This window comes from Orbicella faveolata, unplaced genomic scaffold (genome assembly GCF_042242905.1).
Source record: "Orbicella faveolata isolate gen_17 unplaced genomic scaffold, um_ofav_v1 contig_47, whole genome shotgun sequence".
Classification (NCBI taxonomy): Eukaryota; Metazoa; Cnidaria; class Anthozoa; order Scleractinia; family Merulinidae; genus Orbicella; species Orbicella faveolata.
Genome location: NW_028301577.1, coordinates 1,618,947 through 1,895,680, shown reverse-complemented (window position 1 = coordinate 1,895,680; position 276,734 = coordinate 1,618,947). Strand labels below are relative to the sequence as shown.

Genomic DNA, 276,734 nt, shown 5'->3' with positions numbered 1-276,734 from the left:
CCGTTGTGCTTCCCACTTGTACTTTTACACTTTTTGTAGTATGGAATTGTCAGGCATCCTGGACACTGATAATTCAGTGCATCTTTCCACCTTACACTTAGTTTTTCAACCAAGGATAAACCTTGCTTTTTGCCATCTCACTGAAACTTTTAACCACCAAAATGTAAGAACAGAAAAAAAACTGGTTGCCATACCAAATGTGGCTTAATCATATGATGCAGCCTGAAAACCCCCTTTCAAATGGAAAGTCATATGATTTTGAATACTATGGTGATGATCCTGATGGTCCAACTCCATTGGACAGTGATAACAATGTTCTAGTTGAAGAAATTGACCTGGGACAACATGATTCAGTGCAGTCATTTGTATTGGAAAGGCTAGATCCCTTAAGATAATCAAGTCAAATGGGAGTAGACATCTTCCAAGAGGCTCTAGAACTAGTGACAGTTAAACTTGGGCAACTGACAATTGCATAATACTACATGTGTGTGGGCTGGGTAAAGGAGATTATGGCCCTTAAAGTATTTTTGCAACTCAATTTACAACAGAAAATCTCACCCTGTATCAAGTAAATTATTTTCTCATCTTCCTTTTCATTGATATACAAAACTCAGAAACTGCTTGAATTACAGAATGCCTAACCGTTCTAGCAACACAACTAAACTGAAGAGAAATCAGGGCATTTGATAACTGCCATGTGCACTACTCTGCCTTGTAGATTTTTCAGGTGCTTATCAAAACAAATGTTAAAATGATAAGTTAATAATGATGGTGAATTTTAAGCTCGGTAATGAAATGTGAAGGTGAATTAATCAACATGACACGAGCGTGGGACAAAGAAAAATTCTGAGTCCCCGACAGGAATCGAACCCATGACCTCCCAAACACCGGGCGGGCGCTCTATCCACTGAGCTACGAGAACTCATGGAGAGCAAGGTCATTTAACTGAGTTAAAATGTTGCAAGGTTAATTTGTTATCTTATTTTCAAAAGTACCCAGGACACAAGACTAACCTCTTGGTGCACTGGTGTAATGGCTACTAACAGGACTCATGTCACTAGCCAAAACTAACTTTGCACCAGCCAGCCTTTTTCATACACAGCTTCACTGACTTTTTTATAAGAGTGGTCAATCTTGGACATTTCTTGTTGCATCTAAAATGTTAATAATAATCACTAAGAAAATTTCACTCCCACAAACACGAATCCTGCTTTTCTTGAATATGCTTATGTTCAATCTCTGATGTACTTTTATCAGTGTTACCACTTTCTTTTATCTCCCTTTAATAGTTAAATATTTATCATATGCTTATTAAGGCAATTATTTCCATGAAATCCACTCATAGTTTCCCTGTTTTCATTAGTTTCTATTCTCTTCAGTTTTACTTTGTCAGGATAATTCTCAATTTTGTTTTCATCCAGTAGACCAATACTCCATTCCATCACGATTGTCACAATGGCTAGTGAAAGTGCAAAATCTACTATTCAAAACTGAAATGTTTGGCTAGTTGGCAGTAGTGTTAGCCTTGAGCCCTGGGTACCCGATAATATTCACAACAAATTGGTGCCATGTTTGTCATAGAATATCAAGAAAAACATCGTTTTTAGGAAAGAAGTACCACATGTGGGTTAAATAATGCAAAACATGAGACAACAACATTGAAAAACTTAAAACACATTCCAATGTTCAATGATTGCTGTCTTGTGAAATGTAAAGGTTCTTATTTCAAAAATAACTTAAAGCCAGGTTTACACAAGCAGTTTTTGTGAGAAACATGTTTGACTGTGCACACGGCACAGCAAAAATTTTGTTTACATTTCAAAGTTTGGTGTGCCAGTAATGATTGGACAGCAGAAATATGCACAATACCAAAGACCAATGTGGTAGCAAAATTTGCCACAGTTTATGTTATTTGCCACAAAAAGCTAGTACACACAGTTTTTAATAAACAAATATGTTTGTCACATAAAAAAGTGGTTAACTTACATCTACAAAAGCGGCAGTAATGGAATCTCAATTTTCCGTGTCCCTTGTGTCTCGGTTGTAGCAATGTCTCATTTACCTAAGCAGACTAATGGTTTGATCAAGAACTTCGGCGTGCACTTCTGCAACTTCTGAGTCAAAATTCTCAAAAATTATTTCCATTTTATCCAAGATATCTGCAAGAAACTTAGGAAACTCAACTTCTAAATCTAGTTCTCCTTCGCCCGCCATGTTTTCAGTGCTCTCTAGTGCTCAGTTACTCTCGTTCCTTTTAGCCGCGCTCGGCCCAGGAAGATTGCATCAATATTTGAGGCATTGGATTGAATCAATATTTCAGGTATTGGATTGCATCAATATTCGAGGTATTGGATTGAATCAATATTCCAGGTATTGGATTGAATCAATATTTTAGGTATTGGATTGAATCAATATTTTAGGTATTGGATTGAATCAATATTTTAGGTATTGGATTGAATCAATATTTTAGGTATTGGATTGAATCAATATTTTAGGTATTGGATTGAATCAATATTTTAGGTATTGGATTGAATCAATATTTTAGGTATTGGATTGAATCAATATTTTAGGTATTGGATTGAATCAATATTCTAGGTATTGGATTGAATCGTGAAAATTAAAAGATTGAATTGAACCAAAATTTTTATTTACCATTGGATTGAATGCCTTTTTCTATCTTTAAATAAAACCGTTATTTAAAGGATTAAACATATGTTGCAAGGATTAAATTTTGCTACAAACGGCTTGCCATATAAAGCCCTGCCCACCGCAAAGGTCATGCGCATGTTTTATTGCTGTTACACTGCGGGACGAGGGAAACTGGGCTGGAGCACATGTCGATATCGATACATGAAGTACATAATCGTCTTTCGGTGGTCGCTCTTTCGAAGTTTTCATACACGTTACTAGTAACGTCTTTAATGATGACGAACATTTCTTCTGCGGAATGCCCGATGACAGAAGTTGAAACTGGGATTACACATAGTTCCTATTCTTCAAGTGTAAGTTCTTTCTTAAGCTCTATTCTTAGATACCGATACGTCTACAGAGGTCACATATTATCTTCTCTTCAATTGTTGGAAGAATTGTTCAATACTTTAAGTCTGGGTCAGCTTGGATGGAAGTACGTCGCTACAGGAAGTATGTGGGAAGGTCACTTTGAAAAAGTTGGTGACATGGATAATATGTGGGTTGATCCAAGTCTTCAAGTGGTGTTTGAAAATCAGACTGTTGCGGAAAGGAAAGGGCGTGATGTGCACCTCCTTACTGCCAAGTCATTCGACCATCCTGGATTTTACCGCCTCTTCAGTGAGTCTGGTGAGTTACACGAAGTCTATGAGCATTGTAAAGTTCAAATTTCTGAGGGGCCTGCCTACATTTCCAGCGAAATGTTCATGGGAAGAATGTTTGATCAGTTGACGGCAGCACTCGATGCCGAAAGTCACAAAGGCCCAGCAATTCAACGGCCTGCCTTGTCACAAATTCACATGAAAACAGACGATGTGTTTGCTCTTTACTCTCAAGAATGGCCAGATTTTGTCAGACAGGTGCGCTTTAAAAATTCCAAATGGCCACGTGGAAAGGCCCTACAACAGTTAGCCAGAGGTGGTTGCCATGTTGTCCCCATTGGTAAACATAACAGTTTAACCAAATCTCTGGAATGGAGGCTTTCATTTTCCTCAGCAGAAAAAATGATCATGCATTCGCTAATCAACTCCACTCAGTTGTATACTTACAACATGTTGAAGCTCCTCCTGTCCCATCTCATGAAAGAATCCAAGGTTGTTGATGAGGTACTGTGTACATACTATATCAAAACTGTTTTTTTCTTTGCCATTGAAGAAGAGCCAGAGTACCTTTGGCAGGAAAGTACTTTGCTGGATTGTATTCATTTGGTGATATCTCGGTTATGTAATTGTTTGAGAAACCATTTGCTGCCAAACTTTTTTGTTCTGGAGAATAACATGATTCAGCATCTTCCATTTCAGTCATGCAGCAAAGTGGCAGAACTCATTCATACCAGAATCCTGTCAAAACTGGATATAGTGCTCATCCATCTGGTGGAGCTTGGTAAGGTGGCTTTAGAAGAACATAATTGTCTGGCTAAATTGTCGTCACTACCAGAAATGACAGATTACAGTGATGCTGGAAGATCAGAATCAATCTCTCACACAATGATTGAAGCATTAAGAAATCTGTCTCCTGCTAAAGAAGAACATTTTTTAACAACAGTTGAATCTACATTTTGTGAAGGAAGCATGTTGTCACGAGACTGGCACCGGATGCAAATTAGGAATGACTTACAAAACTTCCTCGACCCTGTTTTTTATGCAAGTTTACCAGCACAATTTTCCTTGGGGAAACTGGAACAGGGATTATTGCTCTGTATTGACCATGCACCTACAATGTTTCCAGCTCCAACTGCAAACTGTTTTGTGCAGATTTTGTATAGAGCATGTGGAAATGTTTGCCACCAAGCATCACAGGTGGTACAACTTGACAAAGAAAAACAAATGTGCAGGACAAGGCTGAATGTTACTACCAGAGAGGGAGATATGTTGTGTACGATGATGGATTTGATGATAGGGGCTTCTCTGGCACAGTTCACTTGATGCAGTTTTATTACCTGAATGGAAACTTTGATGCTTGTTTTCGACAAATAAATTCCATTCAAGAAGTTTTAAACTTTGTCTCCTTTGAGGAAGTCAAGGATATCTGTAGATATGCTGTTTTGACTGAAATATGCAATCCTGTCCATTTGCCTCTATTGATGAGCACAGACCCTAGTCTGCACAAATATTTCAGTTCCTTGAAGTCTGGAGATTCAAGATTCATTAATTCAATGGCTTTTGCTCACTACATGAGTATCAAAGTAACACAGAAAAGGGAACAAGGAAAATGGCAGGAATCACTCATGAGAAGGTTTGAAAATTTCTGCCAACACTTTTTGCATCTTCAAGCTCCAGTAAAAATTGACAAAGTAGCAAGAGAATCATGTGAATTACTTAGAGACATATTAAAGCAGGAAACCTAAAAAGAAATAGTAAACCTCACCGAATTAGAGCAGGGTGTTTGAAAATATGAAATAATCAAATGTAAATTGTGACACATTTAACTCTTTCCCAGGTCACCCTGTATCATACCAGCTGTTGCTACTGCTGCTACAACTCATACAATGCTCAGGTTTCAGAGTTTGTCGTCTTTCTTGTGTTGTTTCTTATGTCAGTAATACTTATACAACGTCCTTCAACAAACACTCCCTTTAGTGTTAATACCAAGTTTGCAATGTCCCAAGAAGTTACTGTAGTCAAAATGGCATGTAAAATTGACATAAAACATGCCACCTTTGAGTTACAGTGAATAAGACTTCCGTTTTAGCAAAGGAACACCTGAATCTTGTTAGTGAAATTAGATTGCACCATGGAAGAGTATAATTTAGAACTTACACTGTAACAATACTGCTAGTAGAATGTTCTTGTATCCCTCTGCAGATGTCACATGGTGTTCATTATTTAACTTAATTGATCTGTTCGAGTTCACATTCCTTTTTAAGTTCATGTCAACATCAATCCCATCCCAGGGAGTACTGCAAATTAAAAGTGATGAGCAGTGAATGAAGCCATAGTTTATGACCTCAAAAATACTCGTAGGCCAAAATGGTTTGTTGCTATCTCCACCTGGCCCATAAAATATAATGTTTTATGTTCTTAACAATAAAATGAGATTCCCTGCCCATTTGGCCACCTTTAAGCTGATTGGCCACAAAAGGGCACTGATTTTTGATAGACTACCCTGGGAGCTTGTGCTGGTGAACAATTGACAAAGTGTTCTTTTGATGAAGAAAAATAGATTTTTTTTTGGCTCATGTCTGTTTATTTTTTGTTTATTTTGCTGTAATTCATTTTGGTTGTTTATTTTAAAAATTCCATCCATCTGGTTATTTTTTTCTAAGGGCCTGGCTGAACTAGGAAATATCGTTGCAGAGGCCAATGATCCAGTTTAGCCACATGGGAAACATGTTGTGGAGACAAGTTTTGCTACTCAGAAACAAGAAAATGTTTTTGCTTCAGGTCAAAAACATTTGTACTTCTCCAACACAAATTTGGCTTCAACAGGTTTTCCAGTTTAGCCACCATGAAAGCAATGCATGTTGCAATGGTATGCATGAGTGAATGTTGATCATAAAAATAAATTTGTGGACTAATTGAAGATCAAGTGGAATCGGAAGGGTATCTGTAATAGTTAACAAACAAGTGACTGTCGTCGTTGTAAAGCTTATCAACTGCCTTAAATGGCCGCGTGCAATTTCCCGTCATAACTTATGGTAATTCCATCAAAATAGAACGGCCAATAGATTTTCTTTCAAACTTTACCTGTTGGCTGCTTATTTCAAGAGAACTTAAATTTTGAAATAAAAAAGGGGGGCTCCGGTATTCGTTTAGGAGTGGGAGGACCTTCAGTAAACCCCATGATTCCTTAAATTATCTGCTTTCAGAGACGTTTATATTCGAACCATTCACTTTACACTTTGTGAGAGCAGAAAAAAGAGGAGTAAATTAAGGGAGAAAAAAAAAATGGATGTACTGCATCAATGTTTAGGAGCAATTTGATGTGCGTTTCATGATAAAAGGTTAAGTCTGCATGTGAGCCAAGTGGCCCATCAGGCCGGAGCTTATCCTGGTTTCTGTAGCATGAAGCGACTAGGAGTATTTCTACTCCCCCCTGGATGGGATGCTAGTACATCGCAGGGTTACCCCCAGCATTAAGTTCGCCGGTACCCATTTATACACCTGAGTGGAGAGAGGCACTGAGAGAGTAAAGTGTCTTGCCCAAGAACACAACACAATGTCCCCAGCCAGGGCTTGAACCCGGACCGTTCGATCCGGAGAAGAGCGCACTAACCATGAGGCCACCGCACCTCCCACGTTTCATGATAAAGGCACCCATATTTAGCCAACAGGGATTCAATATGCTCCAGGTATGCAGTGTTCTTGAGAGCATATTATCTTTTCTGCACACTAGCTATGCTCTCATTTTCAGTGATAATTTGTAACTGTGCAATAGAAATTGGTCTATAGTCACTGTATAGAAAGAAGGTGATCGCTGCATTCGAACTAAAAAAAAAATTGTTTTGTCCCGGTACTCGTTTCCAAGGAAAAATGATGATTTGTCAGTCACAAGGCAAGCCGTTTAGCAAAAGCCACCATTTTGTATGTTGTGTATATGCACGCGCTCATGTGTGCGCGCTCATGACGCAAAAATTGTGCACAGTAGGGATGCGCAATGCAATTCTGAGCAATCACCTCAAGGTGGCTCCCTATAGTTTTACGATTGTACACGCACGCAAGTCGAAAGCTCAGGCAGGGCAGAAAACGCCCTGGCTCAAGTGATCTGCGCGCATTCAAAAGAAAACACCAGTGTTTTTCGATTTTTATGACATCAACATGAGCACAAAAAGCAAAACTGACTTTAAATTTCCTCGCCTTTGGTGATTTTTTTTTTACATTTGACTCAGTTTGAACCACATACAATTCCTATAAAATACCCTATTTTTGTTAAAATCTGTCAGAGCTAATCTTATATATTTAGAAGAATAACAAATTACAGAATATTGGAAAAACCTTCTGAACAACCTTGACTTTTTACCAATTCAAATTGTCAGGCAATATCATTTCCATGATGTGGCAAAGTATGAGAAAATTCCATCGAAGGAAAGTATAAATATTAAGGAGTTTAGGCCGAAATGAGGAATATATCTACCTGTCATTAGATGAGATGTTGCGATGGTACTGGCCTTAATCCAAAAATTGACAACCAAAAAATAAGCCTTATTTTAACAGTACCCATACTGGTAAATCTCTACAGGGAAAACTCTAAGAGAAATTAATTAAGTTTCCTTTTCTAACTTGCACTTTATAGGGAGGGTGTTCATAAATACCCTAGGGAGCCACCTTGAGGTGGCCGAACACAGTTTTCACGCATGCTCTTCCTGACGCAATTCACCACACGCACAAGGTTTGCAAAACAGAAACATGGCGTCATAACAGGGATCATTTTCATTGCTTAATGCCCCCGCTATCTGAACTATTTTTCTTCATAATAATACACATGAAAAAATTACTCGATTCTGATTGGCTAAGAGCAGTGCAGTTCAAGTGTAACACCAGTGCAAAAAGTGTAACATCAGTGCAAAAAGTGTAACACCAGTGCAAATTACACATCGAAATTCTGGATTATGATTGGCTGAAAGACAATAGGAACTTTTCTAAGAAAATGACATCACATAAAATGATGACGAAAATTTTGTGCTGAAACTTTGAAAAAAGTTTTCTCAAATGAGAAAAATGGCTTCAAGAAAGATCTTCCGGCAGTTCCTCTGCACGAATTTTTTCATGTTTATATTATTAATAAGTAATCATACGGTTTTTCTCGTTCAATTTGGAGTTAATTTGCACTTGTGAGTTTTTCAAAAAGCTGAAATTATACTCGCCGAAGCGGCTCGTGCAATTTCAGCTTTTTGAAAAACTCACTCGTGTAAATTAATCCCAAATTGAACTCGAAACCGTATGATTACCTTTACTAATTGAACACAGTGTATTGATGGTTTTAGTCTTTCATTACAAAGGTATGTTAGAAAAGGTAACAATGCAAAGAACCCAGCAATTCTCAGCTTTTTCTTTGTTGCCAAAAGAACCCAGTTAAATGCAGTGCATGCGTAGCAAGTCAAAAAAGTGCGATTGAATGTGGAAATATTCTAAATAATTTATATGACTTCCACTGCAAATTGAAGTACCATATACAAGTATAGCGTCTGTTGTTTAAGCAATGAGTGGATCAAAAGGTTGAAACCAGTCATGCAATAGCATGTTTTCTTTGGATAGATCCTGGAGGTAAAACATGGTGGGGGAACCCTGGAAAGAGAGATGGTCTGAAGGGGTAAATACCCTTCTCCCCTCCCCAAAGACCTCATTCAAATCCAAAACATAAAAATCTCAAGACATGATTTTATACTATAAAGTACCACCTAAAAAACAACACCATTAAGTAACTGCAGCCTACCCAACAGTTTCTCATCAAAAACCTATCACATCTAAGCTTGATATACATCCTTGTGACTTTTGTTTGTAGCACTGAGAGAATACTACTGCATGTAGTTCTGTCATGCTCGGTGTAAAGGTTTTAGAGGTTGTTTTAACTTTGACAAACAGGAGAGAAAGTTGTCACGTTTAACCGGCGCGGGGGGTGCATCCATAGGGACAGACGCCGCGGTGTGCAAAATGCAGTCTGCAAGTATAACCTTGCCTGAAAAACAACACAGGAACAGTTCAATGTTTACAGACTGTACGACAATGTTTGGAGACTCAATTGGCGAAGCCGTAGTACCTCTAATGGATTTCATTTCTCATTCTTTTTATTTGCGTGCCCATAAGGCTAACTTCTTCACTCAGTAACAGTCGTGTGGGACCAATGACCAGTTTGTTTTGCAGCCAAGCAATGCAGTAACGGGGAGTACTGCGGTCTCCAACCCGGGCCAAAACGCTGTTGATATATTTGTGAAGGAACTCATCCAAAGCATTCCTTTCGCATGCCTCCAGAATCATCTTCTTTGATGTTCCAATTGAATTCAACACTGGGTAGTTGGCGCCACCATCGTATTCATCATTTTCAATGTCCTTCTAGATGACTTGATAAAGGCCCATCAATATGGTTTCTGCCAATAAACCTTCAGGGGTCATCACATCTCCATGGAATAACTGCATATTGTCAAACCCATAGTCGCATCTTGTGGAAGGAACTGGAAACACGCCCATACGGCAGGCATCAAACAAAGCATTCAGTGAGAATTGTGTGGAAATACAGTTGGGCCTGTGTTTGCTCCAGTGCTGAGTCTGGCATTCTCTAGAACAATAGGTTACGTGCAAACATCCTTTGCATCGTCTTGCTCCATTCTGATGACAATTGTAGCAACTCATCTTTACAAACGCCAGTAACACCACCGTATCGTGCAAACGTGTGGAATAGTTTGGCTTGGCCTTGGTTCACGACCAGGGAGTGGTCACGGCAAATCACAACCTGTCAAACATGTGAGAAGTTAAGCTGATGACCAATAGAAATGCAGCGGCCTTTTCTGATTCGCATGTCGGAAGCGTTGAAAGAATTCTCCTCAGTTGTAGTCTTGGGTTCTGTTTGAGCCGCCTTCCCCGCGAGACAGAGATTCTGAGCAAAACTCTGTCTTGACCATGCAATGTTTCTCAAGTTGTAAGGTCTTTTATAAAGACGCCACCCTCTGAAGAACTCGTTTTGCGTTTCATATCGCTATCTTTTTCAGTATTCTGTTATACATCTAGAACATTTTGGAAACGCAAAAATTCCTTCGGATTATTAATTAGTACTAACTACCCCGCTAATAAACCCCTTGTAGAAATGAAAAAAAAGTCCTCTGAAAAAAACATGAAGAACGCCAAAATGGGCCGGAGATCGGACAGTTAGAAGTAAAACTAATAAGCATGGCTGCTAACTTAAAGGCTCACAAATTATTTTTAGATTGACATCGCAAAGAAAGATTTCCCTTCTCCTGTTGTAAGCCTCCTATTCATGAGTTTGCCATTCAAGCACAATGACAGACTTGTAATATTCATCCTCTCCCTCAATAAATCAAGCAAACAAGCATTTTGAACAAGTGCAAGGTTAGCTGGGGGGATCTAGCGGAGGTTTGCGAAGTTTGGTTGAACCCCCTAAATTAAAACTAGTAAAACTATTAATAAACTAAAATGAAACTAAAATGTTTTCTGACATGCTGACTTGGCTTCTGAATGGTGGGAATCCCATTTCTGAGGACCTCAATTTTTTGCCTTTGGACAACCCCCCCCCCCCCCCCCCCCACACACACACACACACACACCCCCTCTGGAGGGCCATATCTCAAGCCCCCATCTCTAAAATCCTGTATCCGCCTCAGGTTAGGGATTTATTATGCCTTCTCCCTCTACTGAGTAGACACTGGAAAGAAACCTTTTATAATAAAACAACACAACATTCAAGATTTCCAAATTTGTGAAGACTTTAATATCCCAGTTACAATGCACTTGATCTAACTTCCATGACAGAACTCATCCTCATAAAGTAGCAAGAGGGTTTCTCAACAGGAGTGAAATGTAAAATTTATCCACAGCTGCATCATTGTCTCTTGAACATCTCTAAGATCAGGGTTCATTTGAAAGCTCAATACAAATGCGTGCGACAGCTATTTAAAAAGTGTTGTTACTGTGACCGTCTGTAAAGTTAAAGCTATCTACCACCTACCAATAATATATATTAATTCATAAACAAAAGAGCGGTTTTCAATGGAGTGTTGAAAATGATTCACGTTGGTTTGGGTTTTGTATTGTAAGCAATTGACAATGTGTCATCCAATCAAAAGTAAAATCAAAACCAATCATGACTCATTTGCACACATTTTGCAGCACTTCCCATCAGCTAAGTAAATTTGCTTGGTGTTTTGATTGGTTCATTGGATTGTCTGACTGTCTCTTGTCTAGAATGATGGCTTTGATGTTGGCTTAACAACACTCATTTGAAAACTGCTCTAAATATAACTACTGTAGAATTGTGTTGTTCCAGAAAATAACCATCCCTTTCCCAAGGAAGGTTTTTTAGTTTGAATCCCCGCCACTGGAAAATTTCAGTTTAGCTTCATAGTTTCCTTTAAAAAGTTTGGCTTTTGAATCCCCCTTCCCCATGTAATTTCTGTTAACCTTCCTTGGGGTGGATATGGATATTCTCTGGAACTGCACATTACAATAAGATATTAATCCCCTTTGATGCTAATCTTTTATAAATTCGTTTTGATATTCTAAAGTTCTGTATGCTCAGTAGCATCATCGTCATCTTCTTCCTCTGTTTCTGGCCCTTCAGGCCCATCTTCAAACCCATCTTCCTCCCTGCCATCCTCCTCGTCCCATGGTTCATCAGGCTCCTCTGGTTCTTCCTCAAATGGATCCTCTGGAACTTCACTCCTGGCTTCTGCTGATTTCAACAAGCCATGTGTTTCCAGAAGCTGGGATATTTCCTCTCTTTTCTTCTCTGCAACATCCTCTTCCTGTGTGAGGAGAAAAACAAGACAAAAGATGAAGATCATTGAACCAAGAACAGGTTACAAAGACTTCTGAGGAAATGCATAATATGAGTCACGAAACATTCCTCCTGTTTGGAGCCCATTAAAAGTTGCAGGTACAGAATGAAACTTTTCCAATATTGTACAGTGGAAGTCTGCTCTGCAGATACCCAATTAACACAGAAACCTTCTCATTATGGTCAGTTTTGTTTGTCCTGACAAAAAAGCTTGTAATAGGTTAATGCGGACAACAGACACTTTTCTGTAACCCAAGTGACATACTACTCACACACAAAGTATATGTGTCTGTAAAGCTTGCTTTAAAGACACTGGCTTTATATGCACTGTAGACGTGATTTTACCTGACTTATTAAAAAGCATAATATATGCTTTATTTACCTTGACTTCATTACTATTGTAACATCTAGATACAATCTTGGCAGCTTGCCCTCCCCCCTAGAAATATATTTCTCACCAACTGCTGTAGAAAACTGACCTGGTCCTGTACCCGAGTTTAACAATGTTGATGACAGAATCGGAGTACAAAATGAGATGAAGATGAGGCACAACGTAAAGTCATGATAAATACTTTTGTGATTACTCACCAGCACCACTTTGTTGTCAGCATTTAAGAACACCATGGTTGGGTCTTTTCCTGGAATGTACCTGATTTTTACATCATGGCTAGTAAGAATGGTTAAGAATCATATTGAATTGATGTTCTGGACTAAGATAACAATATTACATCTTTAAACAGTCAAAAGTAAATCTAGTAAAATTGACCAGTAATAATGTGTTATATGGAAACATGGAAAATTATCAGACTGAAAAAAGGTAACTACAGTCGAACCTCCCATGAGCAACCACCCAAAATGTCAAGCCTAGGTGGTCACCTACGGGAGGTGGTCACCTACCAGAGGTGGTGGCTTACGAGAGCTTAGACCATATTGGTTCAAAATTTTGCCTCATTAGCATATGGTAACAGTAGAGACTTACCCCATGTTTTAATGTTTTATTCACATGAAAAGTCAATTTTGAGAGAAAATCCAGTACTTCCCATTGAGAAATTTCCATCTGTTGTACTACCCAGGAGTGCGATAATACAAGGTCAACACTTAATATCCAATTTACTCTCTATTATCTGTCGAGTCAAAAATATAGTGATTTGACTTGGAAACTTTTGGTTTTTTGGAAAACTGGTTGCTGAGGAAAGGTGGTTGCTTACGAGAGGTGGTCGCCACTGGAGGATCGCTGTATTACATAGTGTTGCCAAAAAACAATAACGCTTGTAAAACATAGTTTAAGGTTACACTAGGAAAGTAAACCTCCATGTATTGATAATTGATAATAATAATAATTGGACATGAATGCAAGGATACTAGTGAGGCAATAGCTCTCTAATGAAAGCCTTCACCTGTTGAAATAATGTATAATTCATATAATTAGAAGGTAACTTTAACTTTAACTTGGTCTGTTTCAAGAATGAACTCTTCATTTGAATCATGCAAGTTAGAAGTGACACAAGAAAAAAGATCTCTTGATGAATCCATTGCATCATGATTGCAAAGAAACAATATTTTATATAATGCTTCATTGCAATATACAAAATTAAGATAAACCACAACATGGTACAACATTTACCTCTGGTAGAGAATTTAAACGTCATCCACCACAAGTCTAAAGAAAAACAATCAAAAATCAATTAACTAGCATGGATCTTAGGTGCTAAACACTTTATTGAACTTAGTTTTGGACATACACCTCTGTCTTGGGAATGCAATAACAGACGTCTGTCATATGCAGGCTACATGTCAGGACGGTATGCAGCAGCAGCTCAAAGCCTGCCCAGGGTTTTTGGTCCTGGAACTAAGTAACTGCATTTAGTATTGCTACTTTCTACCAGAATTGTACCAGGTTTCCTAAGGAAGTTGCTAAGAGGCATTTGATTTATACTGTGGGTAGAGAAGAGGGCCTGTGTCAGAACAGAACACAGCAGCCCAGAGTACTCTAACCATATGCATTAGGCTAACTACTGGATGATTACATAGTAGTAGTCAGGGATTCAAAATGTTTTGAACTAGGTGTCTGCAGCTGGAAGAGTAGATGGCTGCTCACCTTAAGGGGTCTGGGGTAGTACCCCTCTCCCCCAGAAAATTTTGAAATCTACAATGTACATGTAGAAGCTAAGAAATGCCATGAGAAATTACCAGCTTAGGATTTTCACCTTAAAGGGGTGAGAATCAAGCGATAAAATCATCACTGACATTGGTTAAAGGTTTCAAATTTCACATTGCATTTTGTTTTGCCAGTATGCAAATTTTCTATCTTGTTAAAATTTTTTTTGCAAATGAAAGGTCACTCTTGCCATTTTCTTTATTTATTATTTATATTAATCAGAGAAGTTGATATCTTGACTTCATTTTACCTATATTTTCAATATTTTTTAACTGCAATGACGATTCATTTTAATCACCCCCAAGACAGCCAAGTCAAATCATTACGGCCAAAGCGGCCAGTTTACAACAGACTGTGAATTACTCACATCAATCAATGTCTAGAAGACTCTTAGGGATTTTTAAGCCAGTATTGAGCAGCTTGGAGACCTTCTCTAGGTGGGTCAACAATAAAATTATTTTAAAAATAATTTGCAAAAAATGGATGATGAAATTGAAATCTTCTGGCACCATAGAAAGTCTCAACTTTCTCAAGTGTTTGTACCATGCTATACAAGGTGGCCATTTCTTACCTGTATTTCTTTTATTAAACAGGGCCTTCAAAATGCTAATAATATGTCATCACCCAGTTAAAATGACCTTGTTAAAAAAAACAACTTCACAACCAATCAGAGTGTGCTTAGTGTGACATGTTTAAAATGATCAAAACTTTCTAATTAATTATTCAGAAACACAGAAACTGAACAGAGTCACAAAAATGTTTGCTGCTGAGGGCAAGCATGTGCTTTCTATTCATTTCTTTGTTGTCTTAGGATGACAAAAGAGGCGATAATTCTACCAAAAAATAACACTACATTTTCACTGGTATTATGTTCGTGGTTGCAAAAATGGTGTAAAACGGTCCAAAGAGGAATAAGTCATGTTGCTACAAATCATGTTCATGATTACCTAGTTCTGAAGACAGATTTGAACAAAGTGAAAATAATGCCAAATATCGTTTATCGTTTGAGTGTCCTCATTCCAAAAACGGTTTAAAATAAGAGAAAAAAAATCATAAGCAGAAGAATGGAACTACACTTGAGGCACAAAATTTCCTCATTTCAATCGCTCTGATCATGTGTTGTTAAATACAGATTCAAGCTGTTTCCTGCCTACCAGGCATCCAACGATAGAGACTTGCAAGTGATGTTCAATAGATGTTACCCATTCTACAGGTTAGAACTAGAAGAATCTCGTCCTAATACCAATTTGATCAGTGTAACATTTACAGGAACACAATAAGCTTTCATACGATCGAGAATGGTGTCGCTAAAAGTTAAGAAGATAGGCTTACAAATGCGGGCCTAAACAAACCTCTAAGCGAGCTCTCACGATAGCTCCTTTTCCCACGTCCTGTTTCTCTTCAGAGTTTACAGCCGTGAAAATAGTAAAGAGAAGTAATGTGGTTAGCGGCAGAAGCCCCCACATATTTCTCCCTTTCCTCGAGCAATGCGAAACAACGTGTCCCAAATTGTCCCAAATGGTCCCAAATGTAAGCCCTCCAAGCCTTAGGTAGTTCAACACCTCCTTGACCAGCGGTGTGAAAACAATTCCGAGCTTTCCCGACTCATACCGACTGTTTCACGAGTTCTCGCGAGTAGAAAGGTTCCACCAGTTCGATCGATCCTCCCAATCTTATTAACTGCGCTGCCTAACTAGGGCAAGCACGGGGTTTTTTTATCGTCTATATCCAGCCGAACTGGAAAGAAAACTTATGGCTTTCTTGAGTCGAACTGGTCGTAAGGAGGCGGTAAAATATATAGTAGCATAACAAAATTAGCCGTTATGGAAAGTTAGGTTTGAGATTTATTTTTCTGTGTGGTTTTTAAGTGTTTTATTTGAGCCAGACTGAAAGTTTTAGCTCGGAGTACAGCGATGTTCCCTGCGACGTCAAGAGCTCTGTAACGATTACCGTGGTTTGCGAAAACAAGGACAACAAGAGAATAATAAATGCCATTGTTTTTCAATCAACGCTCTCTTCACTTCTATGTGAGATTACGTACCGATTTGTTCGATTTTGTAGAAGCATTTTGAAATAGCTTGGGATATATTTGGGAATTTCCGAATTTCAGTTGTTTAGAAATTTTACTATATGATATAATTTTTTGGTTATTGATCGAGGTAGCCAAAGAAAAAGGAAATATATCCCAAAAAGCAATCGAATGCAGAAAGGAAAGGAGCGGTTGAACTTAAAAATTATAACGAGACACAAGAAGAAATGGGTATCTGCAGGCAAAATTAATTATGATTGTAAGGTAGATGTGTCGGCTATTCTCATCACTGCACTCATTTGTTAGGAAACTAATTATTTCTCAGCTGTGGGACCAGAAATTAATAATTCCTTCAGTTATTTACGAACTAGTCAATTAAGGACTGGCGTAGGCTGACACTTGAATTCAACCAAACCTGAATTAGAATCAGCTTCAAGAACCTCATTACTTACAATCTTTCCTCTCTGCGAGGCTAGTCCTAAATCCTTCAAAAATTTCTAATTTGTATCCATTCTTTCTAATCAGAATTCTCTCATTTGTTCAATTCAATCTAAACGAGAGCTTTTTGACAGACACCTGAGTTTTGTCAAACTGAGCTTTAATCTACCTTATTGTATTCTTGTATCAGAAAACAACACTTGACTGACTTCCAAATTTGCAAAGTTTTGCGCGAACAAAGAAACATACTCCGTTTAATCTTATATTGTTTAGTTTTCCAACCTGTGTGCAGCTGGAAACACATAGTTTTGCATGAGAATAGAATTTATCCTTTGAGAAAAGCAATACTTCAGAACATGCGTCACAACAGGTCCTCATGCCTGCAAGTGCTTGTAAACACGCGAAGCCTTGTCCGACAGAAGGTGTTCGCGGGTACGTTTACAAATGTAGCGAGTGGTCTCACCAATGTAGCAGGCATTACAGCCAGCACATGTGAATTTATAAACGACACGCGAACTGAGACTGCGGCACGGAATTTTTCACGCTGAACATGTTTCTAACCTTAAATGTAGAAAAAAACTAAATCAATATCTAGATCAGTTTTGCAATAACATTTGAGCAGCTGTCTTAATTTAATCTGCGCGACTTTAGAAAAACGGCCGCTTTTGCCGTTTTCGGCCGTTTTTGCGGTTAGAAATAAATGGCACCGACTTTCTAATCGTAAACCTGGCCATGTCTGACATGTTGTTTCCAATGTTCGGCTTTCCATGGATTCTAACAGGATTGTTCGTGGACTCCTGGCTGATCAGTGGCTCACTTGGCCAAGCCACATGCAAACTGCTTTCATTCCTACAAGGTATCTCGCCTACTGTTTCTATACAGAGCCTAGTTCCGATAGCAGTGAACCGATTCGTAGCAGTGGTATTTCCCCTTAGTTATCGAGTAAACAGTTCAAAGGTGTGCCTCTCCCTAATCATCGCCTCTTGGATCGTTGTTATAGCTATCCAGTTGCTCTACACCCTGGCCTTCAAGCTGGTTAAATACCCAGACAGGATAGTGAACAGACCACTGTGGAGTGAAGTCTTTGGAGCGTCTTTCAAAAACCAGTACTTTGTGGCATTTTCGCTTGTATTCGTTTTTATCCCATTGGTGTTGATAACCATTCTCTACATTATCATCTATCTTAAGCTCAAGTCCCAGAAGATTCCAGGTGAAAAGTCACAGGTTAAAGTTGGACAACAACGCGAGCGAAGAGAAAGAAATGTGTTAAGGATGGCCATTGCTATAGTAATCGGATTTGCAATATGCTGGTTATCGATCACTATCAGTGGGACTCTGTTCGTCTTTGCATCGCATATCACCACATCGTCTTGTGGATTCACTGCCTTCAGATTTAGTGCTTCACTAATGGCTTTCGCAAATTCTGCCATAAATCCTTGCATCTGCTTTATTTTCAGTGCAAATTATCGTCAAGGACTTCAGCACTTGTACAGCCGTATGCGTGCCGGTACTAAAATAAGGCAGTCGTAATATAAGCAAGTCATATCGTTGTATAAAATTTGAGGAATGAGCCGTGAAAACGACTCAGTCAACCATGATCTTAGTCGGTGAACAGCACATATTTTTGCTTGACGAATTCCCTAAGTCAAAAGAGCGTTGACACATAAGTCAATATTAGCTAAAAAAGGATAATGTTTAGTGGGTAGTAGCAGTTAAAAACTGCTTTGCATTCAGTTGACTCATTGTACACTAAAAGGAACTTTGTAAAACGCTTATTAACGTTCTTTGGACAATCATTTTGTAGCTACTTTGTAAACTCTATAATTGGTACGCATGAGTTCTTGAAAATAACAGGGAATTTTAGTCGAGCTGAAACTGGTACGAAATAATACTTTATTTCAAAGCTAATTTGGATTTACTGACTCCACACATGAACATGCTCCCCAGTAAAGAACGGTTGCTGACTATTTTTTTGGACACTGGATCGATTTACAATAACTTTGTTGTTATTCTGTGAACTTATGTGTTATTTTATTAAAATTGTACAGTAACAACATGAGCTAAAAAGCAGTATAGTAAATTCACTTACTTTCCATAGCCAGCTTCTTTATTTCAAACTTCCCAAATGAAATATTTATCTTTAGAAATATCAGTCTCAAAACAAGCCAACCCCCTCACCCTTTCCCTCCTCTACTACACAAACCGCCACGCTTATCGGCTCTTATCAACCCTCGTCTGCAAGTTTTTCGCAAGACGGGTTGCCTGAGAATTCACGGATTGTTCACGGATTTGGTTTATCAGGATGCAAGGAGTCTTTTTCTAGGAACACTGACTTGAAAACTGCACGTCTTTGATTCTGACAGGGAACTCATTAACATTTGGTTACTAAGTATTTATGAGCTGGTCACTGTTTCCGAGGATAAAACAATTTACCAGTCATTTTCCTTTTTTTGTCCAGAATCACTCTATGTCTAGTTTTGTGGGTTGCAAATATGTGGGTTTGGTTGGTTGTTGTTGTTTTTTTTCTGAGCAGTTCATTGTCACACTTAATATTATATAACACCAGGAACCCCGTCTGAATTACTGAAGCTGAAGAGAGGTTGTGGGAACATTGATGTCAGTGGGTCTGTTTTGTTTGTTGACTGAGGGGGAAAGTCTCAGCCTGAAATGTCAGTCAGCTTGGGGTGGGAGATGACTGACATTTCAGGCTAGGGAGGCGCCTTTCAATCATTTGAAGGTGGTAATCATCCCATACAGTGCCCAGTGCCCAGTGCCCGATGTACTTCATGAGGAGAACACGGGGAACCACAGACACAACAAATAAAAAACTTCAAAACCAATTATTTGACAATCCTAGATCATGCAGGGTCCAAGACCCCGTTGATTGTCAAACACGAGAAAAAAAGGATTAGCTTAAAACCGTGTTTCCGTTCGTTGCTTCTGTAAATCAATATAGATTAGTGCCGCGCAAAGGAGATCGGGAAGGCGAAAATGTTCCCTTGTACTTCGCACGACCCTCGTTACCAGTCGCTCTTGCTTCGCGCTTCTTCAAAGCGCCCGGAATGCGCCGCTGTCGTGCTCTAAATATTTTTCCTCTCTTGAATGAACCTTACACCTCGCCCAGCACTAATGAGGCTTCGTTGTTGTTCCGGTCACAGAGGATCCTTCCAATAAAGGACGAGTGCAAATTCTTCCTGCGTTTTTAAAAACAAAAAGGTCATGCGCAGCTAATGTATGATAATAGGAACGAGGAAGGGTTGAAAGGAATGGTGACTGTAGGGTGAGTTTGTTCTTCTCCTTTTAATCTCGTATCACGAAACACAAGTCTGTATATATTAAGTACAACTGGTGTAAACGGATTGTATATAAGTCTTCATTACCCGCCCGTTAGCAACGTTTGACTGTTTTTATTGATATTTAATTTACATCATTCTCGTTTGTCCGTTCAGCTCTACTCAGGACTACAGTTTAACTCAACCATGAACAGAACGCAGTCATGTGACCAATAACTGACCAATACCTAAATGACACGCGTGTAAATCGCTCCCTACTTGGTTTTTAAAAGAAAAACAAACAGATTTAACTCAGAGATAAGAAAAACTAAACATGAAGAACGTGCTATAAAAGTGTACATGAATTTAAGAAAAAAAACTTGGACTGTCAGCGTGGAGGTCATAACTGCGTTGCTGTACAGAAAAAAGCCAGACTGCCAACAGTTTTGGTTTGTCGGTTTTGGAAATACAGGACGTTTACCATTACAAAAACAATCTGAACAGTTCAGTAGTATCTAAGTATCTATAAGTATCTCTTAATAAATAATGAAATCTATTGATTTGGTAGTAAGCACATATCGTCGCTCACCGTCGTAAAAATTAACTAGTCTAGCTAGTTTTAGCTCGTTAAACAGAGGTCCATTCAGCTCCATTCAGCTACGAAAGTTTTAATCATATAAACGCAATCAGATCGAGTCATATAAGAAATTTCTAATCATAAACAAAATCAAAGGGTTATAATTGATAATTGTTAATAATTGTTCAAATTAGTGGCACCTAATTTTTCAGCTCAGTCACACGTTCGCATCCGCGCAAAACCTAAGTCATTAAGTTTCATTAATATAATTCAGTTTAACAAGTACTGTTCTCTCTTCTCTCGTCTCTCTTCTCTCCAATCTGACTAGAGTTCCTCATTCACGAGTACCAGCTCGTCCCCATCTAGCAAGGAACAAGCATTGAAGGATTAATTTATCAAGTGTGATTTAGTTCACAACAAATAATCTGTTTGCATTTAAAGTGTTGTGGCTTCCGGTACCAGTATTTTAGCTACTTCACGCGCAAACGCGGAGACGTTCGTCACCTTTCCGCGCAAAATAATTGGCGCGCAGGCTATATTGTCGTGAGGTAGGTTCAAACCAGTTAGAAAATGCTATTTTAGCCAAGTTATTGACCTGGTTCTCCAGGAGTGAATGACAAATGTGAAAGGAATCAAGTAAAAAGCCTCAGCTTAAATAAGAGTCAGATACTTGGGCTTTCGATGCATGAAGCCTATTAGTGCTAAGTAAAGTATACTACAAATTTCTTTTAGAGCTGGTCACCGAAAGCCACACCCACAAAAAAATATAAGAAATATTTACCCTTTTGTGGCTTAAATATTAAACTTGACACGGGTTTCTCCATGGTGCTATAGGATAAAACTTTAGAGCAGTTTAAAGAATTGTTTTCCTCGTTACACTGACATGATAACAGCAGCTCCCACTTCACACTTAAACGTTTCAAATACTTCAACCAATACAGTATAAAGCGAGCTATCCACTGGCGAGCCCTTAACTCACAAATAATATATTCACATAACTCAATACTTTATGCTTTTTTCTTTTTTTGTTTGTTTGTTTATTTGTTTCTATGTACAGGGATGAATAGTTATCTTGTATATTTTCTGCCATAGTTTTGTCCTAGTTAGAAGTCGTTCTTCCTCTAGGGAAATTCTCAATAACTTAGAGCTCTAAGCTTGTTAAATAATTACTTGGAGTAATCAAGGCGACATATTATAGCTGAGGCCCTGATAATTAATTTACTGGCGGTTAATTTATGCAGTATTTTACTGATTCTTGATAAGTTCTTGGACTTTCGCCACCAGGCCTCGCGCCACCTTTAGCGCCGCCTTCGCATCATGACGCTCCGCCATTTCTGAAATTCAAAACAAAGTTATAAAGTATAATCAAGGTAAGAAGTCTCCCTATTGAGCTCTATACATTTCTTATAGTGCTAGTCTAGAGAATCTGATCATGTATGAACCCACCATGAAAATTCTTCTCATTCTGTCCAGTCAATTTGATATTTCAAAACAATTTCCTTAAATCTCTCTGATCAGCGTCTTTCTTCTCATAACATTCATTATCATCTTTACACTTCTCCATCAAGGAGACATTAGATTCCAATCAGCCTGATCAGTGTTATGGTAAAAGAAGTAACACAGATGTTTATATCTCTGATCTTACCATTGAAAAACTTGATGATGTCGGTGAAATCCATCTTGTTATCCAAAATGATATCTCTGAAAGACAAGAGGAATATGCTATCAAAGTATATAGATAAAGAGGCAAAGGGAAAACCATCACGTGGAGTTCGCGGAGACTACAGGCACCAGAAAAACACTTTCTTCCTAATTCAATCAATAGATGAATTGCAACCAATCCCGAGAGATTCAAATGACAAAGTCCAGGTGGCCACGTTGGATGGCACAAACACTGGAAGCCAGGTAGAGATTTTATTGGATGTCATCCAATACTGATGGCGGTAATAGCGTCACCTGAAAACCAAGAATTAATGGACGTCAAAACAACATATGTTTTACCTGTAAAACTGAAGCAGTGCGAGAGCGATAAACAGTACGAAGTGTTCCGAAGTACAGTGCCTCGCTGCCCAGATAGACTCCCATACCACAAACACGTCGTCATAGAGAAGCTCTGCAAAGACAAGCATTCAACAGAAACAACGTATGAACAATTACGATATCGGTAACAAACGCTAACAAAGCTGCTCTTGTCATGACATTTGTGAGTGAACATTTGTTTGTGAGTTTGCTTGCCTGTTTGTTTTGTTAGTTTCTTTGCTTGTTTGCTCACAGTGTCCTCAAATAATGCTCGTTAAACTGGTTTACCTTTTTTTCATTTATCAAGAAAATACCTATGGGCACGTCACCTTCTAAATGCTCAAAAACGCAGGCGATATGGCAAAATTAACATGACGTGTCCACTAGTTCGATTCATCTATTAATCCTGAGAAATAAACCGAATTACTGCATGTTGCCAATCATGAAATCATACAAAATGAATGGCAACTCCAGTCATTCTGACCCAGTAAGCTTTCAGTATTTCTTTTTTTACACAATACAGTCGGCTTTAGAGTTAGGTGCGGTGAATCAATCAACACGTACCTCTCTTGAAGTCAAGCAGAAACCATCTGTAGCAGAAGTAAAAATGCGTCAGGTCACCATTCTGCTGAAGATGCTCAAACATTTCTGGGTCAAGAATCTGTGAGGGATCAAACAGAACAATGTTTAAATACACGTAGACCAAACTTTGACTAACCGATGTCACCCCCGCCAGGTACTTCAAAGCATAAACCCTAAACTGTACTCCATTCTGCCTCATTGAACAGAAGTCAAGAGTTGAAATATAGTGGAACTGGAGATAACGAAATCCTTTATATCGTTGTCCACGGCATACCCCCGGCGGGGTAAGAGGGGACTCCCATATGAAAAGGTCGGGGATACTCGTCGGAAAATTTCAATTAAACTCCTTAAGGAACCTAATCTGGGAGTGGAAGTCCCCCGGGGGGTATACCGAACGATATTCTTCATCCCCGCTAAAGTAATTAACTGTAACACGTAACGAACCCCCGTTATCACCGGTGAACACATTCTGCCGGTCTTTTAGCCCTTCGTTATACTGTAACCACAATTAAACGTACTTGAATTAATGATCGCATGTTTGCAAAGTGCGTGTCCATTGCTCCGCCATGCGGGAAGTTGTTGTTCATTCTTTGCATGAGATCCACGAAACAGCTGTAGGTTACCGCCTCTGCAAAGAAAATGGAAAAACGCTCATAAACTCGAACAGGCGTCTTTGTGGGTGGAACCTTGTCTGCGAGAATTAGCTACAAATTTCCACATGTTAACACATCTTGAAATTTCAACATGTTTTCACGAAGGTTTGCGGAAATAAAAGGGGAACTTGTTTACCTCAATTACACGTCACACTTAAGTTATACATATCCGCATTATTTGTCGTTACTTCATCTCAGCATATTCCACTGTTAAATAACTTACCACTATCAAAGATAACAAGCAGAGGAGCCACAAGGTCACACATGCCCTGAACATAACCCACATCCAGCGTCTTCCACACGTAACTGTCAGAACAAAAACAGCATAATCAAACTATATTTAATCAACGATCAGACGTTCTTTTTTTCGCGAAAGAACGCCTAACTGCGAGATAAAGCACGAAGCAACACGATAATATGAGAGCACTTTCATTGTGAAGCTGACCTCCTCATTACCTACTAATGACGTTTCGTAGTTTATTGAGGTTCTCGTGTGTGAAGTATGGATAGTTACGATCACATCTTAGCACGTCTTTCTCGATTCGATGAAGATTTAAATCGAAGTCGTCAAGGAGTTCAGTCTACAAAAAAAAACATATACACTTATTCAACGATTAATTGGACGAGCATAAATTGATAATCATTTTTTTTTTATGACACAAGCGATTGTATGTTTAAAAGAAATACATGTTGTTCAATTTGGAAATAATCAGATGAAAAAAAAATCCAAGGACTATACTCATAGTTATAGTTTTAGACCTGTAAATTCCTAAAATAAAATGAATAGTAAAGTTAATCATTAGACCTTCCACCATGCACTGAAGGCTGTAGAGCTGAAAGCCCTTGAACAGTTAAGTCAGTGACCCCCGCCATGATTACTTTGATCAACTTAATGCTATATTTTACTTGATAAACCAAGCCAGAAATTTTACGTTGCTCATTCAAATTCGGCTAAGGCGATGGAAATGTTTCTGGAAAATATGAAGTAGTAACCGAGCCTACTTCATTGACATAACACTCAGACTCTACCGTGGAACTCACCGAGTACTGGCACGAGGCTCTAGACCCAGTGCTTCCCTGGCTGCACTGTTTACAAAGGACTGGTACCTCAGTGTCGTCTCTCTCGTGACCTGTCCGTTGTGATTCCTGTTCACTACTCTCCTCGGTGTGTGTGGAATCGTGCCCGTTTGGCAAGTCACCTGTCCCATTTCCATTCAGTTCCACAGAAGAATTAAATCTCTTACTACACCGCTGGCACGTTCTTGCCATTGTAATCCACTTGCCGTTTTCCTCCCCGCAATCACTACAACACCCACTCTCGGCCTCGTCGCCATTTTTGTTGGGAATAATAAGCTGTCCATTCATGAGTCTAGCCTTTCCATCGTCATCGAGTCCTTCAATCTCAGGTTCCTCAATACTGACTCTCTGATGGTGTAAATTTTCGGATTTTTCCAGCCCGTTACTGATCATTTCTAACTGTTCATAAACCTCATCCCTACTTCCAGTGCTGTCCATTGAAATACCGTCCATTTCACGGTCCTTCTCCTGTTGTCGGATGACGCTCTCCACGTCTTTCCACTCTTCCATGATAGAGCGAAACTCCTCATTGGCAGCTTTGTCGGTAGCTTGTCGATCTCCCGGCGTACTTCCAAACTTGTAGTGTCCAAGTAAATATGGCCACACCTAAACACAAGGTAGAAATTCAATCAACATTTCTTACGCACATTATTAACCAATGAACAATAATCCGTTACAGGCAGAAGTCTGGTAGATCGTACCTCACTTCTTATGGAGTGTTCTATTCCTCCAAAGTAAACATACTTCTTCACAGTATCTTCATCTTTAATCTGGAAACCAATCAGTTAGTTAAGAGTTGAATTATGGTACGAGATAATTACAGATACATTTATACATTGTATAGAGCTAAAAAAACAGCAACAACTTCCCAAGTAGTCACGAGGGTTAGCTAACAAAAAGCTTGATTGCTGTTTTCTAACCTACCTGTCCTTTGTTGTACATGTTTCTCCACACTTCCTCTGTGAGGCCCTGTGTATAATCGAGTCCGTTCTCTTCTGAACTGATTTTGCTGTGATGAACTAGCCATAACAAGTGTGTTCTCACTGTCTTAAGGTGACGCACGTATGACAGCCCTAGTAACAAAGTGTACTCTCTGTAAACACACAAATACTTCAAATCCTGATCATGGATTCATCATTTTAGATCAAATTGTCGCAATCTGCTTGGAGTAGGGTAAACGAGGGGCAAAAGACCCTCCGTAGATTTATTCTTCCCCCGCCCAATGCAAAAAGCCTACAAGAAGGGTGACTGCCACGTAGCTCTAACTGAGTGAAGAAAGAGGGTACTTACTGGAAGGAGGGTACTACTTCGAATCATTAACAGCAAATAAATTAGCTGCCCGATAAACAAATGAACTCATTAATCCTAACAAAGGGTTTAATCATTGTGTGACCAAAAAAGGTAGCTCAGCAATTAACGATTCTCGTAAAGAATAAATCTCATTGTTTACATACATCCATTAAAGGCTCGTAGAGTAATTTGTCTTCTCATGGTTTCACATGCACTACTCAGGCACTCCCTGAAAAATCCAACAACAACAGTAACTTAGAGAACGATATTAAATGAATTATGTCAATGTGCAGACTTCATTCTAGTATTTCACTCCCGTGGAAACAAACACTTCTCGTGAACAACTTCATTACCGTACATGTACATTACAGGGTAACAAAGGATATGGTGTGACAAACAGAAGAACGGTGAAGAAAACGTGACAACCTATGATGATGGATAAAAAGAGGTTGCCGGATCAACTTGAAGAGGATTCATCTGTCAACAGAACTGTTACAGAACTCACATTGTGTGAGGTGAAGATTGTTTCTGGTTTCGTTTGAAGCTGGATTGTAGACGTGAACTTAAGTCCTGTCGTCTCCATGGCAACCCACCCTGCCTCTTGAAAGACTTTTGAGAAGACCACCGATCCATTTCCTTGGATACTTGGAATACAAAACAAAAGAACAATGTTACATCAATAGAACAAAACAGATAAAAAAACATAACCATGTCAGGGACTGGTCAGAAGATCAGCAAAAGTGTGGGACACAGCAAGTAATTCCCAGCAGGCAAGATAGCGCCCTCTTGCCTGCTCAGGTAGCCTATCACAGCGCAGGAGCTAGCCATATACATGTAATAAATTCTAATCACAGTACCCTCATGGCCTGTTGTAGCAAATGGTTACTGCAAATTTATTCCAAGAAATGTACCTGTACTAGACACTTAAAACAGATTTACTATACAAGCAGCGTACAATATCTTTTGTTAATGACAGTCAGAGCTATTGAAACAAAACAATTTTACTAAATGTCCAAACGCACATACCCACATCCTCTGGCTTTGTTCCAGAAACCAATCTAAACACATAGTCTTGATTTGCATTATCCCCTTTTGAAAATGGCATCAGGGGTAAGTTATCACCCGAAGCTGGTCTCTTGAGGCGTGGCAGGGTAAGCCCTTTAGAACGTGGGTTAAACAAAGGAGGGTCCAATTCACCATGGGGGTGGAGACCATTCTCAAGGCAGTTTAAGAATGACAATAAAGACCCTGTTGTTGGGAAGCGGATTGGTGGACGCTGAACTCCATCTTGTCCAATCAGAATAACCACTCCATATAAACCTGAAATTCACAACAAAATTTAGTGAACAAATAACACACCAAAGCCACTCAAACTTGTGAACAGTAACATGTACCACTACTCCCACTCTTGTCCTGCTTCCCTTCCTACAACCTTTCACCATCCCCCCTTAAATTATACACTATACATGGATATCATGCTTGTTATACTGCCAACAGTCAAGCACAAAATTTCTTTAAATACAGTGTTCATTCTATGCATATTTAGCAATACTAGTCAACCATTTTCTGATTACCTGAGGTTATAATTATACTACGATTATCAGTTGAGAAAGGCATGACGGAAGTTTGGCCACAAAGTTTTAGCCTTAAAATTACCGTGTTATCACGCACAACTTACCTCATTTCCATTGGTAACAATATCAACAGCTGTGCCTCGCCTATCACGTCACCTACATTTTTGCACACTTTGCTGCCAATGACGTCAAAGGCTGACAAGTTGCCACTGGTAATGAAGCCAGTTGCTTGTGATGCCAACATGATTTTCATGTTAAAACCCGGTGACCAAACCTTCGTCGCAACTTACTCAACCGATAATCATAGTAATATTGCATCATCAGTTGAAATTTGAACAGACATGCAATTCAAGCACTAGCAGTAGCTTGTGTCTGATAAAATTATAAATATAATGTTATCAATTTTAAGAGCTTACCATGCTGATGACAGTGAATATAGACAACGTCATGTAAGTTGACTGTGAGAGCATAATCCCAAAATTGGCTTTTTTCTCGTTCACATGAGCCACTCATCAACTTGTTGGGTGTCCACTTGAGGAGCATACTTTCATTGCTCTTATGCAGTGATAGGTATCCTGCAATAGGGTCCTCATCATGCTGTGGAAAGGAATTTCAATGTACACTTAAAAAACTTCCCATGGATACAAAAAATTGACCACTATCAAGTAATAGAAACACGAGTGGAAGTTTGGGAGAATGAGAAATGCTGTGGGAACACAAGCCACAGGCGAGTGTTTCCACAGCTTTTTCAAGTTCTCCAAAACTTTCACTGTTTACTTTGATCATCAAAATGTATATTGCCTTTGCACGTGCCATCATTACGTCAACAACTTGTGCTTGTTCTGTGTTTCTATCAAGTTGTAGTATAAATCTATGCATTCTATCACGAATGCCATTCTCTGATTGGCTATGCTACTCACTATCCTATCTATTCTGTGATAGATAGTGAACTCTAGTGAAGCAGCGTGTGCTAGGGACCGCTTCTTTGTGTTTTCAGAGTGTCAACAAGTAGAATTATACTAAAACAATTAGATTATTTGCTCTTGATTTTTACATGTATGAGTGGTAGATGACTTCGGCTGTGCCCTCACATAACTGTCACGCAATAGAAATCTTGAGCTCATAATCTAATTGTTTAATAGAAACATAATTCTTAACCAATCAACGCGTGTATTTTCTCTGGGCTGTTTTCTAAATAAATTTTAAACGCCATCAGAGTCCGATGATTCTATCAGGCTGGTCATGGATACTCAAATGACTGGCAGAACTTTGTTCCAGCCACAAGAAAGAGGCCAGTTTATAGTAACAAGGCAGTTTATTCCTCCTTTCTTCAGCACTGTTTCTTAATTTTAAACACCAAACACCAACATACACAAGTACACAGCAAGCTTTTCAGTGAAATTATTCACACATTATATAACCCTACATTTTCAGACAAAGGCTACCATTTCCACCATGGAGTGGACACAAAAGAGAAGGCTTCTTTAGCAATAGTAAACAACTTTACTATCATCTCAATTCTTTTTTTCCATTTGGTTTGTTTTAATTTTTGGTTATGGATTAAGCAAAGGATGGAATTTAGTCTTATTTTTAAATAAAAGCCATTTTACAATAAGTTGATTTTCCTCACTGTGACACAGTCAGATTAGCTATATTGCAGCTCAGTAAACTATGTTGACCCGTTGTTACACATTGACTGTCAAAAGCAGACAAAAATATTACATATAAAGTGCATATAAATTTACTTACTGGTTCAAGATACACATTGTTCTTTCCATACAGAAGAGCTGCATGTGAGTTCTGATGCAGTGACTCTATGTGTTCTCTGGCCAACAATGGTGCCACAGCTAAGTTTTCATCATGAGAAGATTTTGTGGCTCCAAGCTGTGGCCGTTGAGATGTTGTTGTCGCAGGGGTCTGCTGAAACAATCCACTGTGTATTCTATGTCTTTGAACAAGTTCATCTGCCGTTGGATCAGACCAGTAACTATCAGGAGTTTTCATCTTTGAGAAATCCAATGCACATGGACCATCTAGATAAAACAGAAATGTAAAAATTATTTGAAAAATATAAATAAGACAGATGCTATTTGGTTAACCAAACAATAAGCAGAGCAAGCCATTGAACTTGGCCTACATACTCATCGATACTCAGAGACTAAAATTAAATTAATGTACACAAAGCACAACTTACTTTTATTAGCATAATACACCATGCATAAAAGGCATGCAAAACTCCTTGAAAATTAACATTTCAAAAAATACAAGTAGTACTCGAGCAAAATTAAAAACAATATATTATACACAGTTTCTAGTAAAATTACCTGAGATAAATCACCAAGCATTTTTTAATATATGTACATATAGGCAAGTGAATTAATCTGTCAGAGAGCAGCTTATCAGGTTACCACTTTTGTTTAGTCTACATTTATCAAAAACATTGTTTGAAATTCACAGTTTAAATAAATTATGCACAACTCAAAAGAAGCACTTAAGGTTACCGTATACCTTCAGGGGTGTCTCGTGTCCAAGCGATGTAGCGCGTCCGGTTTAAGCTGTAGATACCTTAGCCCCTATATCAAATTAAAGCTTATAGAGCTGGCTATCAAACCATACCAAAAATTTTGAAATAAAATGAATTGCCAATTTTTTCACGGTCACCAAATGCAAGCGTCCTAATCACCTTTTGGAAGCTACAAGTCAAAGCGAATTTTGTTTTTCGCCAATTTATTTTTTCCCTCGGTTTCAGGACAAAAAGCACTAAAAAAGCGTGTCTGCGTTTTTCCATATTCAATTGTAGTAAAAAGTTACAGAACATTTTCGAAATAGGATTAAAAAAATGTGAAGTGATCGTACAAAAATCGCTCTTGGAGAAAAAATATTTCGAAATAAACAATTCGCAGACACGTTTTTCTTTTTTATATGTTAATCTAGCTACTGTCCAAATTTGAGGGCAAACAAACAAATTCCGTTTGAGTTGTAACTCTTTAAAGTGTCTGCTTCAAGTGAAAAAATTTATCCGAGAAAACAGCGCTAAGAAAAATATCTTACTTTGCAAACAAACTCCACCCACAAATGCCTTCAACTGGGTTCTCAGATCACTGAGCCAATCAGCGCTTGGAAAATTTACTACCATTAACTCGCGGTGAAATTTACGCGTGAATCTGCAAAAAAAACCTTGTGTTTCGCAATGCGCTCAAGGCGGAGAGATAATTTTTCTGCAGCTGGGTTTTTCTTGAAGCTGGTTTGGCAAAATGGGGAAGACGAAAAAGGATACAAACGTTAGAGTAGCTGGGCGACGAGAACAAACAAGAGAAAGCGCGGCAGAGCAAATGTGCATGGATAATATTACAATGGATCTCAATGAGTTGGATGATTCATCGGTATCGAACTCAACAAAAGAGTCACTGTAAACATCGCTGTTATCGCTGTCGAGTTCCCAAATTTTACACAACCTTTCTCTTCTCTTGACTCGATCTTTTTGCCCGCTTGATACGTCCGTAGCTTCATCCGCTAGGCCAACTTTCGCTTCTTCACTCATTGATGTATTTTTATTCATTCTTCGCTCTTTCGAACTGGTAAACAGACTTTCCCGTGGTCCATGTTTACTTATAACTTAATAGAATTACATCTAACACGAAAAATGCTTGGATTAACAATGCTGATTAACTGAGTAGCCAGCCAATTCGTGGTATCAATATCGGTAATATTCCCGCGAAAGTAGTCTCGGTTGATTGCAGACACGTTATAGGGCTGTCAATCAAGAGGGAACTTTTACTTCCGGCCATAACGTAAAACATCCATTTCTCCGCCAATATTAGGTTTTTTTCAATTTTGTTTTCAGAAATTAGAGATTACTCTTCGACCATTAGTTTGAACCAAAAATCCAAATTTGAAGGAAATTGCCGATCTGAAGGTATACTGTAACCTTAAAAAGAATTTTAAATTGATCAATATGTTAATTGTAGTACAGGTGGAGTTACTAAATAACATACTGTGCATAATTTATACATAACGGCATAAACCATGTATTTCGTAAAGTAAAAATCACTTGTTCCACCTTTAACAAGACTTTTCTTTAATACTATACAAATATTACAACTTACAATATAAGATAAAACTACTGCAGAATCTTCATTCCAATTTATAAAATTGATCTCCAAATTAAAAGTTCTATTTATCACAATTCATTTTAAAGGCTTCAATCCCCAAATGCTTTTATCGCACAAAACAATGCATGAATAGTTTCAAAGGACTGGTACAAAAACATGTTTTATACATGTTGTTATCTGTCTCTGCAATAATTGAATTTGTTACTAACTCATTCCAAATATCAATTCCTTTATTTCATATGCCTTTCAGACGGTCACAACAAAACATTATACCATATTTTGGTTCATCCATCCTAATAAAAAAATGAAAAATGTTTTAAATAATACAATTTATTACTGATGTTCTAGACCTCAATAATACATTTCTAGCTTAAATTCTGATTGGTTCACTGAATCTCAGTTACCAGCCAATTTATACCTGTGTCTGACCACACATGGAAAACTCCAATTTTTTTGCCAGTTTAGGAAGGTTCTGTTGGATAAAAAATTACTGAAAGTAGCACATTTGGTAATCTTTCTATCAGCAAAATATCAGAAATAATAGGCCTTATGCAACTCAAAAGCAATTATCTCAACTACCTAGAGTTTGATTAAAAACATTTAATTGAAAGGACTTGTACAACAAAAGCAAAGGAATGAAGAAGAAAAATAGCAAAAAATTCACTCAAAGTTCAAAAACTAACACATCATCACTCCAGTTCAGTTACTGAAAACAGATTTTCAGCATAAAAATAAGCAGTTAATAGCACCCCAGTGAAGTTTGAATGTTACCTTTCAATGGACCGGTATCACACAACATTTGTGACAATTTTTTTGTATCTTTCATATAAACAACACAACAACTCCACAAATCACTTCATCATGCCAAATGTAGTAAATAATGCAAAGTTTTGTAAAAATCTATTGCAAACTCGTGAAAATATGGAACCCCAATTACTTGCCAATGTTTACAAAGAATCATATGTAAGGTGGCAAGCATATAGTGATAATTTTGGTACAGCTAATGTTCTGTATTTTCCCAATGAATCTGTTATTAAAGTTAATAGCCTACGTTTCGGCGTCATCGTGACACCATTCTCAAGGCAAAGTGAATAAATTAATGCAAAGATTAGATTTCTATATACTTTACAGTCTCTACAAATTAGCATAATAACAAAGGATCACAAGTTCTTCAAGTGAATACTTTTGAGCGAATCAAGCCCGTTTGCACGTTTAGAGCATCTCCTTAATTATCAGGCAATCATATGTTCGAGCATTTATTAAGCATGTGAAATTGTTCTGAAAGACAAGTAGGTACTAACGGTACTTTCGAATTATGTTCACTCATGTGTAAAATGTACAAAATGCTCAAACAAATTTGATTGCCTAATTAAGGAGATGCTTTTTAAAAGAAAACTTAAACCATCTCTCGATGTGCAAACGGACTCGATTCACTCAAAAGTATTCACTTGAAGAACTTGTGACCCTTTGTTATTATGCTAATTTGTAGAGACTGTAAAGTATAGAAATGAAATCTTTGCATTAATTTATTCACTTTTCCTTGAGAATGGTGTCACAATGACGCCGAAACGTTGGCTATTAACTTCAATATTCGCTTACTTATGTTTTAAGAAATCATTATTGATCACTAATGTGTTATTTCTACTCTTTTTCATAAAAATGCCAAGCTGTATTTGGGGCCACTATTCTTGGAGAGCACAAGTTGGGATTATCAACAATATAAAGCACGCACGCAGGAATTAACATGGGCAAAGTGTGTTGAGATTCTACTTGTAAATTCGTCAAAAGATAGCATTAACTAACACCTTCAGTTTTCATCACCAGTGCATTTATTTTACAACAGGCTGTTTAGTATTTGCCTTACATTGTTCTGGTTTGACAGACCATGGCAAATTGCAAATTATGCAGTTTTGCATATTTCTTAGGCTAATAATAAATGTGAAGATTTTCTTTGTTTCAAATGGTTTTAGCCGAGGTACTTGTATCTGTACTCACATGTACCTAATATTGTCAGTGTATCAAAACAACCACACAACTACAGGTGTATACAGCACTGTCATAAAATGTTATTTATCTGCAGGTTTACAACACATGAGCCAAGCCTAAAGGATGTAGATCTACTTACCTAAAAGTTCAATAAATATTCGGCCATCTGCTGGATCACTTAAGAGTGCTTCAGGTTCATAAAATTGGCTGTGACAAAATTAAATAATCACGTAGTAAAGTTTCTTTTATAATATTGTGTTCCAAAAACTGTTGTGCAACATTATAAATTGGCCCAGTATACCTTAATTACATTTGCTGATATGATGTGTTATAGTTCCATACTGTGGTTGTGCAGGAGTGCAATGAGGTAGCAAAGTATGTGTGCTACAGGTATACACGTATCCTGTCAGTGGTTTTGTGTTTTTTAAAACTACACATGTCCGATGAAACAAACACTGTGATAAGTGTTTCTAGTTCCTGGTGGTACATTTCATGTTTTTTTCCCACCTTAGTAATCCTACCACTTTGTCATTGCCATGGTTTTCATCTTTGTATCTGTCATTGCACAGATGATGGAAACAATAACAGGGAATGACATTTTGGCTACTTGTCAGTCATTCTCTGATCAACATGTAGATCATGTTCAAGATATGAATTACCATAAATCAACAAACATATTTCTAATGTGAAAGAACACGTATGCTAAAACAGTGGCTGAATTTATATCAGGGACAAATTATCCAACTGAGACACTTTTTTAGCCTGCTGCTCAGATCGATAACATGTCTGCAGCCTGACACAGATAATTCACCTTAACGTATAACTTTGATGCCACAATGAGTTATGGCCTACATTACTATCCTTTTCATATGAATAATGGATCATCTCAGATGGATAAATTCAGCTTCAGATATTTGTCTCCATAGTATTTATTAGGCCTGTAACTCAAGAGACTCTAAAGATAGGACAGAATGTTATGCTGGCAATCAATAGATAGTACAATGATGATTCACTTGTCTGCTGAGTTGAAATCAAAATAATTGTCAGATTGAAGTCTTCTTTTTATGTTTATTTGCTTCATTTTATATCTAGGAGGATGATGAAAAATCAAATGCAATATACTCATGTTTTTCGTCGCTTGCAACCATAACATAATCCAGCTGCTTAATATTTTTGCAAAAGCTTGAACATGTTTACCTCAGTTGTAAACATGTGGGTAACATGATAGTGACTTTTGTTTTATGTGTAAGCATGATTTAATCTTGCTGCACTCTCTTGTGATGAGATCTGGGGGGTTTTGATGGCATTTTAAAACTATTGAAAAACAAAATGATAAGCTATTAGCTTCCAAACAATGTTGTAAATATGTTCACGAACAGGACATTGTCACTGTTGAAAGCGCAAGTAAAATCTAGCCAAGTTTGCTTCCTGATATACAGTTTGTCAAGCAGAAAGTTTGACAAAAAGCTAAATATTATGTATGGTCCCTGGAATTTAAGAGAAATACCATTACTTAAACTGTTGAACTCTACTAACCTTGCATTAGTTTGAAGATCCTCGACAATCTTTCTAAGCAGCTTTTCTAACAGAGCTATTCTGATCCATAGAAACTTGCCACAGTGTCCAGTAATGTTATAACCATTAAGCTTTTTATTACTGCTGTTCAAAGCTGAGAAGTTAAATTTCATCTTCAGTATTGGGCTTTCAACAGGTCCTGAAAAAATAAAAATAATAAAAATAGTTAATACCTTAAAAACTGTTCTCCCAAAGGATGTTTCCTTTTGGGGGATGGCTAGCCACCTAATCCCCACCCCACCCCCCCCCCCCCCACCCCAAATCCATCCCAGATATAATTACCTGGTGACAAGTTTCTGCTTCTATCTTTGCTTCTTTCATCTTCTCCTGAGAGTTTCTTAACCAGTTCAGCAGCAGGCTCTGATAGTCGTGCGAGTTTCAGCAGAAGAGACTGTGTGTCCTGAGGAGGAAGAAGACCAGCAGCTCTTTTCTTCAAGCCATGTGCAATTCCAGCCTCTACCGCCCCTGAAAAAAGGCAAAGCATGATAAATACTAGCACGCAAAATAATATAGCTGGTCCGTTTGACAGAATGGGAAGAGAAGGATGGCAGGCTTAGTACATGTGCACATTCTGGACATTACAGCATTGCCTGTAGACTAGTTTTTTTAGGACTTTGTGCTACACGGGTTTACTCAAAATTTTACAAAGAATAAATCCCATGCCTTGGGCTCACATTTAACCCTTTTCAATTTTTGAGAGCCTATATACATATACACCTAAAGAGCTAAATATTCCACCAATTACTAAGTTTCAAAAGTTTGTAACATTTTTGAAGACAATTTGTATTCAACAATGATGACATCTCTGCACAAAGTTGTATGTTTACGGAAATACTGTAAAACAATGATGACAACAAGGATGATTAAAAAATCTTGATTATGCTTACTTGTTGGGTGTGTTTTTTTACTTGGATTTGTCGAAAAATTATTTTCAGGTTGCTTTAAGCCTTTTTTGTCAAAAAATAACAATTAAGCTTCAAGATCAAGATTAAGATATTTTACGTGGATTTATTTAGGAAAGAAAGTAATTGTTATTTTGGTTGTTAGCAGTGTTCCCATTCTGTGTTTTTGTAGATGGCAGTTGCTTAAATTTTTTTGGAGCTACTGCTTCGTCCATCTCAGCCACAATAATGATTTCAAAATCACAGCCAAAGAGAGTGTATTAGTTTCCTCTTTTCCGGGAAACAATGTACTATAATATTATTGCAGAACTCAAAATTAAATTGGATAAAACTAATTTTAAAATTATTATACTATGTCTGACATGCAAAAGACTTGTACAAATACTGTTTATTGGGACACAATAAAAAACAAACAACTGAGAAACAAAAGCAAAACGTTAAGGGGAAAGGCAGTTACGTGATCATAGCAAAAGTAGAAGTAATATAATTTGTCAGCTATCAAATAGCTGGCTTGTTATATTACTTCTACTTTTTCAGAATCATTATAAACATAATATATGATGGTTGCAATAAAATTAATATTTGTGTGCATGCCAAAAAGGGCAACAAAAGATGGCAAAATATCTAACTATAAGTTTCTTAAATTACAAAGTTATAATAATTTAAAATACTGTAGTCTAAAAATACAAATTATTAGACATTTATATTTCCTACTCAAATCTTGCATTGATTCTTTCCAAGTCATTAATCTCAGCTGCCTCAATAAACTGTTCGAAAAAAAATGCATTCAGTATTCGCGAAGAATTTTTCCAAATTGAGAAACGACAAGATTGTGCATAATTATCGACCCTGCATGATTAATCGCACGATACTAATAATTTTATTAGGAAATTGTATTTTTATCTGGAAACAAAGAATTCCTTTTCCATTTCAAACTGAAGACATAAAGTAAAATTAACTTGAAAAAGTTGAATCGATGCGTGAATCTCCTCACGATCGATACAGGTTGACAAAATATTGAATCTCCAGTCAGCTTATAGTTCAGGTGAAAATCTGGGATTTTGGCTTAAAAAGGGATTAGTCATAGGAATGCAACTTCAACACTGTTTTTCCACTAAAGTATGTATTTTACTATTAATCCGCAAGGAAGCCCTTTAAAAACACCAGGCTTGTTTATTTGTTTTGATCTTTTTGTGTACAAAATAAACTGCACAGGGTTTAGGCAGCGCTTTAAATGTACTATTCCCACCTCCGTGGAAATTCTTCAGACACCAAGCTTGAATTCTGAATATGAACGAGCAAGATTCCAACACAGCAAATACGAGTCGTTACAACAGCCTCCGATTGAAGAACGATTCGTTTTCTTGGAGGGAAAATTTGCTTCCGCTATCAAAGCCCGTTTTTTCACGAACATTCGCAGCTAGACCGCGAGCGATGGAAATGTTTGACAATATATACCCAATCAAAATAACATTCAGAAAAGGACTTCCAAAGCAACCTAACTTATCATCGGAAAATTATAATCTAAGCGCAAAATAGTATCAGAAACAAGGGAAATAATTCTTACCGCAAAGGGAGGTTATACTTGAGCTGTCTGCATGGATAAACTTGCGAGTGACAGCTTCTTCCATTAGCTGTTTGACCTGGGAAACGACATGAACATTTTATAGCATTGCACTACTTTCAACTCAGCCTACTATCGTCTAGGAAACATAAAAACACAGTTTCTCGATGAAATAAACTCCTGAAAGACTAAAGCAACCCTACAAATCAAAATGTACATGGGCAAAAAATCAAGGGGATTAAAAAAAATCAACTCATGATCGTTCGACATTTTAATCTTTCGAGCGAAGAGAAATATTCACTTTACCTCTTTCTTGAGGTTTTCCAGCAATTCTTTTCGCACCTCGGCATCTGAAAAGCAAGAAACCAATGCAAATGTTAGTCTGCCTATTCTTCCACAGAAAAATCCTCGACCCTGCCAAAATACAGCAGTTCTTTACGGATTTTTACCTTTCGAGGGAGCCATGTTGGCCTTCCGGACGAAACTCAGTTGAACATGAATATTCAATAACGGTCGACCAATCACAGAGCGAGGCTTAGCAGAATACATTGTCTCGTGCAGCAGGTCCGTAAATTTTTTGATTTTTGTGAAATTCCTATTGGTCAGAACGTGAGCAATTTTTCCCGTGTTCTCATTACATTTATTTGGTTTTTGTGTTTGTTTTTCTTCTGCCTACAGTTTTCTCCGTGAACATCTGTCGGAGGCCGACAACCTCTTCGTCGCCGATAACAAGATTCCCTTCATTCAACAACTTTCACGGACATAAAAAGTAGAATCCTCGAAATCATTATAAAGAAGAGACTGGCAATTACTGTAATACGGAGACTCAGTAACTGGCAAATTACCGTTGTTTTGAATAAATCAGCGCCTTTGGATCAAATAATGACATTGCGAACTCTGGCGAAATCCTCCAAATCCGTAAATTGGTCTGCGGCTCAGCGACAAAAATGAAATAATTTTTTTCTCCGCGTATATACGGATACAATGGACAAAGCCGAGAAATTTCTCCGCTCAGAGCTGATCACGGATCGAACTATTTTCAAGAGAAAATTTAAATGAATAAGAATGATATACTCCAAGGATATAATAAACATGTATAATGTGGTCGGCAAAGATCAAACTGTTTTCCTTTGTACTCAAATGTAATTTCAATGCGACTTTAAAAACTTCCCGCTTCGCTGGTTATTCACACGAAACTCAGACACGCTTGGTGTTAGTGACTGAAACAACATTTTGCTGCGAACACCGGCTCAGCATTCTGTTGACATGACACGGTGCTGTTTCAAAACTTTGGGTCATTTTCAGTGTTATCTTGCGAAAAACAAAATTATAATTTTAACTGACTGTTAATGAAGCGTTTAACTTTTGTTTATGCATCTGACAACCTCGATTGACGAGGAAGGACCGACTGAAGATCATATCATGTTGACCTGATTCTAGACTGCATTTCTGATTGCTTATTTATTTGTAAAAAGATGACGTCCAGTTTTGTAACTAGATATCAGTATACGCGGGCGTCAACACTCCTTGAGGGGCCGGTAGGTTCGATTTAAGTAACACTAAAGCCTATCATTGCTAGTAAATATTAGTACTTTGTTTAAATAAAAACAACAAATGTCATGACGGATTATGTGACTGGATAAATCCTTCAACTGACCATACTTAGTTGAGGGGACTAACTATGAACTGACTGATGCGGTATCATACACGCAAGCTTGAATACAACTGAGAACAAGGCAGAATATTGAATGGCATCAAGTTTGCAGGAAATTCTGTTATTGTATGTCGCCTTGTCCTTTGACTCATTCTCTTTCAGTCCGCACAGTTCTTAATCGGTCCTATGGTGGCGCCACTCTATGCTTATCGTGCCTTATCGACCACAGGCAGCCCAAACGTGTGGCAGACACTTTAAGTTAATGATTATGTTAAATGTTAAGGTGTCTTACGAAGGAAACAGTAAATTGATCTACTCAACTGTAGACTGGACTGTGGCAATATTAATATTTTGTTTAGCTTACGTTAGAATTCTCCAACAAACCCTTATAACCACTAGGTCAACCAAAGTCCTTCTATAAATCCTATAATTATTATTATTTATCCTCATGGCGTACCTTTGGGCTGCCTGTGAATCACCATACAAGACGTTGAAAACAGCTATCATCAACATTGAACAATTATGCCCTGCAGCCTTTTATCAGTAACAATTAATTAAGCGGTTTTTCTTCCTTGGCAACAAAGAAGGATGATCGGACCACCCGCAGGTTTTTAAAAGGCTTCTGATTGGCTGCTCCAAACGTTTCTTATCTTAGAGAACAATCGTTTCTCACAGAAATCATCTGGTTGCAATGAGATCGAGTTGAGTTTGTTTCATTTCTCGCGTTTCTCGACTGACCTGCGCGCGCAGAATAACATGAGACACTCATTTGTATGCGATACCACCCCATATATAGGTAAAGGAACATACTCGTGGCTTTTTTGTAAGCAATCAGCGCTGCGAGTGAACAAAATTTCCACACTCTGCCGTTTATTACTGCGGAAACCAGTAATGGTCAACCCCAAATAAGCCGGATTTTTGCAACTTAGAAAGAGAACTAATTACGGGCGAGTAGAAACTGCGATTAACTCAGTGAAACGCGTGCTTTAAATCTAAAAGGCTAATTTGTTATTCTCAAAGAAAATGGTAATGGAACAGAGAGTCATAATGTTGTTTAGTTATGATGACCTAAGATGGTCACTCGACCATTCCTCTCCACCCCTGACGGGTTCCGGTTAAGGTAGTCCACTCGGGGGAGAAGAGAGTATGGGGTTCAGGCAATTGTTTGCCAATAATCAGTTTTCTAAGGGGTAGTATACCTGGATCTTCCTCTGTCATCTTTTCCAGTTGTGTGTTTTCTTTTTTCCCGACATTCCTCGCTAAATTCTTTGACTCTATAAACTGGAATAGCATAGAGTTCATTGTGTTCCGCGGCGTCCGGAGTCTGCTCAATTCTTGCGCACTTCTCAGTAATAGCGATTTTACACCTCCTACGATGATCACCGAGCAAACAATTATTTGCCAGTGCTTTTTGAAAACACCGCAAAGTCCAATACAACGGGATCTCTAAGTTGTTTGCTTGAAATGACTGAATTCGTTCTTGTACGGCCATTGCTATATACTCGCTAATGCCATGTATTTGACGCGACATGTAAAAAATTCGAGCTTCTCAAGACCGCTTGTGACAGAACGATAGCTTTCAGTTTCCATATTTATCCTATTTCCACTTGTTCATCCTTCAAGTTTTTTTCTGGAAGGCTTTGTACGCAAGTATACTCGCTGAAAAAGGTCGGTTAAAGCGTCCGGTGGAGTTTTTTTGTTTACCCGTTCCGACCTTGAATAATTTATTCAGTTTACGGTGAACAACAATCCAAGAAATCAGCAAGGCTTCTGGTACCAGCAAGTTATTGTTTTTTTCAATTTGAATGAGGTTATTAAGGGTAATGAAACCTTTTAAGGGATTTAAACAACATTTTGTACTTTTATGTTCCCTTGAGAAGCTTTCACTTTCAACAAGGGTGCATAATATGTTTTGCTCAGAATTAACAAGCATGTACATTTAGGCTGGTTTATGGGGATATTCTGCTTTTTGTTCAGTGTGCATAAATACTGTTCACAATGACTTGCGCATGAAAAACGTTTATTTTTTTTTTGAGAGAAACCGCATGTTGCAAAAAAACCCGCAAAAAGGAGCATGCAGTAAAGAAATCGAGTAATTGGATGAGTTTGTCCGTCAGTAAATACAAACTGCACCGCCGTCAGCCGCTGCCGGGCTCGCTTATGGAAAGCCACACAGTGCCCTCCTCCCAGTAATCCCCCCCCCCCCCTCCTACAACCCCTTGAACGTGATGATATTAATAAGCGCCCCTATTCCAACTACGGCTGGTCCTGTGTATCAGTGACACGATTACAGTAAGGTAGTTTATATGTGGCCTGTAGTTTTCGCTGCCTGTAAGTAACGACCAAGTCTCCGTCTCCGTCACAACTCCACCCAAAAACAGTGCTTCTCGCTCCGAATGAAGCGGTTTTAAAGTAACGAGGGTTTTTAATTTTGGAACTTAATGGTGGAGAACGAAAACAGTGGCTGTATGATGCTGTCGAAACAGCCAAGACGCAAAAAGATCTCATTAACTATCTGTGTGATAGTGCTAAATTAACAAGGGACGGACCATTAGAAAAGTGAATGGGGAGTGGGGAAAAACAAAAAAATGCATGCAAGGTAGGATGATCATGACTGAAAAAAAAAAATCGTGCAAAGAAGAAGTGAAGAAAAAAATTCTTGCAGAGTGAATTGCACTGTCGGGCTTCAACTGTATTCGCCTGAAGGGCAACTTGGCAGCCACTTTATACTGCAGTTTTAATTTCTTTGCCCCTGATGGAATCCCCATTCACGTGGTTTTCTCTACAATTAGGAAAACGGTCATTTTTCCCTTTCAAGGCTGATACATTTTATGCGCAGCAACCTCATCGTGGACACTGGTAACCAAACACCCTGACAGAAAAACCCTTATAGATAACCATGACTCGAAAGTGATAAAAAAAAAACCATGTGCTATAAACAGCCATCCTGCTTGATTCGTTTGCAATTAAGTAAGCACATGCGTGTTTTGAAAGCCACGACATATAGGAGTGACTTCACAACTGATATGTATAAATGACGATTGTGGACACAGATGTGCACACCCATGGCAAACCGTAATACTTTCCCTAAGATGGCCCCTAAGATCAACGTTGGACAAACGTCGCAATCAAAGACAATCATAGAGTTGTCGAATAACACAACTGACACGTTTAGTATGGCAGTTTCAATCTAGTTTTCAAGTCCAATCGATACATTAAATTTATCGGCTGCAAATCGTGGAAAACGCACCAAAAACGCTTCAACTGTGCAAAATGTTCTGGGGGGGGGGGGTCATACTCCCTGGAGGAATAGGCCCTTTTGTCCCATATTTGTTACTGGATGGCCACTCACAGAATCCTAGCTAACACCTTGATTCACTGAATGCCAGGAATGAATTTTATTACGAGGGGAATGAATAAGTAAAATTGATATTTCCCTAAACATCGAACAAAAAATGCAACGCAACCCCATCAGTTAGGCAAGTGCATCTGATACTTGGTTACGTTTCCTCCGCAGTATAATTTTGACAATAATTCAAACGACTCTGTGAAAGGTGAAAAAATATTTGTTTGAAGCCTGTTATCAGATTGTGGCGAGTGTCAAGATTAAGATTGGGACAATAGAATATCCCCTACCCCCCCCCCCAAAAAAAATAAATAATTTGAAAAAAAAAAATTGTGCAGCGGACTTGCAAAGGCAGTGGATGTAAAAAATATTCCTGCGAGCTGAAAAAGTCCCACCCCACCCCCATCATTTTTCCAATGGTCCGTCTCTTAAGGCGATTCCCTAAAAATAACACTTGACGTTAGAGTTTTTTAAATTTTTGGGGTCGTTCCTAATAATGCAGGGATTCGAAATGTGCGATAAAAAACATTTGGTACGGTGCTCAAAAATCCGCGCAATGGTACCCATTAAGTGCGTTTTTCTTTTTCTGAATGCCGCTACGTTTCGGGGTATCAGTGGCCAAACACATGGAGTTAATATTAAAAAGTCTCAATAGATACATTGCATCGTCTTAAAGAAACAATTTGATGTGTGTTTCTTGGCAAAAATGTACATCTTGGATCAGAGTTGACAAAAAGTGTTTCTAGCGTGCGTCTTCTAAGGGGTGGTAAGGTTCAGGTCACGAGTGAAAGGGTAAGTAAACATTTTTGGCAATAATTTTTTTACCTGACGTTAACATTTTTTTTTTACTCATTCAGTGGAAAGGCAATGAATTATAGACTAATTTAATGCAGAGAAAACAAGCATTTATTTCGCTGTCGAGCTTGATGGAAATCTCTTACGTTGTGTGTGTGCACGCGCTCATGTGCGCGCGCTAATGACGCGAAAATCGTGCGCAGTAGGAATGCGCAATGCAATACTGAGGAATCAACTTAACGCGAAAACCCCGCGGCAATGGGCCATTTTGCTAATGCAAATATTTCCTTCTTCCATTCCCTTATGAGGGCAAAAAGTGATCACTCGGCCAAAAATGGCCTCATTAATTCATTAAATAGATCAAATTTTGCCCCACAAGGGACTGGAGCTAGCATTAGCAAAATGGCGTATTTCACCTAACGATTCAGGACTAGCTTGGTAGGCTAACACTTTTTACGGTTTGTTTTTTCAGTTGTGAAACATTTTCTCTGTGATCAAGAGTTCGTTCTAAAAAGGACTTTTTATAACGACCCTACAGATTTATTTATGGTATTTCTAGAACAGTGAGCACGCATCATGACACAGGATGTTTCAAATAAACCAGTACCGTCACCAAGGAAGCGAAATTTGATGCACAGTTCTGTTAAACGCTCCCACTTTCTTCTCACGCACAGAATAATTCATGTTCCAGTCGATACATCGTGTTCTAATAAGTATTTCTGTGAGCTTGCTATAAACTACGATAAAGAGAAACAACCACAAAATAGTGATAGCAAAGCAAGGGTTATGCTTTATTCAAACATATTTCTTGAGGTTTGGCAGTTGCCATGGTATGAGCAAAAATGTGCAAATGAAAGATGTGAAAGACATTGAATCCTCAGCATTCGTATTGAAAGTTCCAACTTGTGAACTGCCTACACTGACTGAAGTGGAAAAATGCCTTGTAACAAAAATGTCTGTTATCCAACTTGTACAGTATGGAACAACTCAACAGTCAAAGACTTCTCAAATTCAAAGGTAGGCTTTCAACCAAACCGTTAAGCTCGGGTCAAACGAACAAAACATCTCAAGACGCAGTATATCATAGCACTGTTGCACACATCATGTCGCACAAGTTTGGTCAGCCTGTTATAACATCCAAAATCAGAAATTACAACGCAGTATGTTACGTTGAAACATTGCGAACTTTTGACCGGGCCGGAATTGTATTAAAATGACAATCGTGAAAAAAGTTATCAGAACATAGTGCCAGGTTTACTTTTTGGGGAAGCTCGCAACACCGACAAAGATTTTTGTATCATTTTCCGCTAAATTTGGAAATACCGATTGAAACAATAGCGCTACAATCACCAAACAGTTGTTATCAAACCCGAAAGCAGCGAGCTTCAGAAATGACTACCATGCACAAGAGGAAAATAACAGCCGGTTATGTACATCAGTGACGTAATTGCAGTAACACAGATCGGTTTATATAGGGTCGTAACTTTTTGTAAGGAACCCTGTAAGTGTGAAGGTGAATTAATCAACATGACACGAGCGTGGGATTCCCCGACAGGAATCGAACCCATGACCTCCCGAACACCGGGCGGGCGCTCTATCCACTGAGCCACGAGAACTCATGGAGAGCAAGGTCATTTAACTGAGTTCCATTGCTTATTTTTCCGTTTGTATTTTGATCATCTCCTATCTCAGTACCGAATGTTGTGTGGTTAGGTTGTTCCAGTTTGTATTTTGATCTTAGCAGTATGCAGGACTCCCGTCATATATGAACTCAGTTAAATGACCTTGCTTATTGGTGTCGAAAACACTTAAGAGATAAAAAGACCTCTTTACTAACTGGAACCGCTATCTGGAACTGTTTATAGATAAAACCACACGGCAGGTGTGACTACGTTCAAACCGAGTTGAAAGAAGTCGTTGCCATCGAAAACCAGCTTTTGTCGATGAGCCAATTTTAAAACCCTTATTTTGTCAATGAAATAAATTATCATAATTATGCAGTCAGTTGCTCCTGGTTTGACAGTTAGTATGAATCAGTAGCAACGTTTGTCGTAGCAGAACAATTCATACTCCACTCTTCCGTATTTTGATCATCTCCTAACTCAGTACCAATGTTGTGTGGTTAGGTTGTTCCACTGCTTATTTTTCCGTTTGTATTTTGATCATCTCCTAACTCAGTACCAATATAAATAAATAATAACTTTATTTAAGTGTCAGGGTAAGTATTTAGCTTACAGAAGCTAATTGGGGACACTATTACGTTACAATAGATTAATATTAAAATGTACAGTTGTGTGTTTAGGTTGTTCCAGTGCTTATTTTTCCGTTTGTATTTTGATCATCTTCTTACTCAGTACCGAATGTTGTGTGGTTAGGTTGTTCCAGTTTGTATTTTGATCATCTTCTTACTCAGTACCAATGTTGTGTGGTTAGGTTGTTCCACTGCTTATTTTTCCGTTTGTATTTTGATCATCTCCTATCTCAGTACCGAATGTTGTGTGGTTAGGTTGTTCCAGTTTGTATTTTGATCATCTTCTTACTCAGTACCAATGTTGTGTGGTTAGGTTGTTCCAGTGCTTATTTTTCTGTTTGTATTTTGATCATCTCCTATCTCAGTACCGAATGTTGTGTGGTTAGGTTGTTCCAGTTTGTATTTTGATCATCTTCTTACTCAGTACCAATGTTATGTTGGTTAGGTTGTTCCAGTGCTTATTTTTCTGTTTGTATTTTGATCTTCTCCTAACTCAGTACAATGTTGTGTGGTTAGGTTGTTCCAGTTCCTGTTCTGGCAGCGTGGCGGTTGATTGTTGGAGTTTACCTCCTTGGTTGGTGGATTTATAACGTTATCTGGTACCCGGCTGCGACATTTTTTATCTTTCTCACCCACTGGGCCTTCACAGTATCCACAGTCTACTTCCTGTTTGGCGCTGTTCTTTCAATCACAGCATCCGTGCAGGTAAGGTAGTAAGATACAGTAAAAAATCCGCCTAAATTTCTCCAAATCAGTACTTATTAAATCATTTGATACCTGCTGGTTCTCATTTTCTACTCATGCAGTTCTGCAGTTCTAATTTGTGCTTATGCTTCCTTGACCGGCAGCAATACAAGAACCGAGTATCTGAAGAACGCACCGAGGCGCCGCATTCTGTTGTGTATGAGCGACCTGAAACCACAGAAACCGACGAAGAACGAGGTGAAGATACCAAAGACGTGCAGTATGGGAACAAGTTAGCTTGGTACCACAAGACATTCTGGATAATGTACAGCATCACAGCGAACGTGACACTGGCCATCGCTGTCTTCTATTACGGGTATTTCTACTTCAGGGAAAATCCAGACAAAACTGGTGCTGGCCTCGTAAACGATCTCACTAAGCACGCGTTTGCTACAATGTTCCTTCTTTTGGAGACCTTGACAAGTGGAATACCAGTGTTCTTTACCCAGGTTATCTTCTCGCTGATCTTCACAGGAAGCTACATGTTATTCACAGTTATATTCTGGCTCGCTGAAGGAGTAAATGACAAAGGAAAGAAACAAATCTACGAAGGAATAACGTATGGCATCACTCCGGCCGGTTATGTTGTTCTTGGTGTGTTTCTTTTCGCTTGCACTCAGCTAATAAGTCAACTTGCTTTGTTGGGAATTTATAAGTTGCGTCGTCGTTTTTGTGAAACGTCTAGCAGGTAAAATAACTTGACAGATGTCAAGCCATTGCTAACCTTGTCATAAATGAAGAAACCTATTGCACCGGATTAATGAATTAAGTATGTCATTATGAACACCTAGTTCATTTTTCAACCACGGATAACTTGCTGTAAATCTCTCATTCACTAGCGGGCTTCTTCATTACTTGTACCAGGGAATGTGGGTTTTTAATGGAGCGGGAGAGGAAGCTTCTTTAAGAAGAATATGGAGAATTATTTTTATCATGGTGAAGGGAGAATACCGTAAAATTCCACGTCAAAGTCCGGGGCTTATATAACTTCATAAGGGGCTTATAATAAGGGGGGGGGGGGGGGGCTTATATCCGGAGGGCTTACATCGGGGGGGGGCTTATATCCGGGGGGGCATATGAGCTGAATAAAACAATGTTTCGGAACGACGAGATAAAACGTATCCGAGAAACGAATTAAAGCTGACATACCATTATCTATAGAGCTATTACATTTATATAGAGGATATTACATGCCCGCGCGTGGATACGAATTTTATCTTCGAGTGCTCAACTCGATATCTCACGAGTGAGCGCAGCGAACAAGTCAGATATTGAGTTGAACACGAGAAGATAAAATTCGTATCCACAAGCGGGCATGTAATATTCTGTTTATTATATAAACAAACTAATGACGACGTTTTTCCAAAATTGTTCCAAAGGCCAGACGAACGCTTCCGAACGTTTTCCGAACATTTTCCGAAGATTACCGAAGACGACCGAAGAAGATCTGAAGATGTTTCGATCATACATCAACAAATTTAAGTGCAGTTAAAGGGAGAAAAGAAAAATGTTATCAAAAAGGAATGATATCTTCACAGTGTGTAAGATAAAAATAGTATCTTCACTGCGCGCTATGAAGATATGATTTTTCAGTAAAAGGGAAAATCCTGGTATTTCACCGGTGTTTATATAATAAACTACATTTATTGTGCGTCACAATAAATGGAGAATGTATTTCAAAAACATCTATAAAACACTAATGCGACTGGAACAACTGGAACGGAACGGAACAGAAGGAAAGCCACAAAAACTACAACACTTAATGATATCAGTTTGTACATTAGATGGGCTTATATTGGGGGCGGGGGCTTATATCCGGAATTATAACTTTGTTAGCAAATAGAAGGGCTTATATCCGGGGGGCTTATAACCGGGGAGGGTCTTTAAAGTGGGATTTTACGGTACAACATTTGTTGTTTTGATAACAAAAAGATAAGAGGTATGACCCTTTACACATAGTGCTTATATCAACTGCTGCATAGTTGTTTGAGGCAATAGTCAATGTGTACCGTAACGTCAAAGAATAAAATTATTGTCACGTTAATTCATTTCTAAATTATAGTATTAGAAGTGGACGTTTCTGGAGATGATAAATGCTACGTAAAATTTTATCTTTAGTATACAACATATTTCTGTTAGAAGTTTACCCACATAACGTTTTCCTTGGACGCCAGTATAGAGTTAACCAAGGCTTTTCTTCAGAAATTAATAAAGCAATAGCGGTACTCACTGTGTCGAAAAGTAATTGGTTTTGCATTACAACGCTACACGATTGGCTGAGAAAATTCGCACTACATTTTCATCCAATCAGAAGTAAAATCAAAACCAATCGCAACTATCTCGCACGTTTTCCCGCGCTTCGCGTCAGCTACATGTATTGACTACGAGTTTTGATTGGTTCAGTGGATTGTCTGTGTCCTTTGTGATTGGCCAGAGTGATTACTTGGGTTTTACGACACTCAGTTTGAAATAGGCTCCGTTTCCAGCCGTGGGCGTTTCGGTGCGCCCGTGATCCACCGAAACATCCATGGCTGGAAACTAAATAGGCCAATTCCGATATATTAAAATTCTAACTTGGCTCCGAGGCTTAGGGGAATAAAACAAAAGGAATTAATTATTCATCCCTCATCCTCGATGCGATTTCTTTTGTTTTATTCGCCTAGACCTCGGAGCCAAGTTAGAATTTTAATACATCGGAATTGGCCTGTTGAAAACCGCTCTTAAAGAATTTTTATTACAAGAATAAAAATTTTTTCTCCCACTTAGAGGAGTAAAATTTGCGTAGTCCTGACCAAACAGATTACATGTTCACGGATGCTTGAGTAAGAACGCAAAACCACGTCATCAATATCAAGCACTGAAAATAATCCAAGAGTGACTTACGAATGACTCTGGCTTTATTATGATTACTAAACAAGATAGAATCTATGTTCTGTTGATTGGTTGCAGACGACAAATTGTTGTACGATCTTCAACCAAAACGAATCACTGTTTGACTTCCAGAACCAACCGAGCACTAACGTGATTGCTCTCTCTCTGACGGAGCAGAAATTGGTGCTGTAGAATGGCTACATTTCAGATAAAACGACCCGAAAAGGAAAAAAACGATATACATGTACTCCACATTTACGTTAAATGATACTTCTTTTTTCGCTATCACTGAATTTAAACTGACTTTTATTGATGGAATTCTACTTGCACCCTAATGTAAACGTTGCAAACTGATCTGCTGAGCAATCGTAAACTATCCAGTTCACAATCTAATCGTTAAACATCAAGCATTTTTTATCCAATTAGTATAGGCAATCATACGGTTTCAAGTTCAGTTTGGAATTAATTTGCACGAGTGAGTTTTTCAAAAAGCTGAAATTGCACGAGCCGCTTCGGCGAGTGTAATTTCAGCTTTTTGAAAAACTCTCAAGTGCAAATTAACGCCAAATTGAACGAGAAAAACCGTATGATTACTTATTAATAATATAAACGTGAAAAAATTCGCACGGAGGAAGTGCCGGAAGATCTTTCTTGAAGCCATTTTTTCTCATCTGAGAAAACTTTTTTTCGAAGTTTCAGCACAAAATCTTCGTCATCATTTTACGTGATATCATTTTCTTAGAAAAGTTCCTATTGTCTTTCAGTCAATCATAATCCAGAATTTCGATGTGTAATTTGCACTGGTGTTACACTTTTTGCACTGGTGTTACACTTGAACTGCACTGCTCTTGGCCAATCAGAATCGAGTAATTTTTTCTTGTGTATTATTAATTAAAAAAATAGCGAACAATAACTGTAACCAACATGTGGGTTGACGAGCAGACATCATAAGAACTGTCAGCTCCTGTCCCGGTATTGAGCTTGGTAAGTTTCGTTAATGAGTGGAATTTCAAGATTTCGAAGCATTTCCACTGATCCTTCTGTTGCTATGTAACCCATTAATTTCATGACGTCACGACAATATCGCTCAACCACGTGAACATAACAGAAATCACCTGCGAGTCGCCACTTATTCAGAACTTCTAAAGAGTTTCTGATCACAGACACTGCTCTTCGTCCTTCCGCCTTTAAATCTTTCAAGCTAGGCTGAGTTATCTTTACCACCCAATTTGTGATGTTCTCCAGTACCTCGAGTCCAGCAAATTCGTACAAATAGTCTAAAACCTTCAGTGGTTCAACGGCTAAGTCTTCAAACCGCACCAGTGTTACACGACTACGAAGAGATGAACGAAACTCCTTCATCAGGTTAAGATTCCTCTCAGTCATTTCACAACGAGAATAAACAAACTGCCTCATCGATGACCTTATGTTGCTGTCCACTTCCTTGAAAAAGCGCACTTTCTGAGAAGACATTACAAGTGGTCTAATATCACGTACCAAATGAATAACTTTGCATTCAACTCCTGCTATCTCACACACATCAAAAAGTTTCCCAATCGATTGACCGGGAATTCTTTCCATAAGAAGCTTATAAACAGTTGTATCATGTTCTCTGCATGCACGTTCGAGGTCTTGTCGTTGAACAGTCCCACAATGTTCCTGTTTCCATCTAGGGTCTTCTTGTTTATATTTGCAAAATGGTGGCGAGCTCAACACTCGGCTTTTAAAACGATAAAAACGACCGATATCCCGCGTTGAATTTCCCACACTAAAGTCACACTGGACAACATGATACAGAAATTTCATCGCAAACTCGTCATAATCCGGTCTATCCCTATTGTGTTTTTGAAAATCGTGGAGTGGTTCAAAGACATAAAACACTCGTGGATGTTTATTGAAAATGTCTGCAAGAAATGTTGAACCGGATCTGCCATGAGCAACAATTAACAAAACATGTCGCTTTCTTGACTGAGGCGGCATCGACGTCTTCGTTGAAGCATTGTAGGAATCTCTGTCCCTCGCTACAAGAGCCTGAGTTGTTGTCAGATGGCTGAATAGGTGACGGTTTTTGACGATATCTCGGCGCGGCGATATTTCGAGAAGGGCAAATAGCAAACCAACTGAAGCAAGAGAGAAGATTAACAGCAGGTTGAAGCTACGCTTAAGATTTTCCCAACCAGCCATTCTTGCTCACTACTTATGCACCTCTCTCAAATTCATTTCCACAGCCATTCCTACAAAAAAGTATGTAAAAAAGATATAATATTCTCAAAATATGTATACGCTATTTTCGCCAGCGCACGAAATCATGAAGGCTGGTTTCTACATCATTATGATCGCTAAGATGGCTGTAAAAAAAGTTCAGTGCTCGTTACATTACGATAATATCGAAACCGCTGTCTAACGATCCTAGCCATCGCAACGACATACTCAAAAGCAGTGAGATGTCAGTAAGTAGCGCCTCTCTTACTGCCCCTGCGTATATTACTGATCGTTGCTTAAGCTTACACTGTGGCCCAGTCCACACTACGCCGGAGGAATTTGAAAACGGAGATTTCACTCGGTAAACGCATCAGATGTTATCCGTCCACACTAGTACTACACCGGAGGAATTTAAAAACGCAACATTCACCGGTCATTTTGGATTTGTGTTTGTGGAAAACTCGGTCTGGGAAGTCACATGATTATTGTGACGCCATCGTTTTCGAAAAGCTCCGTTTTCAAAATGTCTTCCGTCCACGCGAAAACGAAAAGCCGGGGTTTTCAAATTGATGAGCGCTTTCGAAAGGCCCCGTTTTGGTGGCGGATTCGTGTGGACGGTAGACCTAACGGTAGAAATAAAGCTGCGTTTTCAAATTTCTCCGGCGTAGTGAAGACGGACCTTATGCGCAAGCGAACACCAACCTTATCTCGCTAGCTATTCACGTTAAATTTGCATTGACCGGCCATGCCAGTTGTGATTACCCTTCTTTGCCAAGAAACCAGCGAGCGGAGCTAAATTTAATTTCCCTGATCTTGTGAAAATCATACAACTTGAAAAGGCAAAACATCTCGCCGTAGAAAACATCTTACTTTAGTTTATGGATAAGAAGGCTCCCACCGTAACGAATGCCGCACTATCTGCTTCTTAAATCATTTCTCAGCAAAAAGTGTGATAACACACCATCGCACGATATTCTGTACTAACTGAAGTTGACTTTCGTTAGGGTCAAAGCCGAAAAAAAACAAACAATCTCTTCTCATCGCAGCTGAAAAGAAAAAGCCATTTATAGAATCCGGTATTTTGAAATACCGCACAGCAGCTGCTTAATTTCAGCTTAGAGCCTCGTCATGAATACATTCATTACCCAACTTGTTTCAGGGACAACTGATATCTTCTAGAGAATTAAAACTCCAAATTTTTAACATCAATACCGCTGTAGAAACTTAACGGATCCACTGGGCAATGATGGAACTATATAAGATCTGTGTTAATGACAGATCCTTTGTTTTATGAAAGCAAAAACTGCGGAAAATCCAATTTTTGACGGACATTTTACGTCAAACGAGAAGCGAACGAGACAAAAAAAAATTATCATAATTTTTTTTAGTAAATCATAACCGTTTGTCAGAGTCATAACAGAATTTCAAGAATCCTTTACAGTTGTTGGCTTCTAAGAGAGTCGACTTGTGAAAATCAGGCTTTGAAACGTCCTTGAATTTTTTAAAGGCTGCTTCAGTTGAAATTCTGTCATTACACAAAATCACGCTGCTTTAATTTTACCATCCTGTGGAGCATCAATATTCCAGAAATTCCATGTCAAAGACTAATTCTTTGCCGCTTTCGACTGAAGAACATGATTCACTCAAAACTGTGCATCTACTCATGATAACGTAGGAAATTCAAATCCACCTGCTACAAAACTGAAAGTGAGAACACTGATTCTTTGTTTTTCATCGAAAACTGTATTATTTTTTCTGAGTTAAACATTAAGAACTTAAAGAAGCCTGATGGAGGACAGATTTTAATTATAAACCGTGCACGGAAATGAAAAACCCTCACATTTTTGTGTTCACGAGACATATTTTGGTCTGATTTTCCAGCAGCTCTGAAAATAGTCAACTATCAAGTCTCCAAAGCACGACTGCAAAGAATTGGTCATGAAGAAACGCGGCCGAAGAATCGCCACGTTGTTAGCCCTTTCAAATTGACGGAATACGTAGCCAAGTAGAAGTATTCTGAACTAAAAGGGCAGATGAGAATTGCGATTGATAAACATTGATATCAGGAGTCCGTGTCGACGTCTATGCTTCTCAGTTAAATGAGTGCTGTGGCCACGTGACCACACTTTCACCAGGTACCATTCGTCTTTCTCGTACCGTTCAAAAATAGATCGCGCTGACAAGTTAATCTAATGTTCAAAGCTCGATTAAGCTAACCTAGGGTTAGCGAGAATTTTAATTTCAGTTTTGTGACGTTTCGGTGAGGTTTTCTGTTTATATTGTTTGTCCTTCAGTTTTGAGCTTGAGCAATCTCTAACTACACGAAACATTAGCAGTAAGAACCATCGCTATAAAGAAAAATGAATTCTTCGGTTAACTTTAAATCCTGGGATAGCGTTAACTGGCTTTCGAACCACCCAGTCCTGAACTTTTGAGGAAGAAATGTATCCTTTATATATCACCAAGGTGATGTATAACAAAGATCGACTTTCACAAAAGCAATCAATTTCTACTCAAGCAGCGGACAGACGATTTTAATTTACATGTTGGCGTACTTAATCTTTTTTTTTTTTTTTTGGGCTCCAGCTACAACTTGCTGAAATCCTCCTATCGACATAAAGTATTAATAAATGAAGAAGCCTTCTCAAGTCGAATTACTCAGAAAATAAATTTTCTGATATCCCCAACGGGAGTCGAACCCATGACCTTCCACAATACCGGTTGGACGCTCTAACCATAAAGTGTTAAAGTAAAAAATCCCCGAACCTTCTTTAAATATAGTAAACCAAATGTTCATCGATATTTTAAAATAAAAAGTATCATTTGTCGATGATCTTCAAACTCTAAATTGATGTCATCTGCTATTTGCTTGTTTTCATGACAGTGTTTTCCTTGAAGCTTCAATAGCATGAATTTACCGATTTTAGCCATTAAAACAGTGAATCGCATCAAAATATACCATTTTTACTCCCTTGGATTGAAATGGCGTGATCAGGAATTTTAAAGCTTGCTGAAACATTGACCAATTTTCAAAAGACGTTTCAATTTTTGTTGGATAAGTTTTTTGTTCGGCTCAACTAGGACAGTGTTTGAGACAGTACAGATGGTTGAGAAGGCATGATAAATTAGCTTTGTATGCAAGGGACAAGAAAAATCAATTCTTACTCACATATTTCGTAGAAATGAATCCACGATCGCTAAGTTTGTAAATAAAAGGTTTACTACAGTAAGGCGGCGTGAAATATTTCTTGCGTCTATCGTGGCCGAAACATTGCTGGGTATCTGTTTGTTTATCCAGAAATAAAAGCCTGACAGCATCTCAGTTTGTTTTCATTGGTTGGTTCAATGTAACCGTCGTGCAGTGAATCGCTTATGCATGCATGTCATTTCACCAATCAAATCAATGCACATATCGGGCACAAAGGCTTCTTCCCGCGGCGAAAAAGATCTCTGAAAGTCGAGAATATATAGTTGAAGAAATAATTGGAGAAATGTTGGCTCCCTGGCTGAACAAAGAATTGAATCTTTAGATCATCAACATGGAATAAATTTTTAATTTTAAAAGTTTTACAGACCCTGAACGATAAATGTACGGAGCATGATTTACGCCAGTCTAACTTAAATGTGACACGTTTGACTTTCTTCAGATTTTTCTGCTTTCATTTTACCGCGCAAATATTCATGGCGAGTTTTGCCCGAGTACAGATCGGCGCACACCGAGGAATTCATTAACCCCTGACGCAAAATGCACCTGAAAGCTTGTTTTCCGAATTCGTCTTAAATATTCCAGGCTTATATAACACGTTTTGAGCGCGCCTTGAATACTCCTAGGCCAGGTTGTTCAAAGCCCGATTAAGCTAACCCAAGATTAGCAAGATAATTGATTTTAGTTTTGTAACTTTTCGGTGAGGTTTTCTGTTTATATTGTTTGACCTTCAGCTTGAAATTTGGATAATCTCAATTTACACTAAACATAAGCAGTGAAAACCATTTTATACAAAAAATAATAATACTTTGGTTAACTTTTAATCCTGAGTCAGTGTTAACCGGGTTTCGAATAACCCGGCCTAGGATTCTATGACTTCAGGTTACATATTTGAGTCTAGAATAGCACAGAATATTTTTTAAAAAACGAATAGGTTATTCGTGCTTGGCGCAGCGCACCCAGTTTATTTCTTGTTTATAATGGCGAAGAATTAATATAACGGCCAACACATCGAGAATTCCTATCAATTTTCATCTGGAGTTGACTGCGAAGCTCGTGAACGATGCCAAGCGCCTTGGTCTATCACAGAATGAACTGCCGGGTTAGTCGATATTTCATTGTTTTTTCGCAGCCGTCCGACTCTCGCCAAAGCAATATTATCGGATCCACATTCATACCGACCGAGCCTTCGGTCTTGAGAAGATGCTAGTAAAAATTGTCCGGATTTGAGGAAATCGCTTAAATATTTACGAGGACTTCACGAGGTCAACCGAAGAATCACGACACTAAACTGAGTGGTTTTTGATCAAGATTTGTAAAAATTAATGACAACATACCAGTAGCAAACAAACTCACTTGATGTACGCTTATTGGGTGGGCAAGGTTAACTTCGCTTCGCCATTCCACTGGTAATGTCATAAAATGATTGACTCGTGCTTTTAGCTGAGCATCATCGAGTTTTGATTGCGGGTAAGTTTGGAGAGAACCCAAGACAAGCGCGTCAAGCCGGCAAATCCCTTACACTTTATTTGTACTCTCCAAACTTGCCGTGTGCGTGATAGCTAGATGATGCACACTGAAGCATGAATCAGCTTTACACTAACTGCTAAGAAATGGCTAAAATTTCATCTGATAACTGAGAAATAACCCAAATTATAATACCCTCTAAACGAGAATTCGCGAAGTCGGCTTAGTTGAATTACCTGTCTTGCAAGAAATACTGTATATTTGCATTCAAGCTGTTGTTGTATCAACTGTAAAACATTTGTTATTTCCTCTGCTATTGCAATAAAGCTGGCGACCATAAACTTCTTTGCCGTCGCTTCAGACTACTGACCGACCGAACACGGTAAACTTTTAATAGCTCGCTTTAATTCCATACTGCCTTTGTAATTTCACTTGTTTGCTGTTTTGTTCGGCTTTTTCTATTATGACGAATATGATACATGTGTCTTGTTTTAAAGGAAATCCCTGTGTCACTGAGCGCAATCCATCTACTTTAACGTTTGGGCACCCGGGCTATCAACCGAAACATAGTTAAATAAGCACGGTCAGTAACAGAGGAGCAATTAGCATAAAATATCACGAAGCTAAAAGAACAGCAAAAATATTAGCAAGTCCAGTGAAACACCTGTGTCTACATGAATCGTGGTCAGTAATCAGTAAAAACGAGCAAAACATCACAGATTTTAAGTATTTATGACAAAACTATCTAATGAGAAATGTAGAAGCAACTTGCAACCCATGAAGAAAATCTATAATTGTACCTCAATCATGGCGATCAAACACGAACTTAGCGATTTGTTGATCATCGGCGACTTAATTAATTTCGCTTTTTTAAAGATAACTTTGTTCTGTGTACAAGTGTTGTTATGTTCACCTGTCTGATTCCTGGGATGATTTGAAGTCAATGTGTACACTACTTGATCTTATCCGCTGTACTTAACAGAGCGTCAGCGTGCAGTAAAATCTTACTCATGATGATTTTAATTTCAAGTGTTAATTTACCAAGCAGAGAACCCGTCAGGCGTAAAAACAATGAGTCACTTAGTGCCTAACAAAAACCAAACGTGTGGGGAAAAAATAGACAGCTAAATTTAATTTTTTCTTTTTAGTTTTTTATTGGGTTTTGAATCTTTCTCGCCATTAGCCATTTACTTCTTTTTTGTGGTAATTAATTCTATCAAACTTTTCTCGACAACTTTGTGGAGTACTGAGGAAACTACTGCGGGTGACTTTGTGTTCGTTTCTTTTTAACTAAAAGGTGATCATTTCAACTACCCTCGTTAATTTGCAAAAATCTGGGTCGTAAAATACAAAGCGGGTAACCAACCGCACGCAAGGTTTGTCTATCATTTATTTGTTCACCTACTCTGAGCTTGGTATATTTCAGTAAATAGCGGAATTTTAAGATTTCGAAGCATTTCCACTGATCCTTCTGTTGATATGTAACCCATTAATTTCATGACGTCACGGCAATATCGCTCAATCACGTGAACATAACAGGGATCCGCTACAAGACGCCACTTATTCAGAACTTCTAAAGAGTTCCTAATCACAGACACTGCTCTTCGTCCTTCCGCCTTTAAATCTTTCAAGCTAGGCTGAGTTATCTTTACCACCCAATTTGTGATGTTCTCCAGTACCTCGAGTCCAGCAAATTCGTACAAATAGTCTAAAACCCTCAGTGGTTCAACGGCTAAGTCTTCAAACCGCACCAGTGTTACACGACTACGAAGAAATGAACGAAACTCCTTCATCAGGTTAAGATTCCTCTCAGTCATTTCACAACGAGAATAAACAAACCGCTTCATCGATGGCTTCTCTCGCGAGTCAATTTCCTTGAAAAAGCGCACTTTCTGAGAAGACATTACAAGTGGTCTAATATCACGTATCAAATGAATAACTTTGCATTCAATTCCCGCTACTTCACACACTTCAAAAAGCTTTTCAATCGATTGACCGGGAATTCTTTCCAAGAGTAGCTTATAAACAGTTGTATCATGTCCTCTGCATGACTGTTCGAGGTCTTTTTGCTTCACAGGGAGGCAATAATACCAATTCCAGCTAGGGTCGTCTTGTTTGTATTTGCAAAATGGTGGCGAGCTCAACACTCGGCTTTTAAAGCGATAAAAACGACCGATATCCCTCGTTGAATTTCCCACACTAAAGTCACACTGGAAAATATGAACGAGAAAATTCCTCGCAAACTCGTCATAATCCGATCTATCCCTATTGTGTTTTTGAAAATCGTGGAGTGGTTCAAAGACGTAAAACACTCGTGGATGTTTATTGAAAATGTCTGCAAGAAATGTTGAACCAGATCTGCCATGAGCAACAATTAACAAAACATGTCGCTTTCTTGACTGAGGCGGCATCAACGTCGTTGTTGAATCATCGTAGTAAATGTTATCCCCCTGTAGATGTGGCCCAGTTGGATCTGCGACTGAAAGCAATTTCTGAGTTACGCGGTGTAAGTCGCGACTATCGGTAATGTCTAGAGACGATTTTTCGCGAAATGCAAAAAACAAACCAACAGAAACAAGAAAGAAGGATAACAGCATACCACACTTAAGATTTTGACGTCGAACCATTGTCGTTTTCACGTTTTAGTGCACCCTTGCTGGGAATATTGAGTATATTTAGCCTACAAACTGACATAAAAAAGCTAGATTAGCGTCATCAAAATGATTGTATATAACTATATGGATACATATATTTAAATTGAAAAGTCAGTCATGTTTATATGCGTGTAACGGCCTGATTAAAACTGTACTCACTAGGTAGATATGTCCACATCCAAGCACGAAACGCGCTAAATTTGCATTTATGGGTTTGAACCCATGAAATGCAAAACCCATTTAAACCCATTTAATTTATATTTTACCAAAGAAATTAACAGGTCTTAATGGGAAACTAAAATACTACCGTACCTGAAACTTAATTATCAGAGCTTTCATGGCACGCAGTGTTGTGGATTCCACTTTGTAAGTAGAATGCGGAATATTAAATGTCTCAGGAATAAAATCGCGCTCTGTTTCATTCAATTTGGAATACATGCACTTGTGGAAGATAATTGTTGCCTGACAACTGCAGATGTTAAGTGTGAGAAGAGAAAATATTGAAGTAATGAGGGTAAAATATGTAATAAATTCCGCTTTTCAATTGGCAAAACCTGTACTCATGTATATGTTATTAATTTTCATGACCGGACGCGTTTAATTCCGTTTTTAACCAGTCGACTGACGAGTTCCTTAAATATCCATTATTGTCAAACTTTCGGACACTGTTACCCACAGCGGAAGGCCGAGCGAAATTTGAAAATAAGAGAAGAATAATGGTTTAAACCAGGAAACGTTTATCCTTACTCCTACATCACGTTATTTAGTGACATCGGAGCAATGTTTGCCGTCGCTACAGCGCTACAGACATTTGCGTTCAAAGTAGAGAGACGACTCACTCGAAGTAATGGTGGTAATAACTTTTTTATTTAAATGCGCTTTGAATGTTTTGTCAAATGGATTATAGTATTTAAATTGCAAACGATGATAATTAGTACCAGGTGGTCTTAACCTATTACTCAATTCCAAACTTCGACATCCCCCAGGCAGCCCCAAGGCATTTAATACTTTAAACTGATATTCAGTTTTCCATCCCCGGGCCAAAAACGCTGTTCAGTTCCCCAGCTTGGGGTAATACTTGGCCATCAAATATCTCCTTGAAAATTAATTATCCAGTAACGTTTCTAAATCTTGCTCCGAAACACCGGAGAAACGAGAAAAGGTCGCCATTATGTAGACAACCTTCAGCAGCTCCACACTAATGGCTGATAGTGTACGATAGCTCAGCCAATTAGATTGTAGCATTTGCACTGGTGTACCACAGCCGTAGTAGAATTCTACTAAGCTAATTTAGCTATTGGCAAGGGATGCTATTTCATCTTCATTTGCATCTTCCAACTCGAATTAGCGGATTTATTTACTACTCTCAACAAAGGCATTGTTCGTTAAAATCGTATTTTTATTGCCCGGACTATGTGAAAAATCGATATATTTAGCACATGACATGGATAGAATTGTTTTTAAAGCGCAGACGGATTAACTAATTATTTTCTTGTGTGTAAACAAATGTTACCATGAAATTCAAGATAATTCATCAACTAGCAATATTTCAGCCGAAAACAATTATATAGAGCTCGCCACTTCCACGTCAAACAATAAATTTTATCAACAGCAAAAAGAAATTGGATTTCACTTACTCCACATTTTTCACGCTATTTTAGTAAAATAAAAATAACGTGAAGAATCTGATTCCCGTTGATGGTTTTGAAAAAAAAGCAAGAATTTTCGTTGTGTGAATAATCTCAAAACATCGCAATTTTTGTGCACAAAAGAAAAACTAGATTTGCATGCGTGCTATTTTCAAATTTAATTGAAGCAATATTGATGGGGGTCCGATAATAGCTAATATGTAAGTGATTTCAATATCTGCTTCTTGGGGGGGATTCTGCTCTCTTATAGTAACCATTTGGAATACTTTAAGTTGTAATTTATTATTTTCAACAAATAGTTTCTCCCTCTTAACTGATTTCGAAGGTTTTCATCGTTGTGAGCGATCAGATTGCCATGCTGAGATGAGTCATTGTTTCGCCTTGAGGCCGCGATTTACCTTACAACAGTCAACGTTTGTATGCGAACAACCTTTAAGTGTAAAATTCATTACCGAGTTTCTTACCAAGAGGTACCGCCTTTAGTGCTGATGGTCCCGACATTCGGCCTGAAGAGGGTTGTAGACAAGGGTAATTCTCATAACAGTCACCGAACACAAAATGTAGGGATAGTTTCACCATTGATTTTAATAAATCGACCGACAGAGGGGAAGAAACTCGGCAACTGATTTAAACAAAGGCTGCGCTGTGAGATATCTTGTTGTTTACCTTGTACTGATTTTGCTCCTGTGATGTAATCTCTGTCCAGTGGCCTCAGTGCTCAGTTGAAGTGAAGAGCTGACCTAGCTATGCGTTGTCGTGAATTGTCAATACTGGAAAAAGCGCATCCACCGATTACTTCTACCTCAATTTATTTTGAATGTCATCTACTTACATGAATGGGTTGAACTCTTGTGAACTCGATGGGAGAAGAGATTCAGTATCGTACGTCTGTCGATCTCAGTCAAGCTTTTTTCAGTCAATGTATGTATGTAAGGCTTCCCGCAGAACAGCACTTGGTTTACTGACTAGTCACGTGAAGTGTGATCTGGTTGTCAACATTGTAACTATCGCCTAAAACGTCACATAAACAATATCTCAAAGGGCAATTATCCGTCGCACGCCGGCCAGTATGAACTGAGATGAATAAACAATAAATAGCAATAAAACCATTTGTCGGAAGTCATGCGGGATGCAATATCGAAGTGAAGTAACTAAATAGATTACGGTATATTTATCGGCTCATAAGTATATGTGGCCCACGGCAGTAATACAAAATAAATTTCTTCGGTACATCATCTATTCGAATAGGAAAGGCAAGCTGATGTATTCGGCAAAATGACACGCGATAGAACTCCTGAGTGCTGGGTAATGAATGACTGATCATGAGAAGGAAATACAATGGGCAAAACTATCACGGCTGGCACATCTGACATTGTCACTGAAACCTTTCTGTGTCCCAGTCTATATCTGTGTTAATGGGCGAATGACGTAAGTAGCACTGCCATGACGTGACCGAATGATAAGCCACTCTCTCATTGTAATGGCAGAACTTAGCATTTTAAAATTAAAATTAAAATTGAATCAAACTGATCGCCCAAAGCAAAGAAATTGTCCTAAATAGAGAGAATATACAGAACTCAGGAATCACTTCTATCAAAACACCTACATGAAACGAATAATGTGCTGATAAATACTGGCCTAAACAACAACTACTGCAGCCCATAAAACTTCCAGTATTGTTCCTAGTGTTACTCCTCGAGTTCTCAAAGAGCCTTGGTCAGAGATCTATCGCTTTGCAACTACTGCATGTACGTCTACCGAACATAAAACTTACAACTTTTTTACCGTGACTGTTTGGGGAGACGATTAGATTTACATTAAAAATATCCAATAGTGGTCAAGATATCAGTAAAATATAACGGAATAATGGACCAATAGCATAAAAGAACCCGCTGAGCAGAGTCAACAGAGAAGATGGCACACTACCGTATGGTGGCAACTAAGCTTTTAAACGTTTATCTTAACAGACTGGAAATATAAAGACATTAATCGAGTCGGAACTTTCATCTTCGGGGTCAACCGCATTTTGAACGAGTAATTCAATAATTAGGAGTCACGAAGCACGGCTTTAGAACTTTCCCGCTTCGCATTAAACGCTTTAGACTGTTCAGGGAACCAACAAACAATTTCCTTTTAATCATGATTTGTCATGAGACACTATCTTGAATTCTTTCTCTTTGGTCCGTTAGATCGCTCCATCATTTTCTTTCGCGAGTTTGGGGGATTTTCGCTTCTCACAAAATTCTCTGAGACCAGTAATCTTTCAGCATCAACACAACTGTTACTGAACAGGGCCTGTCAACTAACCTTGTTCAAGGCCTTGCGTGAGTGCTCACTGCGGTCTATTTGTCATTGTACAAAGACCACAAAGTAATCCTCGCATCTTTTCCACCAGCAGCTAACAGCTGTCCATGGCTTGACAAGTTTTCTGAAAAATCCACCGCGTTGACAGTATCTGCATGATAACTGAGGTACACCAGGGGTGTGAGTTTTCTCCAGTTGTATATTCTCAACCTGAAAATAGCAAACATCAAAAACGCTTTATAAGTTTATAGTACGTCTTTGAAGCTCTTCTTTAATGCGACCACAAAGTTGGCTTAATTCCGAATCAAATGCTATCTACCGCTGACAAAACTGGACAGCAGGCCCCCAAAGATGGAAACCTCTTAACAACAAAGCAAAGAATTTGAATGATCGGGGCAGTAAGGCAGGAGCAGGGCATTCGAATTTTTGTCACCCTTGTAATAATTGCGACAGGGCTGGCAAATGTAACGCTACAGGTTATCCTACCTCCATCACCCCATTACTCCCATCCCCCACCCCGCCCCATATGCTTGAGGAGTCCCCTGAACTAGTTGAAAAGTCATTGAAACCTACACCTTACCTCCCATCCCATCCACCAGTAGCTAATATTCTACAATCTTTTCGAATCTTGACTGAGGCAACGCCAGGGTTCTTAAGCTCAATCTGCCTGTCCACTGACAAGGTGTACTATAATGGAGAATGAAGGCAAACAGTCCCAAGATAAGTATACAAACTTTTCTGCCTAATTATATGTTTCTTTTCGTTTTTTTTTTTTCCTTTTCATTTACATTTTCACTACATTAGGGAAAGTTGCAATTTTTAACTCAAAGCATCTATTAGCGGTAGGGAGGGACAATGTTTCCTTCGTTTTTTTGAGAGGAAAAATTGTAAGTTGATTGCATGTATTTCAGCTGACTCATCCTTGACTTCAAACTCGTTTACACATGCTTTGTAACAGTTTTTCCTGTTTTACGAAACTGGATCATTGGATATTGGAATTCAAGAGTTTTGACTGGCTTAGCTATCATGATATATCAAAAGCTTCTGCTGGTTCTATTTTTTTATCAAGTCACAGAGGCACAGGTGTTTTCTTACAGAGTGTTTTCTAAGTAATACATTGTTTTACATGACTAAGTAAGGTTCTTGGTATAAACATACTTCAGGAGTTATTGATGACACACATAATTTGTTGTCTGCCGAGCCTGAGACTATTTGTAGCTTCTCTTTGTCTACATCCATACAGAGAACTGAAATGACCAGAAGCAAAACAAAAATAAGATAAAGGTGGAACAACATTCAGTGCAGGGTTAGATTATTAGTTACGAATCAACAGGAAAAACCTGATTCAGAGTGAGCAGGACTTCTAGTCAAGACTTTTGCCGCCATAATATCCCACAACACAAGCTGGCCATTTTCATAGCCTGCGATCAACAGAGGCTTGTCTGTTGTTGGACTGGTGATCATGGATAAACACATGCACATTCCTGACAAAAGAGAAAAAAATGTTATAATAATAATGATATAGGAAACGTTGAAAAGTGTAGAAGAGGCTCTGTTTTGTGTTTTACATCAGTTCAATACCAAATCTCCAAGATTGTCTGGGAGTCTCCCTGATACAGAAAAGAATCTCCCAGTCTCCCGTATAGGTCACCAAATTTCCCAAGTATGAAAGAAAGTGCTCAAAGTACATTTTTCACACTTCTTTTGGCCTATAATTTTTGGCATTTCTTGGAAAGAAATTAGGAACATTTGATACATTTTTGTGGTTTAATGAATTAAGCTCTACTTTTAAGAACATTTTTAGGGTCTAGAAGGTAAAATTGACTTTCTCCTGAAGTTAAAATTTCTAGGTAGGTATCTCTGGTTTTGCTTCGAAATGACAAGCAGTGAATAACTACCATAAGTCACTACCATAAAATTAGTTGTAAAATAAAAATAACAAAGGGTATATCAAGAGCTATAAAGCAAAATCTATTCACGAAAAAACATTGCAGGACATGGAGCTTAGTTGTACATATTGACTGTTAGTCTGACCGATTACTTAACAGTGCAAATTTGCTACGAGTGATCATTAAATCATAAACTGTCAATTTTGTTTATGACGTAGGTATCTGTACTTACCCAGTGACTTTTCATTTTCAGGTTTCAGAGAAAACAGAATTTCTTTAGAGTCTAAATCAAGAATATTAACCTGAAAATTAAGATCCAAGGTCTTTAATGGCAGCAATTAAAAGGTATTGTAAAAATTAAGAGAGTCATAAGTCACAACATCCAGCAGAAATCTTATATCTGTTCCTCTAAATGAAACTAATGCCTTATTTTCTAGATATTCCCAAAGAGCTAGCATCACAAATGCACAACAAGAAACTCCCAGAGTTCACAGATTCCACAACCAGACAAAGCGCATTCTTCTATGAACTGTTAAACTCTGGAACTCATTAGAATCACCGCTTAAGTTGACAGTCCTTCACTAAAGGAGTTCAAACATTCTAAGAAAACATTAATCTCCAAATTTCTATCTAGAGTTTTAAACACACTGATCTATTTCATAAATGTAAATGGATGAATTAAGTATGTATCTATGTATCTATGTATCACTGACTAAGTTACCAAGTCTTTTAAAATAATTTCTTTGTTGATTATTGTTTTGGATGCATGTTATTGTATTTCCCTTATTACTTGAGTTATATTATGACTCCATTACTTTTTCATGCATGTAACCAAGTGCAGCCCAATATTTATGGGGGTAAGACTTTCTTTGTCCAGAGGCATCCATATCAACATTGAAGAAGGTAAAGGAGTCATCAGAACAACTGTTACAAGGATTACTATTGTGGCATCAGGTATTGATTCATCACCTGGGATTGATTAGAAGCAAGTAGAGCAATCCAGTGTGACTCATATCCTATTGAAAATAAAATACTTTTAATGTTGACATATCACCTGGCCTAGAAATAAATCTGGAAAACAAAACTCAGTCACTGTCAAACTTTTTTCTTCCAGATATATTATATGGTATTTAACCAATTAATATACTGTTCATATAATGTTTTTTAGGTACAATGAAATATGTAATTTATAAGGCATCATCTGTTGTTAAGTCAAGAAGAAAGTTCTAAAATTAAAGTTGAAGTCATCATTGAATTAATTTCAGATACCTCTTGGCAAAATACAAAACTGACAAAATCCAAGGAAAGGTGCCGTTATACTGTTCACCACTTCAGCTCTTCCTTCAGAACACTGCCATGTTCTTACATACCCATCACGGCCATGACTATAACAATAATATATCATGCCAATTAAGAAAGAAACAGGGCCCTCCTAAAAATCAAAATTGATGGGTGTGGATCCCTCCATAAAAATAATTATACACAGTGATTACTTTGGTTGTGTGTGCATGTGTGTGCGTCTGTTTGTTTTTGTTTTTTTTTTGTTTTTTGACACTCGGTTGAAAGCCACTCTAACTGAGGTTGTTATCATGTTATCAGACCCCCACCTAGTTGTGAGATAGGTCGAGGAGGGAATGGAATTAAACTGACTTTTACAAAACGCTTTATTATGCAGTGTACCTGATAACTCTTCCACAAGGATGAAAGTCTGCAGCAAGGATCCCTTGTCCATCATGACCATCCAAAGTCATCTCTGTTCTTTTAGTCTTAAGATTCCACAGGTTCACAGTTCCCTTTACAGACCTGGTAAATTCAAGCGTTGTTGTAAATAATGTCAATATAGATTCTCTCTTCTATTTTTCTCTTTTCACTTTTGATAGGAAGCAGGCTTTATCAAGCCAAATGAGATGTTCACGTTACATACCCAGAAAGTAAAAGCCCGTCTTCTCTTACAGACCTCGGTGCAAACTTGAGGACATTTATAGCTGCTTCTGTTCCACGTAACACATATATTGGGTCCGGGGGACTTCTGCTTGCCATGTTTTTTGCATGTTTTCCACAGCTGTTCTTATCACAGTGTGCGGTAAGGTTGTTCTCTCCCAGGCGTTACTAACTCCTGCTCAGGGAGATTGGAAATAGTTTTTAGCTAACACCGCTGGCCAAAGTGTTTTTACTGTTGGCGCAAACAAAATGGTGGGTAGGGGGTCGGGTAGTATACTGACTTTGTCCAGGTGGGATTTCTGAACTTTTCTTCACTAGAATTTTTCTTTATTTCTTATTTATTTTTTCTTTTAAGCAGTGATATTTAATTCTCGTTTTCTCTAAGCCTTGAATTCGATTTAATTTTTGGTCAAGTGTAGAAAAAACGGTCGCAGGTGTGACGCCATGTGCGTTTTACATGCAAACGAAATTGGTTTTGTTTTCTTTTGGCGTCATCGGTAACAGTTAGTTAGTCAATACCGTCAACTTTTTTCATATAAATTGTGACACATCTAGTATAATTTGAAAGCTATCGGCCGAAACAAAAGTTTTCCTAAAGCTCAAGGTACAAGCCAAAATTAAATATAAGCTTACAAAAGCTTAGTACGGCGAATATGCAAGATGATGGGGAAGAGCTATGCGCTTCTGGTTTGGGTGCTTTGCGTCCTTCGTCAGCTTCAACAACTGAAGAATCACTCGAAACAACGACGCTTCAAGATGAAAGAGCGCCTTTGAAAAGGAAGTCCGATGAAGACCTAGGGAGCGACCAAAAACGTCGGCTAGTAACAGAGGAAACTGAAAGCAGTGACAAAGCTATTTGGACGCAGAATGATGAGATGCAAAACACAGAGTCGCATGGAGAAAACGGCAGTGAAGGAAACGAACTTGGCGAGCCTTCGGAACCAGAGCGTCGAGTTATTATAAGTACGTTGTTTCTTTATTCCCTCTCATCATAATTTAAACCCGTTGATATTTATTGTTTTTAAATATAAAATTGAGAGAATCCGTGCGTGGACGCAGAACAAAGACGTACCTGTAGGAAAGGTATCCACTTGTTGGACAAGGTGTTAATAAGTGACTGGGAGGACATCTTAGAGCCATTGTAGACAACTTTATCAAATGGGACTTTGTAGCTCAGGCTAAATGTATTGTGTAAAAATTGTGTACCGCACAGCAAGAAATTATAAGATTATGTTAGGTTAAAACCCTGAAATAATCTTAGTCTTGTTATGCTATTTAAATGTGTAGCAAATACATGTAGTAGGTTTAGATGAATACAGCAAACAATTTGTTGTGGGGATCATCTGTAGATTTGCAATGACCTTTCTGCATGCAGGAGAGCTATACTGTCGAAATTGACCTGTGGTTTGTGACAGCTTAGCTAAGTCTTTCGCCTACATAGGTTTCAGCAAGCCTAGTGGTATATGGCTCCCACTTTTAAAATTACTGAGTTAAATTAGGTAGGTCAGTTACACAGATGTTCAAAAATGTATAATTTTTAAAAGAAGACCATTTAAATTTTTTAGAAACTACACTAAAATTTGCATCAAAGAGATGGCAATGATGTGACCGTGTCAGTCAAGACCACAGGTGTCAGCATAATAATGGTTTCTTGTAAGGAAAAAGGAAAAAAATTGTCTTTTTAACATGCATAACAGAAGTGAAAATTAGTCTTTTGCTAGAAAAATCTAACGATTTAGGATTATAAGATTTTTTACCCGAGTTTAAAGTTTAGCTGAGTTTGTATGGAGCAAGCTGCTGGATATTATCTACATTTTCTGAGAAGGCTAAATTGGTAATTGGCCCAAGCTTGATTTGTACAAATAAAAGGAGGATATATTAAAAACATTTTATAACCATGCAAGATATATGTCAAACTACTGTTGTTAAGTGTTTTGACTTGCAGTGGTCCATAAAATGACAAAATGAAAACAGTCATATTATTATATTATGTGTTAAGTATTATTCTGTGCAGAAAACAGCCACCAATTATCATTAACATGTCTTGTGCAAAAACATTAGCCAGCTTAATTTTAACACCCTGACTGGGTATTGTGAACTACAGTATTATCCAGCATTATTTGAATGTTATTTTTGTTCTTGGTTTTCATCCTTTTAGTGAAGGGTAATCTGCCAAAGCTGGCTTTACCAGATGGCTGGATAGCGCTAAATCACCGGAGTGGTGGAATCATCTACCTCCATAAACCAACAAGGGTCTGTACTTGGTCCCGTCCCTATCACATTGGAGGTGGAAGTGTTAGGGTAACTTTATTCTTTCTTTTAAATGGTTTAGTTTGAAGTCAAAGTTCTTACCACATGTCCCTTTTGTTTCTCCACTCTTTCAGAAGGCCTGTTTAAGCCAAAGAATTTAGCTAATTGTAAAGGGATGTAGTCAGTTTCCTTCAACATCCTTGAGGGGGGAGGAAGTGGAGTCAGTCACATATTCCACTGCATCAATCATCAGTACTTCTCAATAATTATTACTGCATAATTATTATGCAGCTTTTTTTCTCCATCCCCAACATTTGCATGAATATTAAAAACTCAAATTTATCTTTAACACATCTGTAATCCACAGATCACTGATATTCTATGTTCCTGTAATGCAACTTTGAAGTTAGTAGCTGAACTATTTAGTGGGTCCCAACAATTAACTGTATTGAGGTTCATCCCTGTTTTCAATTCAGCTTTTTCTTCAGCTGAGAATTTTTGTGCGTAATTTAATGCCAGTGAAGTTCAAAACACATGAATAAACATATAACTGGCAGGTGGCAAAAAATTGCAGTTGGGATTGACAAATGGATAAATAGTTCACTTATAAATTTGATCCTCTTGACACCCAATATGTCACACCCTATGTGGACTAAGCTATGAAAGATCATCATGATGAAAATTTGATCTGCACATGGATGTCTAGACATAGCATTCCACTAATGAAGAAATGGATTGAATATAACAAAAACTGTGGTATACTTCAGTCACTTGATCATTGCAGTGCATTTGGAACCAGGGGGGCTACTCCCAAGGTATGTGCAGCCCCAAAGGGTATGTTTTTTTGCCGTTTTAGTCAGAGATAGGGTATTGATTTTAGCCATTTTGGTCTCAAATAGGGTATGGTTTTGCACTCTAGTCTTGAATTGGATATGTTTTATAGAAGAAGTTATCCTACCTTATAAAAGCATGTAAACATTGCCTTTAAGCCTTAAATATTGGTCTGAACTAGGAAACTAATTACAAGGAAGTCTGAAACAGGGTATTGTTTTAAGGGTCAGGTTTTAAATAGGGTAGGGAAAATCACAGATTTTGGTCTTATATAGGGTTAGGGTTTTGGGAAACAGCCTGCACACCCCCACCCAATATTTCTGGGAATTCCTCTCACCCCCCCCCCCCACTGGGGGGGAGGATGCTCAGGAGACAAATACGTACTACATGTAATTTACCCTTAGCATCCCATAATAGCTATTTGAAACAATGGAATTCAAAATGGCAGCCATACTGGTAAAAAGGTCAATTCTGCTTGGCACCCCTCTTTCTTATCCTTGGCAATTACTTTGTGTTGTTCTGGACTCCACCTCATTTCAAGTCCTCAACCTTAGCTGGGACTCCCAGAAATATATACTTGTAGCTATATGAGCCACTTAAAGTATTTTCAGGAAAAATATATTAGGAATTTTCTAGGCTGGAAAAAGGGGCACTAGATCTAATGCAGACAGCATATGTACAGGAGTGGAAGAAATGTATGCTGAATGTGACAAGATTTGTCATTATTAATTAAGTTTATACCCACCTTTCACTTTTCTGCATCTTGCGCTTGCCTTAAAATTGCCACTGGTAGGCCTTTACTGCCTACGGGTAGCATTTTTGGTCACATGCAAGGAGCAAATATGGAGTGAGATGGGTATGCATAGGACTTGTAACCAGTTACAAGGCAGGTTAGAAAAGATAACTGGACCTACACAAAGAAGTCACATTTCTGGCCTCAGTTGTACAAAAAATGGCTAAAGTTATCAACTAGGTAAATCACTATTGAGTGAACAGTGTATTTGGTTCATTTGTCCTACGAATATTGATTTATCTGGTTGGTAGTTTATCAATCCATTGTACAAATATTTGGATGCACATGCAGATGAGATTAATTTGGGTTTTCAGGAGATTGTTACATTTGGTTAATGTAAGGTGCTAGGAAAAACAAAGATTAATGGCAGGAAGTTGGAAGAGTTTTTGTGTGCAGGCATTCGGTAGAAATTGCAGCCTTTAAAGGAGCTCAGTCACGGTTTGCGCATATTGAAAAGTTTAGCCTCAATTTTTTTAATTTGTCGTTTGTAATCCGTGTTAATCTTCTCCGTCCTTAGCCATACTTGTTTCTTTATGGTGTATCATTATCTCTAAAGTGTTTTTCTATCTTATTAAACTGTTATTTTCAGGTTTCCTACCATTTAGAGGTAATTTTGTACGTGGCCAAAATAACTCAAAATAGTGTGACTGAGCCCCTCTAAGCTGAATATACATGTACATATAAAACCATTGACTGAAAGTGGCAATGTGTTGCAAGGATAAATAAGCAAAGTTGAAAATCATAGCTGCTTTTTCACTTTTCCACGTAAGCAGACCTTGTTTATTCTACCTTTGTAATAGTTAGATGGTTGTTTTTGGTTCATTCAAACATACACTGAAATTTAATTCAAGTAAATGTTCACATAACTCCCACACAACACAAGTGTAGGGAATGTGGATAGATGGTAAGTTTTAATGGAGACTTTAGGAGTAAGTTTCCTCTGCATTTTATTTTTCCTCTACAATATACATTGAGGAAAAAGCTAATCAGGAGGTAGGGGAGTTTCCCTTTCTTTACTGGTGCATTACAATGTATTGTCAGTTATTAGGGACCTTGAGATAGCAGTAGATCAACTAAAAGTGGGACTAAAAGTTTAGTCCAGTTACCTTTCTACAAGCTGTACCCGTTGCTGTCACTGATCAGGTGAATTAGGAGAATATCTGCCCAAGATTGATGTAAAATGTGGTAATCAAAACCATTAATACAAGGTTTCAGTCCCATACACTAAGTCCAATCTAAGGTGGCTATTCCATGCTGTTAACTTTCAGAAACATGATGTACCACTGGCTGCCATTCCTTGTCTTCACCAGAAGAGAGCATTATCCATGGAAAAAGAGAAAACTAGCAGTACAATTTTAGAGGATACCAACTTGCGTTCCAATCTTGTAAACCAGGGAGGTTCAATTTTGAATACACTGAATACTATGAGTGAGGAAAATACTGCAAAAACAATTCCAAATGAGAGTTCCATTACAGAAAACGTCTCTGTTGGAGAGGGACATAAGAGAAGTGGACTGGATGTAATAATGAGCGTAACTGATACAGACAACGTGACAGAGAGAAATGGCGTGACAGAGAGGAATGGCGTGACAGAGAAGACTGATATGACAGCTAGGGATGAGGAAATAGTGCAAAATGGTCTGATGGATCTCGTGACAGCAAGTGGTGATATTACCGACAGATGTGATGTGACTGACCAAAGTAGCATAACACAACACCCACAAGTTGTAGAGAATTATAACTTTTCTGAAAGTAGCGAAAGTTCTGATGAAAGGGCTGCTTCAAAACAAAAGTCTGGTGTTAACGGCAGTAGCAGTACTACATTAGAGTTAGTAGATGCTGGAGATCTAGGCATGTACTTGTCAAGTATTTGGGAATTTCAATCTCTTACCTCAGACCAAGAACGATATGCTGTGATTGCCCAGCCACAAGTTGTTGATGATCTTGAGCTGCCACCATCATTAGAATGCCAGCCACACCCCGTAAAATGTTCAGAAGACAAGAGGCAGACAGGCAAAGATTGTCTGCTGAATGCTGGCGGAAAAACCCCGGTAGCAATTTTACATGAGTACTGTCAGCGTGTGTTGAAGACAAAACCAGCTTACCTGTCCAGCGAATGTGAGAATGCGGACACACCATTTATGGCAGAGGTCCAGATAGGTGAAATCAAATATGGATCAGGAATCGGCTCCAGTAAGAAACTCGCTCGACAAATTGCTGCTGAATCCGCGCTGGAAGTGTTGTTACCTGGGGTTTACACCAAAATACGGGATTATCAGATTTCAGAAGCCGAGCTAGAGGTAGAGTTTAATGAGCATGTGATTCCTCTGTTAAATTTGTTTTTGTTGTTCGCCCTTTTCACGTGTGGGCTTTACACACTTGTTGACTGGGTTGAGATACCACTGAAAACCGTTGATTTCATCGGAAATGATAGAGTAATTCCAAGCATTTTCTTGATAACATTGCAAGATCGGGAAAAATGTTTAGAGGACAGAAGTTCTTCTAAACGAAACAACTGAATAATTAATGTTCCCTGCAAATGCATCTCCACTTCTCGACCCTGTCTTAAACGTGTCTTGGTAATCCTCTGTTTTTTCACTTGTTTCCTATTGTTTATTTATTAATTTCCTTATTCGTGTTTTCAGTTTTTTGACAAAGTAGACATCTTGGACCATAGGCTTCCTGATTTTTGTTCAAAGACAACCCTGCCAAATCCCTCGCAGATCCTTGAGGAGTGTCTAAAGAGGTTAGATTTTCTTGATACATTCCAGAGTGGAGGAACTGAAATGAGTGCTGGATTTTTTATTTGTTTTTCATTCTGTTACTCCTTCCAAACAGTGACAGAATGGCATAAAAGAAAGCTGCATCGATTTTGTTTCTACTTACCTGGAAAAGCACCGGAGTGCTGTGTTTTACAAAGTATATGTGGAAAATATTGGCAGAATAAGTAAATTGTCGCGATACAAGTTGAAGCTTGGTAACCCGCCGTAGCGTATTTGTAGAGTCGACGACTCGATCTTTAGGTTACCATTTAGTTGTCTGACCGTTTTACTTACCTCCTGACGGAGCACAACCATTGCTCTTGTCTGAAGTTAATATTTTTTTAGTCCTGATTTGTGTCTTCGTTGTGCTGCAGAAATCAAGGCATCTGTTCGTCTCCGATCCAGTTCAAGACCGTATGCGGACAGGACAGAAGTCTGTCATTTCAAATCACATGCGGCAAACACTCCGCTACGGTTAGAAGAAGGTCTTGTTGGTTTGTAAAAACACAGGCAGTGAACGGTTCCTCTAGCTTTCCTTGTTTTGACTTTGTTTTATGATTTTTTTTTTTAGCTCAATTACCACTAAAGGAAAAACCTAGTTCGATCAACATGTGCAACTATAGCTCGTTTCGAAACGGTTTTTTTATTCCGGTTATAATCCTCCTGGGATTTTACGAAGTTATAAAAGCCCAGGGCTTATAAGCGGCAGTTTACGGTATATGCTATAGTTAGAATATGCGATTTGTAACCTCAGTTTTGTATTTTCATTTTACAGGGTCCTTGTAAAAACAAGCGACTTGGCAAGCAGCTGGCTTCACAACAGATCTTAAAGGTGATTCATTGTGTAAATACTTAACAAACTAAGATGTATAGTGTTGCACGAGCAGAGGGAAAATAGTTAAACTTCCAGCTTTTTTGTCTCGAAAACACCAACTTGTGGGTGAAGTCGAAGCTGAGTTAGTGTTATTAGTTTATCACTGAGAAGCTTATCATTTGCTGAGAATCAAAAATTAACCGTTAGCAAAATGTCCAAAACTTGGTTCATGCAGTGCCTCAGTAGTCAGATATGACTGAAATTTGAAAGGCGAGAAACTGCATATAACCTAAGGGACTCTGGGAATAAATTCAATGTTCCATTGCCGTCCACAAACTATTTCAAAAATAGCTTCAGCTGCAGTGGCGCCATTCTCTGGAACGGACTTCCTTGTGACTTAAGCCGGAAGCAGAGTCTCTTGGACAATAGACCATATTCATATTCTCGGTATCGGACTGGAACTAGCTTGCAAGCGAGGCTAATGCGGAGAGTCTTTTCAAATGCAAATGACTTTGATCTCTTTTTAATGATATTCCCCTGCAAGAGCCTCCATTGCACGCTAGTTCCAGTCCAATACCGGGAATACGAATATGACCTATTCAAACGCCTACTCAAAAGAGAACGGTAAGACAAGGTATTTGTGTAAAGCAGCTTTTTATTAAAATATTTTTCATTACATTAGTTATTGAGTATAAGGTAGAGTTGCCACTAGTCGACCTCATGAGTTTCAGGGTAGAATAGCTAAACTTTTCTGAATGTCTAGGTCCTAAAGCTGACGAATTTTTAACCGTGGTTAAAGATTATCTCTCCGGCTATCTATCTTTATGCTGGGGTGGTCGTGAGTCTGAGTAAGCACAAGTTCATTCGCGTTTGGATCTTTACTGTTTGTTGGGCCTCGATTTTATATCACATTGCTCAATTTGTCGTGATCATGTGAATGTCGAATTGAGAGCTTCACAACTGAAAAAATGCCCTTCCGCATGTTGTCGGCATTGCAAGTTGAAAAGCGTTATGGTGATTCTCACCACACTCGTGTTGCAAGGTGATGCATCATCATGTGCGAAGAGTTCAACTTTGGACAACTTGCAACAACACGCAGGGGCTAATACAGTACACGCATCGTCAACTTCTTTGTTGAACTTTGTACCATGAACACTCTTGCTGCCCTAGCTGTTCTTGTAATACTGTTATGTCTTTTGTAGAAACTCCATCCTCATCTTGAAAAGTGGGGAGCACTGATGCGAATCTATTGTGACAGACCTTCAGGCTCTATTAAAAAGGTAATTACTCTTGTAAGGTCACTGTATTTCGTTCACATGCAGCTCGGTTGTAGCTCAACACAGAGGGAAAGTTGGTCACGACTCAGTCCGTAATTATTTATTTATTTATTTTTTCTAATGCGCTGCCTAAATTTCTGTCAGAATTTACTTTCGTATAGACTACCATGTTCAATTTTAACACCACCGCAGGACCTCATTATACTAATCCCGTAGGAAATAATGCTGTGATCTGAAGTGTGTTGCACCAGAAAAGTTAGACTGAACCGCTCCGTAATAACACCTGCGTTTTAGTCAATGGGGGGCGAAACGAAGAGACCCTGGAAGCGAATTACCTCCCAGTCAGTAATTAACGCGCGTATTTTCAATAGGTTCACCAAAATCTTGTCACCATTCTCCTCTGTCCCTCGCGCTCATTTGATTTCTAATCTATTTTGTCTGTTTCGTTTTGTTTTGTGGTAGTACAAGCAAGTTGACAGTACATCTCACAGCGAGCGAGAAGATGGGTCTGATATGAACCAGGATATCGACTTGTTGGAGCGTCTCAAAATCGAAATGAGAAAGCTTCATTCTGAGGTTTGTATTGTAAAATGTTTGTTAACTTTAACCGCATACTCAAACACAGGTTTTCGGTTTTAGTTCTCGTTAATGTTTATTGGTTTGTTTTCATTTGCAGGTTAAGAATACCAAAACTATGAAAACCAGAAACCACTCGGCAGAGCCAGTCTTTACTGTGGACATGTAAACTTAATTGAATGTCACATAGCCCTTGTCAACGATTACTGTGATCACAAACAAAGTTTGTGACAAAGCTATGAAATAGCTGCTGTCATAAATATAAAATTAGTTTTCTCAAAAACGCAATTGTCGTACCATAACATTTATAATAGCAAAGCTACTTGTACGGAATACTATCAGTAAAATTTTTAAATATAATTTTATAATAATAAACAAATGCAAGACCAGTAAGCTCTGGGCGTTCATAGTGTTGTTTGCACCCTTTTCACCAGTTTTATGAGAGTTCAGATGTAATGTTCGTCTTGATTTATTCGGTACGTTTCCCAGTTGCCAGTAGGTTTGTGTGGTAACATAATAGCCTTACATTTCAAACAAAAAAATACTCAGAAAAATCCCAATGGAAATCTGTTCCAAGAAACAGACGAGTCGTGAGGACACGCCTATGAATGAAACAATATGATATGCATATAGTTATAACGAGAATCCGGAGTTTACATTTGCGTTGGCGTCCGAAAATAAACACTTCTTCTCGTAGGTCAAGCAGAAACCCCATCTGAGACTGGCGTCACTACTAGATTACTCTCTGTTTGTCGCTCCCCTCGTAAAAAACACAACGAGGAGAAGAAAGCACCCTGGGAAGGAGGTTTCCTTGCTCACTAGGGAGAGCTGACGTCACAATCTTCAGCCGGAGTGTTAGCGCCATTTCTGATTGGACGCTTGACCCAGGACCTTTTACCACTGCTCAGTCAAACGTCCCTTAAACCCAAGAATATGGCATCTCACGGGGCGACAATGCAGTGGCGTAGGAGGCTCGCATGCAGTTGACGTTTTTCTGGCAATAATCCACAATCACCAACTGTGTCCATAGAACTGTCGATTCAAATCAGACACCATTTTACATATATTGTACATTCAAAAGGTAGTTGCATCATTCCCCTGATCGTTGTTCGCTTCAGTTGTGCCTGAGAATCCTATTCTGTAAGGTGTCTCGTTGACTTTCTTGCCAGAGTTGTCTACAGCGCGCACCCTGTTTCTATAGCAACAGAGCATGTTCCGTATACCCCTCCTGAACCCATCCATGTACCAAGTGTACAAAAGTGGGTCAGCGGTTGCGTTAAGAAGTATTAACAAAACAGTGATGATATAAGTTGTTGAGCCGTAATGAAATCCAGGAGAGAAAAATATCAGTAAATACAGCACATAGTTAGGAGACCAACACAAAGTATGTACTAATGTTACAATAATCAGCATGACGGTAACACGTTTGCGTGATTTGAGTCGAGCAAGCTGAACTGAACTTGTTATGGCATCTTCATTGCGCCACAGTTTATAAATGATTTTTAAATACAACAGTGACATAGTGATTATAGGAACCAAGCAATTTACCGCGAAAACAAATGCAACGTGGGTTTGTTGAGGATACCATTTGGCCCAGTCTTCCACACAGAAGTCTTTTCCTGGGACGTAAACCATGGCAGACATACTTGGCCCTGACAACAGACATGCGAAACCCCAAGATAACGCCATTATACAAAGAACGCGTTTGGTATTTAACCGGAAGTTAGTTCTGAAAGGATGCACGATGGCAAAATAACGTGCAGTAGCAATGGCGATCAGTAAGATCCCGGATGAAGCCGCACTTAACCAGATGAAGACGCCACCGGTGATGAACTTGCAAAGAAAGTTCCCGGATGTACCTATGGTGACAAATAGATACCTCAATTACGCGACTGGGCTTTAGTTTTAAAAAAGAGTAAAATTTGTGTTAAAAAGTTTATGCGCCCGATATGGGACTTGAACTCATGACCCTCAGATTAAAAGTCTAAGGCTCTACCGACTGAGCTAACCGGGCTCAGATGGGGCTGCCATGGATAATTTTTTATTATGTGGTTTTGTTTTCAATCCACTGACTACCAAGTACATACGCTGTGGCCTGAGTAAAGGGACAAGGTTCTCTCTTGGCACAGTAAATTTGAGACACTGCCATGCTGCAGTTATTTCTATACGTCATCAGAATGGTATTTATCCTCGCTAATCTAACTCGTGTTGTTACGTATAACATCTTTCCCTGACAAAATTCCACGCGAATTTCTCGGATGTACAAGACGACAGAAGAAATTTATAGGCTTGTGGATATGATTTTCCTTACTTGAAATCTTTGCCGTTCAGACAATGTTGTCACTCTTAACTTATCTGCTGTACTACAAAATAGACAACTGCTTTGGCTTTTTTCTGTCCGGCGTTTGCCCAGGTCTTGACTGTGAATCAATTTCGGTGAGAATCAGCCGTGACGGAATAGAGGCCTAGGAACTAAACAAGCATCATGCACTAACCTGTCGGGTGATCAAAGGCGTGGTTAAACACGTGTCTAGGCAACATAAATAGACCAATCACAATGTCCGCTGCAGCAAGGTTCACCAGAAGATAGTTCATGGGTCTCCTCATCTGCTTACTGCGATAAACAACCAGGCAAACCAATACATTGCCAATGATGTCAATCACAATCAGGAATGAAAACAGCACGGACAGCAGGATGTCGGCGATGGAAACTGAACCCATTCTACAGACCACAAATTAAACATTTTAAACGTGGCATTATCGGGTTCTTACTTAGTGGAAGTAAAGGGTAGGGTACTTTTGCGGCAAGATCTTGTTTAGTTTACGATAACGGGCATATATTTAAAGACCTCGCCTAATCGCCTTCATTGTGATTTCAATCCCTGCAGCACACCGTGAGGAACAGACATTTGAGATGTTCTTGTTACATTGTTTTTCTTTTTCGAAACCTGGGGTTTTGAGAAGCCCTGCTCAAACTGAAACCATCGTCACGGTTTTAAAATACAAGATCAGCTGCAACATGCAGCAGAAAGTAACATTTCGAGTTAAACTACTTTTCTCAGTTCACATATGTTTATTACATTTGAACCACCACTATAACCCTCCTGACTAAGGAACTGTACTGCACATCTGAAAGCATTAATTTTATTTTTGGAATTAAGCCGACTAAGCCACAAAATAGAAAAGGTGCAATCAACTCTGATGTTTACACAGGAGCTAAGCTGAGGATACCTGCAGCACTGCAAATACCCTGAAGTAAACAAAACTTCCCGGATAAAATGTAAGAAAGCCTGTATATAATATTGTTTTTGTTTTGACTTAGAACCCCATTGAATGAAATAAAGCAAGGCCCATTTACTTGTCTTAGCGAAACCAAAAACCAAACGAAATTACCAAAAGATTGTACATGGAGTGACATCGCTAAAAACGAGGTAATTAAAACAGCCGATGACAGACAACGAAAAAAAAACCGTGTGACTTCAGTTCTAAAGAGTAAGCTGCAAAATCTTCATTAACTTCGAGACGTATTGAATAACACTAGAAATGGAAATTTTCGGTTCCTTACAGATCTACCAAATTCTTAGTTTTAAAATCCTCGAATACGCTTTTACCCAGTAAAACGTGAAAGGTCATTTAAGCTCTGTAAAGCACATTTGTGATGGTAAATTTAATTGCTCACCTTCATCAGATCGACAGTAGAAATGGATCTGGCTCAATTGCTTCCAATTTTTCGACAAGAACTTTGCTTTAGTCTTTCGTGAGTCAGTTGGCTCACAGAGGTTCCCGTCACTAATGGTAATTGCTAAGGTTTAATGCGACAAACTTTGAGCAAATACGAAATTATTTGGGAGTTAGTTGGTTCTTGAATTTCCTGCAATGTGATTGGTTAACAGGTTGTAATTGCGACACCTACGTCGATGTTTGGTCATCGGACATCGTGATACGTTTGACGTTGATTCAATTAAAATTTAGGAAATAACAATTGAAACTGAAACCAACCTATTTACAGCAATTATCTAGAAAATACAAAACTCAATTTTTTTTATCTTTTGCTGGTAATTCAATCCACTTTAGAAGAAATACGGAAAAAACCTACAAGGATAAAAGAGGTGTTTGTCCCGGTGTCAACATTTGACGGAAGTTAAAAATTTAATTACTGCTGGCTTACGATATTCATGAATTTTACATTTCCGCCGGTAAAAAGAAGCTGTTTGATCAAAGCCTTGAAACAGCCGTTAAATGTTGTTTTTACGTCTTCTACAACAAAACGTTTCCAGGCTTTTCTTTCGTTAAGTTTGTCTTATACTTTAGCTTATGACGACAATGTACTGTGGATGTAAATAAAAATAAACAAACGTTTGTTAATTGGTTATGATCTCCACACCTGAATCTGGGAGCCTCGATTTGAGGTTGTACTTGTCTTATGAAAAAACTTCTAGGATTTGATGCATGATGGGAAGGTGTCAAGGCTATTCTGCATCCTTCCCATCATCCCTCGCGTCTTAATATTTTTTAACAAGGGACTACTGGGGACAAGTCAGATTAACGCGCGCGCGGTGTGTGCGTGGAAAAGGACAACAATTAGAAAAGTGATTCAGTTGATTTGGATATATTTTATGCCGACGGCTTTGCAGTCATTTTTTATTTAAGAAATTCACCAATAAGCATTTCAGCAATTTATACCGAATGAATTGAACAAACAAAACGAAGAAATCTCTATAAACACAATTATTACCGCTGAGCGTATTTGAATATTATTTCTGACAATGGCTTTGCAGTCGTTTAATCGGCTGGAGCTGTACCAGTCATTTTAAAATTCGAATCCAACTTCGGAGCAATGCTGTACATTACCATTTTGTTTTCTTAAGTCCTAAGAGCTGCATTTATTCGGCGATCTGTATTCAAAGCACAGCTGAAAGTGCATTGATCGTCGTGTCTTTGGCGCCATCGAAGGAGAGAAAAATTCTCCAGCTATTCATGCAGAGGAGTCCTATTTGATCTTATTTCCAGTTAAATTCACCGTGCAATTGTAGCATAAATCGTTCTGTAGTTGATTCAAATCACTGAACGTGATCAAACTGTTTCAACAATTGCAAGCACGTAACACGACCGCATTTACACAGTTTGATCACGTACGGACGATTCGCGCTACAATTGCGCTGTAATTGCTTCTTGTGGTCGGTGCCGAGTGTCAAATAAGAAGTCCCCTTCGCTTTCCTTACCATTGCTCCCACCCCCGTCTCCCCAAACACTATCAAACCCTGAAATTGCGAATGATCTCTACTAACCACTATAAACTCGTATTCACGAGTTTAAAACCTGTGACCGAGGTCTTTAAAATGCTACCCTCGACCTGCGACCTCGGGTCACAGTTTTTCCCTGTATTGGCCTCCCAACCCGCAAATAACATATCTTTATTATGTCAAGCAGCACTCTGTATTGCTGCCAATCTTGCGGCTACTTTTTGTTTATATAAGCTTAAATTTTCAAGTGGTTCATTAGCGGTGAACAAAATCTGCAGTAATTCTACAAACCATAACTCCGCAGGTGAAAGTTAAGAATACTCCACAACTATTTTTTTTTTGTCCCATGCTCGCTCTCGACAACTGAACACAGACTGAAGCTTATAATTTGCCATTATATTACCAAGACGCGTGTCGTCCACTCCCTGACCCTACGAACGTCTGCACGTTTTGAACCCAAAAGAGAGCTTGAGGCCAATATCAGTTCAGCCATCTTGACCGAACAAGCTCGGGTCAATAAAGGATTTATTATATGGCTTTCGGGGAAATCTTCCTTCCGAGACACGGCGGGTAGTCCCGAGCGGGTAAGATAGCTCCATCTTGCCCGCTCGGGCAGCGCAGGATTTGGTTCATCTTGCCCGCTCACGGAGGTAGCCGTATAATAAATAGACTTATCATGGTGAGGTTACGATAAATTATCTGTAACTGCGCACGCGACGAATCGCTGACGTAAAACTCAAAGATAAGCGCTGGGAAGCACGTGTGATATTAGTTCCATGCAGCAACAAGCCTTCAATGGCCAATCTTCTTGACAGAGACGTTTTCACTTTCTTTTCAAAATTATGTTGCGAGGGTTTTAAGCCACTTCAAATTTATGAAGAAGACTTCTTGAAACCCTTTCGGTAGGCACAGGATTTTTGAAAATTTTGGATTTTTTTTGCAAAAAGCAAAAATTATCTAAAACGAAAACTTTTACCGAGTGTCCTAATAATGTTAACACAATACAACGTTTATTTGTACTGAAGAATTTACAAAATTAATATAATATCTAAATTAAAAATACATACAGAAGCTGGTCACCTAAACAGTGACTATATAGAGCTAAACTAATTGGGCATTTGACAAATGCTTTACAGCCTTTTTCATCATTAAAAGTTCTTCTCCAAAGGTTTAAAAACTATAGAGTATTGTCAACCGCCTTGAAACTTGAATGAAAAGATTTCCAGTTTGAAACGTGACTCTGCACACGGCAGAATCCACCAGCAATGCTGGGTGTCGATCGAGTGGTTGTCAGTAAATGTCATTTATCCCGAAATTATCTTGACTCACAGTACATGATCATCTTATAGACTCATCTTCAACTTGTTAGCATTGCAACAGTTTTATTGATAAAAAGACTACATTTAATAAAACACTTCGAACTACTTGCTTTTAGGCAAACGGGGTGTCCTGTTCATGTTAGATAGACCACGATAACTAGTTAGTCGTGATAAAAACTCTACCGGATTTTCTCTGTTGCTCTTTTCAACGCATGACTTCGCAAACCGTGAGTATACAATTTTAACCCTTTTCTATTTTAGAAAGATGCTTACTAATTTACGCGCGTACTATATTTAGCGAAAACTCCGGAGCTGCATTTCGCGTGAATCAATTTTTGCAATTCAGCCAAAAAAAACTGTCGGAAGTAGATTTAATTTTGCCATTGCTTTAATCCCCCAAATCAAAATCCCAGGGCCCCTGTGCTAAAGAAATTTTGGTAGATTCACAAGCTGCAGAGTAACAGTGAAATGAAGGAAGAGTGCTCAACATCATTAACTTTTTACGTGTAAATGTTCGCTGAGCTTGAGGCAAACAATCGTCAAGATCAAGGCGGACGAAAACATGGAAACACAGTCGCAATAGCTCATGCAGCCGTAGTTTTAATAATACATCGATTGTACATCAATTTACTCATCGGTTTAGGCCTGTTGACTTCAATTCAATTCAATTCAATTCAATTCAATGTTATTTTATTTTATTTTATTTCATTTTATTTTCTTACATAGTTACAAGACTTGCTTGCCACTGCAACTAGTTCCAGAACTAATCGAGGCGGAGGCAAAAGTTTATAATAAAAAAGAAAAAAAGAAAAGATAGTAATGATAATTAACTGTACAACAAAATTACCAAAGGTACAAGTAAACAATAGAAACAACTACGAATAATCGTCATCTAAAATTGAGTAGCTCCAGTCTGAAAAAAACCTAAATTTCGGTAACTTAACAAGTTTTTTGATGGTTGACGATTTACGAATCGAAATCACTGCGTTTACAATTCATACCAGCTCTTAAAATGTTTTGGTCCAAAGGAGATGGGAGTCATTGCTTTAATTCCCCATGCATCAACTTTCAACTGTCCGTCATGTTTACTTGCCTAGATAGCAAACGTGGCTTAGCTTAGTAACAATACTTCAAACGAATATTTATTTCAGGATGACTGATTCAATGTTTTAAATTTTGCAATCTGTGATGATCAACAGTTTATCAGTTCTTATGACAGGCATGCAAAAAAGACACGAAATCCATACGACTTTGAATTTGATTGGCTAAGAGACTTGATATAAAAGCATTTTATATGGTTGATCGGCCATAAAGCAATGCTTTCATCAATGGTCGAGTTTTTCCCGTCTGTTCATTAGTACGAAATACCTGTTTGATTTCCAAGATATCATCCCGGCGTTACCTTTCCATGAATAGAAGTTTTTACCTGAAATTGGACATACACTGACTTTTCCTCCTATTTCAGTTAAAATCTCACTTTATTGTTCTTTATTATTCATTGATTTTTTTATTGTCTGATAGTTCATTTACCGATAGTACTGCTATATGAAGGTACCATTAGCGAGGGCAATATATTTTTAATCAGATTTTTAACGTCTCCGTACGTTTTGTTATTTTTGCTTTAAGAGAAATCCAACATGGACGTCTCCGAGAAATCCCCTGTGGAGACACATGCCCTCCGCTTGGCGGAATCCTTGCGTTCTCGAAGTACAGTTCAAGTTGTTCTGGAATCCATGTTCTACGGTTCCATTTGCACGTCTACATTTTTCGGCAACCTCCTTATTCTCTACATTATTTACAAGCCGCCGAGACTTCGAAACGTACCAGGGTTGTTTATAGCTTCGCTCGCTTTTTCAGACACCGCAACAATCGCCCTCGCTACTCCGCCATCTTTTGCATCACTCATCGCAGGTCGCTGGACTTGTGGCTTCATTGCATGTCAGCTTCAAGGCTTTGTTGTCATAGCATCAGTAGCTGCCTCGCTGCAGATCATGGCCCTTATGTCTATCGATCGATATTTCCGCGTTGTTCAACCGATGAAGCATCGAATTTTCTTCACCATGCCACGCGCACGGTTGATGACCGCGTCGGTCTGGATCTTATCTCTAATGTACCCAGTCCCTTATCGTGCCAGTGATAGAAAACACATCTTCCACCCCGGAAAGTTTTTCTGTTTCCACGAAGCGGACTCATCCTTTACAGCCGACGTTATTTACATCTGCATTTTTATTTCCCTTGCTGTTCTGTCATTTTGTTATTTTAAAGTTTTCAGACATCTGAGGCTGGACACAAGACGCGTTAAAAACCTACGAGGAGCATCTGTCGCTACAGATGACAACACACGTCATATATCACAAGAAGAGATAAGACTTACGGGATCTTTATTTGTCACTGTGCTTGCATATCTGATTTGTTGGACTCCTGTTCTTATTGTCGACTTTGTAGAAACGGGTGTTGGTGATTGGTCCCTTTCCTATGGGGTCTATGTCATGTACACCACTATTGGAACCACAAGCTCCTCTCTGAACCCCATTATGGAGTCCTTAATCAAACATTTCGTCGAGAATACAGGAGGATTTTTTGCTTCAAGCACTGATTAACTGATATGTAATGCGAACAAAAAAAAAACAAATATCATGAAGCGGCACTTCGGAGACAGGGGGGAGGTTCAAGTGATATTATTACTGCGGACAGACGGTAATACAGTGTTCATATGCTGTGTGGACAGTGTGACCGAGTGATTAATTAGGCCAGTACTAGATTCCGTCTTTCTACTAACCTAATTAACTCTCCGTTATCTTAAGTTCAAGTTCTTAGCCGTGCTCTATAAATTTCCAACTAACCAGCCTCTCAAATTATTGCCCTTGCAAACACCCCTCTGTACCTGGTTTTTAACGGACCAGATTGATCCAATTTGTCGCCTGGGGCCTGTTTCTCGAAAGCCCCGGAAACTTTTCGGGCTCGAAAAGCCATTTTCAGTTAATCGGTATTTAAAGACAGAGAGTTATGTACGTCTGAAACTTCTGGTACGGAATGGAACCTCTGTTCATATTAAGAATATGTGAATAAAACAGCTCTGTAACCATAAGGTTTGAGATTTTGCCATGGCTTTCCGGGTGCGAAAACTTTTCGGGACCTTCGAGAAACGGGTCCCTGGGCAGTACTAGGGAAGCCAATGATTTAATATACAAATAAAACTTATACAGTTCTCGCAAAAGTAAAGTTTCTGGCCAGTATTTTACATGCTATGCTAGGTATATGAAATTTGCGAAATTTTAAGTATAAACCCTGAGGCTGAGATTTTGAACATAATAAACTTTGTGTTTAAAATTTGTAAATGCAATACAGTTATTATGTTTTTTTTTTTATCAAACCGTATGAAATTATTCCTTTCTCTAAACGGAAAAACAGGTGAAAAACAACAATAACAGCACCGTACCAGCCGTATGTTCGATGATCATAACATTTCTGCAATTAAGACGTTATGTATGTCAGATGTCAGGCCTTAACAAAATTACTTCAACGCATAAAAAATGAGTGTATACATATTTATTTATATATGAGTTGTTTATCACCAGTCTTTAACACAACTCTTTACTCTGTTTTTGGACAATTCTGAGCCAAATGATTTGTAGGTGAACCCGAATCGCCTACAAGGGATTACAAAATAAATAAATATTTCGAATTTTTTTCACACAAAATGTGTCCCCTCTGTAAAACAAATTCAGCAAATACACTAAACACGTCATATACAAAATGAATGTATAACCAGTCAATTCATTAATTTGGTGCATATTCATATATGCGGCCAAGTTTTTTTACGATAAAAAGTCGCCCTTCGCACACACATCAGTCGTTCAGGGTGTACGTGCGTAGCGCGTCTTCAATCAATTGTATGATCACGCGGAAAGTTTTCAACTCAATTAATCTGGTGATTCCCTGCCATTCTGCCAAATCTCAGCAGATATTCACACGGCTTGCTTGTTTTCATCACTGATAACTCCAAACCGTAAGTATAAAAAATTAGCTTCTTGATTTAAAGGGGGATACCAAGAATGACAGAAAAAGATGTGAAGACAACATGATTCTCCCTATTTCGTTAGACTGCCAACGATCCAATCGACTGTAGAATTACATATATTTTTTTTTTACCACAACACGTGCAGTCTGAAGAACATGAAAACGGTGTTAACCTAAAACGTAAACGGTTCTCTCTCAAATGCTTTTAAACGCTGTTTTGGGCTATCTGGAGTGCTTTAAAAGCGCTGTACGCTAAATTTAGGCTCGGCCTTTTACAAAAATCATATCTGACCTTTTTTCAGTGCCCAGAACGACTTTTTTATCAAGCCAAAAACAACAAGCATTAATTTCTCGTTTAACGGCAGTCAGGTGACCGCCAATTTTCATACGAAAATCGGAAGGGATTAAAAGCCTTCAGAACAGCTGACTCACTGAAATGATCCTTTGGGTGATTTTGTCAAATCATCTTCTGGAAATTTAAAAACTTTGTATTCCATTTTGCTTTGCCTCAACTGTTGTTTGAGCAATCGAGCACCCATTTGAGCAACAACACTGTTTTGCATGAAGGAATAATCTTGTTCACTTTTAAATTTACACAGATGACGATCAATATTGACTCACTCTAATTTTCTTTTATTACAAAAGTATTACAAAACACGAGGCCAAAAGTTTTCACCTTGCGCTAGAATTTCCGTGAGATTCGCTGATAAGCCTTTAATTTGATTACTCTCTAGAGATAGTCGAATTTTACTTTTCTCGACGTGATATAACAGGCTATTTTTTCTTCGGGCACTTCACTGAGTGTAGTATTGACATATGCACTTCTTTGCCAGTGCTGATACGTTTTGAGCCGAAATTTGACTCATACAAGTCTATTTTTTTTTTCTCTGTTTTTAATCTGATATGCTTATTTCAAGAAGGTCGTACATTATTTTAATGGAAGCACTAGAAATCCACCTGAAATGCTTTCAAAACACGAGTCCTACGATTGTATTTTTCTTGACAGTTTTCGAATCTCCAAACTTTCACGAGTGTCCCTTGGACAAAGAAAACGTTTTCTTACGTTTTTAAAATAATGAGAGAGAAACATATCTTACTTACTAATAGACAATTTAGAACAACCCTATCATGAGCCTGGGAAGTATAAGCACTTAATGACTGACCCCAAGGGAAACAGTGAGTTTTGTTTCCCCGAAACCCTCAATGTTCCGGAGGCCAAGCCGAGGAGAACATTGAGGTCGAGGGGAAACGAAACTCACTGTTTCCCACGGGACCAGTCATGTGGTTTGTTTTACCTCCCAACTCCAAAACAGAAAAAAAAACTGCAAAGTAGTCGCTTGCTTGACGCAGCCTGGCTCACAAATTTGCGGCGGTTTCAAGGAGCATGACCTGATCACGTGCGAGTCGAAAGTTGAAGTTCTTGTTTCCCAAAGGAGTTAGTGAGTTTTGACCCACGACATGTGACACGTTCCCCTCCAATCGGAAAACGTATTTGAGTTGAGAGGTATAACAAAATAATTTATTTCGTGTCAATAACACGGGGGTGCTTAGAATTGTCCAATCTCTCGAGCCAGAGGCTAAAGTTAAAAGTGCTTGACAATATAATAATATTAACAATACTAGAATGATAATAATAATAATAATAATAATAATAATAATAATAATACGCTTTTAAAATCTAAGGAGTTAAGAGTGAGCCGAATAATGAACTAATGACAAGATGGTAATAGTTCAGCTAAATAAATAAGGTTTAGGAAAAGCTTTATACTACACTTTTTATTAATAAGTTTCGTTATTCCTTATTCTTTTCATTTTCAGAGAAATCCAACATGAACGCCTCTGACAAATCCCCTGTGGAAACACATGCCCTCCGTTTGGCGGAATCCTTACGTTCTCGAAGTACGGTTCAAGTTGTTCTGGAATGCTTGATCCATGGTTCCATTTCTTCCACGGCATTACTCGGAAATATCTTTGTTCTCTATGTTGTTTACAAATCATCAAGACTTCGAAACGTAACAGGACTCTTTGTTGTTTCACTCGCATTGTCAGATATCGCCATGGCAACCCTCGTGACTCCGCAATCTTTTGCAGCACTCATTGCAGGTCGCTGGACTTCTGGCTTCATTGCATGTCAGCTTCAAGGCTTTGTTGTCATAACAACGGTAGCCGCCTCACTGCAGACCATGTCCCTCATGTCTATCGATCGATATTTTCGTGTTGTTCGTCCAATGAAGCATCGAAGTTTCTTTACTATGCCCCGCGCCCGGGTCATGGCCGCGTCGGTCTGGATCTTATCTCTGATGTATGCGGTCCCGTATGTTGCCAGTGGTAGAAAATACATCTTCCATCCGGGAAAGTTTTTCTGTTTTCACGAAGCAGAATCGACTTTTGAAGCTGATGTCATTTACATTTGCCTTTGTATTTCCCTTGCCGTTCTTTCATTTTGTTATCTTAACGTCTTCAGACATCTGAGATTGAACGCAAAACGTGTAAAAAATATGCGCGGGGCACATGCCACTACAGATAACAATGCACGTCACATATCACCAGAAGAGATAAGACTGACACGAACTTTATTTGTCACTGTGCTTGGATATCTGATTTGTTGGACGCCTGTTGTCATGATTGATTTTGTAGAAATGGGTGTTGGTGATTGGTCCCTTTCTCGTGGAGTCTATTTCTTCTACACTAACATTGGTCTAACAAGCTCGTCTCTGAACCCCATTATATATGGAGTCCTCAATAGGACATTTCGTCGAGAATACAAGAGGATATTCTGCTTCAAGACTAAGTTATCAAACCAGGATGAAAACTGATTGGGGACATAAATTAACAGAGAAGCAAAAAGAACGTACGGAAGAAGCGCACCCCCAGGGCGTCTATCATCAGCTGAGCACCCCTCTTCATTATGTTTTCGACACATTAACCTTAGTGTAACTGAATCGTAAATACTCTTTTTCTTTGGCCATCGTAGATTAACAAGAAATAACACGCAAAGTGCGGGGATAAACATGGCAATAAAACGCATTGTTGGAAAACAAAACTATATCTGAGATAATGGTTTGGCGTGACTGAATGATATTCTCACGAGGCTCTCAAAAGCCATGGTCTACTTTCATCCAGCATCTCTCTTGTTTCACTGTGAATCAACCTAGTTTTCTGTACCTCTGTCAGCACCAAAAGCCTATCTCACTCGTTTGCAACATAACCAGCTTAACCAGCTTCGAAAGGTACCACACTCTACATCTCTATCCCGGACCTCTAACCTGGCGCCATCATCACCCTTGCGTATGCTCCCACACTCCTTGTACTCCTCAACATTGGATGAGACAAGCAGATGGAGAATTGCTTGGTTACCCTAACAGTTAACAGCCAGCTTGTTGAAGCAGCTCTTGTGGGGAATTAGCTCGCTACTCCAACGATTTAATGATCTAGTGTTGGACTTACAACAATTGTCAATTACCTGCCGTGCTAACTTACACGATTCTAATGATTACGACTTACATAAGGGCTTGCGTAGTTGGCCATTAGTAGAAGTAGGAGTGCGGGTGTAAGCCGAAATCTTTTTTCATCTTAAAGTTTGAGTGCAATATAAAAATTACAAAGATCATTTTTGCAGAATTAAATTAAATGTAGGTAACAGCATTGTACAGAACATTTAAACTTAAGATTCTTATGCAGTGTCTTAAAGCAACAACTACAACAGTGACTGAATAAGGTAACATCGAAGAATAAAGGAAGACTTCCTAGTTATGCCTTTTTTCCGGCCGAAATGAATACGAAGTTATTTTACAAGTTTCAGATCAGACATTTGCTCGGAAACGTGTTCAGTTAAAAGACTGGCGTTTGAGATATGCCGCAGTAAAAGAATAATTTACACAAGTGGTAATGTGCAACACTTTCTTAAAGGTGTAAGCGATATCAGCTGGTATGGTTTCAATACCGATCGCCAAATAAAAACAACTAGAAATAATTCAAGATAGAAAAAGACAGAAAGATAAGTAACTACAGGGAAATAGCAACTTCTACTAGTTTTGATTGAAGCCATACCACGAAATATTCAAGTCTAGTTGGTAGTAAAGTGTAATTTTAAGTTTAATCCAGCCTATAAGAGCAAGTTATCTTCAGTAATCAATATTTAACCCATGATAATCATTCCTTTAGTAAGTGAAACAATTATTCAACACCCAATTGCGTTTGAAGATACCTGCAATTGCATGTAATACCTTGACAGTAAAATACACCTGCAACTGATAATTATAATTTATTACTCTAGTTTTAATTCCAAAATTTCGTATTTTTATGGTTTAGCAAGTTGGATAGCCGGCTGGTCAGCTTCCAGCAAGTTGGTTTACTTTGTCAAGCGTGTGAACTACCTCTCTAACGTAATTGCACATTTTCATTTTTAAAGTTTAGCATTTTACAATAATAATGATGTCTACAACACCACAAGAGCTTAATTTCACTTTTACTTATGTGTCATGTACGCGGCCTTAGGCCCAGTTCAGACGCCGAACTTAATACGTTGAATTAAGTACATGAGAGGTTCGCGTCTGAATATGGCTATTTATTGGGCCATTTTCGTATTCTCGGTATTGGACTGGAACTAGCTTGCAATGGAGGCTCATGCAGGGGAATCATTCGCATTTGAAAAGACTCCCCGCATTAGCCTCACTTGCAAGCTAGTGCCAGTCCAATACCGAGAATACGAATATGGTTTAATATTTGGAACTGTTCAACCATTCTTCCCGTATAGCTCACCCGGCAATTTCGGCTTTGAAACTACTTTGATTCAGACGTCGAACTTTTCATGTGCCGAACCTAATACGTTGAATTAAGCACACTTTGCCTGAAAACCGCTGACATTTCGACTTGTTTTGGTTCAAACTAAATTTAAGTTCGGCGACTTAGGAGCTGTTCATGTTATACCGGAGTGACTTTCATTCTGGAACGATTTCATTCCATCCCCATATATTTCTCTGTATCTGTTTACATGATACCGAATCGAAATTTCATTTCCTTACAAGTCATTCTGAAATGAGTTCATTCCGGTTTTCAATCTGAATGAAATTCTCGTTCTGGTATGAATTTTCATTCTGGTATCATGTAAAGTGAAAACAAACTTCGTTCTGAAATGAAAATCGCAAACCGTGTAGTCTAGAGCGGATGGCGCATGCATATCGTTTTCAAGAACTTACGCCATCTTTGTTTTCTGATCTGGCCAGAAAACCTGGGGCTCATCGATTGTGTCATGTGAATGCAATACGAAAAGAACTTCATTCTGGAACGAAACTCATTCTGGAATGGAAGTCATTCTAGAATCATGTGAATAGCCCCTTAAGCTCGACGTCTGAATCAACAGGCGTACTTTTGATAATTTCGGTCGGTCCAAATTCGAGTTAAGTTCGGCTCATGAAAAGTTCGGCGTCTGAACCGCTGGGCCTTAGATCTTCAAATCAGTTGAACCGACAATACGTGTCAGTTGCTGTTGTATGGGCAAGTAAGCTAGATGTAAAACTCGAAAACCTAGCAATGCGAGAAGTTCAATTTAGCCTGTGCAACCAAATTCGTCGGAACTTCTCTTCATGGATCAGTATTGTATACCATATGAATAAAGAGCCATTGTTGTTAATGTTGTTGTTGTTTTAGGTATAACGGAAGAAGTCAGCTTTTTCTACTGACCTGGATAACCCTAACCCTAAATAACCCTATACAGTAGCTGCTCTTTTTCTGATTTTCCTTGACTTGTGCGTGGATTGCTCCAGCTTTTTCTCACGTTGAAGTTGTAATGGAAAGCTTCCTCCCCTTTTTAAAATTTGGTTAATTATAAGCTGCATCAGTAGTAAGCAAAACTCAGTGGAGTTTTGCGTACAATTTGCTGTGTTATTCAAGATACAGATGCATTTTACCGAAGGAGCAGTGATGTGGTGCTAACTATATACGCCATTTTTGCTCTACTTCATTCATCCCCTGGATTCAAAAAATCATTCGACCCAGTTAACATGTCCATATATGATCATCCACCTGGTTTCCTCGTTTATATTTGTTGCGTAATCGCCCAACTCAGTGACCAATCAATTTGGTTGTTATATCAGACACTGGATCAGTGGGTGGGATTCTACTCATTACGCCTGTAGTGGGATTTAGAGCTATCGTTTATAACATTATTTCGTCGTCCTGAGTTATAAACCGTTTTATCCCGCAAACCTTCTGTGATTCGACTGATCTGAGTTGACATCCAAGCCATTATTTTTGACTATGTCATATTGTAAGTATAAAGCAATCAGTTTGTTTTCCAAATGGAAGGATGTGATTGTGATAAGCTACTCATGTTTAAATGAGAAAGGAGGATCCAAAGAAATTCATCAGTATAGCAGGCGCCGACTGGCCCGCACTACTGAACACAGGAGTGAATTCTGAGTATGATTATAGTTTTTGTCTCATGTATCCTCTATTTTTCGTCACGAGATGTATGCCTTTATGCAAATTGTATTTTTAAAGTTAGACTTCTTTAGTAGTTCAGTTTCGGCATGACAGTCCATCAGCAGAAAATATAACACATCCAGACCTGTTTGATTTTATCAGGTCTTTGGTCGGCTGTAAGTAGGGACAAGTTTTTTTTACAAATTTTGCTGTCGTTGCCAAGAAAGAAAGTATTACTAAATGCGGAGGGTTTTCCTGATCAAAATGATGTAAATAAATTTTATAATGCAGCGAACATGGAGAACATTAACACGATGTGTCACCGAAAGGATTTTCAGATATGCAGTGTTTTCAAGCTACATGGCAGCCTCAATAATAAAACATTGATAAATACAATTTTTCAGCTGTTCTTTGAATGATAACTTGAATCATTCGCAAGTTGAGATGCACAACTTGAACAACTACTTGCTGCAAATTCTCTCGATGTTTTTGTCAAGGAAAACGTCGTGGCGGTATCAAGCACTAATTTCAGTTGGGTTTTGGGGGGATTTGCTTGGATTAGACCATGAACGTGCATAAATAATGCCAATATCTAATGTATGACTTGCAAACAAAACAAGAAGGTGTGACAGCTGAGTCATAATGTTTCCATCTTTACTGGTTTTCATTTTTCCTGTGAGTTGCCCTCCAACGAGTCAACAATGACAAATTATCATTTACAAGACTACCATTTATTTTGCATGAACGTAATAGCTGGTGCTGAGCTGTCCTGTCATTTTCATTTACACGCGCGATAATTAATTATATTGTGCTTATACTTGTCGTGGTTGTCACGCGTGCCCAGTTTCGAATAAATGTGTCGATATTAGAAATCAACAACGACAATAAAAATCTTTATTTGCCTTCATTTTAAAATTACATGTTACTTGGCCCTCGGATGGCAAGTGCTAATCTAGGCGGGCCATTAATTGCTTATGCATATAACTAGATTAATTAAAAAACAATAATAACAAAAAAGAAAAGGCAATATCCTATAAAGAGCTTCCCTCTCCAAAGAGGTTCCCACCGCCGCCTTACAGCTTTTCACGAAAGGTAATGAAAAATATGTTGGCGTTATTGAGGTAGCCTTATTTAAAAAAGTACGACAGGAGAAGAAACGGAGAACTAAAAATGCTTTATTTTTGTTGTCATTTTTAGATCAAGTCAATATGACTACCTCGGAAAAAGACGCCCTTCTTCTGGGGGAATCGTTACATTCTCGAACAACTCTTCAAGTTGTTCTGGAATCCCTGATATACGGTTTCATCGCTGCTGCTGGATTTAAAGGAAATCTTCTCGCTCTTTACATCGTTTACAAAACTCCGAGACTACGTAATGTATCAGGGCTCTTTGTTGCTTCACTCGCCCTGTCAGATATTGCCATGTGTCCTATTGTTGTTCCGCCATCTTTGATAACCCTAATAGCAGGTCGCTGGACTTGTGGCTTCATTGCATGTCAGCTTCAAGGCTTTGTTGTCTTAGCATCAGTGGCTGCCTCGCTGCAGACCATGGCCCTTATGTCTATAGATCGATATTTCCGCGTTATTTCCGCGTCCAATGAAACATCGAAGTTTATTCACCATGCCACGCGCACGGTTAATGGCCGCAGTCCCTTATCTTGCCAGTGGTAGAAAATACATCTTCCATCCGGGAAAGTTCTTTTGCTTTCACGCGGGTTAATCATCCTTTACAACCGATGTTATTTACATCTGCATCTGTATTTCTCTTGTCATTCTCTCATTTTGTTATTTTAATGTTTTCAGACATCTGAAATTGAACGCAGGACGTGTTAAAAATATGCCGGTGGCATTTGCCACTACAGATGACAATACACGTCACATATCATCAGAGGAGATAAGACTGACACGAACTTTATTTGTCACTGTACTTGCATATCTGATTTGTTGGACGCCTGCTCTTGTTGTCGACTTTGTTGAAAAGGGTGTTGGCCATTTTTCCCTTTCGCGCGGGGTCTATGTCATGTACACATTTTTTGGGATTACAAGCTCCTCTCTGAACCCCATTATATATGGAGCACTTAATCAGACATTTCGTCGAGAATACAAGAAGGTTTTGTGCTTCAAGAAGTTGTTAGACCAAGACAACAATTCTAAATGTGAAGTGGCAAATACAAACACCTTGGATGTATGACAACTTAAGCATAAAAGTTAATGAAATAATTACTTGATGGAAGGTAAAATTTCAATTTTGAAAGAAAGATTATAATTAAATCGCTGTTGGTCTTGGGCCTATCGGGAAAGCATCATTGCTGTAATTTATTAACCAGTTTATCTGCTTCATACATACTAGTGCTAAGGTTTTGGACAATCTAAACGTTGTATACATTGTAGTATTTACGTAACAATGCTTGGCTCTCTTCGTGTGCTTTATTACAGTAAGCCTAAGTTTCAAATAAAATAATTCAAGATATTCAACTCGCAATGGTAAGAATTTATTATCTTAACTGTCCTTTGATTTTTTTTTTATAGAAAAAGCGCAATACAAGTATTAAACATTCATGTATTTTAATTTCTTTCAGCGTGGTAAATACCGGTCATACATTAAGCTGAGGAAGAAGCAACTTCTGACCATCATACTCTACGTAAACTGGGAAGGGAGGCGGTCCTGAGGTAAGTTAATGACATATATCCTTCAGTATGTATTATTTTCATCAGGAGAGACTACTAAACCTCAAAATGTTTTGGGCAACACGCTTCGAACACACCTCAAAATGAACGAAAGCTTTTGCCCTCTTTTCATCCTTCTTAAAAACTCTGTGGCACTTTCGATCGTGCCAAAACTTTTCTCGAGCTACTCTTTCGCCTTCATCGAATACATTAATTTACACGCATTTTGAAGAATACAAAACAGAGATTCTTGAAAGAATCTCTGCAAGTGCTTTCTCCACACCTCCTTCCTTATAGCACACGCGACCTTCAGGCTAAACTTATCTCATGGCCCGATCATGAAGGTTTTGCCGCACCCCTCTTCGCCCTAAAAAATCTCCCGGGAAACTAAATCTGATCTCGTCAAATCTTTTTTAAAACATTTCCTGATTTAGGTTCAGGTGGCTCTGAGCCCCGTTAATTTTTTTTCCTTTCAAATTTGCTAAATCTTGTCTTAAACATATCTGACATGCTGGAAGAAAATTTGGCCATAGATGGGGGTCAGTGAGCTCGAATATTTTGGCTTCTAGAGGTAATATTCAGGGGCAAGGTACCGTCTCGTTCGTTGCTATGGTAAACTCGCCAGCCAACCAGTAACGCATGCGCACAGGGGGTAAACTATTTGTTTTTGGAATTTCGGCTTGCATGCAAACGTTCGTGCAAATTATTTCTCTTCCTGTTCCAATGGGATTATAGGCAACTAAGACAGCTGGGCTAACATATCATAATAGACCATTTAAACACCATGCATTTGGTTCAAGCGCCTCTGTCTACGGCTACAACGCCTCGCGAAACGGTCACCAACTCTGTTCCCGTCATGGCACCAACGGCCGAGGGAAACCTCAAGATAATGAACACACTGTGAGCAATGTTCTTGATAATTTTTTGCTTGCATTTTGAAGTTGGTGATAACGATCAAAGTACGCCTATTAATTGGTATTGCCGTATTGTTTTGTATTCTAAAAACTGCAATAATTATATTTAAAACAGGGAGACAAATTCGGAAGTGATGTGTTGTCGATTCAATCCTGAGGGAGGCCTGTTAGCGGTTGGTTTGGCCAACGGCGTTACTAAGGTAAAAGAGCTTGGCCTTTTCCGCAGTTACATGGTTCAGTTTCATTCAAATACTTGTTTGTATTAGTAAACTTTTCGATAATTTTCACTTCTGTGAATATTATTTCTGCCTATTTAAGTTCAAGTGTAAGCTAAATTTTCATGACGCTAATATGACTTGCGCCTTTGGCGACGCGAAAAAACAAACCCGAAGCTTGTGATTACTCTTTTGATTTTATGAATTTAGGTCTATGCGACCGATACAGGCCATTGTGTTTACAGCCTTTCGGACCAAGACACTTTTAATAGCCATTTGCCGGTGACTTGCCTTCGGTGGAAGCCGACAAAAGAAGGAGACAGTTACGGAAATATGTTGCTAGCAACTTGTAAGTTGATTTCACACAAACTGAACAATTTAGCCAATCTTTTAGTTTCCATGAAGGTTTTTTAGTTCATTAACCCTTGGGAAATTCAGTGATTATTGTCACCTGTTTTTACCTTCGCCATACAAAATTACCGAAATTTATCAAATGTAAAAAATAATTAATTTTTAGTTCAATTAAGATAGGGATAATCATCAATATAATAGTAGGGCAACTGTTACTTCATAATATGTAATCGTAATAATGAGAGCTGATAAACCAGTGGCCCTTCTAACATTGAATACAAGTTAACAAAAAAGTATATAAAATATAAGAACATCGTCATGATATAACTTTAAGGAAAAGCTTAAAAATTACTGAACACGCATATTGTTAAGTTACAGAGTGTCAATTCGGAGTCACCCTTAACTGTGTTGTTCTTCTTCAAAAATGTTAAATTTTACAAATTGGCGTCAGTTTTTCATGCAGTCCTTTTATTGATCGTGAATTTCATCATAACATTTTCAAAGTAGCTGAGGATCTGGCAATAAACGAGTGGATCCACATGCTACTTTGACAATGTAATGGAGAAATCATTGTCAAAACAGGACAGATGCATGAAAACTGAGGTCAATATGTTCTTTCACAACAAGCTATGGCAAAAATTAAAAATTGATGTGTCTGTCTGAGTAATGTCAATGAAAATTAGCCAATGAGTGTGCAAAACTGAGAGTCATTTGAGACCCAAGAATCAAGGTTGTGGTTTAAGTTTTTAGCTTAGAGTTAGCATAAATTAAAAGGACCAATAAACACCTAAAAAGTGGGAAATCTCAATGGAAGTAAGCTTCAGCACTGCACAGTTTCTTTTAAAACTAAAGCAGTTTTCAGTCAGCTGTCACAAACTAAAGGAATCACAATATCATCAAACTTAAATAATTTAACAATGCAAAGAACCAATGGCATCATCATTTGGTGCAGGAAAGCACTTGGTGTTAGTGACTTGGACCTGACTAGCTGAGTTAGGGACATAAAATCAATCACAGGGCTAAGAAAAGCAAAACCATGATGTCTGATTTCTTAAGTAAAAGTGTCTAACTTTCAATATATTCATCTACATGTCAAGCAGACTGCAGGCAAGTCTGAAAAATATACCTTATTTTTTGTTTTTGGTGTGTGAGTGTTTCTGAATATTATGTACTCACTACAGATGCTGATGGTAAAATAAAAATATGGCACATATCAACCAGTTCATGTATAGGAACATTAACAGAAGCTTCCAAACAGATCTTAGCATGTGCGTACAATTCTTCAGGAGATAGATTTGTCACTGCTGGATCAGACACCAAGCTGAATGTGTATGATGAGAGAACCAAACAAGTTATCTGCACATTGCAACCAAGGTATGTGAATGTTTAATGTAACAGAGTGGAACGTCCAGTGACAGCCGGCTCTCTGCAGTAGCCACTTTTTTGTTGTCCCAGCAGGTGATCCATACATTCAGTCTTATTTTACCCTCTGTTATATGGCCACCTCTCCACAATGGTAATGGCCACCAAGGCTGTGGTCTAAGAAAAACTAAGAGGAGCCCAAAGGCTCGTAACCATGAAATTCTGTGTACCCAGCACTAAAGCTTATATGAAAAAAGTAAGTTTTTCCAGTCACCCAAAGGGAAAAGTTAGTTACCTATGGCACCTGGGTGGCTCTAGAGCACAGCACTTAGGAGTGCTCCGGACCAACTGCCAAAGTAACCTCTTGACAACAGCCAGTTTATCAGCGACTGATGAACAATGTATACAAAACCCCAGTGTGTTTAATGTATTATACACTCATTCTTACTGTATGTGTGCTGTCTGTTTGTCAGTATTCATTTTATTTGGCTTGTTGAATGTGTTATTGACAGTTCCTCACACCTGGTAATGGATGGTCATATGAGTCGTGTATTCAGTGTGCAGTACACTCCTGGTCAGGACGATGAATTCCTGTCTGGAGGTTGGGATGACACAGTACAGGTAATAAAAATGTTCACTGACTGACTCTACAGATCTGAGAATCTAAGGGTGTTTTCTCTGCATTTTCAGCAACTCCTGTCCCCATAATGGAAAGCTGGATCTCCCTGGTACAGTCAAAACTTCCATCATTACCACCCTTTCAATTGGCACAACCAGCATAGATTGTGAAATCCTGTTTGAAAAGCTCTTGCAAGCAGCCTCTTCCATAGTTGACTGTGACCACCATTTGGTCAAACTGGTCTTTTCCTTTACTTTTAGTTAAAAGAAATGACCATACAAAAGATTTTGATTTGTACTTGTACAAGTAATCAACACTTGAAATAAAAGTATACACTACTTGATCACATTTATGGTAATATAACTGTATACAATGACTTATAATATTCATTAGAAAATACCCCCGGTGATGATTAACACTTTTGCTACTCCTGGTTAAGCTCTGTTAAATCTGTTAACACTGTCACTTCATGAAAAAGGCTATATGCAAAATTGTAATAATTTATAATAAAAACAAAATCAGTGATAGAAATAAGTAATTATGAAGTATTTTGAATCATCTCTGACCATTTAGTCACTTGGGTTGTTGGTAATAATGTTTCCACTTCAAATGTTTTGTCTGGTGATGAATGAGGAGACCAAGCATTGTTGTCTACAGGGCTGTCATTAAGTTGTAAGTCACTTCACCTGTAGCAAAACTTGTAACTTTGTGGGTGAATTCTATCAACAAAAGGCAATTTCATCTGTAGCTTGAAGATAAAATCAAGTTTACTCAGCCTTAACATAATTGTGTTATGGGTTTCAGCCTTGAGTGTCAGCCGTGATCTACATTACTACATTGTTAGACAATCATCCGATGCACAGAGCATTAATTTCATTTGCTGAAACGACACCGTTATTGTGTATGTTTTGTTGTACAGTTTTGGGACACAAGAGTTGACACCAAACATTCAGTGAGGTAAGGTACAGTGTGATGCTCTAACATGAACTCATGAATACAACCAGTCTGTAAATCGGCTCATTTTGCTTCAACTGGCATTACTTATTTATCAGAAAAATCTTTGGACCCCATATCTGTGGGGATGCACTAGACATCCAGGCACTAAGTATGTCAGGTTCCAGTCGGCAAATCCTCACAGGATCATGGAGGAAAGACAAAACTCTTCAGATCTGGGACTATGGCTCAGGCAAGCTCTTAAAAGATGTGCCCTCTGATTATAATGGAAGTATGGTAGGTGATGTGCTTTAGCTGTTTAAAATATACCAAGCTTGTCTGGTACTTTTTGAATTGAGATAAAAAAAATAATTTTATTCAATGCATGATGCAAACGTTATAATCCCAGAACTTTTAGGGATTTTAGGAGTGCCCTTGCAGCTCTTCCGTGGAAGGCACAGTGGCCTCATGGTTAATGGGCTTGTCTCCAGATCAAACAGTCCGGGTTCGAGCCCTGACCTGGGACATTGTGTTGTGTTCTTGGGCAAAACACTCAACTCTCACAGTACCTCTCTTTACCCAGGTGTATAAATGGGTACTGGAATACTTAATACTGGGGGTAACCCTGCGATGGACTAGCATCCCATCCAGGGGGGGGGGGGGGAGTAGAAATACTCCTAGATGCTTCATGCTGGAGAAACCAGGATAAGCTCTGGCCAGATGAGCCACTCTGCTCATATGCAGACACTAACTTGTAGCTTCTAACCAGAAGGTGGGAAAGGGAGGGGGTATTGGAGGTTTTTTTCGACAAAGCAAGAGAACCAGTGAACAACTTAATAATTATCCAAAGTTCATGAATTCCAGGGAAGAATTGAACCAAGACCCAAGCTGAATGCTTACTAAACTGTCCTATTCCAGTTGTAAATTTACACCCAGCAGGCATTTTTGTAACCTTATTTATGAGTAGGTGACAAGTGTCTGTGTCTGTGCTTATTTCTAGCTGTACTGTGTTCAATGGCAAGGTCCTGATAGCATCCTAGCAGGAGGAAGTGACAACAATATGATGAGATGTGTGGATCAAGGAACTTTTCAGGTAAGACTTTTGCTCAGTGTTGACCGTGACTTGCAAGTCTTAAGTTATTCAAAAGAAACTAATTATAATTACTCAATTTGTTCTTGTGCAGACCACTGGACGGCTTGTAGATCTTCCACGTGCTGTGTATACTGTTGATTATGAGAGACATAGCCATCATCCAATCATTGCTGCAGGAACTTCTAACTTTATTTATCTTGTAAAGAGGACATGAGTTTACTAGCGGTTACACATCTATTCATTTTTGACTCTTATACATGTTATGTCATGATATTGTAGGCATTCTTATCTACAAATTGACCTTAAAATTCAATGTCAAAACCTTGAGTCTAGAATAGGTGTATTAACTTTATTTTTAAAACTGAGGGGGTATAGAAATTCTATTTAAAAGGCCACAGTAACACAATTATTAAGTCTTCACTGTGCATTTTAACATGGCAGACTCCAACGTTCGAATCCTTAGACTAGGTAAAAGCTGTCACCAATTTGATCATTGTTACTTAATAAAAGCCAATGGACTCACAGAGAAGATAAAGAAACCCTTCCCCAAAAGTATATGTAGCCATAAACTTTTCAGTTGTGAAGCGAATCCGATAAGCAGTGACCAACCTCCCAAAGTATTAACTTCAAATATTTTTGGAAGAATATAGTTTAAGGAGAATTCCAACAAGTTTAATCCACTTGCTCACAGTACCATCTAATAGTATCAGTGAATGTATACAGCTGCCTCTTCTACCTGAACAATGTTTTAAAATTTTTTTAAAAAATTTAATATGAAGGAGTTGGATTTTAATTGTCAGATAATTTCTTGTTGATCAGGGAAATTTGTGTTATTTAAGAAGTTAGTTTAGGTTACTCTCCTATGTGCCTGTCAGCACTAAGCGCAGTGACAAAGTTTCTCCACTCTTGTCTGTTGTGTGCTTGTTTCCGTCGGTGATTCCCCAAGCATCATTTAGGATGTTCAGCTCAGCTTTGACCATTCCCCTCCAAGTTGTCTTTGGCCATCAACAAATTCTCCTCTCTTCAGGAATCCACTGGACTGCTGTTATTATTTATGAGAGATTATCTTTTTAATTGACAATATCTGCATATATTGGCACACTCAGTGGTCATTGAAATATCATTTAGATGTTTATTTGATTGAAACATGGACCTGTGTATATTGTAAATTTGACATGATGCTCTTGCCATTGACGACTGAAGTCTTATTCATAGAAACTCTCTTTGTCTTACTTCAATATCTGCTCAAACTAAAAATTGATATTTTGCTCCTGTTAATCTAAGTATTGTGTGGATCACATAATCATAAAAACAATGGTTCAGCAAAAAAAAGGAGTGCTGAAAATCGAACATTGTAATCAGTTAAATAAAGTTCTGTAAATTTAGAGTTGCTTTTATTCTTCATACAATTAAATGCAAATAATATATACAGGAACTCAAGTCAAGATCTATCATGTTTTATGATATTTAAATGTTATGTACTACTAGTAAGAACATTTGAGAAAAAAAAAATAAAGTGATTAAATTATTATTAGTCTTTTGTGAGATTTAATTTTAAACATAGAAATTTCAACCAGTAGCTTTTTAAGTAAACATTAACTATCATTATCAGTATACATTTTGTGCTGCATACCTAAACGTCATGTACAGTAGGTGAAGTATTTCTTCATCCCACACTTACTTTACACAAAATGGCATTTGGCTCGGGGTTTCAGTCAGTAAGTTCCTTTGCAAGGATATTTTCAAGCTCTGACTGTGCAGCATGATGTATTAGTCAATTTAAGTTTTGGATGCAAACAACAAACTGTATAACAACAACAGAATCCATCAAGACTTTGTTTGTAGCTAAAAAAAGGACAGAAGTTTAAACTGTGGCAGGTATTAGCAGACACTCAGTGTGTTCAACTAGAGATCCTTTTAAATCACTGCAAACTTTCATAACCGTCACACTGACGATGACGTATGTACCATCGAAACATGTTTGTGAAAATTAAAAAAGTCGTATTATTTTTGAAAAGATCCTTAATAGCTGTTACTGCAGTTATCAGTGGCTTGACACAAATGAGGTGAAGGGGTCAATTGTGCATAATTTGTATTGACCCTTTTACCTCGTTTGCTTGCCTTTTACAACAAAGGAACTTTTGACCACAGACTCAACTACAATAACAGTTATTCTGGCTGGTTCTCTTGCTGATAGAACACAATCCTCTACATGCTGCTCTTGACTTTGAATTAAAATTCCATGAAGTGTACCGGTATGTTAGGACTGGAACCCTTAAAGTGTCTTCTAAAACTGTTAGACTGCTCCTCTCATAATTTTAAAGTGGTACTACAATCAACTTTTTACCCCTTGATTTTTTTAGGTGTCACATAGAATTCCATGAAAGAATAAAACTGTTGTTTACCGTCTGCAAATATCTGCATTAGTTCCGGAGATATTTAAGTTTGAAAATTGTGTTAAATATGCAAATGAGATGACATGATATCATACACTCAACCCAATATTATATCAAGTGTATAAATAGAGCTATCTTGCCTCTATCATAGTGAGCCACATGATAGAAATCAAGAGCAAATATTCTAATTGTTTTAGTATAAATCTACTAGTCGTTCGAAACTTTATCTGAATCCTCTTCACAGACACTTTGAAAATGCAAAGTGGCCATCATTTTGTTAACAAGGGCACACTGATACACTACTCACTATCTCTCACAGAATAGATAGTGAGTAGCATAGCCAATCAGGGAATGGTATTCTTGATAGAATGCTAGTAGATTTATACTAAAAACTAATATGATGGCTCAATATTTTAAAGTAGCATGGTAACCTACAAGGCTCAACAGGACATCTTATCTTCTAATCAAGAAATTCTGTAGAGCCCATCACACCTGCGACACATGTCAAAAGTGTCATGCATGTTACAGCTTCTGTAATTCAAGTATTATCTTGCAAAGTAGAGAGGCCTGGTTGGCCATGTGCCAACTTTTTAATTAAGCCTGTATACTAAAAAAAAAACGATGAGACAGTCCTGGGTGTGTTAATTGCTAGACTTGAGAGGTAAAACAAAGAGGAATAAATGCTACACCATTGAGGAATCCATCCGATTTGGTTCATCATCTGAATCATCAATGTAAACAGTCTGCACTAAATCCTGACTCCATTGTACACGTCTAGAGTCCATTGATATAGATTTTTGCATTGTTTCCGCTGCCCCTTGAGCTCTTCTATTGTATCGCTCTTGGCGTGACCTGGATGTTTCACATTTTTTCCACCTTTCCAACTGAAGAAGCCGCTTTGCCCTTCTTTCTTGCTTCTGGGCAGGGGTAGAGGGGGGAGGCATGTCATACAGAGGACTGTTGGGAGGGGAGGGTGGGCTCTGATCTTTGTTTATAGCAATATTTGTCTGTAAGTCGCTGTCACATTTTCTTTTACGAGTGTCTTCAACAATGTCTACAGTTTCTGACATGGACAAATAGCTCTTGGAAGTTTGGGAATCACCATGATTCCAATCTGAATAACATTTTTCTAGTTGATCCCTTGATTTACCTTTGTTTCTCCCTAACATGCCTGGACCGCTGTCGAATTTGGCTTTACATCTTTCAGATCGACTGCGGCTCAAACTTCCGGAATTCACCGGTGATTTTTCTCCTTTACGGTTTAGACAACTGTGCCTTTTTAACGAACCTTCTAAAGGAAATTGAAGACTATGCAACTGAACTGTTAGTTCTTTATCACCAATTCGAAAGTCCAAGTCGAAATCGTGAAACCAACTCCGCGAGTTTGGATCATCTGTAGACACCTTGTTCCTGATTGGTTTGATCTGGTTTTCCTCTATTTTCAGATTCTTTAAAGACTCTCTTATTTTCTCCACCTTTGATCTGCTTCTTGTACATATTCGGCTATGGATTCCTTTCCGTTTCATGACACCTCTAGAAATCGTTGCTTTTCGCGATGATTCACTCATTTTGCACTCGATCTCTGCCGCACTTGGAAAGATCACATACTTTCTATTATACACCCCTCGTACGTTAGGAACATAACTCAGTCATCAGATGAGTCAGTCATTATACATCACAGACAGTACATGAAGTTTGGGATAACCGCCATTTTGTTTTCCAAACAAATTGTTGTACATGCCGAGAGGGGCTGGCAAGGATACTCAAATCTCTGCCCCAGGCTCACTCCCAAAAAAGTGCTCCCCAGAAATTTTCAAAGAATTCCTAAGGGGTACCAAGATCCCCTTTTGTGGGCGTGGCTTGAATTTTTTGTACACCCAAGAGGTACCAATTCTAAAGCAACGCATTATCTCTTGCCATGTATTTTATCGTCTCTGTACGACGAACAGCACCGGCCCTGTTATATGGGAGTCCCCTTCTCCCCCGGTTGAGGGAGGGAGGGGGGGGGGGGTGGAGGGGAGGGTAAATCTAACGATTGGCTCTAACACTTCTCAGAAGCAATCTCATTCATGTCAAACGGGCCGGGCCTTTTGGATCTGATTTTACTTCTAACCTGTACTCCAAAGAAACCGTTTGAGAAGTAAATGTCAGAAAATCTTTGACCGGCATGTACAGCAGTTCTAAAGCGATTGCAGTGGTTCCCCACTTCATGTCAGGTTTCTGTTGTGTCGGGCTTCGTGTAGCGTTTGCCGTTGTACTAGAAGCACGTCGACGATCTCTTCTGTCGGTAGCGATAGTTTGAGAAAAGACTGTTAGATGGCACTCTCGGTACGCTTTGAAGCCAGTTGAAGTGGACCACTGGTGATCAGTGATTTCAAGTTTGTAGAACGCTCTTGATAGCGTCAAGACGGTCCTCAGTAGACTGTAGCTCGCGTCTTGATTTGTCAGTAAGGGGTTTTAGTATGATCGTCAAGTATTTAGATAGTTGATAGGTAAGGGACCCACAGAATGAGACCATATTGGCCGCATGGGTATACCTGGTTTGTGCAGTTTCGTTAGTCCGTAAAGTTTCCGTGGTTGTGGTACTGAGAATCTCAGTCGGTAGTAGCGCCAGTCTTCTCGAGTGCAACTAGGCGCTGGCGTTGGGTCGCGCAGTACTGTGTCAAAAAAGAAGCAAACTTAAGTCAAAATTCCACTAACTATAACGAGACTTTATTTTCATCCTTTTCAGTATTTACAGATACAATTTTACACATTTCCCTCTACATCCTGCTTAACGTTTTAAATACTTTTCTTGATCTCAAGTCCCTTCACATTCCAAACAGTTCGCCATTCATCTGGGCCCAAATGTGTGCGCGAGGTGACCCACCCAGCCTCTTCAAGGCCCTTGATGAATGCTGGGAAAGCCTGGAGGGTGAAATTATGGGCTAGTGCTACTAGATCCCACGAACAGTCACTGGGCTGGTTCCTCTCTGCAAAACAAAAATGAAGAGAATCATAAATTGGGGATGTGAGGTTCTAAAAACTATTTTAATAGGAGATCAGTGAATGCAGTTGGCATTTAACGGTCAAGAGCTTGAATTTTCTGCCCTTATAACTTCCTTTGCGGCCGTTTTTTGGGTCTTTATTCAACACTTCTTCCCGCTAACGGTTTCTTAAACCTGAACGGCAGTCTTTTCTGCGGTTTAGGCCAATCAGCTGTGAGCCAGTCGCGCAACTGAACAATATCCTTAACCAATCAGAAGTCGACTTAAGAATACGCAAACGACGGCAAGCGCGGGAAAAGTCGCGTCAGCAGCATTTCCACCTGATTGGTCAGTAAAAATAACACAAACAGTCGCAAACCAATCAGAGCTCCTCAAACGCGGAATAAAAAAAAAAATTAACTGTTTCCACTTTTTAGGTTCCCTAAAATACTGCTGACATTACTTGAAACGAAGTACTCGAGCATAATGGAACTCAACGTAACCGGACTGCAAATTTTGGTTTTTATTTTTTTTCTTGACCTACCTTGCCACCAAAAATTATGCAAAGCCTCCAGCGCTCTTTGACCGCCATCTAAGTCACTCAAACCCTTTAAAAATGGAAAGAAAAGATTAACTCGAGTCTACGTTAATTGAACATGGGCCATTCAAGAAAATAAAATAGACTGAAGTTCTTACTTGTCTTTTCAGAGAGTTGTCTGTATAATATGGATTAAACAGTTGCCGGTAATTACCTTTGTTGAATTCGGTCTGGTGCGTATCACATAATCTAAAGTACAAGCCTGGAAACAGCTCTGAAGATGATCTTCAGCACTGGAATCTTCATGTAACACTATATGAATGGAACCTGTGTTGAGGAAGAATTTCATCAAAATACTGGCGGGGCTAGAAAATGACTGACCACCCCTAGGGTGGATACAGGATTTTACAGAAGGGGGTTCAAGATACACACCACCAATTTCCTTCCCTGTCGAGGGGTCTGGGGGCATCTCCCCCGTAAAATTTTTGAAATTGAGGTCCTCAGAAAAGGGATTTCCAGCATTCTGAGGCCAAGTCAGCATGATACATTTTTTTTTTAATTTAGGGGGTTTGACCTCCCCTACTCCGAACCCCTAGATCAGCCCCAGCATCAATGAAATCAAAAGGACAAACCAGCAATAAGAAATTCGTTACTAAATAAAGTTCACCTGAACTTCTCCCTTGGAGAAAGTTTAGTTTCATAATATATCGGCTCTCCTTTGAGCTTGGTAGTGCAGCATCAAGATCACTCACACTGAAATACAGAAATATTGCACATATGAGCAGAGAAGTCAAGAACTGTACACAGTTGTCTGGTCAGCCAGTTGTTGTCCACATGTTTGATAGGTCATATTGTTTTACCTTTTTACTACGGAAGTAAACTCTGCCCCTAAATGGATTCTGAGACACTCTCCTGTATTAAAGCCTGAAAATATAAAGAAATGCAAATCACCTTAAACTACTCCAACACTATGGCTACAACTAATTATATTACTTTTTGCATCTTGGGAACAATGCACAATTTATTCTCTCTAGCTTGGTCTGCAGTCCCTCTTTTTCTGTATGTGTCACACTTAGTGTTTGCAGCCTTTTCCTCTCACCTTTTTCTGTCCTTTTGCTTAACAAACTAACCACAAAAACTGGCTGAACATAGGCCACTAGAGTGTCAACTAGTTCATCCAATTATTTTTTAGACCGGGTCTCATTTGTTTTGGTCATAACATTGGTCTTAAAATCAGCTCTCTGTCTTCTGCTGCAGTACCTTCATTTGTATCATTTTCTTATGCACTTCAAGTGATATCAACGACAAGACAATAACATTTTATTGGATGTTGAGCGAAACTTTACCAAATACAACAGGCTCTCTACTGCCCACTTCCTCTGGCGTCATGATACGACCTTCACACAGAAACTCATCGACAAGGACATGGAGGCGAGGTATGTTGACCGTTTCCATGACAACAGATGACACAGCTCGAAAATTTGCATAAAGATGAAGGAAAGTGAAGACGAAAAACAAAGTCCATGTTAGACTGGGAAGGAAAAAACATGACACAACATGAGTCATCTCAAAGACTTGGATGGAAACAAGAGTATCGTCTTACATTTTGAATTTTGATTGCCTCACTTCAGCAAAAATTCCTCTTGGTTCAAGATGTACATGATTTTGATAAGCTCTGGATTATTTAGACCATATAAAAACACAAGAATGGTGTTCCTGGAAAAGGACTTTTAACAACATGAAGAGCTGTGGAAAACTAATACTGACAAAAGCTGAAATACATACTTCAAAATGCAATAATGATGTTGGCAACCTTTTTTCATTTTTCTTTGAGGGAGAATTATATCTTCAATCATAAATTTATCTTCTAATAGTTAATAGTGTAAACAAAGTTGCGTTTTCTTTTGAGGAAAGTATGTACTGTGTAAAGTTCCAGTACAGATCACTTTGAGGATAAGAAGAGAAACAGGAAATGGCGAGAAGGCCTAACAAAAAATCATGAAGCTTATAACAATACAATACTTATTAAGACATGACAAGTTAGGCTGACACAAGTTAGGCTGTGTAAAGTTCCAGTACAGATCACTTCGTGGATAAGAAGAGAAACAGGAAATGGCAAGGAGGCCTAACAAAAAATCATGAAGCTTATAACAATACAATACTTAATAAGACACGACAAATTAGACTGACATAAGGTGGACATTGTGCTGGTGTAAAAAAATTTTAGGATAAGAAATGTAAGCTTTAATAGATTTCAAAGAGGGCAGAGGGATTGAGTTAACAATATCCTCACCTATGGTGTTGCCACAGTGACCATAAAAAAAATGTTATGATGTCTTGTACTTACAGTGCATTTCCAGAGACCAGAGGTGTAATTATCAGACCAGTTATGAGTGCCATCAAGTTTACTAGAGTTTCCTAAGTGGGTAAATTTTATTAAGTAATCATTGGTAGGTATTACAGGGATAAAAAGAGTTTGGAAATAGCTGAAAATTTCCCACAATAGAACAAAACCACAGATATTTTCACGTCAAGTAACTGTGGACTGTGGAGCTGTTTGATATCAAAGGCTGAGTTATAACAATCCAGTAGATAGCAACACCAAAGACAAGGCAAATTGCAACCTCAGTTAGGTTCATTATCATTACACTTTAACTTTACAATACAATTTACATACATACAGTAGCATTTGAGCCCAGCAACCCAATTCAGGCTCATGCTCATCTCTGATTCCATAACTTGCAGTGACTGGATGGGATGCTAATTCAATGCTGTGTATCCCTCCCCCCCCCCTCCCCCAACCAGCATTAAATTTGCCAATCAACAGTCCAATACACCAACCATTATACCACTGCGCCTCCCTATTTTTCTAATACAATAGTCAGAGTGAAAACAAAGAGTACTGACAATCAACTCTGACACAACATGGGTATGACTGCAACACTTGCAAATTGGTTGTTAATTGCCTTTGTTGTAATATAAACACCTAACAATTCTTCATCTCACCTGGCTTCCATCTTTAGCTGCTACATCAGCCATATTGTCCCTTCTGGCCTGGTGCTGTGTCATGGCAGCTCTAGTGGCACCTCCTGCCACACCCACTATGGACTACATCCAGCAAAAAATAACAATCAACAAAACAACAAGAAACCAAGAGAAGAATTTTCAACATGACTAACAAATAGTTATTGTAAGTCATTGCAAACTTTTCAAAAATCATCCATTCTCTACCTTTGTTATACTGGACACAAGCCAGAATAGTAAAGTACGTTTTGAACAATGGAGCCAACATCTCAACCAATATTGATGCATCATTCAGAATATCAGCAAACAACCTGAGAACAGGAAAAATGTATGATTAATTATGATATTGTGGTAACTGTAAATTTTAAAAATGTTCCAGAAATCATGCTTGTGATTTGTGTTGTACTTGCATCAAAATAAATCTTGCGATTGAACATCATTATCCTGAACTCTCAAGAGCAAATAATTTATTTTGATTTGGCAGCAGTTCAAGATCGCGGATAGTAAGTAATCATTATATTAATATAAATATTATATGGTCTACAGAATGGGTTGGTCTTGACCTTACTCTAACTAAAGAGAATTCACCTCCATTTCTTTGCATCACAATCCAAATTACTCCTAGAAAGACAAAAGATTGTCATGTCTTTGCAAACTTATAAATCATTTATCACAATACATTACTATACACAAAACATTCAGGTTAATGGTCAAGTGTAAGCAAAAGTTATCATACCCTTGTATCCAGGCAAAAAGAATACTTCCAACCATACCAGTGCCACCTAAATACCAAAGAAGCCAGTTGAGTAAAAGCACATAACTTGTCTGGCTCTAAAACAAAGCACAAATTATGACTCTGGCCAGCACCTAAAAACCTGGACCAATTGATCCTTGGCCCACTGCAACTCCCACGAATCGTGAATAAATATTAAACAGTTAGTAACCAAGCAATTTCTGAACTGGGTTATTTTGGGGCTCTTCAAATTTCTGTTTGTACGGTTAATTCTATAATTTCCAGCTTGTGTAATTTACTACTGCTGTATGGCTTAAGATTGGATTGTGATTATTGTAGCTTTGACATCTAACTTCAGTTGCCACTAGCCTGTGAATCCTGATGGAGACCATCCGCTCACTGACTATTTACCACAAATTATCACCATAGTACATAACTCGTGACATACTTCTGTCTGGGCTCTAGCTCAGTTGGTAGAGCAACAGCACTCTAATCCTCAGGTGACAAGAATGCCCAAATTCAAATTAAAGAGTTTCTCAATGCCTCAAGTACATGTATTCCTCTGTTTCCCTTTTTGGGCTACTGCTCAGAAGAAAATTCCTGTGTTATTTTGTGGCATAATTTCCAGCCTGTATAATAATTAAAATAATACTGATCAGCTTACTTCTTAAAATCCATGTCATAGTTGCTGCAAGAGCTGTAGCCTTTTCATCTCCAACTCCATAACCTTTTAGCATGGCTTGGGTTGCAAGAGTACCAGTAATAGAGGAACAGAATGCCTAAAAGAAAAGCCCAACAACTCAACAACAATAAATATGACATTATCGTCAATAAAACAAGTTACCGGTACATTTTATTATCATAGATTAACTAACCTGAAGAAAGAAGACTTAAATTATGAAGTCCTCTAAAGTAACCCAAGTAAGATAACAATAAATCTTCAATAACCAATCATCATTAATGCTCATCAAAGCTCAAATAACAAGAGTACCACAAAATAATAATAAGTTGTAAAAAAATGTACAATTATCAAAAGACTCCAATTGTAGTGTAATAATGTCTGAAATGACATGGGGTGGGGTGATTGTTAAACTGCGCCAGAAAAAGATCATGAGAACTTCCAAGTAGTTTTTAATGCTAAGTCCTATTTTGACATTTTACTACACCATATACCTATTGTAAATAAATGATGTTTATCAAATGACCCATGGCCATTGCATTATTAAAATAATAACATTAATAGACAGACATTTTGAGTGAGGAGCTCTAACCTACTGCTGGCAGATTCTCAAAGCCTTCTCTGTCTATCTTATAATAAATCAAACAATCAATCAATCAACTTAATTTATACACAGTAACATTTTAAGCCTAAGGCAGCTTGTGGGGTTGTGTACAACTAAAACTTTAAAAAAGACAAATACAAGGAAAGTTTAAAGAGACCATTTTTGCTTCAATAAAAGTTATAAAAAAGTCAGAAATAACAAAGGGGCTCATCCACTCTATTTTATAGAAATCCAGCTAAGAAATATCTCTGACTATTATTTTACATAGCCTTTTTTATATTGAGAACAGGTTCAAGTCAATGTCCATTTATTGTCATTTAAATATAAATCCACAGAAGAGTTGGATGGTGGGGTGAGTAAATCATTACATACCTGCATGGTATCCCATACTTGGTATTGCAAGTAGTCTTTGCTGACACTTTCTGGGTAGCCTTGTGGAAGGAAGGCAGACTGCAAAAGATACATGCTTAAGCTAAATAAAGTGAAGGTGCGGTGACCCTCGGGGTGGCCTCATGGTTACTGCTCTTCCCAACAGACCGAGCAGTCCAGGTTCGAGCCCAGGACATTGCGTTGTGTTCTTGGACAAGATACTTAACTCTAACAGTGCCTCTCTCTACCCAGGTGTATAAATGGGTACTGTGGAAGTTAATGCTGGGAGGTAACCCTAGCCTGCGATAGATTAGCATCCCATCCAGGGACAAGTAGAAATACTATACTCCTAGTCACTTTATACTTACTGAAACTAAAATAAGCACCAGTCTGATAAGCTACTTGACTCATATACAGACTTTACCTTTAGATTTATTTTTCTACCTAATTGATTTGGTTAAGAATACCCTTCTTTGATAATTAATGGACAAGATGACTGGGTATAAATAAATTATAACAGACTGACTTAACAAGCTATTTTTTCTTACAACAATTTAACCCTCTTCCACAGCAGAACAGGGACTTGGACTTAAATCAATTTATGCCCCCTACCCAGGAGGGACTCCCATATAGAAAGAACAGGGATGCACGTCGGAAATTAGGAAAAGAACCCCTTTGGAGGTGGAACAGATACCAAGATCCAGTTTTGCGAACATGAATGGAAATTGTTTTCACCCCTAAGAGGTACCAAATATTCTAAAATAACACATTATCTCCTGTCATATGTTTTTTGGGCTCAATACCCTAAAAGGTACGGTAGGTACTGCAAAAACTCCTGCTGTAGAACTTTTAAAGGTAAGAGGTACCAAAATCAGTTTTTGACCTCTAAATGGTACGACGAGCACCCCCATCCTTTTTATATGGGAACCCCTGACTCCCCCCACCCCCACCCTCCCGTCTCCCTCCCCCGGGTTAATGCCCTTTCCGGCTTTCCTCTCTAGCTTAGTAAAAAATGTCAGTAAGATCACATAGTTACCTTGAAAAACTGTTTAAAGGATGAAGTGATTTCTCTTCTCCGTCCAATTCTTTCTAAATTTCCATTTTCTGCGGAGAACCTATATTTTCTCTCTAAAGTTCCCGATCCGTATTTCTCCGAAGCAACTACAAACTCATCCACCATTTTGCCACGTTGAAAAGGTACTCCATATATGATAACTGATATGTGTTGCAATGGGTATCTGCCGCTGACAGTTTTAAAATCAGCTCTACCCAGTTCTCTTCATTATTCAATATGGCGGATTTCAGTCCAGAGAGCCGTCCACGAGAGATCGTCTATGGATGACTCTTTGTTGGAAAGATTTGTGCGATCAAACACATGTATTTTTACGTCTATAGGTCGTCCGCAACCCTAAAAAGATTGTTTAAGAATATTTACTCGTCAGCAGCTTGTTATCATAGTATGATGGATCTCAAAGAGGTTGTCACGAGGCTAAACAGGTTCGCGCCTTTACATCTGGCAGAAAACTGGGACAACGTGGGATTACTCGTGGAGCCTTCGCAGCCTCATTCTGTAACATCAATTCTTCTCACGAATGATTTAACCGAGAAAGTGGCGCAAGAAGCAGTCGACAAAGAAGTGAACATGGTTATCTCTTATCATCCACCCATCTTTGCTCCGTTAAAGCGCCTCACTTCTAGCAAGTTCAAGGAGAGAATTATTGTTAAAATGATCGAAAACAGAATTGCTGTGTACTCTCCACATACGGCTTTTGATGCCGTGAAAAACGGTGTTAACGACTGGCTTGCTTCAGGTTTGGGAAATGCGAGGGTGGAGCCACTTCAATACTCAAAAGCGTCGAGTCCTGGGGCCAGCCAATATAAACTAGTAACAAGAGTGTTGACCAATCAAGAGCCAGATGGAGCAATAAGGCTTCAAGACAGCCTCAGAGGACTTGGAGGAGTTGAGAGAATTGAGTGGGAAACTATAACAAGGTTAGAAGGAATCCCCTGCAAGAGATTGTGGTGAGAATTGGATTCAAATTTGTGAGGGCAAAATGCTTGAAATACTCAGTAAGACACTTACACTGTGCCAAAGTGAAAAATGTTGAAGATTATTATCCTTATTAAAAGTGTAGAGACCAGGGAGTTAGACACCCTCAGGCCATGAAGTCCTGATTTGTGAGGTATTTGACGATGTAAAATGCCAACAACATGGGGAATTTAACAAAAACACTCCCCACATTGATGATAGTTGTAAAAAATCAAAGTATTTTTAGCAGATGGTTTCACTCATAGTTTCATCTTGGACTTGCCATCATCGTAAATGTAATTCTCATAACACCCTGTAGGGATGTCGCATGGAGTGAATATCACTATAGTACCTTATGTTATTTTTACACTCAAGGCTTAATTGTGATTATTTTGCAGACCACCTGACTTAGCTGAAGAAAAGATATCAATTCTTTGCTCTGAGAATGGACTTGTCAACACCCTTCAGATGCTGACATCTCAGTTTCCTGAAGCTGCTAGCAACACAGAAATGTTTCCTCTTGGACAGGTAACCTATTCATCTATTACATGTTGCCTTTTTTCATTTTTCTGGGTATTATCTCATATGTCTTCTTGGGGGACTGCACTACAAATTCCTATTCTTTGGGGAGGGACTCCCCAATGTAATTGTAACTCATCATAACTTTTAGGGGGTTAGATATGGTATTTAAACATAAACTAAAAAAAATTGATTTTAACACCTGTTATACTAGAAGTATCCCAAATAGATATTACAAAATCCAATCGACTCTTGTTTACTAACTCAATTCACTCGTTGGCACTTATCGATAGGTACAACTAGTCATAACTTTTAGGGGGTTAGATTTGGTATTACTTGGGTACTAAATCTTAAATATTAAACTGCTACAACAAGATTCTGGTATCCTGTGGAGTTTCTTTTTATAGTCTCCAATGAGATGTTCTGTCATTTTTTTAGGGGGGAGTCCCCCCCCCCCCCCCCAGATCTTTGTTAGTTTGTTGCTATGAAGCAAAACCTAGCAGAATTTGTTCCATTTTACACTTGTTCCATTAAAAACTTTAACACATTTTCAGATTCCAATCTTGGGTACTGGTCAAGGACGGCTTTGTACTTTACACTCACCAGTTACTTTGTCTGAGTTGATAAACCGCATCAAAAACCATCTTAACCTCAAACATGTTCGTCTTGCTTTGGCACATACTGACATGCCTCAACAAGGAAGTCCCCTTCAAAGTCACATTCAAACTGTTGCGTTGTGTGCTGGGTCTGGAGCTAGTGTGCTACATGGGATTAAAGCAGATGTGTATCTGACAGGGGAGATGTCCCATCATGAGGTACTTGATGGAGTGTCACAGGGAGTGCATGTGATCTTATGTGAACACAGCAACACAGAACGTGGATTCCTGACAGAATTTAAAAGCAAGTTGAATGTCTTGTTAGATGAAAAGATTAATATCTTTGTTTCTTCTTTTGATATGGACCCTCTTCAAATATTGTAGTGAACTGTTTGTAACACAGATTGGAAAAAAAATGTTGAAGTAAGCTATCTCTTCATCAAACTACTGCTTCAACCTTTAATTTTCAGATGGTGGATGCACATAGGAAATAGTTTTATTGTTTATTTGTCTGACACAAAATGATCATCAACTCTTTCATTTTACTGTATTGGAATATTTAGTTGGAAAGGACAAAATAATATGGTAGGAAAAGAGACTATCTTTTCAGGGCGTGGGTCTGTGCTTGTTGGGCCATTTACTTATAATTTATTTATTGTTGGGCCATACAATAATTATTATTATCAATATAAACAAGGAAATTTGCCAAATGATTATTTGACAAGAAGATGCAATTTAACATAACTTTATTGAAGTATTAAAACGCCCCCAACAAATTTCTAAACTTTATAGAACTCCATTTGTACAGTGATTGTGTCGTGTTCAAGTTCAGTTTGTCTCAAACATTGCCACTTGAGACAAACTTGTTTAACATTGTTTGTTTTTTTTTTGGCTGTAAACTTTTCATTGGATAAACACTAATTACATACAGCTTCGAAAACTTTTTCCAGGCAAAAAAACTCTAACTGTAGATTAAACGTGTGTGGTCTGCAAACCAGGCAAACTGTTGACTGCTTAAATTTCCTAAATGTGCCTAACAAATTTTAATTTCTTTGTTTAATTGAACGAGGAAAAAAAAGGTAGAAAAATTATTTATGTAATAATGATGTAACTAATTAGCTTAAAATATATGCAGTTTGCAAACCAGGCAAACTGTAGACTGTTTCCTAGTCATAGTTCATTTGGAAATGTCATTGAAATACAACAAAACCTTTGTAAAAAGTTCTGCTTTAATATTAGCGGCAGCCACAGGCTGCTGCTGTTAAGTCTGGAATATGTTGGAGTGTAAAACTTCCATCGTCTTCCTTTCTCCAGACGTCCATTCCTTGTAATGCAGTTGGCACGCACTTTGATTTTAAGTACATTTTCTGAATTGATGGATTAGAGAGCCTGCTTCTCGCAATTTCCAATATCCAAGCATGTGTTGACACAAAACTTGGGTGCGAGTTCACGCTGCCGGTTACGTCACACTGACCATAGCATGAAAAGAAGTCAATGGTTTTTGTTGGCATCACAAATACATTGGACAGTCCTAACTCAGCAAAGGTCGCTCTGAAACTGTAAAGTTTACAAGTTGGTTTTCTACCGCCACTGCGAAGTTTGTAATGGTGCGCGTTCACAGCACTGTGAAGTGGGCTCGTTATCTTCGTGGAAACGCCCTTGAAGTACGCAAGAAGGAAAACAGGTCCGTATTGTTTCCACGCTTGACCTTTGATAGCTTTGCTCCAAGTTTTTAGAACCAATTCTCTAGGTTGTTTCCACGCAGACTGTGTGATGTTAAAGTCAACTTTCAACTTTGCATGATCTTCTGGTTCTTTCCACTGCTCCAAAATCCAAGTAATATCGTACAAGTCCGTGGTACGTGTAGTGTTTTCAGGGACGCCCCGTGTGTTCCACGCCTGGCTAAGCCCGCTTTCCTCTTCCATGTTAAGATCGTAAATGACCTTATGATTGTGAAATTTCACGAACGCCAACTGGACTTTGAAAGTGCTGGCCACGTCGATCGCAAAGGTATCAAAGACTGCTGTGAGCTTTGTCTTGTCGCTAGCGTTAGTGTTTCGACGAAAAAAATCTGAAATATAAATGACAACGAAGAAACAATTTTTTTCTTTTTACTTATGGAAGGCAGTTGAACAAAACACGAAAAACCTACAAAGCCCTATTAAAACAGGGCTGAGATCATTTTTAACAAGGTGAATTCGGACTTCTTTTATAGTTCTGAAATCAACTTTGCTATTAACATGCACCTTTTGAGCTTAATTCTTAGTTTTGAAATCCACAAGAGTAATTTCCTTCTCTGATGAGCAGTCCCTTATAAAATAATGAATGTGTGGAAATTGATCTCACCTTTGTCAAACGTAAACCGAACATTTTGGTGTGCTGGTAAAATACCTAGATCCTCTGTAAGTTCTTTGACATAGTTTAACAGGGTTGTGTCATTCCCACTATCAGCCAAATTTGCGGAACTCAAAACAGCGCATACTACAAGAAAAGTGAAGGTCAACATTGCCATTGCAGAAAAATTCATCGTTAAATGTTGTGATGGCACGAACAATCTCAAGTGAGGAAAACTGGATGTAGAGAAAGGGAGAGTTCTCCTTTTATACATTTTGGACGAAGACGTCAGAAATTCTCGTCGCGACGCTAAGACGCCTAGTATACAAACTGGCTTATAAACGCAACATTTTTCATGTAAAACTGATTTAAATGTGCGAAAGGCGTCTGAATCAAACGTCTCACGGCCGGGTTATCGACCAAATCGTCGAGACTGTCTAAATTTAGGGAGCGTAGCTAGCCATTTTTGGCTTGCAAGCCCGTTCCATACCTTGTAAGTGTGGTGCGGCCGGGGATGGTGGGGGTAGGGGAAGTCAAGTAGGCCTATGATTTGTTCAATTCATGCTTTATTACAACTCAAGGTGTCTTATATGTTTTTATCATTTTAAAGCGGCCAGTCAGAAACCAATCAGTTTTTCGCTATCGTGATTACTTTCGGGTTTTTTTCCCCTCTTTCTGCAAAGTAAAATTGATACGTCTAGCGGGCAGGCCTTGTCGAACATTGTACAAATACCTAAAAACGTTCAACCCGATACAAATACTGCGAAAGCATTGCTTCTCATGTTAGATAAAACAGTGAAAACTTTTAACAAAACCCGCAACCACTTGTGCACACATTACATTTAATCTAAACACAGAACTTGACGTGGGAAAGAAACCCGAAAAGAAGGTTGAGGACACGAGCACTTAGATGGTTTCCTTGAGTGGGTTTTTATTTTTTCGCAATTTTCTTTCCTTCTACGTTTTCTTAACAAAGTCACCCAGAAAACTAGTTCTATGAAACAAAAAAAAAAAAAAGAATATTCCAAGAAAAAATAAATATATACCGAGAAAAGTTTGTAAGCCCGAGCTTACTAGCTTAAAGGGAGCTACGCCCCTGGACGTACCAAGGAGTCACACAGTTGATGAGTCTAGCCTTTAAACGCTTCAAAAACTGTTGAAAAGCGAAAAGATGGGAGACTTCATAGACATTGAGGAAAAATGCGACTACAAGATAACTTTAACTTGTTAAGAAGGGACAGAAATAGAGCTGTGGGTGCAAACGAAGAAAGCTCAGTATTACAAAGGATTTATGGGAAAGAAAGAGAAAAACTTAAGCCTGGAAAATGCCTGGCCCGAGAAGGCGACTGGTAACTGTTCATTTCGTCTACGATGCAAAAGAGAGAGAGAAAAGAACGGCAGTTGAATTCTGATAAGCTAAATTGCAGACAAATTGTCAATTTTGGCGTGGGTCAGAAATGTCATTCTAGGGAGAAACGTCAATCAAATCGCGCCTTTGTCAGGCTTACCTTTCCCTATAGGTTTGAAATTAACGCAATATGAAATTAACTCGAATTATACAAAACTCGTGCTCTTTTCAGTCGCATTAATTTTATTGAGTGTCATTAATCTCTGTGATATCAATTTATTGCAATCTTAATTTCTGCGACCTTAACCTTTTTTTTTTTTATTTTAACCACAACACGAAATCCTTGTTTCATTCCAGCCGACATTCCTTGTATTAGAAATCCCTCTATCGCCCAAGCGAGAGAGTGTTTCTGAGGCTTTTATTTCTTGGAAGTCTATCTTGCACGTTCTCCTTATAACTTCTACAACTTCTTCTTCTACTTCTTCTTCTACTACTAACAAACGCACACGCACTTAAAAACGATATCGGTAGCCATGTGTGGGCCACTCGAGACGACAGATCTTGCAGATAAAACATCTTTACAGGACACTAACCCAAACATTTTCTCACGACTTTCAGAAGCGAACTACAAAGTTATTTAAACAACCAATAGAAACTAGACAAACTAAAATTTAGAGAACAAGAAACGTAAACAGGATCCTTGCGGAAGATTCAGACCAAGGACAGTAGACGAACCCAAACATGACCATCGATGGGGTATTATTTGGATCTTAAGTACTCTTGATAAACTAACGTAGTGGCTTCAAAATGATCAACGATTGGTGATCACGAACCAAAAATACTAAATTCCATAAAAAATTATTGAACTTCATAACACTTTCACCAGGAAAGAATAGCTTTCTTTTTTCCGCGCATTATGCTTTAATCTCTCACAAAGTTAAACATATTTCTGCTTTATGGTCGCTCTTAAAAAGAGAAGTAATCTGCTTCTTAGATTTCGGCAACGATAGATTTCGAGTCATGAAACCTGCTTCGCTCAAAAATGCAGACCCCGCCTTAAATCGCCGCACTGGACAAGCATTGATATTTCAAGGCCTCCTTGTAGCAGTGAAGATCTTTCCGGCTGCACGGAAATCAATTTAAAACATCCATTATTCACTTATTTCACTGAAGCTAAGTTGTGTACGAATGGCTCGGAGCAGGTAAAGGAAAAAGCATTATTTTGTCAGGTTGGAGATCCGCTAGTACATTCGATTTTTGTTCAAATGCATTATTTATCCCGAGCTTTATTTCCTTAAGGGAAGTATTTCCAGTACTAACTCCCGGGTAAAAAAAGCCAACCATGTGCTGCTATGTAAGCATACTAATGGTTTATTTTGAACGGAGTCAGACGGTCTCACCGTATTAATGGTTTAGTCTCACTCGCGTCGCGTCCCTGAATCTTATCTGCCGAGGGGATACTGATCACTGCAAATTTCCCCGCGCTATCATGTCGCCACCCACCATTAACATTCCTACAACATTACTGAAGAATATCGCCTCCCTGTCGCTTCTATATATGCATTATAGCGAGAGCATTTTGTGCTCTGTCAGAATAGGCGACATCAGGTCACTTATCTATTGAAGATATTCATTTTAGAAGCGCTGAAATCACTTTCCAACTGACAACCACCCACGTTTCGATTGCACACAAACTCTTTGCAGCTCTCCTAAAGTCTCTCAAAGCGTGTTTGTAATTAAAACGAGAATCTTTACCTTGTTTTTTCATTCGCAAAATAATAAAATTAATTAGGACAGTTGAGCACTCAATAAGGAAACCAACAGTCGATTGGTCTAATGGAAAAGAAAAACAATTACTGTCACATAACACTAAACAGACTGTCTGTTGCTGATGTACTGGCGATTTAAACCATCACGCTGGAAAACACGTGGCTTCTAATGGGTTAAAACAGGTTGTCTTCCAACCTGTTCTACTGTTTTGTCAACACGTGTGTATTCATGGCCAATTTCTTTGGCTTTTATGGTCAGTTATGTTATTGATTCCCTTTATATTAACATTAACCTTCTTCAATACTATGTCTTCATTACATACCTGTAGTTCTTTCCCCCAAAAGGTTTTTTCTTCAGTGTACTCATTAGCTGTGTCCTGACAGATGAAAACATGCTGTAAGAATTCCGTCGTCAAAGCTGACGTTTAGTCATGCCTTTTTGGAGCTTTATAGAGGTAGTCCCGAAGCAAACGATGAAACTTTATTTCCCAAAATTGCATCCACTTTTGGACGCAAACGGGACATTTTTTCCGCAGGCAAATTTCGTTTCTGAACAGGAAAGAAAAATGCTCCTGAATGTTTGCAGGAACATTTCACTCCCCCCCCCCCCCCCCCCCGCCCCGTCCTCTTTGTACTCACTCAAGAACATTTGGAGGCTAGCTGACAAAAATGTTTCCACGTCAATGTTCCCTCGTTTTGTGAAAACTAATAATAAGGCCCAAGAGGAGGAAAGGGAAAAGCATTTTCCTTTAGCTCCTTCAGCTATATGAGATGAGAGGATGAAAACTCAGCCCAAGTACCTGTTCAGTTTTCGCTATATTTAGTGTCAGTTTTCTTTTATGTGTACAGACAGCACACATGCGTATTATTAACTTATCATCCTTTACACGTGGCAACAGGTAAAGAACCTGTTACATGTGCAGTGTGTCACCCGTTCAGCTCATTCTTGGAGCATTTACCGTCGTGATCTGGATTTTCCAGAAGTCCTTCAAAGTGTACTTTTAGATTGGCGAAAAAATTCAGTCCTCCAAATTTAGAGATAAAAGGCTGGCGGACTGCATAAACGGATTGAAGATTTGCTGTCGAATCCTCGGGTCTTAATTTTTTTTTTTTTCCCTTTTTCGCTTTTTTTTTTTGCATGCCAGTCAAACTGATCAAGCCTCGGAAGGCAAATTACCTGTAATAATGCAAATTTCAGCAATCCATGACATTTTAGAACCCATGCCAAATCATGTGAGCTGTCCGGTTATGTTTCACGCTGTTTTACGAAGCAAACTTTTTAACGATGTAGGCAGCTAAGTACAGCCCTCAAATCAAGACAAAGACTAAAATTCTCCTGACTGAAATTAGCCTACAGAACAGGCGTAATTTTTTTGCGTATTTTAGGCGAAAAAATACGCAAAAAATTACCTGTTCTGTAGGTTAGACCGAAATAAAAGGCTAATCGATTGTGGAAAATTCTGGTGTCGTCATGATCAGTAGCTAGTTCAGTCCGGGTTACAACGTAGCTGAGTAATTACTAAAGCCAAGAGAATTTTATACAGATGCGATCTAATTTGGAACTCTTGCCTGACCAGAATATTTGTAGTCAAAACTTTCACTGTTTTTATGCTATCTTTTGTGTACCATTTTCAAAACCAAACTACTCAACAGGCACGCTCTATAATCCTAAGCAGAAGCATATCACCTACTAGGTGATATGCTTCTGTCCTAAGCCGACAAATATATATCTATCTATCTATCTATCTATCTATCTATCTATCTATCTATCTATCTATCTATCTATCTATCTATCTATCTATCTATCTATATATATATATATTTGAGTACAAATCATCTAGAAGACAATTAAACTCTGACACTTAATCATTCTGGTTGGAGAATATTCGAAAAAGAAACAGAATTAATTCAATTTTAACATACATCACGAGAGCTTCTCAAATGTGTTTGTTCAAAGTAACGGCGAATTAAACTGGTTTTCAGTAACACTGCGCTCCTTAATATTCAGAGGTACACGGAATATAAGATCACAGTTTTGCGTATTTACAGAAACGGCCAAGACGGGCTAGAAAAGAAACCGCCCCAGAGACTGAGAATTACTGAGCAGTCTTAATAACATGCTATCCACGTGGCGTAATTGGATGTTTTACCTGCGATTACAAGCTTGCAAAGGAGAGAATAAAGAGCTGTTATGGTTGCTGAGCACGTGACGAAGTTGGGCTGAAAATGGCACGCTTGAACCTGCGAGGAACACACAAAGTCTATTGTTTTTCCTTTGTTCTGTTTCCTTATTAAGTGTTTGTCGTCAGTTGATTAATTACACTGAAGGAATTTAAATCTGTGTTCCCCAACAAACACTTCATTTCACTCGGAGCTTGGCTGGCCACAGACGACCTTTTGGACGTTACATTCGGGAAATTTTATAGTTCCTAGTAAAATGGTTTTCCCTGAAGTAGAATTTCAGACAGGAGGAAGGTATTTTGCGAGGTATGTGTAATTTCTATGCGATCAGTTTGTCATGTGTAGACTTTTCCGCGAGTAAAAAGTACACCAGTTTTGTACTCGTACTACAACGAAAATCAACTTGACATGGCTGGCATTACAAGAAACAGTATCTCTTTTAATATTCGATATTCCTTTTGATTTCTTTTTGGTTCTTTAAGAAAATTATTGATCAGCAAATGGTTATGTTGGGCAGAAGGAAAGCACGCGGAAAATCGAGAGAAAATTGCAATTTTAATCTAATTAATTTGCATTAAAATTGCAAAGTCACGTGCTCAACAACAAACTGTTTGGTCTGCCATAACAACGAAATGGCGACCAGAAAAGAACGTCACTCGCGAATGTTGTGTTACTAAGAGGAAGATTAGCCTTGAGTAAACTACAAGTTAAAACCAAGCAAAGAAGAGTTTAAAATTTTCTCATAGCATCAATGTTCTAAAGATGACACTTCAGTCATAGCTGAATTTGTATGAATTTTAAATCGTATTAACAGGATTGATCGCACCGAGGAGCTCGTGATGTCAAGAAACGGGAGAGTTCATCCCGCGACGTCGGTCGGTAGTAGCGATTACGAACATCGACGTGATTTTATGGAGATGAACAGAATGAATCATGTGACGAAGTCAAGGAAGAGAGCGGAATCAGTGGAAAACTGGCAAAAGGTCTCTAAAGAAGTGGTGGTTGTTTCAAGATGGAGAGATTACATGCGTTCCATGAGGGGATCGCAGAAGGAAACCTCTTCCGGGCTGAACAGATCGGGGATGTACTCGAGAGTAATCTCGCACGTGGAAACAGAAATGACTTGTGTACTGGATAGTGATGTCGAGGACTTAGGAAATGAACGACTGGCAATGTACGATACTAATGCGTACATGAAACCAATGCCAGCCGTGAAACAAGGAGAGCAAATCCATCCTGCGATCGCAGCCAGTAGAACTTTGATTATTTACTTCGCCCAGCTGGCAAAAGCAAGTCTGGAACGCGAGCAGGAGCTTGATTTCGATTTTATAGAAGGTCTTTTTGGGGAAGGCGCTGATGTGAACTTCACTGATCGGTATGGGCAGACTGTACTGCATGAAGTCGCTCGCATATGGCATGTGGATGTCGCCAGGTTTATTTTGGAAAACGGCGGGGACGTGAATAAAAGGGATGAATACGGACGGACACCTTTACATGTTGCTGCAGCAGTTGATTATCCTGAGATGGTGGAATTTCTTGTCAGCAGTAAAGGTTAGTATAAATCTTGTGATCGTCTTGTCTGTTTATCGGCTAATCACTGGAGCACACTTATTGTCTGAATCGATAGCATTTTATCAAGGAAATTACCCCAATGATTCAGATCATGTACATTGTAGAGGTGGACCTCTACCATGGAACACCTTACGTCATGGGATACTAAGTCATTGTCCCAGCACATACAAACACAACACTTGTCAGTTTGGCTATGTCTGTTGTCTCCAATACGGCGACTGCTGTGACCTCTGTACTCAGAGGAAAGAGTCCTACAGAAACAGTGCTAGAGTTTACCCCAGTTTGAGGAAGAGAGAAATATTATAACTACCCTCCCGTCTCCCCTGATTGGATGCTATTCGTTTGTCAGATTTCCAGAACAGTTCTCATGGTAGACAGATCCAAAAAACATTTTGGCAATAGCACAATCTCACCCCTATACACACAAAACTTGAATTACCTACAACAACACTCCTAATACAGTTGGTTTCTATTTGTTAGAAATCCAGGAAAAAAATGTCTCCCCTCCCCTTTTACTAGATTCACACATGAGATATTGCTATTGGAACCCGTGAGGGTAACAAAAATAAATAGCCAGGTCAGTGCAATAATCTGGGCCATTCAATCCCGAGTCCCAGCCAGGCCGCATTTATATGGTCTCAGGTACTTGAGACAACCCTCCCCCTGAGTTACCCCGGCCAAGGTAACTTTTAGCTTATTTCTTTGCAAAATGCAACCAACAGTTTACATGAGGATCATGAACCACAAGTTGTCTCACCTCAGCAGGTAGGGTAACCCTGGGAAGCGGGACGACTTTTCTTTGTATAAATGCTGTGGCTCACCTAACCAGGACAATTCTCGACGTGGCAAGTGTCATGTAATGCCTAGATTTAGGGTTTTAAAAAGCAGAAATTCATATCAAAGAAGTGAAAATTGACTCAGCAAAACCCACTGTGGTCAAATGACCGAGGGAGAGGGATATTTGTACATTTGATTATTCAATAAGAGTTATGAATAATCATGCAGGGTCAACTTTGACTCAGCCTACAGGGACTATGTTTTCACATGTGAATGCTTGATGGTACTGGAGACCATGTAAATGGGGCCTCAGTAACCATCAGGCTACTGGAGTGAATAGGCATAGTGGCCCCTTGGTTTTTGTAACCTCCAGTAATGGCCCATCATGTGGTGGTCTCCTATGAGAATCTGGACTATAATTCAGTCGTTATAATGCTTATTGTAGTTACAATTATTACAAAAAACGGATAAAGAATTAAAGTTACTTGCATTAGTCAGTTCCCTCATGGCAAGTATTTGAGAACAGCCTCCCTGCCCACCTTAATTCCCTTGCAAGTCACTTACTAATTTATGTGTTTTATTTTTTCTTACAGCTGATCTTCATGCATGCACAACAGGCGAGAATCAGACACCCACACACTATGCAGCGAAGAATGATGCAGCTAAAGCTCTCAAGGTTCTATTGAAGCTTGGTGGCAGGATGGAGGATAGAGATTACAAAAAGCGTACTCCTCTGCAAGTTGCAGCTGAGCTAGGTATGGTCATTTCTTGGATTAAGACTGGAAAATTTCTTAACATGTCTGTGATACTTCTCAGCTGTTATTGTCATAGTACTTACAACTATATGTCAGTATTTGACTGTTTCATCAGTAGTCCTAAATTGTTACTTAAGGCAAAACCAGGGTATAAATACAATTCAAACTCAATTAACAGACATCTCCAAACACTGCATTTTTAACATGCTGAGCTACTGTAAAAGCAGACAATTATTCTAACTTGAAGTCTGCTGCTCACGAGTATGTCAGTGTTTAATTGAGGTCTTGATTGTAGCTCCATGTTTTATTTCTATCCCAGAGGAGGAGGGGACAAAAAACTTATCCACCAAATTGAGGAGCGTTGCCCGTTGTACATTGTCACTCTCTGCAAAGTTCATTTAAACCAGTTTTCATCTTCTTCGCTTTAGAACAAAGATAAATTAAAATCATAGAGTTCCTAACGTGGAATAATAAATACAGAGAAGTAAGCTTTGAAATACTTAGCTCATACAGTCCTCATGCATGTTTTATTTTACGTTCGTTTACAGATCGGTCCGAGACAGCTAAATATTTAATAGATCAAGGCGCCCCTGCAGGTGTACAGGACAATACTGGCAGCTCAGTGATGTCCTTTATGATATCCAAGATGCCTCCTGTGGCTAAAGAAGCTTTAGATCAGTTCCACAGTACAGACCGTGGAAACCGCCGACAGTATTTCTACTTGAACCATTTAGAGCCAGTCCTACCCAACGAGGAAGGCGCGTATGTGTCGTGCGCCAGATCTCCGCTGCACTGCGTGGTGCATTATAAACAAATGGAGCTTATTATGCATCCAGTGTTTAAACGACTGCTTGAAGTAAAGTGGGATCAGTTTGGCTGGCGTGGAACAGTTAAGATGATCTTCATACACGCATTGTTTGTCCTGCTGTGGACTGCACTGGGCGTGACGCTCCATCTTGGAGAAGACTCTGATTATTACAATCCACCTGATGTCTATTGGTGGCGCATTGTTTTAGAAACTCTGGCGTGTACGATGACTTTGTATTTTATTTGCCTGGAATTTCTGGAGATCGGAGCGTCGAAAAAGTTCCATCAAAAATGGAAGAAATGGAGGATCAGCCAGCTTGACAGAGATCTCCATTACTGCCACCCGCGCTGGCCAGAGGAGAGAAAATACCTCGAAATGGAACGAAACGAAATCATTGATTCCGGAATCTCTTACTTTAACGATTCATGGAATTATTTTGACTGGGTGACGTATGCCTGGATTCTGGGTATCATTGTGACCAGGATTTTTGCGGTTGTTCTCAAAAATGACTCGGCGCGTTCACTTCACCCCAAAGTGTTCGCGATCGCCTTGATCTTCATCTGGCTTCGACTGATGAAAGTTTTCCGCGGTTTTGTGACTTTAGGACCATTCATTGTCATGATCGGACATATCATAGATGATACCCTCAAGTTTGGATTCCTTTATTTTGAAATTTACGTTCCATACGTGTGTGCTTTCTGGATCATATTCGGAGGTAAAAAGAACGCCGAGATGATGGAAAAAGCAGGGCAAGACAGCAAAGGATGGGCGGACTTTAACGACCTCATGTACTCCGTGTGGCAGTTGACAGTCGTGGGGAACTACCCCTGGGATTCCCTGCTCGTAGTGGATCGACTGATGGCACAAATCCTGTGTGGAACTTATCTAGCAGTGTCTGCTATTGTGATGTTAAATCTGTTCATTGCTCTCATGTCTGACACGTTTCAGCGTGTCTATGATAACGCCAAAGCCAACGCGGCTATGCAGCGTGCAAGCACCATTCTCAACATGGAAGAAAACATGGGGGATAAGAGTCGTGAGATGCACAGAAGATTTATTCATCAAAGACTGGCCCCAGAGGTAAATTATCACAAAATCTTTGTCTCACGCAATCGTGACATCCTTCACTCATTACACTTTATTCCTTATCAGTTTAAAGTCATCCCCAGAGCCCGCGCGTTTTCGGTAACCGGTATTAGAGTCCGGAGCCAGAAATTCCTTAGGAAGTATAACAATAATCTTAGTCTTGGATTTTTAATTTAACAGGAAATGTACTACGATGATGACTCCACGCAGCCAGGCTCAGGTACTCTAGAGCGCATGACACATCAGATCAAAGACGTTGTTGATGAGGTTTATGAAATGCTGCAAGCAAAGAGTAATGGAACGAGCAAGGCGGACAGGAACCTGGGGCGAGAAATTGAAAGGTAAATTTAAAAAGCACATCAGCAAATCCAAGTTATAAATTACACTTGTTGGCAGCCTAGTTTTTCTCCTTATGGGTTAACGTATGTTATTCGAAATCAAATAGTGAAAAAGTTTGGTATAACTGAAGTAAAATATGCGATGCCAATAAGAAAATGAAATTGCTTTACTCTTTCCTCCTTCTTCACTTCCACCGCTTGAAAATCGCCTTCGAGTTAGCCCATTAGTAATGCTGTATCCAGTAGCTGGCGAAGAGCGCACTTTTGTACTGTGCCTTTGAAACCTCTAAGGATTAGCTCCTTGCAAAGTGGAGCCTGAGTAGCTAACCCTTCTGGTTACCTGTTTTTTCATCCTTTCAAGACATTTTCTAGTTAGCTCTATAGGTATAGATTTGTATAGACTATCGTCTTATTCTTCATTTGATGGACAGTTCAATCCTATTCTTGCTTTCTTCCAGATTACGTTCTGACCTCGCAGAAGTATCCAACCGACATGAGGAGACTGTTAAAGACATGAGAAATGAAGTGGCGGAAATGAAAGCTCTGTTGATTCGAGTTTTGCAGCAGAACTCCGTCCCATCGCTGCCTTCTATGCGCTCACTTCAAGATCAGCATCACTCTCCGGAACATCTGAACACGAACGAGGCGCGAATGCCTACAAAACGATCGGCAAGCAGTCGGTCACGCCGTAAAAAGCATCGGCGGCAAGTCAGCCACCCAAGCGACGACGAAGTCGATCACGGGACTTACCAGGGATTGCCGCTGGGTGATGACACTAAAGGCGAGTCAAATGAGTTGCCAAGTGTTCGAGTGCTGGTCTCGCGAGTTTCGAGTAGCAGACAACATAAAGAAGATCAGGATCGCTCTTAATAATCCTCAGTATAGAGACAAACAAATGCGCAGCTCTAACTTAAAACCAACATTCAAGTAACTTATAGCTAGTTGTCATTTCAAGTTAATACTTGTTACTAATTAATTTCCATTTTGGACGGAAAAGTAAGCAACCAAAATAGCCTACGGAGCTGGTAGAATCTCGCGTGCAAGAGCTTTGTTTCAGCGTCAGCGACGAGACCGTGAAGGAGTTACCTCTAACTACTTGACCATTCACCAGTTTCCCGCGGCTTCGCCAATTTCGTAAGAGGCTCCGCCGCTGAAACAAAGCACTCGAGCGCGAAATCCCACCAGCTACGTAGGCTACAAGCAAGACGTCAGAGATGTCGCTGTGATGACGCTAGTCATTAGAATCTACTTTAGGAATACATACTGCCCCTCTTACTCCACAAGTGAAAGGCGACGTCTTTGTTGTGCACTTTAGGTCAAGTTACGACCAGTTACCACTTGTTTCAAGAGGACAAATTTAGTAGAAAGCTCAGATAGGGGTGGAAACTCTCCTTCGGTCAGACTTTCACATATAGTGACTTGGATTTAAAGGAGCTACGTCGCGGTTAGCGGATCTCGAAAAGTTAGCCTAGATTTTTCAAGTTCGTTGATTGTAATCAGTGTTCATCTTCTCCATCCTAAACCATCCTTGTTCCTTTATGGTTTATTTTTGTCTTTTCAGTGTTTCTCTATCTTAGGGTGCGTTTCTTTAAGAGAACCGAAGATTGGATTCTTAAATCCGAAAACAGATTGTGCGTTTCATTTCTAAACAGATTAATCCAAGATCTCTTGGATCATGGTGCGTCAAAGGAACCGAAGAATCCACTCCCAGAGTGGATTCTTCAGTGATCTTGGATTGATCTGTTTAGTAAAGAAACGCAAAATTCGTTTTCGGATTTGAGAATCCAATCTTGGATTTTCGTAAAGAAACGCACCCTTAGTAAGCTACTATTTTCACGTTTCCTTCAATTTAAAGGCAATTTTGTACGTGGTCAAAATAGCTCAAAGTACCGTGACTCCTTTAAGCATACTCAGTATAACTTTTTGGACGCGAGGTTTCTTCGTTCTATTTCGGTTGCACTGTGGTGTCATTTCGATTTTGCTCACGAGGTCACTTTAGCGTTGGAAGCATAGTATATTTTTACATTCATTAACATTTTTGACGAGACTTTTATACATACGACGAAATTAGACGACTAATTTATTGATAACGGAATTTTGATAAATATTGATAATGTATTTAAATATATATATTTTTTAGAAAACTAAGGTAACTACACGGCGAAGGAAAAGCTTATATAAGGTTTTATAACCAAGAAAATCTAATGAGTTGTTTTTATTTTTGTCAAACGTGGCTCATCCCAAGTAATTTATTTTATATTTTATCCCGCAGCCTTAGTGTGTAATGTAAGAGTTAACGTGTATAGAATGTACTAATTCAATGTAGCTGTTACCTCAGTGGCAGTAAACAAATTAAAAGATTTTTCTTTAAAAAAAGAATGCTTTTAATGGATATTTTTCTCTCGTCTAAAGCATCCCACAGTTTCGGTGCCGTATTTTTCCCTTGGCGATTTTCTTTTACTCAAAATATGTGCCGGATTTGTCATATGACCCGTACGGCCCCGCGCGCCATTTCCTTGGAAAACCTAAGAATAAAGGTTCCGTATGAGGGCCGTACGCGTCGAAGTGATAGGGCTGGAAAAACTCGTACGGCCCTACGGCCCTACGCGTTCGGCAAAATCGGTAGTCAATGACGTGAATGCAAAATTTTGTTTTCCTAAGAGTGATGAAAGTGAACATTCTAACAGCGAATTTTAATATCCTGGCGAAATTGTAGTTATTTTATGTATCTTATTAGTACACGACCCCACAAGCTTGTTAGCTTTGACGTCTTTTATCGTGTATAAATAAAGGTTGTATGTATGTATGTATGTATGTATGTATGTATGTATGCAGAACTGCTTCAGTCGCCAACTTACCCCCGAAAGCACAGAAAGAATTGAATGCAGAAGTTCAGAACTTTATCAGAAGCCAACAAACACCGTCAAGAAATCAACTTATCTGGATGAACTGTCCTATAATGAACTTTTGGACTGAAGGAACAAATGGTCTTGAGGCGAAACTTCTTTCAGTGGAGAGCATCAAAGAATTCATCAAACGCAAAAAAATGGAGGATGCCAATTCGGAGCCAATCGAGTGTGAGAAAGTGACAACCACGATCGTCCATGTCATGTGCTTCTTCTGGTAAACGAAGGAGAACTTCTGCCACTGTAATTAAGACCAAATGGTTGTTTTTGTAATACGTATTGGGCACGTTTTTGATGATAGAGGTGAAGTTGCTGAAAGCTGCTACTGTAAATTTCCGCTCCGAAGTTTAGTAAAGGTTGACAAGAGGCAATCCGCTCTACATATCGATGGTACTACTACGTACTGGAGTGTTGAGCTCCTGAAATTAAATTTCAGAAATCAAAGCGAACACTTTAGTTGAGGCCACCGTAGCATTTGTCAAAAAAGTCTCTAATAAAGAAAACTGCCGTCTTGGGAGCCTCTAAAAATCTCATGATTACGCCAGATTATAAGTTTCAAACGCGGGCGTGGAATCCACCGCGAGAAAACCCTGATCTTGAGGACAAACTCTCCATGTTACGCAAATAACAGTGAAGAAACATAAGTCGCATTGGAAGACGAATCCCGCATAGCGGGAGTGAGGAGAACTAGCTAGAACTTCACGAACTGAAAATTTTGGGCTTGTCAAGCTGATGTGTTAGTTTTAAGAACATCAAATTTCCAAGGGCAACTGCTAGTATCAGACCGATAGTTCCGAGACATAAACACTCTATTGTTCATTGTTCACAACTAATTTTTATTCCGCTCGCCAGTTCAAAAATCATCAGTTGCTTATTTTCTTTAAGCCCGCTTGTTTACGGAAACATTTTCATGGACGAGTACTATCCGTCCGGGTATTTTCCTCGGACGGGCACTATGGGCTAATAGTGTCTCTCCGCGAATGAACACTATCGCGTCACGTGACCAAGTTAAACCAATAAGAATCGGAGAATATTTAGTGGTGAACTATAACGCGCGATAGTTGACGAGGGCGCACCCGAGTTAACTCAGCATCACGCATAGAAATCGAAAGCGAATTATCTAATAGACTTAGTATAAATCTACTAGTCGTTCAAAACCTTATCTAAATCCCTGCAAAATTGTAATCTTTCAGAGTGTCTACTATGCTCGCCCTCGTTGTCTATGAGCGGCCACGCCTTGTTGACTATTCGCTCACGGCAAACTCGGACTCGTAGTCAGTGTAATTGTTTAAAGTAGGTACTTCAGTGTATAGTATCACTGTATATTTTGGCGAACCTGTTGGAAGAGGCAAAATACAAATGAAGAATGAAAAATGGGCAGCGATACCACGCAACAATAGATTCTGACATCTAAATGAGTTAAGTATTGTAAACAACCCGTTAAGCAGGTTTTGTGGCGGGTCATCTGTACAAAAACACGGAGCTTACCGAATTACCACAAATGCTCACGCCATCATTTGCTGTTTTTTTTTTTTTCTCGCGTTCAGCTTTGAGACTGTTACAGAACTCGCTTCTCTTCCAAACTGGAAGAAAATTATACTCTTAACCATTTTCTCTTGGATTACACCAAAACAGCTCAGGCTACATCAATAAATGCCTCAAATGGTGTGTGTTTAATTATGTTAAAAAACCAGATGTATTAATCTTGGCATTCAGCGAATGCAGCCTGAGAGTAATACTTCTTCTTTTTGTACTGTTATAAAGCACAAAAGGAAGTGACGAGAAGTGTAGGATGTAACCCGAGCTCCGGGCGAGTCTTTCTCCCCCTACTTCTGATTCAAGAGTGTCAGGAGCGTTTTCGTCACTTTCTTGAGTGTTCTCTAACAGAACAGAGCACGGTCAAACCCTTTGTATTTGTTAATTGATATACGGGGCTTAGTCACGAAAATGCCACGCGACAATTATGAGTCACGAAATGAAACCTAACCTGGCGCGATTTCTAACTTCTGCTGATTGACAGCACTACTACACATTCTATTGAAACCCTCGAACCACTCCTCAGATCACTCCACAACGTCAAACAATGTTTTCCATTTAATGGTCAAACGTTTTACAGGGCGTTAACACCAATTACGGACTGGGTATACTTAAACAGCAATCGACGAGCGAGCTGACGAAGTGAAGCTAACTCTCACAGAATTTGCACAAATTAGCACTGTCATCCTGTTATCTTGTGACCCTGTAATTGGTAACCTCCCCGTTATCCCAGTTGTTACGTGCTGAACGTGCTCAACCGCGCCGGAGGTTGGGATTGAGAATATCCATGTATGGATTTGGTGGCACAATGGTGGACGGTGAAGATTTGATTAAGTTAGACTGTCTTGTTACCAAGATTTAGCGACGAAAATCTCCGAAATGCGACGAAATATAGCTGCAGTATGAGTTTGAATTCTAGATTTGCTTCTGCTAGTCAGCTTGGACAAAGAAATTTGCCATATACAGCTGACAGTTATCGTAACTCAAGTCGTGAAAATGCACATGAGAGGCAGGCTTCTTCATCGGCCTCGATCACTCTGGATGAGAACTTGTCTAGGTTATTCGAGTGTATGAGACTGGAATATGGCACGTAAGTTGGACCGACAATCTTCTCGCTCCTTCTGAAGTATAGCAGTATTTGTTATGGCAGAAATTGCAGATTTCAGGGCAAGCACTACTTCATAGGTCTTCTATGAAGACTTGCATGGCCGAGAAGGTTTCAAATACTAAGTGTTTTTCTATGGTGAATCAATTCATAATTTTCTATGGTGAATCAATTCAACAAAGAGATAAATGTTGTTAAATTCCTTGTTAATTAGTTTGTGTTTATCGCATTGAATACTTTCTACCACCTGATCTCTTGAACTCTTATGTAAGACTGTTAATATACAATTCATTGTTACAGGAAACATTGATTGAGGAGGCTCTGTTCTAATAAATTACGATTAGCTCGAATTTTTTGTCACTTGAACTCGTCAGCTCGTTGTGGACATTATTTAGAAATACTTTCATATTTTGAAGTGTTAAAAATGGTTTGAGGACACTTTCACCACCCAAGTGAAATAATGGTAGTAAAGTTTTTTGCTTATAAATCTTACTACTGTAGTAGGTAGACTTTGTGGAACAGCTGCCATTGGAAAGAAAAGGAAGTGTTTTGTGTCACATGGCTTGGACGTGTCAAATGAAAAGGCTAAAGCATGTTAACATTCCTTCACTGAGTTTGCTTTTTTGCTATTCTTTTTGTCCTTGCTATATTCTCAGAGAATGATAATTCAGTTGAAAGTTTTTGTTACATTTTCTATATCTTTTTAATTTTTTTATTAAAAAATTATTCTTCCCTTTTTATGTTTTTATGACAATAGACTATGAGTAGTCGCTCCTTTGCTTAGTCTGTCCTCCGTCGCCCTCGGACGAAATTCTCGCCACCAGGATTTTGCGTGCCCTTTTCTTTGTAGCAGTTTTTTGTGTGGACTAAGCGAAAGAGGGACTACTTGTAGCCTATTATGACAACTGTTTTAAAGAATAGCTTGTTCTTATTTTGTGGCTTAAACCACATAAGCTTAATTCAAAGTCACTTGCTGCTAAGAACTGTTGTTGTATATGCCTCTGTAAAAGTAGTCTACCTTTTTGGGTAGTACCAAAAGAAGTCAGTACGAAAATCATAACAAACCATACACAGAGTCATAATGGTGGAATCTACATCTAGAGCCGTGATCACGTATTTATGCTCTTTTAAATTGTGCACACTGATCCTCATATGCATATGGTTGAAATTGCTTGAAATGACCTATTAAACAAAGAGTTTATCAAGTTGTCCACATACTACCAGACATTTGGGAAATTATCCCCGATCCTTTCTAACCACCACCTAGGAAATAAGTTTTGGAAGTCAGAGCCTCAAGTGATTAAAGTGGTACAAGGCAGCAAAAACCTCTTGTCACTCCAGGAAATAAATACCTTCCAGTTCCATTTCCATTAACAGAGTCTTTTTTTTTTATTTAATGTAGTGGAGGTTTTCTGATTTCTCCAAAGTGGAAGAATTTCCGAAGTCAGAAGTTACAGTTTGCTGAAAAGACACGGTTGAACAATGCAATTTGGAGGTGCTGGCATATCCAATGTGAGTTTCTTTCAACACTGTGTTACATCACATGTTTCTTTTTGGTTGAAACAACTATACCATGTGCAGTTATTTCAGCCTTTGTTTTTTCATTGATATATATGACTGAGAAAATTTCTTCATTGTAATTGGTTGAGAGGAGGCAAACCTATTGTCAATGGGCCATAATCATATTCTTGGGATCGGACTGTAACTTGCTTACAATGGAGGCTTATGTGGGGGAATATCACTAAAAAGAGATTAACTCCATTTGCATCTGTGAAGACTCCTCGCATTAGCCTCAGTTGCAAGCTACTTCCAGTTCAATACCAAGAATACAAATATGGTCTATGAAGTTAAATTTGTATTGTAATTTTTTACAGTCAGTCACAGGCATGTTCGTAATTTCCTTAATCATATAACAATGAGTGATCATATGAAAGCTCAAGCAATATTGAGAATTTGCAATACTCATGATATTTGAAATTTTGTTTTCCAGTGGCACTTGTGTATAGGTTGGTTTAATCTGAGAGTATTTTAAAATATCCTTAAATGTGCTCACATTTGTATGATTACCTTCACTAACAGTTTTTAATGATTTTCCTACACATGTACTGTGCATACCTTATTTAAAATAAAAGATATTGATTCTAAGCAATACGTGTGAAATCAAAGACATCCTGTACATTTAATTACTGCAAATAAAGGAGGTATGTAAATGCTTCACAATTCTGACTGGACATATTTTCTTCTCATACACAGATTCCAAAGGGAAACGCCCGTTGTTTTGTCAGTTTGTACCTCCCCTTTCTGAGGAAAAGGAACCTTTTAAGAAGAAACCATTGGTAAGTTGGGTTTTTTTATAATTTGGAGGAAATTATTAGGAAAGATAGGTTTTGATTCAGTCAGGATATATCACCAAGAACTTACACGCTTCTGAACAAAATGGTGATATTCCAAATGTAACTTGCATTACTACTCCTTCTAGCTTCATGTTTCATATTGCTGCATGCCTAAAGAGGTTATGTGGAGGTTTCATGGCATGTCTGTAAAGTAGCTATTTAGCTAAGCGCATTTGACCATGTTAAATAGAGGTTATCTCTTATCTCTATCTGTGACCTCAGCTCCTGGGTTCAATGTTACTGTGACACAATATGTTTCCTAATTTAACATTTTTCTTTGTTTGTAATATGCACGTACTTGTAACACTATAAGTCATAGCCTCGCATATTTGTTTTGCCTGTTATCGTGGTAACACTTATGTGTTTTGTTTGTCACAAAGACTGTCATACTTGAAGGACGTTACTGGCGAAGAAAGTTGGAAGCTGTTGCAAGAGAGTACAAAAAGCTAAGAATTTACTACAAAAAGGTTGGTGTTGTAAATAATAATAATAATAATAATAATAATAATAGACTTGTATAGCGCTAGAACTAGACAAACATACTCAAAAGCACTTTACATTAAGTTACAATAAGTTAAAATAAGCCCTAGGATCAGTAAACAAATTTTCTGCGTTATTTGCATGAGCACTCTTGCATTTTATATTGCAAGCTGTCAGAAGTTTGTTTAAATATCAAATTCTTAATTTCACATATACAGCAGGACCCCACTAATTTCCCTTGGATTTGCCCTGTAGTCATGTACTACTGGCCATTTTGAACTCCTGCTATTTTGGACTGTTTTTTGGTTCCTCCGAGAGTTCGAAGTGGTTGGATTCAACTGTATTGTTATTTTCTCAATCTGATTAAATGCTAGGTTCAAATAAAATAATGTTGGATTCACAAAGTCTAGTTTATATAATAACAAACAAGCCAGCATTTATTAGAGGTCCAGTGAACATTTGAACCTCCATTTGTACGGCACCTAAACGAAGTACCATAATGCAAGGCTGTGGTCTAAGAAAAGTTACAAGGGGTCTAAAGGTTCCTAACCATTAAATTCTGGGTGCCCAGCACTTAAGCGAATATGAAAAAAGTAAGTTTTTCTAGTCATCCAAATGTAAAAGTTAGTCGCTTGTGGCACAGGGATACCTCTAGAGCACAGCCCTGACAATGAACCCTCCACTACATACATACATACATACATATACTTTATTTAACCTCGAATAAATTTTTGTTAGCATTGTCGGCAAAGTTGGTGCCATCATATTCTCCTTTTGTGTTGTTTTCATTAGTTAAATGTTGCTGTTAATTCACGAAATGTAAGGTTTCAACAACAAGAAAAAAGGTTTTCAAAATGGTGCAGCAATACTCTTGAAACACTGGGCCTTGAATAAATGCTGGAATCAAACAACTGCCAGGTCTAAATAAGTGATCCTTTGGGACTAGACAAAATATAGGATGACTGTGTAACCATTTTTTCCCCAACATCTGCATTTAACTTCTCATTACTGCTACCATACAATTTATAGAAATTGTCTCAGGAGAATATAATGTTGTACAAAATTTTGTGCTATCTTGCATCATTAAAATGTTATTGTCAGAGAATTTATAACTTATTTCTATCAAGAATGAGAGAAAGTCAGTTTATTTTATTGTTACTGAGTACCTGAGTTTTTTCTGGCTGTTTTGTTTATATTTGAACTTTGATCCAATTGTCACATATTATTATTAATACATACTTTTTTTTCTTTTTGCCAGTGGTCAAAAACTCCTAATGCCAGCCCACTTCAGCATTTGAGCCTCAGGGTACGCTAAACCCTTTTTTCCTTTTTGCCTGTGTTAAATTGTGTTACATTTGAGGTACAGTTGAACATCTATTAAGCGGCAAACCTTTATTTGGCGGCCAGAGGCCAAAGTCCCTGAAAAATTGTCAGCTATACACTGTAATAAAAACCTCTATCCAGTGGCCACCTCTATTAAGCAACCATGGTAAAGAAAGTTGTCTGTTCACTGCAACTACATAAATCCAGATACACACAATCAACATATTAGGACTTACTTAATAAGTCTGTGGGATAAGTTTGAAAACATTTTCAGTTGAGCTTAAATGACTAATTCTCCGTAAGGATTATATGATAAGAATTAAAGTGTAAGAGTGTTGATCAAAGTAGTATTCCTTGCTCTGTATTTGTTGCAGGCTCAGCAGATTGATCAAGAGATTGCTTTTCAGCTGGAAGAAAAAGAAAGAAGGAGAAAAAGGTCAGTGTGGCTATTGTCTGATTTCTTTTAATACCTCCATGGCAACTATTTACTTTCTCTTGTAGCATTTCTAATGTATGCCTCAATTCACCTGTTGTCTGTCTTTTATTCACCAGAACTATAAGCTCAGGGAGTGGTGAAGATGTTCTACCCATTAGCCCTCCTACTTCTTGTGGTGATCCACAAGTTGACCAGATGTTTAATGTTATGGACACAGCTTTCAATCATGGTAGTTTATGTCATTTATTGCTGTAGAGTTAAACCTCATACACAAACCACTCCTATAAGGGGAAACCACCTATAGCAATTTTTAGCCGTGGTCTCAGCTGAATACAAACGAATGCTGCTCCTAAATAGACAATTTTTCTGGTCCTAAACATGGTTATTTACAGGAAGTTTCAGTGTCTCATAGTTCAAAAGAAATCCTGAATTAGTCATACTATTTGTTACGCTACTTATTGGGTGCTCAATGTCACCGTTAAGCAGATCAGCAGAAGTAAACCACAGAATACATCATATGTTTTAAGGAAGTATTTCCTATTTTTGTTTTCTTCAGACGTGGCATTGTCTTCTTTGCCCGACACATTGTTTACCTCTCGATCAACAATGTTTGGAGGGGCTTACATCCCACGAGAAGTCCTGGAACAACAGGCTTTATCAAAACGACCTACAGGTAAGTAAAAATGGATTGTCATGGTAGATGATGTATGTCTGATGGAATTGTTTGCTATAGACATCATGAAACAGCTAATCGAGTACTTATCAAAGTTTCATATGGGGAGGGTCTGCCCTTAGGTCTAAACCTTTGCCTTTTATATGATGTGTTATTGACCTCTTAAATTCATTTTGATTACTCAGATGCACCAGATGTATTTCAAGTACCCACACTTGATAGTTTACAGCCCAATTTAGATGAATTTATGGAGCATTTTGAATCACTTACCGGTAAGGTTTGAAACGGCATTTGATATCATTTGACTGCAAGTTTCAGAGTAGGGAACTTACTCACCAGCTTGCTTTGGTTCTTTATCAACTAAGAGTCGTGCATATTGCCTTTGTTTTTTCTGTGGGTTCTTCAGTCCCATCCATGTTGAGCAATATTAAAATTTACTTAAATTTTATTATCCTCGACAATTAAGGAATTCAAGGGAAAGAAAAAGATAGTACAAATAAACCAAAATGTTTGCCTGACTAGCACTTGCATGACCTCAAGTATTTTGCAGATTGCATGGAACATTTAAGTGATGCCATTTTAATTTGTTATCCTGTTGGCTTCTAGGCATGCTTGTTGCAAAGGAAGCACAAAATGCAGAGAACCAGCAACATTTTGTCCAACAAGGTGACTACCAATGCCAAGCTGTTGGCACAGCACCAAACAATTCCACTATGTTTGTGAACCAAGGGGTCCCATATGAAACAAATGTTTCAGGACATGATGAAGTCATGGACCATTCAGGAGCCTATGACTGTGTTGCCCAGCAAATGTTTTCAGCAGGCACAAACAACAATGCTCAGATAACTCAGCAGGGTATGCAGCCTACAGGACAAGTTCTTATGGAAATCTCCAGTGCAAATCCAGCTGTTGGTTATTCCTTTGATTATGGTAACGTCTTACAGGGAGAAAGCTTCACTGCACAACTAGAACAAACTGTGCCTGCGCAGTCACCAGGTTTAAATCCAACAAACAAGCAGCACCATGCAACATCTCCAGTACAAGGCGCTGTCCTGTCATCCCCTGTTGAACAGCCTCAGTTGCCACCATATTCACCACCACCACAACAATACTTGCAGAGTCCACTTGAGGAAATTCAGGCTCAGCAACTTGCGTCATCTGGTGTTAGTAATGTTGATGTTTTAAGTCCTTCCAACCAGTTTGTGGGTAACGTTGATCCCTTTAACTCATCAAGGCAGATTGACACTTCAAATCAGCCAAGAAAAGGAAGACTCCCAAGAAATGTGTCAGACTCTATGCTGTACACAATGGACTTGTCACAACTTGGAACATCATTTCAGACAAACCTCTTTCCTTCAATGGAAAGTAATCTGCCTCCACAACTGGAAGCCCCGAATCTGGTGGCACATTTGCAGTCCATACAGCCCCGCACAAGGGTAACATCAACACCATCAGCAGCTACCCAAGCAAAACGGGCACGGCTGCCCAGAAACATGTCTGACTCTAAACTGAGCAGTTTAGCTAGCATGTCAAGAAGCCCCACATCACCCCCGTCTTTGCCAACTGTGCAGTCTGCAGATGTCAGTAACCAGCCAACATTAAGTTCAACTCAACAACCTGGAAGGCGAAAACCAGGGAGATTTCCACGGGTCATGTCTGACACATCTCTTATTAGTATGGGACAACAACGGCAACAGGTGGCCTCACCACCAGCAGTTACCAGTACACTGACCGCTCAGCGTAGACGGAAAATGTCTGATCCACAACACCTTGTTAGTGCTGCGGTGGCTGCCATGCCATCTCACACAGCAACCTTCACCAGTACCACAGAAACACAGTTGTACAACACCAATAGCAGTTTGTCATCTTTATCAAACACACAGTTCTTGGAGCAGTTGCTATCAGTGCCTGTGTCCTCTTCAGGTGGGGTATCCACTACATCTCAAGCTGCTGAATCCTTCCAGTCTGCAAACAGCTCCGTCATAGGCCAGCTTCTCACTCAGCAGTCCACACCATCTACTGCTACAGTGCAAATGCCTGCAAGAGATTCAAGCAGTTTAGGTGGTACACAAGACCCTGCTTTGCTCAATCAACTTTACCAGTTGAAACAAGTGTTACAGAAACAACCTGTTCCAACAGAGCTTGTCAATGCATTAAATTCCTTGACTAACACTGGAGCAACCCAAGCAACGCAACACAAACAAGACCAGATACAGGCCATCCAACAGAAATCTGCATCTGCTCGGCCATCACTTCAAATGAAGCCCCAAAATCAAAATGCTATCACTCAGGCTCTTCAGTCCTTGTTACGTGCACCACCTAACATTGCTATTCAGCCATCAACATCAAATAAACAGACTACCCAAGCGAGTAGTTTCTCATCGCAGTCATCACTTCAAGCACCAATTGTCACATCTCACAACATACCAGCCCCCACAGTCACCATTAAGCACCAACCCCAAAGCAAGCCTTCTGGTCCAACTGTCGGTCAAAATGTTATGCCGTCAGCACCTGTAATACTTACATCTCAGAGTGGTATCCAGAGTACTGGAATGTCTGTCCAGAACACACACACAGACCAAATGAATAATGTGCCTGAAGTGGGGAGCACTCCCATGCAGCCGGTGGTGAATATTGGACCTTCACCTGTCCAAGGTCGTATTATTTTGCCTGCAAATGTAAACCTTAGCACATTGTCACTGGCTCAACTTGGTTTTTCACCAGTGGCACTTCAGTCGGTAAGTATAAGGTATTATTAAGTAATCAGTGGGTTGAAATCAAATCAAGTGGGTTTAGTTTGTTGTGGGTGACTGTCTTTTTCCTTCATACATTCTGAACACTAAATGTAACAGTTTTGCAGCAAGGTAAGCATTTCCAAAGAAAGCACAGAAGATAATCTGAGACTGATTTTTGCCTGTAATCACATGGGTCAGGGTGATATTAAGGATTAATATCACATATGTGTTGTCAGAGATTTGCAGAAATTGTCTTGAGTCAATTACTGATAAGAACAATCTACAATTGTTGAAAACGCAAACAATTCTAATTCTCGATTTTATGAAGAAACGTGATCACTTTGTTCATAACAGAAAGGTCAAAATTAGTGCTTTTTTGTGCAAAACAATTCTATAAATTAAGCATAATCCCATAGCAAGTTAGTAAATGATGTAACAAATATATAGAGTGCTCTGTTTTGTTGTCAATTTATGTCTTCAGGTTACTGTTAGCATGCCATCAAGTGTAGCAAACAGTTCCTCATCTTTGTCAACAGTAGCCACAATGAGTGTAGGCACCAAAAGTTCAGTTGGTGAGTACAGGAAAAAAAATTAATGAAAGTGCTACTCGATAGCTTTCAGTTAAATGGTCACATACCAGGGTTTCATCCACTGATGCAAAAAGTTAGAACCACGCTGTACACCATGTGAAATGAAATTCCCAATAGCTTTCATTTGAATGGTCACACACCAGGGTTTCATTAGCCTGGAGATGTAGACGTATTTCCGGCTGTCACTTTTGCCTGCCGTTTTTTGGCGGAAATAAGCGATAGCCAGAAATGCGTCTGTGTTCGCAGGCTAGGGTTTTATCCGCAAAAGTCAAAGTTTGAACCGCCATAATTGATGTTAGATTTGACTCAGGAAGTGAGCTGGTGTTATTTTTCATTCAGCTGTAACATCAACTACTGGTTTGGTTACTGAATCGCAGGATACTGGAGGAATGCGACCAGCACAAACACTACCTGTAAGTATGAAAAATGTGCCTTCAAACACGGAATCATTGTCATCCTATTATTTAAGCTCAGAAAGCATTTGTCTCCCTTTGGGCTACTGTCTTGCTTCCTCTACTCCTGAGATATGTCTGACATTCAAACCAAAAGTTCTATTTGTTCTGTAACGAAGGAAAAGAAAAATATTTAAAACTAAATAATCCAAATGCACGAAATTTGAAAGAAGTTGAAAGTTTGTGAACCCCACCTGAATTGCAGCCTAAGGTTTACTCAAGTTTGCTTTGCTTTGTGAAATTAAGATGACGGTGAAAAAGTGTTATGCTAGATGATGTTGATGTTATAATTTTGTCAAGTGATCATGGCATACATTATATGGCTGCTACTACAGTATAAATTGTATGTTTTAGACTCCAGGCAAACAGACCAGACCAGTAACCGCAGAGCAGCGAGAACAGTACAAGGTTTGTCGTGTCATTTTACTGCTTATGCAGTTTGTAAGATAGTTCTTAGGGCTCATTGAACACATGATGGGTTTTATAAATTTACTTGAAGTTAGTATTTGTGGGTCTGTGTTAGTTTTGCGTGTACATTACTTGCAAAAAAACTCCGGACGTTTAATTTTCAGACACTTTTTATCTCATTTTGGACATCTTGCTGAAACATAGCTGAAGTAAATTTACGCCTGTAAAATGCAAATTAGACTGAAACAACATCTATGAAAACGATGGTCTTACCGCAACCTCAAGGTTTTAAGAATACACCGACGAGAAAATAACACAAATGCTATCAAGCCGTTAGGTATGTAAAGAGCTTTGGAGATACCATTAAGTTTTATGCTGTGCTGTTAATATTTCGTACGCTTAAAAGTTTCGGACGGTTTTATTGTCGGACACTTTTTTTTGTCCAAAAATAAAAGTGTCCGAATGTTTTTGCAAGTAATGTACCTTTCAAAGTCAAACGTTTTCGCTCTTGTCACTCAGTGATTTCTTTACTATATTTTTAGGAGCACAGAAGAATCTCGCACATCACAGCAGAGCAAAAGAGACGTGGGAACATCAAAGTGAGTATACCATACATGCAGTTAGGAAGCCCCTGAATAATCCATTCATTTAACCTTCATTGAGCTGTGCAGCAGTCTGTTGGCTTCAGCAGTGCCTTCACCTTCATATTGTCAAGTCTTATGTTCAAAACTAAATTGTTAGTTCACCTTACCACAAGAAAAATATTCTTCAAAGAAAGGTACTTAGCCCTTGATTGTGTTATGCAGGCAGTTTGTAATGTTGGTTACTTGTTCACTCCTCTTTAGATGGGCTTTGATCAGTTAATGTCACTTGTTCCGTCACTTGCTAATCAAAGAAACTCCAAAGTCAGCAAAGCCACAGTCCTGCAGAAAAGTAAGTTGGACATGTTGATTCCCAAGACCGATCAATTCCCATAATTTTTCTGTATAATGTAAATAATATTATCACGAAAGTTACAAACTGAACCAGACTCTTGGAACTGTTTTATATGAAAAGAATGTATGACATCACACACACTTGACGCCTTTAAGTCATAACTGACTTCAAAATTATGAAGCAGTTTAATTCCCGTTATTCCTTAATCAGCTTTCCTTTCATTCTCACAGTGCAAGCGCAAAACGATGAAGACGATATATTTTATACTTCAAGTTAGGAAAATTTTGCTCGGGCAAAATTTCACGTCTGTCAGTTGAACTTGCTTAGTTACTCTTGGACAGAGAAATATTTTGCTCAATTAGCAAACAACAAGGTGATTTGCCTCTCATTCACTAGTTACCAGCGCACACTTTCAGTTACGTAATTTATTTAATATGAGAACTTCCTAATCTTTTTCACCAACCTTATTCTTTTCTTTTACTGTTTGATAATTTCCTGTGCGACAAAAAGAATATTTTGTCGTGTTTTGTAGTAACTTGGTTCTGGGTTTTTTTTTGTTTCACTTGTCCATGTATATAGGTCCCGAGTTACTCATTATATGTTTATTTCAGCCGTTGAATATACCACTAAGCTACAGCGGGAGAGAAATACCATGCAGGAGGAAGCTGAAATGCTTAGAAAACAGATTCAAGAGCTCAATGCTTCCATCAGGTATGTCACTGTATGCTTTTGAACAAGTTCGATTTCGTTAAGTCTTTTTAGAAACAAACCTTGTGGAATTTACTTGATATTGAGTAATAAAGGCTTAACTTTTTGTGGCGTAAAATGACAAACGCACAGTTTTACATGTGAAACTACCTCTGATCATTATTTTGTGAAGTGTCAGTATCTTACTGTATCTTCTAAGAACTTATACACTAATTTCTTTGACAGTCTTTTTGGCGGGATGTGTCTGAGTTGACCAGCGTACACTCTTTGATAGTCTGCCCAGAGACGGTTTCTTTTTCTTTCTTTTTTTTTTTTTGCTTCGAGTTACTTTTTTCTTCAAGCGCGCGAGCGATGCTAGCGCGCGAGAGCGAGCGCGGAACGCGAAATCCCCTGCGGTTAGTACTTATGCTTGCGATCTCGTCAAACTCTAAACAAAATAGAGGGTCTTTTGACAGACGAATACTTGCTGATCTGCTGATTTGCATTGTTGCAGAATAACACGAAACTGTGCTTTTGTAAAAGTTTAAGTTCACCGTATGTAAAGTAAACAGGGGTCTTACGCTTAATACTAGATCATCAACAATAAGTGAGTTATGTCTGTACGTTTTCCTTTTCAGTATGTGTCAACAGCAGCTTCCAGCCACAGGTGTACCAGTTGCTAGACAGGTAATTTTACTGCTGTACAGAAAATGGCGAATCAAAGGCGCAGTAGAAATTGTATATTCATAGAAGATGGGAGGGTTTGAAAAGAGGGAAGGCGAGAGTTTGAACTTCCTTGTGTAAATTCTGTTTTGGTGATCCGTACTACCCCAACGTATCGACAAGATGTGCCAGAAAATCTGAATTATGAGTGCTGAGAGATGTTGAACTCCGCCATCTTGAAAGTACGGACATCTAAGTTGGGTAAATTGAGAACGAGAGTCAAGGTTTCTGAACCAAGAGTTTGAACGTTTTCTCTTGTGTGAACACAAACTCTGGTTTTATTCCTGTGTTGTGTCTGCCGGCTCTTGTTAAATATGAAGCTATATCTGTGTCATCTGTTGACTACTATCAACTCGTTTGACCGCGCACTCATGATCATTTGATGACTGATCCATGCTCATTTCTCGGTAATTTTGTTTGATCCTTCAAGCATAGTGTAAGTAGCATTAACATAAAGTATTAATGTTGTTGTGTGACAGCGTGTTGACCAGATGTGGACCATGTTTAATCAGTACGTCAAGACTCGGACACAAGACAACTTCAAGTTCTGGATCGTATCCTTTTGTTGTGTTCGTGCAGTGATTTTCGTCTTCGTTTCTTTTGACACAAACTTATCCTCTGGTCAACCTTCATGCTGTTAGCAATCACGTGATCGGGCCAGGACATTGATTTAGATTGGTTAAGTGTTACGCCTAAGGTATTTGAATGGTTGTCGTCTCTCAGTTCTTCTACCCTTTGCTTGAAGAGAAATGCCATGGATACAATTCAGTTTCTGTGGGCTTCCAAAGATAACAAAATTACATTTTGAAATGTTATTTGTTTTATATATAACTGATGACGCAGTATTTAGGGGAATATGCTAATTTTAGCTGATGATTTTGAATGCTGTTGTGCTTGACTTGTTGTTCAGTTCAGCGTGTTGATGCGTCAGTTGTTTGAGGAGTACAATAACATGGTATCGACAGCCAGTGTAGAGGACTTCTGTAGAACGGTACTAGCCTGGCTTGAGCAGCACTGTTCATTACCGGCACTCAGACCTGGTAAGTACCAATCCTCTTGCTTGTTGCATGAATACACAACAACGTTGTGTAACTTAAAGACTTGCTTAAGTCTATCATGAGTTATGCATGTGAACTTTCTTTCTCGAGTTTGAAAAAGTCTGGCAGACCATTTCAATCTGACTCGTCCCCAGTCGTCTTTATACATCTTCATACAGCGCGCGGCACGGCGCGAGGTGGGAGTGCACAGTGAGATGGGTAGGGAGAAGGCGAGAGAGTTTCCCATCAGCCCTTCCTCCGCAACGTCGCCCTTCTCACCCCTTGCCGTGCCTCGCGCTGTATGAAGACGACTGGGGACGAGTCATCTCACGTGCGAAATTAAAAATGACGTGTAATTTTTGTCCGGCTGAGAGCTAGTTTCACAAGTTAAATCAACTTTATCAAAATAGATATTACGTGAATTTTTCCGTTCAAAGACTTATTGAGAAATAGGCAAAAACGCCACTGAGCCGTAATGTTTTTCTCTTCAGCGGCCTTATCATCGTTACGTGACCTAAGTAAAGCCACATCAATCTTGTCCGACCCATCTAAAGTTCCTGAGCAAGCTCTTAGAGCTGCTGCCTCTAGAGACCCAACAGACCTCGCCGCCATGATGGCTCCTGCAGGTGCCAATGGTGGGCCCGGAAATACAGGGGCTCAGGGTGGTGGCTTCAGTTAAAGAGGTGTGCGCAACGAGTGCTTGGCAAGGATATTCCCTTGTAATCAGTAAATGGGAATGGAAATGTAAAGCTGAGCAGAGGAAACTGTCGCGTCCTGTTCTTCCTTTAACTTATCGAGGCGACAGTTTGGACGATCCTTCTGTTATAGCGTGGTATTCAAGAGGGAGCCTACTGATAATCTGTTCTAAGTTAGCAGCGAGTCAACGCATTGTACAGCATCACTGAGGAATGGGTCAGTTGCTATTCTTTGCGATGAGAAATTGTAAACTGTTAACTGGCTCAAATTGGCTTATCCGTAAAAAGGACCCATCTACCAGAAGTTAACGGTACCATCCTTCAGGGTTCGTACAGAGTCTGGAATTCTTGAAATAGAATAGAAAAGAGTCTATAAATTTCTACTAAGCTGCAGCAGTTACTTAACTTGGCCTTAGCCAAAATGTTCAATAACAGAATCTTCAGAATTCTCTCCATTGCAGCGCAGTTACTGTGCGGTTACAGTTTATCATGGTTACTTGTTGGGAAATGTGCTTGTTTTTGAATCTGGAAAAAAAGAAAATGTTGGTTTGGAAAAATTATAAGAATAGCTTTCAGTTGGGCATAAAAAATGTGTACGAACCCTGAATCCCTTATTTATATTCCTACCTTAGCGCATGCTCAATGTAGGACGTGATGTGACATTGAGATATGAGCTCCGTACGCAGTAAGGATGCGCAGAAACAGTTCACGGGAATGTCTTTAAAATGACGATAGTTAACATGATGCTGGAACTCAGTGTGTTATACTCGTGTGCTGAAACGAGAACTTGCATCACTTTCTTCTGAAACACAAACGAACAAACAAACAAATATAAGTTATACGAACATTGCATCAAATAAGCAAGCACCATATGTGTTAGGAATTATTGATATATACCTGGTTAAGTGTAAGCAGATTGGTGCTCGCTTTATATGTAGTGTTGCGAATTTTGTAACATTGGAGCCGACTGTAACAGGACTAGGCCCGCGTTTAACATGATTTTTAATCTAAAGGCAAAATTTAAATACAATAAAAAGATAATTTTTTTGATTAAAGAAGGGCATAATTGGCTCTCACAGTCATTAGTTACGAGGAATATCCGAGAGGAGAGAAAAAAATCATCTTTGTTGTCTTTCATAAAAGATCGGGTTCTCTTGGAGTTTAGAATTGCAGATTAGATGTCATAATTCGCATATATTATTCAAGACAAACAAGATTACACTATATCCGTATGATATTGGTATATTTTTGCTGTTGTGGTCTCAAGATGACTTATCTGTTCCTGAAAGGAAATTTGTTTTCCTTTCAAAGCTATTCTTTATGAGGATGGTTTAACCCAGTCTCAATCCCAGCCGAGTCTTCCTTGATGTGAAATTGAGGCGAAGTCCTTAGGGTCAAATTTAGATGATTTTCGTATGTACCTTTTACACTTTTCACTGCGCAATGTAGGAAGTGGGTGAAGTAGCTTAATTAGAGGGGACTAAACTTGTACATTGCTTTTTTTTCTAGTCTATTTATGCTTTGCATAGTTGTACTTTTGTTCCATCTCGTTCACCAGATCTGTCCAGTACAGCATGTCGTTCAGTCGCTATGCTCGATATAAAACGAGGGTTTTCCTTTGCGGTACGTCCTGTCAGACAGGTTTGCCAACAAGTTTACTGGGTATCGATATTAAGGCACAATGGCAGGCTTTTCCAATGCTTTTTCTGTCCAATACTCAAGTTATTTAAACTGCCTCCTCTCCAGTCTTTTTCTCGGTTGGAAGAAGCAAACTACTGACGAAACAGAGGGAATGATGGGAAGAAGCTTCTCACTTCTCACCTTCGCGTCAGGCGTTTCATGATGAGCCTGTGGAGGAGACAGTTATTTAATCCTGTTTCTTTTCTTTTCTTTTATTTTGCTGTTTTTTCGTTTGAAGGGTACGCAACTAGTTTTTGCCTAAATAGTAGTGTTATGCTTAAGTTAAGTGCAGATTTAATTTGCAGTGAACTCTAACGCGAGAAAAGGACATTTTACAAAAATAAAACCACTTTTGTACAACATCCTGCTTGTTGAATTTTTTTTGTGTGGGAGAGAGCGGAAGAGCTTTGTTTGTTGAATTCGAGCTGAGTAAGTCAAGAGCCATCATCATTATTCAATAGCTGACATGCTACCGTAAACTTCCTAAAGTAACGACCCTCGTGACTTTCTTAGCAGCCTTTGGGGCTTGTTACTTTCGGGATGCAAAAAAACGTATATAAAGTTGGTACGACTGAGCTCTTTTTACGAAATAACTCAGACGGAAATTCGTAAAAACAGTTCTTAAAACATGAGATACGATTGCTGCCACATGGTGGGCTCTTCAGATGTCTATACCGTCTTTTCAGTGGTTAGTAGGAAAGCTTATCTTACGGTAAACTGTACTTGATGGCGCACTGCTATGTTAGTCTGCTGTATCGATATCAATTGAAATTTGAAGACACGTTCCTTATAATACCCTTATGTTTTGTAAATGATATTAATTTGAATCAAAGTTACTGGATTAAAATTCTACGGGTTTCGTTGTAACACGGCGCAACATTTACTGACAAAGCACGAATTGGCATTTTACGCATAACCGATTCATTCCCTTGTTGTAGTGTGCCTTAAATCAAGTTTTACCGTACGTAACTTTCACCTGACTATAAATTGGAAAAATACAGTATTAAACCTGGGTCTTACTTTTTTCGGGAGATAGGGTGGGCTCGCTACTTTCGGGGGGTCTCTACTTTGGGGCTTTACTAGCGGCTACAATTTTTTGACGTTACTTTCGAGGGGTCGTTACTTTCGGAAGTTTACGGTATTCCACAGAGATTCCGTGTGCGACTGTGTGACTAGTCGCGCTGGAGAGGATCGCGGGCGTTTGCGAGCATACACATCTCCAGTGACAAGAGTGGTCAAGAGTTCCTTTTTATGCAAAAACTATCATTTTTTCGTAAAAAATCGTAAATTCAGTTAACTAGGGCTAACTATCAAAAGGCATTTTGGTTTCTGTGCTGTTTCATCTGGAGGTTTTAATTTTGCCTTAATGGTTTGCTTCCATGACCTGAAAACCTCGTAAATTATCCTTTGTTAAATTAACATTCGATTGACGTGAAAATAAATGAACCAAGGGGAAGCGCAACATTCAAGAGGAAAGTTCTGTTTCTGTGATGTTCACATTTTGAACTGCTCTTTGTTTTATTTTCCCATTCAATTTATAAGGAGGACCAAAGAAACGGATCAACATTAAACGATTGCATGCATGTTTATCGGCTTTGAAACAATCGTTCTTAATTTAGTGGTAATGGTTTCATCGATTTCTTTGCCACAATTAACACTGGATTGATATCATAAATTATTTTCAAAGGTACCGACCGTCTGAAAAATCGATTAAAAATTCGCTAGGAGTTGAAGTCGTCAACCACCTTCCTAATTTAGACAATTTTCAAATTGAAGCATTCGTTCATCTAACATGAAGTATTTTCAATTACTCAATCAGCCGTCCGGTATTAAGATTGGTGGCGAGTAAGACCGTTTACTTATCATAAGATGTTCCCCATTTATGTGAATGAGAAAACTAGAAGCATAGAAAGATCATTTTGTTTGAAATTCAATTTCTGCACAATATCGATTACCATCAGGTGTTGTTTCCTATTTTTTCGCAGGAGTTTTCATCGCTTTTTAGCAATGGTTTCATTTGAGATCAAGGCGGCCTTCATGCATATCGTCTGGTCAGTTGAGATTCAAACTCATGTGACACTTTTTATTTAACTCCCACAACTAAATACCTTGAATCGTTTCCATTAATCAGTCAGAATTTTAACATATCTCACGATGTTTATGTTATTCTTGTGGTGGAAACTGTAGAAGTTCATTGCCAATTAGTACTGTATACAAATAAGAGTTGGGAAAAGGATCTGCTATATTGTAATCCGCATCAACCGAACCGCTATTTGACTTTTTCAGTTTCTACTGGAAAATGAATTACTCCTGACAATAATGATGCCTTTATTGAAAATATTTTAAAAATGTAACGCCTATTTGTTAAGGAAAGAAAAAAAGATGTGAAAGGTTCTTGGAAATCGGTTCCTTCAGCGGTTTAGATAATTACCGACCATCGGCAAGTTTCGGCGGAACCGTTTGTATATTGAAGTGTTTAGCTCATTTTTACCAAATACTCCGTATAGATCGCAAATGATCCATTGCACCATGCGTACATGGAATTGTGTAGGTTTTCTAAGGCCCTAGAAAATTCAAATTAAACTGATCAATGGTACTTCTAACTGGACGAAAAGCTCTGTTTTAGCTTTTTTGAGACCAATTCAAATGCAGAAAGGGAACAACCTGCTTTATCGTTTTTTAAATGAATTTACTTTGTTTCGGTATTCTGTCACCACAGTGACAGAAAAGTAAGTCAACAAAGTGGCAGCAATAAAGCGGGCTACTCGGGTCAATTTAAAAATATCTTTTAAGATCTTGGTTTTCTTTTACAATTGTACAAAGTAACGCCGAGAAAACATTGGAGAACCACTAAACCTCGCTAGCAATGATATGAATCACAAACAAAACGTATAAAATAACGAGCGAACGTCGATGCTTTGTTTTGAATATCCACAACAAAGAAAGATTGTTTCTCCTCTGCTGTTATCACCTGCTGTGTTGTGAGGATAGGAAATATAATTGTGCCTAGTTGACCTCCATTCATTGATGAGGTAATTTCCGCACAAAATCGTCTGAAGAAAACAGCGCAGGCGTTTAATTAAGTTATATCAAGTGCCTTTTTTGTCAAAACGATCACTTTTTGGTGCCAAGTTGACGACGTTTTGGTCAAAAGAACTCTGTATATATAAATTCCGGTCTATGCCAACCACGGTAAACATATCAGCGAACAGACCGAACAAAACTTGCGTTGGACGCGATCGACAGTAGAACGCGACATTTTTCAAGATGGCTGGAGAGGTGATTCACTTGGCAAGTGCTGTATGCCTATCCATTTTATCTGTTACCACAGTTACAAGCAATTTTCTTTTCCTTATTGCTATTTGGAAAGATCCACTGAATTGTTTTAGTGCCCCTACAACAAGTTTTATTGTGGGAATAAGCCTGGCAGATTTGATAACTGCTCTAACGACGGAGCCATTTTTCGCAGCGTACTACTACGTTTGGTACTCCGAAGGAATAGACGAGGTTAATAGCGCTTTAAAAACGCTTTTTAAAGCAGGAAGCAACATCTCCACCGTGGCTATCTGCTATTCATTCCTGATTGTTTTGGCCTTATCTTGGTCTCAGTACATCGCAATCAAATGCCCGCACAGTTTCAAAAGAATAGTCACCAAGAGAAACGCGATTATTTTCAGTTTACTGAGCTTGTTTTATTTAATCTGCTTCACATCTCTGCAGTTCATGGGAATGGATCAATACACCTTTCTTAAAGTTAATCTGGCTGTAAATTCTTCGTTCCTGTCAGTGAATTTGATGGTAATCTTGCTTTTATTGAATGCAGCTTTTAGACGCCATGTTAAGCGAGGGCGCGCTTTTCAAATGCCGGCACAACAATCTTCTCCAAGACGCAATCGGAAAACTCGCCGTGAAAACCTGCAGCAACAGTTTACGGCTGTAGCAATGTACTTGGCAGCTATCCTCCTCTTGTCTGCCTTACCACATGTGATAACAGCTCAGATATTTCTTTATTCGTCCAACCAGTTATCTCCACAAGTTATTAAAAATTTTCAGATAGCTTTAGAAATCTCTGATCTGCTGTTATTTCTCAAAGTTTGTCTCGATACTTTTGTTTACGCCTGGCGCCTACCAACTTATCGCCGAACAATAAAGATGCTCTTTTTTCGTCGAGAAACGGATAGAAATAGGTTCGTAAATAATAGAAATGCTAATATCTCTATAGATATTTCACTTTCTCCACAGTCATGACTGTTTTCTTTAATTATAAAATAACTAGAACAATTAACCCAAATAAATGAACTTAGAAACAGTTTGAATTCAAAACAAGTTTCCAACCAAGAGTGGGCGAAGATATTTTCATGGCGTAGTTAGCGTTCTTTTCTACATTCTGAGTTCATGTATTCTTTTTGAAGTTCAGATTTTTTAATTTCCAAAGGCTGTTAGACCCGTGTAATCAATGCTTGTCTTTTGTTGTTTGGACAGTTTGACACGTACACTTAAAGAATGTATTAATATTACTATTTTGCAGCCGGCATAACACCTTTTCTTTGAAATCAAAATCCCAAGAAAATCGATTAAACAATCCATGCTACCAGAAAGAAAAAACAAACAAAACTCATTTTTTTTTAAAGAAATTAGAAAGTATTGTAAACAGCACACGGGATGGACCCAAGCTTCGTGGAGCACTGAAGTAATAAAGATAATTAGTTCCAGTAATTTGAAGTAATGAAAAAACTGATCGACCTGGAAAACTGGCATTGAGAAGACATGTTTGTGCAAGACACCAAGAAACACGTTTTTTCGTCTACTCCTCTTCCCAGTTCCCGCCTTACCCTTCTCTGCAAACAATTCCTGTGGAATGATCGAGCGATTTGAACAGTTTGCTCAAAAGCGAGAAAAACGCTCACAGTATTTTAAATATTGAGTCTAGTTTAATTGCTTTATTGGCACATTTAAGTCCGGACAAATATTTTATTTCCTTACTACAAGTGGTAGTTTGCTTTGAACTTCCTGGTGGTGAACGTTTTCAAAACTGAAAAATCTTTCAGTCTACATAGTTTTCCGTGGCTTTCCTTCAGATCGTTTCAGTCGTCCTTCATTCCACATTTCAATGTTGTTTGATTATCGTCAATTGTTTGCTGAGTAATATTTATCTTATTCATCCAAAAACATAATGAAGAACCTTGCATAATTTGGTTTGTATGCAAAGTAGAGTGCAGACCATAAATTGATATCAAAGTAAGTTACTAGGATCTCTTTTGATATCAAGCCGAATATTATGGACTAATAGCAGAAATCGTTAATTATTGATGCAAAAATGCGCTCTGGATTGCTGAGCAATCGGACTGAAGACTGATTGATTGATCGATTCAATGATTAATTTACGGATTAATAGATTGATTGACTGCTTTTAAATTGATTTATCATGATTGATTGATTTGTCGATTTATCCAACGATTTCGACTTCCTTCTTACTTATGACACATTGGAATGAGTCATGTTTCAGCTCTCGTAAAGTCTCACATGAATGGCTTGAAACGCTTTGTGAGGACAATAGAACAAACAACAGAAACAATGTCCCCTAGCCCCAAAACAATAACAGCTGCTGCAATGACGACAAATCGATTGACAAGCGACGCAATTTTTGTTTAATGTATCATATCATCGCTGATATCTCCTTTATTTCACCGCGAATTTGGTTGATGAGGCATTAAGTCTATTCTAAATGTATTAGTGGTTCATCGAATGTGTTCGTCCAGGTCCTGAGAAGAGAACCGTTGTTTATTACTGACCTCTGGACAACCTTTAATTTTTTCAACCACCAAGAACACGTTGATCACTCTACGAAATACAGGAACAATGTTTATGTTCTGTGCAGGGACGGATTCGGCCCGTGGTATTCTTTTCTTCGCTAGAAAGGACGGAACCCAAGTGAAAATGGGGGTGAAGAGTGGAGTGAAGGTGGCCCCCTTTACCCCAATAGGAAAAGGGAGGGGTCCAAAATTTTCGGTACCCAGCCGTGACGACCATTACCATGACGACCGAGCTCTTCCCATGTCTCCACGTCCGCGGTTTTGCGTGGGTGGGCGATGATCTTCTGGACTTCTTTGCAAGCGTCTTCATTGCAAGTATTTTCCTTGCCTCCCAGGGTTTCCTTGAAAGCAACTAGCAAAGGAAAATCTTCATCTGGAAGCTACACGTGGTTAATTAGACCCTTCAGTTGCTGTTAATGGTTCCAACGTATGCTGGGCACTGAGTAGTCGAACGGCAAGCCATGAATTCTACGAATGCGACGAACACAACTATTTATGACGGTGAGTGGGAAGTATTCAACCGAGTAGAAGCGTTTATTATTGTTGCCTTATCTGTCCTTGCTGTGGTAACAGTTGTCAGTAACGGCGTATTTCTGTGGACTTTCTACAAAGACCCTCTGAAGTGTCTGCGAACACCTTCTGCTATTGTGATCGCTGGTTTAACAAGCGCTAATTTTCTGACTGGCCTGATCGTCGAGCCTGTGTTTGTGGCGTTCTATTTGTGGCAGTACACCGCCGATGAGGAGGAATGGGGAGTCTTTTTTCGCTTCGCCCAAGCCTTTTCTTTCGTAACAATGAACACCTCATTCCTTCTGATGTTAGCTCTGGCAATAATTCAGTATTTGCTGATTAAGTACCCCAGGGTTTACCAAAAAATTGTCAGCCGCACGAGTGCAGTTTGTGGAGTGATAGCAATCTGGATTTATGCTATCTTTTTTGCTTTGTTGCCGGAGATGTTTCATGTCGACGGGTTGTCCTACTTCTTGGCCGACATGATACTTCATGTAACAATGCTGACGATTGTTCTCGTGATTCTGTACTTAGCTATATACTTTGAGTTTCGTAAGTTAGCTCAACGACATCGAAATGCAGATTTAGGACAAAACACGGAAGGGGAAGGGTCTGTCGTGGAGCCTTCAGAGTCTGAGCAGCAACGCCGTCAGGCCGAAAAGGATTTTGTCTATGGAACATTTATTTTGACACTTATTTTGATCATAACTGTGTGGCCATTCTGTATATCTCTGTACGTAACGATTTGCTGCTTCTCAATTGAAGCGTATATTGCAGTGGTGGTCACGCAGCTTTTCTTGCTGTGGAAGTTTGCAATGGATCCGTTCGTGTTTGCATGGCGTCTACGGAAGTTCAGAAAGTCACTGGTGCTTGCCATTCAGGGAAGCTGTCTCTGTCCCAAGACATCAACACTGGGAGCTATGTATGTCAGAGAAGAGGCAGCAGCCAGTCCTAGACTAGAGGTTGATGATGAGGATGTGGATGTGACTTTTGTAGATAACACAGATGCAGCAGAGCAGCAGTAAAACTGTAGGTGTAGTGGAATCCTGATTTCTTCCCAGACGGAAGGGGGGAGGGGCTCCCATATAGAAGGGAAGGGGATGTTTGTCGGAAATTTTGAAAAGAACCCCTAAGAGGCACCACAATCCTGTTTTATGGGCATGGCTTGAAATTTTTACCAGCTCTAAGAGGTACCAATTCTAAGACAGCACAGCATCTCCTGTCATATTTTTTTCAGCTCCGTACCCTAAAAGGTACCAAAACCATTTTTTTTTTTATCCCCTGAAAGGTATGATGAGCACCCCTGTCCTTTTTATAAAGGTGTCCCTCCGCCCTGGAATTGCTCAACCCTCCCGATAACTCAAATTAAGTTTTTTTCCCTCTCCTCTATCAAACACTGTAATTTTATGCCCGATTTCTTAAACTACCCAATTTTTTAAACCAATTTTCATTTCCTTTGGAGGTTTAAAAAATAGGGATTCCACTGTATCAGCGTGACAACAAGGAATTAACATCAGCCAGTGAGAGGCACGGTGGTCTCATGGTTAGTGTGCTCAAATCCGGAGTGAGCGGTCTGGGTTCAAGCCGTGGCCGGGGACATTGTGTTGTGTTCTTGGGAAAGACACTTAACTTTAATGGTGCCTCTCTCTACCCAGGTGTACAAATGGGTACCGGCCAACTTAATGCTGGGGGGTAACCCTGTGATAGACTAGCATCCCATCCGGGGAGAAGTAGAAATACTCCTAGTCGATTCATGCTACGGAAACCGGGATAAGCTCCGGCCTGATGGGCCACTTGGCTCGTATGCAAACTTTATCTACCCTACCTTGTTTAAATTACTTAATAATGTTTTGGATATAGTACCTATAGTATATTTGGGAACCCATGTGAAATGTTTTGACCCACCAATTTTTGCTTACATCTCAATAGCACTGCCACTCTTCAGCTACCTAAAATGTGTTTAATGCTGAAAGCTAGCCTTGCAGTGGACTAGCGTCCCATCCAGGCGAGAATAGAAAAACTCTTGTTCACTTAATGCTAATGAAACTAGACCACTCAGCTCAACACAGACTTTACCTAAGGTAATATATTGTTGGTTTTCAGTGTCACGCAATTCAAAATAGATCAAAATAAAAATCAAAACCGTTCAATAGATAAAGTCCAGAATCTGGGAAATGAAAGAAGGTAGATATGCAAATTCTGGTCAAGGCAATTTTTCTTTCTCAAGATATGCGGAGAAATTTTTTACCCAAATTTATAGAGATTTGTATGGAGACGCCATGCTGGTGCCCATCCATATGGGCACCAACATGGCAGCCGGAAACCAACAGAAACATCTGTCATTGAGTTTTGCTACAAAAGCGTGAATTTATCCCTCGAGGAACTCTAAAACATTAAAGTAATACTTTTTGCTAAGACATAAACTGTTCAGATAGCCAAATTCCCCAAAATAAGTCCCTTTTTTACCATCATGACAGCTCTCTAGGCCGTCATGTAAATGCTGAGTCACGCAAAAGCTTAAAAATTCAAGCGTAGTGTATCACAAAGCCAAGAACCCATTCGGAGCGAAAATTTGTATGAATATTAGTTTTCAGCTGCTCTTATACATCAGTAAAGTAAATCTCACGAAGATCAATAGTTTTGTAGTTTAAATTTTAGTGACGTCATGTGAAAACCAGCTATCAACAGGAACTAGAAATGATTTTTGCTTGGGGTGTGGCTTGCCAGTGGCACATATCACCCATTAATAAAAGAGTTTGTATTAGTACGTCCCAGGAGGAAAGATCTGCTTCAGGCATGCCCCCCCCCCCCCCCCCCCCCAAAGAGATGTCTTCTTTAATTTCTGGTAAGCATGCCCTTTGCATAAAAATACTCCATAGCCATAGTTATAGGTACCTTTACATGTGGAAAAGGTTCCGTAAATGAGGCAGGGGCAATCCAGCATCTTAATTCATCCCCACCTCCTATAGCTTTAACTTTTTAAGAAATGCTATGAATGCTTCGCTTGTGTATGGGGGAGAAAGGATGGCCTAAGGAAGAGAGCATTTGCCTCTCACCAGTGTAGCTCAGGTTCAATTCTGGCCTGGTGCCTTGTGGGGGTTGAGTTTGTCATTGGTTCTTGTCCCTTTTCACCAGGCAGTCCAGTTTTCCTTCCTGAAAACCAACATCTCCAAATTCCAAATGATCTAGATGGAGGACTAGCATGAAAATCAGCCAAGCTGATGTGGCCTCCTTAGTAAATATTGTAATTTAACTTTTTTAGAACAACGTTTCAAGGGTGTAAATTCGTTTTATATCTTTGTAGTCTTTAAGACACCAGTACTCAGGTGTGTGGATAGAAATAATACTAGTGGCATTCATTCCTGTAGACAGTAAATAATCTATAATTAACCTGACAGTGCAAACTTTCCTAGGTGGTGAGCCTGTAAATGCTCAGAGTATAATCGGATATAATCTTGTTTCTCAGCATTGTCTTGTGTGTTCTTAGGGAAAATGTGCATTTTTAAAAGCATGAGTTAGTGATAGAACTAGTTGTAATTGCAGGGTGTGATAGAATTTTTTTTCTGTCCACTATTCTGTAAATATAACACAATAGAAAAGAAGTATTATTGCAGAGTGCTGCTGTGAAAATAATCTTTACCATTAGGTTTCAAGGTTTTAAAATATTGCATACAAGGTCATTATTATATATTATTATATGGCTTGTGTTTGTAGGTGATGTAACACATGCTCTGATTGGCCAATTGTAGGGCATCATTCTTCCGTAATGCCCACGGGCTGATTACGGACCCGCAAAACTAAAGCAGAAAGCCAGATAATAAACAACTTATTAACCTTGAACATTCGGTCTTTATGGGAAAATCTTAAACCTCAGCCCTGCCAACTTGGTTTGAGATTTTCCCATAAACACCTCACTCTCAGTGAATAAGTAGGTAGTAATATGTAGTAAATGGTACAGTTTGTTGTGTAGATATAGTATATTGTTATTACCACTAGATTTTAACTTAAATATCCTTGCCTAGTTATATTAATATATAGAAACAAGGTACATCCACCTTGTGTGAGTCGTTCACCTCACAAGAAAATGTGGTTGACTGAGTTGACAAAACATAAGAAATTAGGTTAAGCCTTGTTACTTGCATTGTATCTTAAATGCTTTGTTGTCACATTCAATTTATAGATTTTTTTAGAAAAAAAAATTATTGCAAAGCAAAATGATGATCATGAAGAGTCTTCTGAAGGTTATCTTATTTTTTGCAAGGTGCGACTTGAAGGCTAAAATAGAACAAGTTTATGTTATTGCAAAACGTAACAGGAAGGCAATATCACAAAACTTGTGGATAAAAGAACTTAATGTTTAGTACCAGAAGTAGTTTTGAGAGAAAACCGAAAAAAAAAAATGAAGGTGTTTGATGGTATGTTGTAACTCTATCATTTTATTGTTTGTTTCAGTTTTTTGATAAATTTTACATTGTGTGGTGTAATAATCTAATTTTGGTTTTTGCTAATTCTAGTTCTAATAGTTGGCAATAAAGTTGACTTTAATGTTGACGTTTTTTTGTCCTTCTAACATGTTGGTTTCGTCGGGGGTATACCCGAGAGGCAGTGTGACCAAGTTAGTAACAACATGTTTGTTACATCCCAACAAAAAAAATTCCCAAAACAAATATTATTATGTAATCCTGTACAAACAGAGCCAGCATCCCTTGCTGGAATTATCAACTAGATCAACCCAATGCATCATCAAGAATTCAGCCTTTGGGCTTTTCTCTCAAGCCTGGACCAGGAAATGCATCTACGAAGATCAGAGGAGATAAAAAAAATGTGAAGCACAGTCTGGATGTGAAGTGACGCAGTATTTTACATCTGAGTGCATTGCAACTATCTGCAGCTATTGATTTTTAAATTAACAATAAGCTAACAGCATCTCATTTTTAAATTGTCAATTGTCATTTCTGATAGTTCTTTTCTTGTGCTGTAACCCTAAGGGGAATAAAATTTGTTAACACTACCCACTGTGGGCGTGTTAAAAACATGTAATGGAGAAACGGCGAAATAGCTTTTACTTTAAGGTAAGAGTCAATGTGGGACACACGTGTCTGTAAGGGTTAAGCCTTAAACGAGTCAGTGATATTTAAGCTAACCGGAGCGCTATTTAGGCTAACCGTGATGCCATTGCGCCATTTCGTGTTTTAAAAAATCCTCCATTGTGTGTCTTAATCATCGTTTTTCTAATGAAGGGGTTTACTGTTAAAACTTTTAAGAAGGGTGCGGCTGAGCTTGCCCAATTAGGGGTGCCTGTGACCTCCTTGGTTCCTTGGTTATGAAAAAAGAAACAAGAAAAACAAACCCGCTGTCACTGTAAGATCATGCTCCCTATTTCTGTAAGTTGAGAGATTGACTCAGGGGCGTAGCCAGCCTTTTTGCATAGAGGGTTCCTAATGTATATTGCTTGCCCGATTGACAATCGAACGCTGGAGGCGCTCTTTACTAGGAGCGTCCGGGGGCATGCTCCCCCGGAAAATTTTTGAATTTTGGGTCTTCAGAAATGGTGTTTCCTCGATTCTGAGCACAAATTTCAAATAATTTCAGCGCCAAACGTAGCTAGCATTTCTAAGAGGGGATTGTAAATCTCACTTCCTGAAGAGATGGACCGTAATAATATTGAAAATGGATAATATAATAGTTGTTTAACATATTACATACTTCATCAAATGCTGTAGACTTGTGATTTACCGTTCACTCAGCTAGAATATCAGAAAGAAGGAGGCGCCGTGGATGCTTCCGTGCAAAAATGTCCATTGTTGCACCAATGTCAATTTGCCATCATAATGGATGTTCATTAGCGCAAGTCCAGACTCTCGCTCACTGTTCATGGTCGCCCTCAGATAAGTTTTCAGTCGCCGCAATGTGCTGAACAATCGCTCACATTCTGCAGAGTAATTGGCAACGTACATAAGATACGCAGCAACTTATGTACGTTTGGAAAGAATTCATGGTTGCATTCTTCTGATGCCTGAGCTGCACTGCTGGGTAGGTCTTGATCCACGTTTAGCCAGTTGCCCCGCCAACGGAAAAGTTCCTCATGAAAAACCCGGGGTAATGGTAGGACATCTGCATAGTACTGCAAAGCGGCTTGTACAGGGTTTCCCAAGCGAGAAACTAGCAAGGCTGGAAGTAGGCACGGGAGGCTCGTATGATCCGTCCAATTTATGTACCCTTATAATATTATAACCTGCGATATAGCATGTGATGCCTTTTTAAATTGATTTTCTTTTGTTCTTTAAAAACGAAAATCTCGTCTCGCGGAATTTCGAAAGGGGGGTTCCGATACTTTTTTTCTCTTGAAATAAAACCCATTTTCATAACCCAAAAGGGGGGTTCCAGAACCTGGCTACGCCCCTGTGACAAAAGTTTGCTTTTCTTTTATTTTCAGACATCGACATAAACAAAGAAGGATTAACCTATGTCGTGCATTTGATATGATTGTGTGACTTACTAGAAGAGTGACAAGAGTGGCCAGGCAGCAAAGCCTACAGGTTATTGCAGGCCTTGGTTGCCTTGTTGAGGCGCGTTCTATTTTGCATTTGACAATGTCTGTTGATCTCGTCAAACACACTGGAGGATGCCATTGTGGTAAAGTTCGGTTTGAGGTGTTAGCCAAGGCTGAGCTCAAAGCCTACGATTGCAAGTAATAGCCTAATCAATTTCTGCACTAAACTTCACTAGACTTCATGGCCTACACTTTGCCCACTTAACAAGAAAATCGCGAAATCGTGAAGGCTTTAACGACTATGAGTTATTACTCCTTTATTTATTCATTGTTGCTTCTTCTTTCAGAGGAAGCCCAGGCTCTCAAGGTTTGCTGAAATCCGCGTGATTCGCGTGAGATTCGCGTGACATTCTGCTTTGCATGACAATGTAGTTCAGATTAACATTTATAGGTCTTCATTGTTGAACTTCTTTTGCTAATTTGAAAATATTATCAGCAGCTGTAGCATATGTGTAAAGAAAGGAATGTTACCTGTTCTTGTTCCAAAGGAGAATTTTAAATTATTAGAGGTAAGCAAGTACTAGCAGAAGGGCTACTTAGGAAATTTTGCGGGACGTGGTTGTAGAAATAAACAATTAACCGTAAACAGGTTTGGTCGAAATAAAGTAAGCTTTAACTAAGTTTGCAGGCCTGCTATTACACTCAACACTCAAAGGGTGAGAAAACTCTTATTAAACTACATGGCTGTACGTAACAAGGACTCGATAAGCGGTAAAAATCATTGACAGGCAGGTAATATGCACCCCTACCACCCCCCGATTAAAGATTGCACTCGTCAGCAGCAGATCCAGGACGCTGAAATACAGGGGCTGCAGCAGTTGGTATGACAACTTAGGGGGAGTGTGGACATGCCACACATAAAATAATTAAAAAAAACTAGTTTTCAGTGAGGTGCTATTTCGTGCATATTTCTGACATCTTTATGGGATTTTAAAGCCAAGGCTTTGAACGGCTGCTATTTTTGATCTGTTTATCAGGGAGAGGAGCATATCTCATGTTACACTTTCAACACTCACCAAGCTAAGCACTACTTCTGTACAACATGTGGAATCCACCCATTCTACCAACCTCGCACTAATCCTAATGGGCGTGGCATTTCACTGCATTGTTTGGATGAGGGAACAGTGAAGAAAGTCAATATTGTTCCTTGTAATGCCTTAGACTGGAAAAACTGGCAGAAATACCTTGACGAGAATCCCAAGGCAAGAAACCTTACTGAGAATGTGGAATAGTACATACATAGCACATTAGTATTCTGATGGTAGTCTTGTAAATTATGAACGGTGCTATGTGTTCATCTATTAAGATCTATACACTGTTTAGCTAGCCCTTTTCATGCTTCTTAACAGTTTCACGACAAAGGAAATTATTTGAATCTGTGGATACCAGTATACATTTTAACTGAGTTAGAGACTTTAATCAACTTTTATACTGTAAAGTTGAGTCATGTTGCTGTCATGTTTCAGGATACTTTCAATGTCCAAGTAGCTTGAAAGCTCTGGAGTTGGTCAAAATATTGACCGTTTTCATGTTACAACTTGATTGTATATGAAGCCTGAGTAACTTATTAGTGTTTTAGAAATGGTACTGATTGCAAACTAAAATTTGTAAAATAGTAAGGTGAGCTGGACTTCAAAGAAGCTTAGATTTCCCCATCCCAGATATTGCACATTTCTAGAATTTTTGATACATTTTGTCATTTTAAAACTCAAGAACAGTATAATCTAGAGTAGAAATTGACTTAACGGTTGCGTGAAAAAAATGAGTAAAACAAGACAGCAGTACTGTTTGCTTGTCTGCTCACCATTGTTATGTCGGGGAAGCAATGGAACACTCTCCCTCCAAAAAACAGTGGAACAGTAGAAATCAGCATTCTCCAGTGTGTTTTTAAAATAAATTATTGTAACTTTTATAGTGCTTATTGAAAATTTACTGCATCTGGTGAATGGTATTTTAGGTATATATTTGTTACAGTACATACTGATTTTAGGCAACGTTCCTGGTAGGTGTAAGTCCCGACTCTTCTGTTTATGATTTTATCATACATACATTTATTGTAACTCCCAATCTAAACAGCAGCTTGCCTTAGGTGACTTCTAGGCATTAACTTCAGTGGGCAAGTTACATGGTCTAGTATGTTGTTTGAAAGATGTTTCTGAGAAATAACAATAATAATAATAATAATAATAATAATAATAATAATAAAGTTTTTTGGGTGCATTTAAAAAAACTCAATGCGCTTACATTACTATAAAAAATAAATTAGTTAAATCCTGTAAAATATTTCTAATAACAGTACATAAATAAAATAAATGAAATAATTAATTAAAATACCGTTTCTCATAAAATAAAATAAATCAGAAGTAGGATTTTTTCAGTTGCTTTGAGCAACAAGGAAGTAGACCCTTTTTTCCTGCTCATTTATCCCACAAGAAATAAGATCAACCCCAGTTGCTATGGCTAATGGCAAGGGTAAAGACAGTTTTTTTTTCTGGCTAACTGGAATAGTTCACTTTCAAATGGTCAAGTAAGCTTTTGAGTGTGAAGCCCAACACAATCACATCTGGATACAGGAGATGGGGGTTCTAAAGACTTTACTTTTCTAGCGGCCAGTGTTGACAGCATTCTTGATAATTATTATTTTAAGCTTTGTTTCTTGGGCAGCAGTTCCTTTTTTTAGTGTCCCGCTTTGTTAGCTTTGTTTAGGGCTGGGCAGATGAGGTTTTTTGTTGCCTCCATTAGCATTTTATTATTCAGATAACCAGAGTGTTTAGACCAGAAGGTTGGATATGTGATTGTAGCTGAGTATTTATTTTGGTGTTAGAAATTACCAGGTATTCTTAAATCAAGAGTCATGATAAACAGTTTTATTACATTCTTTACAGTTCATGTGACATCTACTGAGACATGCCTGGTATGGTTTAAAATTTTACACCTGTGGCCTCCTGCCTGGTGAGCTAGCTACTGGTACATTCAAAAGTCAATAACTAAGAGACAGCTAATTTTTTTTCAATAAAATGCACGAAAATCATGCAAATTGATAAAAATAGGCCTTATTAACAAATTTGTGGGTTTGTTTTACATTTTACTACGAATTGAGCTCATGATTTCTGAGTAGGGCAAACAATTCCGGGAAGGTTTCAGAGCAGTTACACCGAAACAAAATTAAAAGTTCAATGTTATTAAACATTTCATGCATTAGATCCCAAGGTTCTTTTATTTCCAGCAAGAGATTACTATGGGATTTTTCTTTGATCCTATTTCTTAGATCGTTCTTTGATTTCAGGATTTCCTGCAATGAACTTTTCCCAATTTTGTCCATCACAAGCCTCTAGTTCTATGTTCTCCACTGTACCCTCATCCAAACAATGTGGCATGACTCCATAACCATCTGGATTAGAACGAGGGATGTAAAAGCTCTGTACACCACATGTCTTGCAGAAAAGGTGCTTCGCAGCATGGGTATTGAAAGTATAGCATGTTAAATTTTCTTTACCCTAAATGAAGAGAAAGTTGCATCTTAAAACATAACAAGGGGGGATCTAACAATAATGTAACACAAACTAAGATATGAGAAAATCAACCACATAAGTCAACAAAAATTATACAGACCACATAGAGGTGATGGTATTGGAGAAATAGCGAGGACAAGCCTTTGATCAATATACATAACATACACAAGTACATAAACATAAAACAAAAACATATCTTGAGTGGCCCATGATATTGTTTACTTTTGTCATTTTTCTCTCTGCCTCACACAACACATTATTTAATAAAGTACAGGAAATTATAAAATATGTGTAGACCATAATGTTGTCAGTCACTGATTTCATCAATAATTTACTATTGCAAAACATTGTAAGTCACGAACGATGGCTTGTTAGTGGGTTGGGATAATCAACAGGTTTTAAACATGGATGCTTTGACCCGAGGTCCAAACCCTTATTATCATTTTATATACCATTTTTGACATCTTCCACGAAAATTTTATGCCCTTCATATGCCTACAGTGCACTTTTATCGACCTTAAAAAGGTCACTGAGATTTTTCAGGAAATAGCTGTCAAATTCCTCCATACCTAGCTCCATAACTCCCTCACCCCACCACACCCCTTCCAGTATAACTTTGCCAGGTGCACTACCTCTAACAAGGTAAAATCATCCCGTGGAACAATAAAATGCCTGTTTTGCTTCTTTGTACAAATGCTGCAGCTGTTGGGGAGAAAAAAAAATAAAGTTTTTCTTCGAATGCTCCAGTGATGCAGGTGTGAGGTTTACAGACTTTGTAACAACGATTTCCTCATAAATTTTTCGTCCACCAGTGTATTTGTTCACAACTTACTTGCAGTCGTAAACATGAATTACTGCTGGCGCCATAACTTCAAATCGAACCCTTCCACAATGACAACCACCTTTGTGTTTCACTAGCTCTACGTCCGCCATTTTCACTAAATTAGGCAGGCGTTTCAGTGTTCGGGTTAGGGTCTGAGTTAAGACTAAACACTAGAGTCGTCACGCTCGGGGGAGTTGACGGAGGAGTGGTGTAGAAAGCGCGGTTACTAAATTCATTCACGTGGCGTTCGATGCCCCGTGGCAATTAGGTCATCACAAATGTTGTTATTGTTTTCAACAATTTGTTAATTTCAATGTTCTGCCAAACAGTTGGTAAAGAAACTGCCTTAAATTCATGAAGATCTTGCTTATTGCTTCGCTGACGTCGGAGACTGGAAATTTTTCCACAGCCGATCGAATAAAGTAGGTGACCTGATATCAATATTGACCAGTCTTCAAGCAAAATGAGATACATCTTTGAATATCGAATCATTAGCTGATGATCTGCCTTTTCTTTCCTCCAAGATGAATTGATGTAAAGATTGATTGATTGCTCCGTGAGATAGTGCGGAAATGCATATGTTATGACCACACGTCCAGGGACTCGCTCGGTTGCAAATTGAATAAGTGTTACTTGACCTGTTTTGTACAAATTGATGGTAACAGTAACCAATAGTTAATTATCGCAAACTTTCCAAGATACATCTTTATGATACATGAAAATCTAATTGATTTATGATCATGCTGTATTTCGTGTTCATGAATTTTCAGGAGATGTTTAAGTGATTGTAACGTTGATTGCTGGCTTCGCTGTGTTACCTGTTTCAAGGATAGTTTGTCAGTCAAGGAATTTGTTTACAAACATAATCTGGCATGTGTTCTTGGTATTCATGCGTGGAGAACTGGAAGACTTTTGTTAGGTATAACATAAATAATGTTCATACTTTTGTTGAAATTCATTGGGCAAACAATGAATTTTCTTTTTAATTTATAAAGTCAAGTGAGAGAACAAAATATGGGTTTGGGAAGATGGCTACCCTCATATCTCTAGCATCTTAATATGTGTTGTTATTTGGGATAGGGATAGACACACCCCAAAAAGCAAACTGGACTAGTTACTAAAAACAGTTTTCCAAATCAGCCGTTTCGTCAAGGACATGTCGCTGTAAACTTTTTTTTGATATTATTTTCTGGCAACGTCTAGGACAGAAGCAACCTTGAAATGAATTGTTTAAACTTAACAGAGACTATTCTGATACTGTGTTACCGGTATATAATTTTCTCGCATTAAAGATGATTTCCAGTCCATGCTGGGCATTCTTGAAAGTTTGTTTGCGTTTTTTGTTTTGTTTCATCTACTGTTTGCAGCTACTTACATGAAATAAACTCAAAGTTTCAAAAAACTGCCATTATGGATGCAAAGCAGTCAAAGCGTAATGCTTCATTCTTTGTCATATCACTTGATAAAAAAAGCAGCTGTAAAAATCAATGAAGCTGTTGGAAAAAAGAATTTGAAAGGCCTCAAAGATAAGGTATGTGATTTGTAACGAATAACATCAATTTGCATTTCATAGAGTGAGTTATAATGTTTATAAACATAAGGACTGGAAATCATCTTTAATATCACAAAAATAATTATATTAAAGCATGTAGATTACAAAAATTGACAAGTTTGTAGAGCAGTGGAGGTGAAATACAGTGTAGGGCAAATTATGCAGTGAAACTAGAAAATATGACGAGTGACAGCAGGGATAAGCTTGCTAGGGATATTAGTTTGATCAAATAAAAATAATTTTGACGATTGGGGGATTATACAAATTACACCATAAAAATATAAAATACATCAAGCAGAGATGAGGTGAAACTGTTAAGTAAAATGAGCCATTACAGGAACTGACATTTCATATACTTAAATGTTAATTATATCAGATTGCCCTGTACCTTTCTCCATCATATTTGGAGGAACTGATCTTAATGAGCACTACAAGAACAAGGACAAGTTGGAAACTATGAGAAAAGCAGTAGAAAAGGCAAGGTAATACATTATAACTCTACATGTCTGTATTTTTGCTCCTAGAACTTATTCCTGACCACAAAATAGATCATTTGTAGTTTTCCAGTTGATACCAGAGATGCCAATACAGTGTGTTGTGAGTGACTCTTAAGTAGGGGAAAAAAAAGTGAAGCCTTGGAGCTGATGGCTCATAGATTCCAGAGCTTATCCCGGTTGCTTTAGCGTGAAGCAGCAAGGAGTATTTCAACTCCCCCTGGACGGGATGCTAGTGCCAGGGCCAGAGTTTGAACCCGGACCACTTGCTCCAGGGACGAGCACATTAACCATGAGACCACCACGCCTCTTACAAGTAGAGGAGACTAACTAAAAAATACACCTTGAAAACATTGCGGTTAAAATGGCACAGTCAGTGGTGTTGCTCTTAAAAAGCTTGGTTGGTAATATTTAAAAGCACAACTGATGAGCAATAATTTTGTTTGTGAAAGCACGGGCCAGTTTTCTGCTCTTTAAATGATTATGTATCTCACTGTAAACCAAGAACGGATAACTGGTTCCTAAACAACGTTACTATGGATCAAGAAAATGATTTGTCAGGGCATCTAGTTAATAATTATATTTTACTTTTACAAGATCCAGGTAACATTGTTATTGATGAGATCAATTTTCTTGTAGGTATCTTGTTGCATTTAGCAATTCAATGAAAAAGCAAGCCCGGGATCTATGGGTGAGTAATATGAAGAGTGATTGTCAGGGAATATCAAGCACCATCTAACAGAAGCTGGAAATGGGATTTTGCTGCTTTGCTGCCCATAAAATAATTGAGACAGAATAGGACCTAGATTTTTAGCACATTTTAAATGTGTTTCAAATAGTTTTCCAACAGGTTGTAAGTTTTTTTTTAAACCAAACTATATCCTCAGAGCACTTTTGTAACAAGTCCCCCAATATTCATGTGGAGGGTCACATACTGAGTAATTTTCACTTTGTTCACAGCCAAAGTGTGAAGAAAAGATCATTTTACAGCCACAAGGTAATATTATTATTATGTTACAATATGTTTATCTGTCTGGCATACCCACTGCCATTGCATTGAACCATGACTGCAAAGGTAGCTCATGTTACTGTTATCAGTCACTGCTGTCAGTGGTGGCAGGGTTTGTGCTATTCCTAGAATTTCTGGAAAACTCCTGGGAATCTCAGATTTTCTTCTTCAGGGCCTTGGAGAATGCAATGACACTAGTTGTTTTTTTATCCCTAAAAAATTCAAGGATTTATCTTAATTAATATGTGGTAGCATTGGCCAGTAAACTTTTACTGTTAATTAATTTATTAATGACCCTTAAGTTTGTTTAAATAGACAAAAAAATTTTTTTTAAATTATTACAGTCTTTTCTGTAAAACCGTGAACACCAGACAAAATTTATGGAATGTTTTATTGTTTCACGACCAATCAGATGGGAGATGAAACTGCAAAAGGCAACCACCAAACCACAACATGGATTAGTCACAACTTGACACAAAACAACAAACTGGCTTCTTCCACGACATAGCTTCAGTTTTACTGTTTTCAAATACCGAAATTGTTCTTTTTCTATTTCAGCTTATTTATAAGCAAAGAATAGGTATGAGCAATATACTATGGAAAAGCGATGTTGAATCGAGTAGAAAGGATCAGACATGGCTAGACAGCACGTCTGAGAGCAAAAAAGTGAGCCAATTGGAAGCGATTCTGGATGGTGTTCGTTTCACATGCAGTTCAAAAAGTCATGCTAGGGCTGTGGTTGGTAGTTTTCAATCCATATTTTTTTGTAGCTGACAAACCTTCACTCAACAAATGAGGCAATTCGTGCCATAGTAAATTTTGACAATTTACGGTTGCTTTAGGTCTAATCCAAGCCAGCTTGTTGTTTCATGTCAAGTCATGACTAATCCACGTTGCGGTTTGGCGGTTATCTTTTGTGGTTTCATCTCATATCTGATTGGTGTTCACGGTTTACGGGAAAGACTGTAATCCAGTTTGAAATATGTTAAAGTAATTAAATTTTTTTTTTACGTCATTGCAGCAGTTTGTGTCAAGCCTTCAGGATTCCAGTTTCACAAGCACTTGAGACAAGTCACCAGTAAGCATTTATAAACTAGACATCAGTAATGTTATACTTTTTGTCTATTGCTATCATTCCAATAATCCATTAGTCCATATTTAGTTAACCCTTTGAATACCAAACTTTTGCCAAAAAATACCGTTTTTAACCATTTAGTCAGGTTTCTTAGCTGCCACAACGCTAAATAAGCCTAAGTTTTGCTAAAAAAGCTTTTTTTTACTAAAAGGAGAGATTTTTTGAGGATTAGGTGCAAAATGGAGCAAAACTTCAATTCCGGGCATGCGCATAAGCCAAAATTTGGACTTCTTTTTTTTTTTTCTTTTTTTTGCCATTAACCGGTCTCAATTTTGTTTGTTGGCCCTTTCCTTTCTGTTTTTCTCAGCCCTTTTACACTGGCTACCTTTTGCATTGTATGTTCTTTCTGGCTGCAGTGAAAAGTTGGATGTTAATTACGGGCGAAGCCTAGAAATGGACCTTGATCAATCATAGGCATAGTGGACCATTCTACCACCGTTTTTGCACCAAAACTAATAACATTGTTTTTCAATTTGCGACGTCAGAATGTTGTTGATATCTAAACCTGACCATTGCGCGGAAAGGGCTAGCCTAGCACTACTATCTGCTTATCAAGAATATCTGATGACATTTAAATTGATGACGTCACAAGTGGTACAAAGAGCATGACCATTAATTACGCATGTATGCGTAGTTGGTATTCAAAGGGTTAATTAATTTTTATATTATTTTGATTAGTTGTTTCTCTTTTTTCATAGATCCACAGAAGCGGTGTCCGATGCCAAATGGTTGCATTGAACATGAGAGCCCTGGCATGGTAGGTTGATAATTCCAAAGAATATCAGATTCAATGAGATGTTCTTTCATCACTTTTTCGAATACTGACCTCACAAAATTTTGAGATAAACCAGTAGAATGCGAGATTCCAAAAAATATCCATGATGTACCCCCACCATGGATGGTACTTTAGTTTAAACCCTCCCAACCCCTGGAATTTCCTTTCCAATAGGGCTGGTAGTGAATCTACACCCAGTTGTTTTGACTTCAATATTTTCAGTTACATTTATAAATCCTACATGGATAGGTTGCATGCATGTAACTCTGTAACAAATTCTTGCACTAATTCACCATTGGTCAAAGGCCTAAAAATTACTTATTATTACTCAAAAAGTACTAAATTCAAATCTTAAATCATGTGTACGATTTGTTAGGAGGGTCTTACCAGTTCACAATCACAGTAAGTCTTGAACTGAAACAGGCATCAAATATCTTTTACATAGGTTGTGTTTCTGTTGGTTGCTGGTTTAAGACCAGTTAAAGATCCACTTTACTTGGCAGCATCAATAGCAGGTTTGTGTAACGCCAGGAGGGGGGCAACTCCCATATAAAAAGAATGGGGGTGCTTTTTGTACCTTTTAGGGGTTAAAAACTTGGTTTTGGTACCTGTTATGTTGTTAAGGCTCAAAAGGTTCTCAGCGGGTGCTTTCTTGGTACCTTTCAGGGTATTAAGCGGAAAAAAAATATGAGGGGAGATATTTGACAATTTATGAGAGGAAATAACTTATATGTATGTATGTATTGTATGAGTAGAAGGTTCAAAACATTCATCTTTATCAGTATTTAAAATTAAGAAAGTGTCAAGTAATGTGTTAATTCAGAATGGGTACCTCTTAGGGGTGAAAAAAACCTCAAGCCATGCCCACAAAACAGGATCTTGGTCTTCTGGGTATTTTTTTAAATTTCCAATGAGCACCCCGTCCATTTTATATGGGAGTCCTTCTGTTAGGTGTGTAACATTATGAGAACAATTTAATCTTCCCTGTCTTGCAAGAGGAACACATTAAAATTTGAGTCTCAGCTTGGGTGATACTTACTTACTGAGCTTATCAGAATATGTCTAGTTAAGATTAATGGAACATTATCAGTTGATTGATTAGACATATTTGTGGACACTGTTGCAAAAGAACTGAAGCCAGAACAAGTATCCAGAGAATTGACTGAAGTTGTCCTCATTGCCAGTGGTCTGGTATTGGGCAACATGTCTATTAAGACACTGTGTTTAATTTAGTCAGCTCTTGCACTCCGACTAAAGGCTGTTCTGTCTGTTTTCTTTTAACCTTAAGACAGTAGAAGCTTTTTTAGTTTCATCATTGTTTCTTCATTACATTTTTATTACAATGGCTAATATTTGTTACTTTTACTTACTATTGTTTAGAGTGGCATAAAGAGGACCATCTTGTCCACTTGGTTGTAGTTGGACCAGAGGTTAGTCAGTACTCATTAACTCTGTGATCCATTCAAAAATGATGCACATGATTATATGTTGATATTGTAAGAAGAAAATATCGGCACAATTAAGCCAAGCTGTTCGAGAGGTGATGAGAATAATTTGAAATAAAATCATCATCTTGCCTAGAAATATTCCTTGTTGTACAGTGTACCACATGAGAGATGAGCTGGCCTAAGAGTCTCCAAATCGAGCGGACTAGGATCAAGTGACAGCCTCAGTCATTGTGTTTTGATTTTGGACAAGACACTGTTTTTCACAGAGTGCTTTTCCTCACCCAGGAGTGGTCATGGGTACCAGTGACCTGTTGAGGCAACCTGACAAAAAACTTTGAATTGTTTGACTGTTTTGATAATTTTTCAATTTTTAGCTTCACACTGAATTTGCGAGAGAGGTCAAATGCAAAGTCCAGAGGTACAATTTTTAATAGTAACTGTAATACCAGCTACATGTACATGGGTATTTTTTTTAACTTTAGTTAAAGGGTTCCTCAAGAAAATTTTTAGAATTGACACAATTTGGTGGTATGAGAAACAACTGTTAATGTATGCTGTATTATGAAAGAAATGTGAAAATGGTGAAACTAAAACCTATTTGGTGTGTTTGAATATCTTTCAGATTTCCTGGAGTCATTGTATTGCCATCATTACAAGCTTGTGACCTTCATGCAGCAATGCAAACTTGCTTTGCCATTGTCAACAGTTCAACCAGTGAAGGAATGGCATCTGCAGTTCTAGAGGTATGTAACTGATACGTTCACTTGTCACTGTTTTGTTAATATACATTATTATTTAATATTCATTAATTTCCTGGCATATACATGTAGACATACATACATACATAATAATTGATGGGTTTTGTGCAAAAAGGGGGCATATCGCTTTTTGGGCCGATTTTCATTTTTTCAGGATCAAGCTAATTGACTGACTTGTTTTAACATGAAAAGCATCGTTCTGTAATTGTTTTTGGTAATTTGGGCTTCGTTTTGGAGAAATAATGTATGCCAAAAAACTCAGCTCGATCCCAAAAGTGATATATGCCCTTGTTGCACGAAATCCTTCAATTACATTTTATTTTTGAGAGCTCTTTTAACATCTTATTGTTTTCTTAATAAACAAACATTTAATTGCCTTTCACAAAGTGGTTATGAGTCGCTACTTGTTAAAACTCAGATATATTTGGTCTTCGACTTTTACAGCAACTCAACATAGTGATGGTTTAATTTGCATCACACTAACAATTTTTAATTGCTTCAAATAACAGTCCATGGCATTGGGTGTACCTGTACTGGCACGGAATATCCCTGGTAATTCTGCTCTGATAAAACACCGAGAGACGGGACTTCTCTTCAATACACCTGAAGTATGTACTTTAGAAATGTTTGATTGTTGTTGGGGACCGTTCATTTTTTATGAAGGGGGGGGGGGCTGGTGGGATTTGGGAAGCAGCATTTAAAAATCGCATGACCCCCCCATCAGCTTACCAATTTTTTCACATGGCCCCCCTTATAGCAGTCATTTTTGGGGATGACCCCCCCCCCGCCAAAAAAAAAAAATTGGACAAAAAATATTTAGATTTCAACTTTTTAAATATTTCTCTATTATCCCCCTACTTCACGTTATTGTGCTCACTATGAAGACAATATTTACAATCTCTATACGACAGAGAGCTGTTGTTTAAAAAACAAATCAAAAGAAAGAGAAGTCAATTTCGGATCTCCTAGTTATGGCTCACCCTGAGCATGTGGCATTTGGCCTCTCATTGGCATCTTCCTCATCTGAATTGATGAATGCAAGAATGACGTCACTTGAGTCATCTTCTCCCCCAGAGTCAATGGCATCACTGTCATACTCATCATTGTCACTTTCATCCCTTTCACTGCTGTCAGCACTTGCCCTGTTGTCATTTTGTGTCAATCTCCTGGCATTTCTCAGTGTTGGTTGGCCAGCTCTGAGAGGACTCTTCTGCTACAAGCATGAATGTCTTACAATTGCCTTTACTTACTCACTCTTGCTGCTTTTCAAATGCTGCTTCAGCCCGTGGTGGTTTGAGTACTTGTTTAGTTCTGGAACACGTAGCTATTTAAGCTTGGTTAGATCTTCGCACAACTCAGTCCAAGGATAATCCTCCTCCCTACTTAACTTTGCCTTTTCTTCTGCTCTCTTTTTCCTTTTAAATTCCAGCACTTCAAGATGCTGAAAATAATCCACCACAAACTTCGATTTGACAATAAACTTATCTGCAAATAGAGCAACGCTCTCTGGGTCAGATAAAACCAGCCTGCCACTTCCATGCTCTTTCTTCTTTATATTGTTAATCCAATCGGGGAAAGAACGCATTACTACATGAGTATCATGAAAGAGGCTCATTCCAAAATGCGCAATAATGGCGAAAGCGACGAGTCATTTAAGAAAAGGTTTACAGCTGAACGATCCAGGCAGTTTGACATCTTACAAGCAAAAGAAGCAATCTTTCTAAGTGCGGATGGCTGTTCAGAAAGGGCGAGTGAGTTTTCCATGCAAGGGTACCAGTTCAAGCCCAGTGATGGAAGAAAACTGAACTTCTCCATCAAAGAGCACAGAGCAATGGTGGAAAAGTTGAATGTCATATTGAAAGATGTAAAGGAACACGATTCCACACTCTTTCAGTCCAATGGGCTTGCTTTAAAGCAGGGCGAAGAATTTGCCTACAGTTTTAATGTAAAACAGATCAAATGTACAGAAGCTAAGTTGACGAAGGTCACACAGGACATGGAAGCACTAGAAAATAAGAGGAGCAATTATAACAGCATATTCAAAGGCATACTCAAACAGCACATCAACAAAAGGAGAAGGAAAAAAGAAAACCGCAGAAAGTCAAATGAAAGAAAGAGGAAGCGGACTGAAAACAACGTCCAACAAGTTTATGGAATCTGTGTTGGAAACCCGCCAGGAAATGATCTTCCACAATGCCTTGTGTACCCTCCTAGAACGGCCGTCCCGGAAGAGTGTCTTAAAGTTGAGGATGTTGCTACGCCGATATTTAGAAGAGATGGGCCATACATTGCACAGCTCTTGGAAGGAAATTGTTTCACCAATGCTGCAAGAAGCAGAATCACCACCAACCTTAAGCGGGAAGTCAGAGATTATGTTTACAACTTCATGTACCCTGAAGAGTACACTCTGACGGAAAGCATTGCTGCTTCTTGCAGCATTGGTGAAAGAGACTCCCATAGCAGCACAGGCGGTGACGAAGAACTCGACGACAGCGGAGATGAAGATGAGTGCCAGTGAAAGTTGCATTCGAAAATAACAGTGTTAAATACTTCTTTTCAGTAGCTACAAATGCTTTTTGTCACCAAACGTTTTTTTAAAGCAGAAGGAAAGTTTGTAATAAATTTGTATCCTGCCTTCTATGTTTATTCTATAGCAATTTTTTTGATATTCAAACATCATGCCATTTTAAAGTTTTACTAAAATATTTCACGTGACCCCCCCTTTTTCCCTTATTTTTTTGGGATGGCCCCCCCTCGAAAGCCATTTTTTTTCGCATGACCCCCCCCCAAATCCCACCAGCCCCCCCTACCTTATAAAAAATGAACGGTCCCAGGTATAAAGAAGTCCTGCAATAACAAGTCAGAAGGATTTGTACTGCAGATAGGCATGGGATGGCAAGCTTTTGACAACGTGCAGTACTCATCTGATGAAATTTTACTTCTCCTCTTGAAGGAATTTGTCACCTTTGCCAAAGAGTTAAAGGAATCTCCCTCACTTTGCCATTACATAACAACAAATGCAAAAAAGTATGTTTGTGAACATCACTCTATTGAAGGCGAAAAGAAAACATACAAGGGGCTTCTGGACAAGCTTGCTCCACACTAACAGCTAGACCAATGACTCTGACAACTTCAAAGAGAACCAGAAAGAACAGGTATTGTAAATACAAAAGCAAAGCTCCTGTAATGCAAAAAACAACTAGTTTTACTGGTAGTTTTTATCTTTAATTTAACCAACATGCTCAATCTACAACACGCTCAGTAGGCTGCGAAATTGACCAATTTGCAAGATTTCAGTTTTTCACATTGATTACATAGACCTTTTGTTTCCAAAAGCTGTGATGAAAAAAAGAAACATCGTGGGGATTTTTTTTATTTTCAGACGTAATGTGTGTTTTAGAAGAGTGAATGGAGAATTCAACAACCCTTAAAGTGTAACTACATACAAAAAAGAAAACAGACAAGTACATTACTTGCAAAAGATTTCTGACAATTTTAATTTCGGACAAGAAAGTGGTTGAAATAAAACCGTCCGAAATTTTAAGTGTCCGAAATTTTAAGCATCCGAATTCTGTACAGTACAGATTAAGACTTTTAAGTAGCTCCAAAGCTCTTCATTTCCTCTATGGAGTGAACTCTTATTGAGACACTTGTTGAAATATGTAAGAATTTTTGCTTACATTTTCTTGTTGGTGTATCTGTAAAACCTCGAGTGTACAGTAAAACTATCATTTGCACAGGTGTTGTTTAAGTATAATTCGCGTTTTGAAGGCGTAAATTTACTTAATATGTTATCTTTCAGCAAAGTGTCTGAAATGCGATAAAAAGTGTCCGAGATTTTAACATCTGATTTTTTTTTGCAAGTAATGTATTAACCAAAGTTTTGACATTGATTTCCAGTTGAAGGTGTGAAAATCAACACAGTTGAAACATGGGGCTCTGATGCAACACAGCATGCTATGATCAAGGGACACAAATGAGAACCCATTCGAAAATGGACATTAACAAACTGTGATCGTGGTTTATTGGACCAGAGGTGATACATACAATCTGCTATGATAAGGATACTCTCACCAACCATTGAAAGAGACCACTTCATAAATGTAATTACAATCCGCCGCCCATAAGAGGTGGGCCAGATTCTGCACAGCCAGCCATGAGAGGAAGACATGAATGAATTAACAAACTATTTTAAAACGCTAGGAGCACATGTTCAGACTAATGTCACTAATTGCAATCCATTTTCCATCAGAAAAACTGTAGCAAGAGTTGAAGAAGTCTCAAGGTCGGAAAGTGTATATTTTATAAGATACTAAGAGATATGAAATAAAGTTGAGTTTTTGGTGCGTGGATTTTAGTTGAGAAAAAATCACTTGCCTTAATTTAGCTTAGTATAGAAGAAAGAAAATAGTCAAGTTTTTTGTAGTGGAACTCACTGTCTGGCATCTTTTGGCTAGAAAAATCTTGCTTTGATAATGTAGCATGATTTCTGGCTCGAAAAAAAAGTCTTTTGGCGGAAAATTGTCTTGCAGAATAAGTGTGCACTTTTAAAGGTAGTCTGGTATGAAGTAAAAAAAAAATATTCTAAGTCTTTTGGCAGGAAAGTGTTTGCCTTGAAAAAAAGGTCTGCACTTTTGAATGGAGTCTAATTTCAAGTCAAAAAATATTCCAAGTCTTTTGGCGGGAAAAATCTGTGCAGTTTGCATATGGATTTGTCTCATCAAAAGAAAGACTATGCATTGACTTGCTATCAGCCCTCTGTTCAAAAGCGTAGAATTTTTTTCTTCTCGGCAACCCTTCATAGTCAAAAAATAGTAAAAGAGAGAGCCTACATTTCGACTAGTTACCAGGCCTCTTTAAAAGCGCCCAACTTTTTTTATGATTGCTGGTATCATTGATGGTTAATGGCAGAGCATTAATTTGGTACACGTATACAATGTTTAAGGTGGCTGAACACAGTTTTTGGTGCCTGTGTTTCATTCACCTTTTTCTCTAAAACCCTTGATTTCTTGGTCGCCAAAAATTATGAAGGGACTTGAAAATTTACCACCTTAAGCATGATTAACCATAAGAAAAATTTTGTGATAAGTCTGTCAATTGAATTGAAGTTACTGCATGATATCTCCCATATGCAGCATGTTATTGACAGATATGTATCTTCAAATGTCTTGTTTTTTTCATCATTCTCTTGTGCTTTCAGAGAGAAGTTGTTTGTATAGACTTTTTACTTTCAAAGCAACTTTTTATTTATCAGTCCACATAAAGGCAACATGTTTACCCACAGAAAACAACAAGACCAGCAAATTGAGAAGCTGAGCAATGTTACCATTCATTGATAGTTTTTAAAGAACCTGTTCTGCAGGGTCTTCAAGGAAGTACAGTGTAAAATCTACCTAGATGTTTTAAACTATGTATGAACTGTGGTCAAAGGCTCACTTTGCTCCAACAAAGAGCTTAATGCTTGAAATGTCAGCTTTTGAAATTCCCTGACTGTGTTAAAATTAACGTTTTGACTTCTGGTTATAAATTAGCAAATGAGGGTAGTACCTTCTCGTGACATCTACATATTTTATTTATTAGGACTATTATCTACAGTTTCACTCTTTATAGGACGTACCAGGTGCACACAGTGAAAAAGCATAGACAGCTGAATGGCAAATGTTATCTTTACCTTGACTTTTTCAAATTTTCTCAGCAACTTCTCGGACTCAAATATCTCATAGGCTCTCTGAAATAAGTCCAGGGCTTGTTCGAGACATCCTCTTCTTAATTTTTTGTCTTTTTTAATTAAACAGTTGTGCTTGGCCTTTACTTCATCAAGGTTGTCAGGCTTGGCTAAAGATGTCACTGTAAAACAGACGTGACAGCATTTTGTTGTTGTTACTTTACAAGTATGTTACCCTAAAAGATACCTGGACGGCTAAAAATAGTGGTGTTTCACCCTGAGCACCCGACAGAGACCAAAACCTATGATTTGCACTCCTAACTGAGATGACAAGTATCCCCAATCTTTTCATGTGGCAGTCAGCACCCCCCTCCCAGGTATTTTTTCTTCAACCAGTAAGTAGTGAACAAAATAACCTGTGAGCAGGCACTTTTTTTACATGATCCTCTTACTGCAATCATCTTTCTTGCTTTTGAATCTCTCTCCCAACATTCAAAATGTGCGGTTCCAGAAAATATCCAAAAGGGATTTTTTAAAGGTTTATGCCTAGAGTCAATTTGCCACAAACTGAAGTCATTTTGTTGCAAAAGTAAACTTGAGGAAATATTCCAATTAAGTGTATTCACGTTCCTTAATATGTTCAGTGATTCTGATTTTCAGGCTCTCTCATCTTCAGCCCTCTCTCACTCCAGAAGGGAGGGAAAACAAGAGACCCTGGGTACGAGGTTGCCATTATATATGGAACCACTAATTGGAACAACTAGTTTATTGTGTAGCGAAACTGCTTACCTCAGTTCAAACGAGGTAAAAGGCGGTTGTGTTGATTCAACTTCAGTTTGTATGGAATCGACTTTAGATTTGTATGGAATCGACTTCGATTTGTATCGAAACTACCGGACACTTAAGCTTACATTTTGGGTTCGGTACACGGGTCGGATGGGCGCTTTCAGTGCAAGAAAGCTGTTAATTGGTTTGTGTAGACTGAGTGACCTGAGTAATGACTTGTCTCTTTATCAATAGTGAGACCTTCTAAGAGTTCTTTGGTACCGCCTAGCAAAATGGTCCAAAATGTTGTACTCAGCCATTTTGAACCGATCCTTGAAGAAAAAGCCAGTCAAATGTGGCGCCAAAACTTACATGTGACTTCTCACGTGACTTTCTCTCTAGTTCCCAGGCTCTCTCTTGTTATGCAACAAGAGCGTTTTCACATGACGTCATGGCGGCCATGTTGGTGCCCCAAACCAGTCCTGTGCCGTCCTATGCCGTCCTGTGCCTGTGCCGTCCTGTGGGAGTTGAACTCTTACCCAGGTAACCTCTCTTTTGCGGCTTTTCTTCTTTTCAGTAAACTTGCATATGAGCGGGCCACGTGAGCGAAAGAGCAAATTATTCTGCTACAGGTTCACAAGGGAATATATTTTTCACAAATGAACGTAATGAAAAGCATGTTGAACGTCTATAACCGCTGCATTTGGAAAGGCTACAGCTCGTTGTCATCTTTTCGATCGCCGTACGGAAGTCACGAAAGGTGGTAACGAAGCATCTGGTGGAGATCATTGACTATACATAACGTTATTAATATTGATTATTTGCAATCGAGAAGCAAAATAAACATATTGCTTGATTGCTGAGGGAGCTTGCTGAAGAAAACAATTTCTGCGTCCGCATCGTTTCGACTGATGTTGTTCTCACTTGTTACAAGACTTGATCGAATTTTACCCGGAAAAAGGTAAGATTTACAAGAGAAATTAGATTTTACTAGTCACCTGCTTACATAATACAGAAGCTTATATAACCAACGTGTCTTGAAGGTTAGTCAACAGATTTTAGCTTATCGGTTTAGCTTGTCATTTTGTACATCACTTTGTTCGTTATAAAATGTATCTGAAATGTGCAGATTATCATTTTCAATGTTTGGCAAGCGCGGAAGTTGAAAATTAGTCAACAGTGTTTAGTTTTGGTAAATTATTATGGTTTTATGATAATGATTCCTTGTTCATAAAACTGAGAAATCTGGCTGTTAACTTATTTTTCACCGTTAAAGCTGTTGTAACAAGGCGATAGAAATTTCTTAGATGGATGATCTTGACCTCACACCAGAGAAGCAACGGATATTAGCACAGGTTGGTTTGTACAGTGTATAGATTAACAACTGACACCACAGCTAACCACACTACGTATAAGAGTATTGAGAGTAAGACCAGCTGCAAGACTGATATGAGAGGTAGAATTTAGCTGTCATCAACCGAGCAGGAGGTCTGTATGGGTGAATCTTGACCGAGGTCGTGAGTACCGACCGAACGCAGTGAGGTCTTTGCACACGACCGATGTCAAGATTTTCCCTAACAGACCGACTAAGGTCGGTTAATAAGATGTTAATTATACGGCAAACAAGAACAGTTTAATTCGTTTAATGTCACTGGTTTGTACTAGCTGACATTTTGCTTGCGAACGATGATGAGCTGAATTTAATTCTGCCAAAGTTTGCTCTTCCTTTTTACTTTTTTTCTCATCAGGCTCTTTGGCCCTTCCATAAATAAATATTTTTAGAAGAAAATATTCAATGATTTTGCGTTTTAGTTTGCAAGTTTTTTCACCGCAAAACATTAGCAGTCTAGATGCTGGTCTAGATGGGAAAATCTAGATCCTTTCAATATCAACTTCAGCCTATCAAATTTGCTAATTTGGTAGTTCCCAGTCCTTGTGAGACAGAGCCATATAATAATTAGCTCCTGTTAACCGAGCAGGAGGTCTGTATAGGAGAATCTTGACTGAGGTGAGTACAGACCGAATGCAGTGAGGTCTGTACACACAACCGAGGTCAAGATTCTCCCATACAGACTGACTTAGCTCGGTTAATAAGATGTTTATTATATGGCAAAGATCAAGAAAACTTTAATTTGTTTAATAGAACTGGTTTGCTTGCAAACGGAGATGGGCTTAACTTAAACCTGCCGAAATTTGCTCGTCCTCTTTACCTTTTTTTTTGTCGTCAGGCTTTTTGGCACTTCCATAAATGATTGAGAAAAAAACAAAAGAAAACAGTGAATATTTTTGTATTTTAGTTTGCTACTTTTTCAATGCAAAATGAAACCGGTCTGGATGCCGTTCTAGATGGAAATCTAGACCGCGGTCAATATCGTTTTCAGCCAATCAAATTCGTGAATTTGGTAGTTCCCAGTCCTTGTGAGACACAGCCATATAATAATTTCAAATAAGACACCAATAAGACTGCTGTGTAGTTAATTTCTTTGATCAAATTGTAGTAATACAGTTCTTAAACAGTTGTGATTACTGGTACACATGGATATCAAAAAATTCTGTCATCCCGCCTCCCATCTCCAGTTGTACTCTTATCCCATATCTTGCCAAACCAATGTTTGACACTCATGTTTGTCCTTGTTAGTTTTGAAATGCCCCCTGCTTTTACGACATTTTCTAGTAACAATCAATAGCTTTAGTTTTAGTAGAACATGCTCAAATGTAATACGTATTTTTTAGGAATTTACAGTTTGACGCTTGCTCAAAGCTAAATTCGTGCTTAGAAAATGAAATAACACTTCCGAAATGTAGTACACATGTTTCAAGCAATGCCCTAGGCATAATCACGTATGCGTGCGTTTAAAAGGGGACTCATAACAACCGTAATAGTTAGTTATCCTGCAACCGCTACGATCAGAGGATCAATCAGTTACAGGCTACCATTTGACTACCTTTGAGCTATACTTTCTGGTATTGTCTGTGCGAGTCGTCACCAAAGTAATTTTCTTATCTTTTACTTTCATTGTTATTATTGCCAAGTAACTAAGTTTTCAATTTTCAAAGTGTTGTCACGCTACGAAACCAATTGTGTAATCTTTACCAAATTATTGTTGTCATGATCAACATATGTGCAGTGCTAGTAGTTTCAGTTCAGTTTTTCTACTATTCCAGTACTTTGGATGTAATGTTCTCAGCATTCTTTTTATGCTACGAGTTGTTAGTTATGTCTATCAAGTCTTTCTGGAAACCGCCTTATTAGTCATTAAGCACCGATTATTATGTCTGTTACATGCCCATGTAACTAAATGCTTTATCTTAGCTGTACTGTATAATTTTAATTGTCATTTTCAGTTCAAACCTATACTACTGTACTCTACTTTGTTCTACTGATTTGTACCGCAGCTACGAACTTTGCTACCTTCAAGTCTACTTTCATCAGTTATTTTTGGAACTGTTTTGCTACTGTAATCTACCTTCTGTCATCACTGTCGCTACTAGTGTAACTCGTGAACCTTGAACTGTGATTAAATGTGTTTTAATCATTCTGCAAGTGGAGTTCGAATTGTCTATCGTCTCGCACATTGCTACCCCTGTAATTGTTAAGTTTCTGACTAAGACACAACATAAGAATCTTGACAGTTACAGTCCAAAGGATTTTATGGTAGTCTAAATGGATCATGGGTACTAAAGGCATCTGCAGTTGAGTGTTGATCAATAGACTCAATCGACCCTTGATTGACACTTCACGTACATCTCAGTCAACACTTGATCAACATCTCCAATGATACTTGGTCAACACTTGATCAACATCTTGGTTGACAGTCCGTTGAGAGTCAACTAATTTTCGCAGACACACTCTGGAGTGTTGATTGAAAAAAATGAGTCGGCCTACATTCTGCCAACTATTGATTGAGTGTCAATCAAGTGTCAATGGAGATGTTGATCAAATGTCAATGGAGATGTCAATCAAGTGTCAAGCTAGTGTGGGCTGTGTATCGGGATGTCGATCCAAATGTCGATCAAGTGTCAATCAAGATGTTGATGGAGAGTCGATCAAGGGTCATTCAAGGGCATCAATCTACACCTGACTGCAGATGCCTCTACTACACATGATAATGAAAGCAATGTGCAGTATCAGGGAGGGGTTACTCAGGTGGCATGAGATATGAAGGCCATTTTTGTGTCTGAAATTTGTGATCAAGAACTTTTTTTGTGGTGATTAATTTTTCTATAACTTCTAGTTATAGAAAGATCAGATGCAAAAACTGACCAGAACTCCCTCTCTCTTTTATTATTTTCATCTTTTTTTCTGGTGCACAGAAAAAAAGACTTTTTAAGTTGTTTTTTTGAGCTGCTGGGTTTATGTATTGGTTGGTTAATGACAGTGTTGTTGTGTTTTAAATTATTCAGTTCCGTGATTGCATCAGTGATATTATACAGCCACACCACGATGATCACTTCCTGTTAAGATGGCTTCGAGGTAACTGACAGAGAATATTATTGAAGTCCAATAAAAATTGGAGCGCAGACTTGATGACAAAATCTAAACATCATTTTATTTAGCCAGGTGGATGAAGGAACTCTCAAGAGCCCGTTATTAAATCTTTTGTGTACATGTACAACTATACATCCCAATTGAGACTGAGTTGGTATTAATAGTGAAGGTGTTTACGGCAGAGGAAAACCAAGGATCCATAGACAAACCTCTTTAGCAAGAATGAGAGCCTTCGACATACTCGACCCTCATATGATCCCAGTTCCAGGATTCTATTACTCCTGGGATGAATACATTTGTTGGCACTGTCTCATAATTGTGCTAACATTGTTCTTCAAGTGCAAACACGATGGAAAAGGTTGGTATAGTGTGATGGTCCGGGTGAGGGTAGTTCTGAAAAGAACTGTTGATGGTGACTAACATTTCAACTACCTGAGCGGAAGTCATCTTCAGAGTCAAGTGAATAGTGTTTGTCAGTCAATGATGTTATAGGTCTGGTCCGTTGAACATGATTGGTCAGTTTAGCCATGATGGTATTGGCTGAAAGACTCGTGTAAAGTTTGTCATCAGTCATTGGTGGGTTTTGATCCGTCTCTTGTTAGTCAAATTGGTCAGGTTTTGGTCCGTCTATTATCAATCAAATTTGTCAAGTTAAGTCGGTCTGTTAGAACTACGCTCACCTAGATCACACTATACAAACTAATGATACTCCTGGGTTCAAATCATTTACTATGTTATGATGGGAAAAAAACAACTAAAAAAGCCACGGCAATCTCTGGGTAGTTCACTCAGTCATACTGATCTTCGTAATCAGAGATCTTAATCTTTATAGCTATCCTGGAAGAAGTAATCATTTGGAACCCTCTAACAATCTGTTAGTTCTAATATAATGTGCATGACTACTTGAGCCAGGTGATGTGGAAGAAAGTTGACCAAAAATTTAGGATTGGTCAATTTTTTTTTTCAGGTTGCTTGGTTTGACTTATAGTTTGTGAACCCACAGAAAGGTGGATTAGACATATTAAATTTTTGATTTAATTTTAATTTAATGTCTTTATTATTTTATTTTTATATTTTCTTCATTTAGCAAGAGATTTCAGCATAGAAAAAGCAGAGATCATGCTCAGAGAGGTATTTATATCTGACTAACACCTTTGTCATGTTGGTCAGATTACTGATCAGAATAATAATTATAGTAAGTTACTTACCAATAATTATTATTTAGATTTAAAAAAAGGAAAAAAAATCTTGTGTGGGTGACTGTTGATCCCACAAAGTATCATGATAGAGTCTTTCCTGCACCTTCAGAAAAAAAATGTTGCCAATTAATCATTCATCAATCAACAGTTGAGAACTTGCAATGGAAACCAGGTTGATTCCCATGTTACTTTCAAAACCATCTTTTAAGTTGCCACCTAGAAGTTTATGACTTGTAATCCTCCATCACAATTTGTACTAATCAATCAAGCAGTACAGTAAGTGTGTCTGTTAGTTTGTCAAGATTGTTAAAATACACTCAGAATAATTTGTAAAGCTCAGCTAATAATAAAAGAAATTTTAATTTAGCAAATTAATCAGTAAATAAATTTAAAGAAAAAAAATCATAAGTTAAACATACAGTTAATCCATTAATTACTTTTCTCTGATGCCCTCTTTCATTTATAGAGTATGGACGTACGTAGACGCCTGAAACTTGACACTTTGGTTGAAACATACAAGGTTCCTGAGGTGAGTTCATATTACTTTGCCCATCATTTAATTAAAATGTGTGCAATATTAAAGCATGCAATTAACTGCTGTCAGTAATTAGTGATTTTAATAATAAAATGGTATTGATTAGCAATAATTAATATTTGATACTATGGCCAATCTCTGCAGGTTAACTATAAAAAATTGCGATAAAATATTTCTAAGCATATTAAGAAAGTTAAAAATTTTTGTTAGACAACAACGTTTCGACGTTGAGCTAACGTCATTATCAAGTCAAAATGATAGTTGATAAGAAATGTATAAATACTGAGTAAAATAATAGTTCAATGGATGTGCTAAAATGTTTAAAATTAAACAAAGAGTTTCGCACAGATGGAGTCAGTTTGCGTGTTCAAGCTTGGATTCCATTCCTTTATGCAAAGCATCTCATAGACGAGGCAATCAAATTTCCCTTGGCACTTTCGGAGAATTTGAAACTGGCTTTCGTTGAGGAGGCTTATGTCCCTGTGGGCTTCCAAAAAGTGTTTTCCAAACGCCAAGTTTTTATGTTCAGCAATGCGTTGGTGGAGGTGTCGGGCTGTGTAGCCGACATAATCTGCATCGCACAGATCACATGAAAATAAATAAACCACACATTGTTGATTTACGATCAGAGGCTTGATTTCTTTGGGCTTGAGATCTTGTTCCAGTTTCTTGCTAATAAATACTGGTTGTAGCGCAGTGCCAATCTTGTGACTGAGATCATGCATTTGCCTTCTAACCGCATTAGCTGATGTTTGGTCCTTGAAGGGGAGACCAACTTGCAAGACACGGCTGTCTTCCACTTGTCTTTCACGTACACCGGATGAAAGGTTCTGGATAAATTTGTTAACAGTGGAATTAATGGTCGTTATCAGATAATCAAGTCGAGTAAAGATGGAGCGAAGTCTAGTGCATTCTTGATTGAAAGCTTCAGCTGTAGAAGATAGGGCATATGCACAATGAATCATTGTTTTGAGCAAGCAATGTTTGTAGCGTTTATCCATGTGGCGCTTTGGAAATGCAACAGCAAGCCAGTGTTAGTCAGTTTTCTGTACAGTTGTGTTTCAATCTTTGTTCTGTTCTTGATTATTTCCATGCCGATAAAGGGGATCTTGTTATCAACCGGAAGCTCCATCGTAAATGACAGGCTGGGGTGGAGGCCATTAAGGGTAGTCAGAAAATCAACTGCGGCATCAGTGCTAGGCTGGTTAGTAGTGGCGATTTCGAGGAGTCTGGCAAGTTGATCCTTTTGTAGGTTAAGGTCATAGGTTTGGTTGAACCAATCGCTGGCAAATGCTTTGTCGACTAAGATGTTGATAGTCTCATTTAAAGGTACATTTGTGAAAAGGGATGCAACATTGAAAGAAACCAAAATGTCATCATCTCCAATGGGTGAGTTGCGGATTTCTTCAGAGAAACGAATGGCATCGGTAATGGTGTACTCGTTAATAGAGAGTGGTTATTACCACTACTAACCAGCTTTTCCAATTTAATGGCCAGCTGTATGAGCAAGTCGACGGCGTGGCAATGGGTTCGCCCCTTGGCCCTCTAATGGCTAATGTTTTCATGTGTCATCTTGAAGACAAGCTTACCCTAATGGTTTGATGCCTACGCTATACAAGAGATATGTTGATGATACCTTGGCCAAAATGCCTAACACTGATGCTGCAGTTGATTTTCTGACTACGCTTAATGGCCTCCACCCCAGCCTGTCATTTATGGCTTGCTGTTGCATTTCCAAAGCCACACGGATAAACGCTACAAACATTGCTTGCTCAAAACAATGATTCATCATGCATATGCCCTATCTTCTACAACTGAAGCTTTCAATCAAGAATGCACTAGACTTCGCTCTATCTTTACTCGACTTGATTATCCGATAACGACCATTAATTCTACCATTAACAAATTTATCCAGAACCTTTCATCCGGTGTACATGAAAGACAAGTGGAAGACGGCCGTGTCTTGCGAGTTAGTCTCCCCTTCAAGGACCAAACATCAGCTAACGCGGTTAGAAGGCAAATGTGCGATCTCAGTCACAAGATTGGCACTACCCTACAACCAGTATTTATTAGCAAGAAACTGGAACACGACCTCAAGCCCAAAGAAATCAAGCCTCCGATCGTAAATCAACAATGCGTGGTTTATTTATTTTCATGTGATCTGTGCGATGCAGATTATGTCGGCTACACAGCCCGACACCTCCACCAACGCATTGCTGAACATAAAAACTTGGCAATTGGAAAACACTTTTTGGAAGCCCACGGGGACATAAGCCTCCTCAACGAAAGCCAGTTTCGAATTCTCTGAAAGTGCCAAGGGAAATTTGATTGCCTCGTCTATGAGATGCTTTGCATAAAGGAACGGAATCCAAGCTTGAACACGCAAACTGACTCCATCTGTGCGAAACTCTTTGCTTAATTTTAAACATTTTAGCACATCCATTGAACTATTGTTTTACTGACTATTCATACATTTCTTATCAACTATCATTTTGACTTGATAATGACGTTAGCTCAACGTTGAAACGTCATCGTTGAACAAAAAATTTTTAACTTTCTTAATATGCTTAGAAATATTTTATCGCAATTTTTTATAGTTAAATGTTTAGAAAAATCGCTTGTTATTCGAATCTCTGCAGGTGTTATCAAAATACTATCCTGGAAGTTACTTTGGTTTTGACAGACAGGGCTCGCCAGTCTTCATTGATCCCATCGGACAAATCGACTTTAGAGGTACGATGACAGGACTCTGAGTGAGAAGATATTGAAAGGTGCAAGAGCACTGGATAAATATTAACTAGGATATCCATTCTAAAATTATGCTGGTCACTACATTTCTGTTACTGAATAAGATGACTCTAGTTGTTGGATTATCGGTAGGTTTTCGTTACAGTTGTTTTGCTTAATAGGCAGGAGTCCAGGATATCTTATGTTGCCTTATAAATATATTTTTTTATATTTTTGAAAGGACTGCTGTCATCTGTAAAGAAAGAGGAAATTGTTAGATTCAAGGCTTACTTAGGTGAATATGGAATGGCCCTAGGCAGACAACAGTCAGCAAAGGTATAATAACTGGTAATCTGTAGAATATTTTATTCTGCTGTAGTGAAGTAAATATTAATACTGACACTGTTTAACTATGACGAGAATTTCTGCTAAATAATAAATCTGTAAGATTATCAGACACTGGAAAATCGAATAATATAATTAAAATCTCTTTTTCCCAGCTTGGTAAACGGGTTGACCAGGTTGTGATGGTGATGGATATGGAGGGTCTGGGACTGAAGCATCTTTGGAAACCAGGTTTGTATACAAGAAGCTACCAATATATGCTAACTGAGTTGTGGAGTTTCTCTAAATTGGATAACTGGTGTAATGGGGAGATGTTGATACCTTCTGGGGACACATTGCCAGGCTGTGATAATGATTGTCTGACTAGTAAAAGTAACCTGACTAATACAGTGACCAGCTGTTGATGGAGCTAACTCAGCACTAGCCATGACACAGGCCTTATGAGCAACAACGGCAATCAAACTACTCCCTGAGTCAACTGATTACATCAGTCCAAGAGATGCTCAGATCCTCAAATGGTAGCAAGTTCCAGCAAAAGGCTTTTCTTGGAATCATGGCATTTCAATGTGGACACTGTTAACAACAAAAACCACTCCCTCATGCTTGTGGGTCATTGATTTTCAACAACACACAAGTTTGTTGGACCAGCAATAATAATGGCTCCTCTGCTGAAGGTGGATAGAAGCCATTGGAAATTCAGAAAAACAAAGAACACATCAGTTACAGAAATTTTCTTTTCAGGGAAATAACATTTGACTGTATAAATGCTTCTCATCACTAATAGAGGACTTGAGCATGACTCCAAATAATGACTGATAATATTGAGGAAACTGTGATGACGTCAATCAATAACATTAACTAAAAGGAATATTGGTAATAAATCTGACCGTGTGATAGAAATAGACATCTGCCCTAACTAAATTCTTATGTCTTCTCATGCTGTTTATAATGAATGTATTTCCTTTAATTTCAGGTGTGATGCTTTTTAACACAGTAAGTCACAACATTACCTATGGACAGCATGTGCAACATCTGAACTTAGGGCATTTACTCTGTCTGTTAAAATATTGTATTGCACTTTTTGTAAGATTTTTGCCGTAGAATTCCGAAAGGATTTAGCAGGCAAAAGGGGCTGCTACTTTCGGGCAGCCAGTACTTTTGGATGGTTAAAACACGTTTGTATGGTAATTCAGTCGTTTCAGACAAAGTGGAAATGTAACACAGTGAAAAATCTCAATTATGTATATTAATTACTAATCAACTACCCACATATACAAAGCAGACTGTATAAACAAATAAAGGCCCCAATATTGGTACTGTCAGAAGAAAGGTATGGTCGCATTATATTGCAATGTAACTAAAACTGCTTGAAACGTTATATCAAATATATGACGTTGACTTTTATTTGGTTTTTATTGCAGTCAAGTGGTCATCTTCACAAGGCTGCTACTTTTGGGTGGGTCATTACTTTCAGGGGGACCGTTACTTTCAGGATTGAATAGGAAAGTAAAAAGTTAACATTACTTTCAGGCAGCCATTATTTTCAGGGGAGACCGTTACTTTCGGAATTCTACGGTATTTCTTGAGAAGGTGAAAAAAAATGAACATTGTCATAAAATGATGTTATTCCAAAATGAATTGCATTACAAGGGCTCTAAAATGAATGACTTTAATTCAACAGATTACTGCATTTTATGAAGATAATTTTCCTGAGGTGATGAAGAATATTTTAGTAATTAAAGGTGTGTTTCTCGTTTTCTTGAAGCTGTTGTTTTCTCCCATTTTTCATCCACATTCCAATCAATTACCGGAATGGGCAAATGTTTTCTCTTTGATTGGTTGAAAGGAGGCAAAATTTTAATCAGTGAAAGTAGTAGTAGTAGTAATAGTAATAATTATAGTAAAATAGTTATAATCAGTGATGTTAAGAAATAACTTTCATGGTCGTTCCCTCCCTCCCGGCCTGTTATTCCCTGGGGTGTGGGTGCGGCTACACATAGGCTAATGAAGAAACAGGTGACCCAACAAAAATTCTGGGGGATGGCATCCACCCGCACTGTGTGCTCAAGGGTTAAAGTAATAGTTCCACCATATCAAGTTTGTGTTACTTTGTTACTTTGCAGCTCCCAAGATATTTCCTATAGCATATGCTTTAGTCAAACCTTTTCTAAATGAAGTCACAAGAAACAAAGTGAAAATACTGGGAGGTATGACTCTGGATTGTTTGCATGTCTATCTGTCTGTCTATTTGTGGTTTGAAATGTAAAAAGGGATACAAGAGGCATATGGAGCCCTTATTCAGAAAAAATGCACACACCTTTGATATATTTTATTTGTGGTAGGAGATTGGAAAACAGAGATTCTGGAATATATTGATGAAGACAATTTGCCAGAGAACTATGGAGGCAAGTGTCGAGATCCTGATGGAGACCCGTTGTGCAGATCAAGGGTACGTATATTTATTTTTACTTCTGTTCTCAAAGACATTAATAAAAATATTATTGTTTTCTTGAACTTTTAAAGTCATGTACCATACTTAAAAAATATATATAAATTGTTAAAAATTATCTTGTACACATTTTTGAGTTATTTTTTTGTAAAAAAAAATACCTCTTAGTCGGCGCGTCGGGGTATGTTATGGACGGGTCAATGGATGAGTGAGTGAGTGAATGAGTGAGAGATGTATGTATGTCACACCGATCAGATTGGATCTACTATAAACAGCCAATCAAATTTCTTGTTGTAAAGGTAAATGGTATGTGAGAAGATTTGATCCCAATACAGTTCAAAATGGCCGTATTTATTCTTCTATAAAAGAGGAGGAAGTATTCATATATCGGGCTTACTTCGACATTTTCTGTGGGTTAGGCTGAGGATTTTTTGGGCGGGTTTGATAGTTATTTGCAACTGGATAATTAGTCAAAGAAACATAGTGTTTGGCATATAACTATGAGCATGCGATGAAAGGTGAGCTTTTCCCATTAGATAAGTTTTTGAATTGAGTCTTAGCCGCTCTACTACTAGGTTTAAGATGTGAATGAAAAACAAGTTGATGTGGTTTCTATGATAGGATCAATTGTATTTTAGGGGGGACGGAATGCACTACTGGGAATGTGAAGAGGTTGTGACCAAGTTCAAATTGTTTGCGTGTTGTATTGAAACCTAAATATTGTTGCAGAGTTCGTAATAAGTGTTCCGGGTGTGTCATTAATTTCAGCATCCATTGATAAGTTTCAATGTGGAAAGCGAAGAGACTGCGATTAATTTCGTCAACAGAACAAAAATATATTATTCTGTGACGATTTACAATTGTAATGGTTCTTGTTTACTACTGGAATGAGAAGATATGTTTTAATGAAACTTAATCTTTTCTCTTCAATGTTATCAGGGTTTTTGCTTATTCACATTAATAACCAACATGAATTGTAGTTGAAGAAAAGGAATATATGAAGTCTTGAGCGTTTTATTGTATTAAACCTAAGGACTTTGGTAATTGAAAAATAAAGACCGACGTGTATGTTGCTGGTTTGTGATTTTTAGTCCAGTTTGGAGCGGAGTGTGACAGTTACATACACATAGTATGCAAATGGAATGAGATATTTTTATTTTTAGTTACAAAGGCAACTTGATACTTTTGTTTTTCACAAGGAGTAAATTCAATTAGAGGTCACAAATCGGCTCTTTTTAGTTTTTAGGACATGTTTTAGAGGAGACGAGACTATTTAGATTTGAAACAGTTCTAATGTTTACATAGTAAGTGCAGGTAACGATTGGTTTGTTCTTGTTGGATGCAAATATAACGAGATATTTTTATTTTTTTGTTACAAAGGGTAATTTGACACTCTTGTTTTTCACAAGGGAGTAAATTCAATTAGAGCTGACGAATCGTCACCACTTGTTCCCACGAGATGTTTGCTATCTTTAGTTACAAATGGTAAATTAACACTTTTGTTTTTTATATGGGAGTAAATTCAGTTAGAGCTGACAAGTTATCGGCTATTGTTCCCAGGACATTAAACAAAAAAGAAGCTTTCATTTCTGGATGGTTTTTACGTCTCTGTAGTAGCAGTTTAATATTTTTATTTGATGGGCATTTTATGACATTCTTTTCAGTCCGATATTTTTAAAGTTAAAATTAAGTATGAAAACTGTTCAAATGTTCTTTGAAGACTGCATGGCACCAAGTTAACGTGCAATTTAATTAAATCAGCCTTTCAACGTGTCAGAGAGCTTTTTTTTCTTTCTTTCTATTTTCGGTGAAGTAGTGTTGTTGTTTTGTGTTGTGTAAAAAGGTAAACTTACGACTTGTATAAAATGTGAAAAGTTCTCTTAACTTGAGTATTTTTGAGCAAAAAATCCTCTTGGGGGTTGGAAGGGCTATGTGATAGGTGAGTGAGGGAGTTATGCATGTGTGCGTGTCACACCAATCACAGTGTGGGTTGTATCAAAGAACGAATCAAATTACCTGTTTGAAAATAAGATGGTATCTACATTAATCTGGAGACGTGTCAGATTACTGTAGTTTGTTCAGTCAAACATTTTATGGCGTACTATTTAGTTATCTTACCATTACCGATGTAACATTGTATGTACATTATAAATTTCCAGTTTCTTTCTTGCTTTACATCACAACCAAAAACACATGTCAAATTAAACAAATCATTACTGTAAACAGACTTTTAGTTTAGATAAAAATAACTCGTGCACAACTTGCGTGCCTATGTTTATTTTTTGGTCAACACCCATTTTATCTCTTTGAAGATTTGTTACGGTGGTGATGTACCAGTGTCATATTACTGTAAAGAAAATTACAAGGTGGACAGTTTAACAGAAGAAAGTTACCAAGTGGGATGTGTCAAGCGAGGAACTGCACTGAAACTCAGCTTTGAAGTTGAATCAGCTGGGAGTGTGCTCAGGTAGGTCTTGTATGATATTTACTCTAATAAAGAGAAAAGTACACTGGAACCGATTATACCTTTGGTCCAAGTTTTGAAGCCTGTCTTTTATCACAAGATCGTCGCTCCAGAAAATGACCTGGGATGAACAGGTAAAGATGTTCTCAACAGGCTTGTGCATGAGAGGAAAGGGAGGAAAAGAGGGCCTTTTCCAGTCCACTTCCAACCTAACCCACAGGAAGAGCACTGGTTTACTTGGAGCTTTTGAGGCACCTACAAACTATCATTGTTGGAGGTTCATACAACTCAGTATCCTGTGTTACAGTCACTGTCTCTGAAAGAAACAACTTTGGGAAGACAGCTGACTAATAGTTTGGGCAAGTTGATTGCCTCAAAAGAATGCTTTAGGTTGAAACCAAAACAGTCATTGCATTGCTCACGTAGTCACCTGCTTAGTCAGTGGCCCAAATTGAAATCATTTTTGAGTATTTAAATCAGTTTTGGTGTGTCACATACTCAACTAGAGCATGCTTGTCTCCCCTTATAGCTGGCAGTACAGATCTCTAGACCATGACATTGGATTTGGTGTTTTCTTCACTGAAAAGGACAAGACTGGTTCTAAAGCTGTGGAGGAAATGGTGTGAATTGATATCTCCCTAATCTCAGTTTTCTAGTAAATGCTGCACAACTAAATTCCTAATAATCACATTGTCAGTCACTATAATATAAACAAAAGATAACTCTAGCATGACACTGAAGCCATACAAAATTTAAAGCAAGAGCTTGTAAACCTCTAGTAAGTGTGTGGAAGTTTTGTCTCAAATTTATCACAAGGTGATTTGAATTTGCTTCTCCCTTGTGTACTGTTCCCTTCTCCCCCTGAGAAGGAGGAAGGGTGAGGAATAGACACGGGAAGGGCAAGAGAGGAGCAATGGAGGGGTGAGGGACAGTTGAGGATGGGACAGAGGAGGACAAACGACAGAAAGTCAAGTGAAAGATGAGGGAAAGATGAAGCAGATGGAGAGTTATTGACAAAAGGAAGTGGTTTAGTCACCATTTTAATTGTTGATATGCCTATTAGTAAAGGGTGTTACCAAGGAACATGTGTACATCTAGATGAATTTCCAATACCCAACATTCAGCTCCTGGTTTTTTTCTCTTGCAACCTTGGTTTATCTCTTGGTCACCTATGTACCTGTACATGCACTGTACATAATTACTTGACGAACAAGAATTGGAATGTTTGTTCTTCAGATTCCAACAGAGAGACGGGACTGTCACATGATTCCCGAGGAAGGATCCATTCTCTGTGAGAAACCAGGCATCTGTAAGTACTGTAACAAGTCTTAATTTTATATTTTCAATTTTCCTTCTCTTTGATTAAAGTTTAAAGATGGAGATATCATAGGAATTTCATACCTCTTTCTACTTTAGTTAGAGTTTGCACATACAAAACCATCAGCTAACCAAGTTGACCTTTTGTCTCTCCAGATATTCTTCGTTTTGATAACTCTTACAGCTGGACAAGAAACAAAAAAATTTTGTACAATGTGGAAATTTCTACATCTACAGATAACTCTCCTGGGAGGTGACTCAATGTGGAGTAGTGTCTCCTATGGAGTCAAGTTGTAACAGTCTGTCAAATAATTATTGTACAGTAAATACTTGAATTACGACACTCACACAAAACAGAGGAAAGCAGGGGAAGGTTCACTTGCTTTCCCCACATTTTGAGAGCGACTTAAGTTAGTCAAAAGATTTTTAATGGAATAGTAATTTTTTTACAATTGCTCTTCGTTCTGTAGTAAGGGTTTTCTTCCTTGTTTTATTTAGCCTTCGTAAACAGAAGTCTGCAAACAGACTTGGCCCAAAAAAATTCCACACAGACAAGGTTTGCTTATCTAGGAGGATCAGGGATTTTGTTGTTTCATGAAGAATTTCCCTGATCATCTGGTATAATCAGGTAAAATCAGGTAAAGAGAGAACGAACGGGCTTTTCAGCCAAAGTAGTGTCCTCTTGATACAGCGTAGGAAAAGTGAAATCCCTGATCATCTGACATTTTCATGTCACATGAAAACCAAACTTATGTAGATGAGAAAACCAATTCAGACACTGTACAGATCTGTAGAGCTATGAGTCACACCTCAGGTGTCTCTTGGCAGAAAAACAGTTGAGACTGTGATGAAAGAGAAGCATTTGTTTCCTTGGGATATCTTTTATTGCTTTGTTATACAGCAGAACCTTTTCGTGAGATCCCATACTGTGTCTTGACTAACCTGAATGTGTTTTTAAAAGACAATAACAGAAAAAAATCCTTTTTTATGGACTATGAGAGCTCACTAAGCCCTATGTTTTAATTTAAACAGGTGTTAAATCAGGAATTTATACCCAGTAAATATTATTTATTTTGTTTTTCTTTGAGTGAAACAATATAGATTCCTAGTTTAGGTTAAGTGGCTTATGTAGAATAGCTTTGCTTATTGCGTGCTACCAAGGACAATTATCTTAATTTGTGAAATAAAGTTGTTGTTGTCTGTATTAATTTATTAAATGCAGGAGGTACTTTTATTTATTCATCATTCAAACATTTATTTGTTTGTTCAAAACTGGAGAATGAAAATGATGTGATAATTTCAAAATTTTGATTGCATCTAAATCAGTAGGCTTGATTTCCTCTGTTCTCTCTAGTCTGGTCTACACTGTTGCAGTGCGGGTTCCTTTCACAAAACGGCAGCAGGTAATCAAGCCTACTAAATCAGCTGAGGGGTCTTATTCACCTATCAGTGAACTAAAAGTACTTATTATTTTTAATGTACAGTATTTTGTCTTTATTTATGTTATTTATTTCATGACAAAGAATTTGTGGGCACTGTGTACAATTTATTATTACTTGGCTATTAATGATCCTCTATCAAGGCCTGGTCTGAGTTGCCATTAAAGGTACTGTGAAATTTGGGTGGCAGGGAAGCAAGACTAGGGAGTTGGGGCCCAGGAAGGGGGCCATCCTGGAGGGGAGTACAAATCAGGTGGTACTGGGGACAGCCACCCTGGAATTAAAGTTCCACACCTGCCTACAGGGGTGAGGCCCATATTATTATAAGGTAAAGTCTGAATACAAGCCAAGTGACCCATCAGGCCGGAGCTTATCCCGGTTTCTGTAGCATGAAGCAACTAGGAGTATTTCTACTCCCCCCTGGATGGGATGCTAGTCCATCACAGGGTTACCCCCAGCATTAAGTTCGCCGGTACCCATTTATACACCTGGGTGGAGAGAGGCACTACGAGAGTAAAGTGTCTTGCCCAAGAACACAACACAATGTCCCCGGCCAGGGCTCGAACCTGGACCACTTAATCCGGAGACGAGCGCACTAACCACAAGGCCACCGCGCCTTCCCCATATTATTATATTAAGTATATAAATAGAGCTATCTCGGTCAATTTGCAGCAGAAAAACTTGAAACTTGGTAGGCTAATAGTTCTACAGGCACCACACCTACTGCTATGAAAAATTATGTTCCCATGGAAACTCATTCTTTTCCAGTCCCCATCCACTTGATTTCAATATGTTAGTGATTTTCAGCTTGAGAAACATCAAATGAGGCCACAAACTCAAGCTAACATACTTATATGCATATTTATGAGACACCATTAGCAAAATTTAATATCAAAATGGAGTGCCAAAGATGGCCAGAAAAGCCTGCAATATTGGGGAGGTCTAGAACCCAGTATGTTGCCATGGTAATAAAACTGTTAAGCTTGTATTGTGGAGCACATTTAGTAGAGTCTTACTGCAAAGGATCAAACATTTCTGATTCAAATTGGCTGAGATATCTCATCATATTTCATCAAAATTTGGTTGAGTGTAATTTGCATATTTTAAAAACTTAAATATCTCTGGAACGAAAAGAGATATTTGAAAATAATAAACACCATTTTTCTTCTCTTACAGACTACCTGTTTATGTTTTAAAATGGCTTAGATAGGAAAGATGCAATTTTCGTCATAGTACCACTTTACGGAGTGCTGTGGGTTGGGTTATTTTAGTTCAAGTACACAGTCAGAGCAAGAGAGAAAACAAACCTTGTGATCTTAACCACACTTGTGAAGTTTGCAAGGAACGGCCTGTTGAGTCTTGGCATTTGCAACAGTAATAATTGCCTTCCTCTTTATATTTTCACCACAAATTCTGCCATTTTCTGGCATGTGTGGTCAAGTGGACTAGTTTCTGCATGTGTATGTGGGTGTTAGCTATTTTTGCAACTTTTAACACTCAAACAATTATCATTCAACTCTCTGTACAAACCATAAACACAAACCTTCAATTACACTTTTCATTTTGAAACTGGAGATTTCAAAAATCAAAAAACAACCATAACATCAAAAACCGCACACTCGCACACTCCATCTCAATACAGTGAACTTCTTAAGCTTCTATTTATTTTAAGGAGCAAAGACACTGCAGTTTTAACCTTTCTTAAGCTTCTTGTTAATGTAAACGAAAACCAACAGCTACACGTGAGATAATTTACTTAACATGTAGACCTTCCAAGGTGTATATAACTTTCATTCTCTAAGTGACCAGCAGGTACAAATTTCTGTCACGGGGAAAGAAATATACAGATGTAATTGGGTAACGCTGCATGAATCATTCATCGTCTTCTGAGGGTTTGTGCTCACGCAGTCCTCCACGAGCCTTGACCTTTCTTTTAGTAAACGTTGTTCTCTGTTTCTCTTCTCCTGCAGAATCAGAGATCGGCTTTGTGATCTCTGAAGATACAATGTCTATACCCTTTTCTAAAGCGTCTTGTTCTTTTAAGTGTTCAAGGCAAACTGCATCCCCTGGGGAGTGAGATGTCTTTTTCGCGGGATGAGCCTGTAACTGTGTTTTAGGTGTTTTAGCCGGAGATTGTCCTATAACATACTCAGGCATGATATTGACACCATCAACAAGCAGGGACTTAGGGAGAATTTCATCCACCTCCATTTTGTGTTTGATGGCCGATTTTGAAAAAACGTGTTTCTCGGCCATCGCTACGTCGGACTCTAATTCTACACTTCTGTTGGAATTTTCCTTTCTTTTACGAATTTCGTCCATAAAAGAGAGAGCAGCATGTCTGTTTAAGGCATCACCAGTCAGCGTACCAACGTTCTTTTCAGTTCCGTCCTCTTCCAGACTATACTTTGTCCATTTTTCTGGGTGCAAAACGTGATCTGGAACACGTTTTGGTGCACGAGCTCCAAATGGTTTCGATTCTGTTTCGCTCTTTTCAGTCTTTTGCTCAGGTTCAAGCTTGTCTAGACATCCAAAGATCGAATTACTACGACCTTGGAAATCTGAATCGCCACCAATTCGAAGAAACCCGTCTTTTTTCTCGGTCATTTTGGTCAATGAACATGAGTCCGAGACAACTCGTCCGACATATTGGAACGAATAATAGGTTCCAGATTCCTCTCTGTTTTTCCACTGCTTGGAAACAAACCACGGGAGCCTCACTCTCGTGTGTTTTAGTTGGCAACCAAAATGGCGGACAAACTCAAAATATAGACAGAAAATAACATGGCTGAAACGGTCCGTTCTTTTAATGTTACTGCCGCGTTTCATTCGCAGCTTAATACTTTATGTATCCGAGAATTCCCTTGTGGATATGGTAGTTGGGTAAGCTTAAATATTTTACTTGCTGTTTGGTACTTCGTCTGCATGGAGAAAATAGCAGACATGTTAGGATGTAATAACATTGAAGACATGTTTCATGATTTTTTTTCCCTGATGATTGTTAGTGGAATCAGGCCTATATAACATTTTAATTGTAAAATACTAAAAGACTTTTGTTTTTCTTAAGCGAGCTCAAAACTTGAGCAGTAATGTAAGCCTGAAGAGCACAGGTACCTTGAAGCTTGGATCATCATCTGCAGTTATACCAGCAATAATTCCAGGTTTGAAACTATTGATTTATTTAATGGGTCTAATGGTTTCTTAAGTTTTGAATTATAGGTCATTTTTTACTACAATACAGTGACTCTTATAACCAAACTTCAGATTTTTTATTTGTTTTTGAATGAAACTTGTTTCCAGATCTTCTCTCTCTTTGAGAGCGATCCACCCCACAATCAAAACTGGGCTAACCGATAGTAGGCTTGAGAAAAACACAAATGTCTACTCTCTAGCACTATGCTGGCGGGAGGTTTCAGCTCGTAGTGCCGTTGAGAGCTAGGCTTTGCCCTTTAGCCGACTTGTCTGATCCAATGCGGGTTTTACTGCTGCGGGAATAACTTAGGCGTTGGTCACACAATGGAAGTTCGCCTGTCACACCTATCGCAGAGCAGCAAGCCCCCTTTACGCCATTTATTATTGTGTGGTTTTTGTGTTCATCTACTACAAACGTTTGAACATAACTGTCTAGGAACTGCAACATAATCATATTTAACAAAAAAAGGTGTGCTGCAAAGGGTGTTTAAACTATGACCCTTTTGAGGATGAAGCAAATCAAAATTGATACCTGATGTAAGGCCCAAACCTGAAAAATTGCACCTTATTCAAGGGGAAAACAAAACTAAGAATGGTGTGAATGGGTCAACTTTATTTCATTTCTGTATCATAATTTTGAAAGTTAAGCATCAAGCATAGAATTTGTTTTTCAGGTATGTATGCACTGCAATTTTAGCTCATACAATTTAAGTACCCTATCTAAGGATAACAACAAGAACACAATGCCAACAGGGGCAAAATTGAAACCCTATTTAAGGATAGAGAACCTCATAAACCATACCCTATTCTGCAGCACATATCTATAAAGCTCATCAATGGGAGTGCTCCAGGAGCGAAGGAAACCCTTCTTGGGGTAGGCTGCTGCATCCTTTCACTATAACTCTGGACTGCATAACCCATTAAAACTGAGATGTTTCAGCTGTACCTTAAAGGTGCCTTTGTTTAAGATATGTTAAACATGTATAGGTATGTTAAACATGTCTTTTAAATAGCAAAATAGTTAATTTGCCAACCCTTTTCTGTAGTTTAGCTAGTAAAATCCCTACCCTATAAACCTTCAGTCTGTAAAAGGTGCCCTTCATCTTGATTTTAAATGTTCTGAACAGAACATAGTGCCCAGCTAGAGACAGTTGAGAGTCTCCAAGAGCTGGCTGTGAAGTTGCCTTATGATGTGGACTGTACCTGGAGTAGTGAAGCTGAGAGCTTGCGTGAAATTGCTGTCAAGACACCTGATAAACTTACAGAAGCCTTTATTCTAAAATTCTTCAAGTCACTTCGAATTGTAGATAAAAAGGTGAGATCATATGCAGGACAAGATGGGTTACTTGCTTTATTAAAATAGTAAGGTTAGGATAAATGACAGGGCTCAAGACTAACGGTAGCCAACTAGCCACAGACTGGTAAAAATTCCATTTTGGCTAATGAAAATGAAAGTTTGTGAGCACTGGAGGCCCAGAGGAAACCAATAAAAAGTTAATTTCAAATTTTTCACAAAACGAAATCAAGTCAAAGTGTCCAGAATTTAAAACATCGGCTGTATCATATATAATTTACTGGCCCAAACAAGAACTTTAAATTACTAAAATACGAAAGAATGATTAACTTTTTTGTTTGTTTTTTTCCCTAGAAAAAGCGACAAACAACAAACAAACTGCTTGCCGCTAATGATAAGTCATGCATGAAATCCTGTGGAACTCTAGGGATCATGTTTCATGCACGCAACATCTGGAGTTTATGTATGCTTTCAAACAATTAAAAAATTTGCAGTTGTTTGAAAATTTGAATGATGCCTATATAATATCAATGTCTATGTTTGAAACTTGTAAAGTGGAATGAATTGTTGTGTTCATGAGAAATCGTGAATCGGCATTTTGAGAGAAAGGAATCAGTGGCTAGTTGCGAAGTTAAAGTTCTGTGGGAATTTCTCATGGAAGCGAAAACTTCGGGTTTCATTGTTGAGCGGCACCTATTATTATAACATCGATACCTATGTTTGCAAATGTCTGTATCTGGCTGGTGAAAAATTTGTTTTGGCTAGTGAATCAAACCTGTCACTAGCCACTGGGCTACCAAACTGAAAAGTTAGTCTCGAGCCCTGAATGACATTTTGTTTATTAACATCTTGTAGATTTTAATTTTTCTTTTACTTGTAATATTTATATATTATTTTTATATATCATTATTATTCAAAGAATCCTCTTATATTGATTCCCAAGATCATGTTACAAGTTTTTATTCCAGGTAACAGAAATCGATGATGGACTTCTTCAACTTAAAAATCTTAAGCAGCTGACTTTGAGTGCAAATCTAATCAAAAACATAGACTCCAAGAAACTTCCCAAAGGGTTACAGGTATGTTACAGATCCATGCAGTCAACTGTTATAATGCGTAAATTATAACATAGGCTATTATGAGCTGAGATTCTACAAATAATTAAATGTAATTGTGATTTTTTTTTTTTAGGAGCTGGAACTTGCAGCCAATCAAATTTCAGATATAAGTGCTCTGTGTGTGTGCCCTCCACCTCTGATTCACTTAGGCCTCAGCTACAATCTGATTTCTTCTATCACAGGACACATGAAGTCAACTTCATGGTACGAATCTCACTTAAGTCAAGCAGTAATATCATCAGAGAGTTCAGACACTATGTCCTAAGTTCCAAATAAAAGTTAACACTTTTGAAATGTAGTAAACAGACATTTAACACCCATATTCTCCTAGGTTAGTCTAGGCCAGGCCAAAAACGTTCTTCATACAAATGGGGCGCTTGTCTGTTGCAGGCTACACTCAAGTCCTAGAGCGTAAAATTGTCTTTGCTAGTACATTATTACTTATATCTGTGTGTCATATAACTTGACCCATTCAAATGTACTAATAAAATAAATTGTCATCTTTGCTTGTTTCAGGCCTCATCTTTTGTCTCTGGATTTAAGCTTCAACAACCTTGCAGATCTATACCACACCATCAATGTGCTCAAGACATTACCTAAACTGAAAAATCTTGTCCTTCAGGGAAATCCACTGGCGGTACGTACTCAAGGACATTTTTCCTTTTACCTTTTCATATATTTTTTAGGGCAGAAATAGGCAAATTTCTTTCAAAGTTATAAATCTGCTCACTTCAAGTTTCCCAATCCTTATTTGGATCACATGGGAATTCATTTATCATTTGCCCTCTAATTGGTAAGTAGAGAAGTGTAGTTTTAAAATCTAATTTTCAGGGAAACAACAGTCAAAAAAGATAAATGATGATGACAATAATCAAAGTACTCAGCACTTTAGTGTTGCATAATCCTCAGAAGTTATTTTGAAAACATGTATGACTATCAGAACTTAACTATTTTTCAGAAGATTATTTTATTTGTGAACTTTTGAAACTTCTTCATAAGTTAGAGGCAGTTTTGTACAAGTTGTGTGCACAAAGGGTCATGTTTTACCCCTATTTAGTCTGTGTTAAATTTGCAAATTATAGTGTAGTTACCAGTGCTGTTGTAAATGAATATTAAAATTGAAATAGCTTGTTACTTCTGTTTAACTTTGTCGTTTTTTTAGCTTGTACCAGGCTACCGTGGTTACACAATTGACTCAATTCGTCAACTAACAATTCTTGATGATATCAGAATTTCTGCAGATGAGAAACATTTCTTCAAAGGGCTTTCTAAACTGAAAGGTAATGATTTAAAATTAATGGAGGACAGGTCAGGGTATCTGACCTAGTATCTGACCTGACAAATAATATTGAAATATTATCATGTTGTAGTGGTAAAACTTGATTTTTGTTGACACTGCCATTTTAATGCACCAAACATTTCATTAAACATAGTTAAGTCTCTTCAGTCATTGTGGTAATTTGCTGTAATAAATGATCATCTTGTTTAAGATGTTCCAGTGGATGAAGCTCAAATGATGATATCCATCAAGACAATTAAAGGTGTTAGAATGCCTGAGGAAATTGAGGTGAATACACTCATATTTCTGGCATAATGCTTCCTACTTAGAGATGGTCAACTTGCTAGATTTTGACCTTTACAAGTACATTATATTACATTATAAGGTCTTGATTTAACACTGTACACTACATTAATCAGCACTAGCAAAACCCTGGAGGGCCACATTAATACAAAATGCATATCAGCAGCCTTGATGGTTGCAAGAAAGCTAGTACTGGAGATAAATAAGTAAATAAATAAATTTATTATTTGCTCTGTCTCACAAGGACTGGGAACTACCAAATTCACAAATTTGATTGGCTGAAATCGATATTGAAAGCGGTCTAGATTTTCCCATCTAGACCGGCGTCTAGACCGGTAATGTTTTGCAGTGAGAAAGTTGCAAACAAAAATGCAAAATCATTGGCTATTTTCATCTAACAATATTTATTTATGGCAGTGCCAAAAGCCTGACAAGAACAAAAAGTAAAGAGGATGAGCAAACTTCCTGACCTCAGTCACAGACCTCACTGCGTTCGGTCTGTACTCACAACCTTGGTCAATATTCTCCCATAAAGACCTCCTGCTCAGTCAACATAGTAAGAGCTAAATCTCAATTGACCACTCCCCCAATGGGGCTCTTCAGGCTCAATGAAACCAAGTGATGAAACAAATAATGCAAATGAACATACAACATAACATAGATAAGTACATTATATTACATTATAAAGTCTTGATTTAACACTGTACACTATATTAATCAGCAGTAGCAAAACTCTGGAGGGCACCACATTAGTACTTTATTAAAAATCCCAACTGGCAGGAGGCAGACCAGTTGGCTATTTACAAGCATAACAGAGGAGTTTAACTAGGGTCTACCAAGAAACAACTCCAGCTTAGTGGTCAAAGCGGGACTTCAACCCGCTGGCGCCCTAACCACTCAGCCACGCTGCCTCCTTGTGACATCTTAGATTTGACAACTTATCAAACCCAAGCTGTCGCCTACTTTAAATAGTCACCGTTTTAGTTATATGTTCTAGATAAATTGTCACTACCTAGATTGCTACATACAAGCATGAAATTTAATAAAGGTAATCTATGTACCTGAGAGAGGAATTCTATATAGCACTAATGAAGACGTGATAAAAATTGGGTACTACCAGATGCTTAATGTTGGCATCTCTAAGCATACAGCAAGTAAATAAGAAAATACTAACAGGAATGGAATTTTTGCAACTGGCATGTGGTTCTTGAATACTGGACAGTTACAATGTCTATTTTTTATTTTTTTTTTTGAAAACTTTGTAATGAGCATCCCATGGTGTTTAAAGTGAGAGTGCCACTGGGGTTAATAACATGTAATGGCCAGATGAAAATGATAATCAGTCCACAAAGTGGTGTCATTACACTTTTTTATCACTCATATGAAGTAATTGTTACTTCGTATTTCACACAACTTTTCCACAGGATCCAGAAATTAACACTGATTACCCAAAGACCGAACACAAGTATCATGTGGAATTTAAATTCCTCAAAAGTGCAGCCACAGTTATTCTGTGTGAGTCTCCTACACTGTCAATACCCACCATCTCTATCATAGCTGATGACTGTAACAGTGATGGCCAAGAGGAAGGAACTGTTGACAATGGTGATGATCAAGATACTGGTGAGTCAGTCAATTGGGCAATTCAAGCTGGGTTGATGGCTCCTTTCTCGCTTCACAAATAGATCAAATGGGTAGAATTAGTGATAGCATTGCTAGGGGAGTTGCAGCAGTTAATTGGGGGAAAAAATCACCAGCTTGGTTAATGGGTTGTTACTTTCTTTTGTGCTGATTCTGCTGACCAGTGTTTTTCACAAGAGGGGTAACATTTGCCAAAACAAAAAATGTCAACAAAATGGCTGCCAAAGCGATAAACTGATCTTTCTCATTTGGAGTGGAATGATAATTATTGCTCCCAAATTAAACAATACTTGGTATACAGCAAAGTTGGGTGTATAATTTGATTCATTAATAACTTTGAGAGCTTTTAACCAAAGCAGTGCCAAAAATCATGTATGAGGGTTTTATGCTCGAAAAGTGCACCTCTGCAGATTATATGAAATCTCCATGTACTCTCTCATTTTTTCACAGTACTTTTATGGCTTGAACATTTTTATTTTCCATGTAAACACCGAAAAAAAAAGTTCACTTACCAGAATTTCACATCAGATTTGCATCTGAAATTTTACATCGCCAACCTGCAACTGTTGAATTATTCATGCAGAATGGGCTAGAATGGGCTAAAATGATTTGCACAGTGAGCTTACAGTGTATTGTGGACCTTCATCCAATTTTTGGAAATTTTCACAGACACAGTCATGTGACCGTAAGCAGCATTAGCATATAGCAGATAATAAAGTAGTCGTTAATAACAAAATAATACAACTTACAATACACAGAATACTATTTTCAAGCAGCTAGTTAGTCATCACAAAGATGTTTCTCTGCATAGGTCTGTTTCAAGCAGTTGTAACAGGAAGCATGCCGTGGAATGAAGACGGGATAGAACTTGACTACAACAAGAACTTTCACACACGTCTACTGGTCCCACTGCGGGACTTTATTCAAGATGGCATTCATTTTACTGTGATAAAAACCAAACATATGTATGTTTTGGAGGATCCTAATGCACTACAGAATATGGAAACCAAGCCGCCAGCCTCAGCAAAAAGTAAAAGCTGCTGCTATTTTGAGCAGAATCCAACTGTTTGTTATGTAAGCTACAAAATTATTTCAGAGAGTACTTTGCAGATACAATGACTGGATCAAAGCAGTATGACTGTACACAGCAGTGTGGTAGCTATTGTTAGGACTCATCAGCATGCAGTGGCAGGCTCAAAAAACTGCTTTGAACTCCATAGAACATGAAAGAACCATGGCTCTTGCTGATATGACAAGTTTGATGATGCTTGCAAGTGGTTGTAAAGAATAATATTTAATTTATGATAGTAATCACTGTGTAAAAGTTTCTTGCAATTGTTTTCACTCATAAGGCCGACCAGGAAGCAAGATACAAAAAGCTCCAAGCAAGGACAAGCGTAAAGATTCAGGAAAGGGAAAGGACAAGGTTTGTGGACCAACATGATTCCACTTAAATGGACCACAATATGTTGTTATTAAGAATAGACTAAAAATATGAAATCCCTCTCCATGTTTAAACGTAAATGTACATGCAGGTAGTCTCTTCTGAAATGTTTCAAAACTATTCACTCTTTCTAGGTCAAGGATGGAAAAGGCAAGAGAAATAAACAGGAAGACATAGAGTTGTTTGAGCTTCCACGAACACATTCAATTCTTGGTTCCTGTCAAGTTCCCTTGGCTTCATTGTTAGAAGGAGAACTTGAAGTTGAAACAGAGTGTGTCTGTGAAGGAGGAGAAGAGACTGGGGATAGTGACAAGAAAGATGGAGGGTCTGGTGCCAAGTCAGATATCAGTGAAAGAAAGAAGACAAATAAAGGTCAGTATATGTTATCCTTGTGAGGCTGTACGTTAGTTAATGTGAATAGTTTTAGCATAGTAGTTTCAAGAATCTCCATCTCTTACTAACAGTCTTTTGTGTTTTTTCGTAGATCCTGCTGATAAAGCATCCAAAGGCAACCTGCGAGCAGCTACTCCAGGAAAGGGCAAAGCTAGCCGGGGGAAGTCAAGCAAGGATGACAAGAAAGGAAAAGAAAAAGACAAACATGAAGAAAGCTTGGAAGATGAGGAAGATGCCACACCTCTGCCACCACTGACAATACAAGTACACATTAAGCTGCATTACTGGAAATCAGCCAGAGAGGCTGCACAAGAGTTCTTACTACAAGGTGTACCCAGCTCACATAGTGAGCACAACTAGTTTTTGTCTGCTAGATGTCGCTCATATCCTCAACCACACAAACATGTTAACTCTCACCTGTTTTTGTTTTATTTGTTTCACAAGCAAGACTATCAAAAAGAAGATTTGTTAATACAACATAGTTATTTACATGTGTTTTATTTGTGAAGTGTACATAAACAATTACATTAGGATGGAACTGTATATGTACATCATTGAACCAAATATTTTTTACATAAAATACATGTATCTCAACTGGTGTTTGCTTTCGAAATATTATACTATGGCACCATCCTAATTGTCTGCAATACAGTTGCCATCCTCTGATCTGTCAGTGACAGTTCTATTAGTGACAACTAAATTGCCGTACATTCGAAGTTCTTTGCTCAATCATTAATCTGTAAACTACAATACATTATACCGCATTCTTTAAAAGAAGATATCCAAAACTGTTTCTGAAAACTATGTCTGTTGTGGTCAAACATCTTCATTGATTTATAAAGTTGTAAGTCGAGAGTGAAATTTTGGCACCTCAAAATGAAAATCCCACTTAGCTGGTTTGTCAATAACACTGTCGTCAAGTTTGAGAAACTTCATGTACAATTTAGGTTTGAGGCATGCATAAATAAAATGCGACACCAAGTCTAGCAAGGATTTCAAGATTAAAATTATCACTGGCTATATTCTTTTAAAAGTCTTCCAGCAACTACAAGTCTTTGAATTTCACTTGTTCCTTCATAAATCTCGGTGATTCTGGCATCCCTGTAGTACCTCTCAGCTGGCATGTCAGTGACATATCCCATACCACCAAGGATTTGGATGCACTAGGGAAAAAAACACTTTTTAATAAATGGATGCAGTTTTAATTCTTGTTGAAGCTTCAGTCACCGTCAATTTGAGGCTTACATAAGAAAAAAAGTTCTGCAAACCAGAAAATATGAGATAGAGAAAAAGTTTAATCTAAGGTCTTACAGAAAACCATCATCTGGGGAGATGGGGTAGATGTACAACCAAATTCTCAGAACTACATTGAAAGGAACTGTATTCAAATCTATACTGGGAATCCAAAGTTAGAGCTTGAAATGAAAGAGGGTTATATGGGTCTGACCATGGAAATTTTGTGGCCAATTCAAAGTCTGAGTTGCTTAACTTATTTGGTGACAGGCAGCTTGGTGGTTGGGTTATAGACGAGTCTTTCATTGAAAGGTAATAGAAAAATTGGGAATACCTGATGTGAAAGATATGTTGCAGCTTCAGATGCTGCAAGTTTTGCCATTGCAGCCTCCTGTCAAAAGAAAAGTTGTGATTAACATAGCTAAATGAAATTTTCATTAACATTAATTTTATGGTCTAACATAGACTTTCTAAAAGTCCTTTCCAATAATTCTTTCCTGGCCTGTCAGTTTCGCCGTTGGAAAGGACGACCTCTCGCGACTTACGTCACTCGTACTCGCCCTCGCGACTTTGTCGCTCAAAGAGTCAAGGATTAAGAAAAGGTCAAAAAGTCCCAAGGTCGACTTGTGGCAAGTCTAGGCCTAACACTCCTTGTAATGCAATGAAGAAAAACAAAGATCACCTAAGGAATGGTTCAGTCCTGATTGTAAACATCCACATGCGATGACTCAAATCAACTTTACTCATGCATAGTACCTTAATGAAGTTCTCCCCTGCATCTTTCAGCATTGCGGCTTTCCAAGTCAGTAGCCTTGCACTTTGTAACTTAACTTCCATATCTGCCAGCTTCATCTATAGTGTATGGTGTAAGGACAGTCAATAAAATGCAAAAACAAACAAACATACCAAATAAACCAATGATGCACAAGTTGGAAAAGGGGTAATACCTGAATTGTTTGAAGGCTAGCAATTGGCTGACCAAAGGCAGATCTATTTTGTGCATAGTCAATGGCACAATCCAAGGCAGCCTAAAATAAAGACATCTCTATGATTGTTTGGCATTTGTCAAGGTAAGTTGTAACAACATTGCATGCCACTTATCTGGAGAGAACAAGTGACATTCAGCTAAAACATTCATCCATCATGTTTATAGCTTTTTCAATGCTGGATGCAAGATATGAATGAAAAAAAAAAGAAACCAAAATACCTGAGCTATGCCTAATGCTTGACCTGCTATACCAATACGACCTCCATCAAGTGTGCCCTGAAAAAGGAAGTAAAACAAACACCATCCTGTACTGAGAATACTTAATGTACAAAAAGGCATTGGAAAGGGACTGTCAAGTTCCTGATTATAAAAATCAGAGAATGTGGTAGAATGGTTTGGACATTTTGTTTAGCTATAATTATGTTTAAAACTCGTGCAAAATTACAAAGTAACTGTCAGAACATGCCGAGCACATAACTCTACATATTAACCACTGCACTCTCATGGTAAAGGCACATAGCAATTGTAACCAAAGCTGTCAATAGAACATGCATTTCTATCTATGGCTAAGTAACATAATCATTACTGGCAGAGTTATAAAAGGAGGAACGGTTTAAATATGACACCTCCAGTCTTATTTTACTGAAATATACATTACTGGCATTCCTTTCTGTTTGAGGGTCAAACAATTAGTCAATATATAGCACACTCTCATGACTGACAGTTTGGCATTATCCACATGAAATGTTCCACAAAAAAAAAAGTTACAAATAAAAAGTGTAAAGTTTACTGACCATTGCTATCTTGAAACCAAAACCTGGCTCTCCTAGAAGATTTTCTTTTGGAATGCAACAGTTTTCAAAAATAAGAGAGCATGTAGAAGAAGCTCTTATTCCCAACTTATCTTCTTTCTTTCCCAGTGTCAGCCCTTCAGTGGGTTTGGGTACAATAAATGCACTGATTCCCTTGTGTTTCTTTGACCTGTCAGTTGTCGCAAACACTACTGATGCATCAGCTTCATAGCCGTTAGTGATCCAAGATTTTGTTCCATTTAAAACCCAGTGATCTCCTTCTAACCTAGCAGTGGTCTTAGCAGCACCAGCATCACTACCATTGTCTTAAATGTAAACATAAACATTTAAGTTACATTAGGATCAAAGATAAGTCTCTCTTAAAGATAGATGAGATGAGCTTGATGGCTTGTTGTTGCCAGCAAATAACTCAACCTCTGAGCATAAAGAACCTAGGCAGTTAAAATCCCAATCCCTGTTGCTGCCATGATATAGAAGAATGGTTTGTATTTTTAGTTGTGCATTAGGGAAGTTATGGATGCAAGTGAGAATTTGGAGAGCACTTGAGTAATGAGAAGTTAGTGATTCTCTTGGCTATGCCACAAGCTACTCAAGGTTATGCTTCTCATATTGCTCTCTTAACACCCATTAGGGAAGTTAATGGATGCAAGTGGGAATTTGGAGAGCACTTGAGTAATGAGAAGTTAGTGATTCTCTCGGCTATGCCACAAGCTACTCAAGATTACATCCATATGCATCCACTTCTAAATGCACACAGACATCAGGATCCCAGAATTATGAACAAATATATATGTTAGAATCACATTTACTCACAACTGAATACATGTATGCTAAGGTAGAAACACGAAAAATATACATTTGTTTGCAGAGAATGGCTATGATATGTTTAGAAGTTAACAACACAAGTGCAGAACAATTTTCCTGCTAATTAAACCTTTTGTCCTGAGAAGTTGATAGTTGCAGTTGAGGACAAATAAAGCTTTTCTCTTGACGATCAAGCACTAAATGCATGGTAAACAAAATAAATTATTTCTCAAGGTACCTGGTTCACTGAGAGCAAAGCAGCCAATTCTTTCACCAGAGCAAAAAGGTGTCACCCACTTTCTCTTCTGCTCATCTGTTCCATACTTTAGTATAGGACCAAGGTAAAGAGACTGAAAATAGATCAGTATAATAAATCAAGGTTCTTCATGATTTCGTCAACTGTTGGACTTAAGTGTACAGGCATGACAAGATAGCATATTATTAACAGGCTCTGGTTAAAAGAACCTAGAGCATGTTTCCTTACCAGTGACACCCATCACATATGTTACAGATTATAAGTTCACCAAAGAACAATGACTAAATATTGTTTTCTTTCTTCTCTCTTTTTTTGGTACACTTTCATTGACATCTGTGGGATGCACAGTGGCCTCATGGTTAGTGCGCTCAACCCCGGAGCGAGCAGTCCAAGTTTGAGCCCTGACCGGGGACATTGTGTTGTGTTCTTGGGCAAGGCACTTTACTCTCACAGTGCCTCTCCACCCAAGTGTATAAATGGGTACTGACGAATTTAATGCTGGGGGTGACCCTGCAATGGACTAGCATCCCATCCAGGGGGGAGTAGAAATACTCCTGGTCACTTCATGCTACTGAAACCGGGATAAGCTCCGGCCTGATAAGCCACTTGGCTTGTATGCAGACTTTACCTTTCATTGAGATCACATAGTATGCCTCATACTATACTCTTAGAGATCTAGACAGAACCTAATTTGCACAGTTCGCATCTGTAAAGGGTCTCTAAACTTTCGTCTAAAGAAAATGTCATTTCCATTAAGAGTTTCTTATATAATGCTACATACTTACATTATTTACACTCATTATGACTCCTGTTGACGCACAGCCCCGGCTGATTTCTTCCATTGCTATGGCATATGCCAGATAATCCAATCCTGAACCTCCTAATGATTCTGGAACTTCCATTGACAACAGGCCCAGTTGTCCAATTTGTTTGACCTTTTTAATGCAATTTTGGACAGAGCCTCATCAATTTCCATGTAGATTTAGAGTTAAATGAAACACCACTGGGGATTACTTTGGGGTAAAACTGACTGATAGGGTTCTGGACATCCTGCCTACCACACCACCCTGACTACCAACTCTTTGAGCTCTTTACATGTCACATGTGATAAATGATTTGAAACTCTTTCCTATTTCTCCTGTCCTAGCCACCTTGCGAGTTCTGTTTCCTATTCATATTTTCTGCTGCCTATAGACTTCCTGCCCATTTGCCTCTAGTGTGGATGGCTGAAGAGGTTGGGTTAGGTTGCTGTAAGGGGTGGGTTGGGGGTGGTACCAAACTATTGCCTTTTCAGAGACAAGGTCACTAAAGCTCCGGCCTGATGGGCCACGGCTCGTATACAGACTTTACCTAACTACCTATCTGACTGGGTAATTTATTGTGGTTCGGCCCATATCAAAAATCACTAACCACAACGTTGACGTGATTACTCAAGTATTGCCGTATAAATGACAAGAACATGCATGTCGTGTTCTTTACCTGCTCCCCTGGGTATTTGTGCTCTTTATCCAGACTCGCGGCAATAGGGACGAGTTCATTATCTGCGAAATCCCGACATGTTTTCCTAAGCATTTCGTGCGTTTCAGGAAGTTTAGCGAGATTTGATACATGCCTTCGTGGTCTTATGATCCTTTCACTTGTTAGTCGAGGCAAAACACAGAAAATGTAACTTTTTGGAGAAGTAAAAGAAGATATTATTTTTCGTGACATCGTTGTCGCCATCTTTGTTGACCTTTGGAGCCAGGCCAGACTGGATTCATTAGGTGCGTTGTGTACCAATACATATGATGTCCCCAACAAAGGGTGATGTAATTTGCCTTCAGCACAGCGCAGTTGCGGTGTTACTGTTGGAAGTTTGAGCTTATATGTGCGAGGTGATAATAAGCACTACACAGTATGTTTGGCAGAAGATTTATTCCAAAGATCGCCGCTTTCTTTCCAACGGGAACCATGAATAATTCGATTTCTCGGTCAAGAAACGCATGGCTACTTACGGGACAATACAACAAGTATGCTAGCAGCGCGAAAAGCAAGCGTCGGTCGAAGGACAGACTATGTTGGAAGTGCAGCGCTATACTCAAATCAGCAGTGGAGTTCTTCTGTCCTTCTTGTAACATAATTCAAAGGCCATCAAAGACAGCAACGTATTTTGAGCTGCTGAACAGGTGAAAGCGATTATTTGATGACTTGTGTGTCACATCAGCCAACCCCCCTGCTGCTGATGGGGGGGGGGGACCACCACCACTGCAAGCATCAAGGAAGTCATTTAGTGGTTCAAATCTGCACCAATCCTGTTGAAACGCTCAAAAAAATGTTTTCCAGAAAATACTCATACCACTCCTCTAGAAACTTTTCTTTTTTTGGGGGGGGGGGGGGGAGGGGTTGGGATGGGAGAGGTTGTAGACCTCTGAACACCCCTAACCACTTTGGATACTTCATACTTGCCCTTGAAAACTTTGACTTTCTAAAGTCCCATCTCCTTGGAATTTCCATTGATGCTCCTTGTACTAGGTAATGATATGTTGACAATAATGTTATTCTCTTGATGTAGCCCCAAAACATTTGACATCAACACAACACAGCTGGCAGAGGAGTATAAAAGACTACAGTGGAAACTACATCCTGATAAATTTAGTGACCTGTCAAAGGTATTCTATGTTATGAAGATTAATTTACATGAAGGTTGTTTTCAAAATGTTGAAATTACAAACTTGGTGCCTTCTCAGATCCCAGGGCAATAAAACAAAAGAAACCACATTAAGAATGAAGAATGTGTAAGATTCTTCATTTTGTCCTGAATTTCAAAGCTAAGTTACAATTTTAAAGTTTTGAAAATTACCTGAGATAATAAGGTTTTGTCCTTGGGACAAGAATGGTGTAGTGATGGGGATGCTGATTAATCCTGCAAAAACTCTGTCACAGAAAATCTCTATACCCCTTCCACAGAAAGGTTTTTAGTTTGGATCCCCTATCCCTTACAAAATTACAGGTCATCTTCCTTAGCTTTTCTTTAAGAAGTCTGCTCTTGAACATTCCTCTCTGTTCTCAAAACTCCAATGATGGATGTCAATGTTGTGATTTTTCAGGGAGCAGGGATGGCAAAGTAGTGAGAGTGCTCACTTCCCCCCCAGTGTGGTCCGGGTTCGACTGCAGATTGGTGCTATACGTGGGTTGAGTTTGTTGTTGGTGCTTGCCTTACCCTGGGGGTTTTTCTCCAGTTTCTCCAGTTTTCCTCCCTCCACAAAAACCAACATCTCTAATTTCCAATTGGATCAGGAGAGAGGACCTGCATGAAAACCAGCTGAGGCTGATATGGCTTCCTCTCTAAATATTGTAATTTATTTTATATTATTTTATTTATTTATTTACAATTGCAAAAATTAATTCCCAAAAATACAAAGAAATTATTGATCCATAAAAATTAAACTCAGGATACAAAGATTTCTTGCCACACGGTAGTATGTAGTTTATTACTGTCAATATTGACAATGTTTTAACCTTAACAGAATGAGAAAAGCTTATCTGAGGAGCAGTCATCGCTGGTAAATGAAGCTTACCATACTCTTCTAAAGCCACTCAAGAGAGGCCTGTATCTTGTAAGTAACTTTATTAGTACTTTAATAGCACATGCTTAATCCTGAATTTTGGATACATTTGAAAACACACCTTTGTAATGAGAATGTTTATTCCTAATCATTCACATGTTATTTGAAGAGGTGGGAAAGGTAGGACAGTTGTTAGAAGTTGAGTAAAAAAAATGTTTAACCTAATGCCCCCCTGCCTTCCCCTACCCCCCCCCCCCCCCCCTTGAAAGAGTGGTATTGTCTTAAAATGCTATTTCTTAATTTGAATTTGTTTTCTTGTAGTTAAATTTAAATGGTGTACCTGTTACAGAAGATGAGGCAACATCGACAGATGTAAAATTCTTGAATGCAATAATGGAAAAATATGAACAAATTTCATCAGATGAGGAGAAAGCAAAGGAAGTCTATATTGAAAATACTGGTAACTGTTCTCATGTACCTTTTAATGCAAATACCTTTTAATGTTCTCATGTACCTTTTGATGTAAAAGGCCACTAACTTCATGTTTTGAATTTTACCGGTAATCCAAAAATGGTTGGAAATTATTCTTAAGCCACTTAATAATTAGTTTTGATGTTCATTATTTACATGGGCAAGTTATTTACAGTACAGAGAGGCTGCAAGTGTTAAATAAGTTGAGTGATAGAGAGCAGTGGTCTATTGTCCATTAATGAGGGATTCATTAGTCAGAGTAAACATCCTTCTTTCCTGTATAAACCAATGTATGGATCATTATGTTCACCGAAGGAAAAACTGTTGTCTGTTAGTTTGCCCTTCATTCAGTCCATTGCACCTGTTTTGTCTCTTTGTTCTGCTGCTATATAGCCATAAATTTTATATTTTCTTTTCAGGAGATCTGAAGGAGTGCCTTAAAAATGTTTCAAGTGCTTTTGAGAAAGGTGAATAAATCTATTTGAGAACTTTGAAAAAGTGTTAGCATTATACCATTTAACGTTTTGTATTGATTGAGTCTTGATTAATGCTTACAGGTAACCACAACATTTTATTTTGCTTTGGTCTCAAACCACCTAATAGTAATGATTTTTATTAACATGTCAGTGTAGACCCTCAGACCCTCTTTTAATTGGGAAATTTGATAATTTACTTGAATTGCCAATCAGACTTTGTAGAAGCACCCAGAGTGATTCCAATAGGAAATCTTCACTCGAAAAAAAAATGGCGTGAGCATACACAAGTGTGCTTGTGATTGGAGAGAAGTGTGACGTAGTTTGAAGGAAGGAAACACTGCAAAGTGATGTTGCATTATTTATTTTTCCTTGTTTTTGTTTTAGAACTGTCTACTGTTAATAGTCCTGCGAGCTCAAACCTTCTATTTTTTCCACCTCTCCACATTTTCTGTCCTGACAATCTCATGACAGAGAGTGAGTTAATGTCTTAATTGACAGCTTCAGTCACATTGTTACTTGTGTGACCTGAGAGTGCATCATGAAGGTTCCTGATGAAAAAATCCTGTAGCTTTCATCCAGACACAAAAATTGCCTCCCACTACAATGAATTCAACCTAAAAAGATTTAACAGTCACATGGAATCAGTCCCTTCTGATCACTTACTCCTTCCTGCGGGAAACCAAGCAAGAATAAACGGCTGTTTTTTTGCATTGTGACTTGATAACCGTGTGTTTGTAAAGCCTTGTGCATGCAGAACATCTACCTTTCAAAATAAAACATACGTTATTTAAGAAACAGAAACATTTTCTGTGTTCCCATCGAGTTTTTATTATGTAGTGGCTAGTGCTGGTCGTCTACATAATGGGAACATTTGGGGCCTGTTTACATGGGGGGAGGGTGTCCTGGCTAACCGGGCTACCCGGCGAAACCGAGCTACCCTGTAGGGGCTAACTTCTCATACGTTTCTTTAGAAAACGCATTGTAGTGTTTACATGCTAGACAGGGTAGCCCACCTACCCGGGGGACCCTGTCTACTTGCCCGGGACACCCGGCTAGGCGGGACAGCTTTTTACCATGTAAACGGTTCGTCCTGGGCTATCCGGGCTAGCCGAGGTGAGATAAACGGCAAAAACGTGGCAGCGCAAGGTGAATTTTTTCATCGTTACCATTAACAACAGTCCTATACACTGAAAAGAGGCCACTAGTGAAATGAGCGATAAAAAATTAAACTTGCCACCAAAAAGTTTCTTTGGTCGGCCATTTTGTTTGTTGTGCTTAGTGGCCGCTCAAAAGATAGCACACGCAGCCCACTCACTGCCCCAGTTAGGTGAGTTGCATGTAAAGGCGGGCTGTGTGTCAACCCTTCTAGCCGAGGTAGCCCGGTTAGCAGGGGTACCCTCCCTGCCTGTAAACATGTCCGTACTTGTTTCCCCGATGTTCTGAGGAAGATTTAGAAATATTACTGGATTAGTCAAATCCCAAGAACACTCATTATTACATGGCTAGCTCCGTGAGCGGGCAAGATGAATCAAATCCTGCGCTGTGATTGGCTACCCGAGCGGGCAGGATGGAGCTATCTTGCCCGCTCGGAACTACCCACTGTGTCCCGCAAGAAAAATTTCCCCAAAAGCCATATAATAAATCCTTTATTGACCAAGCTTGTTCGGTCAAGATGGCTGGATATTGGCCTCGTTCTTTTTTTGCGACTCGACTCCGTCTCGGTCCATAAACACGCAGAAAAGAACTTGGCAAATATCTAGCCATGTTGACCTCACACTTGGTCAATAACCCATACATAAAGGAATTTGTCCACCATGCGACATAAAAATCTCAACATGTTTCAATGAAGTGATGTGCGCATGTGAACAGCTGCAAGTTTCAAACAACAAATCAAGGAATTAAGTACCATCAATAGATGCACTCTTTAATCATTTTCTTTCTTTTCAGGGGATATGGAGACGGCTAGGCAGGAGATGGTGAAGCTGAATTATTTCTCTAAAATAGATGAATTTATCAAGGAACGAGAGAGCTGGGACTAATCGATCAGTCACAACAACAAGGCAAACAGTGTGTCCAAACTTGAGGACCGATACCACACATGAAATATAACTTGAAGTGGATTTTACTCAGATAAGGACCAGATGATCTGTCCGGACGGATAATCATTCTGTAGTATAAATCGAGCCATCTTCAGTTCCCCTTAGCCTATGTTGTCGAGAGAGCCGCCATCTCGCAGTTAAAAGACTAGATTTTTTTTCCTAATAATTTACAAGCAACAATTTCTGCGCTCTCGTATTGGCTAAGGGTACGTCAGAACAGTGCAGAAAATTGAAGCTGAGTGCAGAAAAAAGAAATCAATTCAGCGCAAAGCGGTGAAATGAAAACTGTTGGACAGATACGGCAGCTTCATGCACAATCGAATCTCGGACAAAAAATGCGTACAAAGAGAATGCTTAATTCAAACTGTGTACAACGACGTTTTAATGCAAACACTTGAAATGTGAAGCATAGCGAGAAGACTAGTTATATATATCTCGAGAGGTAACCGCTCGTTTCGCCCGATGTCAGTTCACCCGGACTACAAGGACTGTAAGTCTGTTCACTCGGACTGAAAGTTTCAAGAACGATATGTTTAAAAGCTTTCTTTCTTTAAACTAAACGAGCGAAAAAGACAACATTTCGGAACATTGTGGGGAAAATGAAACAAATATACAAAAAATATGCCAGCTCTCGTTTTTTAATCCACTGACTACGGAGCTGACAGTCCAGGCCAACCGACCATCCGTTCCAGCGAATGGATTCGGGCGAACTCACTTCCGGGCGAAACGACCGCAGTTCTCTCGAGGTGAGAAAGACGAGTAATCAACGTAAAAGTTTTAAGGACTAAGACGTAACACATTATGCCCGCATATTTTGGAGCATAGTATGGGTAGAGTATCGTGCATAATGGGGGCATGCATTTTGAAAGAAAACAATTTTATTTTATGTTTTGTTGATATTTAGACCTTTTTAGCTACTAGTCAGTTGTGGTAACAGGTTTTTGGGCCGCTTAAGTTGTTATCCTTGTTACAACAATCCAGAGGGAAACACGCTTGCAGCGACGGACTTTGTCAGACTCCTAGAGGACTCGGGATCTGTTACAGCAAAACAATCCAACGGGAAGACAGAGAATACGCAGTTACTTGGGTCCAACTGTAGAGTTTAATCCACTGCCGTACTCATATCAGAACGTAACCCGAATGTAACCAATACGGGATGGTGGTATCCGGCGTCCCACCACCGGGAGCGTAACCGAAGAACAATTTACAAAACACCTGTATTTATGCTAGACTCTAAACAAGTAATCTAATATTTCGTTTAGTAATCCTAAACTGCTATTGGCTGCCAGTGAGCTCATCGTTGTTCTAGGCTATTTCGTCATAGGTAGTCAGTTATTCTGCTCGTAAATATTAACTACTTACAACTCAGGTAGTTCTCAGTACAAGGTGTTACACGATAATACAGATAGACAGGTGGTTACTATGGTTATTGGACTTTCACTTGACTGCTAACTGTTGGCTTTTTTATGATTATGAATACTGGCAAATTCTCCCCTCACACAGTCCATTAAATTGGTAAAAAATTGTGAATATCTCTAGCTGTAAGGTTTATTAAAAAGTCGCGTGTGCTGAAAGTACACACGACACCAAAAACTAATGTGGATGCACCTATGACCAAAAAACCAATTTCTTGTACTGTTTACAAGCAACCTTTCAAAATTGCTATTTCACAATACGATAGTGAATATGGGCAAATGCATCAGTCTTTTTATTCGGTTTAAAATGAGAAAGATATATTACGCGTCTTATTACCAGTTAGAAGTCGCTTGTAACACCTTGTTCGAGAACACGACACAATGATATCCCGAGCACCGCGCGGCGCGGCCTCCATTCTTGTCCCCAGTGCTGGTCGTTTTAAAAGTCGATCACATGACTAAAAGAAACGGAGGCTCTGGGGAGGAGAATGCCGCGCCTATCACTCCATCGAAACAGTGAAAATTATTTCGATCGTTCATTTGGTGAAAGAAATAGAATTTGTTTTCTTGTGTGCCAAGAGAAAAAGGTTGGGGTGCAGCCGCTGAGTCGTGCAGCGTTTTTATCCACAGCTTTTCTTTAACACTGGGCTGCGCGCGCTTTAACTGTCTGTGGATGTTGTTTGTAAAATTTCTACTAATTAACACAGGGGCATTTCCTAAAGTAAATAAAAACTTTTGCGATAAAAAACCTGGATGTAAACAAAACGCAAACAACTTTACTGGGTATCAATTGGTATTTTTATTGGTACTTAAAACTGAACGTCACTTCCGTCGACATAATTTTCATTGTGATTATGACGTATAATTAACAAGTTTGATTCGTTCGTATGACGTTTCTGGCGTGGCGCAATGTATTTGACCGATAACTATGTGAGTTTACTGTGGTTAACGCCTTAAAATGCGTCATGGGTTGTTCTCCGAGCTATCCCATCACAAGAAGTCCAATAATCTTCGAGCCAAATGCTTATTTTGATATAACTGGTAAGACCTATGTACCGATGGTGACCTTTATTCTACCAAAAAACTCTTGCAGTATGAATTCCTGCGATACTCATAAAATAGCGCAACTACCCGAAATGATGATTCACCTCTTGGTAACGTTTTTTCCGTTTGCTGTTTTCAATTATTTTGTATTTGCCAATTTAGCTAATCATACACAAAAGCATCGTCTTTGGAGTATACTCCATTCGCTTTTAAAATTAATTTTTTTTTTCTTCACAATCGGTGGCAAAGTTTTCCCCTTTTTTAGGCTTGCTGATAATCCTTAAATTCTAAACCGATCAACGTGGAAACTCGGTTTTTCAAAGCATTACTCGAAACAGACATTCATAAAAAAAAAATCGAAAAGTTCGAAAAATTGAGATAGTAATTCACTAAAGGCTTTTATTAATTGTTACAGGAACAAGAAAAACACACGGCGAAAATGAATTAAGAAATACAGAATTTCAAAAAATCCAAGAGCGTTATTGGGAAAGATTACTTGAAGAGAGAAGGAGATCAGCGCTCAACAGAAGAAAATTTCAAGGTATGGAAAGTTTGCGCTTTACTTAATCAAGATTTGTCTATGACTGAAGTCAATATATTCCTGGCGCAAGCGAAGAGAAATGAAAACTATGAGCGAGCTTGAGGTAGACTTGAAGCGTTTGAAGAAAGCAGCACTCCATACAAGCATGACTGATTCTCTGTCGTGCTCTGTCGAGCTCTGTCGATTAATTCAAGCCGATGATCCAAGCTGAAAGCGGTATAACAAATGAAATGTCATTTCGCTTCTTTTCGTTTCAGAAATGGGTGAAAAAGACTTCCGATCATTAATAAACGAATTTCCAGAATTTAAGGAAGGAGACATAGTGGATTTGAGGTTACAATTCCAAACGTTTGATTTGAATCAAGATGGAATAATCGATTTCAAAGAATTGTAAGTATCTTCATTCTTAAACAAAACAACAACAACAATAGAAAAGGTTGGGGGAACGTGTCTTAGACATCGCCGCCTTTTTTTTCCGGCATGCGCTTCGCAGCTCGCTATTGTTGTTGGCCACATTTTATAGGTGACAATTACGGGACACTAGCATTTTGTATAGATGACAGTCTAAAAAAACCTCACAGAACGGATCTAAGCATCAAAAAACATCTTCTGCGATGTGCAAATCTAGCGATGAGTAAATTAGTCATTTGAGAAAGAAATCGGCTACCAGGGGAACTTATGCAGACACAGCCGTTTCCGTATGAAACACAGTTACAAAACTAAATGTGATTGGGAAAGGTTGTCTGACAACTACTGTCAGTGGTACAGACAGGAAACAAAAAGACAAAAAATTAAGGACCCAGAAATCGAGTTAGCCTCACGTTCTAAGTTTTGCTAATATTTTGGTAGCAATCACTCCAGCTAAACCAACTAAATAAATAAAGATATAATGCTCAAAATTCATCCATGATATATATGAATTATTGGCCAAGCGTAAGGTCAAGATGGCTGGATATTGGTCAAGTAATTGCTTTGCGTGTTTATGGACCGAGACGGAGTTGAGGTCCATAAACTCGCGAAAAAAGAACGAGGCCAATATCAGTTCAGCCATCTTGACCGAACAACCTTGGTCGATAAAGGATTTATTATATGGCTTACGGGGCAGTTTTCTCTTGCGGGACACAGCGGGTAGTCTCGAGCCATATAGCCAATCACAGCGCAGGATTTGGTTCATCTTGGGTAAACGTTCTTACTACATAACACCTGAGATGGTCTCTCCAGATTTCAGTTTCTTGAAAAAGCTCTTCCAAACATGGCAGCACATGGTACTTGTATGTCCTGTCATTTCACTCAAGTCACGGTTCATAATGCCGTTTCGTATTGATATTTCTTTCATAAGAATGCAAGTACTCGATGACCTTGGCGACAGATCTGAGCCCGCGGTACGGGAACAATACTTCAATGAAATTGACAAGGATGGATCTGGCGCTATCGATTTTGAAGAGTTCTTAGCGGTAAGACTCGGACTCTAGCATAATAGAAACACATCAAAAAATTATAGCAAAGAAGTTCGGAAAACTTTCTTACCAACTTCTGTAAAAGATCTATACGCTAAACTGAGCTTTCCCCTTAACTTTAAGAACTCCTTTCAGCTGTCCTTTCCCCGCTTTCCCTAGATGACAAGTCTTGGCAATTTATCAACACGAAAACACTGCACTGAGATCTCTGTTCACCCTTTGTGTGTGTTATGAAAAGAGAATTTTTTCCATCTATGTGCCAAGTGTAAACAGTAAAGAATCAAGGGTATGAAAGTCAATATGGGAGAATAGCAATGCTATCCATAATTAGTAGAATTCTACTAGTATACTAATGCAAATGCTGAAATATGATTGGCTGAGCAATTGAACAGTATCAGCCGTTAGTGTGCAGTGGCTGGAGGTCGTCTAGGAAATGGCGACTATTTTTGTTGTTGTTGTTTTTCCAAAGTTTTGGAGGAAAATTTTGATGCAAAAGGATAATTCAATTCCTGAGAAGTCTAAACGAAGGACATTTACGGTTTCTTGACTTTTAAAAAAGTTGAAATTATTGAGAAAAACTGATGCACGCGCGCACACAACTTCAATTTTAAATGACAATTCAATCCGAGCGATCTTTTTAAGGCGCAAAGTTTAATTATATGTCAAGTAATTGGAAACCGTTATTTGAAGTAAATTTTAGTAAGAATTCTACTAAAACAATTAGATTATTCGGTCTCGATTTCTATGAGGTGATAGTTGATGAGGCCTTCGGCCTCATCAACTATCACCTCATGGAAATCTCGAGCTCATAATCTAACTGTTAATTAATTCTCTCTTAGATTACTAAAATATACAGCAACAGAAAGAACACAAAGAAGGCAATGCCGGCGTATTCTGTGGCTGCAAGCTTACCCAAGTCCACCATCTTATTTTATATATACCCTATAGGTGATTTATGATCCAAAACAACCCCACTTCAGTATACTAACCCCATCACCCTCTATATGAAGCTCCCGTTCAAGGTTAAATATACCCTCTCCTCCAAAAGGGCTGAACTAAACGTGCCTGAATTAAAATCTGAAAATGTTCTGCCTTGTTCACTGATAGCTTAGTGCTTTAATTAATTGGAAATTCTATACTACTTCGGAACTACAGTGGAACCTCTCCATAACGGCACCCTGGGGACAGAAGAAACCTGGCGGTGGCCGTTGTTAAGAGGTGGTCGTTAGTGGAGCCAGGAGGTTCGACTGTAGATATACATGAAGACATGCCGGATTGATCATCGCAGTTATACACACAACTTAAGTGGTTGTGAAATTAAAGCCTGAAAAAATTTAGGCCTGAACAGGATTGGAACACATGACCTCTGCGATACCGGTGCAGTGCTCTGCCAACTGAGCTATCAAGCCAACTGAGAGCTGGTCACTTTGTGAGTTCGTAATATAACAGTAGATGGTGAAGACTACAAGTGAATATATGAAAAATCATATGTTTGGACCGCGGAGAAAGATATGAAGACATGATTGACCATCGCAGTTATACACCGTGGCACAACTTTAGCAGTTGTAAAATTAAAGCCTGAAAAAAATTCAGGTCCAGAGATATGATATTTCATATATCCACTTGTATTCTTATGAGTATTTTATATATACTTGTATTCTTCACCATCTGCGGGTATTTTACGAAGTCACAATATGTTACCAGCTCCCAGTTGGCTTATCGCAGAGGTCATGGGTTCGAATCCTGTTCAGGCTTGAATTTTTTTCAGGCTTTCTCCGCGGTCCAAATGTACGATATTTCATATATTCACTTGTGTAGATGTCTGTAGGCATACATGTTTTAACAGGTTTTAACAAAAATATATTTTTCCTTACTGCATCGTCGCTCATGTGTATTTTCATTTTGCAGCTCATCTATCAACTCCGGAAGACTACAGATGTATTTAACCAAAGTGAATTTGGTCAGATAGGCAATTTGTGCAAGCGTGGTACAGATAACATTCAGCGCGTCAGAAAACTGAGTGTCGCAAAGCAAATGCTAACGGGATTGTTTTAACACGACTTCGTTCCTAGTGTGGACTGTATGACTCAGACTTCTTTGATAATTGTAAAATATTGATGGCATTGAAATTCTAAGTCTTGTGAGCTATGTACAATTCCTCAATATGACTCGAACCAGGGCTTCTTACAACCGCGTTAAATTACAATTTGCAAATTGTATTGTGTTTTTTTTTTTTCGGGAACCGTTTGGTGAAGGCTCCCAATGATTTCAATAAAGTAATTTTCTCGTATTATGAGACGTTTTAAGAGTATTTCATTTGATAACACTGGATACCTTCGCTGTTAAAGTATTGGGAAAGAGCTACAAATAGATCGGCTGAGACAGGAGTACTCAGCGGAGCCGCTCCTCAAATTATCCGCTCCTCGGTCTTAATTAATTCAGCTGGCTGGGAACCTAACTAAAACAGTCATACCCTTGCTGGGAATTTTCCTTCACACGAAACTTGCTGGGTAAAAGTTCTGAAATGTAATTTCCTAGCTGGGAAGAAATTGAATTTTTTACAATGCATTCTGGAATTCATTGGCCAGACTGTGTTTGCTGACGACCGCATAGGCCAGATGGCGTGTGTAAATTAATAAATCTTTTGTTAGCCGTACAATGTGAATAATAATTGAAATTTGTTGGCAAACAAAGGTGTGCTGTAATAATGAAGTTAAGTGTTGTCTTTACAATGCCCCACCACGCTTCCTCTCGAAAAAAAAATCATAAAAATTAAGACATTCGGACCCGTTAACTATTTGGGCTCGAATTTGTCTGCGGCTTGTGTTTATGTTAATAGGGCCCGAATTAAGCCCGACTCCGCTTCCTTGCTAAATAATCGGGCCCGAAAGAAGTTTAAGTCACACCGTTTTTCGGGCCCCGAATTATTCCACGTTTCGAGCCCGAGTATTATCCGAGTCTGAATTCGACTGAGCCCTCGTAAAAGTGATCGAGCTCGGTAATAAATCGAGTACACTGGTGGATTGTGCCCGATTTGATGTTGGACACCAGATTCGGGTGCGGTTTTTGATCCGAGCCCGACTTGAATAAATCGAGCTCGGTTCCACAGAAACAAAAATTGATCCCACCCGAAAGATTTTTTGGGGGCTTTACGGGTCCGTTTTCGGACCCGAGAAGTTTTCGGGTCTTTTAAGAAACGCACGCCAGCGCCCTAACCACTCGGCCACGCTGCCTCCAAGCAACCTCCTCCAACCACAAAACGTACCATGCATTGAAGTAACCTTCACTAAGTCAGCTTAGGAAGCCTGGGTGGAGGGTCAGTCGTTTTGAAGGTAGGATGACCCAGCAGGACAAGCCAACTTTTCAGTGACATTTTCCACGCAAACATGTTGGATAAGTTTGACTTACCCACCATTAGTCCTGTCAAAACATATTGAGCATGCGCAATACCAAGAGGGCCAATCTTGGCCAGAAGGAACAAGTATTTATTATGTAATAAACACTTTAGTTAGTAAAAGAGGATTTGAGAGATAGGGTAACCACTCTCCCATGTCATTAAAAAGTATTTCAAGCCAAGGGATTCTCAAGAAACTTCCACGTGTGAATAAAATTGTGACAGACAAGAAAATTATGAAAATGCTGCCCAAAGGCGTTTTATGACAAACATCCTCCTTACAGAATAATGAAAATATCTACAAACTTTGCCAGTCTTGCTGAAATTTAACAATAAATAATGAAACTGACAACTTTACACTGTTGTGCAACTCAATAAATATACAACTATAAATTTAACTAACCTTTGGGGTATAAAAAGTCTTCTGTTTCTATGATCCAATATCACCCCCCGAAAAAACAATGCATTATTAAAAATAACTTATATATAATAACTTAGATCTTATCATAATGAACTTTAAGCTTGTAGCTTTTGTAAGGCACTGAGGAATCCTCTCAAACTTATGTTCTCTTTTACATCTTAGCCACATGGCCATGGCTAGCACTTGCCTCAGTCATTTGTTGTTGTTGTTTTTTTTTAATCATAAACACCCTAAATACCTAGGAAGGGAATTTAACCATGGACATTGCCTCAGTCATCATTTTTTCTGGCTACGGCCCTGATAGGTTTGACAAAACTCAACAACTGTAAACATTTGTTCAACCCACATTTTAATTAAGGTGGCTCTCTATAGTTCAGAACAATTTTGTATTTAAAAATTGAACCAAATCATCAATAGTGGCAAGAATGTTAAAACATAATTTTGTGTTACTAACACCAGGGAAAAAAACCCATGCGTTACCATGACAGGGGTTTCATTAATGTTTTAAGCAGGAAGGCAACTGGTTTTCACAGATGGGCAAAACTACTAAAACGAGACCTCTTTGTAAGAAAAACTTTCTGCTAGGGGGTCAAACCGGCCACGCAAGATTGTTCTCACAGCCAGTCAATTTGCCCGCTGCCCAGCCCTTAATGAAATCCCTGCATGATCAGCTTCAACAGATTACATGTAGATGTATCTGCTTACTCAGCTGGTTAGTATGTTCATTGTTCAATTAAAAAAGTTACCAAAAGTCATCTTCAACCTACTACAATCAGACCTCACCCAAAAAGACACCCATGGGACCAGAAAAAGTACTACTTCAGGTTAAGAAGGGGAGCTTTCATATGAGATGTCCGTTACTGGAAATTCAACCATAGCTGCTTTAAACTGGAAAAATTACATATGTGATAAAATGCTGAAAATTGTAGGAAAACACTGACAATACCAACACAGAATGTTTTCTCAGTTTCATTCCCAGAATGAATTTTAGCCAGATTGCTATCAAGCTATTTACACTTGAGGAAAATATATCTTTCATTTTTATAGCCATTAAAACTCAGATGGTTTTCAAATTTTTTCTTTCATATCTTGTAAGTATTGCTTGAATACTTTGTTACATGGATTTTCATCTTTTAGTTCTCTCTGCTCAGAAGTAATCTACAGCTCGTACATCAGCAAGCAAATATATCTGGGATAAGTTAAATTCCTTTGGGGAGGAGGATAAAGTCCCTAGCTTCGAGAGTTAGACTGAGCACTGTCAGTGCTGTTATCGTATGAATTGCATTATCAAAACTTCTCACCAAAGGACCCTTACCAGACTATTTCCAAGTTTTAAATGACAAAAATTTGCAGCAGTCGTGATAAAAGAGCAAGGAAGGGGAGTAGAGAAGACATTCCTCCACTCTGAACTGCACATTTTAAATTGATTTTAAAACCTTTTGACCAGTCAGTTTCTTTCATATTTGACTCTCTTTGATTGTCTGAAAATAAACTACAATAATTACTAAATTATAGCTTTTCTTCATTTGAGTTAATCCTTTGCAAAAGGTCTTGAATATTGTCACCTATGTGTAACAGCTCTTGTACAACTTGGCTGGAAGGTTTCTGTTTAGAAACAAGATTATCCAAGGATTGAAGACTGCTCTTTATACCATCCATTGCCCTCATGTAGTTGTCTTCAACCTGGAATATACAAATTATTAGCTTCTGTTTGCATTTATGCCCTCAGATTATATGTCCTTTAATTTTCCACTGAAATAACTTCATTTAAGGTGATTCCTCAGAATGGCATTGCGCATCCCTACTGTGCACAATTTTCGCGTCATTAGCACGTGCACATACACAACATAATATACAAAAATTAATGGTGGCTCTTGCCTTGCGAGAGACAAATCATCGTTTTTTTTCTCTCGGAAACAAGTACTGGGACCTGACAATTTTTTTATTTAGTTTGAATTCAGAGATCACCTTCTTTCTATACAGTGAATATGGACCAATTTCTTTTGCAGAGTAAAATGAGAAAATGAGAGCATAGCTAGCACTCGTAAAAGATAATATGTGGCCCCAGAACACTGTGTGCTTGGAACATATTGTATCCCTGTCAACTAAATGAGTGCCCTTATCATGAAACGTACATCAAATTGCTCCTTAACATTTACGCAATACATCCATTGTTGTATTTCTCGCTTAACTTTCTCTCTATTTTTCTGCTCTCTTAATGCGTAAGGTGAATGGTTCAAATATAAAGTTTTCTGAAAGCAGATAATTTCAGGAATTATGGGGTTTATTGAAGGTCCTCTTGCTCCTAAACAAACATGGGGACCTCCCTTTTTTGTTTCAAATTTTAAGTTCTCTTGATATAAGCAGCCAAGGGACCATTCATTTTTTATAAGGTAGGGGGGGCTGGTGGGATTTGGGGGGGGGGCCATGCGAAAAAAAATGGCTTTCGAGGGGGGGCCATCCCAAAAAAATAAGGGAGAAAGGGGGGGTCACGTGAAATATTTTAGGAAAACTTTAAAATGGCATAATGTTTGAATATCAAAAAAATTGCTACAGAATAAACATAGAAGGCAGGATACAAATTTATTACAAACTTTCCTTCTGCTTTAAAAAAACGTTTGGCGACAAAAAGCATTTGTAGCTACTGAAAAGAAGTATTTTAAAACACTGTTATTTTCGAATGCAACTTTCACTGGCACTCATCTTCATCTTCGCTGTCGTCGAGTTCTTCGTCGCCGCTTGTGCTGCTATGGGAGTCTCTTTCACCAATGCTGCAAGAAGCAGCGATGCTTTCCGTCAGAGTGTACTCTTCAGGGAACATGAAGGTGTAAACATAATCTCTGACTTCCTGCTCAAGGTTTGTGGTGAGATAATTCCCTTCCAAGAGCTGTGCGATGTATGGCCCATCTCTTCTAAATAACGACGTGGCAACATCCTCAACTTTAATACACTCTTCCGGGACGGCCGTTCTAGGAGAGTACACAAGGCATTGTGGAAGATCATTTCCTAGCGGGTTTCCAACACAGATTCCATAAACTCGTTGGACGTTGTTTTCAGTCCGCTTCCTCTTTCTTTCATTACACGTTCTGTGGTTTTCTTTTTTCCTTCTCTTTTTGTTGATGTGCTGTTTGAGTATGCCTTTGAATATGCTGTTATAATTGCTCTTCTTATTTTCTAGTGCTTCCATGTCCTGCGTGACCTTCGTCAACTTAGCTTCTATACATTTGATCTGTTTTACATTAAAACTGTGGGTAAATTCTTCGCCCTGCTTTAAAGCAAGCCCATTGGACTGAAAGAGTGTGGAATCGTGTTCCTTTACATCTTTCAATATGACATTCAACTTTTCCACCATTGCTCTGTGCTCTTTGATGGAGAAGTTCAGTTTTCTTCCATCACTGGGCTTCAACTGGTACCCTGGCATGGAAAACTCACTCGCCCTCTCTGAACAGCCATCCGCACTTACAAAGATTGCTTGTTTTGCTTGTAAGATGTCAAACTGCCTGGATCGTTCAGCTGTAAACCTTTTCTTAAACGACTCGTCGCTTTCGCCATTATTGCGCATTTTGGAATTTTGCGCATTTGAAAAGCAGCAAGAGTGAGAAAGTAAAGGTAATTGTAAGACATTCATGCTTGCAGCAGAAGAGTCCTCTCAGAGCTGGCCAACCAACACTGAGAAATGCCAGGACATTGACACAAAATGACAACAGGGCAAGTGCTGACAGCAGTGAAATGGATGAAAGTGACAATGATGAGTATGACAGTGATGCCATTGACTCTGGGGGAGAAGATGACTCAAGTGACGTCATTCTTGCATTTATCAATTCAGATGAGGAAGATGCCAATGAGAGGCCAAATGCCACACGCTCAGGGCGAGCCATGACTAGGAGATCCGAAATTGACTTCTCTTTCTTTTGATTTGTTTTTTAAACAACAGCTCTCTGTAGTATAGGGATTGTAATTATTGTCTTCATAGTGAGCACAATAACGTGAAGTGGGGGGATAATAGAGAAATGTTAAAAAAGTTGAAATCTAAATATTGTTTGTTCATTTTTTTTGGGGGGGGGGGTCATCCCAAAAAATGACTGCTATAAGGGGGGGCCAGGGGGGGCTAGCAGCGAGGCCTGGAACCGAGTTTACATGATCGCCCCAGTTAAGAAATTTGGCCGAGCGAGACTAAGTACTAGTTTGTGAGAAAACAAATATGGCGGACTTCAGCTCGGAAAATATCCAGTAAATTGCGGACGTGAATCTAAGGGAATTTTTCAGTCACCTTGTGTGTGTTGCCGAAATTCGGTAATAGGAGGCATCTTCGATGAAAATACCTCTGCAAACCTACGCGCAGCAACGAACAGCATGCAACCAGGGGCTTACCGTGGCAATGTTCGAGGCAAAAGCAGCTATCAAGGTAAGACCCATTTTATACTTAAGCTTATAACCTCATGGTTAAGTTCAGATGTTTATCACGGCAGAAATGCCACTGGAATGCTACTGAAATACGTTTGGACACGTTCTTTCGGTTGTGTGCAGAGCAAGGCGTTATTTAATTACAATTTAGTAATAACGCGCGAAGACATAAACTGACATTGAATCATGACTCTTTTACTACTGACTTTTTTTTGAACTTATATCGGTAGAAAATACAGAAACACAACAAACGTAAGATTCTCTATTGCCGTTTCTTTCTTAAAGGGGTGTTTCCTGATGGGGATGAGTCTGTTTGTGACTATGTTCTTGCTGACGTTTTTTCAGGTGTTTGACATGTTGGTGGTTCTGTATTGTGGCATACATGTATTGAGGTAAGTCTCTCAAAAAAAGCCAAACTTAGATGCCTTCCATGAGATTCCGACTTGGGTTTGTCTCCAGTTTTGATACACTTTCCACCATTAACAAGCCCATCATGGGCATACCAGCCAGGATTAACACAATATGCATTACTGCTGTCCACATAAACTTCGGACCAGTAGTGTGCCCTAGCTTGACTATGGTATATTAAACCAGTAAGTTTGTATTTCTCTTGTAACACATCAAGCTCCTGGTCGACATGGGGATCCCATTTAAGTGGCAAAGGATCTGCTTTAAAACTTTCAAATATAATAAGGTTTGGTACTTGTTTAACAGTTGTGGTTCGTACAGCGGGTTGACTGCATTTACATGTACCCATGCTGGCTTTACCTTCATTTTTATCTTGACATGTATAGCTGCATATACCAGAAAAACATGAATATCCACCAGGTGTGATACGACGTTTGAAGTATTTTACCAGACTAACAGGACTTATTTGATCTGATGGATCAGTACGGTCTTCAGGATCTATCTCATCCACTATTATTTTAAATGTGCCACTGCATTGTTCCCTTAATGTAAATCTGTGGTCACTAAACTTTGAACACTTTCTTGAAACTAATGTAACAAAACTAAAGAATTTCCGTTCCTCTTGACCCATATAATGATGTAATGAATGAATGATTCCTTCCAAACTACACTGATTTCCAAGTCTATAATAGATGCGACCATTACAGGTTTCATTCTGCAGCCACAACCATAAGGCCATCTTACTGTCATGGTATTTGCCATCACAATTGAACTTCCATACAGATTTCAAGGCTTGCAGTGCTTTGGTCTGCTGTGGGTTTGTAGGTAAGGTTCTCATAAACTCTGAATTTCTGTTAAGAATTTCTGACATGACAACCAAAAAGGCATCCTGATGACAAGAGTTTGTAACAGTGTTTGACCCATTGACGTATGAACTAAACAATAACGAAACTTGAGGCTGTTTAGGGTCAATCAACTGTGTGTTTTTTGTGTCATCTTTAAACAGGGACTTTTTAGCACATGCACTATTCCTTTTGTCGATGCACTTGTCTTGATTGCAAATAACAAGTGGCCTTCTGCACTTGGAACAATGCAGAATGCGCTTGTTCTGTTTTTCTGGTTTCAGTGATTTGTGCCTCTTTTCTTTGGTAACCTGAATGTCAATATTTTCAGGACTGAAAGTTGAAAGGTGAGGGATGGATGATAAGCTACTGTAAGACTGTACTTCAACAACCATTTTTATTTTCTCAGAATTTTCTTTGGCTTTTCTTTCAATTTCTTTCAGCTTTGGGTGAAGAGATGTTGGTGGTGCAGTTAAGTTCCAAAAATGTTTATGCACTGCATCCAGTAGTTCACCAATAAAACTATCATTTCTCATAACAGTATACACTCTTGTTGTCTGCGGTGTCCACATGACAAAACGGCACCAGTCTGCATTTGTTGCTTTCATATTCAACTGCATTTGCATATAATAGCATGCTGGTAATTGCTTGTAATGTGAGGGATAACCTCCTTTGAATGGACACTTATACTCAACAATACCTCTGCCACTGATACCATGTAATCCAGTACCATGTATTACAACAATGTCATCTGGGGAACATCCAAACATGTCTGTGTCCTTGTAGTTGATTGTCCATAAACCAGTTTCAAAAATGGTAAAATCATAGCATGAGCCAGCCAAGAATTTAAGGTAGGAAACCCTAGCACAGTCCTCGCAAACAGTTCCCCACTCCATTGCTAATTTATTAATAATACTTGTACTGTCATTGCTACCTTCAATTTGTCCTTGAACAGCACTTCGCCAATAACTTTGAGCCTGTGAAAGACCAAAATGTCCCGTAATAACTCCTGCCTTGCTTGCATTAAGGATGTTCTTTCTTGCTTCTTTCCAGGCTTCTGAACGCTGTTTTAGGTATGGCCGTACATCAGCAATCCCAGGTGGTGGATCATCCTTAAGTGGCTTATAGTTTGGATTGCTTTCAAGGTCTTCACTTTGAAGTAATCCAACCATTGCAGGTAAATTAAGCCATTTGGTCTTGCGTTTATTATAACTGTACCTGGTCTTAATATTATTTACACACTGTGCTGCTAAATGGCCTTTTAGTCCACATTTGAAACATACTTGCTTTGCTAACCAGTCCGGTTCAGGTGCATTTTTGCAATTCTTGGCCCAGTGTCCTAACATGTTACATCTCTTACATACATCTGTAGGGCTTGGCTCTTTCATGGACTCACTCTTAGCTGACTTCTGTGTCAGTTTAACTCTAATTGCAGCAGTGTGACCAGATAATGGGGATAAATTACCTTTCATCAAATGATATACACATCTCCCCTTAACAAACTTTCTTAAATACACTTCCATTGCTTCTTCACTACCATCATGTCCTCCACATATTAGGTTACACAAACTGGACCACCAACAAAATAAATTTGTGTCTTGAAGTAGTTGTGTCCATGCAGTATTGTAGGAGTCCTTATTAAAGCTGCGAGGGTTGAAATATTCAGATTTCAGTTTGTGGTCAAGAAGTATGTTAAATTTCATCACACAATGCCGATTCCCTGGATCTGACAGTGAGTCCAGTACTAAATGAGTCGAGTTAATAAGAGTTGTTGGTAAAGATTGCCCTATTATAGAAACAACTTCCAGGTACTGACACTCTAGTTTTTTCCATTGGTCCTCACTGTAGTCAGGCAAAGCTGAGCCTTTTGCTCCCATTAAGATGTCTTCACAGTTAATCTGATTTTGCTGTAGCATTTGTTGAATAATATGTATTGTCTTAACTCTTTCTTCTGTCTTACCCCTTTTATTTTGACTTTTTGATAGGTTAAGGGGCTGTGGAGAAAATGCAGGACCTTCATAAGAACTTGATGAACCTTCTAGAAGACCAAGCTCTTGAGTAATACTAAAGTCAATGTCAAGTGTTCAACGAATTTCCATATACCGCTGAACAGTTGGTGACACTTCCCGACCTCTTACAAGTGAAAAATAATTTTCCACATCATCTTGACAAAGACTCTTTGGGACAATGTTGATATGGGGATAATTTATCTTTATCGAGCCAATTAACCCAATTGTACCCCGAATCAAGACAAGGAGGTCATGATATGTCTTCAGTGGAATGAACTGCTTCCTCAAAGCCTTCTTGTCTTCCTTACTGATGCATGATTTCACCTTCTCTTCAATTTCATCATGCCATCCTTTGAAGAAAACTAGTACAGACAGAAGCTCTTTCATGTAATTTGACTGAAGGGAAACAGAGTTCATGATTCTGAACAGCTTGTCGCACATTCTTATGTATTTGCATGTAAAGGAAGTTTCATCTTTACTGTAGGGGAAGCAAGGTTCTTCCATAGCTTGTGCAGTTGATTCTGAAAGTACTTCTCGTGCAAACTTCACTTTCATTTTACTTTTTGAATCAATGAAAATATGTTTGCTTTTAAGAGGACTGTCATCCTGCCTAGCAACTGCAGCAACATGATCCCATTTTAAGCTTCGTCCCTTGTGTGTTAAATTGTAATTAGGATTGTGCATAAAATTCCTCAGCTTTTTGATCATATGTGGATAATCTGATATCCAATAGATGTCACCTCCTGTTACTTCATTTTGGCCAACCCATGGAGCCTTTTTTGATGACTTCTTAAAAATTTTGAATTCCATGGACCTCCATCACAAACCCCATATACCACCTTGATTTTACCATCTGAAACCTTATCTAGTGCTTTAATGAGAGGCCAGACCATGTGCTTCTTCAACTTTTCAGCCGTGACACTGTAAACAGGGAAAGAGGCTACTGGCCAGGTAAAATCACCCTGAAGACTGGTCAAGAAAAACTGACAAATTGGGCGTGCAACTTTAGGTTTAGAAATTGTAGTTGAGTCTGAGTCAGAGTCATAAGTATTTTCAGAATCATCTTCACTAGTGTCCTCATTTTCCTCTTCCTCTGGAAAATTTAAATCATGAGGCAAATTACTTTCATCAAATTCATCATCAGTCTCCAGTTCAGATGGAAGATTAAAATCTTCAAAGCCAATTAGTTGTCCAGTCCTCCTACATAACTTAACTCCACTGCATATGTCAATTTCATCCCAATGCAAGCCAAACAGGTTGCAGATACCACGCTGTTTAATTTCATTCCAGCATTTTTGTAATTGAGTAAGATCAACAGGATCAGATGAAGTATCCATATTCCTGTACTCCTGTACTAAACGCCATGATGGTAAAGGTAGCCATTTTCTAACAGCTTCATAACCCTTTTGTTTACATTTGACTGAGAGACTTACAGCAAGTTTTATAGTAAGTGGGTCCCATCGCATATTTTGTGGTTTTGATTGAGGTTTGTGCCCCTCACTTGATGACTCGTCACTGTAAGAGGTCTGGTTTAGTTTCAGTTGAGACAAGGCATCAAGCATAAAAGAATACAGAATGGACCCTTCTTTCAGCAGCTTGTTTGTAACAGCAAAATTCATCATCTCGGACAGTTCATCAAAAGTTGGGTGGAAATTAGGAACACATAATTTCTGTTTTTGTTTCTTAAGCATCATCCTGAGACGTTTGTTTTGAAAGCTCAGTTTTCTGACTTCATTGCTCAAATTACGTGCTCGATCAAGTAGCTGTGATGGGGAGAGTGTAGAGAGTTTAACTTTACTATCTGATTTGGTTGCCCTTTCTTCAGTTCCTGGAACTAATTCTTTATGTTTCTTCAAAGAGTTTTCAAGCATTTTCTGACATACTTCACAGCGGCCAGACCTACTGCGCTCTTTCACCAAGAATTGGCATTCAAGGCAAGTACTAAGACTTCCTGCATCCCACTTTACTCTCGCCTTCCTTACTGTCTCATTTATATAGACTGTTGAGTTAGCTTTCCTCATAGGAACTACCCATTCAGAGTCAACAATTAATTGTGGTGGGTCTGGTGATCCAATTTTCTGTTTTGCCCATTTTATGATGTTGGAATCATACACTCCACAACAGATTTTTTCATGTTCAATTCTCTTTAAAGTAGTGTAAAGTTGAGAAGATATGTTTGCAACAGTTTGCTCTTGTACTTTGCCAAGCGAGCCCCAAATGTTAACTTTGGAATGTAGTATGTATGCCTGGTAATGAAGCTCACTATCCTTAAGGAATAGGTGCAGCAATCTTTCATTTAGATTTTGTCTGTTACCCCTCTGGGGTGAGAACTGAAACTTGAAAGAGGTAGATTGTTCAACAGCAATACTCCAACCAGTCATTTCACATAAAAACTTAGTGGCCATGGCTTGGTATATTTCCTTCATTAACGGGTTTGCAGAAAACTGACATTTGAATTCTGAAGGAGCTTGAATTGTTCTTGATAGAACAATTGAACTGGAACAGTTTTTGCAGGCAAAGCAATCAAGCAATGGTGGAGTTTGCAAAGGGGATGACTGATTGTCAAATATACATATCCAGGAAGATACACTGTCACATGGAATCTGGCACTCTTTATCAAAGATTTTTATAACATGTTTTTGGCAAGGGTGTTGGTTGTATAGTGTCTTTGACTGATGACATAAAGTGCAAAGTGATGTGCTCAGTTTTGTTGCATGTACTTGACCTTTTGGAAACTCTTCAGTGCTTAAGTCATGGTTCTTCCTGTCTACTTCAAAGTGATCATTACACACATAGAGCAACCATGGTTCATTTGCCAATCCAGAGTCAACTTCATACCTTCCTTGTAAATTAGTTACTGAATGCATGCCAGCCCCATTTTGACACCCAGCAATACAACACTGTTTCCCTCCACCATACTGGTGCAATTTGATGTTAAAATCTGTTTCCTGATCAGTAGTACAATCCCCCTCACCCAAAGGTGTGTGGGTGGAAGTGGAGTTTTCCTTCAGAATGTACAGTTTAGATTCCAAAGTTTCTGCCCGTGTGAGCAAGAACTTTCGGAATGACCTTACTGCATGATTGCACAGTTCACCGACTGTCACTGAACTTAACCTCTCGACAAACTTTTCACATTTATGAATAAGGGCCTGGATGTCTTTGCCTTGAAGTGAGCTCGATGTTGTACAAGCAAGGGACAAAAAATCATATTCAAACCCCTCAATCTCTTTAGATAGCCCCAGCAAACGTTCATACTCCTCATGTGTCCGGCAATTAGAATTTAAACAGTTGCATGTACATGCAGGGAACAGCTCTGAAGTGTGATGGTTCATTGCAGTCTCTATTGAAACTAACTTGGAACTGTAAAGTATGGAAAGGAGGTTTCCAAACCCTGGGTGTAGATAATTTGCCAAGTCCTTCAGTTCTTTTGTGAAAACATGCAAACCTGGCAGCTCTATTTGTAAGGTTAAGTATTCTTCAGTTGTTTGTTTATCTTTAGAAGCTAGGGTTTCCAGTTGCAAAATTTTATCATCTAAAAATGTTCTCAAGGATTGAAGCTCTTTTCCTTGTGTCCGAAGTGTAAAGCATTTGTAGAAACTCAGAAAACTGACCAACATAATTGGAAGAACAGCTGCCATGAAGCATTCAAACAGGGGGATAATTCCGTAAAATAAACGTGGTGTTTCACACATAATTACGCATTCAAGAGCAACGAAACAAAAGACTTGACACAAATAATTTAATGTAAGTTCCAACCTACATGTAAGCGCGGACTCTTGTCGGTGGCAGTCGTAGAAATGTTTGACGCTTCTATACTTTAGAAATCGCAATCGAAACCTTCTCTTTTGTTGACGTGAACATGGCGTGTGATAAACCCTACAGTTTCCAGTGAATAATTTCTTCCTGAGACGACGAAAAGTCCAATCGTCCGTGGAATTACCAAACATGATCTTGGTTGTCAACAAACTGCGAGTCTGAAGTCGGACACTTCTCACCCGCATTTTCAATATTGACTCTACCAACCTTATACAGAACTGACCTTTGACTGCATTCCAGTTGATAGTTTCGGAAACTAAAACCACAGGTTTATAAAACGTCTGATTGAATTTCATTTCCCAGGTCAAGTGGGTGCTGACACCGGGAGCGCTATTCGATATTCGATTCACACCAGTAAAGTTCTTCCCTACAAATTCATCAGGGCGAACCACAGGAATGGAACGTTTAAATTCCGTACTACCGCAAAAAAATGCTAAAAGCAGGAAAACAACCAACAGGTAATTCATTTTACACAAACACCTGTTCGCGGGTCTCTACGCATTCGAGCGTCCATTCGAGCACGAGACTTGATGCTACCTATAGCGCATGCTCACTCTAGTTTTCGAATGATTGACAGATTTCTTTACTGGGGCGATCATAGAAACAGGAAAAGCGGCAAGATCAAAGGTAGCTGCCAGCCCCCCCTGGGGGGGGGGCCATGTGAAAAAATTGGTAAGCTGAGGGGGGGTCATGCGATTTTTAAATGGTGCTTCCGAAATCCCACCAGCCCCCCCTCCCTCATAAAAAATGAACGGTCCCCAACATGCAAAATTTGACAGAAAATCTATTGTGAGATCTATTTTGATGGAATTACCTTAAATTCAACAAACAGTGCCTCAAGCAATTACAAATTGATAGCCTTAATTCAAATGGCCAAGCAATAGGGTTTCAATTGAAAAGTTAGAATCACAATCAAATAGACAGAAGCAAGATTTCACCCTGGGAAAGGAAACAGTAAACAAATGGTTTGTACTGTGCTTGAAAGATTCATGACATATTTGCATTTGATTGACTGGCTGAACTTTTTATTACCTTTTCAGGGATGTAGGGAGTGGTGCATTTGTTAGATCAGGTAATTGGTAATGGTAATGCTTTATTTATAGTGCCAAATCCGCTTAACTAAAAAGCTACTTTACAGGAAGCCCACTCTCAAAATAACATAAATGTACAGCTTAATTAATAAACAATAAACAAGTTGTCAGTAACTCTTTGTTTGAATTGTAGGATTGTGATGAAGAAAACCCAACTGTCCTGTCTCTTGCAGCAAATGTGGTAGGGGGAGGGGGGTCACTTTATAAATGTATTGGAGAAAAATAGGTCAACATCATAAGTTTTCATTTTCCTACCTTACAGGATTGGTCTTTTATCACCTCTGGATCTCTGCGAAATCGTTTGGGCTCAGGCTTAAAACATGAAATGAAGTTTGCTATCAAATAATGTAGTGGGAATCTCATACAATAATGCCACAAAATAGCAAATGAAAAATAAAACAATATCATGCATTATATTGTTTGTACATTTTTACATTAGACAAGTATGGACTGAGTAACCTGAAATGTCAGTCAAGTCCTGTCCTCAGGCAGACAGCATTCTCACCCAGGGGTAGTGCTGAGGGGAAGATGACTGACATTTCAGGCTATGGACTGAGAAGCAGTTAGAGAAAAAAATCATAATTCAAATGCATAGCACATTCAATCAGTGACTCAGTCTACAAAAACTATGGAAGTGATCAGAAAAAGGACAACTATCAGATAGCAAAATAGATTCTGCCTGCTGTTTTTGAGTACTGCAAGAAGAATTTGTATACTGGGACTTTTCCTTGACATTTTAGCAAGACAATTATCCAGTGTTTTCATTGCTAAGACATACCACCATTGTACACAGATAAATGTACAGAAAGGGAATCCATTTATAACAAGTATTATACAGGGTTTTCAAATTAAGCCAATGTCCAACGCAAGTCACCAGTTACTTCAAGCATTTGTGCCCGGTACTTTTTGTCACAAATTTTATCAATATGCAGGTTTGTTTCACCATCGTAATCAAGATTTGATATTCTGTTGAAATAAATGAACAGGTTAAAAATATCAGACTATGCCATCTTTTATACAGTTGCCTCCAGGACCTACAAAATCACTTGTGTGTGCTAGAAATACACCAAAATGCACCTGAATGCACATAGATTTTCAAAATTTTTCAGGATCAGCAACCCACCCTCAGCACCAAGCAGGAGAAGGTAACCAACTCTAGCACTCTTCCACACCTGGCCACCTTGATCACAAGCAAGTAGTGCTCTGCCTACTTCACAATTTCCTCTTTTATTTCAATTTGAAAACCCTGATTATAAACTAATCAAACCACACAACTTCTTTCCTGAAGTTGTCATCTCATGACTTTGGGTTCAGTTTACTGTAAATCAAAAATTACAGGCAAATACCTGCTTACGACCAGATCTGTCACGTCCAGCATTATGGAGCACTTCACTGGTCTGCTGTTGTTGAAAGTCGCTGCATTGTACAACATCACCATTCTCTTGGGGCTTAGTCTCTGTGTTTCTTGACTGTTTTGTAATCACAAGTGCATCTCCTGAGTTTACAGCTCTGATAATATCTTGAATGTTCCACTGCTGAGGAATACAGAACACCTGATGCAAGTTCTGAGAAACATAACTTGAATGAGGAATGTGTTCAGTAGGTTTGATGAGATGGGTAATGGTGCTTACATCTCTAAGGGGTGCCTGAATAGTGTTTGATTCTACCACCGGAACGACTGTACGATTTGTGTCAATATTTACAGCTGAAATACTTGATACATTTGTCACAGAGTTCAATAGTGGAGGTGCTGGGCTGTTCAATGCAATCTTGTCATTAAGAATTGCACTGTTTGTTATTCTTGTAGGTTGCAGAGGTGGTATATCCTCCATTGCCTTGTATAACACAATAGGAGGTGTGGCTCGCAAATTGTGATTGGAATAATCCATTGGTAGAAGGGCCTCATGTGACATGTCTTTCAACATGCCAGACAGACAGTTGAGCCCAGCAGCTTGTGACCTGTACCACACTCCACTTGTTGCAAAATCTCGATTTGGTATCTGAAAAAATGCAGAACAAGCAGGATTTCTTCTTTTAAGGAATAATTTCAATGCTGCAACAGGGCACTGCAGACTTCCTGGTACACTAAACATCTTTTTCCCTGTACATTTATACTTTTTATTCCTCAGCTGACTTGGTGTTGACTCGCCAAGTTTACATGAGGCATACTCCAGGCCTGTTTTCTCATCAATGCAAAACTCAAACATGTCAGGTTTTAAATCACGCAAGTCATCTCTAGAAGTAACGCCAAAATTGATTCCCACACTCAAAAACACCAATCTCTGCAAAGATTTTGGAGTCTTGATTCCCACCACTCCAGTGGCCCACAGTTTACGTACTTCATCAACATTTAAGGGCAAAGCACTGGTATTGAAATCTGAAGAATCCAAGTATTCTTTCTGTGCAGCCTCCAAGTCATGCAATGTAGCATTAGCCTTGCTGAATTCAGGAGAGTGGGTAAGGCTGTAGCACTTGCAGTAAGGTGCACTCTTTAGGTGATGATCAATAGCTGAGCGTATGATTCTAAGGGAGCTGGCCCTCTTTGTACCACCATGTTTTAAGTGTGATTCCTTATAAAACTCAGACAACCAATTGCTTATCTCCCTAGGCGCCCACTGCTCAAATTCCTCTGCCATATTTTTGCACTTTAACCACTCTAAGATGAAAGAAAAAAAAGAGGGATAAGCCATAGATTTTTCTGTTAAAAGCTTTTTACCAACACATTTGCTATACACCTGATTAAGCTAACCCAGGATTAGTGAGAATTTTGATAATTTTCAGTTTTGTGACTTTGCGATGAGGTTTTCTATTTATATTGTTTGGTCTTTTGCTGTGAGTTTGAATAATCTCAAACTACTGCAAAACATAAGCAATTAAAAACATTGTCATACAAGAAAATTTTATACTTCAGATAACTTTCAATCCTGGGTAAGCGTTTAGCGACTTCCGAACAACCCAGCCCAGTAGTTCTGTCTAAACACTTTCCTACAGCACAGTACAAGTCAAGGTCTTTTACAGTTTACAGAAGCCAGAGTGATTTTACAAAACCAGGCCACCTATTAACATATCCCTCAATGCGTCTCAGAACAAAGCATATAGAAACAAAAGGAACATTTAAATTCAGTGAGATGTAAATGAGTGGCCCGGTGTTCTACAATCTAGCCCAGAAGATGGTCATTGGGTTTATTATTATTTGACTTTTCTTCTGATGAAAAATGATGGTGAATAAAATAAGCTGTGTGCAACATTCACTTTTTGATACTCTAATTTCTAGTACGCCAAGTGCATACTGTAAGTATTTCATTAATCAAACATAAGCTTTAAATCTTAGACTTTAGTTCATTGACGATCAGTGATTTGATCTTTCTTTCGCCGTTTTTTTGTTTTTTGTTTTGTTTTGAAATAACCACAAACGCTAATTACGATACCTTTGAAAACCCTGACGTGACCAGCATAGTGTTTTGATGTGAGTGTGGAGATGTTTTTCCGACTCTGGTATTCTCTGTGATTAGTCTCGTCCACCTGGGGCTCTCCATCTCCAAGCGATTCATCTTCATCCGCTGGAAATTCATGACAGTTCTCTTTCTTGATTTCGATATTTGTGTCGCAGTTCAAGCGCTCTACAATGACGTTATTACTGTGATCGATGACGACGTTAGCAGGGCTCCCGCTCTTTACCACCTCACTGTTTTCTCCGCTCGTTCTTTCGCGATGCTCCACGCAATTGTCTTCTGTGGTAGAAGGAACTACATTCTCCATCGTGTAGAAATCGGCTTTATAAGCATCAGAAGAGGCAAAGAAAACTGAAAACACAACACATAATTGCTTTGGCTACATCAAAAGAAGAACTTGTCCCTTAGCATCCACGCAATTTTTACTTAGTAACCACGCACACCGATGTTTCCTCGTGATTTGTGTTGGATTTTGTTTTTCCCTTTATTTGTTGTCATTTTGTCAAGTCTTCTAATACTTTTTTACTATAGACAGTTAAGACTCCAAAAAGTCAAGAAATATGAATTTAATAACAAAACAGTCCTTGTCATCACTGCTCATCCAGATGACGAGTGCATGTTTTTCTCGCCCTCCATTTTGAATTTGCCACGGTTCTGCACAGCACATGTACTGTGTCTCTCTACAGGTGTGCCTGCATATAATTATTAGAGTTAAAACTGAGGTTTATCTTCTTGGGTTTTCTTGTGTGACCATATCATTCACGTGTAACACCACACATCTCTCCCCCACCACACAACCCAGGGTATCTAGATTTTTTTCCATTCCATTTATCTCCCAGGGACCTTGGTCAAAGCTCAACAAGTGAGCCAGATTTTGTGTATATTGTGCATATCTATGTCATTTTTATTTACTTGTAGGTAATTATTACCAACAAGGAAATATACGAAAGCAGGAATTGTTTTCAAGCTGCAGGATTCTGGGAATTCCATCCAGTCATGTGACTGTAAAAGATCATCAGTGAGTTAATGCATGGAAGTTCGATTTGTATGTTGTTTGAGGAGTTACATTTCCCATGTTTCTGTTGAGTTATATCTATTTGTGCATTCTTATAGGTGTATACAGGAAGTGGTTTTACAAGCACTCTTTGTCAGTGAAAGTTTGCTGATCTGTCTGTAAATAATAATATTTTGCTTTGCTTTCACCATTTTCTAAAAGAAATGTTATTCTATGTTGGGTTCCAGTTCTCTTCCTGATGACCCCAATGTTGACTGGGATACCAAGATTGCCAGCCAGATAATTGCTGATCACATCAAGCACAATCAATTTCAAGTGGTAAGATGAAGTGGTATGTACAGGAAAGTGGGTGAGGGGGTAGGTGGAAGGGACGCAGCCTTACACTGAAATCACTGCAATTGGTCAAAGTATTTTGATTCAAAAACTGTTCTGTTGAAAAAGTACATCACATTATACATTTTTGGGTGTAGTAAACAAGTCATCTCTCTTCAGAGGGTTCTAAGGGAAACAATTTCCTCTCCCCAATCTTTCCATTCTTTACTCTGAAAGTGTTCTTGCCAACAAAGCCCATGAGAAGTAGTACGGTTTCTCACTGTTTTCTTAACTTTACTCTATGACTGGTTTTGACTTTCATTCTACAGGTCATAACTTTTGACTCTTATGGGGTGTCAGGTCATTCAAACCATATTGCCATCTACAAAGCAGTGAAGAGATTGAAAGATAATGGACTCCTTGAAGATGTTACAGTTTATGTTCTCAGCAGCATTAGCATATTGAGGAAATACATTTCACTTTTGGATCTCCCATTCAGTGTCTACTCTCAGTAAGTACTACTCAGAAAGGAATGTATGTAATTCCTGGCTTCTGTGCAGACATCTCCTTTTCTAGCCCTCTTTCCCATGCAGGAAGGAAAATGAAATTCTGATGATGATGCGAGTGGTTCTTACATTTTTTCACAGCTTTTCCCGTGAATTTCATGTAGTCAATAACAAAATGCTGACCGATATTAATGTAAATTGGGAGGTCTTACACCAAAAAGAAGGCACATTTTAGCAACCTAGCAAATCGCAATCAATGAGATCCTGTTTATCAGAACCCTGGCAAAAGTTTTATGACATCATTATTGTTTTATAGTCCTATAAGATCAATAAAAATTGCTCAAGCAAGAGAATAAGTGATCATTGTTTATGTAGAAAACTAATTTTGAGGTCAATTCCTCTCTCTCCCCACTAATTAGGCAGATGTTTCTCTCAAGCCCACAGGATATTATTTTAGCACAGGTACATTGAATCGTCCAAAGTAAATGTCAAATAATTTGTTTAATATATATACTGACTTATGAATGTTGGACATTGTGTCAACAGAAGGCCATGTATGCTCACAGAAGTCAATTGCTGTGGTTTAGGAGGCTGTACATCCTATTTTCCAGGTTTATGATGATCAACACACTCCAAGAACTAAAGTGAAGAAGGCTATAATCAACAGAAGAAATTCTGCACTAATTTAATACTTTGGTCACTTGCAGCTCATAGTTTGAAAGCTGTTTTCCAATAGTCAACAACTTCACTTTTGTCTATTTTCAACATTGATATGGCAATGACCATTAAACAACATGTAATCAACCAGGATATAACATTATTGCCTTTACATATCAGAATAAAATGTACACTAAAGGATAATGACCTTATTATTCAACATGGTGTCAACAGCATCTTCCTTACCATGTCCCATAACATTTCATTGTGTTTGAACTGTCACTCTAAGCAAAAGATACTGTTTTAACTTTTATGAGCGTAGATTAAATAAATGCCACTATAATGTGTTTAGCAGTCACTTTGCTATGATACAAGTGATCCATGAAGAAGTTAAAAGTAATGTTATAATCTATAAACTTATCTTTGCCCTGGATAACAGGATCACTCAAAAGCTTAACATAGCATCTCTGGGAAGGAAATTTACCACAAAGTAATGGAACAGAATTCCAGTATTTTCCATGGGAAATTCAGTTAGCACAAACAATGCCTGGCAATAAATAGTATGCCATACACAGGTTCTACTAAAATCACCACTTAAATATCTTTTGATTTTTTCTTTTCTTCTTCATGAGCCTCTTCAAATTCTTTTTCTTATTTATTCTCTTGAGAGCCTTTTTTCCAGGCTTCTTCTGTGTTCCATCTTCAGATTTCATTACAACATCCTCTGTGCCTTCTGTTGATGTAGAAACACCAGGGTAGTTAAAATTAGAAATGTCTACAACAACCTTGCACAGTTGAAGAAAAAGTGTCATGGAAAATCATCCTTGAAGCACTTGTAATGACTTTCTAATACCGTAAAGTTCTGATAGTAACTACCCCCCCCCCCCCGAAAGTAGCGACCCCCCGAAATTAACGTCAATTTTTTGTGGCCGCTAATAAATCCCGAAAGTAGCGAGACCAAGTTTTTTAAATTGTATACCGTATACCTAATTTGTCTATCAGTAGTCAAAATTTTAATGTACAATAATATGTTTGTGCAGTGTCACAAATTGTTCACGATAAAGCACTTTAATTTACAACAAGGGGAAGCTTTATGCCACCATTCATCCTTGACATCTGTTCACTGATGTAGCGATGTAAGAACTAAACCAGTATAATAGACCATTTTACAGTTGTCTACTCAGTGACCTGACCTTTGGATGGCAGCGAGGCTGGAGTTGACCTTGTTTTGATACAGACCTCACTGCTTTTGTTGTGTAAAACAAGTTGTTCTGATGCTAACTAGGTGCATTTACATGACAAAAGCAGTGAGGTCTGTATCAAAACAAGGTCAACTCCAGCCTCGCTGCCATCCAAAGGCCAGGTCACTCAGCAGACAACTGTAAAATGGTCTATTTCGTATTAACAACAGGAGTGTTGCTTCAATTTGAAATTGAAAACTCTATATAGTTTTTGTCGATTAACAAGGACATGTTTCTTCCAATTAAATGACACTGAGATACTGGTACGGGGTACACACTAACACACAGCCGTGCGTCATGCAGTACAATCAAAGCAGTTTAGCTTTCTCCCTCTGTGTCAGTGAAGAACTCAATCTCCTCTATATCCACTGATTTACCCATGCGGTAGTCCTGTAAACCATCGATATTTATTTCACTGTCCCTGCTACTACTCTATTTGTAAATGATTTTTGTTCCCCGAAAGTAACGAGCCCGGAAAGTAACGACCCCCGAAAGTAGCGACCCCCAGAGGCTGCTAATTCTGAAAGTAACAAGGGTCGCTACTATTGGAACTCTACGATATTTAAGAAATAGAGCATGCACCTGAGAAGACTCCAAAACAACTGCTCTTATGGTGCAATTTGACAAATTGACGTCAGTTTTTCATGCATCTGTCCTGTTATTGATCATGAATTTCGTCAAAACATTGTGAAAGTAGCTGTGGATCCACAAGGTGATAGCCACGTGGATCCGTAGACTACTTTGACAATGTTATGATGAAATTCATTGTCAATAACAGGACAGACGCATTAAAAACTGACATCAATTTGTTTTTTACGATAACAAATTGTCAAATTGTCCGCTCTTGCTCGTTGATGCATCGCATAAATTATAAATTCATGTCTCTGTCTGCTTATTGACAAAAAAAATTAGCCAATGAGTGCGCAAGAATTTCTGCAGTTATCGTAAAAAAAAGTTGCTTAGCAATTATGAGACAAAACTGAGGTTCAGTTGAGTCTTGGAGACCCAAACACACCATGAACTAGTACAGACCAGACACCTATAGACAGAGGTCTTCCGCAGAAGGCAGAAAGACGGCCTATAGTCAGAGGGGAGGGTGATGTGGAGGGGAGGGTTTGCTGGACTCCCCTTGAACCCATACTTCACATGGAGTTACTGTTACTATCTCCTTCACGACATTAAACAATCTCTTACCCATAGCATCTGCGTCGACCGTTTTGTCTTCTTGGTTTTTGTGTATTTCTTCTTGTGCTTTTTCTTCGTTTTTATCTAACTCGAGACCCTCTGTCTCCACAATCATTTCCTTGTCGCTTATTCCAAGTATCTCCTCCAATTTCGCCTTCACCTTTGGCTTTAATTTTTCTCTCCTTTCAGCCCGAAGTTTTCGTTTCCTTTTCGACCGAATACTCTTCGCCATTTTAACACACGTGTGCGCGGTAAGGAGCTTGGTACCTAAGACCGTATGCGTCATGTATGGCACGGCGGAAAAACCGCTGATTGGCTGAAAAATCCGTTGTCTTGGAGCATGCTCAAGCGCTCGCCGCTGACAATTTGCGGCTGCAAACGAGTTTCGAAAATGTCTGAATATTTTGCAAGCGGGAGCATCGAACAACAAGAAATATTGTGGATTTTTACCCAGTTAGAACTTCTACTTGTCGCAGAGAATGCGGATTAAGCAAAAGTAAGTATGTTGCAAATGTTAGCCTGGTTTTGTTTCCTTCTTTGAGTGTTATTCTTTGTGTTGTGATTTATTTTGTCCGTTGGTGTCGTGTTCATTTTGTGCCGAGCGGAAGCACCTGCTTAGCTTATTTACAATACTCTTCTGCTGCAGATATTGGAGTACAGATGACTTAACACAATGGACACAGCATAATGGAAAGCTATGTTGAAAGGTAAGCCAAGTTTTCCTTCCTTTCCTTCCGTAAATGGTTGATTTTTGCAATTGGCAACATTTTCTAGTTCGTGTGACTTCGGAAACTTTTTGGCTCGATGAGTCTACATTTGAAAAGTTGAAGATTTTGTTCGCTATCATTTGAATTACCCGTCATATCTTGACTTGCCTCTGGGAAGAGACCCGTTAGGTTTTTTTGTCTGCCATGTTCATATAAATAAGTGACGAAAACCGTTGACACTGTACTACAAATGAGCTTAATTTTGTAGATTTCAGGATATAAATCTTACATACAATGAACGTTTTAAAAGCGTAGCCAACTTATGTCCAGTCCGGATATCAGCATACTATTCAAGGTGACACATTTCTTTCTACGTTTGGATATATCCTCTGGCTTGTGTTGTCTACAATTGAAAAGTTCTTGCAGCAGTGCAAGAATCTGATATGACAGATGTACACTAAGGTTTGTTATTGAATGGACTAATTGCGTTGTTTTGAAAGAGTTTTTAAAGGTTATCGTGTAAAATTATTTTTTGACCTGAAGGCAGACTTTTTTGGGTTTAATTAGTCAGATGATGATGAGGTTAATGAAATGTTTTTATTTATTTATTTTTTATTGAGTGAAACCTCAAGAAGTAACAATCCTTTTGTTGTACTTCATGATTATGTTGTACTACATGATTTAAATTTCCCAGTTACAAAGCTAGCAAAATGACTGAGGTATTCACAATACAGGTTGAAAGAAGTTGCGTAGTCTTCAATGCTCTACGCAGTATTGTATAATGTATGAACAGTGGAAATACTAAGTTAATGACATTTCTTCTTGCAATGTAATAAGTATTCAAAGGATGAAGCCAAAGTATAACTTAATTTAATTTTACATTGTTTCCTCTTTTTTTACACAGTTAGACCTCAGATTTTCACAGCTCTCCTCCTCTCTTTCAATGACTTGATTCTCTGGCTGGGGACAGTGTGACGTGGCCATGTACATCAACGTGAAGAATTTTTTTTCCTGGATGAAATGCCATCTTCCTTGGAGAGGATACTAAATGATATGTTCCTTTCATAAAAAGATTTAGGAATAATAAAAGGGATAATTACGGAACCAAATGCATGGAACAAGTATTTCAGGATTCCCCAGTAATTAATAAAGAAAAATGTTTGAAGACAGAAAAATGATAGCTTGGTAAACAACTTGGTTGGGATTAGACTTCTTAAAAATTTGTAGATCATAATATTTTGGTGTGGAAGGTTATGCGATATTTAGCAGTAATTTATTCTTTGCAATCAAGGTGAATAGTGGCTGTTATTTAAAGGTTAAATAACACCCAATAGCACTTCCATTTACATCAGAAAGGTGGCACTTCAGTCCGCAAATAATCAAGTACAACTAATGGGAAGGATAACGTTCCCCAGAAGAATTGTTTACTTCTTGAATGAACTTTGACAGCCAGTAGTTGAGACTGCATGCAGGCATATCTGTAATGGCCGTTTCCAAAGTTTGCACTCTTTCTTCAAAGTCTTTCGTGGTAAAAAGACCGCCGGGTTCCAAAGTACAGGACTTCACTAATTGATGCAGTTTCCATTCCTCGAAAACCTTACATGACCATTTGGCTTTATAAGCTGTTGATTTCGGTACTGCATTATCAACACTTTTCTTCTCATCCTCCACACTTTTCGGCTACTGAAATCTCTCGAACGACTTTCTTGCGATATACATCCTGACTGAACGACAACTTGTAAATGCTGGCAACCCCAGCAACTTTCACATCTCAGAATAAATTAAATCGCACCATAAATGCAAATTAATTACGCTGGTAAAAAATATCATTGATATTGAAATTATCGAGGAAGGAATGTTAGACAGCAAACAATTCTAATTGGAAGTCTTTGTTTATTATTTCTTTAAGAGTGATCATGAGAAGTTATTTCCAAAACTTGTGCTTCGTGTTTCATCGGGGTATCCAAATACCTCGAAACAATAAAAGCACTCAGCCTATGGCCTCGTGCTTTCATTTGTTTCTCGGTGTTTGAGTACCCCGATGAAACACTCGCTCTCGTTTTGGAAATAGTACTTCTCATATCCAACAGGCACGAGTGGAATAATTGTTTTATTAAAAAGGCTCCCAAAATATAGAAAACTAGACTTAAATAACAATAACAATGCTAAAAAAATCATGCATACGCTTTCCATATTTGTAGAGCATGGTATAATGGCTCATAACCCCTGATAGCTAAAACAATGAAAACTCTCAAATTGCATTATCCAGTGATCCAGTTTTTTAATGATGCTCATTGCTTGTGTGTTTGTGTTGGATTTTATTTTTATTTCAGTTTAGTTTTCTATATTTGGGGGGCGTTTTTAATGAAACAATTCTAGTCACGCTTGTTTGGTCTTTTTGTTTGGGAATGGGAGAGGTTAACTTAACAGTAGTTTTTACATGTAGTTAATTTCAGTGAGGTGTTCAGAGGAAGGGGTTTGCTCCAAATGCATGTGTTATGATATGAGCCCTTGTTGCTTCATTGATGTTGATAGAGATTTGAATATCTTCTGGATCTGCTATAGTCTTATTTTCTACAGTAGTGGGTTATCAGCCCTCAGCCTAACACCCAACCTGGCAAGCCACGTGATCACAATTTGTCTGGTCCCTATCCTTCAACCTACCAGAAGTACAAGACTCTAGCTGACATAGCTCATAGGGTCATGGATACAAAAACCATCCCTCCACAATAAGGTGGTGACCCCTTAGGATGGTTGGAAGTTGGGGGAGGGAGTAAACAAAATTTGGTGGCAGGGTCTGCAAGGGTATGGAATTTATCTGGAACACAATATGAAACAGTAGAATTTTATTGCAGTGTAGGCTACTGAACCTTCTCCTTAAAAGTATCTAGGAGAGATGGCATATGGTATTTGCTTTGAACAAGACTTAAACTTACTATTGGGGGAGGAGGGATCGTGCAGTTTTCATGTGTTTTCTCACAATAGTGCTTTTTGCAAAAAGGCATGCTTTCCAATGTGGTCAGTGTAAGACGCAGACTTTGGACTGCAGGCCAGGTGTTAAAATGCAGACTGTAGACTTTTCAAGTGTTACTGTGTGTTAACAGTAAACAGACCAACCTTATTTGGGCTAAAAGAAGTGAGAGTTCAGCCTCAATAGTTCTAGGGTTAGATTGAATATCACTCGGGTTAGCTGCGAAGGATCTAGGGGGCTTTGGCTGGTTTGGTCGAACCCCCTAGATTAAAAAAAAAAAAAGAAATAAAACATAACATGCGAACTTGGCCTCAGAATAACAGAAATCCCATTTCCAATTCAAGGATCACAATTTCATAAATTTCCAGCGTGAAAGCCACTGGTCCCCCTACAGGGGACTGCCTTTTGGCAGTTTGTATCTCGAAACCCCTTCTCTGTATCCGCCCTAGGGTTAGCCTGAATATTTTCTCCAGTTAGCCTGTATAAGGTTAGCTCTCGATAAAACACGATTCTGTTATATTAATGTCTGCAGTATGTATTTCCCCCTCACTCTGCAGTCTGCAGTGCACAGTCTGCGTTTTACACTGACTGAATTTCGATGTAACTACAAGCCTTCACATAAACGAATGTTCCCCCAGTATAAATTAAAGTGGAACAAGAACCCCTTTTGGCGGATTGCTTTTTTTGTTAACACAATGGAGAAATGTTTGCAATAACGAAGCCCACAGCTAGCTGCGGGGAAAGCTGCGTAGCCAAGGAACAAGAATCGTACTAAGTGTGAAGTAGCATAACCCATAATATCAAACACAGGCTAACATAAACAAAGAGCAATTTATTTTATCCTTCAAGCTGTATTACATATACAATACAACTTTCTACAATGCCATATTAAACCTCTATAAGCTTACTACAAGTTTTCAGCTCATGGCAGTACATGGCATCCACTGAAGCGGCAAAACAAAGCACGAATGAATAGCACACAAGCGAAACACACAACAAAATTAGGCATTAGTGTGTACTACTTACGAATTCGTCCTCCACGTTTCTTTCTTCAGGCAACGATACAAAAGTCCAAGAACAAATAGCATTTAAAAATTTTCATCAGCACGAAAAAAAAGTCATATTTTATATGTTCCGTAAAATTAAACAAGCTACAAGAAATTGCGGTTCAAAACCTTAAAGAACTTGACACGACCTTAAGAAAAGGAAAAACGGTACCTCGGGTGAATTTGGAAAAGCTGAAAGTTTCCTTTCGGAAGAGCTGTCTTTATCGCCTGAGAAATCTGACAACACCGTTTCGATCCTCTCAGTCACAGTCAAAACATCAGTATGGATCATTGCCCAAAGTAGCTGAGTTGTTTGTAACTGCCTTGAGCGAGCAAGATGTTGCCAAAAGCCATGACAATGACGTGTTCGTTTTTGATTCGTCGTCCGCCATTTTGAAAATGGAAAGGCGGGAAGACGAACCGAAATCTACTGCGCATGAGCAGCGGTTTTTCCGCCGTGCCGTCATGTATTCGATTCTATGTATACTCTTATTGTTGCGTACTTCATGTATCTCATAGTGTAGTGTGTTAGGGGACGATCCAAGATGGCGCTTGCTGCCAAAACTGCGAGATTTGCTCTGGGAAGAACTATCATAGATGCACAATTCTTAGCCGACAGTGTAATTTTTATGAACAGTAAGTATGGCGTGCAGAGGTATGTCAGGCATTGGTCACGTTTAATGGTGACTGATCGTTCAGAGACTGACAGGCACGTATTTACATTAAAATTGAGTACATTATTAATCATAGGTAATAACTACTTCGATTTTATATACTTCCTGATATCTCTTTTGGTTGTAAATTCTGTATATGAGCGTTGTATTTCGAATTTCGAAGGCAAGAGATTGGGGGGTTGAGTACTTTAGAATTTCCAAAGCCGTGGGGTGGGGGGGGGGGGGGGGTGGGGGGAGCTTTGATGAAGACATTGTCTGGAATAAACCATTCCAGAACCCTTAGGAGACAATGGGTAAATGTTTAATAATTCGTCCATAGTTAGAGTGGAATGGTTGCGGGACCTGACAAAGTTCTTTATTGTATGTTTTTGTTCTCTTTTTTGGCCTTGACCATGTGCAAACACAATAGTTGTTTACTCCGTACTGAGGAACTAACCAATAAAAACGTTTTGGTTACGTAATTCATGCATAGTGTATTAGCGCAAAACAAAAGACTGTGCTGGTCATGGACCTTCCAACATAAATCTTGGCATCTTTGTTTGCTCCTTTGATGTTTGTTGGGCTTCATAACCATTCCCCTCTATAAACTATGATTCATCAGAGAAACCAAATTTCCAGGTCTGGTTGTCCAGCATTTAAAATTAAGACCACCAGGATTTTATTTTGAGCTTTGTTTAACAGTTTTCTTTTTTTCTACAGATGACATTATTGCAGTAAATAAACCATATGGGGTGCCAGTTCACTGTAAGTGGATGACACTGAAGAGTTTAAGGTTATTAAAATGAAATATAAATGGTGGTCATTTATGAACATTTCTACAAAAGAGTGTTCTCTGATTGTGGTTTCTGAGAGGACTGATTGCTTTAATTCCAAGGTGGAGAACTAAATACAGCAGAATAATAAATCTTCTAACCACTTAGAGGAAGCAGAAATTGGTTCAGAAAATTGGAAGGTTTGACGAAAATTGGGATTAAACCTCTCCTAATGTGTTTGCCAAGTGCCTGAAAAAATGTTTTGAATAAATATGAGGTTTGAAAAATCAAGAGTTCAAAAAAAAGTGAGGATTTTAATCTTACAAGACAGTATAAATATGTATAAATATTACTGTTTGTCAGGTGATAAATGATCTTTACTCCATCCAGTAGTGTGCTCGGTGTGAACATTCCTAATATAGAAACACATATTTTGAACAACCATTTATTAAAAAGCTTTTTTTGTTTATGTGTTATTTTGAAGCGGGTCCTGGTGTAAAGATTTGTATAATGGACATGCTTGATGAGTTTACAGAAATCAAAAAATTGAAACAAAGACCAGAGCTTGCACATCGAATTGATAAGTATGTGCTTTTGTTATGCATTGGCCTATTCCCTTCTGGATAATTCTGAGTTATTGTTAAGGAGCACTTGCTAAATTACTTTGCAAAAGGACAGTTCTTGATACCACACTTAAAACCAGTACCATCATGGCTAAACTGACCAATAATTTAGTTTCAATGGACCAGACTTAAAACACAGTCATCTGACAAATACTCTTCTTTTTGCTTTCAAGATGGCTTCAGCTCAGTTTGCCTAGAAACATCGGATGCCAACATTGGTTCTTTTCAGAACTACTGCTTTAGAAGAACTACTTCCATTTATATCTGGTATCTCTCATGGGTGAAAAACATTCTGAGCTTTGCCCATGAAATAACATTTGGGCATTCTCCAAGGCTTCATTTCAACAGTTTAACAATTTTTTTGGGTAACAGAAAAATTAAATATTGGTAGTAATACTATTAACTAATTGGAAAATTATTTACTTACAGGGACTGCAGTGGAATTCTGTTATTCACAAGGTACTCACAGTCAAATAATAATAAACTAATTTCAGTAATCATCATGATTTTATTTTACTACTTTCAGTGGTTTCCCAATAGCTCCAAGTTTCTCACTGTTTTGTCAAGCTATTGTAAAGAAAGATGATGTTAATCACATGTACTTCAAAATATTGTCTCAACAAACAGGACAATGACAACATTGACCACAACTTAGCTTTATACAGATGAATATTTGCTACTGCTTTGCTTAATAAACCCTTTTATTGATGGATATTAATGGTAACAAATCAAATTTTCATATTTGACAATATTTAAATTTTTAGGTCGGCAAGCGCAGCCAGCAAGGTAGCCGAAATGTTCTCCAACAGAACGATTAGTAAACATTACTGGGCTATAACTGTTGGAATACCAACATTTGAAGAAGGAGAAATCAATATTCCCATTGGCGAGGCCAAACTTCTTGGAGGATATCGCATTGTTACCAGACCAGATCTGAGCTCAAAGTCTTCAGAAGTATGGAAATTATTGATAATTTGAATGGACCACCACAACATTTATTTGTACCAAAATACTAATGGAGATAATGACCATGATCATTTTTTCCAGAGTGGAGAAAGGTTTATAGGACACATATTTATAAAAGTTCCAAAGCTAGAACTTAAATTGAATAAAACATTTACCAAGGATATAACTTAATATTTAACTATACAGGACTCTTAAAGTTGTCAATTTCACAATTTTAATTCAAATCTCTTAGCATTCTACTGACATAAAATTTTCTTTTTTTTATTTAGTTGTTAAGTGCCGCTGGCTTCAAAACTGCGAAAACAAAATTTAAAATTTTGGACATAAATCAGAGCACATGTGCTCTTTTACAACTAGAGCCAATCACAGGATTAAAGCAACAAATCAGAGTACATACAGCAGAAGGACTGAAATGCCCAATACTGGGTGATCACAAGTTCTCTTCTGATGTGCGGCAGCCTCAGGTGGGTTTACACATTTCAGATATTTCAAAATAAGCATGATCTGATCTAGCACATGGGTAGCAAGGGGATTTCCTGGATGGGTCATTGTAATAATTATTGTTGTTGCAAGGTCAGCACATCACATGGTCATGAATGATGTAAGGATTTTGCAAGTCTAGACAAGTTTCCGTTATGCAAAGTGAATATTCAGTACCCAGTGCAAACTCTTGAATAACATTTAAGGAAATATATATTTCACACTACATGAAGAGCAGAACATTGGTAAGATTGAAATTTATTTTTAACTTTAATCCAAACATAATGATATTATGCACCACTTATTGAAAGAAGAGTTGACAGTACGGAGACGGAAATGTCCAAAAGCACTCGATGAGTGCACCATTTCTAAGAGGGCAAAAATTTGATAACTTTAATTGGTAAGTTAACATTAACAGTTACGTGATTCAAAGTCTAGCCCTTGAGCTAGCTCAATTTTTAGCACAGGTCTGCATACTGATGAGACAAAAACCAAAAACTATGGCCCATATTTATATTCTTGGTATTGGACTGGAACTAGCTTGCAAAAGAGGCTCTTGTGGGGGAATATCATTAATAAGAGATTAATATCATTTGCATTTGAAAAGACTCCTCACATTACCCTCAGTTACAAGCCAGTTTTACTCAAATCAATACCAAGCAAACCAATATAGCTTATTCCCCTTCACTCCCTGTGGAGCATAGGTCCATGGAAACTGCCTGCCATCTCCTTCTGTTTTGGGCCAACTTTTCGATCTCTTGCCAAGTATAGCCTGCCTTTGACACCTCATTGTCCACGGTTCTCCTCCAGCTGTTTCTAGGACGACCTTGATTTCTCTCTCCCTGGGGCTCCACCTCAGTGCATACCTGGTAATATTGCCGATCGCTTTTCTTAAGGTGTGCCCAATCCAACCCCACTTACACCTTCTAATCTGGATGTTGATTTGTTCTTGTTCAGTTCTTTCCCTCAAATCTTCATTTCTTATAACCTGAGGCCAGTGTACACTGGCCTCAAGAATACAGATATAGTCTATTAAAAAATTGTAAAACGCAAGTGAAACATGAACCATGCTTAGCCCCAAGCCACATGATAAGAGATTTCCAATACAATCCACCACATTAAAAGCTTTTGAACCTTCATGTGTAATGGAAAAAAGTCAGGGTTAATACTGTAATTAAAATCTAAAGGGAAGCTGCTTTGTTCCATCACTTAATGGTCTTATATTAACACACATGTATTTTGTTCAAAGGTGTTACCTCTACGTTTACTTCAGCTTCTTCAGATTAAAGGTGTAAAGGACAAAACAGATCCCAAAGCAAAAGGAAAAATCAGACCATGGCAAAGAGCACTCATTCCTCTCCATCTACATGCACGGCAGTTAACTTTACCAAAGTTGTATCATGGAAAAGATATTATAATAAAGGCACCTCTGCCTGAATATTTTGAAGAGACTCTTCAAAAGTTAAATCTTCATCCGAAGAGAAAGAACATGACACATTGCAAGGATCTGATAGAGTATTACAGACTGAAAGAGTTAGAACGTAAATAAACTAGTGTAATTTTAATAGTGAAGTGTTTGGTAAAATGAGGGTACGTGTAACCAAGTTTGTAAAAAGGTAAAATTTTTATCATAACTCTGGAGAAAATCTTCAAACAGGTTGTCTGATAAAAACACATATTTCAAGGAACTTCGTACGTCAGTCTTATTTTAGTTCTTCCTATATTTTTTTGGCAATGTATGATTAGGGTTCACAATTCATAAATAACACTCAGATTTTTGAAATCTGCATTGTAAACGGTATAAGGAACCCACTTTTGAGTATATTATTATATGGCTGTCTCTCAGGGACTGGGAACTACCAAATTCACAAACCTGATTGGCTGGAATCGATATTGAACATGGTCTAGATTTTCCCATCTAGACCAGCATCTAGACCGGTTACATTCTGTGGTAAAAAGTTGCAAACTAAAATACAAAAATGTTGACTATTTTCTTCCAAAAATATTTATTTCATATGGAAGTGACAAAAAACCTGATATGAAAAAAAAAAGGTAACGAGGATGAGCAAACTGTTGACATATGAGAGTTTGGTTATTATATATTTTATTCAGAGCATCAGAACAAAGGAAATCACTGTGAAACTACCATAAAAGATAATTAAACATACTTTCAGGAACACAATTTACAGTAAAGCAATAAAATTCACTTCACCATGTAATATCAATAATTTTGATGACATCGAAAATGACTGGGGGCCTTTCAGGTTCAGTGGTTTATAAATTGTTCAAACATCACATGGCTTAATTATTCTTGCTCTTGGGTTGATAACATCACTTGCAGTGTGTAATTTGGAGAAACCTACAGTATAGATAAAATGGCATCAAGAACTGACTCCGGAATCCAATTCAAATACTTGGCACAAGTGTCTAAGTTTAATGTTTTGATTTCCAGACTATTAGGATCAGTTGCTGTTGCAGATGCACTCAGTTGATGAGTCTTTCTGTTTAAATAGAAAGATGGAGAAAATGATTTTATCTCTTTTCAGAAACACTGCAAGAAAAAGAAAAGAAAATCTCATTAATTTTGATTATCAAAATGTAAAGTTTCTTTCCTCGTGCTATCATTATTATGTCAACAGTTCCTGCTAGCTCTATGTTCCCATCAAGATATAAAATCATTCTCAAGTACGGCTTTCATCACATGCTTTATTTCAGGGTGTTTCCAAACAGATAAACTTGACTTCAGAGAGAACACAAAAAACCAAAAAGATGTATCTTTATAGCAACTTTATTTACATTGTGAGCTAGCTGTATCTCAATCTATTCCACATAATCAAAGTCTTCTGGAATTCCAAAATTCTTGTCAATCATTTTCTCTTCCAATCCAAACTTCCTGACACACCAGGACTTGATGGTAAAAACATTGTCAGTCCAGCGATTTGCACCTTCTTTTGCCATTACTGTTTCCTTTTGCATGTTTTCCAGCACTTCTGGGTCACATTCTCTATATCTCTCAAGGTCTTGTTCCTGTTCTTTACACAGCTTTTCCTTCTGCAATAGCTCTTGAAGAATGGCATCTCTGTCACCCTGTTTTACCATCAAATTTGTTAACTGAATTGTGGTACCTAAAGCCCTGGCCTTTTTTGGGAAGAGTTGTATTTTAGTTCATTTTGCAGGTCTTGAAAGATATTTGATGGAAACTATGTGTAAAGGTTATTGCCAGAGAGAAAAAGTTTATATTAACGGGGGCAGTAACACCCCTGTTAAATATCAATGTATAAAGGTCATTCAATGTGCCATAAGTAAAAACTGTTAGGTTCATAATTTAACCAACCTTTCCAAAATCTACACCTTTTAAAAATGAAATGCAGTAGTGTAGAGGCATGGTAGAGCAAATGGCTAGAAATTGCTCAGGAACCCAGATCAAGCAGTCTTGGTTTAAGCCCTAGACAGGTTTGTTCACTCTTTCTTATTTATCCTCAGAAATTCATGATAAACTATACTAATACTCACAGACTGCTCTCTGCCACTATTGGCTTGTTTCAGAAGTTTTGTGGTGGTGGCAATTTTCTTTTCACATTCATTTATTTGCTCAGTGAGTTGCTGTAGTTTCTGTTGTCTCTGAGAAGAAAATTAATACAGTGCCATTGAATTCAGTACAGTCCAGACAGACAAGGCTTTTCCTACATGTATTTTGCATTTCTCACTTTCAGTTGCCTTGCATATGACTGTAAGGTAGTCTAAGGTAGTTTGCCCCATAGTTTACTTACTGTATGCAATGCCTTGCTTGGGTAAGCCCAGAAATAAATGGAAGTACCAATTTTATCAGTATCCACAAGATTGTCATCAACCAAGCTTTGTAAGACTTCCTTAACAGACATGGATGCTATATGGGAGAGAAATCAGTCATCATCATCATCATCAGCCCTAATGCCATAAAAATGGGAAAATGGGATAACACAAAAAATAGTGGACACAGTCATCACTTTGTCTTACTGATTCCTTTTTCCTTGGGTGCAATTTTTTCAAGCTCCTTGAGTAGAAAGAACTCTTTCTGTTGAAATTCAAAGTATCCAGATTAGTATCAAACATTAGAAATCATTAGAAAACAGCCCCAAGATAATTCGCTTGCTGATCGGTTAAAAATCATGTTTTCATAACTCGATGGAAACATAGAACTAGCACGAGCTGTTGACTTAATGATGGCACGAGCAAAGAGAATTTACATTTTGATCATCAAAGTAAACAAGCTGTTTTTCTTTTTTTCATCGTGGTGTTTTCTAAAAGAACTAGAAAACATGTTCTCTGTGGTTCTATCGAGTTATAGAAACACTCGTGAAAGTTTGGGAGAACTCGAAAAAGCTGTGGAAACACTGGCCTGCGGCTCGTGTTCCCACAGCATTTCTCATTCTCCCAAACTTCCACTCGTGTTTCTATAACTCAACAGAAACATGGTACATGTTTTCTATTTCTTAATTATTGATGACGCCTGGTAGAATGGCAGATAATTTATGCACAAATGATATGCACACACACCAGGGGCAGAGAGGATGTTTGTAAGGCAAAGTACCATGTGGGTGTCATGTCCACAAGGAGAGTATTACATGTTGATGGGTGACAAGAAAAGAACATAATAATAATTAATTAGCTGAAAAGAAGAAACCCATATAGCCCCATACTTGTTTAACATATAATTTCTTTCATATCAATAATCTTTCATAGACTAATGACAGTCATACGTATGGAATGACTGTTACAAAATTTTATAGTTTAATGTGCTACTTTGGCCAAATTTTTACCCCTGAAACTTTTAACATGTATCACATAGAATTTCATGACACATTAAGACCAATGTTTACTGTTTGCAAATATCTCCACTAGAAAAAATGTGTAACATATATAAATGAGTGAACTGATGATGTCACACTCAACCCAATACTACATCCAGCATAAAAAATAGAGCTGTCTCGGTCAGTTTCCAGCAGAGACCTTTGAAACGTGGTTGGCTAATAGTTCTACAGGCAACACACCTTCTGCTATAAAATTTTGTTCCCATGGCAACTCACACTTTTCCAGTCTCTGATTTTTAGCACGAAAAAATTAAAAAATGCTATGAACTTGGCCGAACATATTTTTATGCTTGCTGGATCATGCAGATGAGGCAACATTGGCAAATATCAAAATGGAATGCAAAAGGTGGACAGAAAAGCCTTTAATATCAAGGAGGTCTGGAACCCAGTATGTTACCTCAGTAACACATATTCTGGAGAACATCTAGTAGAATCTTACTGCAACAAATCAAACAATCCTGATGCAAATTGGCTGAGATATCTTTTTTCATCATAGTTCAAACTTTGCTTGAGTTTATGACGTCATCACTGGGCTAATTTGCATATTTTAAAAGTTGAATATCTCTAGACTGTCTCTCTGGAACAAAAAGAGATATCTGGAAATAGTAAAAAGCATTTTTCTTCTCGTGCAGACTACGTGTTCATTTTTTAAAAATGGCTTACATAGGAAAGATGCGAATTTCATTATAGTGGCAATTTAATTAAGCTTGCGTTAACTTAGTTTAAGTTTTTATTATATGGCTAGCTCCGTGAGCGGGCAAGATGAATCAAATCCTGCGCTGTGATTGGCTACCCAAGCGGGCAAGATGGAGCTATCTTGCCCGCTCGGGACTACCCGCAGTGTCCCGCAAGAAAAATTTCCCCAAAAGCCATATAATAAATCCTTTATTGACCAAGCTTGTTCGGTCAAGATGGCTGGATATTGGCCTCGTTCTATTTTCGCGTGTTTTTGGACCTCGACTCCGTCTCGGTCCATAAACACGCAAAAAAAGAACTTGGTCAATATCCAGCCATCTTGACCTCACACTTGGTCAATAACCCATACATATTAAAAGCGTGAAGTAAACTTATGTTACCGAACTCTTGTCACTGTAGGAAATATGTCCCATGGAAAGTGAGGTGAATTTCTGTGTCGATGTTGGGTTGGAAGACTTAAACTTAATTTAATTTTGTTAACCCATACGCTTATACACTACGGGAGCCTTATTCTGGTCCTTACTTTCTCAAAGAACAGTTCCAAAAGGCGCGTCCTCTTCTCTTCCAAACTCAGCCCACGCTTCTTTGACTGAAAAAGATCAAATAACGCTAGTAAGAAAATGATACTAAATATCAAAGAAGCAGGCATATGCCTTCAGCAATGTTTTTTTTCTCACAGACCATGCTTGTGGGAGTAAAACTCTCAGCAAAGCTTCTTTCAACAATGGCGGACAAATTTAATTTTGGCGCCAGTCTCTAGGCCGGAAGTTTTTTGGTTTCCTCGTGTAACGCTCTTATTTCCGCTACACCAGCAAGTTCTCATGGGAAGCACTCTGGACGAGGCGGATGTAAACATGGCGGCGGATTGTAGGGTAGAAAGCCTGTATGATTTGGCAGCTTTTACCACCGTCAGGAATTGTGATGTGTTTAAGTCAGAGTTCCGCTCTCTCCCAAATGCTGTTCAGTGTGATATATATAGAACTGTAAGTATATCTTTGTTTTCTGTTAGCCTCTGTTCATGATTTAGTAGCATGTTGTTTTGGGGAAACGTACGTTGGACACCGTTGATGTTTACAAAACTTGTTTTGCGTTTATGCATTTTGCGGCTTTCTTTTATGTAGCTTTTCGACACTGGTAAGACAGAAGTATTGGTAGCAGAGCTGAGTGACCTGGATGCGGTTTCAAAAGCTTTAAAAGCAGGGGATACGAGGTAAAAAGATTATTTCCTGTGTTGGTACGGTAATTTCTCCATTTAAATTCATTCCATTTGTGTCACGTAAGATAAACGAACAGTTTTTTAAAGGAACCTCATCACGAAAAGAACATTGCTAAATGATTGACTTAGATGACATCTTCCCAGAGTGTGGTACACTTATAAAACTTCCGAAACGGTTCAAAACACTCCATAAAATATCACACGTACAAGGCGTTGTGTCTGAAGCTAAAATTATCATTCACAGCCCAATATACACTGTAGTAAACCCAAAGTGGAACTGAAAAAAACCGTTATTGTGTAACTTTCATTCCCGTTTTGCCTTTCAGTTTCCTAGTGACGTCGTATGTTGTAATTTGGTCGCAGTTTTCAGAATTTTATAAAATGAGCATACCTGTAAATGGATAACATGAATTCTTGATATTTTTTTATGTAAAAAAAGAATCAGTTGGCTGTATTTATTCTTGCATGCAATTACAAGCAACATGTTCTCACTGATTCTACTTCACATATATCAAAAATTTAATAAATGCTTAGATGAGTATCAGGAGGAAATAGAACATGTCGTCATTATCTTTGAGAGTTATTCTCTTTGTAGGAACATAGCAAATAATGCCTGAAAATTGGAGGAAATATCTTATGCCTATGTCAGTTTTTATCCACCCATCCCTCTTCCATTTACAGTACTACACTTCAGAATTGTTATTTATTGGGGATTTTTTTGTATTACTGATACAGCATGAACAACAACAGTGGCACAGGACTGTTCATTTTTACCCTCCCCTCCCCTTCTGTATTTCCATTAACAATGTTGCTCTGATCAATTATATTGATTCTGGGACACCATTAATTCTCTGCACAATTTTGTCACTTTTGTTCTTGGGTCCAGGATTGAATAGGCCAGAGGAAGGGGAACAGGATATTTTTTAGTATCTTATCATCAGAATTCCTTATTACTTCTCTCAGATAACATTAATTTTGTAGTGTTGTTCACATTTTGATGCTATATTTTACAGTAAAAGCCAAATCAATCTTGTTTGTTTGACTTGAAATTAGTTGTTCCTGATCAAGATTAAGATAGAAAGAAATTAAAAATCTTACAATGTGTTAACCTCATTTTATTCATTTATATTATAGTGTAAGATCTTTATTTAGAGATTTCCTTACTACTCATTTGTAGGGTTAAACTCTATGCAGTCTTCCAAGGACTTCGAGAAGAAGGATTTGATCTATCAGAAATCCTTACTACAGAATTTATCAAGAGATGTGAGAAAGCATCACATGTAGAGGAAAAGCCAGATCGCCAAGCCATTCAGAAGCTCTTGAAAACAGGGATGTCACTGGGTATGAGTATACAGTCAAGACATATAGTATGTGACATGTAGAAAATAGTTTATAGTTAATAAAGTTTTCAGCTTAGAACTGATTTTGTGCTTAACATGTATATATTTCCCGTTTGTGCCTGATTCTCTTATTTATCTTATGGCTGGTTTACCATAAAAAAAGCCATAATTTCTACTTGAAGTACATTCCATGCTATTAAGTCACTGAGCATCTCAACAAGGCCTTGACTTCCTAATCATGCTAAATCTTGTTTTGTTGCAGAACAAAAATGAAAAAGGCAATTGTCTCTCTAGGATAGATCAGTGACAGTGAATAGTGGTGACCCTGATCTTTTATATTTCAGGTGGCTTTTTGTCAGAGGCTGGTTGGTATGAAAATGGTGAAAAAATACTGGCCACCAGTTATAAACTTTGTAACACAAGAGAACAAGATGGCTGTAGAATAGCAACCAAATTTCTTACAAGGTACCACAGACTGCCAATTCTCAGTTATGAACATTTGTTTCATTGAGTTAAACAAAGACTTGTAATTTTTTTTGATGATAATAGCAAAGTTTGGACAGTATGGAAGGAGTCTTTAAAATGTTTTTTTTTTTTGTCTGGATCTCTGAAGTTTTGTCGGGGTTTTTTTTTTTTGTCAGTCTTGAAGTTTTTTCCAGTGTTACAAGCAGCAGTTATGAGAATTACTGTTAGTATTAGTTGGCAGAGTTTGTGATCACTGAATGGGATGTGATTTGAAACCCAGGAAGAAAAAAAAAAATCATCCATTTATACATGTAAATATAATCTGAATCTATTGGGAAAAGAAAGAAAAAGATGTTTTATAATTTTATATTCAGAAACTGTACAAAATCTGATCAAAGGAAACCATTTCTAGTTTCATTTATTTTGTTTATTACTGTTATTAGAAATATTTTATGGGATTTAACAAGTTTATTTTTTATAGTAATGTAAGTGCATTGAGTTTTTTAAATGCACCCAAGAAACTTTATTATTATTATTATTATTATTATTATTATTATTATTATTATTATTATTATTATTATTATTATCATTAAAAGTAACTTCAAGAACATAGAAAATATTGATCAAACAGTCTTATGCATATATGGTAGGCAGCTCAATTTGATGATGACAGTCAGTGACTGGGTACCAGCAATTCTAGAAAATTCATAATGTTCAGTTACAGATTCTTGGTGATGGTATTAAATTGTGATGTTTTCTGTGCTCTGTAGGTTACTTCATCTTAGAACAGCAAATTGCAAATTTGATGCTGCTAAAGATACTTTTAGAGAAACCATGGACATAGCTAGTAAAATGACCAGCAAAACAGAGCTAGACATCAGTATGGCAGTCCTCTATGGAGAGAAATGTGGATTACTGTTTGCACTCAGTGATTACGAAGAGGTGATTAGAAAGATACCTTGCAGTTTATTACTCTCTTGGCATTCAAAAAATATACTGAATTAGTAGACGATTTGCAATGTCTTGCAGATAGGTGATAATTTGCTTTTACAGATAGAAAACCTGGGCTCACAATAAAAATTGTTGCAATGGCATTGTTTGGATGAAATAAGCCTTTGTTTACTAGTCTTTGAACATATACAATCATTTCTGTGTCTTTATATTTTTGTGGCCTTATATATTTACAGGGCTACAAGTGCAGTATGAAGGCATTGCAGAAAATTGGGCCTGGGTTACCAATGAAAGTAAGTTCGTCAAGTAATCCATAATTCCAGTTCCACATGTGCCTTTTAATTTTGTGATGTCTACCACATAAGTTTATACAACCAGCAGAAAACTTAAAATGATGCATGGTAGATTTTGCAAACGTGATACTGAAAGTATTCAAATAAAGGTGTCTGTCTGTCTGTCTGTCTGTATGTCTGTCTGTGTCATGGATTTACTATGTCTGTAGCCCAGCATGCTACACACCAATTGTTATCAATAGTGACCTAAGTGAAACACATGCAAGCTTAAATTGTTGAACCATTGAGTCATCATGCAACCAAGCTCTAAGTTTACGTTGAGTAGACCTAATTTTTAAGCTTGCTCTGATGAGAGGTTTAAAATTTATGACACAATTTAATAAGAATTTTACATGCATTCTTGACCATCCTTTAGAATCTTTTTCTATAACCAAAAGATTTTCAAAGATCTTGTAAATTCTTGCAAAGAATTTGTTTGGTTGCTGCAACAATCATACAGTGATCTTCAGGAAACTTGCAAGATTTCTGCAAAAGATTTTATTTGCAATTCCTCAAACACAGTCTATGTTAGATATTCATCATTACAATCATGTGTATCAAGGATCTATAAAGGATCTTCAACAGGTCATTGAAGATCTTCAAAGATCCATGTAAGGCTTCTTCCAGGTTCTGTTGTACGTTTGAAAGTCAGAGGTAATCAAGAAATAACCCAAAATTAATGCCTGTGTTGTATTTGGCAAGTTATAACTGATGTGAACTTCATTGTTTCAGGCAGTTGTTGATATCCTAAGGAATGCATCCAAGGTAAAAACACCATTATTATTTTTTTAGTGAACACTTTTTTGTGCTTCATGAAAGTTGGCCTTGTATTTGTAAGTGAGTATAAGTTACATATATCTAAGTTATGAATATTTTTACTGTTTCATTTGTTTATTTATTGACTTCCATTTGTAGTGGATGCATTCAGTTCAAGTTGCAAGCTGTTTTTTTTCTTTTTTTTTCCGCAGGCTTGTGTAGTGAAAAGAAAATTCAAGAAAGCAGAACTTTTAATAAAACAGGCCATGTTTTTAGCCAAGTAAGAGAGATGTTTCTGAAAATGATTGATTTAAACAAATTGCTCTGCTTCTCACTTATTATTAAGCTTACTGTGCATAGTTGCAGTTTTATTTTCTGCTGGATTGGTACATAATTTGCTGATCAAAGAACAACTTGCTTCCTTTTGCAGGCAGCACTTTGGATGTGATCACCCAAAATATGCTGACACTTTAATTGATTATGGTTATTATCTACTCAATGTTGATGCTATTAATCTATCTGTAAAGGTGTACAAAGTAAGTATCCAACTTGAAAATTGCTAAACAATCCCTTACCTCCTCAATAATTCCAAGGGATCATCAACATCCAATTCTTTCCTTAAGATATTCACTACTGAAATTGTCTAGAAAGCAGTTGACAAGAATAAAGAAATTCATCAATGAATGTCGATCCTGATGCAATACTAAATTCTTACAACTAACATTTGTGACAATCCTTAATCCCCAGGAGGGGGGACTCCCATGTAAAAAGGGTAGGGGTGCTCGTACCTTTCAGGAGTTAAAAAGGCAGTTTTGGTATTTCTTAGGGTATTCAGCCTCGATGGTCCGCAGCTGGAGCTTCTCTGGTACCTTTTCAGTGTACTGCTATAAGGGGTTGTTTTAGAATTAGTATCTCTTAGGGGTGAAAAATTTTTCAAACCACGCCCACAAAACAGGAGCTTGGTCCCTCGTAGGGGTTCTTTCCAAAATTTCTGACAAGCACCCCCTGTCCTTTCTATTTGGGAGTGCCCCCAAGGCCTTCATCATCAAGCTGTTGTGTAGTTACATGGTTCATGTATGAACAGATACCACTGACAGTTTTGATAATTTCATGGAAAAGATTACAAAATAAGTCTTTACCACCCTCTTCACTGGCAAATTTATCATTTCTGGTTTTAGGAAGCTTTTCGTACTAGGTTTTATGTCTTTGGATTCAACAATTTACATGTGGCAACAGCTCATGAAGATCTTGGTTATGCTCTGTATGTGCATGAGTACAGTACAGGAAACTTTGATGAAGCAAGGTATCATACTTTTACCATGGTTGTTTCTTTGTTTTCTTCCATATTTCATGCCAACCAAACACTGTGTTGTAAGCGTAAACATGTAGATAGCTTCTCCATTTTCTTCCAACATTATATCTGTACCCTATTCATGTCGTTTTTTTTGTATCCTGCCCTCTTGTGACTATGTGCACACCTCTGTGGGTTCTAGAATGTAATCTATTTCTCTTTTTCACGACCAAAATTTCTGAAGGTTTCATTTTCATTCTAAGATGAACTTCTGTTTGAAAGAATCTCCTAAAATAGTGAAACCTGGTCTGTTTGACATTATGTAACACTTTGAAATACAACCACATCACACTGAAATGCTGTAAGCACATAGATTAGCTACATGCAGCTGTCATTTCATTCTCAGCATTCTCAGAATGTTGCAGGTGAAGTAATCTCACAACAATCAACATTAACTGTAATTATCATGTATTGGTGACCACAGAAGGAGGAGAACCAAGAGTAGTAAACTAACAGCATTTTATTGCAAGCAAGTAATCAGTATAATTGTGATGTATGTTAATTTATTTGTGCAGATACCATGCTGAGAGGGCCATCAGTATCATTACTAAACTCTTCCCAGACGATCATCTTCTGCTTGCATCATCAAAAAGAGTTAAAGGTAAGTTTACTGGCCATCACTAAGTCAACTGTCAAATGTTTGGTTTCTCTGGATTGTTGCCTTCTAAATTGAATATACTCCTTTTAATTGTACCTTATCATAGGAAATTAACGCTTCATGAAATTAAAGCGAATTTCAAAAATTACACTTTACATTTCACATCAATCTTTCACATTAGTAAATTGTTTACTGTACTTCAACTGAATTTTGTGCGTATTTGCTGTCAGCTTTACAGTGTTAAAATAAATTGATTCCTGTTCTCAACAAATTCTGTTTTTTTTCTTTGGTGTAGCAGACGCGTTAATTTCCCTCGTTTTGAAATTTTGCCCCCGCTCTCGCATTAATTTCCTTTATTGGGAAGCAAATTTACCTTCAATTCACGTTAATTTAAGTCGCGTTAATTTCAAATACGTTAATTAACACGAGTGTTAATTTCCTATAATAAGGTAAAACAAAGTGTTTGTAGCCACACATGTTCACCTCACTCACTCATTAGTTGAGAGCAGTGCTCGGTGGTGAGTGTAGACCATACAAATGTTATAGTAAACTTTGACAGTGAAAAGGATGTTGAAGTAATTAAAACAAATATTGTTCGTTCATTTCTTTCAGCACTAATTCTAGAAGAAATAGCTATAGACACCCCAATCAGACAAAAAGAAGAGGAAATTTTAAAAGAAGCACAAGAGCTTCATTTGGCTTCACTTGATTTGGCAAGGTAATAAAAGTTATTAAACATAACTTTGAAATTGTTCAGCCAGATTCTTTTAATAGTAAAGTGCGAAGCAAAAGTAGTGCAGTTCTTATTAATTACTCCTGGCTATTTTTCATTTCCAATTTTGTGACTATGCGTGACTCGTGTTTTGTGTAATTAACCGATAGGCCTTGCAACCATCCCGTTGTTTATTCTACAATATTTTTAGATGTTTTTTTGTGTCAACAGTTTAACATTGTCATCTTCTTGCATTTAATTATTCTGTGTATTGAATAGGTCAAATGTGCCTCTTGCCAGCCTCTCTATCATGCCAATTGTGTTTTGATTTTTTCTTTTTTTTTTACGCAGGAAATCATTTGGAGAAAATAATGTCCAAACAGCTAAACACTATGGAAATTTAGGTCGGCTTTATCAATCCATGAGAAGATATGAGGTAACTGAAAAGATCCAAAGATTTTAATGAGTCGACTCTGTATAGACTGTATGTTCTGGAACAAGTGGCCACACTGCTGGTGGTTAAACCAACATTCTGCGGTTGAAGGGACCAGGAATATTGTACCAGTATATACATGCTAACATTTTACAGGTTTAGGCAACAATTGTGAATTGTTCAAATGTTGAAAGAGTTTACTAAGGAGTCAGTTACAAGGCACGTGCGGTTGACACTTGACATGCAGAGTGTACAGGTAACAGATGTTGTTTGTAATTATTTTCTTACTTCAGGAAGCCGAGACCATGCACAAGAAAGCAATTGAAATCAAAGAAAGAATACTTGGAAGTGAGGTAATGTAAATTACGTCAGAATAGATCATGTTCTGTGTTGGTTGTACATCTTGACGAGTTGATAACCTTTTGCAAACACATTTTCCTGTCTAATTTTAGGACTATGAAGTGGCATTGTCGCTAGGTCATCTGGCATCACTGTACAACTACGACATGGAAGAATATGAAAAGGCTGAACAACTCTACTTAAGGTCTATTGCGATAGGTGAGCTTCCTGGCAGCCGACCATAAAATACCTCATCAGTCTGGCACAGACTGTTTATTATAGGAATCTCTGATACAACTTGTCACGGTTCTTGGTTTTTATTTATAGCCAGCATGTAACAGAAGACGATACAGTCAAACTAAGCAGTGCATACTGTAAAATGACGAGACAGGGATTCCAGGAGGAATTTATGAACTCTGAAATCTGGATTTGAATACGTACGGTAGTTAGAAACATGATGCTCCGCAACTCATTTTACGTGTTTTATCCTTGCAGAGGCCACAGTAGTCTTCTGTTATGTGACAAAATTTTGATCATGGGCTTTCCATGGATTTATTGGGCTTCTTATAAGTTTCTATTTATTGAGATAGGCTAACCTGGTGAATAAGTAATAACGTAAGGGTAATAAGCGTAATTAATATGTGTTTCTTAACAGGACGCAAACTGTTTGGTGATGGGTACAGTGGTCTTGAGTACGACTACAGAGGACTTATCAACCTGTATGATTCTCAAGGTGCATTGTAACTACTGGTTATAAAAAAAAAAAGCAAACAAACAAAATTTATCTTTTTAAGAACTAATCTCAACAAACTAGATACACAATTCTAATTTCGTAGAAAGAAATAATGGGAGGTAGCGTCTGACCTTTTTCACAAGTCAATATCTTGTGTCGTCAGTGACAGCTCGACATTTTACTCACAATTCAAATGCTTTTTTTTTTTTTCATGAAAGGTAATTTTGACTGTATGGAAAGATACCATCAAACGCTCATGGACTGGAAAGATTTACGTGAGAATGCAAGCAAGACAGAATCAGCGCATGATAAAACGCCTGATCCATGGCCTACAGGACAGTTTATACAGCACTTCCTCAGTCAGCCAGATTAACAATCAACTGATTTATTATATCATTGGGCAACCCAAGAGAATGTCAACAAAGAATCTTAAATAGGATATTACAAGAGAATTTATCATAGTAACGTACTGGCAAACAAGCTTGTCACAAGATGCTGTGTGGCACATGCGTCAGTGCAGGATGCCGTGCTTATTGCACCCAGTGAAAAACCCGGCCTGGAGGCAAGACAAAAATTATTTGCTGCTCATGCAGAATTATTACAGCTTATGACAAATTTTATGTACATGTAGATACAAAAAAGTACATTGTATCAATAACTACTTTTGACGAGTTTCTAAGGGTCCCTTTCCAGCTAAAAATAAGGACCTTGAAAACATAATTAACATAAATCTTGAAGGAGCTACATTACGAACAGCGCATCCTGAAAAAAATGGTCAATGTTTCCGTGTTTATTGGTAATATGCGTTAATCTTCGTCAGTAGTAACCAGCTTTGTTTATTTTCGGTTTGTTTTTACTTCTTTGGTTTTCTCAACCTTGCGTTTTTTAGGTTTTCTTCAGTTTGAAAAAATTCTGTCCATCTAAAAAAATGTTTTTAAATTTTTTTTGACAGCTCGTTTAATTTTATAACATTGGTTACTGTTCATGAAAGTGTTTACAAGGTTTAGTTACTCCTGTACATCTCGGATCTTTCCTTGTTAGAGTCCAGGCTGCTAGCAGCTAGCGCACCAACTGCTCATGACCTTTGTGGCGCTGACTCAGTTGTCACTTCTCGGACTGTGATGAAAATCAATGCAAGCCTTTTGCGTTTGTGTCTCTGTTAAACGTCGATGTTTGCTTAATTACGATTAATCTGCGATCGTAAGTCCGAAATTGATGATCTTACCTTTCTAACAAACAGACTCTCCAGTGGAGTGACTTGGCTGTGTCTGTACTCGAGTTGTACGGACGCTTTCCCCATCTTTTTCCCTTTTTTAAAAGGTTATTTATGGTTTTGAGCGCTCAGGCCGTAGCTAATGCTTACTAAACTTCGTAAATGTTGAACCTATACTGAGAACTCCTATTTGACAGTTCGTGGCCCTAGTGAGCCCGCATGCCATCACTGCCCTATGATTGTGAGTCGCGTACTGATTTAGCTACATACCTGTTGAGGTAATCCTTCAGCGGCAGAAGATATGAGGAGCTCTGTAGTTGGAATAATTGCCGCCAGTCATCAAGGACCTTACCTTTACAGCACGTCTGAGCACGTTACTTGTCAATGAATATGCACTTTGACAGTCCGCCTTTCACACCTCTGACACCATGACACCATATCTTTATTGAGGCTAGGCGGAGATAGACAAGATACATTGTACAAGTAAATGGGGGTTTACTGAACTTTGACATGTAAAGTAATTCCCAAGTCTTTTTAGCACAGTTATCATGTTGTGTATATAGTTATTTGGTAATGTATATTAATCGGAAGGGAAAATGTTTTTTTTTTACTCGTCGTTGAGAGAGTGGTGGGTGTAAATTAGATGTATGTAAATTAATGTAGGTATCTGTAAAGTAACCAAATTTCAATGTATAATGTAACATAAGCGTAATAAAGATAAGTAAGTAAGGATATCGAAATACTGTCCAAGAAAAAAAAGGAATTCCAGTTTTACTAAAAACCACTGACTGTTTAAACCATGTCACTCCATCCACACCTGGTTAAAGAGAAAGAAGCAATGACTGATGGCTACAACACGCAAAAATAGATTTTGTGGTTAGAAAAAAAGGTGGTGACGTCAAATACTAATAAAGTACCATTGTTTGTCTCACGATTTGGTCTCGTGTGACCAACGATAGTATTGTATTAATGTATTATAGATTTAATCTTAAGCGAGATTTCTGCAGTTTCCCTTGTCAGGACAAAGCTGCATGCAACTTATTAAAAAACACAGATAAATATCTGAAGAAACACAGCAGGAAACTGAATATATCAAATTTTCAAACACGTAATTAAACATTCGTACCACTCCTGAATTGGACTAATCCCGCGTTAAAACCCGGTCCATGAGGATGATACGTTTACTAACCATGGTAACTGCAAAGAAAATATGTTTTACATTTTGGCACATCAATATGAATTATGTGATGGGAATTGAAATAACTGGGTGTTTTGTGAATATTTTCTTACTTTGACCCATGAAGTAATTGAGACTCATCCTCGAAGACCCAGGGGTTACTAGCCGCGACGATGCGATATTTTCGGCGCGAAAGTTTACTTCAAGAGCTGAACGTCCCGGCTAGAAGCCCCTGGGTCTCCGAGGATGGGTGAGACTAAAACAACTCCCTTTGATGTGCTCTTACGAACACATTGTAAAAAATATGCATATTAAAAACTTCAAAAGTGGCAAAAAACATGACGTCATCAGTGTGACGTCACAACTTTGACATTTACTGTCATTTTTCACGTAAATATAATTGGCAATAGGTCTCCTGCTCATCTGCCAAGTTTGGTGTAGAAAGAGTCAATACTTTTTAAGTAATGCGAAATAATGTGAAATACCCAAGAATTGACGAAACATTTGGGGGGTGGTTTGGCCCCTACGTGAAATGACATAATAAACAAACCATTCAAATAAATTATGTATACATATAGGTTTAAATTTTCTGTTGTGTTTAAATCAATATTCAACATTCTAGTGCAGGTCTTAATCACCCTAACTGTGGCGAGGAGACAGCGAAGTGAAACTGAAACAAATTGAAAGTTGAAATAAGACAATTATTCCACTTACGCTTGTTGGATATAAGAGGATTTTAGCCAACTCGGCGCTGGCCGCCTCGTCGGCTATCTACCATCTCATATCCAACGCGCGCTCGTGGAATAATTTTTAAATGTATTCTCTTTCTTTCCTCGCGTTCTCATAATCATGTAAAAGACATTTTAATTATTATTAAATGAGAACGAATAGTTAAGACTAACTCCCTACAAAGAAGCAATAAATACTCAAGGCGCTGTCTGTCTTACCTTACCTGAGTTATCACTCCTCAAGCACTCGTCTACAAATTAAGTCCAATACCTTCGGATATGCTCTACAAGGCAAACAACTTCAAAGCGTATGGAGTTCTGAAAATCAATTTCGTATTGAATCGATAAGCAATAAAATAATGTAAAATAAAATGAAAAATACGAACAGATGTCCAGAAGTCAAAGAAAATATACACACGTGAACCATCCGTCTCCAGACCACTTGGAATTATGCTTAACATACTGATGGACAGTACAACTTGTTAAAGAGACTGTTAAATGTTTAGGTATAGTGCTCAATGCGCTTAGCTACTCCTTGCTAGTTTACAGGACTGCCACCTAAACTGAAAGAAACAAATATTTCAAATAAACGTAATAGGCTTAAAAATTCCAACTGGCGGGAGACACACCAGTTGGCTATTTACAAGCATGACTGAGGAGTTGAACTGGGATCTACTGAGCAACAAGTCCAAATTAGTGTTCAACCCGCGACCTCCGGATTTCAAGTCCAACGCTCTAACCACTCCGCCACGCTGCCTCCAAAACATAAAACTTCTTTCTTTTTAATTAACATGAAACATGAAACGTGAACACCGCAACTTTAAAACTGTTTTCTTATCAAGACACACTTGATATGTTAACACCAGAACTTTAAACCCTCTATCTTGTTGATCCACACATGACATCTATACTGCAACTTTAAAACAATTAATACAAAAACTCCATAGCTCAAAATTCTTGCTTGTTTATCTACCCATGATATAAAGACCCCAAAACTATGAAAACTTCTCCCTTGTTGATCTACTCAAACTATATAAACTCCGAAATTTTAAAACACTTGATATCAAAACTACGCAACTTTCAAACTGTTTTTACGGTGATCCAAACATAAATTACAGACAGCCCACCTTAAAACATTTTATATCTACACTCAGTAACTTTAAACATTTGATATAGAGACTCCGCAACTTAAAACAACTCATATATACCCTCACCAACTTCAAACGCCTGACATGAAGACTTCTCTTTTTGGTGATCCACTCTTGAATGACACATAGAAAACGCAACTTTAAACTTTTGAAAGAAACACTCTGCAACTTTAAAAACCTGAGATAAACACTACCTAACTATTCAACGTCTTCTTTAGTGATCCACTCTTGATACATAGACAATCCAACTTTAAAACATTTGCTATAAAGATTCCCCAACTTTACAACTTCTTCTTCGGTGATCCACTCTTGATACATAGACAACGCAACTTTAAACACTTGAAATACTGAAAGATTCCCCAACTTTACAACTTCTTCTTTCGTGAACCTCTCTTGATACATAGACAACGCAACCTTATACACTTGAAGAAACGTTTCGCCAACTTTAAAACTTCTTCTTTGGTGATCCACTATTAATACATAGACAACGCAACTTTAAAAAGGTTGAACTTCTTGTTTGGTGATCCCCTCTTAACACATGTACAACGAAACTTTACATACTTGATACGAAGACTCCGTAACTTTAAACACTTGAAATATAGGTCCTCCAACTCTTGCTACATAGAAAACGCAACTTAAAACACTTGCCATAAAGACTGTGTGACACTTTAAACACTTGATATAAAGACTCCGTAACTTTAAAAAGTGGATACATAGACTCCGCACCTTTAAACACTTGATATAACACTCCGAAACTTGATATATAGACCTCCAACTTTAAACACTTCACACAAAGACTCCGTAACTTTAAGCACTTAAAATATAGGTCCTCAAACTTTAAAACTTCTTCTTTCGTGATCCACTCTTAATACATAGACAACGCAACTTTAAACAATTGCCATAGAGACTGTGCAACTTTAAACACTTGATATAAAGACTCCGTAACTTTAAACACTTGATACAAAGACTCCGCAACTTTAAACACTTGATATAAACACTCCACAACTTAAAACACTGCATATAAAGACTCCCCAACTTTAAACACTTGATATAAAGACTCCGCAACTTTAAACACTGCATATAAAGACTCCGTAACATGAAACACTTCATATAAAGACTCCGCAACTTTAAACAATTGATATAAAGACTCCGTAACTTTAAACACTTGATGTAAAGACTCCGCAACTTTCACCGCTTGATAGAAAGACTCCGCAACTTTAAACACTTGATATAAAGACTCCGTAACTTTAAACACTTGATACAAAGACTCCGCAACTCTAAACACTTGATATAAACACTCCACAACTTAAAACACTGCATATAAAGACTCCCCAACTTTAAACACTTGATATAAAGACTCCGCAACTTTAAACACTGCATATAAAGACTCCGTGACATGAAACACTTCATATAAAGACTCCGCAACTTTAAACAATTGATATAAAGACTCCGTAACTTTAAACACTTGATACAAAGACTCCGCAACTTTCACCGCTTGATAGAAAGACTCCGCAACTTTAAACACTTGATATAAAGACTCCGTAACTTTAAACA

At 38.3% G+C, this 276,734-nt stretch overlaps 34 protein-coding genes, 1 long non-coding RNA gene and 5 pseudogenes across 49 annotated transcripts; 24 read left to right on the top strand and 16 right to left on the bottom strand.

Annotated features, from left to right (window-relative positions):
* The first annotated feature begins 2,844 nt into the window (after positions 1-2,844).
* LOC110057494 (uncharacterized) lies at positions 2,845-6,373 on the top strand. Its single transcript, XM_089280175.1, has one exon. The coding sequence runs from the start codon at positions 2,922-2,924 to the stop codon at positions 4,611-4,613; it is 1,692 nt and encodes a 563-aa protein (XP_089136301.1). The 5' UTR covers positions 2,845-2,921; the 3' UTR covers positions 4,614-6,373.
* A 4,671-nt stretch (positions 6,374-11,044) lies between these two features.
* LOC110056740 (uncharacterized) lies at positions 11,045-15,879 on the bottom strand. Its single transcript, XM_089280069.1, has 5 exons — positions 15,643-15,879; positions 13,757-13,792; positions 13,495-13,529; positions 12,721-12,799; positions 11,045-12,100 (listed from the first exon to the last, which is right to left on the bottom strand). The coding sequence occupies exons 4-5, from the start codon at positions 12,754-12,756 to the stop codon at positions 11,855-11,857; spliced, it is 282 nt and encodes a 93-aa protein (XP_089136195.1). The 5' UTR covers positions 12,757-12,799; positions 13,495-13,529; positions 13,757-13,792; positions 15,643-15,879; the 3' UTR covers positions 11,045-11,854.
* Positions 15,880-17,077: 1,198 nt separating this feature from the next.
* LOC110056959 (neuropeptide Y receptor type 1-like) lies at positions 17,078-18,824 on the top strand. The gene has a single exon (XM_020763529.2). The coding sequence runs from the start codon at positions 17,490-17,492 to the stop codon at positions 18,285-18,287; it is 798 nt and encodes a 265-aa protein (XP_020619188.2). The 5' UTR covers positions 17,078-17,489; the 3' UTR covers positions 18,288-18,824.
* Positions 18,825-20,038: 1,214 nt separating this feature from the next.
* LOC110056870 (small G protein signaling modulator 1-like) lies at positions 20,039-41,306 on the bottom strand. Of its 3 annotated transcripts, none has more exons than XM_089279650.1 (21): positions 40,794-41,306; positions 38,247-38,290; positions 37,944-38,019; positions 35,757-35,939; positions 35,436-35,613; positions 34,039-34,106; positions 29,551-29,834; positions 28,218-28,398; positions 27,254-27,547; positions 26,733-26,871; positions 26,392-26,456; positions 25,862-26,010; positions 25,639-25,707; positions 24,902-25,543; positions 24,317-24,441; positions 24,084-24,166; positions 23,726-23,835; positions 23,190-23,286; positions 22,608-22,719; positions 22,252-22,307; positions 20,039-21,940 (listed from the first exon to the last, which is right to left on the bottom strand). In XM_089279650.1, the coding sequence occupies exons 1-21, from the start codon at positions 40,894-40,896 to the stop codon at positions 21,852-21,854; spliced, it is 3,147 nt and encodes a 1,048-aa protein (XP_089135776.1). In that variant the 5' UTR covers positions 40,897-41,306; the 3' UTR covers positions 20,039-21,851. The 3 variants fall into 3 exon arrangements, with proteins under 3 accessions (XP_089135776.1, XP_020619083.2, XP_089135775.1); XM_020763424.2 differs by lacking the exon at positions 40,794-41,306 and adding an exon at positions 38,390-38,458; XM_089279649.1 differs by lacking the exons at positions 35,436-35,613; positions 35,757-35,939; positions 37,944-38,019; positions 38,247-38,290; positions 40,794-41,306 and adding an exon at positions 34,201-35,224.
* A 3,271-nt stretch (positions 41,307-44,577) lies between these two features.
* LOC110056968 (uncharacterized) lies at positions 44,578-47,724 on the top strand. The gene is made up of 3 exons (XM_020763539.2): positions 44,578-44,752; positions 46,503-46,691; positions 46,835-47,724. Exons 1-3 carry the CDS (start codon positions 44,672-44,674, stop codon positions 47,420-47,422), a joined length of 858 nt encoding a protein of 285 aa, XP_020619198.2. The 5' UTR covers positions 44,578-44,671; the 3' UTR covers positions 47,423-47,724.
* A 1,881-nt stretch (positions 47,725-49,605) lies between these two features.
* Positions 49,606-51,785, bottom strand: LOC149096736 (carbohydrate sulfotransferase 4-like). Its single transcript, XM_089279247.1, has one exon. It carries the CDS (start codon positions 51,783-51,785, stop codon positions 50,559-50,561), a length of 1,227 nt encoding a protein of 408 aa, XP_089135373.1. The 3' UTR covers positions 49,606-50,558.
* A 5,819-nt stretch (positions 51,786-57,604) lies between these two features.
* Positions 57,605-59,160, bottom strand: LOC110056891 (carbohydrate sulfotransferase 4-like). Its single transcript, XM_020763454.2, has 2 exons — positions 59,075-59,160; positions 57,605-58,954 (listed from the first exon to the last, which is right to left on the bottom strand). The coding sequence occupies exons 1-2, from the start codon at positions 59,100-59,102 to the stop codon at positions 57,873-57,875; spliced, it is 1,110 nt and encodes a 369-aa protein (XP_020619113.2). The 5' UTR covers positions 59,103-59,160; the 3' UTR covers positions 57,605-57,872.
* Positions 59,161-63,120: 3,960 nt separating this feature from the next.
* LOC110056904 (guanine nucleotide-binding protein subunit beta-like protein 1) lies at positions 63,121-67,022 on the bottom strand. Its single transcript, XM_020763476.2, has 9 exons — positions 66,896-67,022; positions 66,652-66,774; positions 66,241-66,356; positions 65,941-65,987; positions 65,204-65,273; positions 64,423-64,566; positions 64,241-64,329; positions 63,663-63,769; positions 63,121-63,292 (listed from the first exon to the last, which is right to left on the bottom strand). The coding sequence occupies exons 1-9, from the start codon at positions 67,009-67,011 to the stop codon at positions 63,121-63,123; spliced, it is 984 nt and encodes a 327-aa protein (XP_020619135.2). The 5' UTR covers positions 67,012-67,022.
* A 53-nt stretch (positions 67,023-67,075) lies between these two features.
* LOC110056882 (microprocessor complex subunit DGCR8-like) lies at positions 67,076-76,608 on the top strand. Its single transcript, XM_020763434.2, has 9 exons — positions 67,076-67,875; positions 69,071-69,213; positions 72,055-73,086; positions 73,432-73,532; positions 73,923-74,022; positions 74,324-74,380; positions 75,565-75,642; positions 76,102-76,215; positions 76,316-76,608. The coding sequence occupies exons 1-9, from the start codon at positions 67,566-67,568 to the stop codon at positions 76,382-76,384; spliced, it is 2,004 nt and encodes a 667-aa protein (XP_020619093.2). The 5' UTR covers positions 67,076-67,565; the 3' UTR covers positions 76,385-76,608.
* LOC110056941 (galanin receptor 2a-like) lies at positions 76,266-80,005 on the bottom strand. The gene is made up of 3 exons (XM_020763505.2): positions 79,895-80,005; positions 78,711-78,937; positions 76,266-78,074 (listed from the first exon to the last, which is right to left on the bottom strand). Exons 2-3 carry the CDS (start codon positions 78,934-78,936, stop codon positions 77,290-77,292), a joined length of 1,011 nt encoding a protein of 336 aa, XP_020619164.2. The 5' UTR covers position 78,937; positions 79,895-80,005; the 3' UTR covers positions 76,266-77,289.
* Positions 80,006-84,343: 4,338 nt separating this feature from the next.
* On the top strand, positions 84,344-85,409 carry LOC110056730 (neuromedin-K receptor-like; annotated as a pseudogene).
* A 1,188-nt stretch (positions 85,410-86,597) lies between these two features.
* On the top strand, positions 86,598-91,249 carry LOC110056950 (melatonin receptor type 1A-like). Its single transcript, XM_020763517.2, has 2 exons — positions 86,598-86,786; positions 88,616-91,249. The coding sequence occupies exon 2, from the start codon at positions 88,627-88,629 to the stop codon at positions 89,611-89,613; it is 987 nt and encodes a 328-aa protein (XP_020619176.1). The 5' UTR covers positions 86,598-86,786; positions 88,616-88,626; the 3' UTR covers positions 89,614-91,249.
* Positions 91,250-92,903: 1,654 nt separating this feature from the next.
* Positions 92,904-95,670, top strand: LOC110056710 (melatonin receptor type 1A-like; annotated as a pseudogene). Its single transcript, XR_016204213.1, has 2 exons — positions 92,904-93,065; positions 94,418-95,670. The product of XR_016204213.1 is annotated as a melatonin receptor type 1A-like (transcript).
* Positions 95,671-95,780: 110 nt separating this feature from the next.
* On the top strand, positions 95,781-102,907 carry LOC110056932 (uncharacterized). Of its 2 annotated transcripts, none has more exons than XM_089279753.1 (9): positions 95,781-95,889; positions 96,916-97,000; positions 97,226-97,364; positions 98,548-98,740; positions 99,241-99,349; positions 100,267-100,304; positions 100,400-100,577; positions 101,281-101,373; positions 101,465-102,907. In XM_089279753.1, the coding sequence occupies exons 2-9, from the start codon at positions 96,935-96,937 to the stop codon at positions 101,585-101,587; spliced, it is 939 nt and encodes a 312-aa protein (XP_089135879.1). In that variant the 5' UTR covers positions 95,781-95,889; positions 96,916-96,934; the 3' UTR covers positions 101,588-102,907. The 2 variants fall into 2 exon arrangements, with proteins under 2 accessions (XP_089135879.1, XP_020619155.1); XM_020763496.2 differs by lacking the exon at positions 95,781-95,889 and adding an exon at positions 96,534-96,786.
* LOC149096735 (uncharacterized) lies at positions 102,746-105,540 on the bottom strand. Its single transcript, XM_089279754.1, has one exon. The coding sequence runs from the start codon at positions 105,335-105,337 to the stop codon at positions 104,453-104,455; it is 885 nt and encodes a 294-aa protein (XP_089135880.1). The 5' UTR covers positions 105,338-105,540; the 3' UTR covers positions 102,746-104,452.
* Positions 105,541-106,459: 919 nt separating this feature from the next.
* LOC110057280 (RUS family member 1-like) lies at positions 106,460-113,986 on the bottom strand (annotated as a pseudogene). The gene is made up of 14 exons (XR_016204027.1): positions 113,719-113,986; positions 112,686-112,763; positions 111,695-111,809; positions 111,034-111,079; positions 110,886-110,918; positions 110,505-110,608; positions 110,280-110,381; positions 109,621-109,691; positions 108,620-108,804; positions 108,134-108,197; positions 107,941-108,026; positions 107,488-107,600; positions 107,280-107,343; positions 106,460-106,741 (listed from the first exon to the last, which is right to left on the bottom strand). The product of XR_016204027.1 is annotated as an RUS family member 1-like (transcript).
* A 71-nt stretch (positions 113,987-114,057) lies between these two features.
* Positions 114,058-117,047, top strand: LOC110057293 (NIF3-like protein 1). Its single transcript, XM_020763886.2, has 3 exons — positions 114,058-114,674; positions 115,110-115,239; positions 115,785-117,047. The coding sequence occupies exons 1-3, from the start codon at positions 114,058-114,060 to the stop codon at positions 116,208-116,210; spliced, it is 1,173 nt and encodes a 390-aa protein (XP_020619545.1). The 3' UTR covers positions 116,211-117,047.
* On the bottom strand, positions 116,700-118,455 carry LOC110056689 (uncharacterized). Its single transcript, XM_020763205.2, has 2 exons — positions 118,173-118,455; positions 116,700-117,897 (listed from the first exon to the last, which is right to left on the bottom strand). Exons 1-2 carry the CDS (start codon positions 118,432-118,434, stop codon positions 117,062-117,064), a joined length of 1,098 nt encoding a protein of 365 aa, XP_020618864.2. The 5' UTR covers positions 118,435-118,455; the 3' UTR covers positions 116,700-117,061.
* Positions 118,456-123,588: 5,133 nt separating this feature from the next.
* On the top strand, positions 123,589-131,173 carry LOC110057432 (uncharacterized). The gene is made up of 6 exons (XM_020764017.2): positions 123,589-123,764; positions 124,273-125,009; positions 126,401-126,562; positions 127,111-128,450; positions 128,637-128,797; positions 129,253-131,173. The coding sequence occupies exons 1-6, from the start codon at positions 123,715-123,717 to the stop codon at positions 129,662-129,664; spliced, it is 2,862 nt and encodes a 953-aa protein (XP_020619676.2). The 5' UTR covers positions 123,589-123,714; the 3' UTR covers positions 129,665-131,173.
* A 2,837-nt stretch (positions 131,174-134,010) lies between these two features.
* On the top strand, positions 134,011-149,951 carry LOC110056678 (uncharacterized). The gene is made up of 20 exons (XM_089279741.1): positions 134,011-134,326; positions 135,744-135,853; positions 136,595-136,677; positions 137,115-137,201; positions 138,473-138,520; positions 138,912-138,973; positions 139,090-139,202; positions 139,530-139,646; positions 139,832-139,918; positions 140,253-142,384; positions 142,863-142,953; positions 143,311-143,384; positions 143,778-143,831; positions 144,374-144,430; positions 144,677-144,764; positions 145,379-145,478; positions 146,093-146,141; positions 146,657-146,731; positions 147,088-147,217; positions 147,706-149,951. Exons 1-20 carry the CDS (start codon positions 134,139-134,141, stop codon positions 147,891-147,893), a joined length of 3,933 nt encoding a protein of 1,310 aa, XP_089135867.1. The 5' UTR covers positions 134,011-134,138; the 3' UTR covers positions 147,894-149,951.
* A 2,388-nt stretch (positions 149,952-152,339) lies between these two features.
* LOC110056186 (uncharacterized) lies at positions 152,340-154,299 on the top strand. The gene has a single exon (XM_020762636.2). The coding sequence runs from the start codon at positions 152,857-152,859 to the stop codon at positions 153,835-153,837; it is 981 nt and encodes a 326-aa protein (XP_020618295.2). The 5' UTR covers positions 152,340-152,856; the 3' UTR covers positions 153,838-154,299.
* Positions 154,300-155,652: 1,353 nt separating this feature from the next.
* On the top strand, positions 155,653-160,463 carry LOC110056205 (uncharacterized). The gene has a single exon (XM_089279900.1). The coding sequence runs from the start codon at positions 155,864-155,866 to the stop codon at positions 156,935-156,937; it is 1,074 nt and encodes a 357-aa protein (XP_089136026.1). The 5' UTR covers positions 155,653-155,863; the 3' UTR covers positions 156,938-160,463.
* A 1,928-nt stretch (positions 160,464-162,391) lies between these two features.
* LOC110057263 (centromere protein V-like) lies at positions 162,392-164,393 on the top strand. 2 transcript variants are annotated; one of them, XM_020763857.2, is made up of 3 exons: positions 162,392-162,603; positions 162,902-162,974; positions 163,443-164,393. In XM_020763857.2, exons 1-3 carry the CDS (start codon positions 162,506-162,508, stop codon positions 163,695-163,697), a joined length of 426 nt encoding a protein of 141 aa, XP_020619516.1. In that variant the 5' UTR covers positions 162,392-162,505; the 3' UTR covers positions 163,698-164,393. The 2 variants fall into 2 exon arrangements, with proteins under 2 accessions (XP_020619516.1, XP_020619524.1); XM_020763865.2 differs by having other exon boundaries at positions 162,402-162,603; positions 162,905-162,974.
* Positions 164,394-165,310: 917 nt separating this feature from the next.
* On the bottom strand, positions 165,311-167,042 carry LOC110057441 (centromere protein V-like). The gene is made up of 3 exons (XM_020764028.2): positions 166,810-167,042; positions 166,610-166,679; positions 165,311-165,962 (listed from the first exon to the last, which is right to left on the bottom strand). Exons 1-3 carry the CDS (start codon positions 166,908-166,910, stop codon positions 165,723-165,725), a joined length of 411 nt encoding a protein of 136 aa, XP_020619687.1. The 5' UTR covers positions 166,911-167,042; the 3' UTR covers positions 165,311-165,722.
* Positions 167,043-167,044: 2 nt separating this feature from the next.
* LOC110056668 (glycosyltransferase 1 domain-containing protein 1-like) lies at positions 167,045-178,323 on the top strand. Of its 3 annotated transcripts, none has more exons than XM_089280205.1 (14): positions 167,045-167,222; positions 167,571-167,719; positions 168,729-168,834; positions 169,486-169,537; positions 169,807-169,843; positions 170,880-170,933; positions 171,689-171,747; positions 172,211-172,280; positions 173,146-173,195; positions 173,588-173,631; positions 173,836-173,956; positions 174,481-174,579; positions 176,925-177,126; positions 177,872-178,323. In XM_089280205.1, exons 1-13 carry the CDS (start codon positions 167,155-167,157, stop codon positions 177,075-177,077), a joined length of 1,062 nt encoding a protein of 353 aa, XP_089136331.1. In that variant the 5' UTR covers positions 167,045-167,154; the 3' UTR covers positions 177,078-177,126; positions 177,872-178,323. The 3 variants fall into 3 exon arrangements, with proteins under 3 accessions (XP_089136331.1, XP_089136330.1, XP_089136332.1); XM_089280204.1 differs by having other exon boundaries at positions 170,877-170,933; XM_089280206.1 differs by lacking the exon at positions 174,481-174,579 and having other exon boundaries at positions 170,877-170,933.
* A 2,537-nt stretch (positions 178,324-180,860) lies between these two features.
* LOC110056646 (SEC14-like protein 2) lies at positions 180,861-197,143 on the top strand. 2 transcript variants are annotated; one of them, XM_089280203.1, is made up of 16 exons: positions 180,861-180,944; positions 181,678-181,756; positions 184,806-184,875; positions 185,978-186,021; positions 186,556-186,618; positions 189,264-189,357; positions 189,593-189,687; positions 189,852-189,927; positions 190,670-190,689; positions 191,378-191,438; positions 191,820-191,903; positions 192,039-192,145; positions 194,458-194,612; positions 195,139-195,229; positions 195,846-195,918; positions 196,083-197,143. In XM_089280203.1, exons 2-16 carry the CDS (start codon positions 181,709-181,711, stop codon positions 196,181-196,183), a joined length of 1,182 nt encoding a protein of 393 aa, XP_089136329.1. In that variant the 5' UTR covers positions 180,861-180,944; positions 181,678-181,708; the 3' UTR covers positions 196,184-197,143. The 2 variants fall into 2 exon arrangements, with proteins under 2 accessions (XP_089136329.1, XP_089136328.1); XM_089280202.1 differs by lacking the exon at positions 180,861-180,944 and adding an exon at positions 180,951-181,362.
* LOC149096734 (uncharacterized) lies at positions 186,947-188,074 on the bottom strand (annotated as a pseudogene).
* LOC149096733 (uncharacterized) lies at positions 188,080-189,100 on the top strand (annotated as a pseudogene).
* A 1,766-nt stretch (positions 197,144-198,909) lies between the features above and the next one.
* Positions 198,910-200,194, bottom strand: LOC110056290 (uncharacterized). The gene has a single exon (XM_020762746.2). The coding sequence runs from the start codon at positions 200,192-200,194 to the stop codon at positions 199,238-199,240; it is 957 nt and encodes a 318-aa protein (XP_020618405.2). The 3' UTR covers positions 198,910-199,237.
* Positions 200,116-208,623, top strand: LOC110056222 (leucine-rich repeat-containing protein 43-like). Its single transcript, XM_020762683.2, has 13 exons — positions 200,116-200,248; positions 200,433-200,526; positions 201,685-201,872; positions 202,820-202,930; positions 203,043-203,173; positions 203,486-203,606; positions 204,132-204,249; positions 204,460-204,536; positions 205,976-206,174; positions 207,004-207,222; positions 207,545-207,618; positions 207,771-208,008; positions 208,121-208,623. Exons 1-13 carry the CDS (start codon positions 200,150-200,152, stop codon positions 208,387-208,389), a joined length of 1,938 nt encoding a protein of 645 aa, XP_020618342.1. The 5' UTR covers positions 200,116-200,149; the 3' UTR covers positions 208,390-208,623.
* Positions 208,509-213,865, bottom strand: LOC110056244 (short-chain specific acyl-CoA dehydrogenase, mitochondrial-like). The gene is made up of 9 exons (XM_089280207.1): positions 213,602-213,865; positions 212,908-213,057; positions 212,105-212,216; positions 211,045-211,367; positions 210,470-210,526; positions 210,210-210,290; positions 210,019-210,114; positions 209,597-209,653; positions 208,509-209,192 (listed from the first exon to the last, which is right to left on the bottom strand). The coding sequence occupies exons 1-9, from the start codon at positions 213,842-213,844 to the stop codon at positions 209,040-209,042; spliced, it is 1,272 nt and encodes a 423-aa protein (XP_089136333.1). The 5' UTR covers positions 213,845-213,865; the 3' UTR covers positions 208,509-209,039.
* LOC110056270 (iron-sulfur cluster co-chaperone protein HscB-like) lies at positions 213,852-220,876 on the top strand. Its single transcript, XM_020762732.2, has 6 exons — positions 213,852-214,287; positions 214,674-214,770; positions 215,629-215,718; positions 215,989-216,127; positions 216,558-216,605; positions 218,562-220,876. The coding sequence occupies exons 1-6, from the start codon at positions 214,019-214,021 to the stop codon at positions 218,651-218,653; spliced, it is 735 nt and encodes a 244-aa protein (XP_020618391.1). The 5' UTR covers positions 213,852-214,018; the 3' UTR covers positions 218,654-220,876.
* A 121-nt stretch (positions 220,877-220,997) lies between these two features.
* LOC110056635 (EF-hand domain-containing protein D2 homolog) lies at positions 220,998-225,942 on the top strand. The gene is made up of 5 exons (XM_020763152.2): positions 220,998-221,169; positions 221,588-221,713; positions 221,971-222,103; positions 223,053-223,167; positions 225,079-225,942. Exons 1-5 carry the CDS (start codon positions 221,094-221,096, stop codon positions 225,223-225,225), a joined length of 597 nt encoding a protein of 198 aa, XP_020618811.1. The 5' UTR covers positions 220,998-221,093; the 3' UTR covers positions 225,226-225,942.
* Positions 225,943-226,798: 856 nt separating this feature from the next.
* On the bottom strand, positions 226,799-243,314 carry LOC110056233 (uncharacterized). Its single transcript, XM_020762694.2, has 4 exons — positions 242,984-243,314; positions 240,902-242,211; positions 239,811-239,867; positions 226,799-228,668 (listed from the first exon to the last, which is right to left on the bottom strand). The coding sequence occupies exons 1-4, from the start codon at positions 243,312-243,314 to the stop codon at positions 228,495-228,497; spliced, it is 1,872 nt and encodes a 623-aa protein (XP_020618353.2). The 3' UTR covers positions 226,799-228,494.
* Positions 231,091-235,831, top strand: LOC149096732 (uncharacterized). 4 transcript variants are annotated; one of them, XR_016204348.1, is made up of 5 exons: positions 231,091-231,390; positions 231,735-231,781; positions 232,505-232,622; positions 233,693-233,816; positions 234,625-235,831. It is a non-coding gene; the product is annotated as an uncharacterized LOC149096732 (long non-coding RNA). The 4 variants fall into 4 exon arrangements; XR_016204346.1 differs by having other exon boundaries at positions 232,924-233,816; XR_016204345.1 differs by having other exon boundaries at positions 232,505-233,816.
* Positions 243,315-243,424: 110 nt separating the features above from the next.
* LOC110056259 (N-acetylglucosaminyl-phosphatidylinositol de-N-acetylase-like) lies at positions 243,425-245,717 on the top strand. The gene is made up of 6 exons (XM_020762723.2): positions 243,425-243,693; positions 243,926-244,025; positions 244,250-244,340; positions 244,664-244,845; positions 245,260-245,302; positions 245,387-245,717. Exons 1-6 carry the CDS (start codon positions 243,453-243,455, stop codon positions 245,486-245,488), a joined length of 759 nt encoding a protein of 252 aa, XP_020618382.1. The 5' UTR covers positions 243,425-243,452; the 3' UTR covers positions 245,489-245,717.
* On the bottom strand, positions 245,323-248,209 carry LOC110056278 (uncharacterized). The gene is made up of 2 exons (XM_020762738.2): positions 247,933-248,209; positions 245,323-246,230 (listed from the first exon to the last, which is right to left on the bottom strand). The coding sequence occupies exons 1-2, from the start codon at positions 248,207-248,209 to the stop codon at positions 246,085-246,087; spliced, it is 423 nt and encodes a 140-aa protein (XP_020618397.1). The 3' UTR covers positions 245,323-246,084.
* LOC110057053 (pseudouridylate synthase RPUSD4, mitochondrial-like) lies at positions 248,192-258,361 on the top strand. Its single transcript, XM_089280348.1, has 9 exons — positions 248,192-248,419; positions 248,570-248,630; positions 249,535-253,283; positions 254,021-254,065; positions 254,558-254,657; positions 255,126-255,155; positions 255,461-255,650; positions 255,932-256,126; positions 257,392-258,361. Exons 3-9 carry the CDS (start codon positions 253,193-253,195, stop codon positions 257,689-257,691), a joined length of 951 nt encoding a protein of 316 aa, XP_089136474.1. The 5' UTR covers positions 248,192-248,419; positions 248,570-248,630; positions 249,535-253,192; the 3' UTR covers positions 257,692-258,361.
* LOC110057065 (meiotic nuclear division protein 1 homolog) lies at positions 258,216-262,447 on the bottom strand. 3 transcript variants are annotated; one of them, XM_089280350.1, is made up of 6 exons: positions 262,212-262,337; positions 260,139-260,196; positions 259,913-260,028; positions 259,656-259,763; positions 258,939-259,229; positions 258,216-258,693 (listed from the first exon to the last, which is right to left on the bottom strand). In XM_089280350.1, the coding sequence occupies exons 1-5, from the start codon at positions 262,335-262,337 to the stop codon at positions 258,963-258,965; spliced, it is 675 nt and encodes a 224-aa protein (XP_089136476.1). In that variant the 3' UTR covers positions 258,216-258,693; positions 258,939-258,962. The 3 variants fall into 3 exon arrangements, with proteins under 3 accessions (XP_089136476.1, XP_020619310.2, XP_089136475.1); XM_020763651.2 differs by lacking the exon at positions 258,216-258,693 and adding an exon at positions 262,370-262,447 and having other exon boundaries at positions 258,915-259,229; positions 262,212-262,277; XM_089280349.1 differs by lacking the exon at positions 258,216-258,693 and having other exon boundaries at positions 258,915-259,229.
* Positions 262,448-262,472: 25 nt separating this feature from the next.
* On the top strand, positions 262,473-273,058 carry LOC110057038 (amyloid protein-binding protein 2-like). Its single transcript, XM_020763621.2, has 17 exons — positions 262,473-262,671; positions 262,810-262,898; positions 264,082-264,245; positions 264,589-264,709; positions 265,480-265,651; positions 265,897-265,953; positions 266,725-266,757; positions 266,961-267,028; positions 267,179-267,284; positions 267,927-268,051; positions 268,615-268,700; positions 269,310-269,415; positions 269,761-269,845; positions 270,136-270,195; positions 270,295-270,400; positions 270,837-270,914; positions 271,133-273,058. The coding sequence occupies exons 1-17, from the start codon at positions 262,510-262,512 to the stop codon at positions 271,285-271,287; spliced, it is 1,773 nt and encodes a 590-aa protein (XP_020619280.2). The 5' UTR covers positions 262,473-262,509; the 3' UTR covers positions 271,288-273,058.
* The last annotated feature ends 3,676 nt before the right edge of the window (positions 273,059-276,734 follow it).

What these genes read in the sequence shown, in the direction of transcription:
- LOC110057494 (XM_089280175.1), top strand. Translation starts at nt 2,922, where the DNA reads ATGATGACGAACATTTCTTCTGCGGAATGCCCGATGACAGAAGTTGAA.
- LOC110056740 (XM_089280069.1), bottom strand. Translation starts at nt 12,756, where the DNA reads ATGGTGTTCTTAAATGCTGACAACAAAGTGGTGCTG. An exon ending in CTGACAACAAAGTGGTGCTG is followed by an intron (nt 12,101 to 12,720) that starts GTGAGTAATCAC and finishes CTCCTCACACAG; the next exon opens with GAAGAGGATGTTGCAGAGAA.
- LOC110056959 (XM_020763529.2), top strand. Translation starts at nt 17,490, where the DNA reads ATGTCTGACATGTTGTTTCCAATGTTCGGCTTTCCATGGATTCTAACA.
- LOC110056870 (XM_089279650.1), bottom strand. Translation starts at nt 40,896, where the DNA reads ATGAACTCTATGCTATTCCAGTTTATAGAGTCAAAGAATTTAGCGAGG. An exon ending in CAATCTTCACCTCACACAAT is followed by an intron (nt 26,457 to 26,732) that starts GTGAGTTCTGTA and finishes TGGATTTTTCAG; the next exon opens with GGAGTGCCTGAGTAGTGCAT. An exon ending in GCTTGTTATCTTTGATAGTG is followed by an intron (nt 23,836 to 24,083) that starts GTAAGTTATTTA and finishes TTTTCTTTGCAG; the next exon opens with AGGCGGTAACCTACAGCTGT.
- LOC110056968 (XM_020763539.2), top strand. Translation starts at nt 44,672, where the DNA reads ATGCCTTGTAACAAAAATGTCTGTTATCCAACTTGTACAGTATGGAAC. An exon ending in AAGACTTCTCAAATTCAAAG is followed by an intron (nt 44,753 to 46,502) that starts GTAGGCTTTCAA and finishes TTGTGTGGTTAG; the next exon opens with GTTGTTCCAGTTCCTGTTCT. An exon ending in CAATCACAGCATCCGTGCAG is followed by an intron (nt 46,692 to 46,834) that starts GTAAGGTAGTAA and finishes CTTGACCGGCAG; the next exon opens with CAATACAAGAACCGAGTATC.
- LOC149096736 (XM_089279247.1), bottom strand. Translation starts at nt 51,785, where the DNA reads ATGGCTGGTTGGGAAAATCTTAAGCGTAGCTTCAACCTGCTGTTAATC.
- LOC110056891 (XM_020763454.2), bottom strand. Translation starts at nt 59,102, where the DNA reads ATGGTTCGACGTCAAAATCTTAAGTGTG. An exon ending in ACGTCAAAATCTTAAGTGTG is followed by an intron (nt 58,955 to 59,074) that starts GTATGCTGTTAT and finishes AATTGCTTTCAG; the next exon opens with TCGCAGATCCAACTGGGCCA.
- LOC110056904 (XM_020763476.2), bottom strand. Translation starts at nt 67,011, where the DNA reads ATGGCAAGCAGAAGTCCCCCGGACCCAATATATGTGTTACGTGGAACA. An exon ending in TGAAAATGAAAAGTCACTGG is followed by an intron (nt 64,567 to 65,203) that starts GTAAGTACAGAT and finishes CTCTTTTGTCAG; the next exon opens with GAATGTGCATGTGTTTATCC. An exon ending in TGTCATCAATAACTCCTGAA is followed by an intron (nt 63,770 to 64,240) that starts GTATGTTTATAC and finishes TCTCCATTATAG; the next exon opens with TACACCTTGTCAGTGGACAG.
- LOC110056882 (XM_020763434.2), top strand. Translation starts at nt 67,566, where the DNA reads ATGCAAGATGATGGGGAAGAGCTATGCGCTTCTGGTTTGGGTGCTTTG. An exon ending in AGAGCGTCGAGTTATTATAA is followed by an intron (nt 67,876 to 69,070) that starts GTACGTTGTTTC and finishes TCATCCTTTTAG; the next exon opens with TGAAGGGTAATCTGCCAAAG. An exon ending in CTTGAGGAGTGTCTAAAGAG is followed by an intron (nt 73,533 to 73,922) that starts GTTAGATTTTCT and finishes GTTGTGCTGCAG; the next exon opens with AAATCAAGGCATCTGTTCGT.
- LOC110056941 (XM_020763505.2), bottom strand. Translation starts at nt 78,936, where the DNA reads ATGGGTTCAGTTTCCATCGCCGACATCCTGCTGTCCGTGCTGTTTTCA. An exon ending in CGCCTTTGATCACCCGACAG is followed by an intron (nt 78,075 to 78,710) that starts GTTAGTGCATGA and finishes TTGTCACCATAG; the next exon opens with GTACATCCGGGAACTTTCTT.
- LOC110056950 (XM_020763517.2), top strand. Translation starts at nt 88,627, where the DNA reads ATGAACGCCTCTGACAAATCCCCTGTGGAAACACATGCCCTCCGTTTG.
- LOC110056932 (XM_020763496.2), top strand. Translation starts at nt 96,671, where the DNA reads ATGCATTTGGTTCAAGCGCCTCTGTCTACGGCTACAACGCCTCGCGAA. An exon ending in GACACCAAACATTCAGTGAG is followed by an intron (nt 100,305 to 100,399) that starts GTAAGGTACAGT and finishes CTTATTTATCAG; the next exon opens with AAAAATCTTTGGACCCCATA. An exon ending in TGGATCAAGGAACTTTTCAG is followed by an intron (nt 101,374 to 101,464) that starts GTAAGACTTTTG and finishes GTTCTTGTGCAG; the next exon opens with ACCACTGGACGGCTTGTAGA.
- LOC149096735 (XM_089279754.1), bottom strand. Translation starts at nt 105,337, where the DNA reads ATGAGTGAATCATCGCGAAAAGCAACGATTTCTAGAGGTGTCATGAAA.
- LOC110057293 (XM_020763886.2), top strand. Translation starts at nt 114,058, where the DNA reads ATGTATTTTTACGTCTATAGGTCGTCCGCAACCCTAAAAAGATTGTTT. An exon ending in GAGTGGGAAACTATAACAAG is followed by an intron (nt 114,675 to 115,109) that starts GTTAGAAGGAAT and finishes ATTATTTTGCAG; the next exon opens with ACCACCTGACTTAGCTGAAG. An exon ending in AAATGTTTCCTCTTGGACAG is followed by an intron (nt 115,240 to 115,784) that starts GTAACCTATTCA and finishes ACACATTTTCAG; the next exon opens with ATTCCAATCTTGGGTACTGG.
- LOC110056689 (XM_020763205.2), bottom strand. Translation starts at nt 118,434, where the DNA reads ATGTATAAAAGGAGAACTCTCCCTTTCTCTACATCCAGTTTTCCTCAC. An exon ending in TCGGTTTACGTTTGACAAAG is followed by an intron (nt 117,898 to 118,172) that starts GTGAGATCAATT and finishes TTTATATTTCAG; the next exon opens with ATTTTTTTCGTCGAAACACT.
- LOC110057432 (XM_020764017.2), top strand. Translation starts at nt 123,715, where the DNA reads ATGGTTTTCCCTGAAGTAGAATTTCAGACAGGAGGAAGGTATTTTGCG. An exon ending in GGAGGAAGGTATTTTGCGAG is followed by an intron (nt 123,765 to 124,272) that starts GTATGTGTAATT and finishes TCGTATTAACAG; the next exon opens with GATTGATCGCACCGAGGAGC. An exon ending in CTGGGGCGAGAAATTGAAAG is followed by an intron (nt 128,798 to 129,252) that starts GTAAATTTAAAA and finishes GCTTTCTTCCAG; the next exon opens with ATTACGTTCTGACCTCGCAG.
- LOC110056678 (XM_089279741.1), top strand. Translation starts at nt 134,139, where the DNA reads ATGAGTTTGAATTCTAGATTTGCTTCTGCTAGTCAGCTTGGACAAAGA. An exon ending in TTTATCAAAACGACCTACAG is followed by an intron (nt 139,647 to 139,831) that starts GTAAGTAAAAAT and finishes TTGATTACTCAG; the next exon opens with ATGCACCAGATGTATTTCAA. An exon ending in AGCAGCGAGAACAGTACAAG is followed by an intron (nt 143,832 to 144,373) that starts GTTTGTCGTGTC and finishes CTATATTTTTAG; the next exon opens with GAGCACAGAAGAATCTCGCA.
- LOC110056186 (XM_020762636.2), top strand. Translation starts at nt 152,857, where the DNA reads ATGGCTGGAGAGGTGATTCACTTGGCAAGTGCTGTATGCCTATCCATT.
- LOC110056205 (XM_089279900.1), top strand. Translation starts at nt 155,864, where the DNA reads ATGAATTCTACGAATGCGACGAACACAACTATTTATGACGGTGAGTGG.
- LOC110057263 (XM_020763857.2), top strand. Translation starts at nt 162,506, where the DNA reads ATGTCTGTTGATCTCGTCAAACACACTGGAGGATGCCATTGTGGTAAA. An exon ending in CTCAAAGCCTACGATTGCAA is followed by an intron (nt 162,604 to 162,901) that starts GTAATAGCCTAA and finishes AAATATTATCAG; the next exon opens with CAGCTGTAGCATATGTGTAA. An exon ending in AGAATTTTAAATTATTAGAG is followed by an intron (nt 162,975 to 163,442) that starts GTAAGCAAGTAC and finishes TCTGTTTATCAG; the next exon opens with GGAGAGGAGCATATCTCATG.
- LOC110057441 (XM_020764028.2), bottom strand. Translation starts at nt 166,910, where the DNA reads ATGGCGGACGTAGAGCTAGTGAAACACAAAGGTGGTTGTCATTGTGGA. An exon ending in ATTCATGTTTACGACTGCAA is followed by an intron (nt 166,680 to 166,809) that starts GTAAGTTGTGAA and finishes TCTCCCCAACAG; the next exon opens with CTGCAGCATTTGTACAAAGA. An exon ending in ATGATTTTACCTTGTTAGAG is followed by an intron (nt 165,963 to 166,609) that starts GTAGTGCACCTG and finishes CTCTTCATTTAG; the next exon opens with GGTAAAGAAAATTTAACATG.
- LOC110056668 (XM_089280204.1), top strand. Translation starts at nt 167,155, where the DNA reads ATGAAGATCTTGCTTATTGCTTCGCTGACGTCGGAGACTGGAAATTTT. An exon ending in GCACTTGAGACAAGTCACCA is followed by an intron (nt 170,934 to 171,688) that starts GTAAGCATTTAT and finishes CTTTTTTCATAG; the next exon opens with ATCCACAGAAGCGGTGTCCG. An exon ending in TGGCATCTGCAGTTCTAGAG is followed by an intron (nt 173,957 to 174,480) that starts GTATGTAACTGA and finishes TTCAAATAACAG; the next exon opens with TCCATGGCATTGGGTGTACC.
- LOC110056646 (XM_089280203.1), top strand. Translation starts at nt 181,709, where the DNA reads ATGGATGATCTTGACCTCACACCAGAGAAGCAACGGATATTAGCACAG. An exon ending in AGCAACGGATATTAGCACAG is followed by an intron (nt 181,757 to 184,805) that starts GTTGGTTTGTAC and finishes TAAATTATTCAG; the next exon opens with TTCCGTGATTGCATCAGTGA. An exon ending in ACCCGTTGTGCAGATCAAGG is followed by an intron (nt 192,146 to 194,457) that starts GTACGTATATTT and finishes ATCTCTTTGAAG; the next exon opens with ATTTGTTACGGTGGTGATGT.
- LOC110056222 (XM_020762683.2), top strand. Translation starts at nt 200,150, where the DNA reads ATGGCTGAAACGGTCCGTTCTTTTAATGTTACTGCCGCGTTTCATTCG. An exon ending in AACTTCCCAAAGGGTTACAG is followed by an intron (nt 202,931 to 203,042) that starts GTATGTTACAGA and finishes TTTTTTTTTTAG; the next exon opens with GAGCTGGAACTTGCAGCCAA. An exon ending in CACATGAAGTCAACTTCATG is followed by an intron (nt 203,174 to 203,485) that starts GTACGAATCTCA and finishes TGCTTGTTTCAG; the next exon opens with GCCTCATCTTTTGTCTCTGG.
- LOC110056290 (XM_020762746.2), bottom strand. Translation starts at nt 200,194, where the DNA reads ATGAAACGCGGCAGTAACATTAAAAGAACGGACCGTTTCAGCCATGTT.
- LOC110056244 (XM_089280207.1), bottom strand. Translation starts at nt 213,844, where the DNA reads ATGGCGACAACGATGTCACGAAAAATAATATCTTCTTTTACTTCTCCA. An exon ending in ACAAATACCCAGGGGAGCAG is followed by an intron (nt 213,058 to 213,601) that starts GTAAAGAACACG and finishes TGCATTAAAAAG; the next exon opens with GTCAAACAAATTGGACAACT. An exon ending in TTGGTTTCAAGATAGCAATG is followed by an intron (nt 210,527 to 211,044) that starts GTCAGTAAACTT and finishes TTCCTTTTTCAG; the next exon opens with GGCACACTTGATGGAGGTCG.
- LOC110056270 (XM_020762732.2), top strand. Translation starts at nt 214,019, where the DNA reads ATGTTTGGCAGAAGATTTATTCCAAAGATCGCCGCTTTCTTTCCAACG. An exon ending in TCAAGAGAGGCCTGTATCTT is followed by an intron (nt 215,719 to 215,988) that starts GTAAGTAACTTT and finishes GTTTTCTTGTAG; the next exon opens with TTAAATTTAAATGGTGTACC. An exon ending in TTCAAGTGCTTTTGAGAAAG is followed by an intron (nt 216,606 to 218,561) that starts GTGAATAAATCT and finishes CTTTCTTTTCAG; the next exon opens with GGGATATGGAGACGGCTAGG.
- LOC110056635 (XM_020763152.2), top strand. Translation starts at nt 221,094, where the DNA reads ATGGGTTGTTCTCCGAGCTATCCCATCACAAGAAGTCCAATAATCTTC. An exon ending in ATAATCGATTTCAAAGAATT is followed by an intron (nt 222,104 to 223,052) that starts GTAAGTATCTTC and finishes TTCTTTCATAAG; the next exon opens with AATGCAAGTACTCGATGACC. An exon ending in ATTTTGAAGAGTTCTTAGCG is followed by an intron (nt 223,168 to 225,078) that starts GTAAGACTCGGA and finishes TTCATTTTGCAG; the next exon opens with CTCATCTATCAACTCCGGAA.
- LOC110056233 (XM_020762694.2), bottom strand. Translation starts at nt 243,314, where the DNA reads ATGGAGAATGTAGTTCCTTCTACCACAGAAGACAATTGCGTGGAGCAT. An exon ending in TCACGTCAGGGTTTTCAAAG is followed by an intron (nt 242,212 to 242,983) that starts GTATCGTAATTA and finishes CTTTCATCTTAG; the next exon opens with AGTGGTTAAAGTGCAAAAAT. An exon ending in ACAGATCTGGTCGTAAGCAG is followed by an intron (nt 239,868 to 240,901) that starts GTATTTGCCTGT and finishes TCATGTTTTAAG; the next exon opens with CCTGAGCCCAAACGATTTCG.
- LOC110056259 (XM_020762723.2), top strand. Translation starts at nt 243,453, where the DNA reads ATGTTTCCTCGTGATTTGTGTTGGATTTTGTTTTTCCCTTTATTTGTT. An exon ending in GTGACTGTAAAAGATCATCA is followed by an intron (nt 244,026 to 244,249) that starts GTGAGTTAATGC and finishes GTTGGGTTCCAG; the next exon opens with TTCTCTTCCTGATGACCCCA. An exon ending in AGGATATTATTTTAGCACAG is followed by an intron (nt 245,303 to 245,386) that starts GTACATTGAATC and finishes TTGTGTCAACAG; the next exon opens with AAGGCCATGTATGCTCACAG.
- LOC110056278 (XM_020762738.2), bottom strand. Translation starts at nt 248,209, where the DNA reads ATGACGCATACGGTCTTAGGTACCAAGCTCCTTACCGCGCACACGTGT. An exon ending in GGTCGACGCAGATGCTATGG is followed by an intron (nt 246,231 to 247,932) that starts GTAAGAGATTGT and finishes CTACATCAACAG; the next exon opens with AAGGCACAGAGGATGTTGTA.
- LOC110057053 (XM_089280348.1), top strand. Translation starts at nt 253,193, where the DNA reads ATGGCGCTTGCTGCCAAAACTGCGAGATTTGCTCTGGGAAGAACTATC. An exon ending in CTTGCACATCGAATTGATAA is followed by an intron (nt 254,658 to 255,125) that starts GTATGTGCTTTT and finishes ATTTACTTACAG; the next exon opens with GGACTGCAGTGGAATTCTGT. An exon ending in TGAGCTCAAAGTCTTCAGAA is followed by an intron (nt 255,651 to 255,931) that starts GTATGGAAATTA and finishes TTTTTTATTTAG; the next exon opens with TTGTTAAGTGCCGCTGGCTT.
- LOC110057065 (XM_089280350.1), bottom strand. Translation starts at nt 262,337, where the DNA reads ATGCCTGCTTCTTTGATATTTAGTATCATTTTCTTACTAGCGTTATTT. An exon ending in TGGAACTGTTCTTTGAGAAA is followed by an intron (nt 260,197 to 262,211) that starts GTAAGGACCAGA and finishes GAATTTCAACAG; the next exon opens with AAAGAGTTCTTTCTACTCAA. An exon ending in CAAGCAAGGCATTGCATACA is followed by an intron (nt 259,764 to 259,912) that starts GTAAGTAAACTA and finishes TTTTCTTCTCAG; the next exon opens with AGACAACAGAAACTACAGCA.
- LOC110057038 (XM_020763621.2), top strand. Translation starts at nt 262,510, where the DNA reads ATGGGAAGCACTCTGGACGAGGCGGATGTAAACATGGCGGCGGATTGT. An exon ending in GCAACCAAATTTCTTACAAG is followed by an intron (nt 264,710 to 265,479) that starts GTACCACAGACT and finishes TGTGCTCTGTAG; the next exon opens with GTTACTTCATCTTAGAACAG. An exon ending in AATCCATGAGAAGATATGAG is followed by an intron (nt 269,846 to 270,135) that starts GTAACTGAAAAG and finishes TTCTTACTTCAG; the next exon opens with GAAGCCGAGACCATGCACAA.